This window comes from Colias croceus, chromosome 6 (genome assembly GCF_905220415.1).
Source record: "Colias croceus chromosome 6, ilColCroc2.1".
Classification (NCBI taxonomy): Eukaryota; Metazoa; Arthropoda; class Insecta; order Lepidoptera; family Pieridae; genus Colias; species Colias croceus.
The window spans coordinates 1949293-2237650 of NC_059542.1; the positions used below are offsets into that span (position 1 = coordinate 1949293).

General features: G+C 32.0%; 12 protein-coding genes across 13 annotated transcripts in view; 3 read left to right on the top strand and 9 right to left on the bottom strand.

Moving 5' to 3' along the window:
• Positions 1–9608: 9608 nt before the first annotated feature.
• On the bottom strand, positions 9609–39497 carry LOC123692802 (protein spaetzle 5). Its single transcript, XM_045637598.1, has 8 exons — positions 39302–39497; positions 34296–34359; positions 13951–14093; positions 13257–13474; positions 12552–12840; positions 11874–12050; positions 11258–11431; positions 9609–10824 (listed from the first exon to the last, which is right to left on the bottom strand). Exons 2-8 carry the CDS (start codon positions 34344–34346, stop codon positions 10653–10655), a joined length of 1224 nt encoding a protein of 407 aa, XP_045493554.1. The 5' UTR covers positions 34347–34359; positions 39302–39497; the 3' UTR covers positions 9609–10652.
• An 11111-nt stretch (positions 39498–50608) lies between these two features.
• On the bottom strand, positions 50609–64521 carry LOC123692490 (phosphatidate cytidylyltransferase, photoreceptor-specific). Its single transcript, XM_045637246.1, has 10 exons — positions 64338–64521; positions 64136–64260; positions 63866–63962; positions 62857–63033; positions 59568–59760; positions 54832–54998; positions 53880–54032; positions 53335–53463; positions 52768–52902; positions 50609–51956 (listed from the first exon to the last, which is right to left on the bottom strand). Exons 1-10 carry the CDS (start codon positions 64410–64412, stop codon positions 51864–51866), a joined length of 1344 nt encoding a protein of 447 aa, XP_045493202.1. The 5' UTR covers positions 64413–64521; the 3' UTR covers positions 50609–51863.
• A 2495-nt stretch (positions 64522–67016) lies between these two features.
• Positions 67017–67973, top strand: LOC123692464. Its single transcript, XM_045637218.1, has 2 exons — positions 67017–67115; positions 67199–67973. Exons 1-2 carry the CDS (start codon positions 67074–67076, stop codon positions 67874–67876), a joined length of 720 nt encoding a protein of 239 aa, XP_045493174.1. The 5' UTR covers positions 67017–67073; the 3' UTR covers positions 67877–67973.
• A 901-nt stretch (positions 67974–68874) lies between these two features.
• LOC123692883 (rho GTPase-activating protein gacK) lies at positions 68875–218197 on the bottom strand. 2 transcript variants are annotated; one of them, XM_045637721.1, is made up of 9 exons: positions 217816–218197; positions 177299–177454; positions 134256–134451; positions 97222–97319; positions 92371–92525; positions 89561–89751; positions 72552–72779; positions 72068–72222; positions 68875–71979 (listed from the first exon to the last, which is right to left on the bottom strand). In XM_045637721.1, exons 2-9 carry the CDS (start codon positions 177428–177430, stop codon positions 70120–70122), a joined length of 3015 nt encoding a protein of 1004 aa, XP_045493677.1. In that variant the 5' UTR covers positions 177431–177454; positions 217816–218197; the 3' UTR covers positions 68875–70119. The 2 variants fall into 2 exon arrangements, with proteins under 2 accessions (XP_045493677.1, XP_045493676.1); XM_045637720.1 differs by having other exon boundaries at positions 92371–92531.
• A 28086-nt stretch (positions 218198–246283) lies between these two features.
• Positions 246284–248061, bottom strand: LOC123692610 (catalase-like). Its single transcript, XM_045637372.1, has 2 exons — positions 247924–248061; positions 246284–247723 (listed from the first exon to the last, which is right to left on the bottom strand). Exons 1-2 carry the CDS (start codon positions 248059–248061, stop codon positions 246284–246286), a joined length of 1578 nt encoding a protein of 525 aa, XP_045493328.1.
• A 1264-nt stretch (positions 248062–249325) lies between these two features.
• Positions 249326–252454, bottom strand: LOC123692613 (catalase-like). Its single transcript, XM_045637376.1, has 3 exons — positions 252401–252454; positions 251076–251156; positions 249326–250849 (listed from the first exon to the last, which is right to left on the bottom strand). Exons 1-3 carry the CDS (start codon positions 252452–252454, stop codon positions 249413–249415), a joined length of 1572 nt encoding a protein of 523 aa, XP_045493332.1. The 3' UTR covers positions 249326–249412.
• Positions 252455–252694: 240 nt separating this feature from the next.
• Positions 252695–254493, bottom strand: LOC123692614 (catalase-like). The gene is made up of 2 exons (XM_045637377.1): positions 254228–254493; positions 252695–254131 (listed from the first exon to the last, which is right to left on the bottom strand). The coding sequence occupies exons 1-2, from the start codon at positions 254318–254320 to the stop codon at positions 252695–252697; spliced, it is 1530 nt and encodes a 509-aa protein (XP_045493333.1). The 5' UTR covers positions 254321–254493.
• A 713-nt stretch (positions 254494–255206) lies between these two features.
• On the bottom strand, positions 255207–257300 carry LOC123692525 (catalase-like). Its single transcript, XM_045637285.1, has 2 exons — positions 257035–257300; positions 255207–256723 (listed from the first exon to the last, which is right to left on the bottom strand). The coding sequence occupies exons 1-2, from the start codon at positions 257128–257130 to the stop codon at positions 255281–255283; spliced, it is 1539 nt and encodes a 512-aa protein (XP_045493241.1). The 5' UTR covers positions 257131–257300; the 3' UTR covers positions 255207–255280.
• Positions 257301–259228: 1928 nt separating this feature from the next.
• On the top strand, positions 259229–267164 carry LOC123692505 (dnaJ homolog dnj-5). The gene is made up of 9 exons (XM_045637260.1): positions 259229–260961; positions 261783–261949; positions 262748–262865; positions 263368–263521; positions 264255–264379; positions 264760–264862; positions 265209–265310; positions 265655–265761; positions 265959–267164. The coding sequence occupies exons 1-9, from the start codon at positions 259421–259423 to the stop codon at positions 266095–266097; spliced, it is 2556 nt and encodes an 851-aa protein (XP_045493216.1). The 5' UTR covers positions 259229–259420; the 3' UTR covers positions 266098–267164.
• A 613-nt stretch (positions 267165–267777) lies between these two features.
• LOC123692586 (pre-rRNA-processing protein TSR1 homolog) lies at positions 267778–272490 on the bottom strand. The gene is made up of 8 exons (XM_045637350.1): positions 272286–272490; positions 271935–272205; positions 270431–271673; positions 269963–270229; positions 269500–269589; positions 268696–268803; positions 268452–268572; positions 267778–267961 (listed from the first exon to the last, which is right to left on the bottom strand). The coding sequence occupies exons 1-8, from the start codon at positions 272380–272382 to the stop codon at positions 267804–267806; spliced, it is 2355 nt and encodes a 784-aa protein (XP_045493306.1). The 5' UTR covers positions 272383–272490; the 3' UTR covers positions 267778–267803.
• Positions 272491–279498: 7008 nt separating this feature from the next.
• Positions 279499–285816, top strand: LOC123692609 (protein transport protein Sec61 subunit alpha). Its single transcript, XM_045637370.1, has 10 exons — positions 279499–279669; positions 279801–279868; positions 280110–280175; positions 280477–280687; positions 281026–281187; positions 281351–281446; positions 281769–281935; positions 283812–283952; positions 284321–284569; positions 285248–285816. Exons 1-10 carry the CDS (start codon positions 279663–279665, stop codon positions 285509–285511), a joined length of 1431 nt encoding a protein of 476 aa, XP_045493326.1. The 5' UTR covers positions 279499–279662; the 3' UTR covers positions 285512–285816.
• A 1321-nt stretch (positions 285817–287137) lies between these two features.
• Positions 287138–288358, bottom strand: part of LOC123692465 (midnolin homolog) — a 5883-nt gene continuing 4662 nt past the window's right edge. Inside the window, exon 5 of the mRNA XM_045637219.1 lies at positions 287138–288358. This exon is cut by the window's right edge and continues 793 nt beyond it. The gene's annotated coding sequence lies outside the window, so the exon portion shown is untranslated.

Here is a 288358-nt window from a genome sequence, read left to right on the forward strand (position 1 = left end):
ATTTATGATTAATGAAATTAAAACAGCTTTTATATAAGTACATAAAATTTTTATCACATCAAATGAAAATAAGTTAAACTACCATTAAAATTATTTTTATCCTAATTTTCCAATATAACATTAAACTACTAGATTGAGTTGATCTGATTAAAGGTATTGAGATACAGGTATATACACATTTATTTGTGTAGGTATTAAACGAATTTTAAAAAACAGACCTTCGTGTATCTTCAAAACTAAGATCAAAACATATATTTTTATCTTATTCATTAAAATTTTAAAAGAGCTAAGACAAGAGCTATTCTTCTGAAACTGCAATTCAAACTTGTGGTACCTAATTGTTATATCATAATATGACGATTCCAAAACGCTAAAAGTAGTCTAATTTTATGATTAAAGAGAATTAGTTTGTTATTCCGTGTTCGTCGTTTATTTTGAAACTCAGAGGATACAAGGATATTTTCATTTATGTGAAAGCGGGTAAGAAAAGATAATTTACACATCTCATTATGAATTTGTTCTCAGAAGCTGATCAAATTTAGTATGTACCTACCTTGATTATACTCTTTAGATAAATACTTAGTAAATAACTTTACTGCTACACTATAGATAAGGTTAGTGACCGTTTAGGAATATAATATTGCAAAAGGATAACTCTAATTATTATACGCTCAAAATAGACTTGTAAAACATGGCAAGAATGTTGTTGAGTTTTTTCTGCTACTGCGTGTACTATTGAACTTTTACCTTTTCTGTTTTGGCGCTAACTTTTATAATAACATTTAATCATAACATCGTATTTATGTTAACAAATAGGTTAAATATATAAACATAATGAACATCCCATCACATCCACACGATTATTAACAACTGGATAAACATTTTATAATTAGATCGGATGACGTCACAAATATAATTTTAGCCGAAACAAAAGCCGATCTGAGATTAAGCCACATTACAATGATAAGAAAGACTCCCGATATAGAGTTACCGTCCCATCCCATTCAAGCACTCCAGCTTAGTTGAATAGAGACGCAGATGTGGCGTTTTTTACAACAATCTTTCCCACACTACCACTTTTTCTGATATCTTAATACTTTTACCACCATACATCGAACGTATACAATGATGAAACAACGGCATTTTCATCCTTAAATCAAGTGTATAAAGACTAATTTGTAGTTCAACTCAAATGCTGACTGATGAATTTAGTTGGTCGATACAGTTTTGTGAGGATTTTTTGTTAGATCTACTATCGGATGCGACATCGGAAATTGACTATTTTTTTGTACTTACACCTATGAAGCTGAATTGTACAAAGGAAGTCACATGTGTGTGATTGTAAATGTTTTTCTATTGTCTTTAAAATTATGATTTAATACACTTTTTTTTCCTTTACAGTAATTTTAATGAACGCGCTTCTGTGACGTTATTGTAAAAACCTAATACACGGAGTTTTTTTACTATCAAATTTATTTTATCTTTTAACGATTGATGAACAACGCTACATTTATGAAGCGTCGAGTCAATTTATACCCACAACTACAAGCTTCATATTGATAATGCTCAAATACTTATTTAAATATAAACCCTATTGTATATTTCTTTATAAAAATCATGTTACACTCACTTCGTTAACTTTTAATTACTTGCTTACTTGTGCTATCTTGCACAGAAAGCGACGAATCGAGCATTCACCGGCTAGACTGCGTCTACATAATATTCTTTACAATCACACACAACTTTGCCCAAGTTCAGACGATGTGTTTGAACAGAAATACTTATGAAAACCAAGTCCTTAGTAAAGAGCAATAAGATAGGGATTATAGCAAGGAACGGATCGACTTAGGATCTTTGAAATGAGGTATTGAAAGTATTTGTGGTGTTTTGGTAAACATGAATGTGAGTGAATTTTATGAGTGGCTTCAGTTGAAATCGACGGAGTATTTTCGGTTATTAATATAGAAGGTCTTGGGAATTTGTAATAACTACAGATATTTTGATATCAGATATTTTAATATACTCTCATATAAAAGATAGAGAATATTATATCTTAAGAAAGGGATTCTTGGACTTTAATCTAATTTCAATTATTATTTGCGGAATCCATACTAATATTATAAATGCGAAAGTAACTCTGTCTGTATGTCTGTCTGTTACTCAATCACGCCTAAACTACTGAACCAATTTGCATGAAATTTGGTATAGAGATATTTTGATACCCGAGAAAGGACATAGGATAGGTTTTATCCCGGAAATCCTACGGGAACGGGTTTTCTTTGAAAACGCGGGCGAAGCCGCGGGCGGAAAGCTAGTATTGTATAAATATAACGACTAGCAATTTTAGAAGGTAAGTTATTTGGAAATTTGAAGCGTTGAAATGATTTAATGCTATATTTGGAAGCTTTCCGACAATGCGATACATTTTTAGAAAGCTTTTAAATTATTTTATATTAATTAAAAAAAGACCGTTCATAAATCTGACCCCCGAGAATACAGCACCTAACTACGAAATATCTATGAGTAACGCTGAAACCAAAACAATCATCGCTATCACCAATAGCTTCCGAAACTAGAAAAAGGAAACATAACTCGCGACTAAAAAGGAAGCGTGCATTGCACAATCCGTACCATCGCTGTCGACGGCGACTGGGACGAAATTGGCCAATTTGTTTATTTGTTTTCATTGGTCGCGATGAACTTGACTCGCCATTATCGCATTCACGAGAGGAAGGCGTATTTATTCGATTATCCGTGGGACCGGCCTGGATTGTCTTATGATTCTTGACTCAGATTGATGCTGTGAACGGCATCGTTGTAATTTGTAAACAATTGGGTGTAGCTGTGGTGTAGCTGGCTTAGTTTTTGATACTTCTGTGCGGATGAAAGATATGGGATGCGTTTCTGGTGATTTACAATCGTTCTAACACAATCGTTTTAATCGTTTTCAACTAAGATGAATGTTAAGAATATTTTCAGTACCAACATACAAAAGTCCCCACACTAATTATTTAATTAGGTAATTGAAAATAGACATTATTTCTGAATTGATCGTATTGTGAAAACTGAAAATGTATTCATGTAATGTTAGTTTTCTCTTACTCTTTATGTATCCATTTATAAGTACGTAAGTAAGATCGTCATCCCTTCTGGAAGTTTCTCTTTTAGTGATATGTCAAACGAAAGATAGATCTATGGGCAATATATTTTGATATAAATATAATATATATTAGGATTCTAATATCATGATTATTCATTTATTATATTATGTAGTAACAAAGAATGAGGCTTGTAGCGCAGTTCTATCAACTTATTGAATCCTAATAAGAACCTAGAGCTTTCTATATTTCCTGCTTATATCATTTAATTTTACCAAGCTTTTGAAGCATTTTATGATACATTAAAATGTGTAGGTATCAATTGTCAAGTCAATTCCAACCTTTAATTATTGTGTTATAAAAACTTCAGTCATTTTTGGAGGTAATATCTTTATCTAATTCGCTTATGAATCTTCTTTTAAAATCAACTAAGCACGCAATTTGTGCCTGTTGCTTTTTACAACTAAATTTGTTTACAAGAAGTTTAATATTCAGCGTCGTACATGTTGAACCTTATAAAACAAACATAGTGTACTATTTACTCTATGTTGTTTAACCAATACACAAAAGGAAAGTTCAAACAAAAATGCAACGTATATTTTCTACACTATGCAGTTATAAATGCGTGAAGATTGAAGGGTTAAATTATGTGACATCAGGACTCATGCGCAGAAACACAATGACATGCCGATGCGTCATTCTTTAAAGCTTTCCTGGCATAATTCCCGTAATTATAGTATGATATTTCAAAATGGGAACAATCTTAATAACCTACACTAAGCATTTCCATGTTTTTTTATATTTGTTTTGTATCCATGACGCTATGTTTGCTACAAGCATAGTAGACTCTACATTATTACTTACAAAGGATAAAGGTCTACTACAATGTTCACAATTTATGTATTTAACATTCAATTCAAACTCTACATAAAACTTCATTCTGCTACCTTAATAATGACAAAAATTAACTAAAATATAATATCATTCACTACTTTAAAACTTTGTGCAAAGTTTGCATACATTCGCGAAAGCTACTACGAAAGCTCCAGCGGAAGCTCACGGGAACTCGCTTCACGCTCGACTGCCGCTAACTAAACAATCCACAAAAAAGCTCACAACTTTATAATACACTTCCACAAAGCTCGCACAAAACTACACCAGTACCTTCTCTGGTCGCTCGATCCATCCGCCTCCTTTTCGTCTCGGTGCGGCAACAAAACGGACGACGCGAAAATAAACAAAAAGGGAATGCGATCGTGTTAGTTCGCGACGTTAATCGCGGGAGTGACGTCGCGACTTGACGCGGCGACGTTCGGCGTAGGACTAGCGCGCGCTTCGCATCGCACCCGACGCAGCTGCCGCGCCGACCAATCGCCGCCGGTCACGTGACGCCCCGCGCCCGCACACTCTTGTTTACAAATAATAATAATACCTAAGGCGCCGCCTCTACGCTGGCTACGAGCTACGCACAGCTGTCGCTGCATTTGGCGGGATTCGAAGCACATTCGCCGGCTTGCGCTTCGATCTGTTTTCGAGCTTTCGCGCTATCGATCCGGAACGCGCACGAGTTATCGAGCGGCCGACGCGTGTGCGTTCTTTGAGCGGTAATGATATAAATTCATCAACCCATTTCGGCAGTACATCTCTCGCTGAATTCGCGTGCGATAATGACATTATTTAGTCATTTTTGCAAGGAGGGTTCCGCATTCATCCCCATGTCGCGACAGGTTGGTATTTCCGATTGTTTTGCGTTCAGGCCGTAAGGTGCAAAGAGGGTTAGAACCCCAGTGCATGCGGTATTCACCTACATTCGAGTGGTCCCCTTCGAATCGGCGACGATCTGAGGTGCCCCATGGACCGACGCGGGACACTCGAACAGCCTGACCTGATCCCCGTCACCTATTTAACACCCTCCTCGTTAACTAATCACTCGCCTCACCTATCATTTTACAAAATAAAAACAATGCCTCCAGTTACCCTCATTTTCATAACGTGGGAATAAGGGATTTCTTCATTTTCGTGCGAGATTTCGCATACTGTTCCTACGAATTATTAAACTAGAACATAATTCAGGAAACTTCCTGCATGTAAGTACATGCGAAACAAGAAATTCAATACAAACATATGACTCTACAATTACTTTTTAACATTACTACTTATTTGTAATAAAAAAAAGACTCCAGACGATGGTTACTACTAAATTAAATTGATTATCATCAACTAACACATATTTGATGCTCACTAGATCACACATAAACTTAGTACAAATGAACTACATTTTTAAAATCACAGCATTGATTTATTTTAATTTCAATTATTCAATCAACTTATTTCTAACACAACTTTCTTATATCGTGTTATGAAACCATATTATTCAGCCACGCAAAGGCGTACATATTATTTCTCTATCAAAAATCTACAAATAGTAACAAGCGTAGATCTGGAACTCTGATATAGGCGTGATTATTACCTGTTGTAACGATTAATTACTTCTATTAATTACCTACTACGTTGGCCGTTCATGTAATATATGTCAAATATTTCCGTATACCTTATTACGTTTCATAATCGTAATTGGAAATAATTTTGTAGGTTGTACTGTTGCTCAAACTATTTCGGAATAAAAAAGGTATGCTCTACCTTCTTGCTTTTTAGTAAAAAGCTTTACTTATTAAAGCAAAGGTTTGTGTAAGGGTATTGGGTAATCAAATAATTGAACTGTCTTTTTTCTTTAAGATATATTTATTAAACTTATATACTACTAGCTTTTCACCCGCGGCATCGCCCGCGCAGTAAAAGAAAAACCCGCATAGTTTCCGTTCCCGTGGGATTTCCGGGATAAAACCTATCCTATTTCCCGGGGTAAAAAGTAGCCTATGTCCTTTCTCGGGTATCAAAATATCTCTATACCAAATTTCATGCAAATTGGTTCAGTAGTTAAGGCGTGATTGAGTAACAGAGAGACAGACAGAGTTACTTATACGCATTTATAATATTAAGTATGGATTCAGGAATAATTACAAACAAAATATATATAATAGACATGAAATCATTTTATTTTAAATTACTCTTTCCTCATTTTACACTAATTATAAATAAGAAATAATAATTTAGAGTGTATTTGGCGAAAACTTAGAAAACTACAGATAAACAGATCATTTAACTAAGCACATATTAATATATTTTGAATTATTTTTTATTTCATTTATCTACGATTAAAATTTAAATATAAAAAGTTCAAAGTTCATTAAAGCATGTGAGATTTAAAGATGATTCCTCATGAATTGTTAAACGTAAAAAGGATTTACAAAGACGTTCAAACACAACACACACAATAAAGGCATATGTAAAAAATGAAAGAATGTTGCGCTGTAAAAAATATGGCAGATGTTCTGTAGGCCTGGCTCACTTAGCATAGCGGATTAGGAGTCAATAACCAAATAATTTAATATGAAAGAATAGCTAACGTGTAATATATATTTTTCAAAAATAGCTTTGACATGAAATGTGCCGTTTAATATTTTGTATAACTGGTAGTGGTAGATTACATAATAGTTAAGTGCAAACTAAATTAGTACTGACATGAATAAAGTTCAAGATTGGCTCTTTTTCTTCGCCATTTAATATTTTTTACTAATATTTTTTTCTTAACAAAATCAGATTCCTCAAGAGGAGGTATATACAGATGGTCGAGCACGGACGCAGTACTTACCTGATTTTTCGCTAATACTTTTTCGTTGCTTTCAGAATGAATTTTCTCATTCTGTAGGTTAATACGTGTATAGTGAAATTAACCAGAATGGCCAGCGAATATTGAATTAATTATTATTAGATAAATCAGGGTCATAGTTACAAGATGTATAGTTTGCTGAACTATAAATTAAAAACTTGTACAGAGTGGACATTCCATATCTATTCAGTAAGTTCATTAGTAACAAATTTGTATCTGAATTTCTTAGAAATTTATAAATTTTACTCAATATAAATTCAACAACAGATCGCGCAAATATACCTAACCCAAAAATGTTAACCATAGTACATATATATAGCTGTTATAAGTTTGTTTTATTTTATACGAAACAATTTATTTTAAAAAGTATATTGTTAGAAGAACAAAGGGAGTAAATCAATTTCACTCCATGCCATATAATTTGATTCCAAAATAACAAATTTGCCGTCTGTACCACACCCGACGCAATGACTCATCAAATTTTACCGCACACTCACTTTTTCATCTACTACCATTATTTTTCCCATATTCGTCATAGCTAAGCATCTGTCATATAAATAATAATATATTTAATGGATACTTGGCTTTATTATAGTTATTGTAATTTCTAAAATATTATTATTTTGTATAACTCATGATTCTCATTGATAAATAATATAGGTAATATACTTCGGAAAGGAAACATTTAATTATTTAAAAATGAATAATTTAAACATTAGGTTGTTTGTTATTGCATCAAATCAATATTGAATTACCTACTACTTTTATAAATACGTATAGATGAAATGTAAGGAATAACTGAAGACCAGATACAGTAAATATAACATTTGTATTCGAAAATCGATTCGATTCAATTTGCAACGTTGTTTGAGCGTAACTTTTGCTTTCGTTCGTTGACCAATTTACGTATCGCCGCTTTTTACAAAATACTCCATCAGTAAAGGTATCATATCCGAAAAAACCAGCCGGTGCGAGTGTGAAACGGAGCGAAATCAAAAATTAAAAGGTTGCAACGCGTGCAAACCGCGTTCTTGCATCGTGTCGTGCCAATTTCATTGCTACAAAAGTGCGTAATATCGATCACCAACCTTACCCTATCCTCTTTCTCTATCGCACAACGCACTTTATTATCCAACAACGTAACAGCGTAAAAAGGAACGCGATTCGACTTCAACTTTATGCAGAGGAAACGCAACGCTTTATTGTTTTCACCCCATCGACATACGCCCTTATTTCCCGCCGAACGCTTCCCCCGTCGTGGTCGCCATGACAACCGATCTGTCACACGCACAGAACATAAAACGCAAGCATTGATTTTTTTCCCTGCTTCCTCTTTTACTTTTACGCGTGTCGAGCTTTTTGCTTGAATTTTTATTTTTGAAGCGAGAGTTTTGGCGCTTGACGCAACTGCTTTCAAGTTCATTGTAGATGCCATAGTGAATAATCCTTTTGTTTTTGTGACAATAGGCTACTATTTGCGTACTCATAAGTAATTATATGGGTAAAGGATTCATCACTTTCAGTTCATACCTAGCTTTTGTTTTTGTTTGTATAACTTTAAAAGGAAATTGAAATGTCAATAAAAAAAAAATATTTTTTATTACCCAGAGTACTTTAATTTCAGTTTTAAAGAAAAAAAATATAAATAAAAGGATGTCACGCATAAGAGGAAGTTTGTTAAGGTAGGCCTGTAAACCCGGGGTGCTATCCCACAGATGTGGCGATTTTCACCCCTTAAATTGAGCCGTTAACTCAATCCCGGGAAAATATGCCACTTTGTCAACCACTCCTTCCAAATTTAGAATTATATTGTCGGGTTTTACATTTTCAGTTTATTCTTTTAGCTTTTGAGAAGCTTTGTGAGTGTGAAATAAGAAAAATGTGTGCGTGTAGGTACTATGTATATTGTACACACGTAAGAATTGAAACTTCTTTATGACCTTATTTTTCAAAAAAAAATTTACTATAATATGCAACTTTACAGAAATACGTCGAATCACGCGTAGTAGGGATAGGAAAAAGATGGCGCGTAACGGAAAAATGTCACGCGTAACGAAAAAATGTTACACTTAATTTTTTTTCAACCCCGATAAAGAAGTTTCACTTCAATAAAGTGAAAAAAACTGCAGGCTACAATATAAGATTAATAAATTCATTATGAGTTAATGTTTATGTCACAGGGAGAAGGAATAATAGAATAACAGACAATACTTAGCCCAACTAATAAAAAGCATATTTTTTTTAATTATTTGCTTGTTATTTTTAAAATTAAATAGAGCAATGATCCTCCAATGAAAATGTACTGTTATGTTGTTGGAATTGAATTTTTTACCACATATTACATTACATCAATGAAAAATAGTTCGATGATGTTAATTAAAGTTTTTGTTTGAGTTTTCCGTAACGACAATTTGTTTTCCACTCGATGGTTAAATAACTAGTTACAGTATTTAAGATAAACAAGCTCAAACTATTTCATTACTCTTGAAACAGGAAAATCAACTAACACTTGTTATTAATAATAATAAAAATATAAATATAATGAAATAAAACATGGTCTTTATTTCAACAAAATAAGATAGAAGATGGTGGAAGAGGGGTTCAGAATATTTATAAATATTAAGTGATTTTTCTGATCTGATTTATATAAACCTATTATATAATGTAATAATATTATCATTTTTTATAATGTAAGTACGCAAAAAAAGTTGAAAATTTTGTATAGTGTTTAAAAGTTGTATAGTTAAAAAAAAATAAGGTTTTCAAATAAAACAAATTTATTCAAATTTCAATTTTATATTATCATATACAAACTGGTTTATTTATCTATTTATTTACAAAAGTTATACAAAACTGAATGCGCGTCGACTCTGAAAATTACAAAAAATGTCAAACTATTACTAACTCAAAAGTCTTTAAAAGATTGTTCTAAATAAAATCAACTTAACCCCTTCTTTATAATATGAGACTATAATATTTTCTATGTAATTTGTATTTATATTTATTAATGTTAAGTATGCATAAGCTGGTATACTTTGACTCTTTTCTTCCTACTCGAATAACATGAGAGTGAAAGGGACAAAAATCGGTTTGGCTTGATTTCATAAGAATGGATCAGTTGAATTTCCTTATTGGTGATCTTTATACAAAAGTGTGAATCTGAATTCATTTATTGCAATAACCGTCACAGAAATACAATTTCTTAATTTAGTTACTTATTTTACAACTCAATCGAAGTGTAAGTAGGTACAGTATTGATGAATATTGAATGACAAGATGAAAAATAGGTAAGTTTAAAAAATAAGTGTATAAAAATAAATTCGGCTGTTTAGCTTTTGTAGCAATATAAAATTATGAACGAACTAACAAGTAAAAAAGCTTAAAAGCTTCATGCGAGAAAGACTGTTATTTCATTTATTGGGTAGTAATCATTATTTAAACATTGTTCACTTACAGTTGCACTACTATATACAAATCTAGATATTTTGAATAATACTAGATTAAATACTTTGTACCTATTAATATACATAATACTCTGTTTTTACACGTACAAAAATTACTACATTAAATTGCAATACAAATAAATTTAGGAAATTATATGAATCTTTACATATTAATTTTGATATTATTTTAAATTTAAATAATACAGGAACCGCATTTATATTGTAATCATCTAATAATATAAAAGTCACAAACATTCACAAGAGAGAGCAAAGTGATAGCGCCATCTAGCATCGAATAGCGGCAACTCTACGCGTACAATAAAACACAACATGCAATACATTTTAGCTTAAAAGTACATCACAACGAGATTAAAATAAGATTTAATTATTATTAATTATTGTGCATTGGCAACAGCTCGGAATCCAGAATACATCTGTGTACAGAGTTTGTCCGCTCGGCTGAAGTGCAACCAATCGCTTTTGAATATATTTCTGTTCACAACGAGAAGTGTATCCGCGGGGCACGCTGCATAAACCACTACATGTCGAAGACCTAGAATAAAAATGGTGTTTTTAAAATATTAATATGTAATATGATACAAATAGAGTACTTATAAAACTCAAAAGTATAGAACTTTCTCTTAAACTCAACTAGATGGCAGCACTAAGATTTGAAGAGAAACTTCTTTATCGGGGTTGGAAAAAAATTTAGTATAACATTTTTTCGTTACACGTTTAAACGTGATTCGGTATTTCTGTAAAGTTGCATATAGTAATTTTTTTTTGAAAAATAAGGTCAATAAAGAAGTTTCACTTCTTACGTGTGCACTCTAGTACTAGCGTTTAGCTACTATTATGTATTCTGTGCTAGTACACGCACACATTTTTTTTTTCATTCTTAAAGTTAGTTTGTTGTTTTTGTTGTTCTTACGAACTTATTTGTTATATTCTATTTACACTTAAAATCGAATAAGAACAATACATACGAGCAAGTCTCAACCCGGACCAGCTGCGTCATATTATTGGGCATGTTGACGACGTATCGCCAGTTGCCCTTGTTGTTCTGTGCGGCTTGCGGCTGGATGAACTGCGTACGGACCTGGCAGAGTTCTACCGTGTTCGCGGCTTGGCGCCGCGGCCTTTCCGCGGATGGGTCTTCGCTGGAAGTATAAAATAATTGGATAAAGCTATGATAATAACTTTCTTATAAGTTGTAGTTTTTCTTATAAGAAGTGATGATCATTATATTGACTTTTTTTAATTCCTAAAAACCCTAACTAAACAGTGCGCTTTGAAGAGCAAAAAAAAAGTAATATAGTAATTGTCTAATTGGAGTTTATATTATAATAATAATACATATATCTAATAACTAAAATTTAAGTCATATTTTCTCAACCATCTTTCTTCACTATATCAGTAGTGGTTCATTAACTGTGCCCTGTGGTACTAAGAAATGTTTGAAAAAATGTAATATTATATTTTGATTGGTGAAGTAAAACTTAAGGGCACTTTATGAAATTTAATAATTCCTAACTTCCAGTAGAACACGTTTTATATGTTATATACTTATATCTATTGTTACCACATGATCAAACAACACACTTAGCAAGCCCCAACGCGATCCTTAAAGCCTCTGCCCCAGTGAGGGTCCCCTTAGCAGCTGCCTCCACCAACTCAGCGTTACGTTTTCGTCGTGCCCCATGTCCCACGGTTCGGGGCGGAAAGGATATCGACCTCTGGATCGTGATGTCGGAGTTTGATCGGGATGGTGATATGTATCTGAAATAGATAAATAAAAATTGTAAAGAGAAGTTTGTGAATAATATGACATTGGACTAAAGGCTATTATTAGGTATTTTAATATTATGCTCATATTTTTAGCTTATAGTGACGACTTCATGTTAATTTAAATTTAGGTAAAACAGTATACAAGAGCAACTAACTAATTTTGTTTAATTAGTTTTTCGAAAGAGTTTAAAATGCATTAATATTCGAAAAAGTTTAAAATACGTTCTAACGTTTAAAATTAGAAAATACCAGGGGGAGACAGGAGCCGGCTTGGCTAGGAATTTTTTAAACCGATACAAAACCTTATAGCGTATAAACTTTAGACAAGCTATGTAGGAATAGGGGCGCCAACACTTATCAAAGTGTTCTCACTTTCTTTTTAGTTTAGAAGTATCTATAAGTGGACGAACGATCACTATGACAAAGTTTGTAAACTCGAGATCACATCCCTAATAACGAGCTCTATTTAAAAATATCATTCAAAATACTAACTTCCACCATTCACTCGGGTTATAATGCGTCACACCACTCGCGGCCTGCTTGAGCCAATCTGCTTCATAATTCTGGTAGAAGTTGGGAGTGTTGAAATAGTTCGGGTTATAAATGCCCAAGTTAGGCGTCACGCTGTTTTGCCTCAAGTCCGGGTCCCAGTAACCCGGGGAACTGTGGTAGCCTTGGAAACCAAATTTTGAGAAGTTGGTCGCTTGAAATGCCTTTATGTTGTAGGGAGTCGGCTCGATCGATGTTGGTGGTTGCAGAGGTGTTTTGTCGGAAAAAATATCTGAAAAAGCAATAGATTAAACTAAAGATACAATATAAAAATATTATAGAGCGTAATAAATGTGGACATGATGCGGTTTTTTATGAATACATGCTCTAAAGTCTAAGCAACTGGGCATCGGGCATTAAAATTAGACAAATAAGAAACTAGTTTTATATGATATTTTATTGTCATACTAAAAATAAAAATACTCTACCATAAACTTTAAAAATAGTTTATTATAAAGTATAAACCTAAAGCAGGAAATTTCTATATTCTATTTGTGTCAATTGTAAAATGGGCGGTTTATGTTAAATTTTAAATGAAGTATTGTTACGCATTGTGTAGCTTACAAGTTACATAACTGAATGAATAAACTAATGTAACTCAAGTGACAGCCAGAGCCGAATAAACTAATGAATATACAAATAGCTTACCGTGGTTGAATCTTGTATGAAACTTCGTATTATAATCCTTGTGGTAGTCAGGTCCGTCGTCGACTAGAGATATTTGGTCCACGTGGGGCAGAGAGTTTGGTCCATAGCCGTATGGATAGCTGCCTTTCTTCACGGCGTCGAACTCGTCTCTACTCTCATCGGATAATAAGGTGCGGATATCGTACTGCCCCGCTTGCACTAGCTTTCGTATGACGTGCCTGGAAAATAATTTCTTTCATTCTTTAACTCGAAATTGATACTGATATATTTAATCTTATAAATTGCGTTCAATTTTTAAACATTTTTTTATTTGGGAACTTTTAAACAAATTATACTTAAACAAGAGCTTTCTTGCTTGCAATAAATAATTAAGTCATCCTAAATGTGGCCTCAGCCTGCCGCTTAATAGTGCTGTTACAGGTGATAGGTGTCACACGTTTTCATAACAAGAGCCTCTGATCAAGCTCTGAACCTTGAAAGTACGAATTGAGCTCGATGAATTTTCAAGTAATTTAGATAATTTTTTTATGCTATCACGTGCATTTTTACTTAAATGATAAAAAAGGTCCATAAATTAAAGAAACGTAACGTTACTTATTTTGACGAATGTTGATAGTTGTTAAGGATTAAGGAAGTATAAAACAGCAAACGTGCAATCATACATTTATATCCATTTATATAAAACTAGTCATACTCTGGATAAGGCTCCGGATGTAAGCAGTATGTGAGGCCGGGCTGCGCGCAGGGCGGCGCCCTGCCCGGAGGCGCCGGTTCAAAGGCGCAGTTCTGCCCGTAGGGGCAGTTGTACCCGTCGCCCCCACTCGCTGTCCAAATTATCTGAAAACATTAAATAATAAATTATTTATATTCAAAACAATAATATTGTAAAAGCCAAAATATACTTTACTTATTAAACGTGACGTTAATTTGCTAGTTGTAAGCATTTTCTTTGTGACTACGGTAGTTGTAACTTAATATTGATTTTCATATATACTTAATCTTAGAATTACTCTATAATTTTAGTTTCATAAACAGAAAGTTCATTTAAAAAAAAGGTTGTAAATTAATCGATATAAAGAGGCAATAAAAACCCACTTCAAAAGTATGATTCAGTCATGTCGAATTGTTATAATGTTATGATGTATTTCTTGTTTTGAGATGTATTTCCTTTAAAAAAGTTCAATGCCTCTATAATTATCTTTATAATACTCAACCAATATCAGAAAAAGAAGACCTATATTTGGCAATACGTAATCGTTTCCCCCTATAACCGTATCTTTATACGCGAGGGCAAACGTATTATAAAACATTTTTGAGTCACGGTTCCAGTGTCACGTCCATTATTACAATATTAACATTTAGCCCACATATAAATTAAATATTCCTCACACAAGAACACCTTGCTAATGATCTCCTTTCACGCTAATTGCTTCAATCACACTCGTCATTGTCACCAGATACGATACCTTGATCCATTTATTGTATTGTGTTTGAAATGCACCGATTAAAGTGACTAATAACTTTTACTGTGAGGTTTCGACATTGTGAACAAGTATTATTGGTATCACTTATTTCTGTGAATATGTGTGTATTTAAAAAATCATCATAAAAAATAAAGTGTTCCTAACAAAAAAACAATTCCAATGTGTAGGAAACCTGAATATTAATTAAGGAAACATTTCTGTTGAGTTTTAATTCATTATGTTATATAAAAATGCTTTTAGAGTTTGAACTTTGAACCTATTAATGATCAATTAAGAATACGACTAACTCTCTAAAAGTTAATGATTGATATCAAAATCTGCTTTATAGATACCGAAACTTTATTAGACATTACGTCATTGCCAAAACCATTATTTGCAGTGAAAGTTTTGAATTATATTTACAAATACACGGGGAAATAACAAGGAAATAGCGAGAAGGCGATCATATGCACGACGGAATAGATTAGCGCAACGCACTTTCCTTTCTGTGATCTGAATGTAAAGTGCTGACTCCTCGACCAAAGTGTCAAGTGGTAGTTTATTTTATAACGCTTGCGGCTATTGAAAGTTTCTGTGGTAATGTGAAGCAATTGGATCTAAACAAGTGACAAAATTGTTTTAAAACTCTTTACAAGAATTCATAAAAATAAAGATTATAAATACCTACCACATAGGAAAAGATCCTTCAAGTAATAACCACGACATACTTAAATGGTGTAGAGCACCTATTGCATACTATATTCCCAATACTATTTTATGGTAACATTATATTTACTTATTTATAAAGTCGAAGAACGAATATTTTTCAGGAATTTTACTATTAAACATCATCCCTGTGTAACAATCTGCGTAGATGAAAAAAATTCTTTCATTTCTTCTTCGGATGTCTTTCTTTTCTATATTGTTCAAACATACGAGTCAGAATAAAAATTATTAAAATTCTGTGTTTCTTGTTTATGACAGGTATCTATCATACATAATATCTCATCTATCTTTTTCTTGATTCTAGCATATTCAAATGATGTGAATCAACGCTTAAAAAAGTGCGATGATAGGAGAAACCTCATGTAATAGGAAACATACTTATAATATTTATTGTTGAAAAAAATCGGAAGAATTGTAGGTTTGTGTTACTTTGTTACGTTGAGGTATTGTTCTGTAATCGAGACATCAATGGCTGGAGAAATTATGCAAGCGTATTTATTGTCGTGGCGAGGCGTGTAGGTTTCGTATTATGTGAGGTTCAACACAATGGTGCTTGTAGGCTAGGTATATTGATTTGTACGTAAATAAGAGTTTTATACTGACTGTGTTGTGGATTAGAATTTAGTAATTTGTGTATAAAAATAAAAAGAAAACTGTGTTATAAAACAATTCAATATCATATTATAATGTCACATTATGTGGGATAGTTCCTATGAATACTTTGACCTTGGTAACCCTTTTTAGTAGGTACTAAAAAAATTACGTCGCAAAAACATACACCGTAGTGAAACTTCTGGAAAACCGTAGAACAATTATTTTTAAGCTCTTCATGAGCATATTTTTTACAATTATGGATGAATGGTAAACGTTGTAGAAAATTTCGAGTTTGGAAAACATTTTTGTTTATTCTTAACCACAAATAAAATAAATAGTAGTAATGTGTTAGAAAGTGTACCGATGATTCAGAAGTACGTGCCAGATAACATCAGCTGTAATATTGTAAACAAACACTGAATTATAACGAGATCCTTTAACAGCTCTGCATGTAAAGCAGATGCAATCGGATTATCTTTATTCTTCATTGAAAAAAGAATATTATTTCAAATTCAAACAAGCCAAATATTTATTTATTCAAATAGATTTCTTCTAGAAACACTTTTTGTCGTCACGACATAGACCATTTTCCACAAGTTCGGAAAGCAGTTTTGCTAGAGAAGAAGCGATAAGAATCTTAGTAGCTGCTCTTTTAAAAATATAGTTAGAAACAAATATAGGTATTGTAGTTTAAAGATTGTTTAAATATATAATAAGATTCTTTTAGATGTAAGGTCTGAAGTGCGTTGAGGAGACAATCGACGAAGATTTTAAGATATCTAATGTTTGTATCGAACTAACAAATGAACCTATGCGTATAAGCTATAGTAAATATGCTGTATATTAAAAATTGTAACTATAAACGCACATTTTCACTTGCTCTTGAACAATGATTGTATTAAAACAATGTCTAACATTAATTTATTCCGCAAACCATTGTTTACTCAATCAATGCGTGGAATTCGATACAGTTTGTTGACAACTGATAAATGATAATATAATAAAGTTATTAATTTATGGTGACAATTGAAGTTAATTTGCAAAACGCAGGTGCGCTGGACACGAGTCTAATTTATAAGCCGCGCCCACATCGTCGATCGTGACAATGGTAAAAACAATTGCTTAATTCAAGGATAGATTGCGATTGATCGATATTCGGTTCCGCAGGTGACAGGACCCGTGTTCAAAAAAAGCGAAACCAATAACAGTGCTAATAGCACGACTAATATTAATTAATACCTTCATTACACATGTCAATTCTATAAGCTCCGAATTGTATAAGTAATTTTGAAAGACACATTGACCAAAAATATAAACACTACGCTCCGCCTTGCGGTTTCACCCACGTGGCTCCGTTTCTGTTGGTCTTAGCGTGATAATATATAGCATATCTCGATAAATGGGCTATCCAACACCGAAAGAATTTTTTAAATCAGACCAGTAGTTCTTGAGATTAGCGCGTTCAAACAAACAAACAAACAAACTCTTCAGCTTTATAATATTAAGTATAGATGTGTGATGACTTTAAAGTCAAGATAAAGGTAGATAATATATTATGCTGAGGAACTAAAAGGAAGTTCTGTTGTTATATTATAAACTATCATACGTAACACATTTACTTAAGGATACAAATATCATACTTACTGAAAATTATTAATGCCACAATGCATAAAAATATTAATTTTATGAACCTATTGACAGAATTAAACACCCACTAATTGAAGTCGCTAAGGTACTTTAATATTAATATTACATTAATACTATCAATGTATTACTCCTATTAACCTTGTTCAATTGTAAATACATTAAGCTTGTATTTATGACACTTATTCGACTTCAAGTCCCCGCTGAAAGCCGATTAAACCTTCCAACAATGCTAAGCAATTTGACGCCTGTTAAGCCTTTTACATTGCATTACAGCGCACTTATGAATTCGTCGAAATAACCTTTTTATTGGTTGACATTTTTTTTAACAAAACTTTATTATCAGAGGTATTATTCAGAATTTTCCTTATCAATGTTAAATTCATGGGGTATATAATTGTTCACAATTTTCCTTATCTGTGATAGACACGTAGGCATATTCTATTAAGGTCTTTCTATTTTTTTGCATTAATTAAAAGTGACAGCCATATTTTCATCCCCTATTTCACTTGAATCATTACTTTTTCTTGACAAAAAGTAGCCTGTCCTTATAACCAAGGTATGAAAACGGAACAAATAGACATAGAATTACTGTCGTAATTTAATATTAAGTACCTAGTAATGAGAATATATACCTAAATCAAAACCTGACACTGTTAGATATGGTATACCCCAAGGCAGTGTACTGGGACCGCTATTATTTAATATATACATAAACGACTTCCCTAAAGCCACTAGAAATAGCATAGTTATGTTTGCTGATGATAGTACTGCAATTTTCACTTCGGAAGACATAATTAACCTTAAAGAAGATGTGACAGACTTCCTTGACAAAATGATTACATGGCTTAAAATGAATAACCTGACATTAAATTTAGAAAAAACAAAACTAATGACATTTACTAGACATAAATTAAGTAACCCCCTGAACATAATGTACAAAAATAAAATATTAACGCAAATAGATGATACAAAATTTTTAGGTATATACATAGATGAAATTTGAATTGGAAGGCTCACATTGAACATATTTGCTCGAAACTAAGCAAATTATCTTATGCCCTTTATATGCTGAGAAAAGTAGCAAACGAGGCAACTCTAATAACTGCGTATCATGCCTATGTGAATTCCATATTACGCTATGGTATAATATTCTGGGGTAATAGTACAGATATAGAAACCGCATTTAAATCACAAAAACGGTGTATAAGAGCTATATCTGGTATAAAGCGAACCGACAGCTGTGCTCCATATTTTAAAAAATTTGTACTATTGACCTTACCATGTTTATATATGTATGAAGTTATAATGTTTGTAAAATCTAATCTAAGTATGTATCATCATCATCATCATCATCATCAGCCCATATACGTTCCCACTGCTGGGACACGGGCCTCCTATGAGGGTACAGGCCATAATCCACCACGCTGGCCAAGTGCGTGTTGGCGGATGACACATGTCGTCGAACTTTTTAATTCTTCGACATGTCGGTTTCCTCACGATGTTTTCCTTCACCGTTCGAGCAGTGGTGATGTTACAACATGCGCAGATAAATTGAAAAATCAATTTATTTCCTGCGCGCTCGCCTGGTCTCGAACCTCGGACTTATCGATTCGAAGTCCGAGGTCTCACCACTGAGCCACCACTGCTCCCTGAGCCACCACTGCTCCTAAGTATGTATAAGTAAGTATGTATGCCCACTACCAAAGTAAGCGTAATAATCATAAAATATGTATGTTAACTAGTAAAACAAGGCACTTTTCTAAAAGTATTTTTGGAATGGGTCCAATATTGTATAATAAATTGCCTAAGGCAATGATAGAAATAGGAAATACAGCTCTATTTAAATCTAAATTAAAAGAACTATTAGTACAGAAATGTTATTATTGTGTGAGGGACTACTGCATTAATGATAAATGGCTGGACCTCATATTTGTATAACACCTTGTATTGTACCCATGTTCATGGAATAAAATATTTGAATTTGAATTTGAATTTGGATTTAAATATGCTTTATGTACACAAAAATATTTCCATACTAGCTTTCCGCCTGCGGCTTCGCCCGCGTTTTCAAAGAAAAACCCGCATAGTTCCCGTTCCCGTGAGATTTCCTGGATAAAACCTAGCCTATGTTGCTCAGTAAAGATGCAGCTTTCTAATGGTGAAAGAATTTTGGAAATCGGTCCAGTAGTTTATGCGTGAAAACCATACATACATACATAATTACAAACCTTTCCTCTTTATAATATTAGTATAGAAGCATAGATTCCATATAACCTACTATCCTCTTTGTTTAAAATATATTCCCATTTCAAACAAGTAGCTATTAAAATAGCAGAAACATTTAACACGCATTAAAAACAAATCAATGTTATAATTAATCTAATTTACATAACGAGATTGCTAGTTAGTAGTTACTAATTAAAGAAAAAGCCTATCTGAAATAATGTCACTAGAAATATAACGATTGTGTTTCAAGAATTTGCAATCATTATGCTAATTTTATATAAAGCACGCGGATTTCCTGTAAGGCTTTTGTTGTAAATTAAATAAGACACTATCAGATATGAACAAATCAAACTTGTCATTTTATAGATCGCAATCGACACACGATTTTGAAAGTAATCCCGTAATGAAAATTAATTATTAAGAAAATTGGTCAATGCTAAATTGTTGAATACTGATAATATTTGCTTAGATGGTTTTGTGGTCACTCTGTATGTATTTATTTAAAACTAGTTTACCGCCCGCAGCTTCGCCCGCTTTGTCTAAAAGCGAATAAATTATATACTAAAACCTTCCTCTTGAATCACTCTATCTATTAAAAAATACCGCATCAAAATCCGTTGCGTAGTTATAAAGATTTAAGCATACAAAGGGACATAGGGACATAGAAAGCGACTTTTGTACGTAGTGATTGAAAATTTTACCTACTATGGGAGCAGCTCCGATAGCATATTAAAAACGAGGTTGCAATAATATTATGTTAAATTTTAATTTAATTTAATAATAATTCATGTTGTCATAATTTAAAGTTTGGATAATTACCTACTATGAATAGTAGATCAATTACTAATACAAAATGTTATTTCTAATAATTGCAAAACTACAAATAAGATGCAACAAAATGATGTGTTTGTTGTTATTCTTATTATATAGAAATCAAAGATAAGAGACAAAATATAGTTTTCGAACATATCCATCAATAAATTTGCAATTATAATTAAATTGAGCGCTAAAGCAAATGTTTAAAATCCGATCAATCAATTTTATGAACTCATAGATTGCCTAATTACATTAGAATTAGTGTAAGCAAAGTGGTCAATATATGCAAGCGGTGTGAACCAAAACTAGTAGGTCCGGGTCAATAACCCCATAAATATTGTCTTGCATAATCCATTCTATGAGTAAATAAATAAGTTTTTTGTAATCGTAAGCAGGAGCCTATTTATAATTCGGAAAATATATAGAACGATTCTTCTGACAGCTGCCATTCTTTTACGAAATAATTCATATAGAATGTCTAAATATGTATGTTTGTGGTCTATATAGTTTTAGGGTAGGTACCTAAATCGATTATAAAATGTTATAAAAAATTCTGATTAAGCTTGATGTAAGTTTTTAATTCTTCTTGTAATTCCTATCCTAGTATTCTGATCAAAATTTCCATGAAATACAGACAACTTCTTGACCTATATATACCCATATATTATCTAATACCGGAAGGCCTCTCCGCCCTCTATATAAGTATTACTTCTGGTTGCGATAACTTATTATTGAAAAATGTAACAGATAGTTGATAAATACTGAAATAATTAACAGTGTAAGGTCTTTTGATATTTATACTTTATGTTCAATTAAGATCATTTTTTTTATTGACAGTTGAACATAGTTATTAAAAAATATTTCTATTTCGTTAATTTTATGAGACGTGAGATATAATATCATGTCTGGAGCAATTAATACTGTGGAATTGGACAATGAACTATTTTATCTTCCTGAACTTACATTTTTAACATGAAGAGTAAGAAAATATATTATATTTTGGTTTTAATGAGTTATTTGGGCTAAATATAATAAAAAAATAGAAACATAAAACAGTGTTCGATAAATACGAGTACATATATTATCAAATATCATAATTACTGGACAAATAATGTAAGTTTGTCACAAAACTCTATCTAAAATTGTTTACCGTCAATACATTTTACTGTATATTGTTCTTAATTACCTTGGTGCTAACTGATCAATAGTCGTGTTGTATATATTAAAATTAAAACAGTAAACATACGGAAAACAATACTTAAAAGGATAGCGTTTGTCTCAGTCTTGTTTCAATGGAAATAAAGAAAGAATCGTACATTGGAGGCTAGTAATTATGAATGTATTGTCATATAATGAGATGCATGTGGAGCGAGGCTATGTACTTGGTCACACAGAAGTGTTAAATGTTCTGTCAGATATAAGGCGATGTGACAACGATTGTTATTATATATCTTTGTTGTAATTGAGTTTTACAATGTATCTGATTTGGCTATGTTTTTGATCTTTTTTGGAAATCAAACGTATGTAAGGAAATGGAATCATTTTCTAAAAATACCTATAATACATAAATGTGTAACAAAATGTGGGGATAAAATCTTCAAACTTACTTTTATTCTTGAATTGCATTTTCTTTTCTTCGTAGATTTTTTGAAGCCTTATCCTGATAATAAACTGTATGGATAGCTAAATCTATAATGTTCTTTATAAATAACTTAGTGTTTAATGAATATCAAGTTTCAGCAACTTAAATAATTTAGTAGAAAATAAATTAAAACATAACTTTTAATTTACGTGAATACGGAAAATTCTTACAATAATTATATTTAAACCACACAAAGGTTAAAAAAATTATAATAAATTATAATGCATATTTACTCAGAAAATAACATGAATATTCAATATTTTTGTCAGTATAACAATGTTTAATTTATATATTACGTACATGATCCATAAAAAACATAATAATTACAATACATTTTCTACATAATACATTTGATATTCAGTAATGTTCAGTAATCATTAATATTCTATTTTTTCGAATACATTGATTTATTTAATATGGATTTTTATTGATATAATTTACCTTACCAGTACCCGAGTTGATTGGCATATAGAAGTATAAATAAAAGACCAAAGTATGTAAGTATCTAAATTAGTTTAAATGCTACATAAAAAAATTAAGCATTAATTTTATGTAACTATTATACTAACAGAAACAATAACTTGAATTTTAAAATAAACTTAATATATTTGCAAATATAAACGACATTATTATTTTTCGAACGCAATTAAATCACAATATATATTTTATATCCGGCATAATAAAATAAATATCTAATCATTTAATAAGTATCGGCACAAGCCCCCTTCACAAATTACATACGTATTACTTTAATTAAGAACTATATTTATTATTCTTCCAGTCTATGTAATAAAAAACCTTATCACTTATCAGCAATCATGTGTTCAAAATTTGCTGCGTAAAAAACATGTTAGATATTGTCATGTAATAATTTGCAGCCGATTGAACTACCGGTTGATAAAAAATGAAACGCAAAAAATCTGATTGATGTAATCTTGCACACGTATGTCCTTTAGTTCCTTGTTTTGATCTATAATTAGGTGTAATTTATTTTAATATATTTTTTTGTGTTATGAATTAAATACGAATTTATTTATTAAGCATAGAAATCTATGCTGGTCTTAAATTAATTATGTATATTGTTAATTATTGTCCCGCAGGAAAGGCATCGCCTAGTGTGGGACACAATGAAGTTTTTAATTGTATTTTATCATCTAACTGTAAAATCTGTAATATGTAGGTACTATGTAAAAATTTTAACCCATAAAATGTATGTTTCGTGTGTAATTTAAAGTAATAAAGTACAATAATTAGTTGTTTTTATAAAACTTATGAGTTACTTATGATATACTAACACTTGTACAATGTACATATTTTGTAACTTAAAATGTTTTGCTTTTGCATTTTTAAATTAGTTGTTGAAATATGTACCGTTATATCCTTGTAATTATGCCTACAAATTATATTTGCAATTTTATTAGTGCTTGTTTTATTCTGATTCTAAGTAGGTTTTTCTTTATTATGTTTAAAATGTTAATGACTGCAAGTCTTGCTCAATTTTAAGAATGCGCCACCACTATCACTCGTAGATATTAAGGCCGTATAAAATAAATTATTTGATTCTTTAGGTTATCATATTGCTGCCAAAAAATTAAGTTTTTAAGTATCATTTCACAAATTCTTTAATACATTTTCATTTATCGCAAATAATTTGAGATTTTTATGCGACTAGGTGATGGATCGGAATTAGAAAACAAATATTTTTTTGATTAGTTTCCATAATCAAAAATGTACACTAAAATTGTATTCTAAATCCATGAGGAAAACAACAAAAATGCACTCTCAAGTCATACAATTAAACTTTAAATTTCATTAACAGAAACAAAGCACGACTAAACTTGACCTTGGCCACTTTCTCCTGTATTATCATCATCAGCAGACAAATATGCGTTAGGAAACGTGTGACGTAATACGCAACCCGATGACATTGCATAAACATACACAAATTGATAAATAGCGTGAAATTATTTTATGAAACGAACATCCTACAAGGCCGCGAGATGTGGATTGAGTTTGGAAGTTTTTGGTAAACGAGTGTTATTTTTTGCTCTGTTTTGTATCTAAATTTCGATGAGTTTTAGAAATTTTAAATATTGGTCAGAATGTGGGTTTTTATCTGCGTGCTTGAAAGGCTGTCGGTATCGAAGCAAATAATTAATTATTGTATGGGATACTTATATTTATAGACAATTCAACGCTATTTTGTTAATATTAATTGGATAACTAGTCATCAGACTAGTATTTGTATCAACAAATACTCAATATCATTTGTTTGTTTCAAGTTTGTTTAAATTAAATGTCATACGTTTGGACAACAATAAATGAAGAAAATCGAACTGTCAGCCTCTGTCACATAAACAAAACATAATACGTGGGCCACACTGAAAGTTTTGCGTAACTAATATGTAAAACAATTTATTTGTCAAATATTATATTTACTACTTTTTAAAGTATTCTCCGTTACATTTAAAACACTTTTTCATCCGTTCAAACCATTTCTGGGAACATGAGGACCATTGGTCCGAGGGTATGTTTTCTGCGTGCTGTTTGAAAGCAACCACGGTCTCTTCTGGCCACGTAAATGTCGAACCACTCATTGAATCATAGATTTTTGGTAAAAGCAAGAGATCGCAAGGTACTAGGTTGGGACTGCGTGTGGCATGGGTCACGTGCTCTATGTTTTCAGAAGCCAAAAATGACTTTGTTTTGTTCGCGGTGTGCGCCGAAGCACTGTCATGGTGCAACAAGATGCGACTTCTAGGTCGCTTTTCTCTTATTTTTTCTAAGATATTGGGCAAACAAATAGTGGTGTATCACTCGGCTTTGAGTCTTTTGTTACTCAAGTGGGATAGTGCAGACAGGATTCGTCTTAGAGAAAAATAATGCAATCATTTGTTTGCCGACCCTTATCGCCTGCCTCAATTTGGTTGGTTTGCTGTCACTTTCAAACACCCATAAAGAATATTGGTGTTTTCTTTCTGGAATATAACCATGTATTCATATTACATATCCTGTCACGATATTATACACGGCAGTAGAATGTCCGTAATTGTACCTTAATAGCATTTCTTAACATCAATCTACTCGATGTCGTTTTTGTTCTGGAGTGAGTTTGGGAGCAATCCACCGGCAACCAAGCTTCCTAACTTTCAATGTTCATGTAAAATTTTCTGAATTTGGCTCATACCAATCTCCAAATGTCCTCGAATCTCCTAATAAGTGAAATGGCAATTTTCTTAAATTAGTCGTCCGACGGTAGCCATATTTTCCTCCGTGATCGCAGTTGAGGGTCGACCTTCACGAATTTCATCATGGAGAGAAATACGACCGCGATGAAATTCAGCATATCAATGCCTTACAGTGCTCAAATAAGGTGCTTCCCTCCCAAAAGTATTTTGAAGGCGAGCAGTGCAAGCTTTCGGAGAAAGCGAACTTTTAAAATCATCAAAAATCATCGCCCTAAAATTGTTTCGTGTTAGTTCCGTTTTTGCTACGGACAACGAACTTCAACTTGAGATAAAAAAAAATTTACAAGCGCTTCCCGCCAAATTTTTTTTTCCTCAACTTATGAGACTTCATATGTTAAAAAAATATAACATTCGAAATTCAAACCTTTATGGTTGGCCAGAAACGCAAAACTTTTAGTGTGCGCTAGGTAGTTACTAAATGTCTAAATGTAAAACATAATAAAAATAACTGCGTTAAAAACAGCCGACTTCAAAAACGGAAAAGTAAGAAATAAAAAAGATTTGATATTATTAATTACTACATATTATTTTTATGTGCTATTTACTAAAAAGGTTTGATGTCGGTGCATGGGCTTAATACTAAGTGCTTAGTGTTTGGCACCGACTTCAAACCTATTTAATAAATAGCACATAAAAATAATATGTAGTAATTAATAATATCAAATCTTTTTTATTTCTTACTTTTCCGTTTTTGAAGTCGGTTGTTTTTAACGCAGTTATTTTTATTTAATACTTTTTAGTGTATTTTTCAACACGAATCAAACGAGCCCAAACTCGATAAAGTTGAGTCAATATATTACTGAGTTCCTATGGCCACCTTCCGATTCCATCATCAGATCAGCTCCATGTCATGATAATGTTTCATCGCTATCCAATTTACATTCGTATACAAAATTTCAGCTCAATCGGTTACCGGGAAGTGAATCAAAGTTACTTGCTACATTGAAATTAAGTCATCGAGTACAGACAAAAATGCTCATAAAATAAAAACTACTAGGCCTAGCCGAATAAAATTTTTATGGGACCAATTCGACACCATCCCGCATCGAACAAAAAAAGAATCACGTAAATCGGTTCAGAAACCTCGGAGTAATCGGTGTACATACATAAAAAAAAAAAAAAAAAAAAAAAAAAATACCGGCCGAATTGATAACCTCCTCCTTTTTTTTGAAGTCGGTTAAAAATTGTGTTGTGCGTTATGTGTAGGTACGGTACTTGGTAGGTACAATACGATCAATACCTTGACTGCAATAGTTAAAAAGTTATTAATTAGCATATAACAGAGAAATGACCATCAATAGATACGTCCAAAATGACAGACATTCGTACTGATTTTTGACAGTTAAAATTTGCTTATTGCGTGTTAAACATGTGTCAAGTGTCTGTTAGGAGATGTCCACCTTTTTGTGTTATGCACAAGCAAACAGTTGAGAAATTGTATTGAATATCTTTATTACGGCACTGAATTTATACAGGCATTAAAATATCTTCTTAGTAATTTTTGGTCGCGGAAGAATTCTAATCAATAAAGCCCCATCATTAAAGCGGCTCGACGGAACACAGTGGGGTTTTAGTCGGTAAGAATCCGACAGAACCCACGGCTCCTTCCCCGGGGGCCGTGGGTATCTTTGGAAGATTTCCCCACTATAAAAAAAAGGTGTATATTTGGGCTGTGCTAATTACCTATAGATTTTGTCGTTTGTAAGTTTTGCTTTATTATAATTAATTTAATAGATATCATCTCATTAAGATCAGCCATTTTTGCTCCCACTGCAGGCCGTCTGTGATGGTTGAGTCACAGTCCAACAAAATTATCCAAACCAAAACAAACTTTCTACAAAATCTTTACAACAACAAGAATATTAATTGATAATTTGGCAATAACAATCTGCATCTCTGGTCTGCATCAATTTTGTAACTGAAATAACGCAACTAAATTACTAGATCATAAATGATTCATAGCGTTGGCAAAACCTAATGAATCAAATGTATCTCGACGATAGCATTATTACGTCACACGATGCAGGCGTCTACCCGTCGCCTACCATTTTGCATCTTATCTTTTTTATTGGCAGAACTGTGTCAATGTTCTAATATCTTGTAATTCTCCTTTTTATTTTACGATTCCCTCAAAAGTCAGATGTCGATGCGTTTTAGATTCTCTTGGTATTGCCAAATAAGGCAATACTTGAAAAATTAAGACTTTAGAGAGTACAGAGTTATTATTTTTTTATCAGTCGTGGAAAGCTGGTGCCTATGGTAGTTATTTAAGTATAAAGAAGAAGAATGTATGAAATAAGCTTTGTGTAAGTGCTTGTAAACAAAGAATAAAAGCTCAGAATGTATGGTAACAAATAATAATGGGTAAATCCCGTGGTTTTCTGTTATGCCTTCTGTCACAAGTCACAACCGTTAGTCACAACTCACAAGGCTGCCAAATAAACTATAGAAAACCACTTGGAATTTCACAAATATGTGGTCGCTGTATAATTATAAAAACAACAAGTATAAAAATCGGTCAAGTGCGAGTCGGACGCGTGACATTAAGGGTTCCGTACAAATAATCTAAAGAGTAATAACAAAGAAAATATGTCATTCAATTCATGACTATTCCAAGCGTCGCTTTACCTTATTTTTTTATTATTTGTAGTTATGACAGCAACAGAAGTCAGCACCTATAACTATCACGGTTCATGAGATATAGCCTGCCAAACAAAACATGACATTGTCAAATTGTCGGTTTTCTGTAATAATTTCAAGCAGTTGTATACTCAATTCACATTGGTTTTTTTTTCACGTGTTCACAAATTCTTATAATGTGCAATAAAAATGGTAGGCTATAATATTATGTAAAATTGGCTATTTGTTCTAAATTTTCATAAAGCAAAATAATCTATATTTTCGTATCTCGGATATAAAAAGTTTTGCTATTTTTGGTATCGAGGTTTGTATACAGCTTTAATTTTAGAACAAGAGTAGGCGAGTTTTATTTTCTATATATTCTAAAAATATGCATGTTTAGGCTTTAACATTTCCATTCTAACGCTCCCAATATTCCAACGTTGTTACACAATATAACATTCCACAAAGACAAAAGAAAAAAAGGCATTACTAATAGTTTTGAAGCATATTAAAATTACAGCGAACGTTAGTCATCGTTTGAGCAATTGACCAATATTTTCTAACAACACTTTCATACATGACTCAAGGTTCGCGTAAAATGACAATTTAAAAGAGGTTACATATGCAATAAAATAAATAACGTAAGTACGCGTTTTGCGACATAATCTCCATATTCAATTGATGAGTTTAAATTTATCATTCAGCTTTTAAAGGTTTAAATCGGTAATCCGCAGATACTTATTTCTGCTTACAACTGTTCTGCAAATTTGCTTTTTGAATTTATTAATAAGTAATAGAAATTTAAGAAATGGCTGAACTTAACTCTAATGTTCATGAAGCGATAGCTAATATTCCAATAAAATGTAAGAGCTCTATACCTAATCCAGATTATGTATTAATTACCATAAAAATACATAAAGTGATCGATTAAAGAGTAAAGAAATAAGTTTACCTGATGATTATGTACATACCTATAGAAGTTTTTGTAATCGTAATTGACACTTTTCATACCATCCTAGTTTAGCGAATGGGTTTTGAGTTCAACACTACGGTACGGTTATATAAAAATTGCAAAAATATGTTCCCAATAGATTTTATAATGACTTTAATTCATCAAATCCGAAGTCATAATATTATTAACCATAATAACCTATTATTTGAAACATAATAAAATGACATAACGAAAGTGGCGCCGAATTTCTAGAGAAATCGATAAATTGAGGTCTCTGTAATATATCATTCGAGATTTACGACACTAATTATGTCTAAGTCATTTACATCTTTATTTTAATTTTGGCACAGTTGCCTGAACTTTTATTCGATAAATATTATGTTAGGTCGAATGGATGTGAATTTGAGATATAATTAAGAAATATTTTAACACGTGAATACAAAATACAATTTGTCCAAATGTAGTCTGTTAACTTTAATATTATGACCAAAAATTTAATTTATACATGATACAGAATGATGCATGCACACCTATTACCTATGTATGATTAAATATATTATAATACATATATGTATAGTTTGGTACATCGTCGCATAAATTCAATGGCTTCGTGCCAACCTAAATTAAGTTAATTTTTATTTTTATCAACCCAATGTTTTGTTTCAGTTTAAGGTTGTAGTGGTACAAAATAAAAGAAAACAATCACATACGAATTAAATCTAGAACCTAGCGCGTTAATCCTCATCTCTATGAACCTAATCTACTTTTTTCTTCTTCTTTCGCAGCATTATTCATTGCTTTTATTGATCGTAGCGCAGCGTGATGTTACATACGTAGCGCGTAGTAACTTACTTAATCTGTAATGCACTCAAATCTGAAGGTACAACCTCCAGATTCATTCAACCAAATAATCAAACTTTTCTTTACTTCACTAAGCTTTATAAGATGAGTATAGAAGTATTGATAACAAAAAATGTGATACCATAACTTAGTTCAAATGATTGGCGCGCGATCTTGACCGTCTAAGTCGTGACCTGTTACGGAAACAGAGACATCTGACCTCCTTCTATTGTGTCTTCGGTTAAAGGTTGTCTTCCAAGAATTGCGAGTTTGCGAATTGCAGAATATATGCTAGTTATTGGTTTCATCGGGAGATATAATAGAGATTAATAATAGACTTTTATTTGGTCTGCAGTTGTACAAAGATAAATATTAAGGTCCAACTTAAACTATTGTACTGCTATTTATAAAACTAACTTGTGTACGTTTTAGTTTAATTGTGCTAGACATTATTTGCACCGAGCAAATATTGTAATACTGATACTTAACTAAATAATTAAATTATAAAACCCCATATAGCCTATAACCAGCGGACAATTAAGACGCTTCTAATGATATGTCATTTGTCAAATTCTGATAAGTAGTTTAGACGTTACGAGGGAACAGATGAACATACATACATACATACATACATAGCCTGTCAAAAATCAAAATCATAACCCTCCTTTTGCTTTGCCGTAGTCGGGTAAAAATTTAGTCGCTTTCGTCAATTTTATGGAATTGGCATTCAATAAATATTTAATTAAATCAACCAATATTACTTAATAAGAAGAAAGTGAACCTTGTAAAACAACTTTATTTACTTTTACTTTTGCTACAATTTCTTAAATATGCGTTCAAAACATGCTTTACTTTCAGTATATTCCATGGATCGTTATTATTATTTGGGAAATGATAAATTATGAAAGTAGTAGCTCTACTCTGTTTTTAAAACGCGTCTTAACTTTTCCATATGATGTTATATAAAATCAATGTGGTAAATTTCCAATCAACAGGTTTTGTATTTTATTTCATTAAAATCATCAGCTAAAGCTTAAAATTAATATTAAAAAAATACATTTTATTTTATTTTGTTAATTGTTTACTGTTACGTGATTAACAAAAAAATTACAGTGAAGTGTATACTTGTAATACTTATGTACTTTTATGACAAGACAAAAATTAAAAATGGTTACCTTAAAGCCATTGATTAGACTTAAAAAAATTAAGTAGTTTTTTTTTAAATCTTGTTGCATGGAAAGTTACGTTAAACATTGCTAAAAATAAAGGCTATTTAACCTCATTTCTATATCAATATCACGTTCAAGGCTATATAATATCTGTTATATTACACCTGCACACGTGTTTGACCAGTTACATAATAAATAGTCCCGCTTAAATCTTTAAAATGTCGCATTAATTAAAAATACAAGAAATTGATACCTGAATCCTCGCTAATTTGGAAAAATGGTCACTTAAAAATATTAATTTATGTAAATATTTGTTTTTTGGTAACAAATAATTTCGTAGTCGTAAAAATCGAAATCAAATTACAGGTAGGTACCTACTGATTCTAATTATTCGCATAAATATTGTTGAGACTCATAAAATTCGTCAAAAGGTGCGAATAAGTTCGTGAGATTAATTCTTGAATGTAAACTAAATACCTAGTTCCACCTGTGACAACTATATACCTACCTAATTACCTAGCCTGTAAAGGATAAAAGATCACCTACATATCCAATAGTAAAATTAATTGATAATATGTGTTCAGTAGTTCCTGCTATTAGTGTGCGTTCAAACTTCAAACAAAAAACCAATCTGTTCAGATATTTATTATTAGTATTGATTTAACGACATACCTTCTGATAGACATACATTATATGATGAAGATACACCTGAAAACTTTCCTAAGCTTTATCAGGGATGTCAAATGACTCGTACCTACATCTCATATCAGTATGATACATGATTGTGGCATCAAATTGTGAAAGTTTTCATATTTTCTGACAGCTATGACCACATTATAGAAAACATTTTAATCAAAATAGAAAATGGCCATAGATTCAATTTATTATAAATTTAAATTTTCATGAACCTATTACATATATCCACATAATAATAATCTCCTGCGCTAGAATGCATTTGATTATTTGAAGAATTGATTTTTTTTCTATACTCTTGAAAAGACACGTGTGAAAAATCATGAAAGATATTAAAAGGAAAATGGCAATGAACATCCATACTATCCATACTAATATTATAAATGCGAAAGTAACTCTGTCTGTCTGTTACTCAATCACGCCTAAACTACTGAACCAATTTTCATGAAATTTTGTATGGAGATATTTTGATACCCGAGAATGGACATAGGCTACTTTTTATCCCGGAAAAATGACGCAATCCTGGAAATCCCACGGGAACGGGAACTATGCGGGTTTTTCTTTGACTGCGCGGGCGACGCCGCGGGCGGAAACCTAGTTACGAATAAATCTTTTACCTTCTATCTAGGTATATAAATAAAATGATCTTGTATGTGAGAGTAAGAACACATATAAAATTGTAAAAAAACAACACAAATGCGTCCAAAAATATTGTGCACCATAAAAGCATATTTTTAAATATTAGAAGTTTAAAAAAATTCTCATTGATCAGAATTTGTAAACTATGTATTTTGCCCTTTTTAAAAAGTAGACAAGCAAGTTTACATAAAAACTAATTTGTCTCAAACATCCGGTGATAAAAAGGCACTCTAATATTACCTAATTATACAAAATCAATAAAAGCCGCTAAAAACTAAACTTAAAAAGTACAAAAAGATATTTTTGTTTTGAATATTTAAGCAATAAATAAAGATCCATCAATTATATCCACAGACACTAATTGGAAATCTTTCAAATGACCGTTACCATGCGCTAATATAGCGAATACATTACGATCTTATTTCTTAGTATATGTTACATTGACGCATATCAAGGATAACAATAATAAGCTGAGCTACACAACAAGCAATGTACATTTATACGTTCTATAGAGACACATTCGATAGTTACATAAGTGCAACTGATTGCAATAGAAGTTGAAACGGTGTTTGAATTGATGGCTCGACACGACTTTCCCGCTATTAATTACAACATTTCACTTTTTGCGTATTAATTTTGAGTAAGGTTGATTATACGAAAACTATTTATGGTATTTTAACTAATGTTTGGAAAAACTAAGATTCGTGGATTATTGTAATACAAAAAAAATGAAGAACCTGTATTTTTTGAGTTTTCAAGTTGCCAAAAAATATCCATCGTCCAAACACTATTAAACCATAGTGACAATAGGTACTTATCACTTATCAGACGTGTATAATAATCTACAATCACCATAATCTATATTGTTTTATGTTGCTATTATTAAAATTATTCATAACTAACATAGAGCACCAGAGAGATTGCATAAAATTGTCTAACATTTAATAATTTGGTTAAAATTAGCCGCTTATCCTGACATACATACATCGCCCGAGTTAAATTGGAATAAGAAAACTTCCTATGCCTCCTGATATGAATATAATATTAGATTAAAAAAAAATATTGATCGGAAAAGTACTTCCGAATTGACCCACTTAAAACATAGTGAAACTATATAGTTCATTTGATACAAAATATCAAATAACAATACCTAATATGTATATGTACAGAAATATTCATATTGGTCACTATTGACCCATTGCACTCGTCGCGTGTCAAGTGCGAAGTTACGCAACCAGACTACCGAATATTGGTGTTTGTTAGCATACTTACAATTGATGTAGTTATAATTTTATACTATATACTTATATAGTGTTACATCGAATTGGCTCTTTAAATATTTCCCAAATAAGAATACTTCTTTTATGTCTTATTTATTTATTCATGCTGTATTGATCTAGATAACTTACAAGTTGAGACTTAACCTAGGATACATTATAACAAACAGCGGTCTTATCGCTAAATAAATAAATAAATAAAATAAATAAATAACGATTTCTTCCAGACAACCTGGAATTATGTTCTGCTTTTAAAGGATTTAGGTTGCGTGTTTGATGCTGTATAATGTATATACATACCCATTATGTATTAGGTAAATTTTTACTATTAGGTAAATGTACCTAAGTATAAATTAGAAAGTTAATAACATTATATTATATAGATAAGTAGTTACTTTATTTGTATGAAGTACTCATTTTTTCATAATAATTTTAATACCGATATAGTTAACGGTAATTAAGAACAACAAACATTAAAAACTTACCATAAAAACTATTCGAAGATGCAAACTGAGTCGTTTTATCCTTGCTGCCATTTTTACACGTTATCTGTAAATAAATAATTATTTAGGAGAAGTTTAGCGTAAAGTAAGACTTATTTCTTGTGCTCACTGTGTTTTTATTTATAACTAATACGTTTTCACAGCAATCAATTCAAAAACGATAAATTGAATTTATAAGATATCTATACTTATTTTTTGCTTGTTTTTTGAATATTGAAATATTTAATTGTATTTAATATAATTTGTTACGCAGACGAAACGTTTTTGCGATATTCCAATTTGGAAAACACAAATAGGGTTGAACAAAAACATTTTGGCATTATAACAATAGCGTTGAATATTCATTGAAAGTTGTTGTTTTGGAGGCCCATTATAAATGAAGAGCGCGTCCCTGTTAAGGGCAACCCATCCATATACTGCCATGTGTAACCGACACACGTTTTTTTACAACATAAATTATTTAATGTCACAACTTTTAAGACATTATTGCGCCTAATAAAAATTAAAAATGTTTGGTAAGGTCAGTAACTTCTAACACGTAGTCCACATTGAAACTGGGTAGTAGGTATATAATATGTTAAAAAATATACGTTGGAATCATAATATCTATAGAATTTCACTGATCATATTGTCATTATTATTGTGAATATCAATGGGTTTATCATTATGTATATAAAAAAAAAAATTCTCTCTAGCGTTAAGTATATATGGCACTACTCAAAAATTGACATCTAAATAAATATATTTAGAGCCAATTAAAAATATATTTGCAACTGAATATTATAACTGTTGGCTTCGTATCGATCTGCAAATTATACATTTTACTTATCTCATAGTCTTGTAGCAATTTTGCATTACATGTATAGACGATACAGAATAAATCACTACAGGCCATGACTTCCAAACCAGTCATAACTCACAAGCGAGACTCGGAACTCGGAAGTATCATCGAGTTAAATAATTGAATGATGTCATAATAATATAAGAATGTGGCGACAATATCAAATATAAATAAAGTGTAAATTTTTAATTTTATTCATAACTAGCTTCTCGCCCCAAGCATGCATTTCCAGGAAACACCCTCAAAGTCCCCGTTCCCGTGGGGTTTCTGGTATGAAATCTATTCTAGGTTGTTTCTCGGGTCTCAAGCTATCTCTGTACTAAGTTTTATCCAAAATGGTTCAATAGTTTAGGCGTGAAAAAGACAGATATACAATGTTACTTTCACATTTAATTAGGGATATGACAGGTGTCAAAATGACTACTGAAAAATATAACAATAACAGTCGCTAAACTCACACAATTAGGAATTTTATTAAACTTTAATAAGTCTTTCACGCTCTGTATAACAAATACATGGCCTCTCGGCGAAACCGAGCAGAAATTCATAGACGTCATGGTGAAGGCAATACTTGCGTAATGGGATTACCGTGTAGAGTAGTGTGCCAGACGTAGAGATTGCTATCGACGCATCGATTGACTTGTTATTGAGGAAAATGAGACTATACAGTTTGTACGTAGGTAGCGCATTCACCATAGTTAGATTAAAAATAAATATCTATTATGTACATGAATTTATTATCCATTAAACATAATTTAACGGCGAACTTAATACCTATAAGGTCTTTCAGTTAAACTTTAGTAGGTACTAACGTGTGTTTATATTATGATTTATGTAAGTACATAATATATTAAAAAATCTTCTTTCGTCTGTCTTTTGACGAGTCTAATAAAGTTGTATCTACCATATTTTTTTATTGTTTTGTTTTTATAAAAACTTGTCTCAATCTAAAAATATGTATTATAATTTGTATTATAATTATACTTTTGGAAAAATTTAAGATTACTCGGTCCATAAATTTAGAACAATAGAAGCGGTTGCAAGGTTCGCTGGGTATTTGATAAAATGTTATCAGCTATGAGTGGTAAAATTTGCGAAGTATTTACCATTTTTTTATTACTAGAATAATAAAAACATTATTTTTGTTACGAAATTATTTTATACTAGTTGTTAATTAATGCTATTTTATAATTTTAATTGTTTCAGGGATACGTGTTTTTTATTGCTGTTCTGCTCGTAATTAAATTTTAAATAATAAATTATAATATTAAAATGTACAATAAAATGTATAAGAAAATTCTATGTTTACCTTTGCTTGACTTTCAAATGTTCTAGCAAGGAATGCCATATAAATAAACTATTAAAAATAAAATCAATTGAACGAAGCAATATTGGCGTCAATTATTTTTGTGTATCGTTTTCGTTATGGCAGTGACCGGTAACGATTCATTTTTATCAATACATTTAATTTAATTTTCAAGTTTTTCCTAATGTAAATAGGTAAAATTTGAAACAATATCATTAAATATTATGTAGTTCTTCTATCTTTTTTCTTACTTACAACGATATTAAATTAGATAATAAAATCTGAAAATATTTTGGGTGAAAACAAATTTTAATCAAGCAAAGAGATAAAAATAAATGCCAAGTGCTATAAGCAGGTTCCGCAGGTTGTGGCTTGGCGTTATCTTCAGAATATTTAGTGTTATACATTTAAAATACAGTGTACAAATCCTATCCTACTAATATTATAAATGCGAAAGTTTGTGAGGATGGATGTGTATGTTACTGTAACTTGGATTAACACATAGAGATTTTATCCCGGAAATCTCACGGAACGGGAACTACGCGAGTTTTTTCTTTGAAAACGCGGGTGAAGCTACAGGCGGAAAGCTAGAATATTCTATTTACTTCAGCAATGTTAACGAAAAGCCTCATTTAAAATCAACTATCGTCAACGGTTTGACCTCTGAACCTCGTCTGTGCGAAGCCTTTGCTCTTTGTTACGTGAAAGTGAAAAAGTTTATGTTATGGAATTTTTGGTGACTGGATAAGACCTGAAAATGTGCCTTGACTTGAATTAAAACATGGTTTTTTTAAGTTTGGAGGGATGGAAAAACGTTAATACGTGAATTCTTCTGTTTAGGCAAGGCTATAGTTTCGCCGAATCACGTAAAGATAATATGTAATGTAGAAGAAAAAGAAGTGGATATATGTATATGCCACCTGTTTTGTGTAATCTAGATATTTAACCCTTTAGGTTTCAATTATATAAGAAAATAAAGACACGACAAAATCGGTTCTACACAAAAGCATCATAGAAAAGTTTCATTTTCGTCAGTGTCTGCAATTGCATCTAAATAAATCTATATGATTATCTTGCTATAAAGTTAAATTCGATTCACTATAAAATAATTGTGATAGTCGCCAACTATAAAATTAAGACTGATTAGATATCTTCATATTCACCTTCTTCAGAAGAATAAGATTTTATTTAATACTCTTATCTAGATTTTACTTCCTAAGAGTAAACGTGTTTTTTTACATAAATTATTAAAGTAACATCCAACTATCTTTATATTTCTTTAATCTATTTAATTTGATTTCCTTTAAAATTTATATTTTTAATTTTGGTCGTGTAATTAAAATAGGAAATAGAAAAGTAGTAATGTCATAGTTTTTATGCTTATAAGGTTCTTATCAGAAAAAAAGATACGAACTTATTGCTAAATTGTCAATATATTTAACATGAAAATAAAGATCATATTTTGTATCGAAGATGTGAATTTTTAATATCTCGTTTCTAGATTTATACGAAAAAATTCGAGAAGTGTAATCATATTATGTAAATCTTTTCAAGAATTTGTATAAGCAGTTTTTGAGTAACTAAATACGATAAAACTAGAATTATTGGAGGCAACAGGCAACTTAAGACTCATGTTATTATGTAAGTTATGTAACACGCTATGATGCAGTATAAAAGACATCAACGCGTTACGTGCACTCTATTGACTAAGTTAATCAATTATATTTACTGTTTAGGAATAATGTTACGGTAATAAATTCTATGTTACTTCATTTTAATAGAGTTTAGGATCTAATATCTATAAAGTATTTATTTTAATATGTAGTTAAAATTACGGTAGGCGACTATAGCTATTTTTATAAGATAACAAATTACTTACAGCACATCTGAGAAACGGCAAGAAATAATTAAATATGTTATTTTATTCTTAGCAAAAAATATATTTTACAACTTTATTAGTAATTAACTTCACCGCGTTTTTAAAATTAAGAGCGTTTTAATTACCGTGCGATCTTTTTACAAATACAAGCTAATCGTAGTTATTCCGGATCTTATATTCAGATGATTCATTCAATGATACTTTAGAATTATAATTTGAATAATATTCGAAATAATATTAAGATATTATTAATTAATGGAATATTTTATTCCGTTACGAATATAAAGTATTAATTACTTAATTTAACTGTTGTGAAGGTGGTTTTAGCGTTTAATAATTTAAATGTATGTAGGTATGCTCTTAAATATTTTTATTTTTAATTTTTTAAATATAGAAAACGTTGCTATCTGATATTATATATAGGTACATCTAAAAAAATGATAATGCTAATGTTACTGTTGCTTATTCTTCGTCAACATTAAATATTAAATACCTATTAACAAAATAATACTGTGTACCGTTCGACGACTTTTGCGTGTAGTCAGACAAATGTCATCCGTTCGGATATGGTTGTTTGGGTCATGTAAATATAAACTTTGATAATACAAGGCTTGAACTTATCTTTGAAGTAGTCGCGTACTAAAGTAAATAATATATTGTTAGTTGACAATGTTCAACTTAAGATTTTGAAAACTATACGATATCAAAATTGTGAAAATATTGCGTAAAATTATTTAAAATAATTGCATTTTTTGAAAAAAATGTTTAATATCGAATATAATTGACGAGATTATCGATTGATAAGTATTAAAACACCATACTTCATTATTGAGCATAATATTATAGAATAGATTTAGAAACGCCATTATTCATACATAATTAAAACTCAAAATCAAGTCATATAAGTGCACGCCGCGCAAAAATAACAAACAATAGGCCAATTAAACCTACACACAACCTACCCTCAAAGTCCGCGCACAGCACACACAAAACTAATTATAACTAAAAATCAAAAACGTCCACAACTGATCGCACAAAATCGAATTTGTTTATCGCGAGTTTAAGATCGTACATATCTACATTCGTACACAGTCTTCGGGAATATTAGGTTACACACGTACATACTGTCTGACAGTTGGCGCGACACTGCTGAGTGCTCGCACCGATCAGCTGGCCGGCCGGCCGTTTGCTAATCGCACCACGCTGCATAATCAAGTGAGAGGAAATATGGAGCTGATACAATCAAGGCGATAACATTTGTGTGACGTATGATTAAAGATCCGTCGTGTTGATCCACTTCTTGTCACTAGAACCTGAAAATACTAGTGATTTTTACCAGTTCTTTCTTTAATTTTGTCTATTTGTTCTCTAATGTTCTCTATACATTCGATTTTGTCACTAAACCGAATCTCCAAAATCAGCGGACAGCTATAATCCCACTAATCTTATATATTATTACTATACATATTAATAACTGTCGAGGAATACGGTTTAATTGAGGCAAATCACCGGAAGTAATAATACATCAAAGGCAGTCGCAGCTCAGCAGCTTTCGATCAGCGTACCTCGAATAAAATAATATATTTTATTGATATATTGATTAATCATACACTACAAACATCACTACTAATGTCTATAAGTGTTGAATTAATAGTATTTTATGTTAGTAGTAATATAACTTGGACCTTGTAGAGTTAGTTGAGAGTTGTAGAGATCCTACATCTTTTTTTCAAGCTAAATGTTAAGTCCAGTACAAAAGCTTGTACTGTCCTGTAATAGTTGTACTTTATGATTAATGTTTTCCTTAAAGTATATTATATTCCAAGATTTTTACACATGCTTAGTCTTAATTTTTATGTAACATGTAGAGTTTGCATCAGCCTCTTTCTATTTTGTTATACATAAAATGAAATCTTGAATCACGTCACAAAGAGAAGCCTTAAATTATGGTTTTATTGAAAAGGATTTATATTTCTACAAAATTAAAAAAAATACTATTTTGTTTTGGATTTTAAATTGAAACACACCAGTGGATTATGATTAAAACTTAGTCCCAAAATTACATTTCAAATCGAAAATTAGGTTTAGGTTTAAAGACATTTATTCCCATTAAGACATTAAGTCACTTACATGAGAAACTTAAATTTAAAACATAGGTATTTATAAAAAATATCATTCGTTAGTTAATTAAAAATTTAGAGTAAGTTACATACTAAGTAAGTTACAAACATAAGTTTAGGTTAGGTACTCATTCATTGCATTCAAAGTTTGAGCGTGTGGTCTTCCAGGATGTGTTTCGCTAATTGTTTTTTGAATACAATGAATGAGTTTACACTTTTTAATTTGCTTGGCAATCCGTTATAGAAACGTGCTCCCTCGTATGTTGCCGTTCGCCTTCCATAATTCGTTCGGATCTTCGGGAGGGCAAGATAGCTAGCTCGTCTATTAGGATAGTGGCGATTTGATGTTGAGAATATTATATTTGTATTTATGTTTTTATGTAGCGCTTTGTGGATGAACATACACGTATTATAAAAGTATAATTGTTTTAAATTCATTATTTTAGTATCGTCGTAGATTTTATTTGTAGAAGTTAAAAAAGGATATTTAAAAATGGTTTTAATAATTTTATTTTGTAAAATTTGTAGTGGCGCTAATTTATTTTTGTAAGCGCTACCCCATACTTCTATTAAATACATTAGGTGAGGTTTGACTAACGTGTTGTAGATGGTGTGGCGTAATTTATGAGGAATGCAAGAAGTGATATTACGCAGAGATCTAAGAAGTGCTGATAATTTATTTTTTAGGTGGTCGATGTGATAATTCCATTTTAGAGAGCTGTCGATTCGCAAACCTAGGTATTTCTCGTGGGTTTTATGTTCTAATACAACACCGTTAATTTTAAGTGGAGCGTGTGGTGGAATAATTTTGTTCTGAGCTTTAAATTTAATATAACACGTTTTAGATATATTTATTGTTAGTAGATTGTATTGAAACCATTTATTTAATTTATTTAAATCATTTTGTGCTTGCTTTATCATGTCATGTATAGAGGGACCAAAATAAAACAGACAGGTGTCATCCGCATAAAGTGTTATATGACCATTTAGTTTTAAATCTTGTAAATTATTAATATAAATTAAAAAAAGCAATGGGCCTAAAATCGAACCTTGTGGTATGCCACACGTAATTGGTAAGGGAATGCTATTGTAGTTATCTATTTTAACGATTTGTGATCGATTTTTTAAATATGATTTCAGCATGTCTAGTGCTTTACCAGTAATGTTAATGGATGCTAATTTCTTTATTAAAAGTTCGTGAGAAACGGTATCGAAGGCCTTTTGTAGGTCAATAAATACTCCCAAAACTAAATTTTTTGCGTCAATGTTCTGTTTTATTTTAGTAGTCAGGTCTATAGTCGCTGACAGAGTGTTACTTTTTGGCTTAAAACCGTATTGACGCACTGAAATAAAATTAAATGAGTCTAAATATTTTTCTAATCTCGTGTGTAAAATTTTCTCTAATATTTTTGACAACACTGGCAACACCGAAATTGGCCTATAGTTACCAGGTTCAAATTTTGAACCACTCTTATAGATAGGAGTTACCTTCGCTATTTTTAACGAATCCGGAAAACGTCCTTGACTTATAGCTTGGTTGAAACAATCGCTTAAGGTATGATTCAATTTTTCTTTAATGCATTTAATTGCTTTTGTGGTAATACCATCAAGACCTGTACTACAGTTTGAATTAAGGTTATTTATAATTTTTAAAATTTCATTAGGTGTACACGGATCAAAAGTGGATAATTCGTACTTTTTTGATGGTGATTTAGGTAAGGTTGAGGAAGAGTTGGTTTGATATTGTAGGGGTATTAAATTTGCTAGACGAGATCCTATTGTAGAAAAATATTGATTAAATATCTGGCATATTTCATTTGGCTCGGTAATATATTCAGAATTTATAAGTAATTTAGTAGGTAAAGTACATTTTACAGTTTTGTTATTAGCTAATTTATTTACTAAAGTCCATAATTTCTTGGGTTTATTTATATTCCTTGTAAATTCTTGGTAATAGTAAGAATCTTTTGTGTCTTGAATAAATTTTTTTACCTTTATTTTTTGAGTGTTAAATTTTATTTGAAGGTTTTTATTTTTAGGGTTGTTTTTTAGTTGAGACCATAATAAATTTCTTTCGTTAATTTCTGTTAAAATTGCTTTGTTTATCCAGTCTTTTCGGGGCAGATTTAGAAATTTAGTTTTAGTAATCTTACTTTTATCTATAATAGATTTAATTTTATTTTCTAATATTGTATAATCTTTGTTTATTTCAGTATCAACTATGGAGTCAGACAGGGATGATAATCTTTCGTAATTAATTGCTTTATATTGAGTTTTAACACTTTTTGGGGGTAAATATTTTTTTAATTCTACGTATATGTGCTTATGGTCGGAAATACATGAGTTTATTATTGCGAAATGAAAATTATCATTTTGAAGGTTCGTACTTACATGGTCAATGATAGATTTTTTTGAAGAGTCTCTTGTGCTGTATTTTTTAGTTAGTTTATTGAGTAATATATGTCCATTACACTTAAGAGTATATTTGTATAGTTTGGTATTTTTATCTTTTGTTAACAAGTCGATATTAAAATCTCCAAAAATAATAGCTCTGTGCCTTTGTTGTAATTGCGATTCATACATTTCAAGGAATTTTTGACAGTTAGTATAGCCCGGTTTATAGATAACGCCTACATCAATTTTACATCGTTCTAAACTTATCCATAAGTAATTGTTCCCTTCCTCGTATCGTGATTCAATAAGATTGTGTTTTAAATCGTTGTGGATGTATGCTGAGATATGCAAATCGAAAATTATGTTCTCAATACAAAAATTCACTAAAAAGAAACACTTACAAACAGCTTTAAAACCGTTATGTATTAATTCTTAAATGTGAAGTAGGTAATGATGCTTGTAAAAATCGTAAAAGGCACATATTATTGTCATTCTTCCACCTGACATAACCTATGCAACCTACTTACGAGGAAAGCAAGTCATTGTCTTTTACTATGTTGCATCTCTTCCTGACATATGTAATATGTTGTGTGTAGAAAAGAAAGGGAATGAGAGCTAATTGTTAAATAACTATAAGTATGATAATTATTTCAATATTCTTTAGCAGAAATGCTTTTTTGAGGAATAGTATGTTATTGTTTTCGTTTCTAATAATTTGTAATAAATTAAATTTGAATAATGAAATAAACAAAATATGGATTATAGATTATAGTGTAGGATTAGGATTATATATGTGTCTCTAGGTATATACCATAAAGTCAAATTCATTACTCTAAGCAAGTATCAAATAAAGGTACCTATGTAAGAAATAATGAAAAAAGCTTAATTTACTTACGTAGGTACAATACGTAGATAACGTGTAGATACAATTAGGTATTATAATATATTATTAAAATACATAGTCGCTTAAATTCTGATAAGAGATTCGATAAGTTTTTACCCTTTAAAATACGGTACAATGACATTACTGTCTTCTTAAAATCCTCTGTTAGTTAACCTTTGGTAGACATTTAAATGTGCTCTATTTAGATTGTTTGTTATCTAGAATCGTGGTTAGGTTTCACACAGCAAACTTTACAATACATATTCCTCAAACAATATTAAGATCTACGTTGAAACTAACACCTAATATTTGCGCTAACGTTATCTCTATGCAACATCCTGCTAGGTGTAAAATAAGGAAAATTGTGAAAACGCACAAATAAACTGTGGTTTTAATTTGAAAGTTGAAGTGAAAATGTTAGGTAATTGTTTAGAAATGAAGCCCTTAGGTTTGTCCATTGTTTTGAAACAGGCATGTCTACGTATGTAATTACCCATCTTCTTAATATATATAAATCTCGTGTCACAATGTTTGTCCTCAATGGACTCCTAAACCACTTAACCGATTATAATAAAATTCGCACACCATATGCAGTTTGATCCAACTAGGGAGAGATAGGATAGTTTAAATCTCAAATTGTTTTAGAGAAAGCGGGCGAAGCCGCGGGCGGTAAGCTAGTTTAATACTAAGTAATAGCTGTGTATTGTTGAAGTAAAACGTATGTTTTCGTTTGGTTGCACAAAAATGCTTCTTTCCAAATTGCTATTAAGGCGACTTACGCTTTCTTTTTTCTTTTTCGTGTAAATGTAGCAGTGACATTGTTGTATTTTAAAGTGAATGACAATTTTTAAAGGAACAACTGAAAAATCGAATAAAATTTTGAAAATATAAGTGTACGCGACTCATAATGCTCATTCCTTCGACGAAAAGAAGAATATAATTTAAGTTTTTCACTATTAAACCGTGCTAACTGATATATATCACCATTTCAATACCAATCTCCGCATAGAAGCAAATAAAAAAAAATACGTTTAAATTAAGTTTTACACAAGCTATCGTATTACAACCAAATAAGTGTTGATTGACGGGAATTTTTATTTTTTCCTTGCTTAGATACATATAATAGTAGAGCTATCTTTTAGTGAAAATAACTATTAAATTATTGTTAGTGATTTTATTTTGGTGATAAAGTTTATATCTTATGTAAAATGTGAATACTATCTTGTAAAATCAAGAAGCCTCTCTTGAAAACACTTCAAATGCAAGTGTCAGTTTACATAATTGCCTAAGCTTACAGTTTTCCTCATCCAAGTATTTTCTAAAATCTATTTATTATTCTTTGAACTAGCGAGATTTCTTTGTGTTCTATTAAACAGTCTACAAAAGGAGTTATATCTAGATACTTTCCCTTGTATTCGGATCGCGGGCGGATCCCTCGACGCTTCGCGAATAATAATGATATCTTTGTAATAGCCTCTCGTTTGTTTGTTTCCATTGTTCGGTTTTAATATTTTTGGATATCCTTAAAGATGTTTTGTTTGCTTAATTTATATAGGTTTGTTTAAACATATGTATAGTAGAAAGGTTTAAACTTTAAAGGTATCTTCATAAATAATAACATAGAAGGATGTCTCTACGCTAATTATATTTTAGTGTCGTGTTAAAAAACGTTTAAGGGGCGTTTTCCCCATAATTCCAATAATGCCTTAATATGACACATTTACCTCATACTTATGCATCTATCAAGGCTCGGTTACGAAAGAGTAACAAATTTTCAAGCACCACGACATTTAATGCAATAAATTTAAACGTTTACCTACCAGTTAAAGCTTCTTGAAGTTTAACATAAACATTAAGTCTAAACTAACAGTCTCAATAATGTCTCAGTCTTGTCTACTGTATTTTAAATAAAACGTGCCGTGCCAATAAATGGCATTACGCTCATACAAGATTTAGTTGCGCAAGCGATGCGTGGGAACAAAATGCACGTTATTTGGTATGCTAGAACTAGACTGCCGGAATCGTTTCCGAATTACGTGCAAGCTGTTACAGCTGATGGTTGATAACACGATGATACCGGTTTATAATCTGTGCATCTTTCTTTTTTTTTCAAATGTGGAAATCCAGCTAGTAAGTTACGAAACGTAATGTAGTTTATGATAGGCCATATAATATGTAACAGTTTGAGTAACTACCTAGTTTTTCAAATTACAAGTACCTAGCTAGTTACTGTTGACGCCCGTAGCTTCGTTCGAGTTACTACTCTATACAATTTCATAATACAAATTCCATCCCTTGTATTTATTTTCGAGACAAATAGTCGAAATTAATCCAATGCTGTTCAACGATTTAGACGAGGAAACTACACAATTACTTCCAAATTTATAATGGTAGTAACTTATATCTTAGCATGTCGCGAAACTTTGCAAGATTGTCTCAAATTTTAGCATAGGTAAAATAAGGTACTTAATGGCCTTTAAAACTATACAATATTAACCTTCATAGTTAAATTGACCATTTACAATAGCCAGGACACACTTTGTTCTATCAGACACGGTTTTGAATTAGCAGTTCCTTACTTTTTCAGGGGCAAATTCTAAAGGCCGTTATCACTTTATATTTTTAAAGTTACTAACTAGTTATTTGTGCCATTTTAATTTATTACATTTAAATTAAAAAAATATGGCTCATATTGAATAGCAAAAGCAATTTTTTGCCAATTTCATGAAAATCATAAAAATAAACTGAAAACATAAAGGAATATGCTACTGTATTAAGGAATATTTACAAAGTTCATTTATGAACCAATTATTGTCACACTAAATGTAAATATAATATTACTAGATTTCCGCCCGCGGCTTCGCCCGCGTTTGCAAAGGAAAACCCGCATAGTTCCCGTTCGCGTGGGATTTCCGGGATAAAAACTATCCTATGTGTTAATCCAAGTTACCCTCTATATGTGTGCTAAATTTCATTGTAATCGGTTCAGTTGTTTTTACGTGAAAGAGTAACAAACAAACTTACAAACTTTCGCCTTTATAATATATATTAGATTAGATTAGATATTAGAATAGAATATTAGATGTATAGTATATGGTATTGTTGTCACAATAAATGTAAATGTGTATAGTATATCGTAAACTAGAATGTATAATGTAGGTACTAACATTGTAACTGTAAATTGTAACCAATGAATTGTTAATTTTGTAAACCAAAAAATGTAACATCTAACAACAGGAAAGTGTAAAAATACAAACACTGTTTTGAAGGAATCATTTATTTATTTACTTCATTACAATAAGTCACATAATAAATAAATAATTAAACATCTATATACGGCTAAAACACGTATTATTTATATGAAAACAATCACAAGCACTTTTGATCGAGTTATTTCCATTGTACCTTTTCCTTATTTTATCGAAATTTTGGCATCAGAACAAGTGATAACTGCGTTAAAAACAACCGACTTCAAACTTGCACTTGCAACATTTACAAATACAGACAAAAATGCTCATAAAATAAAAACTACTGGGCCTATCCGAATAAAATTTTTATGGGACCAATTCGACACCATCCCGCATCGAACAAAAAAAGAATCACGTAAATCGGTTCAGGAACCTCGGAGTAGTCGGTGTCCTCCTTTTTTTGAAGTCGGTTAAAAAAAAATTTTTTTTTGTCCATTAACGTTCGCACAAAAACCTAAAAGGTACCTATGAAAAACCAAACTATACTTATACAAATACCCTGCTTTCCTCGATTAAAAGTGCTCACGATAACATCAGATCTTTTAACCTATTTAAATATACATCGAAATTTGTGACAGTAAGATTTTTATTTGCACATAATATTTTCAATAGGTACTTAGTATTCACTAATGTGGCGAAGAATAGCATTTTTTGTTATTTTTTTTTTAATTTGCTAATACAATTTAGGTCTTAACATCTTGAGCCAATGTTAAACAATATTAAAAACGTTTGGATTTGAATATTTTTGCCATTCAATTAATAATAAAAAAAACTACTCATTTATAAAAAAAAATATGAGAAATAAAAAAGTCGACCTAGCCACATTACAATAAGGTCGAAATTCGCTAACACTACTGAGTCAACTCTATCTAGCCCAAATTTCAATATAAAATAACATAGGTAATAATTTTTTTAGCACATTCTAATATTTTTAATTATAACCAAAAATTTTCCATATTTCAAACTATACCTAACACTTAGCACATTGCATTAGCTAACTTAATAGACATCAAAAATTCGCTATTAATACTAACACCACAACATATTTTATTTGTATGAATAAAACGGGCAAAATTTATTACATTTAAAATGAATATTAGCTAAATTATAATTATGTTCAACCAAAATACGCAATAGTATTTCAAAACAAAATGTACGAAAAAAAAATGTATCTTCGAATTAACTTCGAAATAAGTTTAAATATAAAAACAAAAAGTATACCCGTCTTACTCGCACACATACATAAAATAACGACAACATAAAATAATAGTTAAGAATAAATGAACGCAGTTTGTCCTATGGCAAAGAAAGCCGGGTGATTACAATGTATTTTCGGTCTTTTCAAGTGTTTTACTTGAAACTGGCATTGAGTTTCATATACGTTAAACTAATTTTGTTTAATGTTGAGTTCACAATGATAATTTTTTATGAATAATATGAACGACTTTTTAAAATAAGGTATTTTTCAATCAAGATTTTGACTTTCACATAACTAGTCCTTTTCAGCTATGATGATTCCTGTGACACTTCATCGTGTTCCGAATTACGTATTTTATGTTTAAAACGGCAAAATAATTTTAGTGCATAATATTTTTATTTTATGGCGGCATTATTACCAAAAATATAAAAATGAAACATCTTAAGCTTATAAATCAAAAACAGTATTGTTTAGTTTAATATAATGAAAAATAAAATAAAATAACACAAAAATATAATACCTACGCAATTCGTGTACATGAAATGGATCGTTGAAAAATCATAGAGTTGGAAATCATATAATCGGCGCCCATCTTGTGATCGTTTGTCAATCGAGTCAATCGTCTGTACGAGTGCGTCAGCCTTATATAAAAATTGCATTTTTATATTGATACTTTACGTGATATTCTGTTAATGTTACTAATCGTTATTGTTGACTTTTTATTGCTGTTTTTTGCTAAGTTTCCTTAGTTAATTGATGGCGAAATGCCGAAACAACTAATTTTGGTACATTATTCAAATCGATTTCATTTCCATATAAAATATTATCGATTATCGGAAACAATTGATATGATTTCAGTACAGACATCTCTACACGTGTCAAAAATCGATGTGTCACAGAAATCATCATATGTGGAAAGGACTATAATGAATGCTACTGAAAACTCTAAAAATACATTGAAAAAATATTAGAATACAATACCGAGTATTATTAACACATAGTTTTATGTGGACGGTGGCAAATATAATAAATATTATATGTATAACAACATAATACCAATTATGTACTATATATAGTACAAGACATATGGAGGTAAATATAGGTCAAGGATTGAGAAATTTCACATAACTATGTTTTAAAATGATTATTACATTTATAGATTAACAAATAAATGTTTATTTGTTTTGAGGATGTACTTGTTGCAGTTTCTTTGTATTTATTTGAATACAAATTACTTTGAAATAAAATATGTACATAATATTTTATGAAAAATAAACAAAGCGCGGAAGCTTAACAACGTAATTAACGTAACATCACTAAATCAATCACAAAACTTAACAAAATAATTATTATTAGAATATTAAATTAGTTACAAAATATTGAAATTTATAACAAAATCGTAACGCAACGCAAGATAAAATTGTTAAATAACAATAATTTAACAAAATTGCGAATAAAATATTCTTTTAAATTCTGATTGCGTTCACTTTTTTACTAAAACAGACTTTAAAATCCATAGAGGTTTTTTGTCACGTCGATTTTTTATTTGTCTCTTGGGCGAAGGAAAAGTATTCGTACTGCCCAATCTTGTGTCAAAAATTTTAATAAGACTTTTTTAACAGAATTTCCGATTTAATTCAAATTGGTATTAAAAAACGTATAAATTTTTTAACTATTAAATTAATATACCATACGATATAATAAACCCGTAAATATACCTTATATGGGAAGATACAGAGAACAATTTGAAAACACGAGTTAATCTGCGTTTAATTTTTAGTTAAAAATAAATATGACGTTAGTTTTAATTCGTCACAAATCAATGTTGAGCATTTTAAATTCGGTACTACTATGAAACGTAAATAATTTATGGTATTAATTTTTTACGTTTGTATATTTCACATTATTTCTATTTTTGACGCGATACAGAAATATTAGATAGATTTCTATAAAGAACCCACCATTTTTACTCATGTTTTCAATTTGAATAATAGGATATTATATAAAAATAGTACAAATATCGAATGAAAAATATTTAGCACACAAAAGCAGTCGATATCAGTCTACATCATTGAAAGAAATGCAAAGATCCCTGTTTAAATCCAAAATAATACATTAGGATAAAAATTGGCGCCAATTTGAAAACGTATACAATTTTATACCGTTATTTCAACCAAAGAATTTTTCTTTATGTAATTTTGAGTTTGGAATGTGTCAAAATTTCATAAAAAGTCGAACTTTTCTTATGGAAAAATACCAAATAACGCGGTAAGGAATATTCCAAAACTTCCATTTAATTTAAACTGCAACTGCATTATTATAAGCGTCAATAAATTATACACGTATACAAGATACGATACATAATTTGTTAAAATTAATAAAGAATTATATTATATTAAAGAGAAAAAATGAATAAAATAAGCGTAAAAGAGCGAAAAAGAAACGAGACCTTTATTATTTATTACTAATAATAATGTAACATTCAATAAAATATAGTTCGAGAAAATTTCCTAACAACCACTAGGACACCCATAACTAAACATAGACTAAAACTATTCCACAGATAACAAATACAATTACGAACAAGCAAGCATCTTTAATCTATGGTATTTTTATTTTCTATTATAGCAATACTAAGACGTATAGATCAAAATGGAGGTAAAATCTATACACGTGAATTGTGTTTCGTTTACCGTTATTATATTAAAAATCTGTTTTTGAAGTGAAACTTCCTTAGGCGCGTTAGTAGTAAAATTTCAAGGTCGCGTCATGGCAATACCGTCACGTCACGGTGTCAACGATTTTGGTAATTTTGAATCTTGCCAAAGAAGTTTCACTTCTGACACGTGTGCTCGGCACACACGCTCTTTTTTCTAAATATGAAGTATTTATTGTGCCTATAGATAGTAAACGATTGCACAATAGGGGACTAGATCAAAAATTTGCTGTTTTTATAAACAGTAGTAGATAATCAACTCGAGAGTAGTTTCACATAACCGTTTGTATTATAATTAATATTTATTCGATTTAATTACTGAGCATTTTAAAAATAATTATTATAACTAAAGTTTAACAGTTAGGTAAAAAAACCTTTCCAATAGAAGATGACGGGAAAATATTACGCCCATTATTAAAAAAAAAATACTTTTTCAGTAAATTTTTCTTTACGGCACAAATAAACAATACCTTAATTCTTATCGATTTCCTATATATTCACTTCTCTTCTCTACTGGTAGTATACCATAATTTTCTTCACACATTCTATCTTGCCCACGAATTGAACTAACCAAAATATTAAATAAATATTCACACTAAAAATGACTCAAAATCGGTTCGACCAGTCGAAATCTCCAAAATGATAAACCCAAAACAATATAGCCGAATTCCTCCTGCTTTTTGAAGTTATACTTCTTTTGGCGCGATGGAGAAACATGATGAGAGTGAATTTTTACGATGCGCGCGCACACCGACACCTAAATTTAACAGCATGAAGTTAGTTCTAGGTGGTATGAAAATTGATAACTATGTTCAAGTTGTATATTCTAGTATTTTTTTCCATACGCCAAAGAAGTATAGCTTCTAACGCGTGTACATAAGTACGCACACTCTTTTTTTTTGAAGTCGGTTAATCAATATCCAAATGTGAAACTACTCTCTCATATCCCACAAAATGATTATTACTTATGGGATCACATTCAGAATGTTCCGGTTCTCGAGCGACTCCTTTAGCGCGTAGAATAGTTGCAACTGCTGTTCCGGTTTCATGTTGTAGACCTGTATTTATTGAATCAGATTGTATTATATTATTAATGATTTAATTTGTAATTAAGGTTTGAAAATCTGTACTGTGATCGTATCGTATTTTTATTGTAACACTAGCTACTCCGCGCGGTTTCACCCCCGTGGCTCCACCCCTGTTGTTCGTAGCGTGATGATAATATATAGCCTATAACCTTCCTCGATAAATGGCCTATCCAACACCGAAAGAATTTTTCAAATCGGACCAATAGTTCCCGAGATTAGCGCGTTCAAACAAACAAACAAACTCTTCAGCTTTATAATATTAGTATAGATTTTGAATAGATAATTATAGATGAAGATAAGTCATGTTTGTTATATTTTTTTTGACGTGAAAACGTCTTATAATTCGATAGAGCCGGCTGCACGCACGAAAAAACATGAATCATGCGGCGTTACCTCGCTCTGACTCATCTGAGGCGTTCCATGTAAGGCTTGAAGTGCGAGCGAGAGCGCGGAACGAGCGACAAAGAAGCACAATCGGACGTTGTCACGTTCAACTATCGTCAGTAAACCGACTTTACAGAAAACTATTTTTTTTTTATATGTACAATAACATATCACATGATAAATACTTTGGATTACAAATGTGACAGATCATTTTAGTATACAGATATATAGGACACATTCGAACACGTTCGAAGTTCGTTTTAACAATTGTTTTCTTAGACCCCCCCCCTATTCTAATATAAAAATAACTTTGACTGTAACATAACAAATACTACTTACTGTAAAACACAATCGGCTTTTTAATCGGTTCCTCGGTTTGAAAATTAATATACATTACCTGTTGCAGCAATTTCTGCGGTGTAGCGGTACGAATGAAAGACGTTATATAGACGTTCACAAACGTGGCCATTAAGAACTGACAGTCGAAACGGTCCATGATACCTCCGTGACCGGGAATCACATCGCCAAAGTCCTGTAAAAAGATAAAAATTTCAAGATCGCATCATGACAATACCGTCACGTCATGGAGTAAGGCGACGACTATGGATTTTACGGTATATAATAATTTATCGACTTATTCTTTGTTATATTAATTTAGGTTTTGGATGTGATCAATATTATGGAATGTTTGGTAAACGTTGTTAATTCGCGTTGTGAACTAATTTATTATTTTGTTAGAGGAGTAAAGAGAATCACCCCACCACTTTATCGTAGTCAAAAGCATACGTTGAAATAATGGTTATAAATATAAACAAAACTTCACACATAAATAGCTGTCAAAATTGGCCATAGACAATAGAAAAAAAAAACATAAAACCTACCATGCAGTTCTTCTATCTATTTGAACTTATACTAGAGTTTATGTGATCTTATCCTATAGGAAACAAATAAAACAATATTATACCTTGATCTTGAAAGCCCGTTTGAAGCCAGACGCAAAGAATCCTCCGAAGGGTCCAATCACTGATGAGAAGATGCTGAGAGCCAGCGAGTGGATCATGAACGGGTACATGGTTATCTTTTCACGGCCCATCTAAAATTTATATAGATAATTTAAATGAAAAATTCGTTTAAAATGTACAATATTGAATAAAAGATTAACTATTAAAAGAAAAGTTTTAGAAGATAAGTCTTGTCATTTTGAAAAAAAAAAGCTTCCTGATAATATAACCATATTGTTGTTAATTTTTACCATAGTATTGTTGCCGGCATGAAAGTTGACAAGTTTTTAGCGCAGCGTAGCTTGCGCGTGTAAAATTTTAATTATATTTAACTTCATACAGATTCAGAAAATTATACCTTCATACGCTATATTCCCCTGAATATTTTTTTCGTCCATATGAGTTAAGTTTTGTTATGCCAAAGTATGTTAATAAAAACCCTTTACTAGAAAAAGACGAGAAAAAATCCTTTAAATTATTCCCATTTAAACACCCATAAAATACTCACAATCTTAACCAGCGGCAACAGAAACTGGGGCGGCGTGTATTCCTGCAACCGGAACAACGTCGACGGTTCGCAGTCCATCGTCATGCGGCCTAGAGATTCCGAGTATTCGATGGGACACACTAAATACGGGTATTGGGACATCAGGTAGGCTAGCTGAAATAATATAATATGATTATTTGTATTTTTGAATTTATTATAACGTAACTATATAAAAATTAAATTTAAAAGTTAATTATCGTAGGTAGTACGTTAGGTGAAGTAATCGATGGGGCACACTAGGTACAGGTAATGAGACTTAAAGTCAGTTTTAAAATATATAATATATTTATATTATTTGTTCTTGGGTCTGGGTGTTATTATCTATATATGTATTTATTGAATACTAGCTTTCCGCCCGCGGCTTCACCCGCGTTTTCAAAGAAAAACCCGTTCCCGTAGGATTTCCGGGATAAAACCTATCCTATGTCCTTTCTCGGGTATCAAAATATCTCTATACCAAATTTCATGCAAATTGGTTCAGTAGTTCAGGCGTGATTGAGTAACAGACAGACAGACAGACAGAGTTACTTTCGCATTTATAATATTAGTATGGATTATATTTATCGTCGCCTAGTACCCACAACACAAGCCTTAATTGAGCTTACTGTGGGACTAGGTCGATTTGTGTAATAATGTCCTATAATATTTATTTATTTATTATATTTAATAATATGTATAATGCTAATCACTGCATATTTTATATAGATGAATACCTTTACAACCATGAAAATAAGTATCAAGAGGGAATAACTATAAACACGTATGACCGTATCCTCGAAAATAAACTATACTAAATAAAATAGAAATTATTTTTTTATGCACCAAAATACTAAACTGATATATACTTAAGCTCAATAAAATAAAAACAAATCAGTAATTATTTATGCACTAAAATACCAATAATAAAACTCACCACAAGTCCAAAAAGAACAGTGGAGAAACCACCACCAATGAAACCCTCCCAGGTCTTCTTAGGGCTGAGCTTGATCAATGGCGTCTTGCCGAAGAAGAAGCCGAATATGTACGCCATGACGTCATTGCAAATAATCATAGACACTGGCACTATGAACCAGATGAGACCTGAAATAAAAGACAATTTAGTTAGTCAACTAAAATTATACTTTAACGATTGTCTGGTAGAGATCGCTACCTAGGGATAAGGCCGCCTTTTGCTTATTTTGGATGTATTGTTTACTTTTCATCATTCGTTCATACATTCACAATATTTAAAGCTCTATGGACTATGACACTTTCCATTGAGTATCGTTAGCTCTTAAAAGTTATAGGAACATAATAATGTAGGTTCTGTCCATATAAAAAGTAAAATGATTTATGACAAGCATAATATAATATACTCTATTCTAGAATATTAGCTATTTTATATGAAATACATTTAATTATTATTTCAAACATTATCTTATGCATTTGAAATCAAGGACAAAATATTATGTACTCGCTAATAAAATGTATTTTAAACGCACTGCTACACTTAATATTTTTTATGTTCATAATAAAACTGGTTCCATGATAATAAACTTTTTAGATTTTAGCTACATTTATATGGTTCCTTATGTGTATTTTAAATACAAGGAGCTTAATATAAGAAAGAATGTTCAACATTTCGGTGATTTCGTGAAATCTCTGATATCCTCATGTCCCTACGACATGCCACATACAAAGGTAGTTTATACTCGTAAATCGTAATAGGAAAAATAAACATTTTTCAATGAACTGTTGATGTTTTGTATTATCTGTGGCATTTGACACATTATCTCTTTCACCTTAATACGTTTTTAATCTGTAACAATTTCTTTAGTAATTTGTGTTACCTACCATACTATCGAAACTAATTAATGTTATAACTTTAACGATAACAGTCGTCATGTGTGTATAGTATAGTGTATAGTTGTATACTGTATAGCAACAAAATCATAATTTAAATACAATCGCGATTGTAAACAATGTAGGTTACCTGTTGTGTATATTTCTACACTTTGTTTGAATAAAAAGCAAGAGGTTAATAAGATTATCAAAGCCGACCAATGAACAGTTCAATACTATGCGTAAAACACCTATCTTATTATTATTGAAAAAAAAATTTAAGCGAACTGGATGATAAAGTGTAATATTATCTAAAACCTAATTTTTAAGGATACACATTTTTAAATGCCGTCTAGAATAGAACCAATAATTTAATTTTTATGAGAACTAACATCATTGTACTGTAGCAAGCAGTGCCGTCTTTAGGATCAACGAGGCTATGGGCCAAGGTACTGGCTGGGGCCTATGTAAGGGATGGAAAATCCTTAAATTTTAACTTTATCATTTTTCAGTTTACAATAACGCAATAGGCTAAATCGTAACCCCGTCTGATTTGATATTTTTCTTATTAAGTCTTATTATGTTATAAAATTTGTTGTTGTATATCGAAAATTTTCAGAATTGTGGGGCCCCTGCCTACCTCGGGGCCTCGGGCCAGGGCCCTGCGGGCCCTGCCTTAAAGACGGCACTGGTAGCAAGTACCTAAATAAATCAAAAACACCTGTATCGGTAAAACTGAAATTCATCAAACTGTTTACGCTATACCAGGTACATTATTAGGTACATACCATCACTCTAAATTCTGATACAGTCTGCTAAATTCCACCAGACTAGAAAAACTTTTCTAACTAGAATTTTTCGATAAGTATTCAAATCTATTATAGAAATATACCATTTATTGAATAATAATTCGAACGCAGTAATAATTCGTCCCGCGTTACAGTAATTACCTAAATGGAAAATTAACGGGTAATTGGGTAATTGCACTTCATTTGAATAAATTGAGATAAAGAATTAAAAATATATACTCACATTTATTTTCAGTCTTATTTTTATCGAATACTCATTTCTTACACAGTTACCTACATATTATGTTTTGGATGGTGTTCTTGTCAAGATTTTATTATTAATAAACACTTATATAAATAGCAGGTTATTATTATAATCATTATCTTATATATAAAAATGAATCGCAAAATGTGTTGGTAAGCGCATAGCTCGAGAACGGCTGAACCGATTTCGATAATTCTTTTTTTATTATATTCCTTGAAGTACGAGGATGGTTCTTATGTAGAGAAAACGTAAATATGTACCACGGGCGAAGCCGGGGCGGACCGCTAGTTGTTTATAAATGTCTGAGCAAAAATTAAACTCTAGTCAAAAGATTAATTTACCTATATTTCGTTCCTCGTAAAAAAGTTTATATTTCGAAAGAGTTACATATTTGCAACGATAGTCATATTATTGGACATAGCGTGAGAATATAAATTATGGCTTATAGCCTTCCTCGATAAATGGACTATCTAACACCGAAATAATTTTCCAAATCGGACCAGAAGTTCCTGAGATTAGCGCGTTCAAACAAACAAACATTACTGCATATCACTGTTTATTATTATGATTCAATCAATATATTTTTTTAATAAGCTATCATGATATAAGTTATCACTTATTTAGATTAAATCAAAATCTACCAGTCACTTAATAGGTCAAGCGGCAACACACGCACTTTTCCGTTCATATAATTCTGTATTAATATATCTTAAATTTAATCTCATAATCTTTCAAATTAAATTAAATAAAATTGGTTATAAGATCTTAAAAATTAAAATAAAGGCTAAAATTATCTTCAAAGGCGAAAACTATTCACAAAATATTGAAAACTCCAGCTGTACATTCCAGTTCACTTCATTTTGAGCGACCTTAATAACGTGTAGTTCATTGAAAAATATACCATATTTTCATAGCATAAAGAATCAAATCCTTTGTTACGATCGATACATAAAAAGAGGAACATACTATACCAGAGCGATATATTAGGTATAATGTCTAATAATAACCTATTGTTACAGAGTAAGGCGACCACGAGCCATGAATGAACCTGTTATGATATATGATAATACAATGTAAAGAAACATTATTTTTTATACGCTAATTAAATCAAGACGTGGAATGTTCATTGCAATGCAAAATAAAAAACTATGACACTTATAACTTCGTCATAAAGCTTGATTCAGTAATGCCTAAGCGATATGATTAACATAAAATGTTTCCTTTACTAGGTGTTAATTATAAATAAAGGATTAAAAAATCCTTTATTATAAATTTATAATGAAGAAAAAGCTAATTAAGGAACCATTAAAGAATTAATGGACCCCGACTTCCTATATTCAAAATTCAGTTAAAACGCAATGACTATTTATTTACGTTCAAGCTTCAAAACAATTTAGGTCTCGCTTACACCCGAATAGTTACTACACCGTCAAAAAAGACCATTTGAAATGAAAAAAATCGATGATTGTTACTGTATTTGTGCCTTTTCGATTTCATTCTCCCGTTTGAGATTCGACAAGCAGTGTAACACATTTTTGAACGTTTTTTTCCTGTTATATTATCTGGATTCATCTGTGTGTGAGTAACACAAATAGCAAAACATAAACAGACGGATTTAGGTTCTATACTCAGGAGGGATACCAAAATAAAAGTCAGCCTTGCTAAATCTGTATGATTGATACAACTTACTTCAAAATGCAAAATCAATCATCAAAACCAATGTTAAGAAAATCTTCGTAAATCCTTCGCTTTGATACACTAGGGGACTAGGGATTATAATTTGATGAATTTATAACTGTCTTAGCAATATTTCCAGAGCTTATTATAGAATATCGTTCATAGGTCAAGGCGAACACCTTCCGCCCATATTGCCAACGTCACGTGCGATTTTTCGTTTCATTTATTCTTGTAATGTAAACAAAAGAGGATTTCAAAGGCGCGAACAGTAATAGGATAAGTTATAATCGCATTAGACTAAAAATAGCGTGTCGTCGTGAATACTGTTACTAAGTTTATCATCATTGCGGATTTTATGTTAGAATCTAGCACATAATTTACTTAAAAGCATTTTGATTCGAAAGTACATACTTACATAATAGATGTTAATAATGACGGCAAAATGCTTAAAAATAACTGACATCAATTCTGTTCCTCTGTTTGGGACAACACCTGTTATCAGGTGTTGTCTCAAACACAGCACTTATATTTCAAAATAAAAAATAAACGATAAAAATTTCTAAAACAACTAAATTCTCAATAACCTTTTCTTTATTCATGTTTCCTTTGTTGTATTCCAATATAGAACATAATGTTCATTGGCCCAGTTTATAGGACAAAGGCTTCCCGCCCATGTCATTTGCGCTGCGACGTAACTGGGTTCGTTAGATATTATCAAGTCGATAGAAACACTTTGTATGAATATTGTCATACATTTCAGACACTATTACGGTTTTGTTTTGACGTGAAAAGAACCCGTATCAGATGCAATTAAAAGTTAATTAAAAAATTTACATTTAAGTATAGTCATAATTATGTACAAGGAAATTTTACTTGTAAGCAAGTAAAAATACTTACTGAAAAACTCAATAAAACAGTTTCTTGGAAAAAGTAGTCAACAAAAATAAAAAGGTAAATCTACTTAAAAATTATTTTGTCAAGTCACTCGTATCAAGATTATTTACGATAATATTACGATAACCGCGTAACTATTTATTAGCTCATAATTTCTAAAAATAATAATCATACACAAATCCATGAGTAATAAACTGCACTCACCTTCGAATATATTCTGTATGATGAGGTAGCTTTGAGTCACGACGATCAGCAACGCAACATGAGTCCAGGCGAAAAGAGAGAATTGTCTCATATAGTATCGCTTCACAAGCGACAGAACGAACCATACGAAGCCAACACAGTACAAGCTGAAGGAGATAAAGCGATGGTAGGTGACCAGAAAACGGAGGTAATCCTGTAACAATGGATTTTCATTCGAATGTCATTGTTAAACAAAATATATAGTAGTGGACGCAGATATGAACCTTGTGCCACCCCAACTAAAAATTCACTGTTATTACAGCGAGAGTATGATTGATAAGATAACGTAAGCATCTCAAGTGGTTAATACCTGCACTTACAATCCTTTCCGTGTTTATTGAATCAAGTAAACTAAAAAAAAAAAATTTTGATCATTCTATTCGAATGTAAAAAGATAAATAGGTAGGTCAATAGTTTGTTTTATATGTGCTATTTTTATCTCAGCTCTTATTATCGCTTATCTATGGATGCAAAGTTAGCCAATATTTTCAGATACAATATGTTGCTATTATGGGTTTTTACGTAACAATGTATTTTATCCAAAGAGATACATAGCTATAAGATCCGACTAAAATGTGATTAAAAAACCTAAGACATATATCAAACGTAATTTATTATCACAAACTCAATATGTTGACAAATAGATATTTGTCTACACAAAATTTACATAAGTAAACTTTATATCAGTACCGGTAAAATAAATTAACATAAATTGTTTTGTAAGACATTTTTCTAGTAGTAATGAATTTAATTATGTCACACAAACAAGATAATACTCCGTTATCCTATATGCTGGTTAATGGGATAATAATAGGGACATAATGACTAAGTAAATTGTAACAAGTCAATTTATTGCATGTTATTTATAGCAAACTAGATCTTGAAATGTATTTTTTATTATTTTGCGATAATATAACATAGGTATATTATGTAATGTGAGTTGAGTTTATGTACTTTGTTAGTATTTATATGTTTATTAATGGTATCAGGTTTCTTTCGAACATATACATAATTTGGTATTATTAACTTCTTGGTCAAGGTTAATTTGAGATTTAATATTGAATAATCGATTAAGATTATTCAATATTAAAAATATAAATCGGCGATAGCCAATATCGATAAATACCTATATTTACTATATTTATGATGTCATAGATGTGTTGACAATGAAACTAAAGGCCTCTAAGGGCCATGTAGAGTATGTAACTATTAAAAATAATTAAACTGAAGGTTACGTTTCTCAATCCCGCAAAATTTCCAAATCGAGTTCAATGAGATAACTTTTTATAGTGCTTAATCTTGTCACTTGGGCGTCAAAATCGATCGCGTAAGTACTCTACGCGTTCTCAGCTGACCCATTTCTTTAGATTAGATTTATATGAGGCGATAGATTCGGTTATTAAATCAGCTTAACAAAAATAAGCCGATAAAAATAATTTTCCAAGTACCTAAGCATGATTCATTTTCATAAAGAAAACAGTTTGTTTAGTGCCATTAAAATATGAGACACAAAGTAAATTACGAAAATCCATTACGTAAATGACAGCAGGTAGCGAAATATAAAGTGGTACTTCAGCATTATTAAATCGATATAAAACTAATGATATTATATTTTAGCGTATTAAGAAAACAAATGTGAGTGACCTAAAAATTTTGTTGACCTTTGCAACGTGGTTCGATACTAATTACTAATTAGTGATGATAAATTAATCTAGATGTGTTTTAAAGGTAAATACAATTATGTAATATTGAATATTGTTTTGATTTTTATGTCATTGAAATGGAAAAGTATTCCGTTTTAGTTTTTTGATTATCATTATTAGATATTTTTAGAGGAAACACGGAAACAACATAGGCAAGGCAGAAGCAATATATTTTCTCTGTTTATAATGTTTATTCTGTTAGTGTAAACCGTAGAAGTAAATCGAGTTTGAGTGTTAAAAATTAACCTTTTTTATACCTGTGACTTGTGAAAGTTAAAATAAAAAAAAACATACAGACAAAATGTCTGCACACAATTATCAATATTTTTCGTAATAGGTACTAGGTGAATATGATATCGGTCAAAGTAAAGCTTATCTCTTATAAAATTCGTACGATATTTGAGATAGAGATAATCTGTCTGAATATTATAAGTTACACTTTTAAATAAAACGCTTAACCAATATTAAAAATTTAACACTTTTGTTACCACCATGTTACAGTTTATTAAAAATATATAATTTCTTAATAATTTCCACCAGCACCAGCAGCTACTAGAACTATTAGACCTTTATTATTACTTAATTAACAAAAAAGTTGAAAAAAATGTAAAAAAAAAATTATATAACAACTAAGTATATTTTTTACGTTGATTTTATTATCTATATCTATACATATATAATAAATCTGTAGAAAGGTCAATTCTGTACATTTAAAATATTGAAAAAATAAATAGCAGGGGGTGTTATTGGATCGATACCAAACCCAAATATGTAATTTAATTTATATTTTTGTCTGTCTGTCTGTCTGTATGTTCAGGCATCACGTGAAAACTAACGGTTCGATTTCGATGAAACTTGGTATAATTATACCTTATTATCCTGGGCGTAAAATAAGACTATATATACTTTTTATCCTGGAAAAATACGCAGAAAAAAACTAATCTTAATTTTTCAGTTTTATCCATAGACGTTGTTCTGTAGAACCGCGAACACACGTTGCGTATTATTATAGGCCTAGCCGTATTTGGGTCCAATAGATATTTATAAGATGTCATTGTCAGAGTTACTCAAAATGGAGAAATAAACCATCCACGCGAAGGCCGACATCCGCGCGGACGGAGTCGCGGGTGGAAGCTAGTAGTAGGTGCAACAAAGTTCACAAGGTCAGTAGTGATGAATTAAATATCAGGCATCAGGAATAACATTGTATTAATGAGGCTTATTACAAAATTGGATTAGTATGTAGATATGTGTACATTTATTTCTTTTGCCGTAACTTTGATTATATTATTTGATTTGATTATGTGGAAGGAAAGATAAAAAAAATATGTTGATATAAAATTTTAAACATGCTTGAGGCAAATTTTTTTTTTTTTTTTAAGAACAGAGCAGAAAGACGCGCGTTGAAATTCTGCCGCATGAAGAAATTTTTCTTTTTTTTCGATCAATATTTTTTATATTGATCAAAAGAAGAAAAAAAACATATGAACAATCAAATATAACCCCTTATATTAATATAGCTTAGATAAAAATAAAAAAAAACTCACAGTTCTATTAATAACAACACCAAAGTAGTCGATCAGGTTCTCGCCATAGAAGAAGTAGTTAGACGTCAGCAGGAAGTACCAGGAGAGGGAACGGAACCACGGCAGGCCGTGCACTCGATACACAGCATAACCAATATTGATTATTTCTTCAAAGCATTTCACTTGCACGCAGAGTACCTGGTTAAGTAAATAAACTTATGAATTCAGTGATTTTTTCCCCTGTTGTGTTCTTATATTTCATTTTTACATAAATATTATGTACTTGTCTGTGTGGTGTTCTATAAAATATGTTTTAAGAGCCTAGACCACAATGTAATTTGATTCCTTTATATAAAACCAGCAGGAAATATGTATCAATAAGATATCATATAGTTTACAGGATGTTGTAGTTTAGATTTATTTTTATAGATCAACTAGCGGTCCGCTCCAGCTTCGCCCGTAGTACGTATTTACGTTTTCTCTACATAAGAACCATCCTCGTACTTCAAGGAATATAATAAAAAAAGAATTATTGAAATCAGTTCAGCCGTTCTCAAGTTATGCGCTTTTTTAACACACATTTTGCGATTAATTTTTAAATTATAGATAAGAAAATCTCACTCTATTCTCTTAAACTTGAAAGATTCTAATAGGAGAACCCAGATTTTTAAAACAACAATCAAAATATTGTACATACTTTAAAATACACAACTTATGTACTTTAACATCTACTTTTAAATATTTATTAAAACTATTATGTACAGGTACTGGCCAATAATATTCAACAGCAAACATTATCACAGTAAGTGTTATGTATAAATCATAAATCATACTTAATGCAGGTAGGTATATTACTGTGTATTATACTAATAAATTCATGTAATGTTAATGAATCTAGAACCTGTTTTCTATTATTATATGCTTGGCTACATTATTTTGGTTGAACTATTTAGTATAAAATACTACAAGTAGGTTGTATAAAATACTACAATTTAGTTATTAAAAAATTGTGATTTTAAAGAGAACTTACCGTTATCATCAAAGCCAGAGGACCCCCATAGATAAGTAGACAAAACCCACCAATCATCAACCAAGTAAAAATGCCTCGAATTACCCAGTTTCTCCATCTGTATTAAATTACATAAATTAAACATAGTAACAACTAAGTACAAAATAAATATATAAAATTCACAATTAGACTACACAAACAAATATCTACAGGTAGCGAGATTTTTATCAATTAATTTATGAAATAAGCATGATTTTGTTTGGCATAATAAAACAATTTATGTAAGATTACCGCGTAGATAGACCCGAGAGCGCAGAGTCTAGAATTTCAGGTGTTTTATCGGTTCCTTGTGGTAAATTCTTCGCCATTTCATCCACATATTTCTCCTCTAAAACCTTTTCTTCCTCCGAGTCAACCTAATGAATAACAAAAGTTTAGAATTTCGACATTCCTCACTCATACTGGTTATACACAAATATTACGGAATAAATACATGGTCAGATTCTCCTGCCGTCTCCACTTTTTCGTTTCCGTCGCCATCCCCACGGCGATGTCGCACTTCACTCATTTTGTAAAATATAACTTATCTAGTCACTCAAATTCAAGAAATCACTTCAGATAAATAAATAATTCAGAACACTATTTGCCGAAACAATGTTCGACTTCGATCATTGATGTTTTCCTTTTGAAGCAAATTGTCAAACGAAAAATCAATAACACTTCGAAATTGTATTGCCAGTATTAAAAATAAATGGCGTTGGCTCGAAAATAACGTGAACGCAAACTCATAAATATTGTTCTTTGCATTAATTTAAGCAATAAAACTCAGATAAAATATTAAAAGTCATAATAATTATGTATATATATAATATATATATATATATATATATATATATTTTTTTATTTTATTCATTTTATGCAGCACAAACTACTATTCATATACAAATTTCATTTTATTATAACAAAAGTGGGGTTACATTATTTTTAATACACTGACTCAAAAATTTAGTTAATTGGATTATAAAAAGTCAGTTACAAGTTTGAATTAAATTAAGGACCAACAAAATCACAAACAAAATCTCCAAACTCCAGGCAAAATAAACTTATGCAAAAAACTAAATTCCTCAGTAAGTTATGTGACAACCCTACGCTATATGTAATGTGAAGCGCTGACGGTGTGCTTTCGTTCGTGAGAACGTTTTATTTCTTTAAATTATAATATTAGAATAAAAACATATTGTGAAGCATCGTGCTCATAATAACACGTATATTGTAATTTTACTTTTTAATTAAAATAATTTAAGATATATAATTCTTTTTATTAATTCACTGGAAAGTGAATTTAACTGGCGCAGTCGGTAGGATACTCGGGTCGCCCGCGGGAAGATATCCGAAATGAATATCGGTTCCGAGGCCCCGCGCGGCCGACCGGTTTTTTTAAAAACCCAAGCGAGTATCCAGAACATCAGCAGTATCCAGCCATCGATACAGAAACCATGTCAGTGTGAGTTGCACAGAATTATTTTATTGTGTTGCTTTCCTATATTATATTCCTATATTAATTTTAGAATAAACCTTCACGATTTTCCATCCTAGGAAATCCCGGGGTACCGAGGCTGTTAATACCCAACAGTCCTCGAGAAATAGTTTAGTTGATAGTATTAGAAGTATTGATAGTTTTAATATGTCGTTTGACACGGAAGAAATTTTTAAATGCTTAAGGGTGGTCCCAGATTTTGATGGTAACCCCCATGTATTAACAAAATTCATTAAAATATGCGACCAATTAGTTATTATAACCGTACATTATTACTATATAAAATTATTATTAAACCGTACATTATTACTATTTTCAACATTTAAACGAAAAATTGGATAAGGCATCGTCCTTGTTAGAAGCTTTAAAACCAGTGTAAAACGTAGATTGATAAATGGTTTAGGTACTATACAGAATTAGCGCAACTCCTAGATTCCTTAGACGTTAATATTAATGATTTACTTTTAGTAGTAAGAAATATAGAAGATAGTAATTTAGCTTTTATGCGTACATCGCGAGCGCACCATGTTATGTTAGGGATAGATATATTAAGTATTATATTAGTTACTTTACGTTCCTTTTACGATTCAGAACAAATTATTATTAATGTAGATCTCGAATACTTTAGTGGATCATACTTTACTAAAAATAGGATAGTAATTATATTAAGATTCCCCATTATAACTCCTCACACTTTAATCGTACAAATCATATTATCATCATACCTCCCTATCCCTATATAGCAACCAATAAAGATATTTATGTGCACATAGAGGCTGAATGCCCGAAGTTCAATCGAAGAGCAATCGGTTTCTATGTGAAGAGACCCTAAACCATCATACAAGAAGTTCACCCGACTGTATTGACTGTACAAACCTCATCACCACGCAAGAGATATCCAGCGACTGTGAATCCACCTGCCTAACATTAACTAAGCCAGCAATGGAGAAATTGGACGACAGTCACTACATCATTATTTTTCCTCATCTCACAAAGGTTAAATTATCCTGCAAGCGTAAGGAATAGCTTCATCTCCAAGGCAGTTTCATAGCAACGTTACCTACAAACTGCTCTCTACGTACTGACGACCTCACTATTACAAATATTAATAATGAAATTAAAGATACACCTACAAAAATCTTAATTGCACCAATCAGTAATATTCCGACGAGAACGCTAAAAAACCTTGGGACTGCACTCCATCTACCATACGACAATACCACTTTACATCTTTAGCTACTGAGCGCAGCGGCCACTTCAATGTTCCTGTGCTATCGTCGCTACAAATCAAAGAAAATGAATATTCAGAAAACACAGAAAACATCAGCCCCAGAAGTTGATCCTGCCGCAACATTTTCACTCAATGTCCTAAAATAGTTGCGGATCTGCGGGGGGAGGAGTTATGTGACAACCCTACGCTATATGTAATGTGAAGCGCTGACGGTGTGCTTTCGTTCGTGAGAACGTTTTATTTCTTTAAATTATAATATTAGAATAAAAACATATTGTGAAGCATCGTGCTCATAATAACACGTATATTGTAATTTTACTTTTTAATTAAAATAATTTAAGATATATAATTCTTTTTATTAATTCACTGGAAAGTGAATTTAACTAGTATCCTACATTGTTATTATTTGACATTCAGGTGACAGTAAAAAAAGATAAAAGAATAAACAAACATTGACAAACATGGCGAACGAGTTTGATGGGATCGACGAAGATTTAGAAAATGTAAATAATGCTTGCAAATTATGTTTTGAACATAATATAAGTCTTCTAGTATTCTATCAATAATATTTCTTTTTATTTTACAGTTAAAGGCCTTAGTAAGGAAATCTTTTGCGCGTATATATGCAACATTAAAAGCAAGGGAATTGAAAACTTTAAGACAAATTGATGTTATTCGTAAACAATGCCAAGGAAACCAAGATATAACACGGAATTGTGTGCAAAACATTCAAATAAATTATGACAACGAAACAACATTATTAGATAATATAAGAAAATACGGCGCCGTTGAATTTGATAAACTTAATTTTGATAATAGTACTTTTATAATTGAAGATTATGTGAGTCCTGATGATGATCATATGTATTCCTATAAAACAATCGAAGATGTGACTAACGGAGAGGATATTAAAGATTTGGAAACAATAGAAGAGGCTGCATTAAAGGAAATCACTGAAACTGAAGACTGTGTATGCTTTGTTAATATTAGATCTGAGGATGTGGCAAAGAAATTTCGTGATGTAGAGCCTGAGACGTCGAGTAAAGAATCGAACTGTAGCGACGAAATTAATTTGCATGTGGTTGGTAGCAAAGAGGTAGAAAATGAAGATCCACCAATGGAAGAAATAAGTGAAAATGTTGATGAAGAAGTTAAGAAAATTGAACCTACGGATGATTGGCTAAATACTATTAAAAATCAAACAGAGACTGAACCTTCGCAAGTAACAGATGTCATGGAACACAGTACTATAACATGCTCTTAGCATAGGATGGTAACGGCACTTTACTTAATTTTTATCATGCAGATTGAACTTTAAATAAATTTTTATATTTTATTTAGATAAATTTAGTAAACCAAAATTTCTGTTTATTATTTTAATCTGCATTAAAGTTTGCCTTAATAGATTACTTGTCTCCTTATGAGGTATGAAGGAAATGCTTATTAATATTATAAATGCGAAAGTTACTCTGTCTGTCTGTCTGTCTCTTCTTCAGGCCTCAACCACTGAGCCGATTTACATGAAATTTGGTACATAGGCACTTTGAAATCCGAGAAAGGGCATAGGATAATAATTCTATTCTGGAAGTTTACCTTTACTGTGTGGCTGTGTTGTGCTTACTATTATGTCGCAAGTGGAAAAATAGTGGGCTATGTTATATCTGTAACACTGATCCATTTTATCTATGGACATGGAAGAATTCTGTGTAACGCATGTCTTTCTGTCACCACAAGGAATTGAACCCAGATCCTTTTGGCTCTATGCTCACATGTAAACTATTGGAAAATTATTTACAAATAACTAGATTTAATGCTATTACTTTCTACAGGAACCTGCCATTCTTAAGTACTTTATGTAGAACGTACCTTGTTAGGTCAGAAAAAGCTATGGGTATTAATTATAATAATATGGAACTATTTTTTGTGGGAATTTGATTCATAAAGTCAAATTACAACTCCTTGCCTTAAATTTCAAAGTTTGACCAATTATGATAAAATTTTTAATTTGTTAGGCATACATTTTTCTGGTAATATGTATTAATTTTTACAAATCGCATATATTTCATGAATATCAAGAAATGATTATTTTTTTATTAATAAATAAATAAATTAAAATGGAAAATGTCTCTAATTCAGTAGAAAAATCAAGTATATAATTGAAAAGGTTGTAACTCAGGGACTTGGACCAATTGGCCTTTTATTATTTCATTTAAGGATCTGTAATGTGTGTTTTAGGAAATAAGGGGAATTAAAACAAACATAAAAGCATCAACTTATATTGTTAATACATTTTTACAAATGGCGTAACTGAACTCTTACTTACACTAATATGCATTGACTTTTGATTATATTTTCTAATGAATAAATATTACCCATTGTCTCGCACTAAGTACGGACCAACATAAAATAATACCAATATTCCAATCCCAATGCCTGATTCATCTCACGTTTACATTATTGTTTATGGCACTTAAACATGACATACTTTATGCATGATTCACATTTGCATGTGTTTTGGAGGCAATGGAAGTGCATTTTGAAGTAGTAGTAAAGTTTTGTTGTGTACTAAATGGGAATAAAATTATGTGACGTCTTCAGAGAACCACTTATGGACAGTTGTTGCGACACAAATGAAAAATTGTCCCAAGTTTTTTTAAGAATGTAATTATTTATATAAATTTCTAACAAAGTGCACTTCTAGCACTCCAATACACTATCAGGTCTGAATCACCCTTCACCTCCCTATCCAATAAAATTGAATCTGTTTTCGCGGGGATAGATATCCTAGTTTGTACTCGACTTCACTGGAAATGTGATGGCACGAAAAGAAGTGCAGATGTGTGAAAGGTACTTTACATTCTAAGTGATATTTTTAGATATGTGCTAGGGGTTAGTGCAATAGATACATATAATTACACTACAAATACTGAGGATAATAATTCGATTATATTAGGCACTACATTCCTTTTGGATGGGTATTCTTAGGCCACATTAGTGAGTCTTATTGTCACATTTTATTGGACAAGATTTTTAAAATAATGATAGTGTGAATAATGATGCATGTATAAAGTTAAATTGACAATAAGTTAGTAAAGACCTTAAAAGATAAGAAGGGATACATGATAGGCATTAATAACAAACTGAAGATGCATAGTTAGACGATTCATTCCCTCTTATAAAATTATGTGTTAATGAATATCTCCATTTGAACACTGTAAACAGTTTGTAATAAGATTGTATAACATGCACCTACTACATTTTCCAGAAGGAAACATCAATAAGGCTTCGAATGTGTAACTATGTATCTTAAAGTTTTCTTTATCAATGATAATAGGTATCTAAAGAATAATAGGATAAGTGGGGAGTACAAAATTCAAATGAGTACAAAGTTTGAACTAAATATTACATAGGGTGTAATCTAAATTTGTTACGAATACGTTATATCTAACTTAGATGATATTATAAGTCTACTATTGTACATTTTAACAATATTATAATATTAAGACACTATACAAGGCCAAAATCTGTGCACACAGGCGTGACGTCACGATTGTTTGGTTTGTCCGTATTGTTTGCGGCCATATTTAGTTCAACTAACGTATCCACACTGTTTATGCTGACTCCTTTTAAAATCTTTTGTGCGGCTAAACTAGTGAAGTTAAAGCTCAAGTCACTAAGGCTAGGGAAGTTGTAAAAATCTTGATTTTCTTTTTTACCGTCTTGGCTCAAACTGTACCTCTTCTGTTTGTTTTCTAAGCAATTTATCTTTTCAGTCGATGTGTTATCCTTCATTGACTCTTGGTTTTTTAAAGCAAGATTTGGCTCTGAGCCAAGAACCGATGGTTTCGGATCGATACCTTTTGTTAATAAATTGGCGATTGATTCAGAGCTCATTCGGTTATTTGGAAGACCATTCAACATTTGTAAAGCCGCTGCTTTTTTCAACAAGTCGACGCTTTTAAGTTCGCTGTTCGAATTTATGTTCGTTTGCATACCACTGTTGGCTGATGAGAGTGAGTTTTTTTGGTACCTCAAACTGCCTAATGACCCAATTATATTATCATAGCTTTTGGTAGGTGTCGAAGGATTGCTATTAGGCGTTGCCTCTACATTGTGTATGTTATTGTGAATAGCTGGAGAAGAAGGATTTGATGTAACATCATTTGTGTTGTTTAGTTGATTTTTGTATATGAAACTGTTATTGTTATTTGTAGCACCGCCAATTTGCAATGATAACTTTCGGTTATTATTCATGTTTGCTTCGTTCATCGAATTTTTGTTAAATTTGTTTTCTTGCATTTTCATTGCTTCTGTGTCCTTATACTTTTGTTTATTATTTTCTACAGAGACATCGAAGGATGTTTCAGTTGGGTTTTTTGAAGTCGAATTCGATATCCCATTTTGAGATACAGATACCACCTGCCTATCATCGTTTATAATATAAATGTTGCTTCCGTTACTCGTTTCAGTTACTTTACCATTTTCGAAAGTTATAACTGATCGGACAGGAGAATTTTGTACGTAGACTTTCGTATTTGTACCGCCGTTTTGATGTATAGTGTTCGTTGTGACTTTAAGAGTTATTGAGTTATTTGAATTAGAGCTTGCAAGCATTGCAGTTGTTGGATTTTCTATCTTAGATCCTAGGTTTTTGTTATGCAAAGGCGTAGCGGTTTTTTTGGGTGTATTTGGGCAGTTTTTTGGAGATGTATTGGGCGATGTGTTTTTACCATTTTTCACAGTTTCACCACCAACAATCGGTGGTTTTGTGCGAAATTTATGGAGACTCTTTGGAGAACTCTGCAAGCTTTGAACTTTCACAAGCGATTGGGCTCTACTAAGACCCGGCACTCCATTACTATGACTAGGTGAAGGTTTCAATGTGCGGTCAGATATATGTGATTCGAGACTGGAGTGACCGCTACTACCGCTTGTATGGTAGCTCCTTTTCATTGGTGAATTTTGATCTGAGTGCGTATTTCTGCTATCCTTTCTGGGCGTCCGATGAGTCGTCGTGCTCTCTAAACTGGAAGGACCGCTAGTTGACATAACATTGTCCGAATAATCAACTCTTCTTAAACTTCCACTTGGACTGTCTCTTAGCTTCGGATCGCTTCTTTGTGGTGAGCCAAAATGGTCTAAAATTGTTTTGTTTGTGGAACTCCTGCTGAGCGATGATCTTGGTAAGCTGCCAGAACTGGGACTGGATTGTCGTATAGGTGAGTGATCATAGTGTACGGATCCCGCCAAGCCGGATTCAGTGGAAAGGTGTCGTTTGTGCCTCCTTGGTAGCGTCGATGATCTATTGCTTATCTCCGAACCGTCGTAATACGATGACATGTATGATGTTTGACTCTGCAAGGACTCCTGAAAAAGAAACGCAATTTAATTAACTTTTATATTACTAACGTCAGATTATATTTAATTAATGCACCATTTAATAAGACTTATTTACCTTAGAGTCAGTTTGTGTTGCAACGCAATGAAGATGAACCGCTTTCGAGTTGAACCACTCCGTCGGTGGAAACTGAGCAGAGAATGTGCTCATCGCGCGGGTCTGCTTGCTGCGGCCGCTTCGTCTAAATAAGCGGGAGAGCAACGACACTTTCTCTGAAAATATTAAAAAAAATATATACTTTACTAACTACCCTCAATAGTTATAAAATTTATAGTTTCATTGTAAAGCAATAACGCGGGAACAATGCTTGCTACGATGCTTTGATATGCAAAATAAAATAAAAAAAGAGGTAAACCGCACTTTAATAAACATTTAAGTTTTGTAGTTGTAGTTATTTATTGTAAATGCCGTTAGGTTCTCGATGGATCACATAAAATTAACAAAACAATAGTTCTAAGAAATCATAATAAATAAAATGCGGTTTAATCACAATCAGTGTAAGCGATAAGCATGCTTGCGCAAATAAAACAAATATGCTTACTAGGCGACGCAGATTCTACGCTAGGTGGATAGTCGGTGGATGAGGAGCTGTCAGTTGTGTTCGCATGTTTGTGGTGAAGACTGCGGGTAGATGCGCATCGCTGCAAGTATTTGCTCGACGAACCGAATATTCGAAGGGAATTACGACGGTCGAGCGAGCGCGGTGCGGGGAATGACGCGCTGCGGCGCTTGTTCGGCCTGCCGTATAGAATTTTGTCGTTCGGGTTGCCTGAAATTGGATAATTTCATGTTAATTGAATTTAGATACTGATAAGTAATGACCTAGTTATCGAAATATCATGTATTCGTCCAGCTCAGAAAGATTTTTATCTATATATTGGATACCTATTAGAAAATATCGTAAATTTAACCATTCATAATGATAATATGATCGGGCAAAGATTAGGTATTGTCAAGGATTTATCCTTATAAAAATGACCGATATGATGGTAGTTAGGTACATATATACCTAAGAACTGTAAACTTTCCATAATATAACGCAAACATAAGCATTTAAGTTTCACATATGATTTTTTTTTCTTTTTTTATTTGGGGATTTTTATCCTAAAGGACGATGACAATCCCATCGTACCTTGTACAAATATTGAACAACAAACTATATAAACTATGTTTTAATATGATACGTAAAAGATTAGTTCGCCAGATAATAACTTGGTTGGTAAATGCACGATGCACGTGACGCACAAAGGGAAGAAGCAGGCAGATGCACGCGTAAATCTCCGTTACGTTTGACAGCCGATTTAAAAGCACAGCTTTCAATTGTTTTGTAAACATCGCACACTGGGGTAAATTATCATTTATTGGTCTTGAATAAGATAAAAGGGGACATGATTTTCATAGGAGTGTTTGCATCTTGATTAGTTTTTAATAAGTTTAAGGTAAGGTTTAAAGTAGGTAAAATGATGCTTATAGTATAAACAATTCACTATTATTTTATTTTAAAGCTTTTCATTGCTCACAAGTACTCATACAAACAAAATAATAATAATTTAATTTAAGTTGGCGCCATTTCAACGAGGCTTTTGTTTTGGCGCCAAGCCGATGACAGTGGCAGTTTATCTATGCTCCACGGGCACAGATAACTCAATCTGCACGTCGTAAGTTTCGTGCAAGCGTTCGCGGTTCGCATGAATACTATAAACAAGTCTATCTTCGCGACTCATCGCGAGTATGGAATCTCAACCATTAACATACCAACCGGCGTGTCCTGCGAGCCGCTACTCTACATAACAGAAATAAACAGGAATGTGACATGAACTATTTTAGCCACCTATAAGCGTGTGAACATAATTTATTTTGGCGGATCGCATAGTTCATTCGATGAATTAAAGTTATAGAGTTGGTTGACAGATATAATACATACTTAGTATGTAACTAATTAGCTGATTTGTTTTTTTTTTCGTAAATAATCACATTTCTGAATTGCCTAATTTAATAGACTACTCGTAATTTTAAGAATTTTTCGTATCATATCCAGAATAGTTGTGTATTCTAATATTCCGACTCGTTCGGTTGCACAGATTTCTAAAAGCGTTTATCACAATCCAAGTGTTAAACAGATGTAAGCTTCTTGCCAAGCTTGTTATCCTTTCGTAAGTATATCCACAGAATAAATAGTACGTAGGTGTTAGATATATCTTAGATAACAACTCTATACTCGTATAGTTAATAGGTGTAAGACTATTGTGTTTGCAATAAATGCTGAAAAAGTTTTAGGGTGTTTCATATTATCACGTTTACTAATTTAAAAAAATGTCAATATCATCGCCTTTAGTTACTTATTATTATGAATGCAAATCTATGAGGATTAGGACATTAAACACCTACGTTTGATATAAGTAATATCCTACCTCTGTATCCTAGTAAAAGCTACCAATCTACCCAAATTTGCTTTGCAAAGTACTTTGGTTATAATAAATTGCAAATTTAGTTCAGCAGACACCTTCACTACACTTTAGTTATATTTAATTCCTTTCCGATTTAATACCAGACTCACTTTCAAAGCTATCTACTAAGTGCTGGCGCTATCTTGATTAAATTTAAATCGGAAGTCCTTGCAAAGAAAGTCAGTCACGTTTCGTTGTTAGCGAGAAGGCAAACACATTTGCGATTATTGTAGTTATTATGGCTTTCGATTATATAATAGTAGGCTTTAGGCGATTTACCAACCAATTTTAAAATAAATAAGAAATGATTTTGTTTGAAGGATTATTTTAGCCACAGATAATATAGTTAATGGTTAATAGGTACTATAGGTTTAAGTAACTATTATAAACCTACCTCTTATTTAATCGAATACCAATAAAATGATTGATACTGTTGTAGATAAGGTTATTTTCGTTCATTAACGTTCATCAAAAATGTTTAGACGACTCATATACATTTATTATCATAAAGGATACCGACCATAACGGTCTGCTCTAGGCGTTTTATAATTGCTTCTCATTTGTTCTTCAAAATTATATGTCCATTTAGAGCCAAAGATTTGCGAGCAAAAAAATCTTAGCTACGGAAGTTCATCCATATAAGCACGCGGAACAAAGATTTATAGCTAATTAAAGGGTCTGGAAATGAGCAATTAAAGCGACCTTCGATAAAAAAATGAGGAAGAGAAAAAGGTGAACAACCGGCGAATATGTATGAGCCATGCACTTGTAAGTAACTTAAAATAAACGGCTCGTAAAATCGGCGCCGGCTCGTTGCAGCTGATTGAAATCGAAAATAAACATTACCTCTATTATGGAATGTTTACCCCCAACATGGATCTACGTTGGTATAAATGAACTTCGAGCAAATGTAACGATGACGTAATGATCAAAATAGAATCTATAGATATATAATAAATCTGTAGAAGGGTCAATTCTGTACATTGAAAATATTGAAAAAATAAATAGCAGGGGGTGTTACTGGATCAATACCAAGCCCAAATATGTGATTAAAAAAATTTTTGTCTGTCTGTCTGTCTGTCTGTATGTTCAGGCATCACGTGAAAACTAACGGTTCGATTTCGATGAAACTTGGTATAATTATACCTAATTATCCTGGGCATAAAATAGGATACTTTTTATCCCGGAAAAATACGTAGAAAAAAAATAAATCGTAATTTTTCTTAATTTTCCCGCGCGGACGGAGTCGCGGGCGGAAACTAGTATGCATCATAAACTGAGCATTGAAATGACATTTTAAAGCTAGTTAAATTCACTTTCCAGTGAATTAATAAAAAAAATCATATTTCTTAAATGATTTTAATTAAAAAAGTAAAATTACATTATACGTGTTATTATGAGCACGATGCTTCACAATATATTTTTATTCTGATATTATAATTTAAAGGAATAAAACGTTCTCACGAACGAAAGCACACCGTCAGCGCTTCACATTACATATAGCGTAGGGTTGTCACATAACTCCTCCCCCCGCAGATCCGCAACTATTTTAGGACATTGAGTGAAAATGTTGCGGCAGGATCAACTTCTGGGGCTGATGTTTTCTGTGTTTTCTGAATATTCATTTTCTTTGATTTGTAGCGACGATAGCACAGGAACATTGAAGTGGCCGCTGCGCTCAGTAGCTAAAGATGTAAAGTGGTATTGTCGTATGGTAGATGGAGTGCAGTCCCAAGGTTTTTTAGCGTTCTCGTCGGAATATTACTGATTGGTGCAATTAAAATTTTTGTAGGTGTATCTTTAATTTCTTTATTAATATTTGTAATAGTGAGGTCGTCAGTACGTAGAGAGCAGTTTGTAGGTAACGTTGCTATGAAACTGCCTTGGAGATGAAGCTATTCCTTACGCTTGCAGGATAATTTAACCTTTGTGAGATGAGGAAAAATAATGATGTAGTGACTGTCGTCCAATTTCTCCATTGCTGGCTTAGTTAATGTTAGGCAGGTGGATTCACAGTCGCTGGATATCTCTTGCGTGGTGATGAGTTTTGCAATACAGTCGGGTGAACTTCTTGTATGATGATTTAGGGTCGACTTCACATAGAAACCGATTGCTCTTCGATTGAACTTCGGGCATTCAGCCTCTATGTGCACATAAATATATTTATTGGTTGCTATATAGGGATAGGGAGGTATGATGATATGATTTGTACGATTAAAGTGTGAGGAGTTATAATGGGGAATCTTAATATAATTACTATCCTATTTTTACTAAAGTATGATCCAGTGCGAATTATTCGCAGAGATCTACATTAATAATTTGTTCTGAATCGTAAAAGGAACGTAAAGTAACTAATATAATACTTAATATATCTATCCCTAACATAACATGGTGCGCTCGCGATGTACGCATAAAAGCTAAACTATCCTCTATATTTCTTATTACTAAAAGTAAATCATTAATATTATCGTCTAAGGAGTCTAGGAATTGCGCTAATTCTGTATAGAACCTAAACCATTTATCAATCTACGTTTTACACTGGTTTTAAAGCTTCTAACAAGGACGATGCCTTATCCAATTTTTCGTTTAAATGTTGAACCCTAATTTTATATAGTAATAATGTACGGTTATAATAACTAATTGGTCGCATATTTTAATGAATTTTGTTAATACATGGGGGTTACCATCAAAATCTGGGACCACCCTTAAGCATTTAAAAATTTCTTCCGTGTCAAACGACATATTAAAACTATCAATACTTCTAATACTATCAACTAAACTATTTCTCGAGGACTGTTGGGTATTAACAGCCTCGGTACCCCGGGATTTCCTAGGATGGAAAATCGTGAAGGTTTATTCTAAAATTAATATAGGAATATAATATAGGAAAGCAACACAATAAAATAATTCTGTGCAACTCACATTGACATGGTTTCTGTATCGATGGCTGGATACTGCTGATGTTCTGGATACTCGCTTGGGTTTTTAAAAAAACCGGTCGGCCGCGCGGGGCCTCGGAACCGATATTCATTTCGGATATCTTCCCGCGGGCGACCCGAGTATCCTACCGACTGCGCCAGTTAAATTCACTTTCCAGTGAATTAATAAAAAAAATCATATTTCTTAAATGATTTTAATTAAAAAAGTAAAATTACATTATACGTGTTATTATGAGCACGATGCTTCACAATATATTTTTATTCTGATATTATAATTTAAAGGAATAAAACGTTCTCACGAACGAAAGCACACCGTCAGCGCTTCACATTACATATAGCGTAGGGTTGTCACATAACTAGCTATCACCGGTATGTTTATCTGAAATGAAATTCGTCATTTAAGTTGTGTAAATAAGATAATTTTTAGTATCTATCATAAAGACGTCCTTTCTGGTTTGTTCTTGAAGTGGAATGTGTGCTTTTTGAGCGCACTGGATCTTCGAATACTTATTGTTAAATGATCTAGTTTTGAAAGCAACAGAGGATAGTTTTGAATCCTGCGTAGGTATAACAAACTCATTTGTCTGATGGCATATGAGTGAAGCTGTACACTCAGAGAGGGTACCTCTTAAATGCGTGCACAGACACAGGAAACAACTAGTCTATGTAATGCACCATGCATTCCACGCGCCGACCCACATTCGAATGAGCTCTCCCATCGCATCCGTTTTGTTAAAATAACTCTTAATATTCATTTGCGAGACACTCTCACGTTGATTAATGACATGAATGTCTAATTGATGTCGACCATTTGTGTTTTGGCAAATGTAAAAGCAGGATTCCTGGTAACAAGAGTTTTTCTTTTAACTCAACAGTTTTAAGCTGTGGTTTTAAGTATACCAACTGACTTGATTGGCTGTTTTCTATTAAAAGCAATATAAATATTTATGTTATATTATCTGTATTTTCTTGCAAAAAGTGAAGGCTATGTTAATTGATCAGGTTGAATAAATAATGAAGAAAGTGTGGACAAAGTATCGATTTGCGTATGAATGGTTCGAAATAATTAATTAGTTATACAGAAAGCTCTGAATGATATCATTTAAATTTGATGGTTGTGAATAAATTTATTAAAAAAATATGCAAATAATTTAAACGATTTTTTAATCAGCAGATTAGCGGATTTAATGACGAATAAATATACATAGTCAATATTATGATGTAAACGAACTTGAATACAATTATTTACGAAAGAAAGGTAGAGTAGATACTATTCAAGAGAGTTTTTACTGAACTGTAATCGTAGAAGGCATTTAGTATGTACCAACTAAACCTGATCTATGTCCTAATCCTGACCAGTAGCTACCTCACTACTGATAAAATATAAACAAATCAGAGGAAAATCCAGATCTTGACATTATCGCGAGTAAACCTATTAGATTTCGGAAATGCCTATTTGATAACCTTACTATACTGTCGCAGGTCCTTCAATAGATTAGAAATTTGTCTCTAGTAGTATTGTACCATTTCCCTTTCTAAATTACCTATTATCTGTTAATTAGTATATTGATAACTCTTTGTTTATGTGTAAGCGATTGTAATTTATAGTCTAGTAGTCAACACATGTTATTGCAATAACAATTAGTCATTAAGGTTTATAAAGTTAAATAAGTATTGTACCTATATTATTGTTATATGTGTTTGTGTTGCAAATAAAATAAAATAAAATCAATTATAGATCAGCAGTCAGCTATACGCAGAAAATATTTTGAGAGGTGAAACTCAATTTAACTCTTCAGTTTATTAATGTTGAAAAAGCTTTCCAGCTAAACTTTTTCATTTCTAAAACAGGTAGGTATTTCCTTCGTTTAGCGTTCAACACAATTAATCTTCATGCAATATTATGTTAATATTAATAAGCATAAAGCATAGGCACTTTATTTTTTATTTGACAGCCAACCATAATATGAAAAAGTTTAATTTTAAAATAGACACCCATAAAGTTCATTTGTAAAGATTCTGGTGCTCGTTAAAATTATGTCCATTTGGATGAAGCCACAAATTTTATGGATAGCCAAAGATTAATAATTATGTTAGATCAAAGGCCAGGAAGGGCATAATACGATATCCGTTCAAACTCCGTGATATGGTAGTCGGCTTAACTAGATGAAAAATATGAACTAAAAATACCTCTATCTTTGAGGAAATTGGACTTGACAGCGGGAATGTTTATGTGATTGGTGTATTTAAAGTTGTTATTGGACAAAAGTTAACTTATGTTCAGTGGCTATATACCTATTGTTTGGTTCAAATCTTCTCGATTCTCGTATATCAATTGGTTAAAATTAGGTGTCCTTTGAAGTCTTAAGGTGTCTTATTTGGGATATTTGTAGGCTGAAAGAAATGATCAGCCATAATGTCCAAGATTTACGTTTGCGTTTGAAAGTCTGTTAGTACACATCTAGTGAAAGCTAGCGGCTACCAATCTGATCAAGTTTTGCATAAGATAGCAGGTATACAGAATTTGCTGTATAAGTTAAAGGCGAGTTCACATTTGTTTAATTCCTTTTGTTTTGGGGCGTCTTTAAATAAATTGCCTTTCAAGCATTGGGTATGAGTCATAAGATTTATAAATTAGTGTTGCATCCTGGAACATATATTTGGAAAAGCTTTTGCTACATTAATGTGTATTATTAATGTATTTAAAACCTATATGTTAGCAATTTGTTACAAAAGTTCATATAATTTCCTCAAGTATTAAAATATTTTTCCAAACGTTATCTATACCTACCTTCATTTTAAAAAAGCCCTTATAACATAATATAAAAAGCACATAGATACCTAGGCATCCTAATGTAGTAATAACCTAGGTATCTACGTCTCAAAAGCAAAGGCACCTCGTCGACTAAATTAGGTACCCTACCTAAATTACCTACCTACTATAAATTCGCAATACAACAAATAAATTAATAATAGGTTTCTGATTATACCAAAACGGACTGAATAAAACAAAATGTTATAACTCTATAATTAGAATTCATTTCGAATACAATTTGTGGTAGAATTAAAATTAAATAAATTGCCCATAACGAACCATCATGGCCAAGGTTATCCATGTGGTTAACGCAAAAACTTCGTCATTTCTTATAATTACGGAATCTAATGACTGGCTGGTTCTAAACTAATTATATAGTTAGGTTAGTACCTATATCATAATATGAGTTCTCAGCAATTCACATTGTACAAAAGTTTTGTTTGTAATTTGTATCCAGAGACAACTTTAATCATATAGGTCTTTAAACGTTAGAATATTTTAGACAGTTTGTTTTGTAACCTACCTATACTTACCTTTTAATGATTGGTCAAAATTCATGTCCAGAAATTGGTCACGAATTTAGTTTTATTGTGTTTCCAACATTATAAACTCACAATTATTAAAGGAGAACAAAACATTATAAAACAACTATTATCTACCCTGTGGCTACCCTACAAGTTAACCTTTAAGTGTAAGAAGTAACAAATAATTCAAAAAACTGAAAAAAAAATATTTTTTTTTAACCCTTATTTATTCCGAAACCGTATCAATTACGACATTTTACCAAAGAGTATTTCCTATTTGTATTTTGATGTACTATCGATTGGCACATGTTTCATCTCTTGCCGCCAAAATGAAGTTTTTTCAAAATTTCCAACTTTAGGTATACCAGTTAGGTTCCTTGCTTTTTCTTCTAGTGGATACTAGATGGCGTTATATAACCCGACTTAATTTTGAGTTAGGTACCTTAAAATAATATTCAATCAAAAAACGTCAAATACTTATAAACTATTAAATCATGTATCAAATAGTTATAAACCTATGGAAAAAACGTTATAAACGTGTTTTATTCCTTCCTTCTCAACGGAGTATCTATTCCAAGGTGTCACTATTTTTGAATAAGCCATACATCATTGATACGGTGTCATCAGTTCAGATCACTAGGATCACAGATTCCAGGCTAGAAGACATTACCAACTATGGCACGGCGCTAGCCTAGTAGGGCTACGAAATCAGGCCATGAATAGGTGGACGAACTCGTATGTAAATGAGGTTTCTGTGTAAACAATCTTTTATATGGCTGGCAATTTAGTACGAGAATTTCGTGGTAAGCTGGTTTTTGTGTGCAAAATTAAACGCTGATGTGAGGTAGGATCAAAAAGTAAACGGAATAAAATCAATATCATTTCAATGCACTACACTTGACACACATAATATATTTTTAAAGACATCTTAACCTTTCAGTTCACCTACGCAAACATGATTATAAAGATTTCGGACGTAAGGTGCAAATATTTTTTGCTATATCCCGTAACACAGTTTTAAAAGCCAATCAACAGTTCTTCAGCTCGTGGCTAGTGGAAACACAAGGGCTCTCATTGGTACCTCGTTGTTCATACTTGACACTGTACCTACGGTTTTATTATGTTTGATCTGCTGTTAAATTGCCATCTAGCTACATAAAAATGCATTGAATAGGTATGTATCATCAGTTGTTTCAGCGAAGTTATAAATAAGTAATAGATAACATTTGGGGTTTTCAACCTCTATGTAATCATTACGAAATAATAAATTGTTTTTAACATTTCACTTAAGGCAAAAAACTATACTTACGTATATATAAAAATTCTCCTAATAAGTACAATTGTGTTTCAAACAAGCGTAAATCGCGTGATGCTTGTAACTATCTAAAAATTATCGTTTTCACCGCGACAAATTGTCTATTTTTTGATATGTTTGCAACTCAAAAATGTTCTACATTTATTTTACGAAGTCATCGTCCCAAATCATTCTTTGATTCGATTACTTTCGACTTTCGCACTTTTCCGAAATTAATGAGTTTTGAAAACAGATTGTTGTATTAATTTAAATCGAAGTGAGATGTTTTTTGTTTTCTTCGCCAAAATGATATGCTGTTAGTAGTTTATTTTGCATCATGTGTTACTTATCAAAAGAAACTATTTGGTTATTTTTTTACTAAATTTTTTTCCGATAATACAAAAAACTGTACTTACACTAGGCTGTTATACGTGCAGTATATAAATAAGGAATTTTAAGAATGTCCTGAACGATACTTTGTGACACGGAAAAAATTTAGTATTAATAAAACAACTGGGACCACTGCATTACGACTAAAATGGTGCAATGCAGCTTCCCAACGAATGGCTTATGCAATGCGAGTTTGAAGCAGGATTTTATTTGAAGTAGTTCCGATTTTAGGCAAAATAGGCAATTTGTTATAATGTATGTGCCTACTGGAGGCATTGAGTATGCTATATTGGTGATAGACTGTTTTGAAATTAAATAAATTTTTGATGTTTGTGAAGTGCATATTTTTTCGGCAATTTTACGATCGAAGTAAGGTTTTCTAATTTCGATATTTTCTGGAAAATAATTATGTAGAGTTTTTAATTTCTACTGTAACTTTTTATAAATCAATATGATATACCTAGGTAATTTGATTGCAGATTTTCTTCTTTTCTAATGAAAGGTAAATGCAGCTCTCTAATTATTGAACCAAATTTTCAAACGGGTTTATATATTATTGGAAAATATCTCGTCTTTATATAATATCTGATGTCGTATAAAATCGTGTCGTCATATTTTAAAAATCTACTTTTCAGCATTCCTCTTCGATGCATAATTTTTATGGGACATCTTTTCGTCCCTACGTACTGTTGGCTTACTGTTGGTGACTTATGCTATTGCATTGCACTAAAGTATAAAGTAAATGTTTTAACACGCAACCTTATGTAATACTACGCCACAAAATGAATACAATTAGCCTAGTTTTAAATAGAAAAGGTCAGAAATGGCCACTGGGCCGTCCCATGGTATCTTATCAAGTCTTACATTAAGAGATCCTTCCTGAATTCTGAGGTCGAAGAATGTATTACCTACTTTTGCATTATTTAAATGTTCATGTAATGTATGTCTTATGAATATAGTTTTGTTGGATTGTTATTCAATCTAATGCAATTGTGTTAAGTATATGAATATGGAAAAAATGGTAATGTAGTTTGCGTGACTAATGTTTAAAATGTCAAGATTGTATTATGTTTCTCTACTTTTTGGAACTATGAAAATATCTGGCTTTCATTTGAATGTGCACTGCATAGCGGCATTAGATACTATTGTATTTGTGGGTCTTCTGCAGAGCAGATTAAAACTAGTTCTGTCACATTTAAACTATTTAGAACTTTGAATATGTGAAGCCGGACTAGAGACATTCGTAATCCATGAATTAATCTGCCTGATTATCAATTTCTAACTCTCTCAAAATTTATTTTACTATGTTGTAAAATAAACCAAAATAGATAAAACTGTTTATAAAATTAATATTGCAACAAAATCATAGTTACTTAGTTTTATAATAATTGTTGCTCTATCGATAAAATCCGTCAGAATTAAATTCCACTCTTACAATGTAACGTCTGATAAGTAATTCAATCTCCCTAGTGTTGTTTCTAAGCTACAGACTATTAAATTCTAAATAGTTTTAGATTCTAGGAACAATAAATTGTTAAGTTTATTCGATTGAGACAGGATTAATCCGTGATGGAGCGACATTCCTGACCATTGAACGATCGGTTTATTTTAGTATCGAATAGAACTTATTGTATTGTCCGCAAGTAATTGAAGTTTAATGGAAACTTTGTTATATCGTCGAGCTACTATTGTTGGGAATGGGAGTTTGTCTTTGTACTTAATTAAGCGTTTAGGCATCACTTTGATAGCTCTATAGTTTTTATTTTTCGTAAGTAATTTCATGGAATGGAATTCCATTAATACAAAAATAAAAACAATTATTATATGACGTAATGCCTTTACATTTCATCAAATTGTCTTTTGCTGTGTGTGTTGTTATTTCTGATGATATTTTGATACTCTTTATCACGTTAAGGTACTCATCCTTCTACCTAAATCTGGAGACAAATAAGTATATGATCAAAGCCGTATGTTTTTAACGATTATATAAAACCAACCAGGAAACCTTACCGAATTTCATAGAAATCGTATTTGAAGAGATAGTGTTTCAACGTAGGTGGTTCAGTAATGGTTTTTCTCTGGTGTTTAACTGCGAGGTTTTCCGGCACGTCAGACGTTAACTGATTTATGAATATTGTATATTTTATGCGCTAGAACAAATCTGTGGTGCGCCACATTCAATAAACGTTTTATGGGCAATTAAAAGTTTAACAAACAGTTATAATAACAAATTTACAATTTGCATATTACGATTACAAGTTACATGAAGCAAAACAACAAAATACGTAACAGAAGTCGAGAAATCACCTAGTAGGTACCTGCACTCGAAATACCAGCTAATTCTCATAAAACATTTCAAAATCAGTTGAACTTACAATTCTCAAGAACTAGTTAGACCATTAATAAGTATTTATGCTGAGAGTTCGTCTGTTTGTTGACACAGCTTGCAACTTTCTTGGGATTTCTGAACGAGCGTGGTCGTGATGTTTACATTGCTGTCTATGCAGACTCTTTGCATATCAATTTCAGCGAGCAAAGCATTTGAGACGACAATATTTAAATAATAACAATATAAGTATGATAGTGGGTAGCGTAGGTATGCTGTATTTGCAATGGCTAAGTTTAAATATTATATAGCAGTATGATAAAGGACTATACTATCAAATTATCACGTTTACGGTATCATGACTAAAATATAGTAAAAGCACAGCGTAATTTTTTTTTATGCATTCGAAAATAGAAATATTCATATAAATTACATTTCTAGTAAGAATAAAAAAACAACAAAAAAAATCTTTATTGTTATTGCGAATGCTTGTAGCAAATTGCATTAGGTACTTTGTTTTATAACGAAAATATTATATGTACTTAAAGCGCACACAGTAGGTATAGTAGCACAGAATACTACTTAATAGTAGCCAGCACTCGTAGAAGTAGTATCTACCTAGTCTAAATTCGTATCTTAAATTAATAAATCTGTAATAATTTTGAAATCTATGACAATTATTCATAACAGTCTATATAAATCCTTCAGCAATTGTATCGCTTTTGATAGGCCTTTTATAACATAGATAAATAGTTAATACTCTTGCGTAAACAAAGATACTTATTAATAATAAGTTATTAGGCATAACAAGTCAGTTAATTGTAAATAGATATTTATATGAAATTAGATCGGGTCTATTCTGAATTATAATTATGTTTTATGGCTTAATGTTACCTGAGGTAATTTGGTATAGGAGTTAACTACGTAAAATTTACTACTATTGGTATTAAAAGTGATAGTGACAATTTATGTATCAATATTTTCTAGTGTATTGAAACTTGAAAGTAGTGACAGGGAAGCCTCTTCACTTTCCGTGCTGTCACTGGTTTAAACGTTACGTCATTAGTAACGGAACCGACATTAAATGTCAATATATTATCTTGTAAAGTACAATTTTTTTGTCAAAGTACTCTATAGTCTATACATTGAAATTGCTTGTAATAAACTATGAGAAGATGTATACGGTAGAAGCTGTGGGTAGAAGTAATGAAAATGTCAATAGTACCTAGGTATGCGATGATTAAAACCTATGCTAACTGTGCAGAGATTTGCTACGTAAAATGATGTTTCCAATAGCCGGAAAATAGAGTAAAAGTTAAATATCAACAATGTATAATCTAATTACACACAGCTGTCAAACCTATGTGTGATTTTAGATCAATAAAATTTTATGTAAATGTAATAATCATTACTTAATTTTAAACCTATCCAGTTGATCCATAAAAACAAAAAATATCCGATAGTTGCGAAAAGCAATTCATAAAGCCAGTAAATATAATTATATTATTCCGCTCCTTCTTTTTTTCATTTGATTGATGTGATTTCAATCACCCTTTGGAAAGTGGGAGTAACGGATCAACATTAACTAACGTGGTAGTATCAATATCTTTTTAATATCAAGGTTTTTCTAACGACGCTATCAGAGCTTATCAATACCTGTCAATCATAACCTATATTACCAGGATTTAAAGTGTATATTGCCTTGACAAGTGATTTACTGCAAATATGGTGTAAGACTGATTAATGTTTCCTGCGCTAACCGAACAAGCTTTCAAATGATCTCGTTACTTGTGATACCTTCTTTTACATCTAATATAGGTCTTATTTCAAAGTCATTAGATTCATTTTGTTTTAGGATTGGCTGTTTGCACTTGTGTGGCCTTGGAAGGCTGCTCTTATCGGGGGGTAAGTAAGAGGAATTATGAAAGCATTACACTGATTAAGATCTCTGTTTGTTTACTGTTATACAATTTGATTGGTTGGTTTCTAATGAACTGTTAACTTTGTTGTTACTAATTAATTAGCTTGGGATTTTTCTTTGAAGTGAAATTGTTTCTCGGAGGAAAAAAAATGAGTTAAATATTTGAAACAAGAAAAATGTAGAATTAGGTATAATTTATAAATCTTGATAATTAATATATTTAAACAATGTTTTGGGAGAGTCGGTAGAGTAGTACATCACTACATATACCCGGCGCGGCCTAAGATGATCCCTATGACAGTTCGTCTTAGTGATTGCTCGTATGATGGATCGTGTCGATACTTTACTATTTTATAGGCAAAGGCGTGGTTTGCATTCAGCCACGTCGGTAAACATGTTTTTACAAATATTATAAAATGAATTTTTAACGTCTATTATGTAAACGAAACGGTAAGTAAAACGAAAGTTTTCCAAAACATAAAAATGCACCTTATCATTTTCTCGTAATTTTTAACCCGTTTAACACAGTGTATATTATTTTATCATGAAAATGGAATCCCCCATTTAATTTTTATATAACTTATATTATCATAGGTAAGTAAATTAACGCGAACGGAAATTAATTAATTAATTATGCTGCGATCTTCTGTTCCATTCAATAGTGAAATGAACTATAGCTTAAGCATGGAAAAAATGTGAACTCGTTTCCATTATCGAAATTTGTTTATCGATACTTTCCGCACTAGTCGATAAATGCCAACGATGTAAGTTTTGAAGGACGTAAACGTAAAGTCAGATTGATATAATTTCTCGTAAATGTTAAGAATTGTTATAATGCCAACGGAATATCATTGTAATAGCATAAAGCTACGTAAAAATTAATAAATGCCATTTTTAGACGCCTCCAATACGTTTCTAATTTAATGGTGACGCCATTACAAGTTTGTCTCTTGAGAATAACTGTCAGTGTCATAGGGATCATCTTAGGCCGCGCCGGGTATAGTATAAAACAAAATCGCTTTCTCTGTCCCTATGTCCCTTTGTATGCTTAAATCTTTAAAACTACGCAGCGGATTTTGATGCGGTTTTTTTTAATAGATAGAGTGATTCAAGAGGAAGGTTTTAGTATATAATTTATTAGGTTTTAGACAAAGCGGGCGAAGCCGCGGACGGTAAGCTAGTAAAATAATATATTATAAAAAATAATCGATCTATTTTTATTTAATAGATTGAGATAAATTATTCAGTAAATACACAATTAATAATGTAAATTTCCTTCACCAGCGTTCATACAATATCGCCTAACGGACAGAACTGATTTTAGACATTGTTGGTTCCGTTGCATATTTCTCAATACACACCGTTAGGATTTAAAACAATTTAGAGTCACGAACCCGTGCGACCGATCTGACCTTTCGGTTCCGGAAAGACCAATGTCAAAGCGAAGTTATCACCATTCGGACTTGTATAATATGACAGACCAATTATTCATAGGTGTGATTGTAAGTATGCACGATTTATTTAAATATTGTAGTACAAACACGACTTCGCAAAGGTGCCTAATTAATCGTACAACGAAGGTTATAAATAACTGTTGATATTTCATATTGTATAATATGCCTTCTATGAACACAAGAATACTACGTACTCCGTTAATTTTTTATAAGAAAAGCATCAAAACAACCAATAATTTCAATTAGGTATACCACCAATCAAGAACATTCTACTTATAAGCAATTTCTCGTCCAACATGTAGGAACCTCATAAAGACCGATAAAATTAACTCAAAGGAGCACGAAACGTCAGTGCCAATCTTGGACCAAATCTAAGCCCATCTTCTGATAGGCGTAAACATATACAATGTCACTGCCGCATCTCTTATAAGGCTCAAGTAACGGGTTGATGGTGAACCACTTACCATATTTGGTACCTCATTACAAGACTTGCGTTCGGAACAAGAATATCGATCTTGCATTCCTAGAAGACATGCCCTACTATTCTAGGATCAAGAGATATTTATCGATTGGTAATTGAGGAATTGGCGCATATTTTACGTTGTTTGTGGCAAGGCGCTCAGTTACCGTAATGTTTTGAGACGCAATTTATTAGTTATTATGTCTCTTAATTAAAATCCATTTGACTTTCCACGACTTGTAAATAAAGTTTATAATTGAGTACCTAATACAATTCCATGTCTTTATTGCTGGTTAAGGTATCCATATCAACTGATTGCATTCGAAATTAGCATAATTTCAATTAATCCTCATTTTCAATTGATTTTCTCGTGATTGAAACTGTTATTTATGTTGCAGCAGTACTCAGTATCTAGTAAAGGAAATCGAAATGGAGTGGCCGCTTTGGCAATCAACTGCAAATTGTTCTTTGCTGAAACAACTGAAAAGTAGTCGATTGCTGGGCGGTAGTTGAAATCAGGGCACTGCAGAACTGTCCTACTTTACGTGTGATGGAATGCAAGGGAATATAGCCATTATTCTAGTGCAAAATTGACTGCACTTAACTTCGAACGCGATAATGCGATTTCGGAGTTCGAACACAGTGTTATTTCATTAAAGTTCACAGATTACGGGTGAGTCAGATCCGCTTTTAAGTTTCATTTAAGTTATTAATGAAAGATTGCATTGCTAATAAGTATGATTATGCTGCTGTAATGGTTATAACACGTATGTATTTTCACTAATCTCGACTTAATTGGGTAGGTAGAACAATTAGGTACTAACCTAAACTATAATCATAATAGAATATTAAGTACTAAAAAGTGCACTACTTAGTTTAATTCTAGTAGCAGACTATGATCAGTGATCACCTACTGTGTATTAAAGAAAGCGGAAAATATCAAGTTGTGATTGACAGTTATCATATTTTGATAATCTTACCTCCACATATTACATCCGCCAAATTGGTCTGAACACATTGATGCGTGACCGCACCGTCCCGTACTGTGGTTATCTCTCCATACAGCTGATGAAGGGCTTCCTGGTCGGACATGAGGATGGTTCTGGGCGAGCTGCATTCGTCCTCGGTGGAGTGGTGGCGGGAAGACGAGCGGGAGCGGGAGCGACGGCGTCTGGTAATGGGGATACAGTTTAAACTAATGTTATAGAGTTACAGATTAAATAAAGGTATCGACTAAAGTGAGATAAATTGCTGGAAATTACTGAAAATATATGCAATTGATAGTCAGCTATTGAGAATAATAAATTGTTAGACTATTTTAATCATGTTCTGGCGACGAGTTTGGAATTTGGATTTCTTATACATATTTACAAAAAGATTAATACATTGCTAGCTAACGGTAAATTATTTGGCATTGCCGCACTAGTATTAAAAGTATCAAAATCTTCCTCATGTGTTTTAAAGGGTCATTGAAATAAGGCGGTTGTTGGTTTTTCAAATTACAATTAATGATTGATGACTGTCGGCTTTTTATGTTTAAATTATAATCTTTTTGTTGATCAAATTCTCTTTTATGAAGCCCTCAGTATTAGGGGTCAATCATATGGTAAGAGGCAGGTTTTTCCTGCGCAAAAAAAAGAAAACCTGTGATGGGATTACGCAATTTTAAGTCGTAAACAAAATACATATAACTCATTCTCAATTGAACATGTGTGGTCTTCTTGAACCGGATTCTGTTGTCTTATGTTTCTTCAAATTTTTTGCGGAGCGTCACCTGTCACTCATTAAAATACAAGTTTTTACTTTGGGATGAAATCGGTGCTTTTTAAAGCACGATCGAAATGTTTTGTTGATTCAAGCAAGAATAACAATAATGAATAGCGGTGTCAAGTGTTAAATACGTATAAGTTTTATCGTTTTAATTTTTTCTCTATTTATTAAGTTTAATCACCTGTTTTGACCTTCTGATGGATAAAATGGTAATTGACGGATTAAGTGTGTGAGTTCGATTTTCTTGACTAATATTATTGAGACCAAATCCAAATGATAAATCTATATACGAAGCAGTTTAAGAATATCTTCAGTTGTATTTTATTTTGGAATTAGTCTCCATAAATATTTACTTTACCAATGAACCTTTTTATTATTAGTAGCAACAATAATTAATGTAGTAGGTACCTTTATTCATAGTACATACTATTTACAATGAACTTTAAGCTTGCATAACTACAATTAAAACTGGTTTTTATCATTCATTATTATTGGCGACACGTAATAAGGACATATCGATTACTGACCAATTAACGGTCAAAAGAGGAAACATGGACTAGTTTTTGTAACTCAATTTTATTTACGCAGATTTTTGTCGCCTGAAGACGCTGTGCTTACGGTGTGGAATAAAAATAGCAGTGACATATTTGTTGGTCGAGCATTTGCTCAAGTGTAAAGAAAAAGTAGTGATTTAAATGATATTATGTTTTGAAACTATTTAGGATTTATCCTATACCTACTTAAATGTAAAATAGAAAATGTTTAAAAATGTGTTACTGTAGCTAGTCGGCGTCAGTTGGTAGAAGAACTAGGTAGCGATAATAATGATAAATTAAAAGTCAAAGAAATATCGATATAACCTTCCCGGGCCCGCAGACTAAATAAGAAAAAAAAAACATTCATTAGCACAATAATATTTTTGATTAGAACCCACATTGTGACGACCTTACTTATTCATCGTAAATTAACGATCAAATCCTAACCTTGTGCGCAGTCAATACTTCGTTACATAATATTTGTTATATCGTTGAGGCATAATTAAATACATTGACCTTTAAAGTGATTTGTATGGCAAATACATGAATAATAACTTCTTCATAAAGATCTTTTAACAATTTGCTGCTAAATTATCATAACGCATTTAACGCCTTTGTAGTAATTACACAAAAGGTTAAGTCTACAGGCGTTTGAAATAAACATTATATTTTGTGAATAAATCAATAAAATCTGGAAGTCATAAAGTATGTAATAACTTATGCATTAGAAACTAATGTATTTCCATATTTCACCAATTTAGCTACGCCATATTGGATACGCAATGTCAAGTTTGGCGCCAAAATTGGCTTGTACTGTCATTCGCACAGACTGCGTTCCAATTTGTGTAACGTGTTCCAGTTGAACGATGTCTTTATTTGGAAGAATGAATCATCAGTTTCAGGCTGTTTTGTTTTTAATCGCCTAAGCTTTAGACACTGATTTATTGACTAAATAACACGCTAAGAATAATTAGCGAGTTACAACCATTAACACTGGCATACCAAAAATTGAACAGTGTAAGCTTATTTATTTAAAAAATAGTACATACATTTTCTACCCATTAATACCGTATTTCTGTAACGATATGTAACGGTATTATTACTTACAATATGATTCGGATACTTATTTTGGTACTAAATTGTGAATGTTTCGGTGACTCATAGGTATTTCGGATTGTTTCAAAGACTGTGCCTTGAATTTGTGAATACATTCTACTTTTGCAAAATATATGTTACTTCTTTGGATAATCTGTATTGAAATTTAAAATAATGATATTCTAACGGTTATTTTTTTCCATGATAGACATGGTCCTAACTCCTAATCCATAATTATTATTTTTGAATAGGTACTTTTATTCTTCCCGCCTAACCTACACGCTATATTAAAAAAATTATTGTCCTATTCCTTATTTAAAGTCTTTAAATAAGGAATAGGACAAAAATTTTTTAAATTAAAGACACAAAGAGCTTATAAATATACTTACTCCGGCGTGACAATAAAGAATCCTCTGGACGTCTGGTATATTTTCCTCTCCTGCATTAGCTGTGCGAGCGTGTCATACACGACCTCTTGGGAAGGAGTCTGCATGGACGGGAATTTAGAAGAGAGCGACGTTCGTATGCTTTCTAGTGTTGCTGACTGCCCCTGGAAAATAGTACTCTTGAAAACTGAACAATATGAATCTTATGAATAAAGATAGAAGTTTCGTTTATTTTTTATGCTATTACCTACTATTAGATACTTTTTAGGATAAAGGATTAAAAATAATTGTGTAAAAAAAAAACGAAATTTTGATTTGGACATTTAAGTCGTTTTGCTTTATGTATTTAAGGTAAACAGGAGATTAACAAATAACAGTTGTTTTAACGCTTGCTTATAAAGTATTGCCTTATTTAACAGTGCTTGAGGTATATTTTCATACATTATTTGCCCTTTTAATTAACAGATGAGCTTAACAAAAATTATCCAGAAATTGTACAACCGGACATAAGTCTTATATTAATCCACCACATCCAACACTTTACATTGAGAGTGATGACCACACACCTTCACATGGCATCGTAATATACAAGAACTAGCTTTCCGCCTGCGGCTTCGCCCGCGTTTTCAAAGAAAAACCCGCATAGTTCCCGTTCCCGTGGGATTTCCTGGATAAAACCTAGCCTATATTACTCGTGGATAATGTAGCTTTCGAATGGTGAAAGAATTTATAAAATCGGTCCAGTAGTTTATGAGCCTATTCATTACAATCAAACAAACAAAGTTTTCCTCTTTATAATATTAGTTTAGATAGGTACTACGAAATTTGAGATCATTAGCGGTACCTTATTTGCGATATTGACAGTTGCGTTTTTGCTTCACATCGCGGAACTATCAAATACGCAGTAACTTAAATCAATCAATGAAATCTTATCTTCGAGCTGAACAAGGATATCGTCTCAAACAGAATAACCTTCGAGAGATTTATGAGACATGTTCTAAAACATTGTATCGAGATAATATTAAGATTAGGCCATCGTATTTCCCGGATTATAGACTTGTTTTGCATATCAAATTACAGCGATAAGGATTTTAAATGTCTGTTTTATTTTATAGATTCTTTCTACATGAATAAAACAATTCGTAGCGAAATGTTTAGATATCTTATTCTCGATAATAGATATGCAGATATTAATGCTTATCTTTCATATTCAGTGGTCTATATAGACCAAATTATTTTAAGCTCTTACCTATGTATTTCTTAGAGTGGCATACCTTATAATTTATTAATAATAATTTAAGCTTTTTAACATATAGACCGTAAAATTATATTTTTAAATCAAAGGTAGGTAGTTATTTCTTAAATGTATGTACTTATGTACTGTGGCTTATTACGTACTCAATCAATATGGGTTTTTCTCCCGTATAAGAGTTTTGGTAGACGTTTTGTTACGTGACTAGAATTTGTTTGTAGATACGTGACATCTTTATTTATAAGTATCCAAAACATGATTAAGAAGCGAATAAGTATATTCTTCGAGTTCGACTGGAACGAGTCGTTCGATTTCGAACTAAAATTCAATAATTTTTTGCAGTCCTTTATTATTTCAGTGAGAAACACACGCACAGTAGAGATATATGTAAAAAGAAAAGATACACTGTTAAAAGATGTACCCGTTGGTGGAAATTATAACATTGAGAAACAAAGCTAAATGTACCTTAGAACGATGAAGAGATGGGATTTGGAACATTCTTTTATTACAGTTCGAACAGGACAACGTCATTTTTAACAGTAAATTTTTACACTCGTAGAAAATTTCATAACTCCATAAATACAAGGCCAAGGAGCCAATTTAAACCTATATTATTGCATTATAATTGAAGTATGCCTTAAACAATAACATGGAATAGTTCCCAAGCCTAGAATTCTTCGAAACAAGAATAGAGATTGGATCGATTGTTTTATCGTTGTAATAAAATCGTTCTATGCTAAGGACGGAATATATCTGCATACTTGAAACCTGTGCTTGAAACAGATCTTGTTATCAACTGTGTCGTAACGACCTTTCAGTACATTTTCAAGTGATTGGTCTCGTAAATAGTGATTCAGAAAAGGATTTGTTGTAATCCACTCATTCGTGTAATATAAAAATATGAACTGCAATAATTAGAAATAATCCTTATATTTGGAAGTAACATAGAGTTATATTTACATTCGAATTCTATTAATTTTAACGAGTTACAGTACGTAACTCAAAAATATTCCCCAAAATATCCACTTAAAAAACTCTTTAGAATGTAGAGCAAGATTAAAAATCAATTTACTAACACATCTCTAGCACTGTAAGATTACCAATTATGAATTTTAAACTAGCACCTTTTCATTCATTCTAATTGGACACCCACAAATTATTATAATAATAATATTATAAGCTTATATTATAAGCGTCCAATCAACGAAGAAAATACATAATCAGCATAATCTTGTTCTATAAATAGCGCGCAGTTTACCACCTAAGAGAGGTAGACCACCAGACTACAAGATTTCTCAAAGTCCATATTTTATAAACGGCCTTCAAGTGTTGTTTTAAACCATGATAAAGTGCGTCGAATGCCAGGGAAAGGTGCGTAGATAGATCGCATATTTAATGTAACGATATCGAGACAGCAACTAAATTGTGTCCCGCTATACCGGTTGTGATTTACTTATTATAGCATGGCAAGTGTTAATTTATTGAAGTATTTAGATTACGCGACGCGAAAGTCGTATCGGTATCGTGTCGAATAGATAGGATAAGAGTCGGTGGGTAGAGCAAAAAAAACGGATTTCGGACTTAAAGTTTACTTAGTATGGCAAATGATAATTTATTAAAGATTGAAGACGACACTTGAAACTCGATGGCATCTGTGCTATTTAAATTCTGACTAACATTTATTTAAATTTATAAAGTAAATTCCAGTAATCTTTATTTATTTCGAAATTAATAACACTAAACTTGGCAATTTTATTTCTTTTTCCTTATATAACATTTATTGCCATCCTGTGTAAAACCCACACCTGACCTACAATACAAAAAGCCAAATATACAGACATTAAGTATTGAAATAAAATCGTTTGCTATAAATGGCTTGTAAACCCACATTGTAATAAGAACTAGTGTGATAGACGACATTCTATTGTGACAATAGTTGCGAAATGTTACAAAATTGACAAATTGTAACGTGCTATGTGATACTGGATACCTACTTTGAATATTTATAGTATGCGATTTAATGCCGACAATCCGCAATATACAAGTATTGCAATTTTTAGTTAATATTTAGCTATTATGTTTAAAATAGAGCGTGTGGCGTAAGCGTGCGTTTGTCAAGATTCAAAGATACCAAAATCGTCGTCTTGACGTGACGGTATTGCCATGACGCGAACTAAAAATACTCTCAAGCGCATAAAGAAGTTTCACTCCAAAATTAAAAGAATTCTAACATAATTTACCCAAAATGATTATATTATTTTTAGATTGAGTGTTTAAAAATGCATTTAGACTTGATTGTAAAAGAAATAAAAATGGAATTAGCTTTGCTTACATCATCGCTAAGATATTTAAAGATGGACCGCGAAACGACAGAGGTAGGAATTTTTGGACACAAAGTACAAGCGAAAGCGGATTGATAATAAAATTTTTGCGCTTAATCAATTATTCCACATTTACGGATTTAAAATTAAAACAATGACGTAATATCAACATTTAAATTAACATAATATGTTCGTAAGCTACAACTTGACGGTATCAAATTACTTTTTTCAATATAATTGTATGTAGAGTCACCTTTTAGTCACTAAAGAAACGTCAATTTTCAACCTAAATCAAAATTCTTCGACGACTACAAAGGGGTGTACCATGGGTGTACCCAAGTACATGTAGATAAATTATACTACAATCCTCACATAACAAACACGATGTAATAAAACTTCTTTGTATAAATTGTGTTATGATATTGTTACAATTTAGACCACCGCCAAAATATGCAGCGTGCAGGTACGGATTCTGCAAACGAGTTTTTTTTATTATTCTTTACATTTCATGGCCAATAGTCATCATTCCGGTATTAGGCACGAGCAACGGAACTTATGAAATGATATGCAAAATTCAGGTTTCAAGCCGCCCTTAATAACCAAGCTAATGGTTAAATACCATTTCAGTATGTTCAATGTATTTTTAAGTGGTACGGTTCATGGACGTCTAGCGAATTGGTTTTAAAACGGAAGTTTGGAAGTGAATGGGCTTTCTCAATAAGGACTAGCCTTCGTTGAAATGGCACTTAAAGCTTTTTTCGTAATGAAACTGTTATTTAGTAGTGTACTTTAGTGTTTACAACTCTTCTTTTGTCAGACATACACATTTTAAGGTTGAAAATATAAAGATTAAATTGACTGAGCTCCTTAAATACAGAATAAAGACTACCTAATTTAAAATAATACGTATATGACATGATAAATGATTAAACTTCTATGTGACCTGTAGATAAATGAATTACATTAGGACCAAATATCAATGTTCGAAAGAAAAGACTTATTCTTACTATACTTGCTATATCTAACACATCGAGGGTTATCAATTGCCCATAAGATTAATTAAATTTGATAAAATGTGTAATTTATTAAATTTCTTAATGATACCGTATACTTATGTGATAATGAAACGTCAAAGTTTGTATAACCATTATTTTAAGTATGTTAAATTCAAAAGCATGTTTGTTGTAATTAACAGTGTTTAAATATTTACTGTTAAAACCTCATGTCATGTTTACGAATTAAGCACATATTCAACTACCAATCTAACATGGGCTTTATTACCTGAGAGGTTAAGTCCATAATGCAATCACACAGCGCTTCAGGTAAGGGAGTGAACTGCCCTTGATATGCCGGCGTCACTATACAGTCCTCGATGTCACCTGAAACAAAAGAAAACAATTATTTTAACCAACTCATAGCTTTTGAAAAGATAGATCGACCACCCGGTGCTAGTACATACTATATACACTTTCAAGTTATAATTCGCAATTAATATATGGAGCAAATAAGTAAATAACCCATTGAATAGATACAATCGTAGTCAAATTATTTATTTCAAGGAACATTTGTTACACGTCGTAACATATTTATTATCATACTTGTTAGCTTATTAAAGAAGGATCATAATATATCATCGCAGCTCAGTGATCATAATATACAGTCTACAATTGAGCTTCTCTACCATTTTTGGCACATTGCCAAACACCGCTAGTCACATAAAATCGTAATTTTATTTCACGAATTTCTATACTTAAAGGCCACAGAATTAGCGGCGAGAATTCGCAAAATCAATAAATGTTAATGAAACCGCTTTGAATGTTTATGCTTGCAATTTAATCTCATTCCACATATACAAGGGTCACTGGAATTAGTTGTTGGCATAAATTACGTTTACAATGCACATGCACCCGTGGATTTGGAATCGAGCCAAATACGGACCGGTTTAAGTTCGGGTTTTGTCAAATTCAGTGGAGCGAATGCTGACTAGATGGGAAGTAGTAAACAACATTGAGAAACGAAGTTTTAAAAATTGTTATAGATTTATGCTATGTAGTTATACGGGGTTGCTTTATTGTTAGATTTTCTTTAATCGCTATTTTATTGGTATTCGTATTGTCACAAACTTCTTTGGAATCAAATAATACTTTGGAATTCAATGAACAGATAAATCTAGACATTGTGCATAATAATGATGAACAAGATAAATAACAAAGACTTTAAATTATAACATTTAATTTTATCATAGATCTGTACACAAACACTGCTTCAAACAAATTAAATTTTGCAAATAATAAATTTAAAAAATCGCATATATCTTATGACTTAGAACTAACGATATTATTAGGTTCAATAGTAGATAAAACGGGACATTGAACTCGATTAAAGCAGATGTGTATGCAGTGATTAAGAGATTATCCTCCGTTCGACAACAGACTGCATGCAGATTTTCGTTCAATTTATTTGGCGGGAAAACATTCCGCCATTGTTTGCCTGACGTGAAATATTATTTAGTACGTCGCGCGTTGCGATATGTGCTGTTATTTTTTTTTTATTTATAGTGGATATTTTTGTGCAAATACAATAAATTGTCGCACAATTTATTTTTGTAGGATAAGAATTGTTTAATGATGGTACTTCTAAACGTTCAAATGTAATACGCTTGCACATTTAAATTTAATTAGATATTATTTTTTGATACATACGATCGAATTTTTTAATGATATTAAAAATAACAGAAAGTAAATTAAAACAAGAATTTCACGTCATCAGAGTTAACTTCAAACGTAAAAAATATTTTCAAACCCACTTTTATCGAGTTTAAAGTGACTCAATAGTTATTAGGATGTACTAAAACGAAATATGAGCACGGCAATTACGTTGAGTATAGGGTTAGCTTTCAGTCTTGTCTAGACCTAATTAGCCGTGACCAGGATGGGCTAACAGCCGACAATATATTATTTGTTTAAGCTCGTGGTTCATAAAAATAAAATTTCCTTAAAGAATATCTGATTTCCTGTAGAGTTTATTCTGATTTTATTAGCATTTATTTTTATGGCCAATGAGTATAAATGAATACAGAAATTGGTATACCTACTTATTTGATTATTCAGGATCTTACGAAACAATTAGTTAGGGGTAGATTCTAATTTATGTTTGGCTAGAACAGGCCAAAACACTTGACATAGTGTGACTAATTGCTTTTGCAGTTTGGCTATCTAGATAGACCCCTGAGGTTGAGTATAGTGGTATAGATTACTTTGTGCAATAATAACAAGATTCTGCTTCAATATCAGAAGAGTAATGTTATCTTAGAAAATGTTCAGTCCCTTAATACAAATATATAAAAAAGTCACGGTGCTTTAGAAACCACCTAGTTACTTTTATTTAAAATCAGTCAGTGACGAGCCTACAAACTGATACAGGAATTAAAAATAATGAGTAAAGATTTTTTTTTTCTAAACGGATCGATGCCTTGCTAGGATTTCAATCACTGATTACGAAGCGTGTTTCTCTTCCTCCGGATAGGTTACGCAATAGTTATAACTTACTAGCTGTGCTCTGCGGTTTTACCCGCAGTGCTCCACTCCTGCATTTTGTAAGTTTTATCTAAATATTACCGTTAAAACTGTTTTTACGCATGTCTTGAATAAAATCTCTCAATTAGACTTGCTTTGCAATGTTCAAAAAGTGCATATATTTAAGTTTTTGACAATGCTAGCTTAATTTGTGTTAACAGTTAACAATAACGAAAACATTTTAGAATGATATTACCGTAGAAGATACAATATTTTTGCAGGAATATAAACGCAAAAGTGCAAAAAATCGAAATAACTGATGCACTTTTGATGCTAAAACCATGCATTTTTGATTTGATCACGAGCTAAATAAATTATATTCAGCTCGAATATTTTGTATCGAAATCCTTTGTAATAAGTGTATCTACATAAGATGAAGTATAGTGCATGATAGCTATCGAATAATCATAAATCACACCTTCCAAAATACATTTACAGTTATTTTAACACACTAATCGTAATCCACCATTTAGCGCCTAACCCTAAAAAACGATAGCAACTCCATGCTAATGTACAACAGTTGCGATGTATTAAACGGACCATAATTTGCACCTAGATGACTATCGCTGTGGGTGTAAAGGCGCCGAATAGAGCTTATATCTGATTATGTTATCCCACGTGTGTGTGGGTGAAGGAATGCGGGTTAAGTGCAACAAGGTCTCGTATTGAGTGATAGAGAGCACTTTGACTTCAAATTATCAGCCAAGTCATTGGGGTTTGCGTGTGGTACAAAAGTCCATGTGCGAATTTACAGTGTTATGATGTGTTTGATTTTGTACTGTGTTAATAACAGTACAACTGTACAATTGATCAAACGTTAAATACCTAGGATATGTGTGCAATGTTTTTCATCTTCACACCTTTTTGCGAAAGTCTTGATTCGGTAGGTATGAAATTATTAAAATACTTAGGAGCTATGAAAACTCACCTTCGAATCGTTATTACACCGATTATTTTTTAATTTATCAATTAGTAACGTAAATTTACATAGACTGTTAGTTTTGCTTTCCTGCGCCTTGTGCTTTAATAAATTAATTTTATTGTCAGTAGTAGAGCTGTAATCAATTTGAATAATTTAAATAATCCCATTACTCTATAAACAGTTCTATATTATGAACACTACCAGCACTCTTGAAGCACATCTTGAAGTCTCAATCAAAAGATATGAGCGTAATGTACTTGACCAATATTCATAATGAACCACGTGGGGGGCTTAAACGCCGCAATTTATGGACCTTGCGAAAAAACGATTTATTATAACCTGCCTGACTCATTTCACTATTCGACGTTTATGGTAAATTCAGTACTAAAACTTTTCCCTACGGTACGTTAAGTATTGATGTTTTTAGTATAATAAATCCGTTTAATGGGACTGCTGCGTACGGTCATGCAAATACTTTTTTGTTGATGTGACGTCACTGTACGTGTGAAAGAAATGTTTAAAACACTAGCTGGAAATACTTGCTTCGGGGACAAAGTATCATTGTCTTATTGGCGTATTAATTTCAAAATTGACTTCAGTGTTTCAGTAATCAATTTTACAAGCAACTATAAAACTTGAGTAAGTATTCAGTTCACAACAATTCAATCACACATCATTGAATTTAGTGCTCAAACATTGCATATATGTTACAACTGAAGTCTCTACATTAACACTAAAATCCGTTTGATTGCTCATAAATCATATATAATACCGTTGCTGCGTCGTAAATAAAGTCAAAAGTGCATGATTGCAAATTTGAGTCAAGGCACGAGTCGGTCACTTTGATCATATAATGATTAATTACAATTAATGATACGCCCGCGATCAATAGTTGTTCACGTGTTAATCGTGTAATGAATTAATGATTCGATTTCATCATTAATTTTTTCGCAAAGCTCTGTAAATAGCCCTTGATGACAGTGGCATACAAGAACGTTTAAACGTAATTGTATACTCAGTTAATAATATGTTTAATTTAATAATCTTTGTTTACGAAACTTTGTATGTCTAGGACATGTGTTGATATTTCAATCATTGAGATAATATTACTACGTATGGAGGAGACACCACGAACAAAATCTGTGCGCCATTTTTTTGCTCTAACTAAGTTTTAAAAATGATTATCTAGTTAGGTACTTACCGATGAAAGTTATTCCTTTGCACTTTTCCGTACTTATTATTTGTATTATTTTTGCAATATCGTAACACACACGAAGGCATATTTGATGCGTTTCACTTTAAAACAAATAAAAAATGAGCGTGCAGTTACGCATATGGCGTATGTTGAGCGGAACATAAGTGATGTAGGCGGTGTCGTCTCCATATGTATACCTATCTCAATGATTTCAATGCATTATTTATTGTTTATTTCAAGAAGTATTGTGTGCAAGATTTCGATTGTTTCTTTTTACATTTAACAGGTATCGTCTTGAATTTCGTAAAACAAGAATAATCGGATCACGTCCATCGAGTGTGACAAAAATCCCAGGGTGCTTAATATTTGCGAAACATTTCGTATGCGCGACCTTAGCAAAAACTCTTTGAATCACACCGTCTTTATTTGATTGTCGCCGATAAACTTGGTCGCGGAGGTAACATCAACAGAATATTCGTATTTACATGAAACGTGAAGATTTTATATGTGTGTTTTTGTAATATTTAGAGTTACAGACGATAATTGTATTAATAACTTACTGGCTTTTTCTGTAGATTTTATTAAAAGGGTATGTACAATACAGAAACAATACAAAAACAATATCTTAAAGATATACAGATAAAACATCGAGTTTAACTTTTTTTGCAACCAGTTTTATAATTCGTTTCTAACTAACAGAGAGTAAAGGGAATTTCATAGACAAACAGTCCTGATTTGCAATTTCCAGCAATTTCTACGAAACTAAATTTATTTAGAAAATTGAAAACGCTCGTAATTGGCGTGCACGCGAGAATATCAAACTTTTCGAATTTTAATTTGCGAAGTCTAGAACTTGTCTTGTTAAAGTTAAATAGTACTTAGTAATAGCATTCACATGGAAATATGGAAATCACGATGAGGGTTGGAATTCGTAATAAATTAGGGCGTTCCGTACAAAATGCGACTCTATAATTGACTTCTAAGAATGTGTATGTGTATTTTGTTTTGAATAATTAAATCACATTGATGTCTTTATAACCGTGTTTGATTTTACTACTACTATTTCTAGGTGTAGAAATTAATAACAACCACGAATTATTGTAACGCTCACACTGTAACAAGGTATTAATTTTCTAACCTGTAAAGTCTATTACTATAATATCGGCATTCGGCAGTCTTAATGACATAATTAACGTTTCAGCTACATTTATTAAATCGCAATATAATTATCCATATGAATATGTATGCACATGTAACTGATTCCACATTGTTCAAATTCAAGTGGGTTCACTACGTAGGTACATAATAAGTCATAAACACATTATTAGGCGCCGTCTTCAAGTACAAACCATTAATTATAAGTGAAGATTCAGAGGCGTCAAATGAATTATAGCTAGATCACTGACACGTATTAATTATACACACGATTATTGTTAAGTTAAATTAATTATCTGGGATGAATAACAGTTTTGGACAGCGCGTAAAAACTATAAATGCAACGTTGCCGTTTCTATGTTTTTTTTATAATTATATTCATTTATTTATATTTTATGAGAATCTACAACTGTATTCTTAAAAATAGTCACATGATGTGATCACAATGAGCCTTACTCACGGCTAGAAGATATTGAAGTGACACGGATTCAAGAATTTAGAAATAATCGTAAAAGTTTTAATTTTTTATTACTATAATTACAATACATTGCCTCATTCAGCAAGTCATATTTTTAAAATACATTAACAAATCTCAATTTATCAAGCCAAAAAAGATACATTTTATCCATTAAGAACATCTTATAATAATAAGAGTATGCATATCCTGCAAATTAAGTCAGTAGGGTATGTAGTTATTACAGCGGCACTACGATTAGAATGACTCATCAGTTAATATTACCTAGTTAGCCTTCCAAGATTATAAACATTGTACAGTTGTATAATCTCATCTGGGTAACAATGAAAGAACTTATCATAGAATCGTAATTGATTTCATCCTGTAGAGGAGGATTTTAATGACTCTATTTTTCTTGCTGGTAACCATGCATAATTGCGTTTTCAGTTTATATCCACTTGTAAATTAATGATATCACGACAAAAAAAAAATATTGTGTTTCGTTAATTGGCTAAGTCTTTATCTGTTCGAAGGATGTATTTATAAGAAATGTAGTGATTTCAGGGTAATAAATTTCAGGGAAAACATAATAGTTCAGGATACATCGCCCATTTTTGCAAGTGACTACTATCAAGCTGATTTTCCGTTTGTAGCTTTATTTTGATGAGACACCGAATAATTTCGAGTACGAAACTCTCGATTGTGGTAGCTAACAGAGATAACAAGGATAATTTTTTTTGATTTGATGGTTCTCAAATATTTATAACGCAATTTGTAGGACAATATGTCTGTTGAATTATATAAACATTAATTAAGTGAAAACAAAAAAATCAGCTTGTTAGTAATCATTTATGATGACCTCGTTATCGATACACTTTGGAAAGGGGGACTCTTTGAACCAACCATAGATTTTGTAGGACAAATATTTTTTCGAATAATTTAGGTAATTATCTTGAGATAGAACAAAAAAAAAATTCAGTTAGTTATAAATATTTGAGAACCATCAAATCAAAAATTTTTATCCTTATTATCTCTGTTAGCTACCACAATCGAGACTTTCGTACACGAAATTATTCGGTGTCTCATCAAAATAAAGCTACAAACGGAAAATTAGCTTGATAGTAGTCACTTTCAAAAATGGGCGATGTATCCTGAACTATAAAATTAGTTTACGAATAAACCTATAACGCGGGACTTACATATTTCACAACTGCTTTGGCAAATCGGAGAAGGATAAATCTCTACTGTGAATCGAAATAAAAAAACCTAGAACTTAAAGAAACTTTGGCTTATGAATTCCTACATCATATAATTATGTACGACATCATTCTATTTCGGAAGTAAAAGAAAAATAAACAGCGATATTGTACAGGAAGCATTCGTCTCATTCAAAAACGAAACAATAAGCTCTCCTCCATCATAATTGATATCACATGTTAAGAATTTGAAAGGTTCAATAATTGGCTTGAACTTAAACATTAGCTGTTTTGGGTCACACGAGTCATAACGACCTTCACTTATGTAATGTGACCTAACAATTTCACTTTCAGTAAACAATACTTGCAGGTAATTAAAGCAAAGGTCAGCTAGGTGTCTAATGAGAACTCTTAACGAGAATCAATTTCTCTACCCGAGGCGGACATCTTGCGGTCAACGACTTGTTAGTTGAACAAATACGATGTTCTCACACTCTGATTGAGTGTATTATGTTATGAACAGATTATAGATATGGATCTTTGATGTCGAATTTTAGGATGTGAGCTTTTGTGGGTGGATGAAATAGTTATCGCTTGAACTGGGGCGTTTATATCCGGCGTTAACACTTTCAATGCGAGCATTATGGTGTGACCGTTTAATTTTGATTTTTTATAACACTAGGTACCGTGTAATTTTGAAATATTCATAAAATGTTCCATTATCATTATAAGATTTTATTTCACTACAACATCGGTATCTAGAGTGAGGAATAAATAGAATTCAGAAGAAAAATCAAACCACGAACAACAACGAAAATCTTTTTGGTGGATATTTTTTACTAGATACACTAATTATATGTAATGTCAATAATCAAGAACTAGGTATATCAAAAAAAAAAATCAAAATTGTTTATTTGGAACACAACAACACATTACAAAAACTTTATGCACGATGGCACCCATAAAAGCTTAAATAAGCTGCGGCACAGGTGCCAAATATCAAAACGACCTGGTCCTAATGCGTATTAATTCAAATTAGTTAACAATGAATAATCAAACAGGTAAATATCCTAAATTGGGGGTAAGAAATTATAACACGTTACGGTTTAAAATTTCATTTCTATCATTGCTCTTATAAGTGAAAGTATATTGACCAGAAGTTAGAAGGTAATCAATAAAAAGTAACTATTTGCCTACGGAAGTGAACATCACTTTTACTCTTAGCTAATAAACTCTATATTTATCTTGAGATTATTTTCCCGTCCTATAATAAAGCTTATGCTCATAATTGGTTTACATGTTATAATATATTATTATACTTAGGTATATTACAATAAATTTTACGTCCTTTTTCGACTGCAGTTTGCAGTTTTGGAAATGTATTGAGAAATACAGGGTGTCTCAAAAGAAAGTTTATATTTTGTGGATGAATAAAAAAAAAGTAAGCGGTGTATTGAAAAAATGTTTATTAATTATTAAAGTGCATAATATGGGAATTTATTTCTTAAAAAAAATAATATCGTCCAAATGCAGTCCATTGCGTTCAAGGCACTCATTTAATCGAACAATAAAATTATTTATGACAGCTCGGCAGGTAGACACAGTGATGGCTGCCATTTCGTGTCGGATATTTTCATCCACAAAATATAAACTTTCTTTTGAGACACCCTGTAAAAGATTTTGCTCATATAAATTACTAAGTTTATATAACCAAAATGGTTGACATCTGGACCGGACAGCTGGACCAATAAATAATTTTATCTATTTCAATTTACAGGCAAAACTAATAAGGATTTGCAAACCTTTCCCGTGATTAACACCCGTTATGAATAAGGAAATAAGGAAATCTCTGAACCAAAGCAGAACAAATCACAAATTGCTATCCAATATACGTGTCAAAATATGCTAATCGATCTCAACATCTTAGAATTTACAGAATGCAGACAAATTCAACAGTGCGAAAGAACAATCAGTATGCAGACGATTCTGAGCTTTGGGAGAGATGATTTATGGTTCAAAACATATCTTGAACATTTATTGATGGCTAACGTTAAAGCGCAGCAGATATCCAACGTGTGCAGAGATGCATAGTTAGACCGTCAGACAACTTCAAACCTTGTTCCATTGGGATAAGATCGGAATTGTTTCCATGATTGCGCTTTGATTGGCTAGGCGTTCAAGTCCTTGAATCGCGATAACCTTTATAACGCCAATTCTGAATTTATTCACGGCAATTTGAATTAGACGGTATCGTATCAGGATCACGGCGTGACGCGAAACTCGTGAAATTATATCGTGATGCCTCTTCGTGATCTTACGTGAATAAAAGTTAAGCCGTTTACTTACAGGCGACAGATTGAAGGAGTGACTGATTGTCGATTTTGAAGATTTAATTGTATGTTAAATTGCAATAATTCTTAAAGGCTGATTTGGTAGAGTAGTATATTTATATTTGAATTAATCATAATGAACAGCTGTTCTAATCGTGGCTTCCGTTTTACTCTGTAGCACTGTAACAATAAAGGCACCGTTCTCTATATTATGGTGATAAGCTGTGAATGCTCCATATTGCATTCACTTACTTTATCAAAACTAACATTAACCTAAATACCTCTATTCCTTATTTAATCAAAGCTCAATCCAAAACACTACTGAAGTATGAAATCAGTTTACCTATGTATGTTTTATCACTTGCATGTACATTTTGTCCAGTATTTCTTTATACTATCAAAAATACTACAATAAAAATGTATGTTACTTTTTAAATATCGAATATCCATGGAACACTATTTTTACAAAACATCTAGTAGCATGTCTTCTTCTCCTATCCAGCCTTAAAGATGGCCGGCGACAGATTTTTGACCCCATGTCGGTAACAACAAAAGCTCAACTTTCGTTTCTACCAATAAGGCTAACACCGTTACACTAAGATTGACTTAGAATATGACTATCTCGCGAAAGCATCACTTGGAATCAGATTGAAACAGTCAAAACAATAATTTGCATTTACTATGCCCTTAAAAGAATATTTGACCTCTCCCATGTTACTTTTCACTTTCATGTCATTCATCATATAACAGATATAGCAGTTTTATGTAGATAAATACATTACATGTTATGGTATAACACTACATAGTTGATTTCCGATCTGTTGTGTTCAAAAATCGAAAGTTATGTAGTTAGATAAATATTCAATTAAATCGAAATTCGGAGTCGTTGTACGATCAAAATCTTAAATGATAACCGACTGAAATTTAATTACATACTTGTAATTGCTATTTGATAAGCTTACATGTTTATTTGTAGAGTAATTACTTTAATAAGTTACTTGTACGTTAAAAGTAATTATAAACTCAGACATACAGACAGAAAAAAAATCTAAAAGCTATATTTTTGGCTTCGGTATCCATTGCAGATCACGCCCCAAGTATTCGTTTTGAAAAATTTTCAATGTACAGTTTTGACTTTCCAACAATTTTATTATATTATGTATAGATAAGGCGGTACGAAATTCGCCGGGTCAGCTTTGTAAAACATATACAAAAATACTGTGTTATGTTCTAATTAAGTTCTTGCATTTTTTGTTTACCTATCAAACATGTTACTTGTAATTATAATTGCTCTTTCTAAATAAGATCTCTCGATACCAATTCAATCATTAGGTAGTCTAAAAGCACTAAAGCAATAACAATTTAACTGTAATTAAATGAAAGTCTAACGTCGCGTGATCAGTTATTTTTATCTTTTATCGTATGCTGTGAATATTATATTCTTTATTATTTAGGATTAGAAATTGCTTGACACTGGGAATTGGAGTACTGTGTATTGTTGTTGCATTTCTCTCGCTCATATAGAAACTGCGTATATTTTCTCTCTGTCACTTTCTATGAACGATTTTAATTAACTTTTTCAGGTTGAAATTGACAGTGTGTAAGTGCGATATGTCTTTCTCTTTTCTATGCAGGCTAAAGTTTATCGGAGTTTTATTATTTTGCAGGTATACTTTAAACAATCATATTTATATGAAAAAAGGGTTCTTTGCCATTTAAATTAAGTCTTTATTTAATTTTTCGGGCATTTAGTATTTACTTTTTGTATCGGGTTGCAACCCGAGCAAGTTCGCACTGTAGTATTGTTGAATATGCTAAGAAACGTTTATAAAATTTTATGCATAATGTATCTTATTGAATTACAATAAAATTTAGATCCTTTACAATACATTTCAACTGCTTCGCTACATTTACAAACAATATTTCGCATTTTTACCCAATAAATTACGAGCTTCATATCAACAAACATTATATTATTAACTTCATTTAAAGGTTTATTGACTAATTTTAAAAGAGAAAATAATAACTTTCCACTAATTAAACACTTTCATTGATCTAATGTATGTGTGTTAATTCTCAAGGCAAGTGGGCGTGCGTGGGAGCAGTTGTTTACAAATTTTGCAAAACTTCTTAATATAGAGTGTGACAGTTTTCTAGGCGACCGTAGGCGAATACGTTTGGTACAATAAATAAATGTTGTAAATGTTTCGTCAAATATTGTAATTCTTGAGTTGGATAAATAATTATTTGCGATGCTTGTGGAACTAAGACATTAGATATGGGTCTTTTACATTCGTAGGCATTGTAATTGTAAAGTGATTTTATTTAACAGAGATCAATATATGGGTGATTATACAAAAATGGGGTAACTTTTAAGGATATTTTGTTTACTATATTTTTTATATCAGATTATTACAAATTAGGGTGTATGTGATAGCTAATCTAATGAATATATTGTTCCAAATCGGGCCAGCCACTTTTTTAAGTAGATTGTGAGATATTTTAAATTTTCTGGATTTGGCCTCCAGGGGACTGACAAGGCTAACATAGTACTGATAAAAACACAATTTTGTAATATTCTTAAAGAAATTCAATGAAAATTACTACAAATCTCTCAGTTTTATTAATAGCACATGTCTTTTAAGTATTAAAATCACTTAGTTACATTTAAAAATGATAATTTATAATATATTGTGATACTAGGAAAAAATAATGTCTCAATTTTCAAAACAACCTTCTGACATTTAACGCAATGTGAATATTCTTACTCTCTTACTTAACTTACTACTTTGACTTAGTTTTACTTAATATTTCAAGTAATTCACAAACAATAGAAACAAAAAAACGGCCAAGTGCGAGTTGGACTCCTAACAAACCTATTTTTTATTATGTTTGTAACTTAAAATTTACACTTTTAGCAATTTTTCCTTTATTTGTGTTATAAGACGTTGCTTTTTACCATATTTTAAGACTGTTTACACGGCAAGCATCCTGTGTATTTTTTTTATTCCCTTGCGAATATTTAATTTTGCGGAAATTTGCAGTATTCACGGATGTAGGTATCTTTTAATTGCGTTGCGTTATAAGTTTCATTTTTTTACAGCCCCAAGGGTTCTTAATGTTGAGTATTCAATATAAATTTCAGATTGATACCTCCACGAGCTTCAAAAAAACGTCTTAACAGACAAACGGACAACAAAGTGATCCTATAAGAGTTCTGTTTTTTCCTTTTGAGGTTCGGAGCCCTAAAAATCTAACATTATTTATGTTAAAAGTACTAATTTTCATAAAATGGTTCATGGTTTTTAACCAAAGGCTTGAATGAAAGTCTCATCTGAGTTTTCATAAGAGCCTTTTGACATTTTTATAATGTTATTAAAATAATTAACTTTTATGTTATTTTGAGGTAATTTTACTTCACAATATTAAACGTTTACGTATTTATCTAATAAATACATATAACAAGCTATGCCCTGAAAGCATCAAAATCAATAATTAAAATAAAATAAGATCTTTTAAATAAAATTATTAGTAGTTTGTTTCAATAGTTCTTTTCTTTGCTACCCTTTTTTAAATGTTTCTTCCCTAGTCAAATTCAGTTTCTTTTAGCGTGGCGCATGATGTTTTAAACTGAAATATCAAATAGAAATGCTTATACCAATAGCAATCAAGATAAAAGTTCTCAAAAACGATAGAATCATCAGTACTATGGGGTCGCGTCAGTCCACTGGCGCGATATCTGACATAGGACTGATGCCAGCGGATTGATAAAAAGGGACTTAATATGAGATTATAATCACAAATTATGTTTTTTTGCCTTATTTCTAATATCAACAAACTATATTTTTACAAATCATACTTAACCATGTATGAATGAAAATAAAAATCAGTTTAACAATAAAATAACGACTCACCATAGGACTGAAATGTTGACTGGCGCAGCACGAATTTAGAGGACAAACACAACCCTAGCGCTGGTACAGTTATGACGGCCATCAAAATATGGGATGCACAAGTAACTTCATTACCAACATTAATATTTAGACAGGGATTTGACCTCGATTTGGTGATATTTAGCGAGAATTTCAAATTTAAAAAACACACAACGGACTGACCAATAAAATCGATGACAAAGTTTATTTTTATTTTTTAAATAAAATGTTAAACATTTCGTTATGAAAGTTATACTATATAATACTATGTATATCAAAGATTGTCCTGAATTAGTAAGTTTTCTCTAATCAATGATAATGTTTATAAAATAGTCACTTGATTGTTGGTTTTCGGAGTTGTGACATGCCAAAGTACTGATTATTTAAGTATTAATTTTGTTTTTTTATCAATTTGTATTTTAAATAAAGAAGTGAAAGTGAGTGACCAAATAAAGGACGCTTTATTGTTTTAAAATAGATTGTTATTTGATTAAAATATAATAAGACTTTGTATAAATTGGCTGGTGACATTGAGTTACCCCATTTTTGTATAATGACCCATATATATGTAATTAAAATTTTCGTACAATTAAGTACAAAAAAAAAACAAAATAAAAAAGCTATAAGTAATAAAAGTTTTACTATCTAAGCAGTATTTCCATAAAAAACTGGTGGTAACAATGGTATGAATTTCACATTGTTATTAAAATTACTTCCGACATAATTAATAACACCATGAAAGTAAAAGATTTAACCAATTAAAGGTATCGTACTCTACAAAGTAATTGTTCCAAATTTCATTACTTTTTATTATAAACTCTATTGTTTTGTGTTTAATTGTTGCAATTGTTACAAGTGTGTCAGTGACTTCATGAGAATGGGGTGATATAAGTTCATTGCCAAGGCAAGCTCTTATAAACTTCTCAATTTCGCTAGAAACCGTGTCAAGATACATGAATGTTTCCGTAATTAATAAGGGTTTTGGAACAAAGGTTTCATCAGAATTTTCAGTGTAAGTAGATTATTAAAATGTGTGTGTTTTATGATATGATGAAAAAAGTTTGCAGCATTCAAGCTCTTTCTTTTGTTTTGTTTTTTTTTTCTAATCGGTAAGTGCAACTGAATTCGCGTAGATTTGTTGGTATTTTCTCTCCAAGTACCTATATCTCGATTAGTATCTTCTTAGTAGATCGTTCATTGAATTTCTGGTAAGAATCGATCTAGGTCGAATTTCGGCAACCGAGTAATCCTTGTTTTCATCATAATAACTATTCAGACGGAATATGACAATAATTGCACCAAATGGAAAGATTCGAATAATTTACCAAGTATTTAGGTTATTAATTATTAGTAATCGTTTTTTCATGTTTATCCCAGAACAATTAAAAATCCACAAGCAAATGCATTTTAAAACAGTTAACCATACTATTTCACATTCAAAAAAGCAACCTACATGCACTAGTTAAATTCACTCGCGTCATATTACTAGGAGACACGGTTTCACACCACTATTCATAGCGAACGACCGCAGGTTTATTGTCTTCGCGTTTTTTGCAATGACCCAAAATCAGATAGTATTACATTCGAGTACATATCTGAAGATATCGTTTGTGGTTGTAACACAATACAAGGTTACACTGGTTGACTATGATCAGTGAAACGAAACGGACACCAAATGGCTGTTTTTACGACTTAACTATGGGATTTTTGTTAGTCAACAAATTGCGAAATGCAATGATAACTGTGTGGTAAGGACGTTTTATTCGTTTGGCAAAACATGATATCGTTTATACAAATTGCAAGCATTTTTAAGCTTGTTAAAAATGCTCTTATTTTTCACAAATGGATTGGAAGTCGCTTCAGTATAAAATATAACTATATATTTATTAAATCTAATTGCGAATAGATGTAAATACTAATAAATAACCATGTAGTCGAAACAATAAACTTTATTATTTATTTTCTTTATTTAATTTATTCCGAAGAATAAACAATTGTACTGAAATCTGAATCAGAAAAACTTATTTACACAACCAAATGTCCAATCTTCAGTCAATAACGATACAAATTCATTTATGAAACGGATATAAAAATCATCTTTTTTCCATTCGTTTAATTGACGCCCGAGAAAAATGAAGCACAAATACACAATCGAGTGAAAGCAGCACTGATATAGCAATGTAATACAAAGATAGAAAATGCGATACGATTGTTTCGTTTTAATTGTACTGTGTATGTGACCACAAAGAAAGCTGCGGGTCAACGTATGAGCTAACGGTGTCCGGATGTCAACTCAAGCAAACGAGTTTGTGCGCAAACGTCCACGGTACAGGACTTTTTTTATAGATTGATTAGTGCTACTGGTGATATCGTAACAGTATTGTATATGTGAGTTAATGCGAAACAAATAAATAGTATTTCTGATTTTGAAGTAGTAGATCCTATTTCAAACTAATAACGAATACAACTTAATCTAGATGATGTGCTCTTTATTTTATAAATAATAGGTATGTCGTCAAAGATTCAAACTGACCGAATCCTTGGTACATTGGTTGACGCGTGAGCGTAGCACCGAGGGGTCCTGGGTTCGATTCCCGGTGGAGACGAACAAAAAAAAAATGTCTCGGTCTGGTAGGACACAGCAGGCTGATCACCTACTTGTCCCTAAAGAAAATCGATCAGTGAAACAGATGTATAATGCATCTGCCCCTTAACCTATACTTGGGGACATGGGACTTCACTTTTTTTTTAAAGATTCAAATTGACTTTTTTAGTTACATTTATAACTAGTTAGGTATAATACTAAAACAGTTATTTCAAGAAACAAGGATAACCGCCCACTTAAGCATTATTATGAATGCTTCTTTGCTAAAAGCATCCATAAAGACGATAACATGCGCATATAACCTAATAACCTCACATTTAAACATGACAAAAGCATTTAACATTATAATTTTAAACAGAATAAGCACACCATTTCGAAAGCTGCATAATTTAATAGAAATATCTTCATCCTCCCATATCGAAATGTTCAAGGAGATGTATGCAAATGTTCCAGACAATTTATAGACAGATTCAGCGACTCGTGCGCCTTATGGCTGTAATGGGCTAACCTTTGCTTTTAGAATTTCACATTCACTTTCTTGAATATCGATTACTGCGTCAACGTCACTGCGATAATCATCGAGAGCAATTTGATCGACTACTGTTCTAAATGTATGGCCTATTTGATCGGCATCGAGATTGGCTTTTATTGCCTGCGTAATAGAATTCAATTTGTCTCTTTCGGTTGGGGACGAAATATGCGTTGTGTCACAAACATCGTCACATGTGTCTGTTTATGTCTGATTTGTCACATCACTGTCCAACGATCGTGACAATCGGTGACTGGTGAAAATGTATGAGAACATGTTTCCTCGATTTGCATCTACATTTAAATGTTGAACGGAAAAGTATTATAGGGAAAGCGATAAGTTGGCGAGTCACTGGATCCATTATGTTAGATAGATATCCGGGAACATGAGTTTAATGAGTTATAATTTAATTCAGATGTGCGCTGGCTGCTGTAAAACTTGTTTTGATTTGTATAATCTCGGATTCATGTTGGGATTATCAATGATTGAGATACGCTATCGTGTCAAGAGGATTAAGCTTGTTATTGTAATTGATGTCTGTTTACAATAAATTACATAAAAATAAATTATGTATTATAATTATAATGTTATTTGCAGCGTAAAAGCAAATTACATTTTAAATTATTGATAAATAAAATAAATTCTAAACAATGTGTTCAATTAAATTTGTAACTGGAATTCAAAAGTATTTTAGAAAACATTACCATTTTTAAATTAGTTAAAAACATTCTCTCTACATTTATTAAGTTTGAAATGGGATTCAATATTCTAAGGATTTAAAATGACTTGAATTGAGTTCCATTGTTTAATTAATTGGCGCCAGCGGCAAATTGGAAATACTGAAAAAATACCCCAAAGCTATAAAAACTCATCGGAAAACTTTCTGAATATTGATAGTAAAAAAAAATTAAAAAAAGAATCATTTATTTTAATTCATAACTCTATTTTTAATGAACAACCTGTACATATTGTATACGGAAGTAAGTAATTACTGATACTGTTTTTATATTCCTCCTAATAGACTGGCTTTTACAGTTCTAGTTCCACTTATAGATCTTTTTATTGGCTATTGCTAAAAGCCTCATGACGAGTTAAAACAGTTTATTAACAACTTATAACTAATTAAGGTTAAGTGTACGAAATAAAAATTTAAACAGTAATAAAAACGTCAGTGAGTGTTAAAATATTTTGATGTGCAATAATATTTAAAAAGAAAGTCAATTAAGATTACAATCGTTCGAAGTATTTGAAGATTTTGTGTTGTTCTTGTATTGTGGCTATATTCATAAAATTTCATACCGTCTTCATGGCAGGTCAGAGCAGTCATACTATGCAATTACCAGATTCCATGCATCTGTTTAAAGGTGCCATACAATTATGGCTTGGCCATGCATGTACCTATAAATTTAAAATTCAATCTATTTTTGCCGTGATATTGGAAAGTGAACTTCGAATAGGGACAAAAATCTATTAGTTTTGGGAGTGATTGATGACGTTTGATGTTTTTGGTTCACTTATACTAGGCCCGATTTATCTAGAACAATCTAGTTAACATTATTGTTTATTAAAAAAAATCCCTCATAGGACATAATCTGCTACCCCTTTTGCAAAATAAATATTTCAAAAAAATCCTTAGGTAGATATTAAAAAAATAAATATTCAATAAACGGTTATTGACTGCTTGTCATTTAGTGAATGGAGATTTTAAATCGTTTACAATAGCAGGTAACTAGGTTAATGTATCCAAGTTTATGAGAACTTCGATAAAAATTTATAATTTTATAATGTTTCCGAACAACGGTATCCATAATGTGACACGGTTAATTTTAATACGGTTATCGTAATATTTAAATTTTATAGTACACCAATCGAATTTACGATTTGACCAAAAAATAATTTTACTTCATACTTAGCAATATTTAGGACATTTTAAATAATGTTTCATATATTTAAAATTACGGAGATTAGTACATTAGTGATTAGAAATATCAATTTATGCTATTTTATTCTTATTTACACTTTAAATGATACCAATTAAAGAACAAGATAATAGAGTCGGATGTTAATTTTTCGTTGCATTTGCTGATAAGCATAATAAATTCATTAATCATTTCCTTATAGCTTAATACAAATTAATACATTTTGTAGAATCCGGAATAGTTACAATCTAGCATTTAACAAATTTACAGTTATTAGATCATTTCCTGCCCTGATCATGGGTTTTCGGAAGTAGTTACCACACCCTTCATTTTTAATTTGTACTTTGCTCTAATAAAACCATTTCTTTCAGTAATTTCACTACTTCTAACTATACAAAATCGTATGACCAAAAACCAATTCAACCATTTCATGCGAGAAAGTTAAAACAATTGTAACACACTAAAGAAAGTTTCATTTGTCATTGAGTAACTGAGTGAGTTCATTCATAAGATCGAATGAACTGCTTAATTGAACGTTCTTATCAGCGGCCATTCAATCACCTATCACTGCTAATATGTCTGAAGTAGACAAAGGTATCGGCTAATTTGCTTGTCAGTACAAATAATCAACGTTATCTTGATAGCGTCGATCGACTTTCTACCTTCTCGGCTAGATAATAAGTTTTATAATGAAGTGGAGGTGTCAGGGGCCGTTTGTTCGACGATAGCCGGAGGTGTCTCATTATGAATACTTTCGCTGTTCTCATGACGTGCTGTAGGTACTTATGCGTTCTTTTGTAATCCATCAGATTGTAAGGCACAGCTTGAATGAAAGTGTTTCAGTTTTTGTCATATGGCAGACAATTGACAAGGTCGTACTGTACTGTGCATAAACATTTCTATTCTGGATATTTTTCATAATAAAATGTCACATAATTACTAATTAGTCACCCCGAAAGTAATTAAGAAACTTTGTAATAAATCTTTATTTACTACTGTGTTTGTTTTAACCTTTCTTTTTTCTTAATTTAACAACCGTGTTACAAGTAAGTGAAATGGATAAGTAATTTCATAACACAAGAGGTGAGTTCCCAAAAGTCAGTGAGTCTCGGCGTGTCCGATTTCAAATTCACACGACATCAAATCGATCACTCGTAATTTCCGTCGAGTAAATTAATATTCTGAAATTGCAAAATATGCTTAAATTGATGGCGCGATTCGATAATTACTGACAGCCGAATGATTGGTGTCGTTAGCTGTTATAAATTATCCATTTACTTTATAGTTTAAAAATGTTGTATGGGATGTTCTAATTTATTGAGTGCAAAATAAACAAATCAGATCTCAAATCATTTATACTTACAGATCTGGGAAGAATTGTATCGAAAATTGTAGTAAGTATTAAAGATACGGAACTCCCGTAAGAAACGATGAAACAAAAAATCAACCATAAAAAATAAATTACAGGCTATAACAAATTGAGTTGTTACACTAAAGCAAAGCAATTGAAAACCTTAAATTAGTAAATAATCAAATTATTTAATAACACTGAACGCTTTCTAGCTGAAGCTAGCGTTCGTCCAATAACCTAACTTAAGAAATAAGAACTTATTACTAACCAATTTGATTTCTAATGAGTTTCTTGCACGCTACGCAGTTAAAGACGGTCACATCAAATTATCCAAAGTCTAGATGACAATTAGATCGAATTTGGTCCGTACAAATAAGTATTATATAAAACATTTACACACTCGATAGAGCTTTTTTATCGTATTGCAGTCGTAATAAAAAATTGTTGGTGCAAATTGTTTGAGGAAAATTATCGATTTAAAATCAAAGTGAACTCGTTTCACACATTAAGTAGTCTTGTCAATTTCGAAAAACTACTGTTACCTACATATTTTTCATATTAATATTTCAATGAAATCACACATCTAAGTCTACAATGTACATAATATAAAGTATGAACCATACTACACATATTTTTTTAAGGCTAAATGAATAGACTCGTTGAATTTTGAGATAATAATTTCTCCGTTGATCCATGTAGGGTATTCAGACTAAAAACTTCACCGGTCGTATATGGGCTTAGAAAAGGTCCCGCTCTTTAAATGTTATGTTATGAATATGCTTTCTTTTAGAGCGTGGGATATAACTAAGAAAAAAGTAATGAGTAAAGCAGAAAATATAATCGACGTTTTGGCAGCACACATCATAACAGAGGAAAATATTTGACTTATTGTGAACGCAAAGTGTGAACGTTATTTTAATTTTTCTCAAAAAACCACTGAAAGAGAGAATTCACAAAGAATGAAGGAATTCATAATTGAAATGATATTTTCGAAGGTTTTTTTTATTACAAATTGTAAATGAGCGTAAAATAGTCTATCTACCATGAAGGAAAAAATAAAACATGCTTTTAACTAAACAAGAAGAAATATTATTGTCCACCGTATTTTTAAGATTATCACAAACATTAACCTCAATAATAAAAGCGCGTATTTAATTTGTCAAAAGCGACAACTTATACTCGTTACTAATAAATCTATTAAAAGCATATTAAAAGCTACTTGAAGCATATCATTACAAAACAGATAAAAAACACGTCAGCAATTGCTAATTATTCGCGCATACATCATCCCGATGTCATTACATCGTAGCTGTCAATGTATTCTATAAGCCTTGCTATAAGCTGAAGATTTTCACTTTCCTATAATTACGCTTTCGCCTTTGACTTGTTGCTCGTGTGGGCGAATCAAACTCATTGGCATTATGATCTATACATATAATAAAATCGTAGGAAAGTCAAAACTGTACATTGAATATTTTTTTAAAAGAATACCTGGGCCGTGATCTATAATCGATATAGAAGCCAAAAACATAGTTTTTAGAATTTTTGTCTGTTTGTCTGTTTGTCTGTTTGTCTGTTTGTCTGTTTGTCTGTATGTTTGTCCGAGCTAATCTCGAAAAGTACTGCATAGATTTACTTCAAATTTTGCATGAATATTACTAACAGGACGGGTGAGGCTATAGGCTACATATTATTAAGCTATCACCTACGGGGGAGGAGCTGTGAACCTTTATTTTTCTTACGTATTCCGTGTATTACGACAGCGTACAATCTAAAGACTCATGTTTAAATGTTGGTTTCGAGTAAGCCATGCTATTATCTAGCTTTACAAAATAAAAACTATGTCATTTACGTAATTTGGGCAGAGAAACAGTTTAATGAATTTAGTAGTATAAAGACAAATTAGAAACAGCGCCATCTATTAAATGTTATAAAAATCAAATCAATTTACACGTTAACTATTGGAAATTAATAATCAAATGACGCATATATAAATGTTGTTTGACAATATCTAGATTGACACTATAAAAAATTATGCCATTTAAGTAACTTGGGAAGAGAAACATAGCTTAAAGAATGTAAGTTGTATAATGTTAATTTTGTAACAGCGCCATCTATGAGATTTCGTAAAAATCAAATCAATTTACATGTTAACACTACTGAACACAATGTTAAAAATTAATAATTTAAATATACCTAATTATGTTATTTATTTATTTAACTCTTTAACCCATATCTTCCGTTCCCTATAAGATATATTTCGTGTAAATAATAAACTACATTTTTTTTAAAGTGAGGGTAGATGTTTATTATTTTAAGTAAAAATAGACACCATTATCTACAGTTAATCTAATGATTGTGTTCCAAAGAGTATAATAATATATTGTTGTGTTCATTAGTTACAATTTTAAAAATCTTCGTGTTTTATAAATTTACTAGCTTACCGCCCGCGGCTTCGTCCGCTTTGTCTAAAACCTAATAAATTGTGTACTTAAACCTTCCTCTTGAATTAGTCTATCTATTAAAAAAACCGCATCAAAATCTGTTGCGAAGTTTTAAAGATTTAAGCATACAAAGGGACATAGGGACATAGGGACACAGAAAGCGACTTTTTTTATACTATGCAGTGATATATTTTATAAAGCAATTGAATGCCATAAAACAAAAAATAACAAATGCAATCTTCGTGTTTTGTGAATTTTCACCATCATGCGTTCCCACAAAAGGTAAGTTGTTGTTGTTTGTTGGTAAGTTGTTAAATGAAATGAAATGAATGATTCTTTTATTATTTTGAGGTGCATTGGGAACAGAAGTTTTTGATAAAATTTTATTTGTAAGTAGCTTTTTTTATAGATTTACAGTTAACTTTTGATTTTTTTATTTACAGATTCAATGCTAATAAAATTATATCGCCTTTTGAAGACGATTTCTGCTGATATTTTTACTACACCACTTGAAAATTGATGATTTGATGATAAAGACAGTAGCAGCGAGGATTAAGTGGAAATTAGTAATCATCCGCTTCGTCAATTTTTGACTGAAGTTAATGTCCAACGTCCAATGGTTCAATCATTGGAAGTATCTCGGGAAATTTTGGAGGATATTTTTCAGGAAGGAGAGGAGGGGCAGCCAACCACATATCAAACTACTACGTTTTAGTACCGAAAAAAATGTTATTGCCAAATGAAACGTAAATTTTGCACTCACAACTTTACAAGTAATGTTTTAAGTTATCAGATAACCGCAAAGTCAAAATTTTATTTTTATTTTGACTTTGCGGTTATCTGATTATAATATTTATCGTTATGGCTATCGACGTACCGACCGTACTGGGATCAGAGTAGGTACATGATATACAGTTCATCATCCAGGATTGCTTAGAGCATTTTCACACTGAAAAAGATGTTTTCTTTGAATCATAGTTGCTTCATTTATTTATTTTTAATCATTTTACATAATATGTTTTATATTTTATAAATATATCATTTTCATTATTTAAGTAGATAAAATAAATTATGTAACGGTTTTATAAGAAAACACATTATATTTGTTAGGCGACGGTGATTTCTTCCAGGCAAAAGATATTCATCAGCTCAATAAAATTGAACAGTATGTTGTTAGTTATTCTTTAGATTCACAATTGTAATGAGCATTTCCGCATGCAAGTTGTATCGTAGTTTAGATATATCATAGTTTTTACATATTAAAGTTCCAACAAAACCCTCAAATTTTTTTTGTAGAGTTGAGCAAGATAATTTGAAAAATGTGCCGTGTTAAGTATTATAGAAAAGGTTAGTAAGTACGTTGGTAATTATTATTTCTTCTTCATTTACATGTTGTTAGTAAAAATAAACTTTAACTTACAGTCAAAGTAGTCAAAGTATATTTTAACTAATACTACTTAATATCTATTATACTTATGTTCAGTATTTATCTGTATTATTATTGCTTGACAATTAATATATTTTCATGTCGTATACCAAATTATAAACATAAGTTTAATGTGTAATTAGCTGGATTTATTTTTACACACTCACAGACTTATATTTTATGTTAAATGATAAAAGAGTGTTAATATGTAGTGTAAATCATAATACATTTTTTCACAATTAAAAACTTTACTTACTCAATATGAAGACCGTTTGACAAATGATAGGGTGCATCATAATAAGATGAACATGAGCATAAGCAATGACTAGAGTAGGGACGCGAATATTACAATTATATGAGACAAGAACGATTAATAAGTTTGTTTAATGAAAGATTAAGAATTGAAACTATTCGGTCTCTGGAAACGTACGAATAGCGAGAGGCCCGTCTTACTGCAGACAGATTTCGTCATAGTCTTAATGTCTTGAGGTAAACAATCTACGAATTCGGTGGTGTGGTCTGACAAATATAAAAGTGGGTTTGCTTATAACCTCACAATTGATTACAGATCATCTTCTGTATAGACGATATTAACGTAGTATGTTCTTTTTGTAATGCTTTAAAGTTTAAAGTGTAGTAAGGCGAGTCGGCTTTCGTTTGAAGATACACCGGAACCTTTGAAATCACTACTTTTAGAGGAACATACTGTGCAATTAGCGTTTAGCTACTATTATGTATTCTGTGGTGCAATGTAAACTGTTATTAGACAATATTCGCTCTTATAGTAGTGCGTTTCAAATGATCCTTTGGTGCTCAATAATTATCAAAAGATCCGTTCATGCTTACTTTTAAGATACAAGGTCAAGTTTACCATTTGATAGGATCCCTTTTGCCTGAAGGCCAACCTAAGTTTGTTTAAATATATTTTGTATTCGACTACAACGAATAGTGGAATACAAGAAATCAATATTTCTCAAATTTAAAACTGAACTCATTTCACAATTTTAGAACAGGTTAATTCGTATGTATACAGTTTTAAATCGACATTAGAAGCTTTTCCTCAAGATGGTGATATCGGCACTCAGGAACTCCCTGGACGTGTTATAACGCCCAGGCCACAGTATTACAATTTTTCCTACAGTAGGGCGACGAATGTATTTTCGCATAGCAACGGAGGGGAACTCGCGGGGGGTCAAGTGACGCGGGCCACGTACCACAAACATGCTTAGTTTGTGGTATCGAGCGCGAAAGATAGTCATCGTGTTTTTAGTAAAGTTACTATGTAAACTAACGTAATTTAATACTTAGGTACATATTCTATAATGGTGTGCTCAAACTGTTAATCTACATTTAATATTTTAGATTATTATTTGATACTAAGTAATGTAGAATTTAAACCACATTCATGTTTTCTTCAGATTTTAAGATTTTCTTATCAGAGTGTTCAATTTTAATGTAGTTAAATTTTATAAGAGACAATAGGTAATTAAGAAAATTTTAAAATAAAGTGTCACGTATTTTTTTTAAACGACGAATGACGAAAAACGACCTAATCGCGGACGAAGTCGCGGGCAACAGCTAGTATGCAAATAAAAAAGTAATGGCCACACATTAGTACTTTCATGTTATTATTAATGGAGGTGTTTAGAAGTAAAGCATCTCTGTTAAGAGAGCTACGAGAGGTCTTATTTATTTTATTTCAGTAACGATTAAAGATATTATGGATTGACTATGTTTTGTTTATGGTTTTTTGTTTATCACAATATGTTCATAAATAAGTAAACTAGCATCTACACTCAAGTTTGTTGATTTGTACGATGATTAACTATTAAATAGCTAACCAATTATAGCTATAAAGTGAGTGAAAAATTATCTTCTGTTCTTAAAGGATACTTTAATTTCCCAAGCTGTATCATTACTTTTGTAAAATATTGCATTTAAAATTCTGTATTTCAATTATTAGTAAATCTATAATGAGATCATAAATAATGATCACAAATTAAATTATTTCGCATCACCGAGAAATAGACGAACCACGATCCACTTATAACATTCACATTAATCATATAGAGCAAAGCAAAAAAACAATTAATAACATCGAATCAACAACATTATGTAATATTAATTTCTAGTGGATGCGCACGCGCAGGTTGAAGGTCGGAAACGACAGTGATTGAGAAGCAAGCACTGCTTTAATTAATTATGCACTGGTTTTCTTGTAACGTACAAGTCGTGCAAAGTTAATATACATTTCATAAGGTAGTATTTGATTTTACGCAAGTGAAATTATAAGAATCTAATTGATACCCGTGACTTCGTCCGCGGCATATGAGGGAAAAATTAACCTCTAAATTGTCTTAGGTACCTACTCATTCAATAAAAGACCCATTGATACTATAATTCATCGGTTGATTTATGAATTTTTTTCAGACACAACTAATACTAGAGAACAAGACAAATAACATTGCAGATATAATATTAGAATTGCGCGGTTAGAGTCTATAATTACTAATTGAATAAGCTATTTTTAAACGAACTATTATTAAAAGGAAACGAGAAGATTGGCTGCCTTGTTAATCCAATTAAGTCTGCTAAACTACTGATTACACGAGGTAGAGACAAGGCTTAAAAGTAAAGTGATAATGCTGTTTTCACATATCAACCCCTAAACGTACTGAAATTAAATTGCATAAAAATATAGGTGCCACTTTAAAGACAAAGCATATTTTTCTTTCACAAGAAACAGCATAAACTGGAGAAAAATTAACTCAATGCGAACGTAGATCGACTTTCGCTCAAGTCAAGTAAAGCTTTGAAATAAATTGAAAAGCGATGGATAAAGCTACACAATATAATATGGATGCTTGCGCAGAAGACGTAATAGTGGTTTTCAATCAAGCAGTGACAAGATGGCTATTCCCATACCAATAGAGCCTTAGTTGCTCGTTTTCCCACAGTTCTGGTGCAGTGCCAACAAAAATATATAGTTATGGCACACGTGCTTCGATTTTAAACCAAACGTAACGGTTTCTTTAAGCTGATTTTACAAATGTTTAATAATTTATTTTATCTTTCAAAAGTTCAGTTTACTTAAATTTAGTATTAACACGCAAGTCCAGACAACCACATATTCACATCACACTAACACTCACACACACACATACACACACTCACACAAAGGGAGATTTCAGATTTAACTGTTTAATTATTTATTAACCTTTCTTACTGTATTATATAATTCACCAAAACATGGAAAACACTCCTTCCTGATATGTCATTTAAAAAATAACTCATTTATCTAGCTGTAAGTATCTTTTTTTGTAATCTTAATTGGTTCATAGTTCTGTATCAATATATTAAGAAATGTTATTTACTGTAATGCTGTATGATTACGAAGAAATAAATAAATAAATAAATCTTGCATCCTGTTTCAGGTGTGACTTGTTCGTAGATTTGGTAGAAGCCAATATTCAGCACATCTTATTAATTTATGTAGAAAACCAATTGTTGAAGGTATCATTTACAATTTGGTTAAGCTTTGTTATTTTAAGCACATCACATATATAATTAAAAAGCTAGAAAGTTTACAGTAAAAATATATATTTATAACTGAAATAAATAACAAATTTTAATTATTTTTCATGAAATTTTCGTCTAGCATACTTATTACGATTTTGCGAAAAAAGTTTAACTGTTATTTTAACAAGCTGCGACAAAACAGACACCTATGAAAAACTCGAAATTACCTCGTCTCTCAATTATCACGATTTCATTATAAAACGGTTGAATCGTTTTGAATTTTAGTAAGTAAATAGACAGTGGATAATGAACTCTATTCAAAACACGGACGCTGTGGGTAGCATTTATAATAAAACTATGTTTAATATTATTTTTCTCCAGTTTTTTTCCTTGTCTAGACGAGGCGTTACGTGCAGTTATGTTGTTTCCTACACGGCACGGATGTCGTTGTCTTCCTACAAGAGTATTAGATGCCAACTATGGGTCCATTTATTTAAGTAAATAAATATACGCTGCACATATAACGAGCGTCTACTTACCAAGAGTATGATCGTAGTTTAAAGATATGGTAAGAGTTACTGAATCCTTTGTATTTAATGGTAATTATCACCATATTTATTATAATAAGTAGGTAATAAGTATTGCTTTGAGGAGGAGAGGTATAAATATTGTATGCTAGCAAATTATGTAATGAATCTAATTTCTCATAGTAATTTATTGTAATAATTCAATTTATTAAAGCTATGATTCGAATGGTCAGATGAAGGCAATTGAAATAGTGTGGATGTTTGAATGATATGTATTACTTGTCGAAGTTTTTCAACAGTGTTTACAATTAAAAGGCGACAATTCAATCAACTGACACATGCCAATTTACAGACTTTGTCATCGCTCGATTTTAACAAAGGTAGAGCATTCCAAAAGCTAACTCAATAAAGAAAATTCAATTGTGATGCAATATGTACTTAGCTTTGAAAATTCCTTCCTTGACATATCTGCAATTCGTTTTAAAATAGTGGATAGTTCAGGCAACTCTATGTGTTTACGTGAATTTATACTTGGGAAATAATAAACCCTACTTTTGTATCAAAGTTATGTAAAAAGAGTAAAACAAGATTCCAGATTACAGCACATAATTAGATGAATTTACTACATAACAGTGGTTAATATATATGCTTAATTTAATCCTAATACAGGAAGCATTAGTTAGAGGCAGGCATTTTAACGACACGGCTTACATTATGATCCCGTTTCTCAAAATTACAAGGGGCTGTGGAAATGGATTGTGTCGAACAACTCATTATCATATTATTTTGCTTTGCTTTTCCGAGTTTAAAGAAATAAGGTTAGTCCTTTTGAGCGAAGTAAGAAGTTTTTTTATTGTTTATCTACACTAATATTATAAAGAGGAAAATTTTGTTTGTTTGTTTGATTGTCATGAATAGGCTCATAAACTACTGGACTGATTTAAAAAATCCTTCACCATTCCATTATCCACGAGTAATATAGGATAGGTTTTATCCCGGAAATCCCACGGGAACGGGAACTATTCGGGTTTTTCTTCGAAAACGCGGGCGAAGCCGCAGGCGGAAAGCTATAATAATGTATAAGTTATAGTAATGTATTATATTTCTATTGATATTATATAAAGTAGCTACTAAAGTATTATTTCAGCTTCGTGTCAAAATTTTAAAAACAAAGTGGCTCCTTTCATTTTTTTTTCTTTACTGGAAATGAGTAATTAGGTACATAACAATCGATGATGTAAATCTTGTGAATGCATTTTTGTTAATTCTAGAAGCAAGAAGCCATGAAAAGTTATTAGGAATATTGAAGGCTGTATACTTCCTTGATCAATTTTCGATACGTCACTTAGAATCATTGTATATCTCAGGATTGATTACATTTATCGTAACATACATCTGGTATGTAAATACGCAATATGCGAACAAAAGGAAAGCTATTTGTTTCTATGAAGATAGTATCTTAATAGTGTTATGTTTCGCTTTCATGGCGTGGTCAAATGTTGGTCGATTTTATTAACCGACTTCAAAAAAAGGAGGAGGTTATCAATTCGGCCGGTATGTTTTTTTTTATGTATGTACACCGATTACTCCGAGGTTTCTGAACCGATTTACGTGATTCTTTTTTTGTTCGATGCGGGATGGTGTCGAATTGGTCCCATAAAAATTTTATTCGGATAGGCCCAGTAGTTTTTATTTTATGAGCATTTTTGTCTGCATTTGTAAATGTTGCAAGTGCAAGTTTGAAGTCGGTTGTTTTTAACGCAGTTATCACTTGTTGGTGAATAGTGGTCATATGTATTTGATTGTTATAGCTCATCACATAATATAGCATTAGACGCACTTATTATTTCTGCTATAGATATAATCATATTATTTTTTTAATATTTAAATATAAGTTGTGTTATATTTGTTAATAATTCGGGTATCAATTTATCCAAATATAATATTTGCACGTATCCAAAATATGTAAATAAGGTTTGGGAAAGTTTTCGATTGAAACTTCTTGTATTTAAAAGTTAAATATATCCTCATTGCAACATATTACCTAACTTCAACTTCATTCATGATTAATGCTTTAATTAACTTTTTGCAAGCGTACCTGTATCTATTACAAATAGCGTAAATTTATCTCAATCAAGTACCCGTGTGAACCAGCCATTAATCTCGCATAGAAAGGCTTTCGAAGACAGATATTGTTATGAATTGCAAATTATTTAGGCGAGGTGCACGCGATAGGACGAACGGTTGCTACACGTTTCCTGCTGTGTATTAGCATGAAATATGCTTGTTTAGGGCGTGTGCAGATATATGAACATGGAATGTCTATGGTTCCCAGAGAGAAAATAAGCAGGATTGTGTATAGAGGCCTAATTGAAAGATGATGATTTCAGATTAGTATCCATTACTGACGTTGAATGCTTAGTCGCCTAACTACTTACTTCTTATTTAAACTTTTAATAAATAGCTAGCTAGTTGGGCATCAAATAGAATCCAAGGTTATATTTTGTATCGAATGTCTTGGTAGTCGAGGTGTGACAGCAGTTTTTCAGTCACATTTCTTCAACTTCATCTTCAACATAATATGGGATTTAACGCACACGATTATCTGAACATACCTTTATCCCACTCTATCTTAAAGACAAATAGAAATGAAACGGGAATATATTGACAAATGGGAGCGCTCGGTGCCGCGAGTGTTGATATCGTAATTCAATTATAATACTTCAAAATTAATTATAGTAATGAAGTGATTGTAATCTAGTTGCTGACTATTTATCTATTATACTAATATTATAAAGCTGAAGAGTTTGTTTGTTTGAACGCGCTAATCACGGGAACTACTGGTCCGATTTGAAAATTTCTTTTGGTGTTAGATAGCCCATTTATCGAGCAAGGTTATCATTACTATATATCATCACGCTACGGCTAAGAGAAGTGGAGCTACGGGGGTGAAACCGCGCGGAGCAGCTACCTATTCATAAATTTGTTCCATGCATTTAGTTATTCGATTGACTTTATTGTTATGATTTATAAAGGGTTGATTAAACTTTAAGTAGAAATTTTTCTTAGTAGTGTCAAGCTACTAGTTATTATTCTGTGGTAGCGTAGTTTCATTAAAGCAGTCCAATGCAGTATATGTATTTAAAATTTAAAGGCAAGGCAAGGTAGAATGACTTCTATCATGCTCTATCATGTACCTAATGAGTAGATTACGTTATAAAATACAATAAATAAGCCAAAAAAATTAAAATACCTATTAAGGCGACTACACCACCGAAACTAGCGCCCCCCCCCCAACATTTTATTTTTTTACTCCTAAACCAGATCAAATTTAAAAAATCTAGCTCGGTACTTTGCTGGTATATTACTTGTAGTATTTTTGGTATTACTTTTCATTATTTTGCATTCGGTAAATTAGGAGAACTTTTGATTACCGCCAAAAGTGGCCACTTGAGCAGTTAGAATAGTGAAAAGTAATACCAAAAATACTACAAGTAATATACTAGCAAAGTACCGAGCTAGATTTTTTAAATTTGATCTGGTTAAGGAGTAAAAAAATAAAATGTTCGGTGGCGCTAGTTTCGGTGGTGTAGGCCTCTTAATATAACTACCTAATACCTAACCAGTCATTAGCTTATCATGCTTTAAAATATTATGAAAGACCTCCCGCATACAAACATAAGTTTAAAGTAAAATTTACATTTATACAATTTAAATTGTAATTACATACGTTTGTGGAAATCTGTTTTCACCTTAATGATACAGAACATAAGAATAAAACGCATTTTTATGGAATGTTGAATGATTATATGTTGGCCTTCCGCGCCTATTTAATAACATAACTGCAATTATTAAAAAATACATATTTCAAAATGATTTAAGTACAATAATATTATCAATATGAATATCAATACGAACTTATTAAGTCTTTATTAAAATTAAAAATACCGTTGTTTAATTAATGTCATTGTTAATGAGGAGAATGTTTTTATACACAGCACCGCAAAAGCCCTTTGATGTAAAATGTAAAAAATATGCAAATTGGACCCAAATCTGTAGATATTTAAGTCTTACAACCAGTTGGCAGTGACTGGTTTTTATTAGTCGTATCACCCAAATATGGTTCACAAAATTATAAGCGAAGTAATTTCCCTATATTTTATATTTTTAATTCGTTTAATTTACTTAAAGCTCATAATATGCACACACCTTTTTGTAAATTATGATTCGGTTGAAGAATTTACATTCCTATAAGTATTAAATGCATAATATTTCAACTTTTAAGTATTAAATTATTTATTTAAGTAAGGTTTCTTTAGAAAAATGAAATAATAATTTGATATGATCCAGTATAAGTTAACTTGTGTTCATGGATATTCTATATCATACGAGTTCATCCAAAAAAAATTGTACAGTTCATGCATAATAAATTCTTAGCAAACAGAAACAAAAATTTTCGCAACACTATAAATCAAAGACTAGTAATTTGAAATTAAAATGGAATGGTAAATTCTGCCCACGTCTAACTAATTTCAATTCCATTTTGCAGAACTAACAAGTCTAAATACTTGGAATGTAATTGTTCCGATGCAGGTAGCTAACAAGTGACATACCAATTAATTTCTCTAGGCGAGCTTGCAAAACGATTTATTGTTTTATTTGTACAAGAAACAGGAACCATTCTGGAGAATTCCCGTCTTGTACACGTTTGGAATGCTACGAAACAGAAGTAAAACGTCGCGACATCGCGGAAATAGAGAATTTCCCATACATTCCAGATTGTCATATATCATCTCATTGTTAAAATTGTGGATTTATTTTAAAACGTTTGTGCATTACTGTACTTTAGTGGACAGACGAACATTTGTTAGTTGCAAGTACTAGTATTATATTATCTGTGATTTTAAGCGTTGTGAAGCGATGTGCTTTTAACGGGAATAATTTATTTGCGCAAATATTTACTCGGTTTCAAAGATTTACGGCTTACTCATAGTTTTATAGTGGTCGTTCGTTTAAATTATTTATTTACTTCCTTGTTTTGTCTCCTTCTTTAAAAGATGGTGTAAAATAACGAGGTATATAAAGATATTTAAAGTTAATATTAAATTATATACAATTTTATGATGGAAATAAAGAACTGACATTTTCATTCGAATAAAGAAAGTAGTATTATTCTTTTGATCTCGTGTTTATAGAAAAAATACTCCCATAAAATAGCTTGAAAGCTAGGCTTGAAAATGTATTCAGAAAGCTGCAATAATTGAATATAGGAAACAATTAACGAGCTTTTACGCTTCATCGCAACTGTTCCTATGTCACTATAACTTTTTATAACTAAATATTCTAGATAATGGATTTATTTTCAGTGTAATTAAAACAATTAACGTAGAACTTGATTAACGAAACATCAATTAGTGTTAATGAAAATTACATTTAAAATGACAGATAACATAGAGCAGATCAAATTATCGGTTCATATTTTAAAATCAAAATACGAACTTCGAACGTCGTTTTATTGGCGCCATTCTCAAAATAGCTTCTTCCTCATTCCAATATTAAAAAATTCCAAACCATAGTACAACTTTTTCACAGATAATAATAATTAATAGTGTCATTTATTTGATATCCGCAAATAGTACATGCTTTTTAAGTAAAAAGTAAATAAATATGTAAGTACATATTTAATGAATACGATTATTTTAATAAGTCTAAAAGTGTGTGAGTATTTTTAGTACTCTTTTACGAATAGTTCACTCTGATTCAATAAAGATGTACTAATTTAATTTGTATACTTACATATTAGCTACTTATATTTCAAGATCGCGATTGCAGACGTGAATTAAAATTAGATTTAATTTAATTTATTTTAAAATACATTTTTATGTTCTTACACCTTAATAAAATAATGCCATAATTTATATTTTAACGTAGGTAAAATTATTTTTTTGTATAAAGTTATTGAACGTCGCTATTAATTCCGATGACGATAAAATTCCCATCAATGTTAATGTAATAAGTCACTTTAATCCAAAAATATGAACACTGAACGTCCTCGCTGCTACTTCTCATATTTCAAAGGAATAAATTTTCTGCCATAAGCTTACAACGTAATTTATGTGACGCCTCCGCCAAATATTGCAAAACATATTTTCCAATATTTATCAGCTATTAATGTGATAACTGACATCAAATATATTATTTAAATAATAAAGTGTTTATTGCACTGCTAAACTGTGAATTTAATTTTGTGAAGTTACGTAAAGAGTGAGGACAGTGCGAAGACAGTAAGGTAAACATAAATCAATTTTATTGAAGAGTTAAATAAAGTGTTCTTTGCAATAAGAAAGCTACAAATAGTAAAGCATGCATGTCCTTTAATTTGGATGAATTTGTTTAATGTAAATCTACTTACATGACACCAAGCGGTCAACCATCTTTACTTCACATATTTTCTTTTCGAAGATAGCAATCACTGCTAACCATAAATTAACTACACCCTAACATTAACTACACCCTATTTTAATAGACTCAAGCTTTTAATTTGATTATCTATAAACTACATACGCTTATCATACCTGCCAATGAATGCAAGAAAAAGCCGCGTCTATTTTTACTATTTTATTGAGCTGATGGGTTATCATTACTCTACCGCAAAGGAGCACATTAAGATCAGCTTTTGAGATGCCGCAGAAAATAAGTAAGCGTACAATAAAGCAAACAGAAGAAATAACAAGATAGTGTTTTGTTTTCTGCATATCTACGGGGTCTGTGTACCGTGACTAGAGTTTTGCATCTTTATGAAAATAAAGAGCTATGTTTTTGTTCTAAACATAGTAAATTGCCGCTAGATATGTATGTTAATTCGATAAAAAAACTGAACTGTTAAGTTAATTTAGATTAAATTATAGTATGTAATAACAATCTTTAAAAATTTTCTGTAGGAATACTTTAGGAGATAAAGCGTAAAACCCTTTTTCCAAGATGGCGGCCGCGTGACAAGGGCGGAGATCCAACAAACTTGAAGTTAATCTACTACTAACTCCTTCTACAAAGTCATCAAATAAAATTGCGTCCTCTGAGGACCTTTAAAATGTAACATATTCATTGACTATACCATATCGTTTTCTTAGAAATAACATTTACCGTCAAGCATAACACAAGACAGTGGCCTCAACCACACTGACATGTCCTTGCAAGGCCGACGGGCATTGTCGAAACTGGAATGACATCTGCGTAGGCCGGAACGTATCGAATTATACTGGATATAATGCGAAAGGTAACTGGATGGTAACTGGTTTGTTTTCGTTTAAATAATAGACGTTGTAATGATAATAAATCGTAAATATTGAGCAAACTAAGAGTAAACTATTTATCAAAAGAAACGTGTAATAAGATAACCTAATAACAAAAAGGTTATGGCAGTCTGTAATACACTGATTTTAGTATATATTTTTATTAAATAAGCTCTCTACTCTCTGAAAGTAAACATGTATTATTATATACTACATTAAAAATGTAGTATATAATAATAATAATTTACATTATAAATTACCCGAAAACTTTTATAAGTATATTGGCCATTAAAGCATGAGCTTTTGAGTTATTTATTTGTATTCCTTGTACTTTGTAGGATGTTGCGTTAATATGGCCTTAAGCCAAACATGCAACTTTTATCTGTACTTTAAAAACATCTCAAATGAAATCACAGTTAGTTTTTATTGCGCCAATCGTGAGTATCGCAATGTTCTTAGCGGCTGCTTATCTAAAGCAAAACTATCTATGAGAGCCCATTGTTTTAATTGTTTGTATGTTTACTTAATTCTTGCACTTTACATTTATTTACAGCCTTTGGTTACTCTTTATATAAATGTGATATTTTTTCTGTGTTTTTTTAGTTAAGTTTTTTTTTTAATAAAAGCACCGATTCATCTTTTGATGAAATTATTACCGTTATAATACCATTTATGTACTATGCAGCTATAAATATAGACGTGAGCTTTGTTTCATTTACTTGAAATAATTTGAATTTCTTACCATTTAATAAATAAATAAATAAATAAATATATAAATATTATAGGACATTATTACACAAATCGACCTAGTCCCACAGTAAGCTCAATTAAGGCTTGTGTTGTGGGTACTAGGCGACGATAAATATAATATTTAATAAATACATAATATATAGATAATAACACCCAGACCCAAGAACAAATAATTGAGTTCAACACACAAATATTTGCCCTGACCGGGGATCGAACCCGGGACCGTCGGCTCAGTAGGCAGTTACTTTACCACTGCGCCAACCGCGTCGTCAATTTAAAGAAATTGTTATTTTTAAATCAGAGATAAACAAGAATTGAACAAGAAGGAGCTCAACAAATTATACATAAAAAGTGGCCCCAACTTTCCACACAAGGAAAATTGTAATGAGGAAGGTAAAATGTTGATATTATTAGTACAATCGTTCTGAAAAAAAAACATTAATAGAATTCTATTTAGTATCGATTCAATAACATTAATAGCAATCATTTCGTAACATTAGCAATATGTGCACTGCCTTACCGGTCGTGCAATACCCACGACAACGCAGGTTGTGACGTCCTTACAAGGCCGTCGCGCGTTGGTGGAAACTGGTATGCAGGTTGTACGGATCTTGCTCTCGGTAACATTATAGATACTCGTGAGAAAGTTGTCTGCGATTTTTTGTCACTACATGGTGGATTATTTTGTTATTACGGTGGTACAAGGCATAATACCGGTTACAATCAAGCGTTACATGTGTAAGACAATACTTTATGTTTTTTGTGAGAATGGACAACGGAAGTATGATGTTTCAGTATAACTCAAGAGTATCGTTGGCGTTTGAACCTCACGTAGGCTATAATGTGGCTACTGACAGTTTGTTATTTCTTATTAGATACGCGAGCTGGTTATCGTAATGTATATTTCATCATATACTTTATTGTTTAAACTCTCAACGAAATATAAATTATGTAAAATAGCAAATGTTAGACCTATTATTATTATAGATATTCATTATTACACTCAAACATTTTAATTGTGATTTTTTTCATTATTACTACATTTTTTTATTGTTTGATTTTACGCGAGTATTATTCGAAGTATCTTTTCCTCACTTCCTATTAAACGATTTAATTAAAAACGTGTTCTATGCTAAACAACACAACTCTACCACTTATAACTATCACGTATTATAGTTTTACAGTTCTACTCACCAAGACCACAGATAAGATAAGTGGGTGGGGGCTTCAGCACGGAGCGGGAGTAGGCCCCGCGGACGGTCTCGAGCGCCCGGGGCGCACCGGCCACGAGCAGCACGCCCGGGGACACGTAGCCCGCGTAGCGGAGCTCCGCGGTGGCAGCTGCGAGTGCGCCCGCCCACCAGCATTTTGCGTTCGCCGCGAGGAAGCTCTGGAATGAAAGAGGGATTTAAGTTTAACGTTTAGGATATTTTGTATCGCTAAACAGGCAACTGGCGGGTCACCTGACTGCCGCCTATTTGCATTCATAATATTTATAGGAAGCAAAATATTGGTTTTACAAATATCAACTTTAATTAATCTTATACACGATATATAAATATTAATAAAATTTTGGAATTTAATGATCAAAAATTATTCAATTCATTCAATATCAATTATTATAAAATATTCTAAGTTCCGTAGCGAGGACCTTTCAATGTACAACTTTTAGAGTTAGAAAGGAAACTTTTAAGGATCTATTAAATTCAATTGATATTGTTAATTTTTCCGTGTATTGTGTATCACATCATCAAAACTTCACAGGAGCTAGTACCTAGTCAACATTACAAATCTTACGAATATCCGAAAGTCTTGCATCCGTGTGCAGTGGAATGCATAAGTGAATTCCAAGATCCAGTTGTATTAATTGACTCGTTCAGTACAAAATCAGTAAGCGGATGTTGTAATTGTGATCTGTTAAATACAGGGCGAGGAGCAGATTGCGAAACTCGAAATGCCAAAAGAACGTGTCAAGGTGAAACAAGAATAAGATCGTGGAGAAATGAAACTTTCAAACTATCGCAAAATATTTTTCAAGAAAGTATTTCACGTTTCATTAATTGAATACGCAGGTACATGCAGAATGTTCGCACGATAGCACATTTATATATTGAAATTTTAATCAGAGCAGATAGCGAGGCTTTCAAAATGATATGCGAAGTGATTTTTTAATGAAATACGTTCATCTGATCGAAGTGCAGCGTTTTTGCTTTTATTTAAGATAATGGATGTATTTAATAGATTTTTGTGGCCTTTTTATTAGGTTCGGTACAATCACAACCTAAAATTACCGATATCAAAACCCATTCCTTACTTTCAATATCTCGGCCAATATAGAATTTATCATCAGGTACCGCATTGTTCAATTGTCTTACTTATTTTAAGAAACATTGTTTTTTTTTTAAGTCTGCGATAATATCTAGCCTCCAAGTGCTGACAATCAGATACTTGTCAGTACTTCAACACATCAAAGGCTTGTCGCTAATGTACCACTTATGTTCACACGATATTACTTCTGTTTTACTACGATGATATTCACATTAGGTTTCTTTTTTGTCATTTAAGCAAACATAATACTAACATTCTAAATCGTATTTAGATATGAACGTATTATGTATATAGAAAATGTTCTTCTAATGTTCTCTATGATAGAGTCTTCGTTGATCGTGCTTATCAAAGTACCAAAAACATCACGAATTTACCGCGAAATTTTATTGCATATTATGTTATGTACAGTTGTAGGTACACGTACACTTTATACAATTGAATATAAAGTCACGTTTATTAAACTGTTAAACCATTTGTTAGAAGTAACTGTAGATACTTATAAATACATCGTTAGAGATGTTAATATCTCTGAAAGAATGTTAATAAACTTACATTAAATTGTTAATTTAAACCAATTAAGTATCGTCAGACAAAATAATAATCCGATTTCAACGAAAAATAGTTCCTACATTAGTAAAATATAAATTATTATCCTTATAAATAGCGTAGAAACAGTAAAGACTAGGTTTTTAATTTGATACAGATCTTTCCAGCTATATCTCGTTTTGGAGCATTTTATAGTCATAAAAATATTGCACATGTTTTTTATTTTTTTATTTCTTGTAAAATCATCAAAATAGTTCCAGGAAATATAGCCACAAGAACGAATTTTTTAACACCAAATGACATAACCGCAATCTGAGGTCATATTTTATACTCAGTGATGTCATGTTATAACTAAACTAACTTTAAGCGACGGCTATGTTTGTGTTCTGTATTTATTTTTACTTATAAATACTACTACTATATATATAACTATAATTAAGTAATTTTTACTTATAAATACTACTACTATATATATAAATATATATATAACTATTCAATCGCACGCAATATAAATAGTCTGTATGTTACAAAGAACCAAGTTGTTTTTATAGTTATTTTTGTACACCAATACACAGACATAACGTTTACAATTTTATAATACTAGATAATCTGTAGTATGTATATCATAAGGTCATTCACATATACATAATTCACGAAACGTGTATTGCAAAAAATGCTAACGAACTTGAATAGCCCATGAAACATTTTATTTCGTTGTGGTTAAAATATAAATTATACGTAACTGTATGTGATAGCTTCGTTCTGTGATTAATGAAATTAGATGTGGAATATTTGTTTACTTTAAGAATTAACTAACTAGTTATGGTGTTTTATGTAAATTGTAGACAGTTTTGTTGTTTCGTTTTGATACTAGATAAATAGAACATAGGATGTTGAATATTATTTTCATACATTTGTTCCAATAAACCTATGTTTATAGATTTAAAAACTTACGTACAAATACTAATTAATATTTTTTATACTAGAATACAATAATAAACACGATATCCTTGGAATTCTACAACGCGATGTAAGGTTATCTACACTAATATTATAAAGAGGAAAACTTTGTTTGTTTGATTGTAAGGAATAGTCTCATAAACTACCGGGCCGTTTTTAAAAATTCTTTCACCATGCGAAAGCTACATTATCCACGAGTAATATAGGCTAGGTTTTATCCAGGAAATCCCACGGGAACGGGAACTATGCGGGTTTTTCTTAACAAAAACGCGGGCGAAGCCGCAGGCGGAAAGCTAGTTTTAAATAAAATAAATATAACTTAGATTTCAGTTTTTTTTATAGTCATATAATCATTGAGATAATATTACTACGTATGGAGGAGACTCCACGAAAAAAATCTGTGCGCCATTTTTTTGCTCTAAGTTTTAAAAATTATTATCTAGTTAGGTACTTACCGATGAAAGTTATTCCTTTGCACTTTTCCGTATTATTTGTATTATTTGTGCAATATCGTAACACACACGAAGGCATATTTGATGTGTTTCACTTTAAAACAAATCAAAAATGAGCGTGCAGTTACGCCATATGGCGTATGAGCGGAACACAAGTGATGTAGGCGGTGTCGTCTCCATATGTATATCTCAATATAATAGACTTATTCATTTTTTATCACTTTCTTGTGAACAGATACAAAAAAATAATTGAATACATTATTCATAACACAGTGAATATCACTTTATTACATGCTTTTTCTTCGTTGTCCATCGTTGCATATAATCATCTACCTATAATGCATAAACTCGGGAACACAGAGTCTCACGGGAACGACCAGAGACCGTGAAAAGTACGTTGTTAGTTGTTAATATCAATGTGCATACATCGTTTACTTAAGTGTATCAATTTACTGTTCATACATACGTTTATAACAAAAGAAAAGAAAAGTTCCTGACAGTTTTTTATTAAATTAAAACAGTAGGTGTATAATTTGTAAAACATGTAGATATCGTTATTTAAAGTAATTAATATGCAATTATATATGAATAGGAATGATAGCGATTTTGATTATAATTGAACAAAGAATAAAATAGGATAGTATTTGTCATATATAGCTTTGAGGGAGTGAAATAAGAAATATGTTTCGGGAACAGCTGTCGAATTGTAACCTAAAATACAAGAAAGAGTAGCCGCGGGAGCAAAGCTAGTGATAGGTAGGCAAATTTTATGTAGATTTCTAACTCGTATGAGCTCTAAATATGTATATCTAATCGAAACAAATATCACAGAAATCATTTCTATCAACTTAAAAACCCAATATGACAATACAAAAATTTACAATTAGAAATTTAAATCTCTACATATAACGAAGGATTTGTGCGAACATTTTCCTTCAACCGAAAATCTAAGCTAAAGCCAATTTATATATAATCTTTCGTATCTATTATGTATGTATGCGAACAGAGAAATGTAACGACCTCTCGAGATAAGAGATAAGCATCAGTTCTCACATTTAGTTCCGTGTTTTAATTAATTAAATGAAACGTATTGTTGTTTGATCGCTTGAATTAATTAGTTTTACTTGTAATGAGAAAGGACCTGGATCGACGTGGGAAGGTAAATGAAGCATTGTTGTAATAAATAATTATAATACATGTGTCGTTCGTTTGTTTCACATCTTATTGTTTGACTTAAAAATATGGAAACGGACATAACAGTAAAATTAAGTAATGGCTATAATTACTAACTAACTTTTGTTTGCGGTGGTTGATTGCATTAAATCAATATTATTTTATTGCAGTGAAACTTCTTTATCGGGGTTGGAAAAAATTTAGTATAACATTTTTTCGTTACGCGTGACATTTTTCCGGTACGCGCCATCTTTTTCCTATCCCTACCACGCGTGATTCGACCGTATTTCTGTAAAGTAAATTATTTTTTGAAAAATAAGCTCATAAAGAACTTTCACATCTTACGTGTGTACACTAGAAGATACACGCACACATTTTTTTTAATTATGTTTAAATTACACTAGTAGACATCATCGACATCAATACAGGTCTAAAGCTTCAAAAATGTTACCAAAACATTAAAACTACCGAAACCAATCTATGAAAAGGGCGCGAGAAAAAAAACAGTCTAACAAAGTTTGGCAGCGCACGTGTCGCCAAAAACCCATACAATGTCGCGTCACAGACATTTTATTTTTAAAAGCACTCGGAACTTCGATGAAAACTTTTATGGGAATAGGTTTACGACTAACTTCCCGGTTTCAACTTGCCCAATGTGGATGACACTGTGTTGAAATGTTATATTTTATTTACAAGCCATTTTACAATTTTACTGATGCGCTAAACTGTTGGACCTTTTATTCATTGGTTCGTATTATCAAAAGTTTCGTAGGTATATTCTTGTATAGAAAACATTTTTGTAAGAATTTATAGACGAAAAGTATTGATAGATTCTATATCATTATTTATCGCAACATGATGACTCATAGATATATATTCTTGTTCAGAAGGTTTTACTATTTAAATTTAATAAATACCGCAAATCTAACTTTTTATGTGAATTGAGTTTATGTATTGAGTAAATTAATAAATATATTTGTATCTAGTTATAAGCAAATAATTTGATCGTTCTCAAGTCTTTATAACATAAAAATAAATATTTGTTCTTGCTTCTATTATATTTTCACAACTAACAGCCAGAGTAAACAACACCACGAAACAATAACTAAGCGCGAACTTTCGCAGTACCACTTAAAGTGAAGCTCATAAAATCATTGTACAGTCTCACAACCTATGAACCATGTGCACAATTTCCCTCTATTGATATTTATGGTCGTTTTCTATTGAGTAAAATGATCCGCGGCCACTTGCACGCCGTGCTATTAAATTGGTCCAACCACTGACCCCGCCAATAAACGAATTATTATAGAAACCATTTTAAACTGCTTCCCAATAAATATTAATAAAATAGGTGATTAAGTTTACTTGTGTTATATACGCATAAATTTAAATGATTGAGAATATTCTATACGTGAAAATGCTCTCATATTTTTTAGATGCATTCTTTTCACCAACTAAAATGTAATGAGACAATCTATTCAGATGGTAATGTTAATATATTTCATTAGATACTTAATGCAAGTCAGCAAAGGTTGTTTTGAATAAAAAAACCGTAATTCCAATAATCCAGGATATGGTAGATTTATTTTTACCCTAACTTTACATTAACTCAATAGTGTATATGTAGGATCGGGGCTAAATTAAAAACACTTTGAACTTCTTGAGATTTATTTTCGGACCACAATCTTAATTTTTAGAAAACATCTTACAGAGAAACAGCCGTCTTCACCCACGATCCCAATGAAAAGAGACAGATCATTCCTCATTTGCTCATTACTTCACATTCTCTCATTGATTCAATCATAGTCTATCGTTCTTTCATTCTAATCATCGTTCAGAAACTAATCTTACACACGTTAATAAACATCAATTAATCATACATCTCACCTTATCATCCCACACTCGGCCATTCCTGCACCATGTCTGCCCTCAGACATGCACACAGTCACAGTCATTCATCATCATCAGCATCTTCCATCATCAGTCATCATAAAATTTAAAATTTGCATCTTTCTTCAATAAATCTGTAAGTGGTTGAGCAATCTGAGCATAATTTTCAATAAACTTTCTAAAATATGAGCACAGTCCTAAGAAACTATGTAACTGCTTGACATTCTGTGGTTCTGGAAATTTGAGTACAGCTTCAGTCTTTTCAGGGGAAGGCATGACCGTTCCATTTTCAATCACATGTCCAAGATACTCAACTCTCTTTACTAACAACTGCGACTTCTTCCAGTTGATATTCAATCCATATTCTGATGCTCTTTGTAAAACTTGTTTCAGTCTCATAACAGCTTGCTGTTCGTCTCGAGCTGGAATTAACAAATCATCGATGAATATTATGATAATTCCCGCTGCAATCATATCTCTGAAAATTGTTGTAATTAATCTCATGAACACTTTAGGACAAGTAGCTAAGCCAAATGGTGCTCTCAAAAATTCATATTGTCCTGTCGGGGTGACAAAAGCTGTATATTTGCATGACTCTTCATTTATTTTCAAATGAAAATATCCATTCTTTAAATCTAAGGCTGAATATACTTTAGCGCTTGCTAATTTATCTATAAGATCGTCTACTATTGGAAGAGGATATTCATCTTTTAAAATCTTTTTGTTTAACAGTCTATAATCAATACAAATCCTAATTGAACCGTCTTTCTTTTTTACCAATACCAGAGGACTAGCAAAATCTGAATAACTTACCCTTATAATGCCGTCTTTTAACCATTCTTGTATCTGCTGGTCGACCTCGTGCTGCTCCTTAGGTGACAGTCTGCGTGGCCGCTGTGCAACAGGTGTCTCGTCCATCAAAGTTATTTTCAGTTCCACAGGAGCTTCCTTTGTTTGCTGTGGCTTGTAGCTGTCAACTAACCTCACTACTTCATCTTTCACACTTTCATTACTTACTGTACCTACAAGATCAACAGTAGAAAAAAAACAATTAATTTTCGTCATCCAACTTTCACCTTTCGGAAAAACAAACACTGTTCCTTCATCCATTACCATAACAACATTGCTCAAGAACGCACGACCTATAATAGCACAGTAAGGCATACAGTTATTAGGTACAATATAAAATGTCTCTTGTTCGAAATCACGCCCGTCGATTCGTAACTTCACAATACAATGTCCAAGTGTTTTAACTTTTGCACTGCCGAGACCGGTGAGTACAACATTGTCGTCGTATTTTGGTGTACACATCGATAAATAAACGTCCTCGTTGATCAAATTCACGTCGCTACCACTGTCCATGAGCGCTGTGGTTTCAGTATTATTCAAAACAATTTTTTTCAAACGTTTTTCTTCACTTTTCTTTGTTATTTCGTCATTGTTTACAATCTTCATAACCTGTTGAGACTTGTCATCTGTCAACTGATTAATAGAAACTTCATTGCAATCATAATCAATCATCATTCGTTCAATATTTCTTAAGCCGCCATCTTGACCGACAAACTTCAGATCGGAACATTCGCCGATAGATCCGAACATCGTTCTTTTCATACTTCCGATTTGTTGCAATGGAATTTCGTTCTTATCGCCGCCGCTTGCGCTGACGCCATCTTGTTTATGAATGCTTCTACTTTGAAATTTTGATGCACCTGTTTTTTTCAAATCACATGCTGATGCTATATGTCCGTATGAGTTACAACGAAAACATTTAGCTCCTTTTTCTTTATTAGGACAGCTTGATGAGGCATGCCCGTGATCACCACAATTATAGCAACGTAATGTGTTTCTTACATGAGATGAATTCGAATATACACTTGTAGGCTTTTCTTGACGGTCTTGACTGGAACTAATTTTCTTTGTTTTTGACTTCACTAACTCATAAATTTTCAGCTTTTCTTTTAATTCCGCGTACGTCTTAATCCCATATAGCATAATCTTACTGTATTCATCATCGATAATACCGTCAACTATGTACTTTATAGTCACGTAATCCGCTAATTTGCCGCGCTTACCCATCTCCTTCATGATAAGTAGATAATCAATGCAACTTTCATTCGCCTGTTTTTTTCTCGCACTCATTAATTCATGTACCGTTTTCGTATCCCACGTAGATGGAAATTCCTTTGATATTTCTTCCGCCAGCTCCTGCCATGTCTTAAATGGTCGTTCCGATTTAAGCCAAAGAAGCGCCGTCCCACTAAGTGATCGCCTGGCAACAAGAAGTTGCTGTAATGGTGTCCACTGAAATATTAATCCATTATCTTCGATATCTTGAATCCACTTTTGTACAGGGTAATTAGAGTCTTGTCCCGTAAATTTCGGTATAAGGTCCGCCGTCATGAATAATGTGTTCTGTTGCTGCTGTGTGTCGCCGCCATTTTGTTTAAATTCTTTTCGTCCTTCGTCTTCAATATTAAAACTGCTGCTGTTTCTCTTATCCTTTCTTCCCATTTTTGCGTCTTTCTTATAGTTGTCGTCTTATTGGAATACGTCTTATTAGTCGTCGTCGTCTTATTAGCATGAAAAGTTGTACCACGCCGCGCCGCCTCGCCCGGTGAGATAACCTTACTTTCCCGCCGATCGTCTTTCCGTCGTAATCTTCGATTTTCCTCTTTCAATTGGACGAGCCCCCAAGATTGTAGGATCGGGGCTAAATTAAAAACACTTTGAACTTCTTGAGATTTATTTTCGGACCACAATCTTAATTTTTAGAAAACATCTTACAGAGAAACAGCCGTCTTCACCCACGATCCCAATGAAAAGAGACAGATCATTCCTCATTTGCTCATTACTTCACATTCTCTCATTGATTCAATCATAGTCTATCGTTCTTTCATTCTAATCATCGTTCAGAAACTAATCTTACACACGTTAATAAACATCAATTAATCATACATCTCACCTTATCATCCCACATATATAGGTATACCGCAGTCTACGGTTCGAAACAAGAAACACACAAGAACATATTGTTCACGTCCGTACCTATCATGTGAATAATTGAACAATACGTATGGATCTGCATACAATCACGTTCATTGCAGGGACTAAATGTTCCTTGAGTTATGGGAACCAGAAAATCGTGGGAAATAGCATGCTATGGAAATGGAGTTAGTGCCCGTTTGTGATGGATTTTTGTAATGAGTGTTTGATGAATAAGGCAAAACTTTATAGCAGGGGTTTTTCTTTCAGGATTATTTATTAAGTCATATTATCACCATTTTTTAATTCAAAACTAGATGCTACTTGTGGTTTAATATTTTGATTCATACACACGTATCTGTCACTTTAGATACAAATGTCACTTGTCATGCCGCCTTTGCTTGCTGTCAATAAAAAAAAAAACAACCGCGCTTCTTTCGATATCATGTTATGACACTGCACGACATTTTCACATCACACGACTCACACTGAACTACATATAAGTCAACTTACATCATGAATTAAAGTGAAAGTCCATGAATGGACGTATCAATGGATTGATAAAGAATTCCTATAAAATTAAACGGATGTTATGTTTTCACGCATGCTCATATCTGGTATTGTTTATTATAAAACACAGGTTGAATTTCTCAATTGATACTTATTTTGTTGCGTGAGAGCAAGGGGTTATTGAACTGTCATTGTATTTATTTTTTATTGAACGAAAAATGGGCTGAATTAAGTTTTCTCATAACATTCGGTGTACATTATTCAAATCATACGGTAATTGGAATAATTAATGGCATCTTTATGTAGAAAAATATAACTAATTCTTATGAATAGATTGTTTAATAAAAGGATAATTAAGATATAACAGTTATTTTTTCCTTTATGATATGAGGATTGTTAAAAAATATTTACCGTATTTAAAAGCCATGAGTTCAAGTGGCTGGGAAGCAAAAAGCTCTAGTACGAAAATACAGCTTTCTTTTGTTGTTTATATATATATATAACAGTACCTATATCTCTAATACCTAGTCGTTAAAAACATTTATACGTATGATTTTCAGATGCCTGTTTAATCAGTTATTCCTCAACAATTAACATTCAGACAACAATTATTCAAAAAAAATTATATCTCTTGATATAATCATATTACACGTAAACATAATGAATATCTAATCTGTACGATCCCTAATAAGTTGCAAATTTGCATCGCTAAATCACGTTCTGTACCCGTAAGTTAAATCGATATCTCGATACCAATATCGTTTCTATCTCGCTGATATTTCGAACGATTTCCTGCTGATATAAATGATACGATACCGGGTCATAGGCCAGTTGTATAATCAATAGATGTAATGACTATTGTGACATACGGACAGATATAATGGGCCGCAATTATTTCATTGCGTTACTTAGGTAGGTATTTTTTTTTTGGAACATGTCTACAAGATCTGTAGTTAAAAAAATAATTTAAGGTTAAGAGACTCTACATAACACTGTAATACATTTTAAGGGGTCTAAAATTATAGATCATATATTATTTATGCTAACAAGGATATTTTGAAAACACATCTATATCATAATCTATAATTAATAATCTCTTGTCACTGATCCATAAAACCATACATTCATTGGACTACAAATTATTATTACAAAGTGTACCTACATAGATAACTAAATACCTATGTACCTAGGTCCTAGCCAATATTTTTATTCAAATTAACTTGTGCTCGATCAATTTACGTCTGACTAACCTAACTAATCTATAGTTAGCATGACTGCATTTTTAACGGTTCACGCTCCTGTCATTATTTGGACGTAATCTTAAATTCTTGTGACATTTAGCATAAGGAAGTTGATGTGTTCATAAAACATTTTTGATTGGTGAATTAAGTGCACTTTACGGATATTGTAGTTTTTACGTTAACCCGTAAAATACAGTGTTGGTTTTGAATAATATAATATTGTGGGATAATTTTAAATGGTGTCATTTATCTTTTATGTCAAATGTAGAGATCATCAACTCAGAGAGATTTTATTATCATCTTGATCGAACTATCACAATATTTCTGAAAATATTGCTGCTAATTTAAAAGACACATTTCATTACAATTAAGTTTCCACTACATCCATTACTAACATATAATGATTTTATTAAGTAATTACAATAGAAATTTAATCAAAATACATTTCAATTCAAGCATAATATTACTAATTCCCCATACAATAAAGGGCTCAGTTTTCAAAGTCGGTATATCACGAATCACGACATATCTCTTGAATAATGTCATTATATCGACAGTTGGACACAACAGCGCTCAGATTTGATGCTGTATGTTAATTTATATTCGACGTTGATTGAACCATACGACTTTGTCGAAACAGACAAGATTATCTTTTATTAGTACTAACTAGGTGATTATTTTAACAAGTGACGGCGGGTTTTTTTGATAGTGTTGTTATTGAAACTAGAATAGAGCTCTACGAAGTACGAATTGCTGAAAAAACGTATGAAGAATTTTTTTTTCAATTTCACTCTACTTTCACAATATTAGGAATAAAAGAACAAGAATAAATACTTAAATTAACTTTAAACAGTACCTAATGATTTTATTATTGTTGTTTTATATAATGTAAGTATCTACGTTTATTACTACTTTACTTTACCAGACCGGTTATAAGTTTTAAATTCATATTCTTGCGAATTAAATATGTAATACCAACATTAAAAATATAAATTATTCTGATAAAATCTAAAAAGAACATTACGAAGAAATGAAGATATGCAATGAGGCAATAAAATAAAGCAAAATGCTCACTTACATGCATCATGCCATAAAGGCAAGTCTACAAAGTGGGACATTAACCGCGAAATAGCGTTACATAGCTTCATTGTGAAGCATTGTATCATCGATAATAGCTTCTTAAACAGTCACATTCATATATCACAATAAAATTGTCTGGCTACGACTGTATCCGACGTCAACAATTGCATGTCATTTATTTATTTGCAAAACATTTTTCATTATATTTGATGGTAATAGAGCGTAAGAAAAAAACACATTTTTTAAAGATTTTAATTTCAAAATAACAAATTCTACAACACAAATAATAAATATACCTACACATGCAATTTTAAAATTTCCATTCCCAAAAAAGGCCATAGCCCTGTGCACAGATAAAAACAAAATGTCAATAAATTTTCCCGCCACAAAAGCATAGACAATATATTCTTCGCGGCAATTCAGAGTGTTGTCCAATTTCTTCCAATAGCTCCATATGTCACAAGTAACAGCCAGCGACTCGGTTAAATTACTCCAACAAATAGTTACAAATGAACTAAGAAATATTTTGTAGTCGTTTTCGATTCGCTTGCTATTTGCAGCGAAAATAGAAATAGATAAAGCCTAGATTTATGTGCTTTAAACTTTAATTGGAATTATAAGTATTTGCAACAATTCAGATAATTAGATTAGTTTTCAGTTATCATTAATTTATTTCTACTCTATAAACATTTAAAATTTTACTCATATTATGAACGTGAAAGTTTGTAGGTATACATTATAAGCCAATGCGTCGACTTACACAGAGACAAGTATACAATAGTAATAGACCAACACACAATAGTCTCGAATTTACATCTTACACGCCAATCGAGTTAATCTGAAATCTATTGCAGATTCCCGTTCAACATCTTACATATACCACAAATAATATAACACTAGTACATATACGGTTATGGCTTTACCCTTTTACAAGGTGTCGTCTCACAGTTAGAACGTTATTGCTCCAATCAACCGTTTGTAGCCATTGCACTCGAAACGAATATTTGCGAATAGTGGAAAAGCTGTAGTTTACGATAGTTTGATATTGCTCTTTGCTGTTTTCATTGTACGTGTCCATGGGCAAGTTATTGCGGCTATTGAACTGTGTCATGAAAACCAAAGGTAAAACACGTTTTTTTTTTAATGAAAATTTTAGCAATGATCAAAACGAGAAATTTTCCGTGAAACCGTTTGCAAGTATATATTATTTTAAGTTTTTTGTCTATGGTGCAAGAAATGAACTTAATGCAATTGTTGAAAAAACTTACGATATCTACGTATATCATTAAACTAGAGATGTGTCTTGCAGTTTTACCCGCAGCTCTCCGCTCCTGTTGGTCTTAGCGTAATGATATATTGCTTAGCCTTCCTCAATGAATGGGCTAACACCAAAATAATTTAAAAATCAAACCAATAGTTCCTGAGATTAGATCGGTGGTAAATGTTAAAAATACTTATCTATGTAATGACGATTCGAAAGTGCTACTAAATAGTAGTCTAATTGAATAAATGAATGTTTAAGTTTGTTTGAGTTTAGCGCGTTCAAACAAACAAACTCTTCAGCTTTGTAATACTAAGTCTAGATTTTCGAATCGCTCAATGTATATGTTTCAATTGTACCTACAACCCTAACTTTACGTTTACAAATTGGTCATGTTCGGTCATTAGGAAATCACTAGAGCAGAGACTATAACGAAGTTATCTGGCCCTCACTGAACTTGCCTTGTTTACTGATTGGTTTGATAAGTGTATGTTTTCTTGTTAGTTCTCACTGGTCTGTTGGACATCGAAAATCTTAGTGCGTAGAGCTGTGGATCATGTCACAGAATGTACTACGTAGTTATGTGCCTAATCCATCACATAAGTAATAATAGATGTGACATATTATATTGTATCCGATTTGGCGATGGAATATGTAGCAATTAAAATGTTTTTATAGTTCGAATATATTGCATAGTGCAATCTTCATATTACTTTAAGATTAAGAAATTATAAAACGAAAACTTGTACTAAATTTTTCTGAATTAATGGTTTTGTAATTCATATTTAGTAAACTGCTTTTTCATAGCTTTTAGCAGTTTCTTTCACACCTTTATACAGGGTTACTTGTAAAACACCAGCAACCTCGCAGGACAAGATAGCTAACATCATAAGTAACAACATATTTTGTTCTACGACTTTTGGCATAACGCAATAAATTATTTTTAAATGATTTTTTAAACTTTTATTGTACTCTCCTAACATTTGTAAGTCTATGTTCTATTCACTATCGAATGGACGACGCGACGCCCTCTTCCCCCTCTCGTTCGCTTCTTGTTTACGTAATTTTTCGGAGGCGTAGAGTTTATAAGATTCAAACGGAAAATTAAATGAATATTTATTTTTGTATGGAAATAAAATCTAACAAATTATCAAAAGTCGTAGAACAAATGTTGTTGCTTATGATGTTAGCTATCTTGTCCTGCGAGGTTGCCGGTGTTTTACAAGTAACCCTGTATAATTATTAATATTTCTATATTTAATGTAATGAATTTTAAGTTCACTTCTTACTTAGTACGAAAGAAATGCAAAACACAAAGAAATGTCGACAAGTGATTTATTTCCACTGCACAAGTTTATTTATTTTCAACTTACGAATCTCTAAAAATAAACACGCGTCCAGTCATGTCTGAATCGCCTTTCGAGCGTCTGGCAAATATTTTTATTGGGAAACCATTCTATTTAGACCTCCAGACTTATTGCTATTAATCATATTTTGTGTATGGGGAATGTGCATCTAAAAGATTAAAAATATGTTAAAGGTTCATTTTTCACTAGGGTATGATAATCTCCATGAAAATTTTAAAAAGAAGACACACATAATATATTATATGTTTATTTTTTAACGTAGAGTTTTGCTCTATATTATTATCTATAAATAAACTCAAAACCAAACCAAACTTTTTGTCAGTATCTAGTTTATTTAAAAGCTCGCGCCAATTATAAAATAACAATAATATAAAGTGAAAAAACTAAAACCCAACTACGACAATAACCGGCGCTGAAAAAGTATAAAACAAGATTTCAGAATACTGAACTGAACAAAGTTGCTAATGTAGTTGCAAGTAAATGGTCACAGTAGACTCAACCAAGATGCCTTCGTTGTAAATTGACAATAATGTCATACAATACTATTCTGAAGTATGCAATATTCCACTATGTAAAGATAAATTTTCATGTTTGGAAAGGCGTAGTCACACGTTGTTGAAGTGCTACGGTAGATAGGTATATTAGGTATGTAACGTGTTGTTGAAGTGCTACGGTAGATAGGTATATTAGGTATGTAACGTGTTGTTGAAGTGCTACGGTAGATAGGTATATTAGGTATGTAACGTGTTGTTGAAGTGCTACGGTAGATAGGTATATTAGGTATGTAACGTGTGACTACGCCTTTCCAAACATGAAAATTTATCTTTACATAGTGGAATATTGTATACTTCAGAATAGTATTGTATGACATTATTGTCAATTTACAACGAAGGCATCTTGGTTGAGTCTACTGTGACCATTTACTTGCAACTACATTAGCAACTTTGTTCAGTTCAGTATTCTGAAATCTTGTTTTATACTTTTTCAGCGCCGGTTATTGTCGTAGTTGGGTTTTAGTTTTTTCACTTTATATTATTTGTACTATTTTGGTGTTAAAGTGTATTTGGGGGCATAATATTAACAAAAGTTAAACTGATGAACTAATAAAGAAGCTATGGACGAAAAGATGTGAATTATATGCAATCAGCCCATGAATACAGGTAAAGTCACGAGCAAATTCTAGTAATATATATATATATTCAAAATGTACAAGGCAAGCGCTTTCAAATGATACCAAACACGGGATATTTATCTTAACTTTATTTTTTTACTTTGTATGTTTTGTCCGATAGAGGACGCCACATTAGATTTTGTGAAACCCCATATAGCCTATAACCAGCGGACAATTAAGACGCTTCTAATGATATGTCATTTGTCAAATTCTGATAAGTAGTTTAGACGTTACGAGGGAACAGATGAACATACATACATACATACATACATAGCCTGTCAAAATCATAACCCTCCTTTTGCTTTGCCGTAGTCGGGTAATTAGACTACTAATTAAAACATACGTAGTAGTTAAGTAATAGTTTTTATACTTATAATTCGACATTTGGTGAAAAAAAGGCAAGTTAAAAAAGTTCCACTTCAAGAAACGTCTTATACATATTTTATATCACCAAAGCTCATGTTATTTGGTCCTGTCTTTAACAGTATTATCCCATGTCAAACGCAGCCCTTTGAGAGTAATGCACTGCTCATCCCTCAGGGTATTGAGAGCTATTAGACCAAAACGACGTGTAAAAGAAAATAATGCTTCAAAACTCTTAAGAATATAACAAATAATGTCATATAAAAGTTTTTGTAAGAGTAAGGAAAACATGTATTGTAACGCACACGTTTATAAATATTTTTGAATCTATATCTATTAATATTATAAAGCTAAAGAGTTTGTTTGTTTGTTTGAACGCGCTAATCTCAGCAACTACTCGTCAGATTTGAATAATTCTTTCGGTGTTAGATAGCCCATTTATCGAAGAAGGCTATATATTATCATCACGCTAAGACACACAGGAGCGGAGCAATGCGGGTAAAACCGCGGAGCACAGCTAGTATATAATAAAGATAAGATAAATATAAGAGATTGCTCTTGAGGAATGAGGCCGCGCTTATCCATCTAAAAATATGATGAAATAGCCATAAATAATTTTGCATTTTCTTCTAATATTTTTATATTTTTTTATAGTTTACACATTCCTCGATTTATATTATTTTTATAAAATAGTGTTAGGATAAATCAATCTTGTTTTATTTCCGCCGTAATTTATAAATAAATATAATTAATCGGTCATTGAGATTTTCAAAAAGATTTCCTATGAATTCTTAATTGACAGCTGTCAAGCGTATGTCAGATATTAACACTAAACGCTCTCGTTTGTGATTGAAGACAAATAATTATTGGTTCACTGTAATGATAACAAAATACGACTTCCTTATTATTTAATAGGTTTGACTGTAATTGGCATATTGAAATGAGTACAAACACTTTTAAATTATTTAATTCTAGCCTATTAACCTTACGTATACAAAATAAAAAAATCGCAATACGTAGTACTTGTATAGTAATATTAAGTCGTCGTTCGTCGTTGAAGATTAAGAAAATACTGTAAAATAAATGGTAAATTTTAATTATCTGTATCTTGTTAAGAAAAAACAATTTTTCATATCGATTGAGTAATTATGAAAATTAACATAGATGTCACAACACATAGTAAAAGGAAAGTTGAAGGAATTCGAAAGGGAGTTAAGCAACCCTGCAAATTCAATAATTTGTAATTTATTAATAAATCAATTCACTACGTTGGTGGTCGAAAATTAGATCATGTCAATCTTAAGTTTAATTGCATTGCGAAGTGTTTTTGGCAACACCAATACAATAACGGTTATAATAATTATTATACTGTGGTAATTTAAATCAATACGATTCGACATAGCTCATAATATTTGATAGCGTACGAATTGAATAATCGAACATGTGCATTGTCATTTAAATACTGTAATCACGAAGAATTCAATTGTGTACATGTCTAATTGAAACTTTGAAACGTGTAATAATTGTTGCATTAAGTAGTTACAACTGAAATACTTTTATTTCGAAATAATTTTCACTTTTATTCAGTAGGTAGTAACATTTAACCTTTGGTAATATAATTAATCATTACTGTATGAAATAAATAAGATAAACTTTCTGACAAACATCGATAAAAAAGCATACAAAAATCAATATTCCGTTCGCGTTTCGAAATTCCTCGCAATTATATAAAGAATTCACTTTCATAAACACTTTTTAAAATGTCGATAAACTTTATCTATCATTAAATTCACGTAAATTACTTTAAGCCCTGAATGTCCATAATAAGATCACTTTATATGCGGCCTTGGATAACTTTTACTGACAAGAATCATGTTCCAACCGACCCTCCGATGCAAATAAGCATTTACTTTCTTTAGCCAGTTAAAAAGGGAACTTTTCTCTCACTTTTTCAACCAGATTCCGGAATTCGTAATACTTTTAATCCGGCTTAAAGAGATTGGTATCAATCTGTTGATTAAAATCGCAATGTTCGAGTTATTATTTAAATTCCGATTTTTCGACTTGCTTATTGATATTTGTGTAAAGTCACTCTAAATATTTTCACATTCAAACCTTCGATACTATTGGATTAAGGTTATAGCATAAATTTAAACATAAATTACAAACTTTCTTCAGTTGAACATATGTTACCAAGATTAAGTATGTAACGATATAATTCCTTGTGTCTTAAAAAAGTGAAAATGTATAGGCCATCTAATCAGAGAGGCAACATAATAATAGATTTTTCCTTTGCATCTATAAGATGTCCCGACATTATCAATAATTTACACTAGAGTGAAATTGAAAGGATATATCAGAATCAGGAGCTATTCAAGTCTCTGGATAAAAGGTATTACCCCAAAATTGCTTCCCCGGCTATTATAAAATCTGACAAGTCAGCCATTTGCAGGGGCGACAGGACCCTTAGGAAATGTGGTACGTATTACAGTAATTCGAAATATTTTATTACCACTAATTTAAATATTCCTGGCAGAAAATTTTCGCTTTAGCTTATAGAAAGCGATTAATAATAATACATTAAAAAATCAACGAGAAAATCATGCAAAACAAAGAAATAGCGAGCATAATTTTGGAATCATTAATCAATTATAAGTCGTTATCCACTCGTACCTAACTAAAAAGTTACAATTATAACTGCTATTTTTATTAAATGCAAAAACTAGCAATTCATTATAAACCCTTACACATCAGAAGGGTGCTAAGCCGACAGGCCCTTGACGTTAATTATTTAACCTTCCCTAAACGTCACTTGGCCCCTAACACCCAACCTGTCTTGTGAATATTTTGCAATGTCACAAGAAAATTGTATTTAAAAATCATGTAAATTTTAATTTATTTAATGTCGAAAACTTTAACGCTAACTGGTATCAATTAAAGTCTAGACATACTATTAGTATTCTAGTCTAAAGAAACTGCCAACGTTCTATAAAATTATCTTAGTTAATACTAGACAATTTATATTTAACTCAGAGCTTATCTCTATCAAAGCATATACCAAAAACTTATTCCGTTTAAAACAATATAATGAGATTATAATAACTTTTAAATGCATCAGATATAAGTACAGAAGAATTTTCAAGCTTTTGTAAAAATACATATTATATAACCAATACAGTGAAATACTAACACAATAATAAATAATCAAAGTTTTAAAGCTCTCCGTTTAATTTACGCTTTTAAATCCTAAATCGCAGTTACACACTAAAAATTATTCAAGCTACTAATTAGTCTTGCTTTGTAGCCATTATAAAACAAAGGCACACCTTGTACCCCTGTTGCATGCAGTTATCGAAACACGTGACTTCATTATGCGTCTGAAAAGTTCTAATTGAACTGAGAGCATGGACCGTTATATTTTATTGTAGGGAACTTTAGGTTTCATTGTGTTTTCTTTCTGTAGAGTTTTAGTTTGTGGAGACTAGACTAATATTTTTTAGTAGTAATTCTTACTTGAATAGTTTATTTCTTACTTATATTAGATACTATGTAAATTGTATTAATCTTTAAACTAACATTTGTTTTTATAACGCGACTGGCTTGTTACTAGCTCTACCAGTGTAAATTTCGTTCATTAATGAAATGGTTTACAAAAAAAAAACACGTATTTTCTGCTGATAAAAATGAACAAGCGTCGTATTAAAAAGTACCCACTAATATTTGAAATCAGCAAGTTTTAAATCTTCTTCCTTAATTCATACATAGAATTGAGTCTAGCTACATTTGAATATAAAGATTAAACCTTGGATAGGAAAATAGGCTATAGATCTATGTTTCGAAAACAAAACTAGTGGGGGTTGAAAAATAGGGAGCTTCATACGTGCAAAGCTGTCACGTATTTAAGTGAAGTGCACGCGAGGACGCGGCAAAAGCTAGTTTGTATAAGTGCTTGCTTCATAGAAAATTATAAGAACATATATAAACTTGATGAAGGTATAAGTAGTTGGATAAATAGCAAATGATTGATTCAGGCGTAACACGCAAACCCGTCACGAAGTGTTGAACTTTAATTAATTGCTTGTTATTATTATTATTATGTAATTCATTTCTCCATTATTTATTTGTATGGCACGTGATTATCGAGTTAAAAATGACATGTCCGATATCAAGTTGGAGAATGAAAGCCGAGTTAATGAGGTTACGAAAATAATATACACAAAAGTATAAATATTAATAATAATAATCAATTCAATCTTTCACGAAAACAGATTCAAACTAAATTTAAAAGGACCCATCATTTAGCAAATCTTTTCATAATTTTTCAATCAATAAAAACAAAAAAAATCGTAATTTAACTTAAATTTTAACTCCGAGACAAATGTATTAAAATTAAACAAAGTCACTCACAATGAAACCCGTTAATCCAATACACAAAGGTGCATTCGGTATAAAAACTAAAGTCTCAACATTGTATTTCGAAGCCGCCAGACACGTAAAACAAGATAATGAAACTATAGCGGGTAATGGTGGTAATAAATTTACGGTGAGACGCCCCTTACGCCTGCTACGGGGTGGTCGGACTTCAATTATCTTTGCTTTTTATCTACAGTATACTTAGTAACCACTAATCGTGCTAATTCTTTACAAATTGTACGGGAAATACTATAATTTCTACATTAGAATTAGGTTTGAATCAATTTTCGATCGTTATAATATGTGTTGATTTTGCATGTATTATCAGATACATTAAAATGTGTCACGTCAATAAAAACACATACAAATCAATCTGCCCTACATTCATTAATGCATTTATGACAGTCAATCTTATAACAACGTAAAGTACGTTGATTTAAAGCGCTTGCAATATAGAGTAACACTTAATTCCCACGGTCTTTCAAGCAATAAAACAAATAAGTATTAAACAGTTTATCGTAACGAATAAGGAAGCCTTTAAAATGATAGCAAATACAAAAATCCATTAAAATTACACTCACGTAATGTTCATAAAACGGAACTGACTTTCATTTAACCTTTTAGCAAAGCTTCGGGCGCTTCGCGTAATGCTGAAATGCATGCAAACCTTTTTAATGTGTATTATGATTTATGAAAACAATGCTCTCTTTATTTTAACATAGAATACAACATTCGTATTTTATTTTACAAGCTAGTCCATACTTGAATATTACACGCTTATAATAATGTATGTATTAATTTAGAAGTTTGTAGCAAACCTTTTTATAAATACAACTGTAAGAAAAGGCTACGTATACTTCATCTTAGATATACATAACGCTTTTTATACATGCTATATATGTTTATATATAACACCGAATAGCAGTCGGAACTTAGAAAGCGCGGTAAGTCACGACGACGGAAAATAACAAAATAAATTGCCACAACATAATTGCATACAATCGCGCGAACTGTGACATCATTAAGTGAGTAGTAATTTCATGAGCCTAGGAATCTAATCAAACCATTGCAGGGCTTCTGTAATTCTTTTAATGATGGGGAAACGCAGTTTCTTGATCTGTCATTTGAAGATTTATTTATGTAATACAGCTTGCTACAAGCTTCTACAAGTTACTCGTGGCTTGGTGCTTCATATGAGATTGAATGGTGCTTTTTATTTATTTATTATGCACTGAAAGTATTAAGAATATACTACCTGAATGAAGCCAGTGAATAAAGCCAGTGGCCCTGATGGAATTCCAGCCATAGTTCTTAAAACCTGTGCACCTGAACTTGCTCCTGTTTTGACGCGCCTCTTTCGCCTCTCGATGACGACTGGAATAGTACCAAAATCTTGGAAACTTGCCAACGTGCAGCCCGTGCCCAAAAAAGGCAGTCGTGCCGACCCCTCCAACTACAGGCCAATTTCAGTCACGTCCATACTCTGTAAGACTATGGAGCGTGTACTGAACAGCCGGCTCCTAGCACACCTAGAAGCGAACGACCTCCTCAGTGACCGACAATACGGGTTCCGCCGAAACCGGTCCACTGGGGATCTTCTAGCGTACGCCACCTACATCTGGAGCGAGGCCATCGAGAATCATGGTGAAGCACTTGCTGTCTCCCTTGATATCTCGAAGGCCTTCGATAGGGTCTGGCATGATAGTCTTATTGGCAAGCTTCCATCCTACGGTCTGCCTGCTGGTCTCTGCGCCTGGATCTCAGATTTCCTGAGAGACCGGTCGATTCGAGTAGTCGTCGACGGCTGCTCGTCCGACCAATTGGCTATTAATGCCGGGGTCCCTCAGGGATCAGTTCTCTCCGCTACACTCTTCCTGCTACACATTAACGATCTGCTGAGACCCGGTATCTATGGGTACGCAGACGATGGCACTGTTGTGGAGAGATATGCATCTAGCGCGCGAGCCAGTGCAGCACAAATCCAGTCGCTACGGGAGGCGATGGTCGAACGCATGAACTTGTCCTTACAGGCTGTCTCCGAGTGGGGTGAGGCCAATCTGGTCAAGTTCAATGCGTCCAAGACCCAGGCGTGTCTATTCTCCGCAAAACGGAGTCCATTCAACCTGACTCCGTCCTTCCAAGGTGTATCCGTGCCGATAACTGACCGCCTCGAGCTTCTTGGAATCACCTTAACGCCTACTCTTAATTTTGGTTCATACATTGAATCCAAAGCCCAAGTAGCCTCAAAAAAGCTCGGTATACTGGCGAAGGTGAGGCAGTATTTCAGCCCGGGACAGTTGCTCAATCTCTACCAAGCACAAGTCCGTTCGTGCATGGAATACTGCTCTCACCTCTGGGATGGATCTGCCAAGTACCAGCTGGAGTCGCTTGAGGCGATTGAGAGGCGTGCCAAGAGGCTCATAAACGACGATGTGCTAGTAGGCAAAAACCTCCAGAGCCTCGCTCATCGTCGCAGAGTGGCAAGTCTATCGGTTTTTTACCGGATACACTTTGGAGAGTGCGCTGCGGAATTGCACGACTTAGTTCCGCCATCCCCATTTTACCATCGTTCGTCGAGGCGCACAGATTCTAGGCATCGCCACATGGTTGACGTTCCATGTACCCGGACTAAGCGGTTCGGATCGACATTCTTTATTCGAACCGCTAGGGACTGGAACATGCTTCCTGAATCTGTGTTCCCCGATGAGTACAATATGGGGGTCTTCAAGAGGAGAGTGAACAGGTACATTCTAGGGAAGCACGCTCCATCTTAGGCCACATCTCAGCTTACCATCAGGCGAGATCGTGGCCAAGCGCTCCCCTATCGCAGCATAAAAAAAAAAAAAAAAAAAAAACCTACTTAATAATACTGTAGTACGAAGGTACTTCAATAATAGTTCGTAGTAGTTGTTCAAATTACAATACAGAAAATTCCTTAAATCATTATTTGAAATAGTTTTATTGTAAAAATAAACTCACGATATCACAGAACATAACAGAAAAATGCGAAAGTCGTGAAACCATATAAATTCTGAATAATTATTCGATTACGTGGAAAAGAATAGCTTAAGCCTTTAAATTTATACATAGAATCATAAACAAATATATTACGAAACATGCAAGTAATCTGAAGGAGTCACTGCATGCGAATCTCTTTATTCCAGGCTTTATATCATTTATTTAAACATGAATATATAAAGAGTAATAACAAAATCGATTCGGTTGCATTCGGAAGATCGTTATCACGAATTGAATCGATTATTCGCGTGCATCGACATTGCGCATAAGGAATCGCAACTTTTATTTTATTGGAACTTGTAATGCATATTTTCGGTACAAATAACATAGGATGATTTTATTTTTTAATTGTTTATGTTAATTTTATTTTTGAATGTTAATTATGATGAGGGCCAATGAGCTGATATCACCTGCTTATAATAAACGGAAGTCATTGGTATTTTACGATATGAATGGATTATGATTATATACACAGATTATATACCATTTTTTATTGAAAAAAATAATTAACTCAAATATATTGCACTTAAATGTTTGATAATACAAACACCTGCAAAGGAATTTAGTTTTTACTACATAACCCAATTTAGAATAAAAATACTCATGATAAACTGTCTATATAAGATACCTATATTATTATTTCAAACTTAACAAAGCACAGAATACTATAAAAACACCAATCATTAACTGAAAAGCGATTGTTCGACCATGAATCGTGTTAACATTATAAAGCCTATACCGAATTATAATCATTAGATAGCTAAATAAATGAATATAGAATAGGATTCCCATTGGATAAGATTTATTTCAAGTATAGATGCAGCAGAGTGTACAACACAGGTGTACAATATACACTACACATTATTCTGTCAAATGTCAATTATCAATACTCATATTATAAAGCTGAACAGTTTGTTTGTTTTAATGCGCTAGCTAATGGAACTGGTGGTGTGATTCTTTTCGGTGTTAGATAGCCCATTTATCGAGGAAAGCTATAGGCAATATATCATCACGCTCAAACCAACAGGGGCGGAGCACTACGGGTAAAACCGCGGGGCACAGCTAATTTTGCATAAATATCGAATGCCATAGCCATACAAGTTGAATGATGTGTCTTAAATGGAGAAGATAATTATAGTAATAATATTTATAAAAATTATAGTTGTAATAATAAATAATACACGTGTAATATTCGTTGATAACAATCTTCGAATCTTATTGCAAGAAGTGTTTTCAATACTTTCAATTATTCCATTGTTCTGTCCTTAATAAAACTTTATATGATGAGTTCTTTGAATATGAATATCACGACTGCATTCAGATGTTGTTGATAAATTGACTTTCCCTGTTTAAGAGGAACTGTTATAATAATTTGTATATGTCGTGGTCATATCGTAGATTTGATCATTTCATGATATGAGTGGCCATTTCACGAAATGGTCGCATATCGTGAAATGGCCAACATAGTTTGATCAGATCGTTAAATCGTCAACGTTTCACGATTTGGTCATCCACATTTGGCCAGATCGTATAAAATATAAAGAGTCCATGAAATATTAAAAATTTTCAGAATATATTCTAAAAACTTGTTTAATGTCATTTAAGTTAGTGCCGCGGCAGCGGCCGGCGAATGCCAGAAGCGAATCGTTTTTGCAATAGAAAACAGTTAGGTTAGGTTAGGTTAGACTTTGATAAACAATGCCAGAAGCGGATCGCTTTTTAAAAAACAAGCAATTATAATAATATAGTAGTAGTTTCTTAAATTATTTTATTTAAGTCGCATTTTTTCTTAAATACATATAAGATATCCACATTTTCAATAGTACTCGTACCTCTTCGTCGTAAATTCTTTGCTATGACTTTCTTCATAATATTGTTATTAAAAACGAATTATGAAGTTTTTAACTGCGAATAATTTAATCTTCGCCAGCGGCCGCCATCTTATCACATAAACACAGAGCTTGCAGCGCCTCTACCAACGATTAATGTAACTATTTTACGATATGATCAAATAATTTTGATCATTTCATGAAAAAACCGTGCGTTAATTGGCCATATCGTGAAACGATTTCTTATCATTGATCTGCCCAAACCACATCATGATGTGGCCAAACTAAATTGGCCATTTCACGATATGCGACCATTTCGTGAAATGGCCACTCATATCATGAAATGATCAAATCTACGATATGACCACGACATATACATAATATACCTACCATGTTGCAATTTTTGCTTCACACTTTTAACATTTCTTATTTTGAGTAATCGCTTTAAAAATACATCTATAATTAAGTTGAAGTTGGAAGTTGCGTCGCTACGTGCGCGCACTTTCTTACTAGCCCATAGAGTTGATGGGAGAGACAAAATAGTTGCGGAGACAAAAGTTGCTCTTGCGCGCTAGCTCTTATAATAAATACTTACTGTAAATAAATTAAAATTTAATTTTATTACTTTCTAGTACCAACAATAGTTCTTTATGCATTGAAATTTGAATACAAAATGTTTCGCAAAATATAATATTTCTTAATTCACTTGCAATGATGATCATTGTAAAAATCAGCATACAAATCGTTTATGGAAAAAAGGTTTTGCTTATCACGAGTTAGTAAATCGACAAAAAGTTCGTTACCCAAACATAATTAGTTTTCATCATTTTTGAACAAAAACCCCGCATTGTCGGATTTGTTCCAGCTCTGTGACGGAATGTCATCAATGTTTATAAAAAACTACAAACAAATATTGATTAAGAATCGTGATCAATTATTCGTAAATCTTCACAATAACATCAGAATTTCTGGTAATTTTCGGGGAACTCTAATTTTAAATGTAACATTTGTTATCTTTTTGTATGAATTAGTATTATTATGAGTTAGACACATCTTCTGTTATTGTATAGTTTTTGTTATATTATAAAAATATATCAACTTCAGAATAGTACCAAAAACCCACCGCAAATATGAAACCAATCATTGCACAATTGAGCAAGTTTGTAAAAAAATCACATAGGTAATTTATAGATTAAATTAAAACACCAAAAAGTAGACAATTAAGTATCATTTTTTTCATTTATTTCTTTTCTCGATAATAAAATAACACCAGCTCATCCATGTTTGAATAGCAAGGTATAATTTGACCTCGTTACTGCATTCCGAAGCATGGGAGCATGACGGTGGGACCTGACCTCAAAACCCAGCCCTGACCATCGACAACATTTATAATATTAGTGCACGACGTTATGTAAATATTCAAACTATTTGGGTGTGTTCTTGCATTTATTAGATTGAAGAGTTGCTAATAGAAATGACATTATTGAGAGTTTTGCTTAATGTTGACGAGTTTAAATTGTATAACAAAAAAAAACAGCTACCTTCTGTCGCTTCTGGGAACGTCCACGGCAGTCAAAAATAGCGCTTTAAACGCAGCAATTAATAAATAAAATTAACATTTTGAAGAAAGTAATTCCACAGATAATATAATACTATGTAATGCTTTAAAATAACATTTATAGCATAGTATAAAGTTTGGGTAGATATGATGATAAAATAAATCCTTTAGATCGTTGTAGAATCGTACAACAATATCAATGCAAAGTTCGTAAACAAATAAGAAACAATACCTTTCGCTTTCCATTATGTGTATATTTTTTATTGTAAAAACTTTACTTTTACCACGTCACAGATACGGATCATTGAATATAGGTACCTGAAACAAACAACAAAATTATAATATACATCGAAGCATATTATTACATCTATAAATATACATTTACTGTATAAATTTTCTATTAAATAATTAAACTAGGCTAATCCATAAAAATCTACCTAAATTTAGACTCTAAATCGCATAGTAGTACAAGTTCCACAACATTCTCAGCTAGTTTTTCGAGCATTTTCATCGTTGACTAGTTAAAATCTGTACCATTTAATTAAAAATAGGCAGAGCAGGATTTACCAAGCCATAACAGCTACCAAGCACTTAGTCTGAGGCAATAAATCGATCGCCGGCTCGTATCTACGGTAAGTAGCTGTAAAAAGTTGTCGAATCATTGGATGCTTGATTTATGTGACAACACTGATATCGCAGTACCGTGATACACTGGCAACACTTGTCTGCAACTGGGTTTGTATTTATTGGATACTAGCGGTCCGCCCCGGCTTCGCCCGTGGTACATATTTCGCAATAAAAGGTAGCCTCCTCGGGTATCAAAATATCTCCATACCAAATTGCATGCAAATTGCTTCAGTAGTTTAGGCGTGATTGAGTAACAGACAGACAGACAGAGTTACTTTCGCATTTATAATATTAGTATGGATTATCAATAAATTCAGTACTAACTATGGCTTAATATTTGTGGCGCGATTGTTGATATTAAAAGAAAACTTGTGTTGTTGTGTTGGTTTCCTCGTCACACAAATTTGATTTGATAAATCGTTACCTATACTTTAACCTTACATATTTAAATCATAAAAAGAGCGCAGGTACGAATGATTATAAGCTCAATCTTCTATACATATAACAAATCTGTAGAACGGTCAATTCTGTACATTGAAAATATTGAAAAAATAAATGGCAATAGTAATAGGGGTGTTACTGGATCGATACCAAACCCAAATATGTGATTAAAAAAATGTTCGTCTGTCTGTCTTTCTGTCTGTCTGTCTGTATGTGAAGGCATCACGTAAAAACTAACGGTTCAATTTCGATGAAACTTGGTATAATTGTAATACTTTTTATCCCGGAAAAATACGTAGAAAAAAAATAAATCTTAATTTTTCTTAATTTTTCCGCGCGGACGGAGTCGCGGGCGGTAGCTAGTAGGAATAAAAATTATACAATAGACTACGAAATAAAGTCATAGATTTTAATTTCCTCTCACCAATTAATCAGCTACGTTCATTACGTCAAGACAATTCACGAAAAGCTAGAGGCTATATCTTGACCCGAACACCAGTGTAGCACGTTCTTAAATAAGTTAAATAAGTTAGTTAATCTAAAATGTAAAACCATCGAATGATGTACGACTTAGCATTCGAGTAGTTAAATATAATCTTTATCCCTTATTTGGTCCGATAGGGAAAGTAATTCTGTAGTATTCGTTATTAATATCGAAATACAGGGTTTTAGATCTTAGAGCTTCGGCTATAAATTTTAGATGTTAGATAAAGTAGAGTTTGTTATTAATGTCTTTTTTATTAATTGAGATGAGTGAGTAATGTTATTTTGCGTTTTCAGTCTGGTAAGGTGTTTAATTTTGTAACGATATGTATACTACTACGTATTTTGTACATTATACTCGTCTAATAAATGAATAATATAAAATTATTTGTGTAAACTCAAGCACAGGAAAAAACTACACAATTTCTATCTCAATATTTCGTCCAACCATGTATTGTTTATTCTAATTATTATCTATTTATTGTTAACGAAGTATATTTCGTTATTTATCTATTTTCAATACGAGAGAATATCATCAACACAACAATAGATAATCTGTGCATTTTAAATGACCACAGATAATCTAAGCAAGCGCAAAACAGTGGATTGTAAAACAGGTGGAAATAGTATTCATTGTTACACCTTCCCATGGACTGAGTAACCCCGTGGGAAGATATGTTGTAACTGCAAATAAACAACACTTTTTCTTGTTGAATTGCTTAAATTTTTCAAATGAAAGAAATATTTACAAATAGACATATCATTGTTTTTAATCATCCAAATGAATTAAAGACATTGTTTATTACAGAGTAATCTATACTAATATTATAAAGCTGAAGAGTTTGTTTGTTTGTTTGTTTGAACGCACTAATCTCGGGAACTACTGGTCCGATTTGAAAAATTCTTTCGGTATTAGATAGCCGATTTATCGAGGAAGGTTATAGGCATCACACTACGGGCAACAGGAGTGGAGCCACGGGGGTGAAACCGCGCGGAGCAGCTAGTAGATATATAATTAGATAATTATCAATTACCATATCATATAATAGGTACATCGTAACATACATGTGATATAAACATACATAATAAACATATGATTATCGAAATATAACAAAGTAACAAGGACAGCACAGTGTCTCAAGTACTCGTTAAAAATAATTTAAAAATCTGATTACGGTCCTATCATTGTAATACACTTAAGAAATACTTGCCAATGGACCTAATATATTTCTTCATCTAGATGACTATCTATATTGTAGGTCAGATGCCAAATATTTTGAAATAGATGTATCAACGATTAATCATTTACAATTGCTTCTGATTCGCAATATAAAAAACCTAGCGTTGTTTGTTTAGTGTCGTAATCTATTAAACAATATCTAGAGTAATAAAAACGACAAACTAATTGCTTTATAGATCTTGTTAAACTACATAAATAATTAACTGAACGTTAATGTTTGCATTGCGTAGTTTTAACTTGAACAAGCAAGATACTTGTTTGCAAATGTGCTTTTGTCTACTTTGTAAAAACATTACTTCATTTATTTAATAAATTAGATTAAATGTCCATAATGATTTTTTAACAAAGCTGACTATAATTGCAAACAAATGTTATGTAATTGCAGCAATTTCAAACCGTAGAAAAAGTTTAATTTTGACGATTTATGTTAAGCTTTTAGTTACGAAATTGCGCAAGGTATTGAAATCCGCAATTTTAGCCTTTATTTTTGTACCGATAACGTTCAATTTACGTTTCACATAAAAAGGTTCTATTTTCTCCAAGTACGCTTTTAATCAAAATAAACTCATCAATCAGCCTTTCAGAATTTGCGTGCAAACTTCAACGGAAAATGACTGTAACAACAGGATCTATATCTAGACCCTGCTGTAATAGCTTGAATTATTTATATTATTTCCTTCTTTACATGTACCATTAGGACATATTATGAAAATTAGGTATAGATTGAGGCGACGGAAAATTGATTTTTCGGTACACTTAACTTAAAGAAAAGAAAATATTTACATCTGTTTCAAGATAATAAATATATGAATTACTAGCTTCCGCCCGCGACTCCGTCCGCGCGGATGTCGGTCTTCGCGTGGATGGTTATTTCTCCATTTTGAGTACCTCTGTCAATAACATCTTATAAATATCTATTGGACCCAATTCCCAAATACGGCTAGGCCTATAATAATACGCAACGTGTGTTCGCTCGCGGTTCTACGGAACAAAGTCTATGGATAAAACTGAAAAATTAAGATTAATTTTTTTCTACGTATTTTTCCAGGATAAAAAGTATCCTATTTTACGCCCAGGATAATAAGGTATAATTATACCAAGTTTCATCGAAATCGAACCGATAGTTTTCACGTGATGCCTTCACATACAGACAGACAGACAGACAGACAGACAAAAATTTTTTTAATCACATATTTGGGTTTGGTATTGATCCAGTAACACCCCCTGCTATTTATTTTTTCAATATTTTCAATGTACAGAATTGACCCTTCTACAGATTTATTATATGTACTTATAGATAAAAATAATTGCATTATAAAACAGAAAAAGTTACATTTAACAAACTTTTAATAGGAGTCAACGACCCTATTAAAATACCTCTACGATCACATTTAAACAATAACATACGGAATGTCTACAAAGATAAATAACGGGGATTCCAGTAAAAAACGACGCAAAAACTTTGCTATTGTTCACATACCGCTATTCTTTGTTACGCTAAAACACGTAACGATTAAAGGTCAAAATTAATAATATGATTAGTGAGATAGAAAGTTGAGCTTTTGGTTCAAGCGTGGATAGTTGGAGAGTGTAAATTAATTTTTAATTACATATCTGAAACTATTAATTAGAAACAAACAATGGATAGTGTGAAATTTTAAACGTGATATATTTAAAACGTTTTTGACGTGATCTTTTGGAAAATTCTAACGTAAAAAATTGTGTTGAGAATAGCGAGTTGCACATTAGCTTAGAAGAGATGAAATAATCCTTTTTACTTATGAAGTGTTTGCTGTCCAAATTATAATTAAATTTACATGATTTATAGAACCGCAACTGGCCACCTTGGTGGATTGTAGCCATAGGAGGTCCGTATCCCAGCAGTGGGAACGTATATGAACTGATGATGATGATGATGATGATGATGATGATAGAACAGTGTGTTATTACAATTGTTCTCAACTTTTATCTCTTGCTAGTTAACTTTACTACAAACATACTAGTAAAGTACTTACAGTCTATTACGATCGTCTATTTCAATCTTGAAACTCCATATATAATTATAGACCTAGGTTAGTAATTACAGCGTATCGCGAGGCTAAGAGGTGCGAGGTCGTATGTCATGTACAATCAGAAGCATGGATTCACTTTTTGATATAGGTTTCTGGCGCTTCAGTTAATTAATTTCCTAGTCAGAGGTTAAGTATGGATTAAAAACTGTTTTGTCTGTAGTAATTATTATTACATAAAGTTAATATTAAATTATTGGAGAATCAACTCCTGAGTCACGTTTTAAATAGAAATGATTACGTCAGACGACTCATACAAAAGTTATTTCGTATTAGATAAAAAATAATATATATATCAAAAAAAATTGTTTGATAATTTGATATCTTGTTAACTCAATGGTAGGTACTTAATTATTACGCCGAATAAAAAATAGGCGACCATCTGTATATGCAAACATAACCTGGATAACAATAAAATCTAGGTGAGGTGTCAATACTTATAATCGCCTTATTCATAAAGTATAATATACTAAAAGTACACCTAACTACGATACAATTATCAATAGTACAAAATGGTATTGTCTCTATATTTCCTATAACAAAATCAAACTTCATTGAACGGTTCCAAACAAATAAAACTAAATAGGCGATACATTGTCTGCATCTAACTGGGCTCTGTAACAAATATATTGGAACCGTTTCAAACAACCTTCCAAGTTACACGAAATTGCTGTTCACTAGACATTAAACTTCGAAAAGCGGAATGTTCTATATTTTATTTCATTTTAACTTTAACTATATCTACGTTTCAAACGATTAAAGTTAATACAATGTGTTTGCAAGGATATTGGTTTATCAGTGCAAATACCTACTTTTTTAAATACTGTTTTTAATTTAGTTAGTTAATCGACTAATCAACACATTCTTGTTAAATTTAAATGTACCTAAAAAAAACGTTACATTTATCACAAGCTCTACATGTTAACTCTACCGTATTTTAAACCACTGCCACAAAATATTACAATAATAAACATAACTTTCGACTGCATAAAAAGCACAGATTCTAAGCGTCTATATTAATCTATCTGAAATACCCAGCACAAATAAAACAAACAATATAAATCCTAAACACCAAAACAAAGAATCCGCGTTCATCGAATCATTCAATACACAGATCGGAATATTGTATGTACGTAATTGAATACGGCGTAGAAACAGAACACTATTATTATGGAGGGAACTGCTGACACGGAAATATGGTGACTACTGACCACAACATCTCTTCCTCGTTACGTTCTGTTATTGATACATTATGGATCTATTTTGTGCCATCGAACCCTTAAATGTTTTCTAATTTTTCTGCCAAATTAATTCTAAAAGTTATTTATTATTTTTTGTCTCCAAGCAGGACTATCCGTTCTTGAGATGTGAGATTGGATAACGATTAATTAAGTAGTATCTATAAAATTTTCAACAGCTTATAAAAACTTGCCACGAATGAATTAAACAGGTATATGATTAAAAAAAATTAAATTTGTAACCGCCAAATGTATTAAAATAGAATTCATACTAATAAAAAAAGAACCAGCTTCATGGTGTAAGAACGGTGTTAGGTCATCGTTTATTTTATACTCGTATTATTATAGGTAAATTGTAAATCGATGACTTATGGATGATCAAAAACATTGAAAAGTAAGTACCTACCTAGTACGTTTGGATGTTTTTGTATGACTTTTGATAGTTAATAATTTTTATCGTTTGAACTGGAATAATGAAGCGTATTCTCTTTATTGGCAAAAGCATTTATATATTATAGTTGTTCTAAAAATAATAATGTAAAGTACTAATTAAGGCAAACATATAACCATTATTCCATGAAACATTGTTATATAAATCCAAAAAGTAAAGCCATTTCTCCTTTATCCAATCAAATAGGAGCATGTACACTAAATAACAATTGCAAATAACATCAACGTGTATCTAGGAGATAATTAGTGCGATAAAAGTAATTATTTATTACACTTGCCGATCGTGACTGAAGGCTTTCTATTCGGCAGTTGAACGAGCCTGTCCCCAATTATAAATTAAATTTCTTGAATTTTTGACAATAGCTTGAATTGGGGGAGATTTAAAATGTAAAGATTCGGCAGTTGAACGAGCCTGTCCCTAATTTATATTATTTTTTATTTTTTAAATAAATAAATAAATATTATAGGACATTATTACACAAATCGACCTAGTCCCACAGTAAGCTCAATTAAGGCTTGTGTTGTGGGTACTAGGCGACGATAAATATAATATTTAATAAATACATATATAGATAATAACACTCAGACCCAAGAACAAATAATTGAGTTCATCACACAAATATTTGCCCTGACCGGGGATCGAACCCGGGACCGTCGGCTCAGTAGGCAGTTACTTTACCACTGCGCCAACCGCGTCGTCATTATTTTCATAAAACTTTTGAATTTTGTCAATAACTAGTTTTTCTCTAGAGTCAGAAGATATTTTAAAAGTGAGGATATAGGGGATAGCGAAAATCACTGAACTGAAAGTGAATTTATTGAATACCCATTTCGATCTTGACTCTCGAACTTTCCAGGAATATACATTATTTTAAATCTCCTTTACTTACCTTTGTTGTAATTTATTTTAACACGATTGAACTTTCCTTTATTATTCTTTAAAAACTTTAACTTTGTTGTTTGTTATTTTTTACTTTGCCAAACCATTAATAAATCAATTTTCTTATGAGCAATTTATGTTATCTCACTAGTAAATTGTTTTTAGAAATCAAATCTCTTTGATACAATGCAGATTTTCTAGCTCCATTATGTATACACAACAGGGTGGTTCACAACAACTTTTTATAACCAAGGCGAAGGTCGTTATAAAGAAATTGCAAGCTTTCATTTGCTATCTCTACATTCCACTAACAGATCATTTTCTCGTCTATTAATTCCAATTTTGCAACCATTATCTCCTTATTACTGTATGACTTATATACGCTGCCAATAAAGTGTATACTCACTACGCAACTTCTGGTTAGAGGATATTAATTGCCATTGTAAGTACCGACATTTCATGGAAAATAAATGGTGAAGCTAGGCAGTAAAGTGTGATACTTAATGTTGTTAACAAATTAATAACGAATTGCAGGTAAGAGTTTAATGTATTGAGATAATTAAATTAGTTGTAAATTTTAGATAAATATAGGTGTAGCTATAACTTGGGTATTTCAGCTTTATTACCATGAATGCGCATTGCAAAATATATAAGAATTATTGTTTTGCTTCTTTTTTTTTATATAACACTCCTTTTTAAGTAAAAAAGCTGCATTAATAATAATAATTAATTGTATCACATCATACACAGTTAGAATCAACAGATGCGAACGCGTGATGTGTATAATTTAAAAACTGGTGAAGTACTCGTCTTTTTTATAAGTAAAGAAATCACAAAAAAGTTTCATTCGCGCTTCCAATTTCGCCAACTCCATAACAATTGGCAAAAACTTGATCAGCATACCATAAAAATTGATTTTCTGAAATATATGTCATCACATTGTCTATTTCTGTACCATGGTTCTTTATAAAAAGCCGATGATATTCAAGGCAACATTCGCAACGCTTTCATTCTTAACCGCACAGTGCGTACATCCCATTCACGCGTTATATTACAATCTAATCGTTAGAGAAATGGGTGCTTGTATTTATAATGAGCATCATTATTGTGTTATCTAATAGATACGGACGGAAATTATATTGATTGATTTATATTGAGACAAGCTATAGGCTAATTGAGTTACGTGTCTAATGTCTTAGTTAAATGATACGTAAGAACTAGGCCTTGATGATTGCGTGCGTATTATGTTTAAGTAATCTTGTAATCTATTTATTTTAATGTTACATTTATATGGCAGCCCGTAAGCCTTTATTAAGCGGTTATAATCTTGGGAAAGAAATGTATAGAGAAAGTGTTCTTCTATACGTTGTATATAAATACAAAATGTAGTCTAATAATTGGATTTTGGATACATGGTTAATCTCTTCAGATATCAGCCAAGTATATTATCGTATTTTTTGTAGTGCCTATGTATCCTATTAAACTTTTATTTCTGAATTATATTCAAGGTCGAGCTCGACTGATAGTGTTCACACGAACACTATAGTCGTGCGTCTGCGCATGGTGAGTACCTACACCTCAGGGGATCTTCAGCAGCGTGTTTCTTCATGTCTCTGCGATATGCTATTGTCAACTTTAGTATTTTAACCAATACCAACTACATTCATTTTACAAGTCAAATTAATTATGATTATTCATTAATTTACCTGTTCAAAACTAACCGGATATAAAAAGTTTTCAGGTCCCTCTACATTTAAAGCATAAACCGCGGCAACATACAGGTAACATAAAATAAAAGTGTCATTACTTAAAAATATGTTTTATATTTTTAACTTTTTACACAATAGCAGCTGAAACCGTGGATCAATGTGGATTAAAATGTCATTTTGATGGTCCATAGTTGAGTAGGTACTAAAATTTATGGCTTAATAAAAAATTGCATCAGGCGGCAAAGGTGATTTGCATTTTTATTGCATACTAAATTCTATATATAACTGGTAAGTTTATTATTTTATTATGAAAGTCTACAGTTATCCATTTCAGTTTTTCAATTGACTATGGACAGAGTCGACAAACACAGTTTAACTATATTTTTATAATAGTACCTAAGTATTTATGAAAAATCACTTTCTGTTACTCACGTTTTGCATAAAGATATTTTCTAAGTTTTTGTGTTCAAAACAAGACTATATTGCCACATATTTGCTTATTCCTGAAGTTCGCTAATAAAGGTACATATCGTAAGTATAGTGATTTATAAACTTTCGGATTCAAACCATTAAAAAGAGCTTAACTCATATACAGTAAAAATCCACTCATTTATCTTATACAATTTGTGTTTATATTAAGAACTAGCGGTCCGCCCCGGCTTCGCCCGTGGTACATTTTTCGTTTTCTCTCCATAAGAACCATCCTCGAACTTCAAGGAATATGATAAAAAAAGAATTAACGAAATCGGTTAAGCCGTTCTCAAGTTATGCGCTTACCAACACATTTTGGGATTCATTTTTATATTATAGATTACTGCTCATAAATCATCGCACCATTTATTTTAATTCATCCATTGCAAATTCGCTACAGTTTCTCGAAAAAGATTCACACGACCGTTTTATTTAACACCCTCATTACTATAGAAAGGGCTTATTTACGTAACCGGTTAATACGTTTTCTATTATCGTAGTTGAAATAAATGAAGCTAAATCGATAACGACCCGTATAATAGGCGCGTGTGAGAGCTCAAGCCACTTGTCCAGTAACTTGACACGCGCTTTGTGAAAACCAACTCTAACTGTTCATGCTAAAGTCAAATTTGCATTACAGAATTTGGGATTCGTCCAGTGATGTTTGAATCGGGACCGGAAGAGTTGCAATAAAAACATTTTACAATCGATTTAATTCTACGTCCCGCCCAATCGAAAGCCCTTTAACGTCTCCATCAAATTGTCCTTAGGGCATATCGATTTGATAATTGGCGATTATATCTCGATTTACGTAATCGATTCTAAACGATACTATTTATGACCATAATCGGGTAAGTTACGTGTTAGGAATGATTTAATATGTATGTATTATGAGTTTAACATGGATTTAATAGAGATTATAATCTCAACGGGATAAACACGTAATAGAAGTACCTACGTACTTACATCCTCTCACTTCTTACACTACCTACCTCACTTGTAATAGGAAAAGCTTATTTATTTATTTTCTCATAAATGATATAGGCTTATTTTTTATTCAGGTTCCTCAGTGCAGTTAGTTTAATAGCATCTACGTATTCAAACAACTAAATTGAGATATCGTTTTGAAAAAAATTCACTTACAGATAAATGGAATTCAATAAAACGATTTGCCAAAAATATTATTGCTAATTATAATTGGTATAACAGTTAGCACCTAATGGCAGTCTAAAACTCGGAGCGATTATAAAACGTATTTCCTTTTGCCATTTAAATTCAAAACAAGCACTAAATTCTCACATAAAAATCGAATGGAAAGCGATAAAATTTCTAGATCGTCGCCGATTGATATCGACTCGCTCACAATAGCATATTATACATGGCTCACTTATTCAAAACTATTACAAATTAAACTGCACAATAACGTATCGAGCTTTCATTCGATTACAATCGTTTCGTATAATCGAATAAATATATCGATAAAAGAAATTATAGAAAATTGTATTGTGTGTAGAAGGTTATGAATGGTGTTGATCTTTTATCACTATCTGATACAAATCTATTTCTATTTTATCTATTGTTTTAGCTATCGATAACAGGAGATCGATGATGCAGGAATAAGTAACAGATAACATTTATCATTTTATCAGAATGTTTTGTTTGATAATTTTAAATATAGCAACGATACATCATATGATGTCAAATTTTCTAAATAGATTTAATTTCTTTTCAGTTTTATTGGAAATGAAAAGCTCTTTCCGCATTAGATATGTCTATAAAAAAACTATGAAAACACTATGCAAACCTTTCAAAGCAACATTTTTGAGGTCAATTGAATTAAAATTACAGTCGTTTAAGTAAACAAACTATTTCATCAAATAAACATCAACAAAAAAGTGTGCTCCGTAAACATATAATAAAGACCAATTGACCCAGCACGTCAATGTTGATAAAGAGGCTCTTCAAACGTTCTAAAGCGTTCCGAAATCATAAGACATTCTATAATCTGCCAGATCTTTAGCACAAAAGAACAAAGCGACTTTGCAATCGCAAAACAAACATACAAAATGTTAAAATAACACGCGCCACTCTGGTCTTTGAGTGCTATAAAAACAAACCACTAAATGTGGGTGATGTTTGGTTTACGAAACAGAGCTTTTTATGGGCGGGGTGTGTGGTGGGCCTTAATAACATTAACGCATTGGTTTTACATTAAAGCTAGTCACAGGATTAAAAGATGATGTAATGTGTGATTTTATTTTCATTATAATAAACTGTACTTCATTGAACATTCATTCAAAATTGTCAAATAGAGGCCATTAGATAGTTAAAAAAACACATTAATATTATAAGCTCCTAAGTGAGAGCTCGAAGACGGGTATATTGTGTATATATATGAAATATCTTCAGCGATTGCTGTCAACGAAGACAGATAAATTAAATAAACGGTACGATTGAGGAAAATGTGCGTGTGATAGATATTACGCAGTGACAAAACAATGAATCAACATACAACATATAAAATAAGTAGGCCCTTTTTCAAATTAACACAATACGATAAACTCTTATCTACCACGTATCATAATACCAAGAAAATACCTGCCTTATTCGTAATATGTTAAAAAGTGATGAGAAGATGAAAAAAAATTAGCTTTTAATAGAGCTGCTTTTATCAAATTGATATAATTATATGTTTGTTTAAGCCTCCTATCACATCTATTTCATGACATGGAAATGATTACTTACTCAAGCTTATTCTATCCTTATTTATTATAAGGGTTCATACGCACTATGCGGGTAGCCGCATTGCGGGTAGCCGTCCGGCTGACCGCAGGATGCGGTTGCGAATGCGGCCAGCCGGACGGCTACCCGCAATGCGGCTACCCGCATAGTGCGGTTGAAGAACCGTTGCGATTTGCGGTCATGTCGATCCATTTCAAAGATGGAAATGGAAGTAGTTGCCGCTATTTACTACATTTACACACGTTACGTATAGAAGAAAAGCAAAGAAAGAAGTACTGGGTGCATCCTTATTTGCAAACACGAGATGAGAGCAAGCATTTTGCAACCACGTGCACACACTCGCTCAATGGCGGGCAGCCGCAGACTGAACCGCACAGTGCGTATAGCAACCGTCCGGCTGGCCGTCACTCGGGCCGCAGCTCTCCGAGCAACCGGAGCGGTCTGCGGGTAGCCGCATCGCAGTGCGCATAGAAATGAATATTACGTACATAATTGTGCTTGCGGTCAGCCGGACGGCTACCCGCAACGCGGCTACCCGCATAGTGCGTATGAACCCTAAGAATATGTTGAATATCAAATCCGCATATAATTTGCAAAGCATGAAACAAAAGCTCTGATTCATTGTCACCAGCGGGCGCCGACTGTGACTGTTTGTCGACAAAGCTCACTATTTCATTCGTTGTTTCGATATGACTATAAATGATGACTTTTGTTCAGACTTGAATCATTGTCTAACACTTGGATGGAGTATGATATACTGTTATGTTATTTCGATTTCAACACTAGGTTTGGATCAATTGTTTACCTTTTGATAGGCAGAAAAGGTAGTTAGGAGTCGCTTTAGTTCCCATATCATTTTTAACTATAGGAAGTATGAAGAAATGTGAGTAGACTTAATAAAAAATGTGTTAACAAAACACTTACTAAGTTTAATTTAGAAAAAGTGAAATAAGTAATAAAAACCCAACAAGTTTTCCACGAAAGAGAAGTCACAGGCGTTTGTAAGTATCTTAAGATTAAATTACCATTTATAATAAAATTCAATTTAATTCTCAATCTAAACCCCGCAAGTGTGAAATAAGTTCAGTCCGATATTTCATTCAGTCTGCGGGGGAAATTACGAAGCGTCTGACAAAGATAGCTTTCCGCAAACAAAAGCTCGCGTCCCATTGTTCCCCGAGTTGGAATATAACGAACCATTCACATTTATTTAAACGATTTTTGTAAAGGCTCTTTAATTTACGCTTATACGTGTTCTGATAGTGAGCGCTAATTATTCCCTTTGTTTTGTGGATGCAGGTCAGTACATAGTAAATAGGCATAATATTTTGAATGTTAATACGTAATAACAATAGAAAATCTATTGTGTCTGGAACCGATCGGGCCGCTTGGGGCTCAAAGGGTTACCTAAGTGTTGTTTTAAAACGTGATACATAAAAATCGTGCATCTTTTAGAAAGAAAGAGAAGAAAAGAAATTTTTACTATATTATTATGTAATAGAGTCTACTCTATTATAGATCTTGGAAGAATTAATAAACATTAAAGCATATATACATTAAAATAGCTAACAGTCACTTATTGTAATTCCTTATAATTAAACTATCAACGGTTGGTAGTAGTTACCATACGTCATTTCATAAACACAATAGTTAATTTACGACTCCACTGAATTTATAATTCTAATAATTCTATAGAAATAATCCATTACATACACCCTTAAACTTTCTCCACCGAACCCAATGATACGATAAATCAAGCATTCGTAGAAAATCTCGCCTCACCTTTAAAATTAATAAGATTAACGTTCCTGGACCATTAGGCACGTGCAATACATGTGCTTACATCACAGTACATACATCATATAATTAAACAATACTATAGAGATTTGCTAAAGGCGAGAAACCTTTAACCCAACGATTCTTTACTTTCTACGCGGTAGCTTTATTATAAGCACGTAATGATAGCATAATGGTATATTTCACTTTGTTAATACAATAAATACGGGTTTTCATAAACACAAACTGGATGTAATTTCTAATCGCGTGTATTCTATATTGTTTATTTTCAAAATGAAAGTAAACAATATAGCCATATTCTATGATAGATAAGTGTTCGCTATTTCAAATATTTATTATAAATAACTATTCTTTATGAATAATTAAAATAAAGGAAAGAAAGAACCCTTTGTGAAGCGTGAATGTGGTAGAGCAAATCACGTCCATGCATAATTTTTCAAAATATTATTGGAAAAAATAGATTTTAATATTATTTAGACCGGTTAACGTAAGAAAATTTATTCACAATGACGAGCATGGCGCCAGTAATCCTTTCGACATGACCTTAAATACCGTATTAAATACAAACGATATTAAATCTCAGTATAACTTTAACAGTATCCTTTAATGTTCGATCAATGGACAATTCTACAGTAGTCAAATAACCTCAAAGGAATAACACTCGAAATTGAATCCAATTCCCATGCGTTAAAGTTAAAATTGATTTAATTGTTGAAGGTGTTGAAATGTGCAAACATTGTAGCGACTGACCGCCGCTCTCAAATTGCGTCGATGCCCTTAATTTAATAGTGTAATTTATAACAGATGTACTAATTTACAAACACACGTACAATACGTTCGAAATTTAATTAATTGTTGAATGTAAATATTATATAGGGAAAGCATTTCTGCTACTTTCATCCTCTCATTTACTTTGAAAATTTTACAAGAGTAAGTTTTCCGTACTTTGAATTATATGAAATATACCTATATTAAACTTATTCTTGGATTCTGAGCTACATAAAGTAGTAAACACTTTCTTAGAAAAACATTTGCAATGTTGATTTTTACAAGGAATTTTACATAGAAACTTGTTTGTTATTACTTTGATTCGATGCCATTGAGTCACTTTTCAGGGTTCTAAATATTGTTTTTTTAAACTTTGGTAACATTAAACAGTTAGAGTCTTACCAAAATGTAAAACTCTTACGCAACGTAAATTTGAGTATATTTCAGTATTAACTAGGCCGATCCACTCGTGATATATTTAGCCCATATAAGGGTCTAGCGCAATGTATTTCTTGCATGCATTTTAATTGATTTTAATAGTAGTGCAATCGAGTTCAAGTATCACTTCAGATGTATTGCGATCATCAATCAGTGTAAATGCTATTTCATAAGTCTATTATTTATTGTTATTTTGCATCTATTTTTGTTTTATAGCTCATTTGATTTTGTACGACTTTATTTAATAACTATTTGATATACTTATGTTAAAACTCTGTCACGATTTCAAGGGTGACTTAACCGAGGTAGGTATATTTTTTATTCTGTCTTACTTCTTTTTCGTTTTTTCGTGGTACAAATTTATATCCTACCACGCAAATGCTTGTCTTAGATATGATTATTATTCAACATTTAAATTCGAGATAATCCATAGCAAAAAGCTAGCTAGCAAAGCGACGTTAGATATGTAGAGTATCATTTCGGTTTTGGACATACTTAGATGAAGATTATCCGACGTTATGAACACGAAACCTAGTTCCGTAAACTATCATTAGTCTCACCAGCGCCATTTCAGTTCTTATAATGTAAAAATACTCGTAATAGTGCTTTCTTTGTATGTAAATAAAATAACCGGACAAAATATTTTTTGTATATAATCTTATTACGTTGCCGTATATGTTGCTGCTTGCATGAAAGCTATTAAAAATATAAAGTCGCTTCCGCTTATGACTTAATACTGTACCTGGAACAGCAGATATCCAGAGTCGTACATCCAGAAGTCATCTGGCGCGTTGCCCGGCTTGGTGAGGTGGATGGCAAGGCAACGCTGCAAGATCAGCTGGCAGCGCTGCCCGCCCGCTCCGCGCCCGCTCATGCCTTACACGGGCGGCGGCATGCTCTGTAACAATGATTATTTCATTAATTATGATTCAAATTTATTTTTAATGACATAAAATACCCTGAGAATAAAAAATGCACACATCTCTCCTAACTACATTCGTATTCGTATGTACGTTTTACCTCAAATTTTACATGAAATACAACCGGGGCAAGCGTGTAGTTCTGAATTTCTTCAATTATTGGCAAAGGGGAAGTTAATATCTAGCCAAATTATAATTAATGAATATAAAATCATTTTACTTCTAATTTTCAGTGGCAGTTACAATTATTCATATTATAGAAGCCTTAATCTATATTGCAGTGTGAACTTTCTCGTATTTATTAGTTTGTTTCTCTAAGTGCACAAGTGACAAACTTATAAAATAATTAATTGTGAAAAAATGGTAGCGTATAATAAAGTGTCGTTTGATTTGTATTTGTTGTATTTGATACATCGATTTATATCACACCAATATAGTAAACGACTGTTAAATTATCAAAAGAATAGTAATATTTTATAGAATTTGCTATTGCTTTCTCTGTTATAAGTATTTAACTGTATATTGCATTAAATTAAATGATACGTAAATACGAATATTACATAACAAAAAGGAGACATTACCACCAACCCTAATGTTGATTTCCAACTCCGATATCCCTACATCCATGTAGGCGTATATTTATTATTTCATTTGTCACAATACTCCATAAAGTGAACAATATTCAATAATGGTGTTATGCAATAAACGGGCCGTATCTGTAATCATGGCTATCGATATGGCACTGTAAATAGAACGATTTTACAATTGAACTCTGGACAATTAGCGTATTTCATGTTAAGGAGACCTTGGGGAAACATTTTAGGAATCAAATGCGTTTTATGACATAAATTTATAGTACCCATACATAGGTATTTCCCGATAGGCAGAGAAATAAATAAATAAATATTATAGGACATTATTACACAAATCGACCTAGTCCCACAGTAAGCTCAATTAAAGCTTGTGTTGTGGGTACTAGGCGACGATAAATATAATATTTAATAAATACATATATAGATAATAACACCCAGACCCAAGAACAAATAATTGAGTTCATCACACAAATATTTGCCCTGACCGGGGATCGAACCCGGGACCGTCGGCTCAGTAGACCACTGCGCCAACCGCGTCGTCAATAGAAAATATTTAAGAGAATTTTGTGTTCTCCGATTTAAAAATAAATGAAACATAAAGGGTAAATAGTTTATTATTACAATATTGTTACATGTAATCTAACAGTTTATTAAGTTAATGAGTGATTAAAAATTATGTTCAATTGTACTAAGTATATCGAAAAAAATATTTTAAAAGACTTGGCTGACTATGTCTTTCAATAGACATCATATAATATAGGTGATCAAAATAGCTACCTACGAAAATATTAGAACTCACAAAAACTTGCAAGAAAAAAGTTTGTAAAATTATTTCCTCCACAAAGCACGTAGCTAGTTTTGGCGTTGAAAATAGAGCTAACAAATGATTCCACAAGACAAGCAATGTTCTTGCTTCTAGAGGCACTTGTCTGAGTGCAAGACGCAAGGTGCAAACGTGACACTCGACTATTTGTCTTGTGTTTTTAGACTTGAGCGTTGAAAACATTTGATGTTATACAGCTTTTTTGCCTTAGAATCTTCTTGTGTATTTGTTTTTTTAAGCTATTGCATAGATTTTATCTCAGACTTTGAGCGCGGCGACCGAATGTAAAAATTCCGTAACGAAATAACCTAACACCCCCCACTCCAACCGGCACAGCTATGTAATAGTTTTACCGCGGCAGTCCTCGAGTGCCACACGTATTTTTATTTCTAAATAACAAACGAACTATTTCCAACTACTTAATAAGTAATTAAATGTTTTATTTAATAAATTTAATTATACTAAACTTTCAAAGTTATTTTAAATATGTATAATGTTAATAGTAGAGTCGCTTCAACACAAATATCGAAAGCCCTTGAACTGCAAAATTTCTAAAGCATCAATAACTTTACTTTGTCCTTTCACGCATATAATTTGCATAAAATTACATTTTAACTCAATAATAGGCCATAAAGAGCAGTCAAATTTCATGGAAATATTGACTCCATAAAGATAAAGATTGCTGGCGGCACTTTGTGGAATTTGTAAGATCTCGTTAACGTATAAAATCGAGCATAAATTTGAAATCTGTCGGTTTATTTTAATATAATAATCGTATATTTTAACATAAGAGTAAGCGCAGGAAATTCATGCTATTAGAATAAGATGTTATAAATAAATATGTTTATTATTTGACATTAATTAACTTAGATTTAAAGTATGTTTTCATTATTTTAATGTAATTAGAATCGTAATAACAACACAACACTATTGATTGCCTGCATTTTATGATTGCATGCGAATTGCAATAATCAAATAACAATATGTTTTCATTTTTTATTACTAAAATAAGAAATTATAAAAATAAATGTGGGTTTTGAACCCACGCTTCACCTACTATTGTAGTTTTATGGTAAAACGTTTTTGATTTACGAGATAATTTACAGTGTAACAGTTATTTTATGTTTCAACAAGTTTTCTATCAATTCATATAAAAAGTTATAGTTAACAGAATCTATCATAAAATCTAGTAATTAATTTACTACGCCCCTACAAACGATATAAACCGATGGAAAGGCTAATTGTTTAAACAGTAGCAAAGCATCGATCGATCTACTTAACAGAATAACCATAGAAAGATATTTAGCAATATTTTGTGTGTAATTAGCAACCTAACAAGGAAACGATTTAGCGTAAACTAATACCAATAATGCCAAATATGGCAATTAAATTGTATTTATATTAAGAATTGTAGCGGAAGCTTGAATAATTATATAAAGAGACATAATTCCAAGTGTCTCTGGTAACAGCTTTTATACTCATTTCCATAATCGGAAACTTTACTGCACCTAGTGTTTCGTTGTTTATTTATATTTGATCCAATTTACACCTAATGTTTTTTGGAATAGATCCTACATTTGCATGCAGTATTTTATCAAAAGCTATGCAAGACCGTGGAGAGGGTTAACTAGTGAACGCGCCAACTTAGCACAATGCCGTTTGATGTTATGTAATGTTTGTTGATTTACTCGGCTCCCAGAGAATGTGCTTCAATTAGAGATATATTCAGAATTTGTCATTTAACTTAAGGAAATACATGTTGCAATTGTAAACCTTGATAAACACATAGTAAATACTAAATATAACTGTTGCGTAAATGGCGATTCTATGCGATATTTTTTTTCAATTAGCGGTAAATATATATAATTCATTTTAACACACGCAAAGAAAATACCTTTAAGGGATTTCAAACTAATTACAAAATACAGAAATAATGCGGAAGAATTAAACACTTACCTATCAATTAAGTAGATAAACCTAATATTGCATTATTCAGTATTAAATTGTCTATATTAGGTATTTAAAATATTTCCTGATACTTAGTATTAATATAAAATTATTTATTATTATTGTGCATGCATATAAGCACGAAGCAAACTACTTTGTAAACTCGTTTTATATTAGCAATTGTTGTATTATTCCTAGTACCTACCTACATAGCTCAATAACCACATTTTATTCAAATTATACTTTTTATAGCACCAGTTGTCTTATTAACTTTATTAATATCGATTTAAATGATTTCAAAAGAAATGTAATTAAACAATATCCAATTGTTTTTATGGATATGAAATTCAAATAAATCGGAAATCACAAAGAAGATATTACAGATTTTCTAACAATGAAATTGGCAAGACGTTCGTTCCATCCCAAAGCCATAAAATTCGAGTCTCAAAAGAACTTAATCAATCCAAAGAATAATAGACAGATGTGTCGTCTGCCATACCAGAAATCAGAATTATTTTACATTAGTTACTTTGATGACTTTTCAGATGTTTATAATCTTATATAGAGCTTTAATCTGAACTCTATCAGATATTATATCGCAATAGCATAACATGAGTTGCCAAAAAATAAATCTCCAAAATCAGTTATGAAAAGCCTCGACTCGAACCTCGTTTGTCCATCAATTAAAAGCAATCGATTAATATAACTATCATGTATTTGCATAGACTCTGCCAAAACTCAAGTGGAAGCCCACAGTGGGCCAGGCAATGGTCACAACCCGTTATATTAATTTCACACACGCCATCGCGTGTTTTTGGTTATCAAAAATTACAGCACCATTTTGGGAATTAAGGCCGTGCCACACTAGCTCTATTGTCGGTCATTATAACGGCATCAACCGGTGTTGTATAACCATCACGAATGTAATGTTTTTACATCACCATCTGTAACGTCTTTACAGGAAACGCCTGTTTGTTTGCCGATACGCTTGTTAAAATGAAAGTGTTTTGTCTCACGTTTAATTTTTATAGAAAGGTTGGCTAGATTAGCTCTCCAACGTTGGTAGAAAAAACCCGTGCCATGATGTTGGTAGCTCCTACTGGCATAATTGGAAATAAAATCTGCTCATTGTACATTCAACTTTACCTTGTTTCATTGTAGGCCTTTATCGTAGTTGAAGTATTTTATCGGTACCTTTTTACATACGATTATAGAAATAAATTTAATACACAACTACGTAATAAATAAATATTTTATCGTAAAATAAGCCACGTAGCATTTGCTGGTACGGGTTTTAAAATAATTCTGACATTCAATGTAATATTCACGGTAAAACACGATAGATATAAGTCCGTGAATAAAATATTTTCTAATCGCCTTAAACCTTAATTATATTCATAAAATCTCAATTATTCCACATTATCGAATCAAATCGTCATAAATTGTCGACTTAATAGCTGTTAACTTTAATTATTTTATGTCATTCAGCTCTTTACCGTGACCCTGTTTATGTACAACTTATACTTTTAACGCAAAAGTAGGCTAAGATATAACGTTATTTATTATTTAAAGAAATAGGTACATAATATAAATAAGTGCCCTGCGCCCGGTACCAACTCTTAATAACATACTTATTTAGAGTTGGTACCGGACGTAAAAGATGAAAAAAGGAAAGCTTAAAAATAAATCATATAGCACACCTTTCATCTTTATTCTGACCGAAATCTAGGATTACCTATTACACGAAATTAAATTTCTACTCAACCCACGCGCAATATATTTTATACTGACCACTAACCTGATGATGAGGTGGATAAAGGTCAATCATATTCGGATCTTTTACACAATAGATTGTAAAAGTGTTTATCGATAAAGATAATTAATACCTACATAGTCCATCGTAACTTTCAATCTTCAGAATAATGACGTGCTTACGATATTTAATCCCTTAATAAATTGGCCATGCTTTATTTACTTTACAGCTAACAAGTGAACATCTAATATTACGTATAAACATCAATCTTCATAAACTTTCATTCAAGGTTACTTTCACCATATAACTTTATGTTGTAGGCAAAAACTGAGGAAAGTTCTTGTCTAGAAACTAGGTAACGAGTGTGGCCTACAAGTGGGATTACTAAACATAGAATTCCCTTGATAAAAGATGCTTGCACAATACAAAATAGTTGAGCGTACGGTTTCATTTAAAAAGGTGCGCTACTTAAAACAATAGCAACTGAGGATATGTGTAGTTAATTAAACGTTTTCGAAACTTTTTGTTCAGGACGAAGCACGAGATGAAATAAATCAGCGTCCCGTCAAGCTCCGTAACACATAAGTCCATCAGCTACTTATTGCGAAAATTTAACAACTCTAAAAATCGGGATTGAGCATTCTTTTATATAAAGAAACCCCTTATAATATAAGGAACTAAGGGACTAAGGAACCATCGTTGTCTTCTTTTAATACATTATGTTATGAATACTGCAATAATAGGAGCGTCCAGCTTCCCACACATAGGAAATGGGACACTAAGTATAGCTGAATCAATCTTCCGAGAAGCAATCATAATTTCTCTCCGCCGGTATGACCTACGTCCTTTTGTTATACTTACGTATAATAAAACATTTCCCACTTTCAATACTAGAAAGACCATTTTAATAATCATCAGGTAAATAAGTATTAAACTAACTTTATGAGACAACATAATGTTTATCTGTCAAACAATTAATACCGTATTTGCTATAGCTTAATAAAACCTACGATTCAGAGCTCACTGATTAACTCTTGGTGGTATTAAAGTTCACAAGACATTTCTTTATAAATATAGTGCACAAGTCAACAATAGTTCACGGTACTCGATTGTAATGTTTCCGCGAATCTGTTACGGGCTGTCAGCGAAAGTTTACCATGCTGTGAACCTACATTGAAGATAAGGCCATAGTGAAACTCCATTTGTTAAGGCTATATTATTATTGTAAGGAATCATTGATGAATTATGAGGTCAAAATCATAAAATATACACGACAAATTCTATATATACTATACTAATACTAATAATTTGTCTTTGTTCTATTAATAGACCAAAATATGACCATTAAGTGTCTAAATCTCAAGTCAATATCCATCTGCTAATAAATAAGTAAATTATCAACCTTGCGAACATGAACAAAGAATACAAAAACGTGAAAAAAGTTAAGGAATAATTCGAGCATAAACTCTAGATACCCGTTATGAATGTTTCAAAATAATTGGACGATATTTATATATAGGAAACTATTCTATTGTGATCCACAAAAAACAACCGTAAACTTATTTGAGAGATTTTTATCAGTGTCGAGATAAAAAAATTGCAATAGTCTTGCAGATGTTGCTAAATATATTGGTTGCGTTCCTTAAACAATGAAAATTGCGAAATATAAATTTGCTATAAAAAACGTTTAGATTTCAAACACATTCTGGTAAAAACATTGAGATATTTAAATAAAGTCCGGTAGCTGGGATTCCGAACAGTTTATTTCTAAATTTTTATATTAAATATAATTTATATAACTGAAATAAATATAACTGCTTGCTTTCGCAATAAGAAAAACCTACTTTCTTGACCTTTAAAAGAAACATTGTCATTGCTCAATTATTTAATTAAATCGAGACCAAAATCATTAACCTCTACTTTTATCCAAAAAGGATGCATTTGCACTAACCCAAAAACGTATATAATTTTTCAAGAACTTTTAATTATCGTGATATATGATCTACTTCCTATCATTGTACGCAATAACCGTTCTCAAGGCACGCAAGAGGAAGTTACGCGTTTTGTCTTTATCGGCCTGAATTGGGGTTACCATAATAAATTAATTTTTGTCTTACAGTTCAATCGTTTTAATGTATTCACACGTTCGAATGCATTTCCGATACATCGTGTAACCGTTCCTTTATGAAATAATACTGTAAACTATAATACGTAATAATAGGAATCACTAAACACTTGAATGTTGATTTTGTTTATGTTGTAATCGTGGACCACTTAGAGCCTTTGAAATTATTTTTTATACATATATTTATTATTCAATTGTTATTCATAATGTATACTGAAGATAGATAAACATATAAAGGTGGCTCTAAAATATTTACAGTAGTTCCGCGTGAGTTTGGATAAAAACTAACGGTGATATTTGCATGCAAAATCATATATTGTTCGGAAGTCGTAACCTGACATGAGGTTAAGCAGGTCACATTGTAACTGTAGAATGAAAATTGGCTTCGTTGGTGGCCTTTGGTAATGTGAAGTGTGCAATCACAATTGATTCGTTATTTTGTTACCTATATACTTAACCTTTGTATCTAGAAGACAAATTTTTATTTAGAGTTATAATTTTGTCTCTTTTATAGTTATTCGTACGTAGTCTTAATTTCCGCGCGTTCCACAGACAATTATTTTTTTTCTTTTTTCTTTCGAGAAATATTCTAAGTTCAAAATAAGTGTAATATTTGAAAGAGCTAAAGCATCAAATAATATTCATATGGGATTGTGATAACAGCGTCGCAGTTTTCACCCCTCGGCGAAAATAAGCGAATTCCAGCTTCACTTCATATTACATATCGTCTATACGAAAATAGCCTTAAATTAAACGAATTAAGTCCGTATTTAGCATATCAACATGAAATAGTTTTACTGCATTGCTGGCGTTGCATTTCTTTTTATTAAATTCTTTATAGGCTCTTCTATAGATAGGTATCTGAGAAGAATTTTAGGTAAAGTGATCTACGCAATTCGCTTTAATAAAAACTTCCAAATTATATACGTAATTGACCTTAAAATAATTGCAATTAAACGGTGATTATGAGCATTAACAATGAATTAATTATCAATTAATTTATTCTGAATTCTTTAGCCATTAAAATAATAAAACACTCCTTAGTCATGTTTATTTTCCTGACATTGTATTTAGCTATAAGAAAAAATTAATTATTTTAAAAAATAACCATTTTACGTCACTAACATAGGTAACTCGTGGCTGCATTTTATCTAACATTTTTTATAAGATGTTATCTGCATGATAATAAACGTTTAGCAAAACGATAATCCCGGGAACAATGCAATTTAGGAATTGGCAAGGCACTATCTCAGGGCAACAATAATTCTGCGCAACGAATTGCCTATTGCAGTTTTTGCGGACCGTTTGGCCAGAGTTGGTTAAAACAAATGGCTAGTTTGTCTGGAAAGTGTCGCGTTTCAAATCTAAATATTATATGTATATTGTATACCTACTGTAATATCACTACATAGAATAAAACAAAGTCGCATTCTCTGTACATATATCCTATGTACGTTTAAATATTCAAAACTACGCAACGGATTTTGATGCGGTTTATAGTAGATAGTATATAATTTATTAGGTATTGGACAAAGCAGGCGAAGGCAGGGGCGGAAAGCTAGTAAACTATATATACGTACTATAAACCGTATTCTTCTTCTAGTAGAGAAGAGATAGAGCTCAAGAGTTTGTTTGTTTGAACGCGATTTCAAAAATTATTTTGTAGTTGCATATGTTCGTAATACCTGAGTGCTTATAAGTAGTTTAAATGTACCAAGGGTGAAGCCGGGGTGGACCGCTAGTCTTATAAAATTTAATAACCGAATGATTTATTAAAATTACTGTAAAGTTTGAATTGTTTAAATTTACTGTATGCTAAAGAAATTACGATTAGGTATTATTCTACGGCCTAACAACGCTAATTGTCTCGAATTATCCGTTAACCGCAATTGTACTTAGTGTAAGTTATATTTAAGTGTTTTGTTATCTTTAAGTGCAATAAAGTATTTATAAATAAATAAATAAATAACCGTTAAAAACTAATCTTAAAGAAAATAGTATTATTATGCAGCGCAAGTTCCACTTTTAAAACAATGAGTGAAATGGGTGACCTAAATGAACTGCTTGAATGGCGTTACTATAGATATCTACACAAAGGAGAAATATGAAAAAGATAAGTTTAAATGAAGTAGGTCGGTGCATATATTATACAAGACACAGATATGCTGTTATAGTCATAAGAATCCAAATATATGTGGCTTCTATAACAATTGGTTGCATTTTTGGGTAACAAAGAATTTAACCTAAAAAAAGTTAATATCAGATTAGTCTAAGTTATCAACCTAGACTCTAGTGATAAACCTAAATGCCTGTTGAAATAAAACCCATCGAAAAATTGCTGTTAGTATATTTGTTTATGACTTTCAACGACATTAATTGTAGTCTAAATAAAGACTATTCTCACTTGTAACAGAGTAAATTAATTAATAATTCATTAATACATTATTATTATTGAATACATTGAATACATAGGTAATATATAAACAACTTCTAGTGGAAAATACGCAACTAATTAGAAATTAATACACGCTCATTCAATTCAAATAACACATGATTCATTGAAATCAATTGCGAAAACTTATAAAGTGCCGATCATTAATTATTAAATCCACATAATCTATCTTAGTTAGGACATCTATTTAGAAACACATGAGATTTCAGATAACACAAACACTAGGTATCAATCAGTTGCAAAATTATATTCCAATAAAAAACCTTAAAGTAAGTTATTATAATTTTTAGCAATACATAAAGAAGATTATCAATTCATTATCACCAAGTGCCCGCTGTACTAGAAATAATTTCAAGATCTCAAATATTGTCCGTCTTATCATCAAATAGGAACGATTGCTTATGCTAAACATTTAGTAACTATATAAAAGTGCAATCACAATACTAAACTACAACATACTTATAACACAATTTAGTTTCTTTTATAAATACGAACCTATCTACAAACAAATATTGTTTCATTTCATTTTGTATAGCTACACTGCTGAAAGTAGTATGATAATAAATGATACAAATAAAAGCAATACAAATGCGTTCACAATTACCCTTGGGCCAAATTCAAGATAATATCTGTAAGCTCTAATACATAACTTATTTAATTTATATTAATAGCTCTACCAATAAACCAACGCAATGTAAAATATATGTTAATGCCTCGAGAATAAGTTACAAATTATAAAGAAATTTTCTATCTCAGGATTAAACAATAAAAGCCGTATATTTATGAGAAAGCCTCAATTTATTGAAATATTGTTTATTAATTGTATCAAACTTGATTGCAACTTAATACAATAGACTCTGCTGAAATAATAAGAGCATGGCAATAACAATGACTTATTCTAGTCTTGGCTAAAAGTATACAAGCTAAAAGTATATAATCTTATATTAAATATAAATAAAAGGTTTTAAGAATATTGTATCTTGAACTTGGACTATCTCTGACGATAAGTTTCTATATTATAATGGTAATTGATAATGTAATTAATAATCTGTGCGTATTTGTCATTCTTGTATCGTACCTACATATTTTTACCGATGACACCGAGACAAAATAGCCTCCAAAACCTACCCATGCGTGCGAAAAACTCCGTACCAAAGAAGGCATATTTATAATCAGAAGTAGCTACTTTATTCTCAAAACGATAAACTTCTTAACTTAAACCAGTATTACAAGTAAAACAAATTCTAAGAAAAGCACAGTACATTTTTTAACAACATGTTTAATTAACATAAAGCTAAGCGCAGATCAGCGCTCAAATGTCGCATGAGTCACGGCGGAAACTGTCGCCAAGGTCGCGTAATCGAAGCCAGCGAAGCGCGACCGATCCATTGTTTTACATAAACACACTTGTCAATGTTGTTTTTTACAATTATCTTGAGTGGTAGGAAATACGTGGGTTCTTAAGGCTGAGGAATATCATAACACCTGTTTAAATTTGTCCATTTTAAATGAATGCATTAAAATATTGCAAAGATTTAATTTCATCCACGACTCTACCGTACATGTACTGAAAACGACATCAAGAATTCATAACAAAAATTACAAGAAGTTGCAAGTAGCAGACGTATATTATGATGATTCAGAAACTCGTCAATAAACTCTATTATTCAGTAACACACATTTCTTTCGACCCAATAACCAACCAGCAATCTAAGATAAGGTTTTTTCTAGCCACTTCCTGTCTGCTAGGATGGCATTTCCCGTGTACGTGGCCTCCATTGTGGAACCAGCCTTTGTCCACATAATATTTGCATATTGGCCTAAATAATAAACGGAAACAAACACACACATTCTTTTTATTATTTTGTTGACATATTTATGTCTTCCGAATTCCGACCTACATTTTTTTAATTATAAAGTAATTTTACCAAGTTATTTTTACATTTTTAATTGTCTTAATTTTAATTGTATAGAGTTTAAATAAATAATAGTCAGTTGATTTAATATTTTTAATAATCCATCGTCTTTTCTCTGCCTTTTAATTTAATAAAAGGCAAAACATTAACAATTTTTATAACAGCGTGCCAAAATTGAGGTAACTATATTTTACAGAGTAATTTCTAAAGCCTAATAAACTTACAATATAACACCGAGTCAATTTATTTTTTGTAACCATCGCAAATTGAGGGCGGTCGATCTATTTATATTCTTACTATTCCATTCAATGACCTATTATACTAGTAGACGCGGCATACGCCAACATCATTGCACTAAAAACAGCGTAATTAATACATACCTACTTACTAACGCATTATCACCAATACAGTTTTTCTCTCTTTCACTCTCACGCACGAGACATAATACATGTCTCACTCATGTACTTCGTAATAACAACTGCCGATTAAAATATAAAAAGAACGTCCAGCCACGACGCTGAATGGTGCGTGACTAAGTGAAACTCGGGCACTTAGCTGAGTTTTTTCTTGCCAAAATAGAGAGCGGGTAACGTATCTAGCTTTTTTATATATCATAGATTCCATTCATAAGCAAAACCATCATGTCAATGTATAGTAATAGATATGTATAGTAATTCAAGTCATCCATCAGTCCGTGGCAAGAAGCCAAGCTGTTATGTCACTGCTATGCCTAGGATTTTCACTTTATTACAAATATAGGTAGTTACTCAATATTTAATTGGTAAAGTAAATTATTTGGTAAGCTTCCGCACATTTTACGACGCGATTCGCGAATTTTTTACTTGTAACACACGCGGTAGTATAATTATTACAGTTACACATGTTACATATGGAAGAATATGTAATTATATTATTGTTTATAAGATCGTATCCATGTATGAATCGTTTTGCATTGATTTATTGTTTTCATTACGTGTTTATTTTTACTGGCAAAAAAAAATTAAGATGAGATTTTGGAGACTATGTTATAAATATATAGGGGGTTTGTTTTCACACAACGTTATCTTGAAACAAAAAGTGAAAGCCTACTTGACAATAATGAACGTTCTGATTATTCCAAATGTTATACATGGTAAAAGTGCCACAGGCATTTAATCACATACTTACTGATTATTTCTTTGATTTTGAATTATTTAAGTATTTATTACGTTTGTTTTCGTATTAAAGTAGTTCATAATAAATGAAGGTCACGGTCAGAGCTACAACATATTAGCAGAAGGAAGACATTAATTATTTATTTTTATATCATACGCCAAATATCCTTTGACCTTTATTATACATAATTATCATAATTTATATTATTCTTTTCCACATGGAAACAAAAATAACCTAATTAGGCTTTATGTACCTACTTCTTATTTATATTAATTACCGTGCTTTATTTTAATGCTTATTGCGCATTGCGACAAAAAGTGATAAGTACGTATTTTTTATATATATTTTTTTTATTCTAAAAATTCTAAGAAACTGGGCAATACATATTCTCTAAGAAGGCATTTGACACAAACAATATCCAAAACAAACCAAAAACAAATTGATTGCCCAATCAAAACGACAAACCATCGAGCCTAATCGAATTGCTATTACGCCCAAAAAAGTGTACCGCCAACTTTTTCCGTCCAATTTCAAGGCTCCAACTAATGAGAGCATACACAAGGTCAGGCCGCACTGCAGGCCTGCAGACGGAGCTATCGATCGAGCTAGCACGCGTCTGCACGCACACACCCGCGGAATAGGGTCGCCGGTTCACAATTGTGGAACACCCCGGGGATTAAAGGACAATTCAGGTTCCCCTTTAAGGTGCCGTTTTTCGGCCACTCAAAAAGCTTTATATGGGTTTATACTGAAATATGAAATGCTCTTGAATGTTAAACCCCTTGAAGGTCTTAAAGAAAATAAATGAAGCGTTCAGCATCATCATCATCATCGAAAAACTCTGTTGTTTATAGATACTTCGGTTGAAAAACAAAAATCCATTTGGACTACATTAAAGATTAGCGCACGTGCAGAAAGCTCGTAAAAAACAAACGAAGGAAAAGCTCTCAAAACGATCTTTTAAGAACAACTCAGACTAAAATAAACCTTTCAGAGCCGCTACTAGGTTTTAAGTGGTAGCCCTATTGCATTCGGTAGGTACATTTATACCGCACGGACGCTGCGATATTGCCCCGTTAAAGCTCCCCGTATTAAGGGACTGAGTCTCGAATGCACTCTGCATCTGTATTGAATTTAAACTACCAGACACCTAAATTTTATCTTAGGGCACCGTCTGCCGTCTCCAGAGAAATTCCTGGAAATTACATGTGCTATATAAATGTGGCTTTGCAGGAATTTTCGAATGTTATCCGTACTTATTTATAGGGCTGAAGTTAGATCGAAAAAAACTAAAGGCATTTAAAATTGAAATACATAAATTTTGGTTTCTTTTAGTTTACATTTTATTCATATCACCTTAAGTTGTTAATGCTATATTAACACTACCGTAAACAACTTGGCATAATGTTTGAATGTTTTTAGTTTGCATTGAATGAAATATGTTGACTGCTCGTTTTATCGGGTATAAATATACAAGTGCAACGACCAAACCTACACAACCGTGAATGACAATTTTGCGCTACATTCAAGCCATTTAGATAAATAACATTGATATTCACTGAACAAAACTGATAAATTATTCATTTATTCATTACCTATAAGCGTTGATCAATTGCGTAATACGTGGGCCACACTGAAAGTTTTGCGTAACTAATATATAAAACAATTTATTTGTCTTATATTATATTTACTACTTTTTAAAGTATTCTCCGTTACATTTAAAACACTTTTTCATCCGTTCAAACCATTTCTGGGAACATGAGGACCATTGGTCCGAGGGTATGTTTTCTGCGTGCTGTTTGAAAGCAACCACGGTCTCTTCTGGCCACGTAAATGTCGAACCACTCATTGAATCATAGATTTTTGGGAAAAGCAAGAGATCGCAAGGTACTAGGTTGGGACTGCGTGTGGCATGGGTCACGTGCTCTATGTTTTCAGAAGCCAAAAATGACTTTATTTTGTTCGCGGTGTGCGCCGAAGCACTGTCATGGTGCAACAAGATGCGACTTCTAGGTCGCTTTTCTCTTATTTTTTCTAAGATATTGGGCAAACAAATAGTGGTGTATCACTCGGCTTTGAGTCTTTTGTTACTCAAGTGGGATAGTGCGGACAGGATTCGTCTTAGAGAAAAATAATGCAATCATTTGTTTGCCGACCCTTATCGCCTGCCTCAATTTGGTTGGTTTGCTGTCACTTTCAAACACCCATAAAGAATATTGGTGTTTTCTTTCTGGAATATAACCATGTATTCATATTACATATCCTGTCACGATATTATACACGGCAGTAGAATGTCCGTAATTGTACCTTAATAGCATTTCTTAACACCAATCTACTCGATGTCGTTTTTGTTCTGGAGTGAGTTTGGGAGCAATCCACCGGCAACCAAGCTTCCTAACTTTCAATGTTCATGTAAAATTTTCTGAATTTGGCTCATACCAATCTCCAAATGTCCTCGAATCTCCTAATAAGTGAAATGGCAATTTTCTTAAATTAGTCGTCCGACGGTAGCCATATTTTCCTCCGTGATCGCAGTTGAGGGTCGACCTTCACGAATTTCATCATGGAGAGAAATACGACCGCGATGAAATTCAGCATATCAATGCCTTACAGTGCTCAAATAAGGTGCTTCCCTCCCAAAAGTATTTTGAAGGCGAGCAGTGCAAGCTTTCGGAGAAAGCGAACTTTTAAAATCATCAAAAATCATCGCCCTAAAATTGTTTCGTGTTAGTTCCGTTTTTGCTACGGACAACGAACTTCAACTTGAGATAAAAAAAAATTTACAAGCGCTTCCCGCCAAATTTTTTTTTCCTCAACTTATGAGACTTCATATGTTAAAAAAATATAACATTCGAAATTCAAACCTTTATGGTTGGCCAGAAACGCAAAACTTTTAGTGTGCGCTAGGTACGTGTTATGACTCTTGGTGTAACTTCGGAATAACAATTGTTAGATTACCATTGAAACTACTTAAAATATGCTAATTTTATAAAGTTCAAACGGGAGCATATTTATAAAAAATACGGCTATTGTATGCAACTGCGATTGCAATGCCGTCTGTAAAAAAACACTGCGCTAAGTTTTCATACAATTGTTAAAAAATAGAGTTAAGTAAATACCAGTGAATAATTTAACCCTTATTTTCATAGTTAGCAGTAAAGTAAGTAACTAATAACTTTTAATTTATCTGATCATTCGTAAAAAGTTTTAAATCCGAAAAATAATCAGTTTAATTAACTCCTTAATGTTTTTTAACCGACTTCAAAAAAAAGGAGGAGGTTATCAATTCGGCCGGTATATATTTTTTTTTTTTTTTTTTATGTATGTACACCGATTACTCCGAGGTTTCTGAACCGATTTACGTGATTCTTTTTTTGTTCGATGCGGGATGGTGTCGAATTGGTCCCATAAAAATTTTATTCGGATAGGCCCAGTAGTTTTTATTTTATGAGCATTTTTGTCTGTAGGTATTTGTAAATTTTGCAAGTGCAAGTTTGAAGTCGGTTGTTTTTAACGCAGTTATCACTTGTGAATATTATGTGGTTAGCGATTCCGCAATAAATCTCGGATGAATAAACAAAATATGTTATTTCAGGAAAAACTTGAAGCGCATAAAATTATGTTTTATAAGTGAAAACTCTCATGTCACGTACTTTTATAGGAAGATGTAAATACATCGTAATATTACACTTTCATTAAATGTCAGTTATGCATAGATTGTGCATAAATTGTATTTTTGTATCCGTCATGCAACGTGTGACGATATATCGTGTCGCATTCTTTACAGTGAGGTATAAATGGATTTTATTCCCAAAGCCTGTATAGGGGCGTTACGGTACAAATGAAAAATGGGTGTTTGCTGTCAAGGTCGGTTTTGGATGACTATTTTGATGTATTGCAGTAGGTTTTGTCGGCTCCGTATTATGGCAACACATTTCCATTTATTTAAAATGCATATGCCTTTGAAAATGAAATTCTGTTTGCATGTTACGTAGAGATGCAAAACAGGAAATAAAACTCATTTGTTTTATCGAAATATTCAGATATTATCTTATTATAGTTGCGAATAATAATAATAGCGTACATTACATGCTAATGCGTACTTGTACATGAATGTAATGAGTTCATATACAGTCTTATCAAAATTGATAGACCGAAATTCATCCATCCGTATAAAGTTAAAGTGTCCAAAAATACTTACATTAATTTCTATTGGAGATTGTAACCTATTCTTTTTAATTACACACAGTATTGTGAAAAAGAAGCGCTTATTTTATTTACAAACAACATACGATAATTAGCAAGAATCCCCAGATAAAATCAGCAGTATCTACGATTTGCACGGCTACATCTTAACTCAAATATTCAGATAAGTACGTGCTCAAAATTATATAATAGCGCTTAATTGTTGACGCGTAGCTCTGAGTTAGGGCAAGCAAGGTTATCTATAATCTACAAGGTACATAGTACACCATAGAATGACAATCTACCGAATAGGTGTCTTCCTACGTAGGGTATAAGGTTACTAAGCTATATCTGGAAACTTATGTTCTCTAATTTGTAGCCGTAAAAAGCATGTTAATGAGTTATTGTTAAAACATCTTAGATGGATCGTCTCCTTGAACTGAACCTTACTCTACCTTACTACTTACGGACCCTACGGATCCCGGATTAACTCTGAAAGGTCTTGATAGTCAGCCATAACCTATATCCCATTTAAAACTAATATATGTACATACTTTTATTTCGTTGTGTTTTATTATTTCATAGGTATTTCTTAAGTGATTAATTGGTTTTTAATTTTACAATTTACCATTAAATATTTGCAAACAGATGTGAAAAGGGTCGATGAAGTAATTTTAATGAACTTTAATCAAGGAAAATATTGTGTATAGAAGTAAGCCTTTTTGACCTGATCAAAACTTTACCGTTAATGTAAATGAAGTTTAAAAGTATTATTATACAACTTTCAGGCCATTTTTGTAAGTTTTAAAATACGTTTAATGCCTTAATCGTTATTTGCAAAACTCACTTCCGTAACTAAAACTAAAGATATAAAAACAAATGGCTATACTTTTTCCCATTAATTTTAGAGCAATTAAATTCCAGTACATATTTTAACAAATTAATTACTATGATGTAATTACGATCGTTATACATTATTATTATGTAGGTTTGATATTAAACGCGACATATTCGCGGTATATCGCTATATATGATACAAGAATAGGTTGCAGTAAATTTAATTACATTGCAATTAATTAATTATTGCATCAATCAGGCTATATTACATAACTAGCTGTTCCGCGCGGTTTCACCTCCGTGGCTCCACTCCTGTTGGTCGTAGTGTGATGATATATAGCCTATAACCTTCCTCGATAAAAGGGCTCTAACACCGAAAGAATTTTTCAAATCGGACAAGTAGTTCCCGAGATTAGCGCGTTCAAACAAACAAACTCTTCAGCTTTATAATATTGAGTATAGATAAATGATACTGAGGATGGATAAAAAATAATACTGTATTCCTATATTTTAACTATTAGTCAACATTATTAATTTCCATTTATACGATAGATAATATAAAGTTTATTGTAATTTTATCTCTTATAGCACCCACAGTAGTGTCGGCATTTATCAGAACTTAAAGAGGCACACAAATTGAAATAAATTGTAAGCAAATTGAAGTTATATCGTAATGTGTTAAGCACTTAATGAGGACACCGGTAGATAAAACGTGATGCACTTTAGATAACACAAATTGGGTAATATCCCAATATTTATCACATCATAGCTAATGTATTTGTTATTAATTTGTTATTTAAATTTATTTTTTATATCTCAGCTACGTTCCTAGCAATATATACATTTTGTAAATACTTAAGTATCAGTTATTTCAGTATAATTCTCGAAATTTCACCGCATCATTACACCAAGCCCTTTAACTTGAGAGTCAAACAGAAAGGCGAAGTCATCTCATAATAAGGCAATAGAAACCGATAGATCCCAAGACATTTCCACCATAGCGTTCAATAAATCTCAAAAACCTTAGTATTGAAGTGAACAATAGTTCGTAATTGGCATATTCACATTACCAAGTGGTATCTTGTCTATATATGGTGAAGTCAGATGCCTTGCTTGACCCGAGAATCGAACCCGGCAAACGTACGCCAATTAGCTATTCTATACAAGACTTGCCTAATACTTTGTTGCCTCATCTTTATTGTTTTGATCTCTACAATGGGGTTAGTGTTTTTGAAACGTCATCCTGACGTGTAAATCAATAGAAGGCTAGCTTTAATTATATGAACAGTGTGTGGTCAGGCCTTAATTGAAAAGGATTCCTCTTCCTATTATAATTCCGACTGAATAGATTTGCTCGTAATATATAGATATAGATTATTATATTAATAAAGAATTAATATAGATCGTATGGTTTATTCCAAATGGAAATCAAAAATAACTATTCGTAGATAACTAAGTAATTCCAAACGAAGAAATACATACGAAGCAATCTTCCATTCATCATATATTTAAATAGAATAATGCCAACACACACAAACAACTATTTTGATAACTCATAGTACATATCTGTCAACTGTGTTAAAGGCGTAGTAACTAGCTGATTATGTAATTTATTCAAAGAATTCAATCTCCCATAACAGATGACAGAGCAGAATTTAAAGCTGACGGTACTATACGGAACTTAAGGTTATCGCACATTAGGATGCGTCGCAACGATTAAATTCATTACGATATCACAATGGTAATTATGATACAATAGGCGTCAATTGATTTTATATGTTTCTTAATTATTGCATTTGTATATTAATCTATAGATAATGTAGTGTGTCCATCTAAAATGTTTTTAACCGACTTCAAAAAAGGAGGAGGTTCTCAATTCGACCGGTATATTTTTTTGTAAAAGATTGTTGAGGGCTCACTGTTTTTAAGGAAGGTTTACCTGTATATAAATCCCTATCGAATTAATAGAAATACATGACTGTATATAATACATTTTTTCAGTAACGTAGTAACGATTTAAGTAACGATTAGTACAGTAGCTAAAACTCAAAGTTCATACTGTATTCAATTTATTAGTCACATATAAATATAAACATAACTTTCAACTCTGTTTCATTTGAATATCACTTTTTTTCAATTAAATAATTCCTTGATCATTATTTGCATCTATCTAATAAAATAAAACGCAGCAATCTTCCTAATGTGCACCAGCCCGTAAATAGCGTAGCCTTGTCAGCCCTATCCAGTTACATTGCTATGGAAATCCGTTATTGTTTGCGCTAATAATCTTATGGTGCAGTTTTGAATACAAATTATTTGTTGTGCACGTTAGAATTGAGTTAACAGCAGGAAATAGAGTTTATGAGTTGTTATATTTAAGGTAAAGGTGAACGCATAATGCAGGCGAGTTATATGGCGCCAATCAGACGTGTTTACTGTTCCTGTGCTAGGCTTTCTCAATTATAATATGTACATATTGGATAAATATACAAGTGCACTTTCATCCAATGAAACGATAGAGGGTCTTTTGACAAAAATCTGTAACACTTTAGAAACCTTACGTTATGTAGAGTTACTTACGTACGTTCTGGTAGTTTTATTTTTAAGTACAAATACTTTTATACGTTGAAGAGTCCACCTTAATTTCAATATTTGAAGCTCTTCTACTAGAAAATTTTCAAGAATATGCATTTTAAGAAATACTAAAGCATCCAAAGCATGTCTAATTATAACTGCTAGTACACTTAATTCGCCATAACTATTTCATTGCCCAATCTTAGTTCCGTGATGTTTCCACGAATAGTTCTCAAGGTGCCACACAATGTCAGAGGTTGACGTAATTCAAGCGATGTTACATTTGGTAGATTTATATCTAAAAAAGGCGAGATCCACAGCCGGTTTGTGAATTGTCAATGCGATAGCGAGGACGTAGATAAATGTGTCATGAGTATGACTTTATAACCTTTAAAAATTTGATGGCTTCAAGAGGTCTGTTCGTGTGATGTAATGTTGACTGAAGCTAGATTTCCTGTTTCTAAAGGACATGGTCGTGTACTAACATGAGTATTTGAAATGGGTAAACATAGCCTACTAAAATAAAAGGAACTCAGAATTTATCAAGGTTTTAGTTTTAAATTCTACTCCGTCTCTCATCGTTTAGATGTCCAAGTAAAAATCCAATTTATGTAAAAGAACGCAAATTTACATTTATCAGAAACCATGTAATAACTTACTTAGGAATAAATTAATAACTAGATACCGTAAAACGACGTACAAGTCAAGAGTTAAATGAGCACAAACACTAAAAGCCAAGTGCGCAGTTCTGAAAACACACCATATCACCACAAGATTATTAACGGAACCAACTTCCCTCTCCACTAAAGAGCTTGGAAGCCAAACAACGGTACTAACTCTCAAGTCTAGGAAACTTTTAAGTGCTAACCAATATCCGTTAACTACGTCTGAGGATCTCACCATTCAGACTAGATAATAAACCTATAATGCGAGTACATCAGTTTAGTTCCATACTGAGATATCTTTTTGATTGCCGTTATATTTCTTCAAACGTCTGTAAACTTTATTACTTCTCTTGATTTAATCGAATCATCTGTATTCTAGACTTTTTTTTGCATTTTGCTAACTTTTTATTTTCTGGTTTCTTGGATAGAAATTTTCATTTCTTCTTAAATCTTCAGACAAAGAATAAAGACCACACAAAATCTCCGAATAGCAATCGGTAAAATTAAACCGTGAAAAACAAATCGAATCTATTCCATAAGATTTAACTGTCATCAAGAAACGAATGGATTGCATTTCTACTCGTAGTTTCTAACAAGCATAGTTCTGCTTTCCTATGATATGCAAACTTGAAGGGAAATGTTAATATTTAAGTGATCATTTTAACTTAAAAGCGAAGTTTGCAAAAGCTATAAAATAATGTAATATATTACGATGTCGTTACCAATCATAAACGATAGTTGTTTATAATTGTTTTTTTTTAAACAAGTTAAATCTTTTCTCTCGTACATATACATAACAAAAGTTATTGAATAAGTTAACTTCATAGAATTTATCGTTACTTTAGAATATTAGAATTTCCTTAACAACTCCACAATTTTCCTTTCGTTTATTTCCTTGCACCTCGCACCAAGTCTCAGATAGTTTATTTTGATGTGCTGTGAGCTGTCCTTAAGCTTTCTCCTAGCATTGTATCAGTCAAATCGGCGATCTCATTAACACGTTTCCTAACTGCCGACAATGGATGTTACGTGAATACCTGATCTAGGTTTAGTGCCGTTTTATAATACATTTATTGACGTGTTTATATTCGTTCGTTTAGCGCTTATACTTTCGATTCGTTCAAAACGGAGAACGGTTGAATTTTGTTAGTTTCTATCACGTGTCTATGGTGTCGAATTGATATAATTGTAATTTCTTTTCTGTGTAAATAACTGAATAATTATTAATTTAATACACTTGTTATGCTCGACATTAGAAGTTACTAGTAGATGTTGCGTATCACGATTATTATATTAAAAAACATCAATTTGATTATATAATACGAAGAATATGATATATAAATTAATAATTATAAATAAAATACCATTTTAGATACTGAATCCGTCATAAGTCCTAAAAGAACAAAGAGTTTGTTTTCATTCATCTATATATATGCAAAGCTTTACTGCCTCTGCAAAGCTTTTAACCCTAGTACGCGTTAGAATGTCCGATATTTTCGTAGGTTATCTTTCTGAACGACCGTCTCAAATCGCAGATGAATATTGTACATTATATCACCACAATCAATTATAAGATAACGGTAATGAACGTTATTAGAAAATAGATGGTCCCACTTTATTTTGTTACAAAAAGGTGTTATATAATATTCACTTAACTTTGAGATATGGGATGCTGGGCGAGCTTAATGTGCTCTCTCTAATTTGTCGTTTATTTAGAATAATGGGAGTACTCTAAATGCATTTATAACGAATTCGAATTAAATATAACTGTAGTTATTTATTCCAAAGAAGTTTTAGGTATAGTTTCGTGTGGAAAGAAATTTTATATCTAGAAAAGGTCGAGGCTTGTATATCTTTTTGACTTCTAAGATTTATAAAATAAAGCAAACGCTAGCTTTTGCAAAAAAAAAACATTTATACAAAATTGTACTTCATACGGGATTTGAAATCGCAATTGTCAAATGTTGACTTTCCCGGTGTTGAATGCAACATTATAACAAACATCTATACAATCTATACATATAATAAAATCGTAGGAAAGTCAAAACTGTACATTGAATATTTTTTTAAAAGAATACATAATCCATGATCTATAATCGATATAGAAGCCAAAAACATAGTTTTTAGAATTTTTGTCTGTTTGTCTGTTTGTCGGTTTGTCTGTTTGTCTGTTTGTCTGTATATTTGTCCGAGCTAATCTCGAAAAGTACCGCATAGATTGACTTCAAATTTTGCATGAATATTACTAACAGGTCGGGTGAGGCTTTTATATACACATTATCATGCTATCACCTCCGGGGGAGGAGCTGTGAACCTTTATTTTTCTAACGTATTCCGTGTATTACACAGCGTACAATCTAAAGACTCATGTTTAAATGTTGTTTTTGGGTAAGCCACGCTATTATCTAGCTTTACACTATAAAAACTACGTCATTTACGTAATTTTGGCAGAGAAACAGTTTAATGAATCTTAGTAGTATAAAGACAAATTTGAAACAGCGCCATCTATGAGACTTCATTAAAATCAAATCAATTTACATGTTTAACGCTTCTTGCAAATTTATAATTAAAAATTAAATAATATGATGTTGGTGGGGTTTTTAATTGTACTTATTTATTTAACTTTTTAACCCATGTCTTCCCAGAGTCCACTTCAGGTGCTTATATTTTATGTGAATAAACTAAATAAAATTTTACAAGTGAGGGTAGATGTTTATTATTTGATGTCAAACAAGACACTATTAACAGTTAATTGTGACATTTTAAAAATGCTTCTTGCGTTCCCGCAAAAGGTAAGTTGTAGCTTTTATATTTATTCTTTATTAATTAATTATATAGTTAGACTCATGTTTTTAATTAGAATTGAAGTTACGACAAAATAAGAAAATGATGAAATTTTATTTTTATGTATAACTTTTACAAAACTATATTAAACGCCCAAAGAAGGTCACTTTAGTTCTTGGTAGAATTTTATTTGTTAGTAGCTTTTTAATAAAATTAGGTAAAGTAATCTTTTCATTTTTTTTTATTTACAGATTCAATGTTCATAAAAATTAACGATTTGCGTGAGGATGTAGTAGAAATAAGTATCCTGGCGCGTGGTCAATTGTTGACTAAAGTTAATTTCCAACGTATGGTACAATCATTGGAAGAATCTTGGGTAATTTTAGAGGATATTTTTCGGGAATGAGAAAAGGGGCAGCCAACCACGTATCAGCGTGCGTGCGTGAGAATCTACCTACGTTTTAGTACCAAAAAAAATGTTATTTTGAAACGTAAATATTGCACTCACAACTACTGTACAAGTATGATTTTTAATCGTGCTTTACTGTCATCTGATTGTTTTATTATCGTTATGGCTATCGCGGTACAGATCGTACTGGGATCAGAGTACATATTATTTATCAATTGGTGTGGTAATATACGTACCACACCAAGTAAAATATTTACAATCATACCAAATGGATTAACACGGTATGTACATAAGGCGGTCTTATCGCTTACTAGCGATCTCTTCCAGACTGCCCAAGGTAAGAGATAAAGAATTATACTCATGATCCAGGAATTTTCAACCGAAAAAGAAGTTTTTCTGTAATTGGTAGTAATTGTTTCATTTATTTATTTTAAATACCTAATTTTACTTTTATATTTGCCCATTTGCATTACATTCAGCTTCCATAAAACTTATAAAAATTTTATGTTTATTTCTGTCTAATATAAATACTCTTTTTCAGATATAAATAACAAAAACAACTTTTTTATTAAAATTTAGTACCTTGGGAAGATATTATCTATGTGTTAATAGAACAATACATAAAGGAAATTATGTTACGATTTTATACAATGAAAATATGTAAAAAAATATTAGCAGGTGTAATTATTAAATTGATCCCGAACCCAAAACTGTAGTTAATTTTTTTTGTCATTTAGTGTTTAATTCATGTCAATTGGTTCATTAATAAAAAAAATTATGATCATTTAAATAATCACGGCGAACATTTGCTAAGGCATTCATGTACAAGGTGTAATCGTTCAGTGTGCACAGGCGATTTTTTTTTGTAAGTATTACAGATAACAAAAAACTTTAAACTGATATCGAAAGTACTTAACCTAATAATGGCCGTAATCATTTTTTTTAAATAAATCGAGAAATATCAAAAAAAAATATCTTTAAACCCTCCCATACATTAAGTACATAATATGAAATATGAATATCCCATATACATTTAATATGAAAGATTTTAGCTTTCTTTTTCTTTTTTTGGTTGTCTGCTTTAATTACTTCGCAAATTTGAAGTGGCATTTTCCACGCTTTTTCCGGACATTTTCACGCATTTTCCGGATATTTTCCAGGCATTTTCCACGCCTTTTCCGGACCATTTCACGCATTTTCCGGATATTTTCCGGATATTTTCCAGATATTTTCCAGGCATTTCCCAGGCATTTTCCTGACATTTCCCTGATATTTTCCGGAGATTATCCAGGCATTTTCCACGCTTTTCCGGACATTTTCACGCGTTTTCCAGATATTTTCCGGGAATTTTCTGGGTAATTCCCAGGAAATTTCCGGGGATTTTCCATGCATTTTCCACGCTTTTTCCGGATATTTTCCAGATATTTCCCAGGCATTTCCCAAGCATTTTCCGGACATTCCCTGACATTTTTCCGGGGATTTCTAGGCATTTTCCACGTTTTTTCCGGACATTTTCACGCATTTTCCGGATATTTTCTAGATATTTTCCAGGCATTTTCTGAACATTTCCCTGACATTTCCCTGACATTTTACGGAGATTTTCCAGGCTTTTTCCACGCTTTGTCCGGTCATTTTCACGCATTTTCCGGGGATTTTCCAGGCATTTTCCAGACATTTTTCGGGAATTTTCCAGGCATTTTCCACGCCTTTTCCGGACATTTTCACGCATTTTTTGAATATTTTCCGGGCATTTTCTGGGCATCTCTCATGCATTTTCCGGGGATTTTCCAAGCATTTTCCACGCTTTTTCCGGATATTTTCCAGACATTTCCCTGGCATTTTCCGGCAATTTTTCAGGCATTTTCCACGCTTTTCCCGAACATTTTCACGCATTTTCCGGATATTTTCCGGGTATTTCCCGGACATTTTCACACATTTTCCGGGGGATTTTCCAGATATTTTACAGGCATTTTCCGGATATCCCCGGAAAATGCCCCGGATTTCCGGAAAGTACGTAAGTTTTTTAGCTTAGATTAGTAATAAATTCTATTAACAATTCTATGAATTGTTTATGGTAGTACGTGTTTACTAAATAATTGTATGTAAAGTAGTAACTACTATGCAGTCGCTATTCCACGCGGACGAAGTCGCGGGCACAGCTAGTATATAATAAATCTGTAGAAGGGTCAATTCTGTACATTGAAAATATTGAAAAAATAAATAGCAGGGGGTGTTACTGGATCGATACCAAACCCAAATATGTGATTAAAAAAAAATTTTGTCTGTCTGTCTGTATGTGAAGACATCACGTGAAAACTACCGGTTCGATTTCGATGAAACTTGGTATAATTATACCTTATTATCCTGTGCGTAAAATAGGATACTTTTTATCCTGGAAAAATACGTAGAAAAAAAATTAATCTTAATTTTTCAGTTTTATCCATAGACGTTGTTCTGTAGAACCGCGAACACACGTTGCGTATTATTATAGGCCTAGCCGTATTTGGGTCCTATAGATATTTATAAGATGTCATTGTCAGAGTTACTCAAAATGGAGAAATAAACCATCCACGCTAAGACCGACATCCGCGCGGACGGAGTCGCGGGCGGAAGCTAGTTAGAAATAAAGGCAAAATAAACACAGTAGCCGTGTTTCACAATTGTATAGAACCTAAAAACACGTGATGCGATTCTTTTCCTCTATAGCTGGTCATTATTCAAATAAATGAAAGCGTCACGGTTAAAGTAGGAATTGGCCGGATAGAAACTGCCAGTTGCCACTCAAGAAGCGAAGATTGATTTACTATATCATGTATACGAGATTGAGTTACGTGAAATGATATCATCTAGAAGGTTGTTTTACTACTGTTTACAAAAACTAATTAAAAGGCAGCTTAGTTGGTTTAGACACAAAATGTTTCATCATTGCTTTCAAAATAATTGTCCTACAAACTGTCTCTTATCGGGCATCATGAAATTGTAAGTTTTTTCAGGTTGTAACAAATTAATTAATAATGAAAACTTTATTTCATTTTATATTATCATATAATTTCAAATTCTGTTTTTTATTATTTGACCAATAATATTAAACTATAAAATAAGCATTGCCACTAAAATACACTCATCCAACTTCGTTTCAACCTCACTTTTTTTTGCAATAATTTTAATAACTTAAAAGCTCATTGAATAAAAAACTCTATCCTTCTTTTCTCTAATAAGTCTTGACATTCACAACATTTTTCCCTCAATATATCCCCTTGTTCGTATTCCATTACCACAAAACGCAACCACGGTCTGACAGCTGCCAATCCACACTCGCTAATCGTGGGGATGAAGACACACGCTAAGGAATAGCTTAAGGGATTATGTAACTGATATTATAAGATCGGTAAGAAGTTAGTCGATTTTTTAGGAAAGAGGTGAAAAATGTATCAGCAAACGCTATTATATTATTAATATTCTAATTTTAGAATACGAAAATTTGTAAAAAAAAGTATCAGAATATTCTAGTTACTGACTCTACGTCAAATACTAGAAGATACTTATATGTTTTCATATTTAAATTTTAAACACAAAAATTCTAAATACAATCGAAACACTGTTGTAAAAAATCTTCCATAGCAGTAATTCCGGCATTTGAATACCTCTAAATATTTTTTGATAATGATGATGATATACAACCTGCAATGAGAATAAACCGAGAAATGTTCAAGATTTAATAGATTCGATTCCAAATTCTTAAAGTCTGTTCGATAGATCGTGCTTTTACAAAGTTCGTTTCAGGATCAGTGTGTGCGTGCCCTAACTTTTTGTTTCTGTCTGATTGAGTTAGGAGATTGACAGCTAGACAGGGGTCCCGTCTCTGAGTTACTAATGATATTGATCGGAACTCCTCTAGTTTACGAGTATATTCGGTACAAAATGTAAGACTGAGTTGTCTTGATTTTATGATGTTTTTAAATTTTTTCGGGGATGGATGGCCATGTCCCTGGTATAAACTACTACTATTATTTTATAGCACCTTTGATTATTTACTGTAGCATGATATTCCATTACAAAGTTGATGTTCATTACTTTTAAGATAGGAAACAAACAGAGAGGATAAAATATTCATATAATTGACAAATCCCATTAATAAACGAATTCTTCTAAGAGATTTGAGAAAATATCTCGTGTTGTCATAGACGACTTAAATATCTAAACATCGAGTGTTACACCCGAACTTACATTGTAATTACATCACAAGGATAAAATACTGAATTATCTATAAGGTATTCAAATCGTTTCACTAGTAATGAATTGATAATAGTCACTATTATTAATCCAAACGTTACCCACCACAATCTCTCTCCATAAACAGATAAATCCGGACTTTACCAAGAAAGTAACCTGTAGCTGACAGGGCCGCACTTGGAGTTCCAGGTTCGAAACTCTTGCATAAAAAATGTTACGATTTTATCATTAAATTAATAATTTATTATTCTTTTCATTCTCAGACATCTCCATATTTTTTACATGGGTTAAGTAATAGATTTATTTAACACCTAATCATAATTTAAAAGGCTTATTAACTCAAACTGGTTTCAATTTAATGTACATAATATTGTCTATAATTATTCAACCCTTAGGCGAATTGATATCAATCCGCTCCTGGCACCGGGACTTGCTTTTATTCAAAATCGCTTTTGCAATTTTAAATGCCTGTAAAGCCAGTCATATATAATTTATTGCACTTGCAAATTACAATTCAATGGCCACAGATAATTAATGAGCATAAGTCTAAATTGTATAATTTTGTATCTTGTGTATACTTAATTGGAACATTGCCTAAATATTGTTTATTATGAGAAAATTATTAGTTATATTGTTCATTCACAATTGTCCTTGTATGCACTGATTAATAGACTAATAGTTTTCAATTCCTTAATGAGCGTAATGAATAAAATTACTTATCTGTGATAAGAGCAAAAAAATTACATTATTAGTTCCGCAAATCAATATTTAATTATAAAAGTGATAAAAAAAACGCACTCCTTATCGTATTTACATTAGGATTTTACTGTTTTGTGTTCAATGCTCAGGCTTATAAGAAAAGTATTATTTTGATTGTGCTTGATACTAATATGCTACTAGTCCGTAAATAAAAATCGATCAGAGAAACAGATGTGTCACGAATCATCCCCACACCCTCATATCTCTTAGAAATTAACCCCTGAGTCACTTTCGATATTTTGATCCATGTCTGAATCACTGTGAAAACCGTGGGTTTGATAACTCGCTTAGAACGATATTCTAAGTAAAACGATATTGAAGCTTAATGACTTAGATTTTACTATTAGTCATTTACTTTATTGGGTAAAATTAGTTTTATATGTGTTTGCTACAAAAACAAAAAATATATTGTCCAATTTAAAATGAGGTAATTCTATATGATGGAGCATATTTTTTCAATCATACTTCATGTATTAGTTACAAACTAAATTCTAAAATTGAAAACAGAAATTGAAAGCTATTTTTAGTTATTTTTAAATGGAATAAACGGTAAAAATTGATTGTGTTATACAGTCTAGAGGCTGCATCTAAAAGCTTTTGCTAAAATGATCATAAAAATTAAATTCAGATTTTTATTGAGTGCTATAAAACTAAAAATTAAAAGCAATTTTCCTATATTTTAAGTAAATTGATAGTTGCGTTAATAGCTTATAAATACTTGAAATGTCAATCACAGGATGTTTGGAAAGATTCTTCGGAAATATTATTATCAATATAGTTTTATTAACAGACTAGCGGTCCGCCCCGGCTTCGCCCGTGGTACATATTCACGTTTTCTCTACATAAGAACCATCCTAGAACTTCAACTTCAATATTATAAAAAAAGAAATAACGAAATCGGTTAAGCCGTTCTCAAGTTATGCGCTTACCAACACATTTTGGGATTCATTTTTATATTATAGATTAAATGTACGTATGTATGTAAAGTCTTGGTCGTTGCAATCACAGACAAGGCTACATTCATTTGTTTCGATTGATAAATTGGTATTCGATTCTGCATAGATTATTAATTGAGCCGAGATAGTGTTTGGGTCACTACTTTGGTATTTATTCATTAAAAAAAAACTAAATATGGAGCTCTTATATTATTTAACTTGTAAAATAGATTTGTAATGGTGATGTCAGTTCGTTTGATAAAGTAATACAAAACAAGATATATCAATGTCCGCTTGGAAAAACCCACAACTTATTAGATCCTAAGTTCCTAGATAAGAAATCCAAGACAGCAAGGCAGTTCAAACTAAAAGTTCTTTATTCTCTTCTTTGCATAAGCGCGGCTTATTTCACTTGCAATACAAATATTAGCTGAGTGCATTTCACAAAGGAGCCTCTTTGATAGCGTTATCACAAAGATAGGAAAACTTTCCTTCCCCACGGTTGATATATTAAATATTTGTTTTAGATAGACGATATGCACTCACGTAAATACTAATTATGTAATGTTTGAAGGAAAACTGCTTCAAGCTTTTTCCTTTTAACCCTATTTAAGAATGTATTTGCTTTTTAGTTATTTAATCAATAGCGAACTAATAAAAATGCGTGAAAATGATTCGATATCAATTAAGAACTTATCTCAAGAGATTACACTTGTTTCGCTTCATTTCTCTAGACATAAAATAAGCTTCGCCGACTTGTTTTTATTAACCGGCGGGTCCAAAACAATGGAGGTTCTAAATTCGGAGCGTAATTGGATCTAACTTTAATATTTCTCTTCAGAATGCCATAGGGCGTTCAAGGATTGAAGAAATATTCTAATGAAATATGAACGTACTTTTCGAACAACAACAAAATTTATTCATGCTAGAATTTATATACAAAACAACTTAAATCAATTAATATTACTTAAATCAAATGTTTATCTGTTAAATAGGAATACTAAGAATAAATTGATCGGTTTATTTGACAGATTTCGAACCCTCTATTAATCTTCATCAAACACTAAACGACCTTGATATTGAAAACGATTCAAATCAGAAATGAAAGTGTAACAGACCTGTTTTCACTTTTAACGGTTACGTTTGTAGATGACTTAACTAATTCTAATGAAATCTAGTGATTTGTTTCGATAGAATTTGCTAGAACTTTCGAGAATGTACTAGACCTTTACGAACATACCTATATAATGTGCATGTCGTGGCCATATCGTAGATTTGCTCATTTCATGAAATGGCCAATTTAGTTTGGCCAGATCGTTAAATCGTCAACGTTTCACGATTTGGTCATCCACATTTGGCCAGATCGTCGATCTGGCCAAACGTGGATGGCCATTTCACGAAATGCGACCATTTTTGTTTCTTTTTTAAAAAGCGATTCGCTTCTGGCACTCGCCGGCCGCTGCCGCGGCACGCTCGCTTTGCTCGCTCGGCTCGTGCGTTGTTTATTAAAGTCTAACCTAACCAGCCCCCCTAGCCAAGTGGCTTTCTGTTAGCGTAGCGTTCAATAGAATAGACTACGAATGTATGAGATTGACGTAAGCTGTAGACAAACGTATCTACAGCTTACGTCAATCTCATACATTCGTAGTCTATTCTATTGAACGCTACGCTAAAAGAAAACCACTTGGCTAGGGGGGCTAACCTAACTGTTTTCTATTGAAAAAACCATTCGCTTCTGGTATTCGCCCGCGGCGCTACCGCGGCACTAACTTTAATGACAATAAACAAGTTCTTAAAATATTCTGAATTTTTTAATGTTTTATGGACTCTCTAAGATATTTTATACGATCTGGCCAAATGTCGATGACCAAATCGTGAAACGTTGACGATTTAACGATCTGATCAAACTATGTTGGCCATTTCATGAAATGAGCAAATCTACGATATGGCCACGACATGCATACAACATTCATACAATTCATATATTCCCGTTGTCTGGATTGTTTGTTCGAAACAAATATATCCTGATGAGCAAACATCATTACCTACCTTTATTTGTTGTTGTCCATTGACATAACGGTTTAAAATATAACCATTTATGTGTTTTATAGGTAAATTAATGGTAATTATATGCTGTCGTTGAAAAAACTGTTTTACTATGTGTTGTCTCTTGTGTATGACTATTGTAAAATTTTATTCTTAAAATCAATTAACTTATGATTGAAGATTTAACTAGAAATGTTTATTTTTAACATTGATAAGGTCAGTGTACTATAAATTTTCATTTGTATTATTGTTTTAAAACAAATTATTAGATAAAATATTTATTCGGATATATGTACTGTTAGTTTTATAATTTGCCTACTCGTAAGTAGTCATCTGTAATCTGTTCTACTTAAAATTAAATCTTTGTTATGTTTATCATCGAGGTGAGGTTCTATAATAGAGAATTGTCTTAAAATAAATGTAATTTGTGAAATAATTAAAGCAATATTCCGCAAACTATTTAGCAAGTATATTACACATGCCGGATTTACATAACATGTATTTTACATTTGATATAATCCAGTGAGATAAATAATCCATCATAATGATATTATGAAAAGGGTTTTTTTTATTACGACATTGTAACATTAACTAATTAATATAAAAATCATTTATTTAATTGAACATTTAAACGACAGTCTGTCATGTCAATTTAGAAATTAAATAAAAGATAAATTAATTTCTTCGAAGAGGATGAAACATATTCATATTTATGTTCCTAAGGTACCTTGAAAATTATAAAGCGTTTAATTCTTAAAAGAAGGTAATTACTTAGTTTTGGTATCAATATTGTATTGATAAAAAGAAACCAATGGTAGATATAAAATAACCATGCTCAAGTCTCAAGCACCTTAACATAACAGACCAAAAATTAACAGAAATTTCAATACAACAATCTTATTTACAATATAAGAACATAATTTATCGACGAATCGAAACTAGCTGATTGTTAAAGATAGAGTCATTGTTAAAATCTAAGACTAAGTGAAAACAATGAGCATTGTACTCATTTTGTACAAGCACTGACCTTGCCCACGTCTACATTATTATTAGGTCATTTCTTAAAATTAAATATGATGTAATGTACTGAAAGCTTAATTACTTGTTTCCCAACTGTGACAGGTTAAGCAGATTTTAATTTGAGTGAGAAATCGCTCGCAAGTTATTTTTATTAAATCGTGATCAAAAACTGAATATACTGCTACTAAATTAAGGAATTAATTTTAATTTGACTCAAACCTTAATAATTCAACAATTTCGCAATTTTCAATTGTCCCTCTATGTAAATAAAAATTGCTCTTAAAAATTCTCCCCAATAAGTTTTTTTTTTTTTTTTTTTTAATATCTGGTTTTTCTTGCAATCTGCCTGAAAATAGGCATTTAGCTAGAGGTTATGAAGGTAAAATAAATGACTTGAATGGTATTAGTCCAATGACCAATCCATTATATTATGCTAAGACCTCATATTATGAGGTCTTGAGGGGCCTTTCTTTTAATTCTTTTAAAATGTCGGATTTCCGTATCCATCAGATTACAGGCAAGTGCGTTTGGATGGTTTTTTAAACGTTTTGCGTAGCTTTTCAGCCTTGCGGAGATCTCCTGTTTCACTAGGGGTATATTCAGGTCACGATGTAGTTGGTTATTTGTGACATACCACGGGGCATCTGTTATCATCCGCAGCATTTTTGATTGGAACCGTTGCAGGATTTCCAAATTGGAGTTTGATGCCGTGCCCCATAGCTCAATTCCATACGTCCACATAGGCTTCAGTATGCATTTGTAAAGGAGTAGCTTGTTATCCAGCGACAGGACGGACTTGCGCGACAGTAGCCAGTACATCTTCCTAAGTTGTAGCCCAAGAGATTTCCTTTTATTAAAAATGTGTGTTTTCCAAGTAAGTTTTCTATCCATGTGTACACCCAAGTATCGCACTACTTCGCATTGGGGTATTTGTATATTGTTTAATTTAACAGGAGGGCAAGAGTTGTGTCTAAGAGTAAAGGTCATATGAGCCGATTTGACCTCGTTAGCCTTGATGCGCCAATCTCGTAGCCACTGTGACATCTCATTTAGATTCCGTTGCAGAATATTGGACGCAATTACAGGGTTTTCGTGAGTAGCCAACAGTGCAGTATCGTCTGCGAAAGTTCCCACAAGTACATTCGTAGTTACAGGTAGGTCATATGTGTATATAAGGTATAACATGGGACCCATTACGCTTCCCTGTGGAACACCCGCTTTGATGTCGTGTATATCGGATCTTTCGTCTCCCACCTTTACGTAGAAGTGACGTTGAGTTAGGTATGATTTTAACAATAAATAAAATCTGGATGGAAGTATTTTAAGTATTTTATACATCAGACCTTCATGCCATACCCGGTCGAATGCTTGTGAGATGTCGAGGAAGGCTGCCGAGCAGTATAATTTCTTCTCAAATGCGGTATTAATCTTTTCAACGAGCCGGTGAACTTGTTCAATTGTTCCGTGCGCCACACGAAATCCGAACTGATGTGAGGGTATTACTTGTAATTTATTTATTTCAGGTAGGAGTCTTTTCATTAGAAGAGTTTCAAAAACTTTAGATGGTATGGGCAGCAGGCTTATGGGGCGATACGATGTTACTTTATCCGGCTCCTTTCCAGGTTTGAGAATAAGTATTACTTCGGCTGTTTTCCATTGTTCAGGAATGAACTCACGACGCAGTATAGCATTGAATATTTGTGTTAGGAATGTAATACCGACATCTGGTAGTTCTCTGAGCGTTTTTGCCGTTATAAGATCATAGCCTGGAGCTTTGTTTAAATCTAGTTTATGTACGACCTGTTGCACCTCTCTTTTTGTAAAGCATTAGATCGGTGGGACTCCCCAATAAGTCAGTCAGGACACTGCTATCATTTAACACCAGCAGTGTCCTGACTTTTGTTTCAGATTAAAGTCCTTTAAATTAAAAAAAATCTTACTGCTTTCCTACTATCTCGTCATTCATTTGTATTCCTGCTTCACGTATCGCTATGACTAAATATTTATGTTATTTCCATGCATAAAGCATCAATTAGTGTCTCATATTTTCCTACCATCATATACGTGCTTCGCTTTATTCGGTTAACAGTGTCATTTTGTCCAAATATGGTCATCAGTGATGTTTCTTGCAAAATGGGTTAGCTCGTAAACAGCTATTTCATGTTCTAGCCCCGAGGATTTTGTAAGACATTTCATATAGATGCTATGTTTCTTAGACTATCGATTGAGATATTATCATGTATTTTCAGCGCAGTTTATGAAACAATTTAATTAGGTTTGAACATCATCTGTTTCTAATTTAAAATTTTCATAGAGACTCTACATATCGTGACTAACACATCAACACAATAAATGGAATGGAATAAGTACTTAGATGAAATTTATAAGCCACAAAAAAAATTTAAGGTCAAACTTAATGCACTTTAAGTCTTTTGGAGCTGCTATAAACGTTGGTGATATTTCAATAATATGTAATATTTCTGATGGTTGTAGAAAAACCATAAAATCCCGAATCAGTCGCATATTTCCACTTAGTATACATACAAAAATGTCTGCATCACACCAATAAAAGCTGAGTCACCGAAAGCATGAAGGTTACCGTATGCACTAATGATGCAATCTTTGTATGCACAAGAAATTGACCTGGCCCTTACGACCTCCTTTCCAGTGCAGGAAAGCGCTAATCAACTTACCCAGAACATAATTAAACAGACGAAGGAAACTAAAACAATACCATTGCACTCACAATTAGCGGTACTACGGCAAATTAAAACATTAATTAAGGTTACAAATCGAACCCTGATCTAAATTGGAGGAGGCGTGAGAATTTCAACCCCAAACAAGAAGGCTGTGGCGGATCAGCCTTCAATAGATGACTTGGTACTGACCTTCAATCATTGCAAATGCAAAATCGATTAAAAACAAATTGCTTTTATCATTAACGTTGCATCAGAGGTAATGCCAGAATTATAAATTTTAATAACGATAAAGGTTACATAGAAACTAATCGTGCATTAAGGATATTGAAGGTGAAGTTGAGTAAAATTTCATAAGAAACGTCTTTGAATTAGTAAGTACGTACTTAATAAAGTATGTTCTGTTTTTCCGCGGAAATAAAAATACTTATGACAATTTCAAAATTGCTGATGAATAATGACGTGTAGATACACCCAACGTTTTCTTCCAAATAGGGAAATAAGAACCCAAATGAAACATTCAGATTTAAAAGGAAGTATAATTAAATGCAAATTCAAGATCATAAGAATGTGGCCTAAAGTCATATTAACTACGTCTCATTTTAATTTCGTTGAAGTAAAAACCCTCGATCTTAATGTGAATATTAATTAAAAGAAAAATTTAAATTATTTACAATTAAGAAGTGTGACAATCGTGTGATGAAAATGAATGTGCTTATTGTGTTCATTGTTTTGGCTATGGACCGGACGAAACTTTACACTTTCACCAATTAAAAACAATTTCACCATCATTGACTAAAGCCGTCTATCACAATATATCATTTATTCAATAATAATTATTATTATTTACTGAATGTATTAGTAGTGAAATAATTATTAATACAGCTTCTCACTAAATTACGACCAGTGTAATGAGTTTAATAACGTTAAAAGCATATATTTAACTCAACCATTTCATTACTGTGACCTCCAAGTTTTCGAGTCTCAAGTAAGAAGCCCCTTGACACATGGTCAGTCAATATTTACGACATTTAAATAGAACCTAGGATTTGAAGGCCACACATGTTTGACAATAATGAGGCATAAAGCCTACGTTACGGCCATTCTACCGTGAAATTCTTTTGCAAGTCATTAATATTTTTACGCGCGTTTAAGAGCTCTATTCAGCGTTTAAACTGTAAATGAAATATTAATATTCAATTGACATTCAATGGAAATACGCGTGTTTTCATTTGAAATGTTTACTTTAATAAGCTTTTGCAATATTTCTTTCACACTCAACAACTGTATGCAAACAGTATTTAAACCTCTTTTATAGCAGAATGGAACGGCAGAAATTATTTTACTTGCATTTACTGTGTACTGTGAATGGCGCGAAGAATGACAAAAATATCTTAAAAGCTGTACAAATACAGTCAATGTCATGTCAGTCGGTAATTACTACGTATTAAATACATCCAAGCCAGAAGTATCAATCATCGAAATTGTTACATTCGCCAAACAATGGGAAACCGAAATCACATTAATATCACATATTATGTCAAGGCATGCTCTCTGATGGAACAACTTGTCACAAACGACACATGTTTCTTAACGCTTGCAAGTGCTATAATAAGCACAAGGTCGATCAATATTTGATCGCACTGAATAGCCAGTAATATTATGCTAAGCTTTAACAATTTGACAATTGCGTCATGACAAATCGGCATATTAAGATACAACACGTTTAGTTGAAGCAATTTGAACATAAACAAGTGGGTATTGTAACGAGTGACAAAAGGATTATTGAGTTGCTCAATCGTGAACTGGATTTAGACCTTAGAACAATTTAGAGAATCTATATAAGACTTTACTGCCTATTGATTACATAGATAGGCACCATAATAGATGCGTGTTAGTTTTGGAAATGAATTCGGAATCCATAGATGGGTAATCAGGCGAAAACATTTCAAAATTCTCATACAAAGCAAGTTCTTTAGAAGTCGTGGCATGATTTCGTACGAACTGTGATGAGAGCGTCATTCACATCTGCAATATGTGGAGGTTCTTGTGGCGTAAGACAATGCGTGTACATAAAAAGCTCTCGCCTTTGTTTTTCGTAAAATCCGGAAATTTCAGAAAGACATTCCCTTTCCAAAAATTACCCAAATTTAAGGCATTCAGTTTCGTTCCTTCCATTCTGACACGGCTTTCTAAACAAAGTTAGTTTGAGCATTTGTACAATAGAAATAATAGTATAGATAAATCTCTGCACAACTTATTAGAAACACCTCTTCACGACTGATGCTGTTTTCCTTATTGTGCAATGAATGAAGATTTTAAATGTCGAGATTTTTTCAACATTTTGCAAAATATAAGCTCCAGCAGATTCGTCGGTAATATCAGCGTCTGAAAGGACCATTGTTCTTGCTCATGACCTTTTCAATTAGGAACTCATTGCATTCAGTTTTTAAAAGAAGCCTTATTGGTAGGATGTATTGCATGAATTGTGTTAGGTCATAGTTATATTTTTACAAAATTGTAACTAAGTATATATAAGATTTTTTCTGAAAGGTATCTAATGAAGATTATTGTAATTTATAAAATGAAGACTACGATGGAAAATTTTACATTCTGTGTTTTTGTAATATTTATTTTTTCAATTAAAAAGTTTTTCTTGCGTTAACTAAATTAGCGGAATTCGGTACACAATGTTTATTTTCTATCAATTCGATCGTAGAAAAAGGAGCGTGACGATTAATCATTTACTAACTTCATTTATACACAAAAACAGTTGAACTTCCTTTTACTAGCAATGCGTACTCCAATTCCTATACTTATATGAATCATTAAGAGTTAAATAACAGCAGTAAAATCTTACTTCCGCAAATAATATTCGAATCGGTTAACTGTAAAAATTCACATGTTTGAGCGCTATCTCGACATCTTTTACACTCAGTTACACCATCGCGATAACCACGTCAGATTGCTGATTGACATGTATTTTTAAACAATTGTTATACTGTCTTACCGTTGGAATAAAAAACGAGATTTTTGCAGATTAGAAACAAACAGCTGGGATTTAAAGTGAAATAAAAATTCACTAATCAAATACCTGCTGGTTGTCTTATTTGTTGTCTATCAACTTCTAATCATTAATTACAATATATAACTTTGTGTACTTTACAATAATCAGAGACATTTTTTATTATAATACAAATAAATTTGAGAAAGTTTAAGCTTATTCTCGAATTAAGGAAGAATAATTTTACAGTCACAATGTAATTGTAAACAACAATGTTACAATTTTATATAACTTCTAATAATAATATAATCAATGTATTGTAAGTGATATCGAAGCCGTAACGAATTCCGCTTTGGAGTCGCACGACTAGTTCTATAACTTTTTCTTAATGATTCTATAGAGTTTAATTAACTCTATCTTTCAAAGCAATTAAACATTTTATAAGTGATTTTCAATTTAATGTCGAAGAGAACTCATAAAATATCCGGATCAGATATATAATCGTATATTATAAATAATATAATAGTAATATGGCAAAGGCTAATAAAACGAGAGCAAGAAGCAGAACGAAATACAGTTATGAAATGAAAACTTAAATCCGATATGAAATACAAAGGTGGCGATCGAGGCCAAACGAAAAACGTAACAAAAAATGTCGAGGTCTAGTAGATCAAGCAAAGTTCACGACAATTGTTCGCGAGTAAGTGAATTTCTCTAAAGAAAAAACTTACGTCGGAGATCAAATTTCGTTCGGAAATTTAAAAAGGTTTGCGAAGAGTTTTTGTTGTTCTATTTTATCATCTGTTCGGAGAATTGATTCGTCGGTGCACATGGCACTTTCGATTGATGTTCCACGGTCGAGGCCACGCGTTAAGTCATCTAAATATGCAAATTGGTTAAAAAAACATCGATGTCTTTCGTGTCTCGTTCATTCCACATTTCGGTTCACGTTTACATCTCACCCGCATTTATGTAGCTAAACGGGCACATCACAGTGATAAGTAGGTAATATATTCAGATTATGAATTTTTGTATGCATATTTACGTAATCGTCTTAACGTCGCGTAACGTTATTATTTTCTATTGTCTAGAGTTTTGCTACATCTCGATCTAATTCTTACGTCTTTTCAATTCCTATTCAATTGTTTTCATATTTATCTTATCTGTGGATCTTAATAAAACAATCGTTATCATCGATATATTTTTGTTCTTTTTATACAAGAACAATAATAATAATTTGCTCTACTGTAATCATTATGCGAAACGCTGTGTTAAAAAACGGCTTATTTTATTTATTTCATTCGTGTCCGTTCTATTTTGACAAGGGCAAGGACTATTACGCAAACACTGACCAAACAGTTACAACCGATATCAATTTATGAAGATAAATAAGAAAATGTAGAGACATAGAGCTGTGAATTAACTTACTGTAAATTTTGGCAGCACTATTATTTATGTAGCCGACCTAAAGAGGCGGGGACTAGTCCTCCTTAAATCTATCTGTTTAACGGATAATCCAGTCACAGACACTGATCACAGCACTGAAAATAAAGTTCTCACTTCACGAATGTCCTGCCACGGGACCGGAGACCAAACTCGTTCTTGGGGTACCGAATTCCGGTTTGATGTAAGGTCACTCAACGTTTGCCGGATGAAAAACAGACAGTTCCAGTTCAACAGTATTCGTGTTGAAAGGAAAGTCTTAAGAAAGTTTCGTGTGTTAAACTTTTTTCGCGATCGGAGGATCGGCGTCGCGGCGCCGGGCGACACGTACTATTCGAACGGCGGCACAGTGCAGACTGCCGCGAGATGTTAGTTAATTTTAAGTGTGCAGTCGAAGCCTCCTCGACGTCACACATGCTTCTGTGTGAGTGACGAACTTGCAGATTCCTCTACCATGAATAAAACGCTATGAATGAAAGCTTTTAGAGCGCGTTCCATTGCGCGTTTTCAACGTATAGGGTTAAGTGCGCTCTATTCGGGCTGTAATATGTATAGGGGACAATTGAAAATGGTTTAATAATAAAAACGAGTGGATTGTTTTGACCAGGCATCAGGTTCTGTAGGTTTGCTCATTTATTGTTGTGGCCCTACATGCAGTCGGTGCATAGTTTTATGAAATTGGTTTTTTGTTCTCGCCGTCTGGTAGGGCCCTAAAGAATCCGCACTCCTTTTATGAGGCCACTGAACTTAAACAAGAATTATTTTAAGCTTTCAACAGGAATATGTGCATTTAAAATAAATGTATTTGTATAAATGTTTTTTTTTCTGGAACTGGAACAATTGGAACTAATGGAATTAAAAATATTATTAAAATAATTTTAAGTCAAATAAATAAAGCTTTAAATAAATTACTTACAATCATTAATCACCGAGGGTGCTCTTCTTTATGATCAGACTTTATTAAGGTGACTCTACCATCGTTATCTTGATGCTTATTTTTTATTGTTAATTTATAAATGATCTATTGCAACTTAAAAAGTTTCGTAAAATATTCTGCAAGTATGGGTATTAATATATATTAGGTACACATGTATGAATATTTAACAAAAAATATAGAGTCGCCATATTTTTCTTAAATCCGTGAAAATACTATTTACATTTGGATCATAACAAGTTCTCGAAGATAATTCAAAAATTACTAGGTATATATTACTATATACTTAACTTAAACATTTTAACCGTTACAAAAATAGAGACATAGAGACGTTTCACCTTACCCGAAGTGGACAATAAGATCATGTACCGTTTTATAATAAACTAGAGTCACGACCTCCGAAACCTTGCTTATAACTTTATTACCGAAACGATTTTCAAAAAACGATGCATTTACAAGTCAATAATGCTTATTTACTTCTTTTTAAATTCTATATAATATGTCCTGAAACGGTATCATATTTCATCACCATTATACACCATTCAAATTATAAAACAATTCATATATTCACATATCCATAAATCTTAATAATTATTTACATTATCCGCCAAATCTCTAGAGTTATCTACAAAATAACTGCATATACAATATATATATAGGCGTCAATACGCCTTCGCTCGCGACTCCGCCTTATTTGACCTGCGAAAAAAAAAACAAATAAATTAATCTATATCACTAAGGAATAATATTATATTGTTATGCTTGCTGTTGGTGAAAGAGTTTTCAAACCGAAAATACTTCCTGACGGACTACATGACGGCAAAAAAGTATTATTTCCTAGACGACCTAAGTCTTGTCACTTTTCCACATTGGATATTATACTGCTTTAATACATAATGATAAACATTTTCCTCTTTGCAACATTTTTACAGATGTAAATATTTAAAAGTATATCCAGAAGTGATTCGGTACAATTGTGACGAAACGTACCACAATTCGCACGCTCCCTTCTCTTCAGTTCGCACGATTAACATTTAACCGCTGATAACCCGGACCCCGGATTACCACGATTGCTTTTGCGCTAAAGGGTGAGTTTGCCTTTTTCAATTTCGTCTCGAATTACGTAAAAATTTAAATATAAGATAATTAGAATTTGGAACGCCAGTTTCGGTTTGTTGGTAAAATATACACATACAAGGACACCTCTATTATATAATACATAAGTGTTTTATGTTTATCATTTTGTTTTCAGAAGCATTATATTTCGAATAAAATCTTAACTGATATATTGTTACTACATGGATAAAGATTAAGAATCATCTTGCTTACTCATGCAGGTGAAAGAATGGAATAGACGTATGATCTCTTATTATATAAGACTATAGAAAATTATAACATAGAATTTAAAGAACATATTTACAATGTGTAAAAGCTCCTACACAATAAACTACAAAATTCATATTATACAATTAATAATAATAAAATCATAATACATTCACATTGCATAACTTTTCGAGTTGTTATCGAGAACCATTTGTCCATAGTAAAGCTTTTGATATTTTAAGTAAATAACGTAATAGTGACATAAATTATGACGTTAAATGTCCTGTCCGCTTTTCTGAATGTATATCGATTATATTTTGATCTAGGGCTCACATTATTGGGAAACTATCGTAAAATAGAATAGCAATAATTCTCATTCATAACTAGCGAGTAAGCACAGATTAAATATAAACCAGTGTAATAAATAATCTGTCGTAAAGTGAGTTATTGGTTTAATTTTAGAAGCCCATTCATTGTTATGTGATGTGACTGAATATCGATGTGATCGCTGAGCTTTGTCGTAAAGCATGACAAATATTGTTTACTTTGACCACCTCGGTTTTAAGAACATCAGAAATAGAAATAGATTTTTGCGATAATGTTTATGAAAATAAATATCTTGATTGCTGTAATAGAAAACCATAAATGTTTACGTCCGTTACTGTCCTGTACGTCCTGTGAAGGAAAATAAAATTATATTATGTAACAAATTTTTTTTAACACATCGTTGGCTGTCTTTCTCAGTATAATAATAGATTAAAAACAAATGTAGTGTTCATCCTTATTCTTGCAGTAATATGGCAATGAGAATAATAATCTAAAATCACTAATGATCATTATTTGCAAATATTACTTACGAAATATATTTAATGAGATTTCAATTGCTCTGATATCTTGGCTTAGCCAAATTGTAAAACATTACGGAATCATTAATCTTTTGTCATTATCTACAAAGTATTTAGGACTAACTAGCTTTCCGCCTGCGGCCTCGCCCGCGTTTTCAAAGAAAAACCCGCATATTTCCCGTTTCCGTGGGATTTCCGGGATAAAACCTATGTTGCTCAGTGAAGATGCAGCTTTCTAATGGTGAAAGAATTTTTGAAATCGGTCCAGTAGTTTATATGCGTGAAAACCATAATACATACATACATAATTACAAACCTTTCCTCTTTATAATATTAGTATAGATAATAATATATTATATACTTAATTCTTTCTACCTAATAGCTTGTCTATGTCTATTAAGTTAGACGTGACATGACTACATATTAATATTAGGCAATATGTCGTGATTTAATGTCGTCATTAGAAATCTTTTTTTACATTTCACATTTTTCTTTTATGCAATATTTTTTTTTATCGCAAATTGTGTATTCTTTTACTTTTTACTTCTTTGAGAATAAATTCAAACTAAGCAGTGGAACCACAACGGTAGAAACAAATTATATAAAAATTGTAACGTAAGTACGTATATTTTTAAAGAAATCCTTTCAGTGTTGTCCAACTACAATACTAAACACAAATCATTGCACAAAACAAAATATTTTTAAAATAGCGCAAAATAATGCGATTTGCAGCATATTGTCAAGTTTTTGTAAGCAATATCCCTTCGCTTCTTTTTAGCACGCAACATGTCATTGCGTGGTAAGTGCTAACCAAGTAATTTCTGTAAACACTTGTCTCTAATTAGGTTGCGACACACGACCAGCTTGGATGGGCGATGTGTGGCAACGGCCGAGTTGTAGATTTGTTTAACAATTGGACAGTTCCCATGCTATCTTGTGCTAATTGTGAAGATCTGTGACACACTGCTCTGTTGTTTGTAAAGCTATTTTTTTAATATGAGGGTGCTGATTGAATTAATATAAAATAGTAATTAAGGGGTGGATTGCGCACATCATATTTCGTAACTATAACTTACCAAGATACTTATGTTCTTGGCTATTTCCATGTTCATCAAAAAGCTGTCCCATAGTACAAAAACTTTCACAATAACAATTATATTAGTCTAAAAATTTTTTGTTTGTTTTTTTCGGTGACATTAAAATAAAAAATAAAAATACAAAGCTGTTTATTTTCCAGAAGCGTGCGTAAATCTTCTTGTTCACGAGGCTTTTAATAGTACATGTTACATATTTGTAGGCATCCACAACAATTAGAGCCAGTTCTTTATTGTGTTTAAACAATAAAAGAAAAGCGTTCACATCATCTTAAACAGATAGTATCTTGTTAGAGATGCCTCTGATCATATCTTCGACCCCGGTTTTACTTACTTCCTGTTTTTCTATGAAAATAAACTAGTTATTATATAACTGGTTAAGATGTTTAACTAATGTAAAGCAATAGTATTATGCTACCGTTTTTCTGGTCTGTGAGAAAGTCAGAAATTGCTGTAACGTCGTTTATTGTAATTTACTACTTTTTATCATCATTTATGGAATTTACTTCAATTTAGCAAGAAATTACTTTAATCATAAATTAGCTTATAGGTTTTATAAAATAATTGCTACTTCCACGCAGGTGCATCAGTTTAATTTTACTTTCTTCATATTAGCTAAAGAAATTTGAATCAAGTTTGATGAGTTTCAATTTTATCCTGTAAGTTTAAAATTCTCTCTTCAGTTTTCATCGTAATAGTGGAAACCTGATTTAGGTAATTAGTCAGTATGGAGTTTACTTTTATATTATATTTTATTACATCCAAAAATGAATCCGGCATCTTAGATCATCCGGCAGATTAGAGCATCACAGTACTGAGGTATCCCATATATTTTATTCTCAATAATTCAGCATATCGATAAAATTAAAATATCCAAAATTGGAGTGCATGTTCTTATTTTTTTTCGCTCTATCCAAGAGATTATCTTTAGAGTAGTTGATTCGGTTTCCAATAAAAAAGAGATAATTTAATCTGAGAAATATATAAAGGTTCATCGAGAGTCCCTTAAAACATCCAGAAAACGCGTTTTGACCTAGGTATTATATTTGTTAGACCACCCCTGATCATATGAATGAACGCCATACCAGTCCCTAATTCTATTTGTGTCCAACGAATTGTTGTTCCCTACCAGTCATTAATCAGCAAACAGTATCTAGAACATAAACACACTGACCTACGCCCATACAGTGACACAAATACAAATACTTTACTTTCGCTGTGTCTGCATTTCACGAACGTTATCATTTTCCACTAACACCAGTAAGGTCAGCGCCGTCACACCCTTCTCAAATGGCAAATACCTGAGACAAATTGTGCTGAACTGCTAAATTAGCTGTATTCATTGCGAGGTGTAGTCACGCGGTTTGAGGTATAGAAGTTATAGCTTGCTAAAAAGTAAGATTTAAATAAAAATAAAATAAAAAATTGAAACTAACTAAAATACACCCTTATGTTTTTAACTTTTATTGTCGTGTTTATTTATAATAAGAAATGAAATTGTTGTATTGTACAAAGTCTAAATGATAGCATACAAACAACTCTAGATGTAGGTAGAGCTAATATAAGCGTGTTAATAAATATGTTAATAACAAGAAGCCCAAAAAATATCCAAATTCTGCTTACATCTGATCGTAGATATATAGATACTAATTGCATACTCAAAACTGTCGGTATGAATGGAAACAAAAACTGTGCGTCTAGCGTCACCGTTTAGCAGTCACAAGTGTTTAAAAGGCGTTTACCTTTTGTACACATGAAAAAACCTTCCAAACCAGACAGATACCAGTGTAAGAGCATGTCAGCATCGATTGCTGGAACATGGAACATAAAAAGTTGATACCGTCATAATATTATGGTTGCTTATCTATACATATAATAAATCTGTAGAAGGGTCAATTCTGTACATTGAAAATATTGAAAAAATAAATAGCAGGGGGTGTTACTGGGTCGATACCAAACCCAAATGTGATTAAAAAAATTTTTGTCTGTCTGTCTGTATGTGAAGATATCACGTGAAAACTAACGGTTCGATTTCGATGAAACTTGGTAGAATACTTTTTATCCCGGAAAAATACGAAGAAAAAAAAATCATAATTTTTCTTAATTTTTCCGCGCGGACGGAGTCGCGGGCGGAAGCTAGTAGTAAAATATTTGTATTATTAGTAGGTAACACCATAATCTGTGGTAACACTCGATATTATTAATTGTTCCTATTGTTAACTCACTAAGTATTTTCGCTTATAAAATTTTACTTTTCAATACTCAAATCAAAAATTAATGCTTATGACTATTCTCTCAAAATAAACTATTTTATCCCACAGATATATGATACATTTTCATTCTTAGATTGTTCTCGATTAAAACACTAGATTTTCCAGTTAAAATATTGTTTTAATCAAAACAGCATGAACAGATATTCCACGAGTTTTCAAGCAGTCCAGGTCGGCGTCGTGACTGGAGGTGACCTTTGTCAACGACCACCTGATGGATGCAGGACAGCTGATTACGGCGCACATTTCACACTTTGGTTAATCGTGAAGTTGTACGCTAATTAATAATAGTTTTTAAGATAATACGAGTTCAAAAGACAAAGTTAACAAATAGGTTGTGTAGGTGTTACTCATAAGAATGGTATCATTATTTAAAAAATTTACGCCGCAATTTTGCTTATCCTCAAAATATAATGCCTAGGTTCTTTTAACGAGAATTTGAAACATAATATTTATAATTTTCTCATTTTCATTTGTATATGTTATGTACATCGTATTCTAATGAGATGAGTTTTTTTTTTTTCATTTTGTTCGCTGTGAATCCTACAAATATCGAAAACAAGAGTACAAGCAGATCTTATATACCGAGCCTATTTTCCAAGGTTATTTCAGTACTGCTTTCGATTAGAATCCAGGTCGCCATATACTTTATATTCACAGTTAGCAAATACACATGTCATTGTAAAGTTACGATTTAGATTACTGGATAGATGGGCGCGATATGAGTAATTTTGTTTTACTCGGTATCACATAGAAAGTTCGTGCTCCTGTATTTGTGACAATATATGTTGTATATTTCACGATATACCAATATAGTCGGATTATATAAATTTTCAGTACTATTACAGATATTCTTTCAAATTTTAGTTACTACTAAAGATTAACCAACGGAAGAATATGTTATGATATTATGTCAGATTAAAAAAATTATGCACTTAAAAGCTTATAAAAAAGTACATATAGAGCTGTATATTTTTTTTATAAAATAGCTAACATTATAATTCTTAAAATGTAAAATGTAATGCAAAATAAACTATTTCATCAGATACAGTTCAATGAACCAGAGGTTACAAAGTTTTGCTTATAAGCTATGTATTAACTAAACTTCTAAGACGAACCACATTCGTAATAATCTTGAAGACAAAATTCTAGGTACTGCGCACGCGCGCGCATAGAGCAAGGTAAACCACTTACTGTACGTTTACCAAGTTATTATATTTTATGTGGTGCTATTTATAACTTAGAAGCATTTCTTCACCTAATATAGCCTAGGTACTCGAATTTTTTTTAGCTTATAAAAACCATTCAACATACTGTTAATTCTGTTTTTATTTTGACTCTACATTTAATATGATGGTCATGTCAAATGCATGTACATTCAATATGATAATAATTAATAATTGAGAACAGTTTGATCTTGTACAACTAACTTCATTAATTCGATAGATAAATATATTTTATTAATAACAACATAGGAGTAATTAACTTTTACGATTCCATAAACGTTAATAAAAAAGTGTCTACTATAAGTGTACACACGTAAGAAGTGAAACTTCTTTATGACCTTATTTTTCAACAAATAATTTACTATATGCAACTTTACAGAAATACGTCGAATCACGCGTGGTAGGGATAAGAAAATGATGGCGCGTAACGGAAAAATGTTACGCGTAACGCAAAATTGTTACACTAAATTTATTTCCAACCCCTATAAAGAAGTTTCACTTCAATGAAGTTTGTTGTAATCATTAAACAAAATAGTACTATTAATTAACATACTCAAAAGTCCAGAATCATCTCCCAACTTGGTCACCACGCTACGGGTTTACTAGATCGAGTGACACTTGACAGTAAACAGGTACATGTGTTCCACCGCTATATCTTATCAGTAACTAGAAGCTGTGCCACTATCGTAAAACCCTACGATAAACGTTTCATAATTCGTTGTTTTAATGTTCCGGAATTCCGAGAGATTACGTGATTTTTTTTTTATTTATACAGCGGATGATGTATTTAAGGTATCTGCCAATTTTGAAAATTCTATGCGAATTGCGAATGCGAATTTTGGCCTAGTCAAATCTTTTTTTTTACTGAATTATGTGTCTTAATTTTAATTCATTATTATGAATTATTCAGCGCCATAATATTTATAAGTAATTTGTATATAAATTTTACGAAGATAGAATGAAAGATGAATCCTACCTTAGCTCAAAAACTAGGTATACACATACCTACGAAAAACAAAAAAAGTCATTGCTGAGGTAGGTATTAACTATTAAGCGTCTAATTCTTTATACCTACTAGAGAGGATAGGATTTTAAGCAGCGATTTTAATTTTAACCAACATTACAACTTCACTATTTTCAAAAACGTACCACAAAATTTATTCTATACTGTTCAATAGGGTTATAAATAAATATTGTACACTTAGTAAAGAGCTATAATGCAGATATAATTTAATCTAGTTTCCTCGAATCTGTTATAATACGCCTATAATTACTCTATATACCGATATAATACCATAGTAGGAACTCGTTAGGAGACTTTCAGTATCGAATATAGGCGTATAAAAATGTGAGTCGATAATTACATTTGTCCAACTGGAAATCGATAATTAGACTACTGTCAATCGAGTGACGCAGTTTCATTTCGATTTCTCGATAACGAATCGTGTTAGTGGAATTACTTTTACGGGCTTCGTGTTAGGTGTGGCTTTCTATATGACAATACAATTATATGTATATATATTTTTAAAAGGTTATTCTCATATATGTACAACCAATACACGTTGTTAATTCATAAGCTTGATACCGGCGTAACCCTCCCTATTCTAGACTATTCGCAAAAAAATGCTACTTCTGTACTTTATTAATTATGTTCTCTAATATCATACTTTAGAGATTCACATAAATTGCGGCAGTAAATATATAATTATCGTTCTTTTGGAGTTACATACAATGCAGATCTGTCAAATTTATATTCCAAAACGTCATCGTTTTGGAATATAAATTTGACATATTCTATCGATCTGTCGATTGTCGATTGTCGAGGTTATCGATAGAATGAGAGGAGTTTAAACCACGATAATCATATTGTAACCAGTTATTAGGTAAATCTTTCAAAAACAGCGTATTTGTATGCTTTCTCTATCAAATTGTTTGATAATGTTACAATTCCAAACTAAATTTCAAAAATTTCTGTATGAAAAAGGAAATATTTGTGTTGAGTTTGAATTTATATACCATCATACTTTTGACGATGATATACCATCATATTACACATAAGACTAGTTCTCACATAAGAAGCCGAATCTCTATTACGAAACAAATAGGAACTAATGAAGATACACAAATGTATGTCCATTTCTTCGCTATTAGTTAACTGTAACAAAAATATATTAGAGACCGCCTCCATCCGCCCTAGGCTGGAGTTTTGCATTTATTCGCACAGTCCCACTGACGTAACAAAAATCACAAATGACCATCATTACTATGATGAATAGCGCTAGATTCATGAGCACGCGCAAATCTAATGTAACGTTTTATTTTAACCTTTCCCATCTAATATTTACTACTAAACTTACTCTTAACATTCGAAAACCACCTTTATTACCAAGCAGTAGAGACAGGATGATTTAATAAAGTAGACAATATAAGTTTGTGTCGAGAAAATGCGTATATGTCATGCCTGAATAATGTGAACGAAAGCAATGTAATCTGAGATTGTCTTATGATAGGATGATTGTGTAATTACCATTTAATGTATTAATTTCCTTGAGAACATAAACTGTAAGGTTTAAACAAAGTATAGTGTGTGAGGCAAATATTTCCTATGCAATATTTATTAAGTCTACAATTGAAGTCGGTTAATAAATCAATATGTCAATATAGCACCAAATTACAGAGGTATTAAAAGTAAAAGTAACTACATATTTTGTGAAACAACTAAGTTTGTGAAGCTTAAAATAAGGCATGTAGGCATGAGTCTTCACTTTTCAATTTCATAATAAGTAAAATTACACATCTTATCTAAAATGATCGTTCAACTCATTACAACATTAATTTACACTTTTGTAACATTATCCAATATTGTCAAATTGTCAATTACGATATCCAAGAGTGGTACATTCTACTCCAATTTACATTAAAAGAATGATATAACGATATACGTATAGAGTAACACAACCTCTTTAAGCTAATAAAGATTTAAAACACCATCACGTTCATAATTTTCTTCCATACACTTAATGAACATTGATTGATACATACTTCCTTTTCAACCTGTACTCGTTGCATAACACACTATATACTTAAGACAATTAAACATCGTACCATAGATTACCATCGCTAGAGATCGACAAATTGCCAGCACAATCGGCCTGCGGCGTAGGAAATGTAACATTTAATCATGGGACATTTTTCATTATACCAATGATGCTAGTGATGCGAACATAGGTAGTATGGAAATGTTTACTTTTTTATTTGTGTGATTTTTGCTGATTTTGTTAAGTTTGCGACTAACCTAACCTTTTACTGCGGTTACCCTAAACTCTAAAGCTAGTGGATATTTTTAACCGACTTCAAAAAAAGGAGGAGGTTATCAATTCGGCCGGTATATTTTTTTTTATGTATGTACACCGATTACTCCGAGGTTTCTGAACCGATTTACGTGATTCTTTTTTTGTTCGATGCGGGATGGTGTCGAATTGGTCCCATAAAAATTTTATTCGGATAGGCCCAGTAGTTTTTATTTTATGAGCATTTTTGTCTGTAGGTATTTGTAAATGCAAGTGCAAGTTTGAAGTCGGTTGTTTTTAACGCAGTTATCACTTGTTATAAGGTTCGATTTTTGTGCCGTAGGCAGACTATCATTTAGAATATAAGATTAAGGTAATAAACGATAGATAATATTTTGATTTCTGTTTCTTAATAATACAATAACACTTAATAGACACTATTTTATGGACTCATAAAAAGTTCCATAACTTGATAGCTTCTTTACATAAGCCGCCGTTTGTTACAATATATCCTAGATTGTCTAACTGTGTAATTTTTTACAGAGCAATAAAATATAAATCTTTTATATTATAAAGGCGAAAGTTTGTAAGTATGGATGTATGGATGTTTGTTACTCTTTCACGTAAAAACTACTGAACCGATTACAAGGAAAGGAGAATGCCCATGAAAGTATGGACCACAGTATAGTGTTGCGTCAATGCCAGAGTGGTTTTGGAGGGTTCTTCGATATTCAAAAGATTTTTACCAATACATTTTTTTGTGATAAAAACAGGGGTTTTCAAGATATTGAGAAAAATGTGAATTAACCTCAAAACTTAAATAAACCCGATTTAGTTAGGTTTATGTGTGATTTAGGTAGTATTTTATCGTCTGAAGGCTATTTTTCGTTTAACATAATATTTAATCTATGCGTAAAGCTTATGCTTTCAGACAAAGTCTATCTGTTCATCGGCTAGTGTAGGTAGGCACCAGAAATCTTCCGGGACGGATTTCAAGAAAACCTAAATACATATTTAAAAAATGCCAATAGAGTTTTTATTCGGTTTACATATTGTTGTTGTTGTTTGAATCATTTTTCACTACATATTCGAAGAAAGAAACAAATAAGAAATAACTGGTTACCTTCCAAGCTATCTTACAAGCTATGTCATAATAATATTTTTTTATATATATTTATATTATTTTACTTCACTATATATGTTAAAACAACCTACAGTGTATAAACAATACCTTACAGAGTGATTTTATGTTAATTGATTTTTTTGTAATTCAATGAAAACAATATTAGCTATTTACCATAGTAAATGTCATAATAATATAATCGCTTGGTTACCGTGGTAACCAGTAATGGATACTAAATCTATGGTAACGGATCTAAACAATTACATGTCTTATTAGATTTTACAAAACATTCCCTGGTCAAAATATATTTTCCGATAGTAAGAAGGCCTCTAAATTGCCGAGATTTTTTTTAATAGTATTTTTATCTTGATGCATGAGAAAAACCTGTAGGTACCTAAAATGTAAACGGTAATGGACACTAAATCTATAATAACGGATCTAAACAATTACATGTCTTATTAGATTTTACAAAACATTCCCTGTTCAAAATATATTTTCCGATGGTAAGAAGGCCTCGGAATTGCCGAGAATTTTTTTAATATATTGTTGTCTTGATGCATGAGAAAAACCAGTACCAAAAATGGGCATTCTCCTTTAGCACACATATAGAGGGTAACTTGGATTAACACATAGGATAGTTTTTATCCCGGAAATCCCACGGGAACGGGAACTAAGCGGGTTTTCCTTTGCAAACGCGGGCGAAGCCGCAGGCGGAAATCTAATAAATAAGTAATTAAACTTATGTTTACAAGTACAAGCTTTACTTCTGCATCTCTTAACTACGTATATTTCAAAATATTTCACTTGCATTTATTATAATAATCACCTAACACTTTTCCGTGTAGTAAAATGAGAAAACACGGAAGACACATTTACATGTCAATATCTGGTTTAGTGGTTTAGAGTCTTCACCGCCCATCTCTAGTTCTTCATAAGTCAGGTTATTAAACTACATTACTTTGCATCATACAACTCTATTAATCTAACAAATCCCGCACATGCGATTATGACACTTAAATCTACGTCTGTTTAATTCCACAATGCTCTGAACCAATAATTATATGGGGTTTTGCATAGCATTCCATATTGTACGTAATGGAATTATCAAATCGCGTGCAAAAGCTAAATGTTAATGAGATTAAGATACGTATGTCAACTTTAGCATCAATCACAGTTAGTAGGTCGTAATGTATTATGTATAATGTATCTTTTTACTTTTTGCAATTTATACTTTCTCAGCGTGTGATTCTGTTACTTAATTACTCCTACGACAGAAAAAAAGGAACAGAAATAACAATCTTATAGAAACACGTAATTCTTAAAAATAGATTAATGAAACATTGTTAAACATCGGATAAATTTGTTATAAGAAAAATGAAAGGGGGAAGGAAAAGATTGGGGAAATTCAGAGTATTTTATAATGTTTAACAGTTGCAAAATAATCCCACGCCATATTAATTAAATGAGATGTACTAAATATAATGATGTGTCATGTTGCAATTTATATGCACTTAGAATTGACACGTTCGTTGTCATTAACACGTCCTATTGGACAATATGTTCACACGCCCACCATACATTTAAGTCTTATTTAAGTGTTTATCCGATCGAGTGCGCAATCTCGTAAATAAATACACTTTTTAAAAGATTTCAATGATTGTTTTTTTACACATCCTTACTTGGATCTTGATGAGTGCTTGTGGGTCGACAGAAAACGAAATAATTGAATGTTGAAAGAATTATGGAAGCTTTAATTTGTGAGCTTTTGCACGTAATTGCGCAACTTCGTAGATTTTAAGAACTTTTTCTTTTCTTTATTGGGAAACAGAATTCCGTAAAATCATACAAATTCTGAAAAAAACTAAATGGAACTAACTTTTAAAATGTGTTATGGGCATTTATTATAATTTTGTTTAGTGTTAATCGTTATTAAATTATTGAATTAAATGTTTTATTTGTCACATATTTCATTTTAGGTTTATCTTCCACTCTATCGTTGTTAATATTACGACAGAGTGAAGTCCCGTGCCCATTTAAAAAAATCAATCAATGCCAAAGTAGGTATAGGCAGAGATAATAGAGATCTAAACACTACTCAAAAGTAGCGACATAATTAGCTTGACTTCGAATATCCTTGGTGTTATAGTACAGTTATTCTTATCAGCAGCCGACAGCGAGGGGGGTTCTAGTGGTGGGCCTGGAAACGGGGATCTGCTGGGCGGAACACGCGGTAGAGTCGTAACTGTTCCCGCAGTTCCTTTCCGTCCAAAGCAGCGCGATAGAACAGAGTGGGGTTTTAGTCGGTAAAAATCCGACATAATCACGTCCCAGGGAGCCGGGAGTATCTAAGAAAATTTCCCCACTATAAAAAAAGAGTAAGTATTATAGGAGCTTTTATTTCATAAAAGCGAGCAATTTTAAAAGAAAAGTTAATACCGTTACCACCGTTACCGTAGACCCAAATTATTTTTCAACATTACTTAGGTACGAGCACAAGTAAAACCTCTTAACATGTAAAATATATTTGTAAGTGCACACACATGCGTTTGCGCAACCGTCATAAAAATTTTACGATTTGTTAATACGTCATTCACTTATTTAACACCCTATTAAAGTACGAATTTTGTTAATCATTGAGAAATTAATAATCAAATTTTGTAAATCGATAAAAATTAATATTTAATGGACTTTTGTAATATGTAAATGTAACATAACGATAAATTAACCCGAATTGTAGAAATCGATTAGCAATGAGCAATTTTTTTTAATATTCGCAATCTTATTGAGGGGATGAAACGATACAACGATATAAATGTCGCCGTCATCTGGTTGAATCTGTTAATTGATTGAATGACTAGATTAATTCAATCAAATAGCAGATTCATCTAGATGACTACGCCATAAACATCGTTCGTTTTTTGAAAAAAATATACAGGAGAAATTGAGAAGAAATGATGAATGACAAATCATGACAATATTTTTTTATTAATTTCCCAAAGTATAAGTACATTCTAGACACTAACTATTTTAAAATAATATACCTACATTATAGATCTCTAGAAGATTAAAATGATATACCTACATTACGTATAAACGAGACATTTCGTATCAAAATGAGCTAAAGTTTATTCAAATTATATGAATAATAATCGGCATTACAAATTGCTTATCTCATATCAAAACATTTAATCGCAATTATTGAAACATGTCCTAATTGGCAAAACATTGGCATGTGTTGACCAATGATAATAAAATGGCATATTGACACATTGCACACTCGCCTTTCGCTCGTACAGTCTACAGATGTATGACATTCGACCTGGTCGTATTAGCAATATGTATATTATGGGGATTAGGGTATTGCGAAAGTCCCACTACGATATATACATGTAAGGATAGCTAATTATTTAGATTATATGAAAAACACACTACAGAACTACGGGTAAGGGTGGTGCAACCACATCTTAAAAAACGTGTCCAGCATAATTTCAAATTTGTATGTTGTTTGTGTATTGTTTTGTTATTTTTATTCAAATAGACAAGGTAACTTATATTTGAAATTGAAATTGAATTATTAAAAACTTATAAACATACAAAAAAATAAGTACTATTTACCCAATTTTTAAGCAATTACGCAAAAGAAAAGAAAATGAATCAATGTAAATGCTTCATCATATAAGTAACAGGGCTCTTAACAAATATTACCTTCGCTTATTTTTCTTAATGGAATATGCAAACACTGCTTTCCGATTACGATAACACGGCAACATGTAAACTAGAAACACCAGTGTCCTAGTTATTAATACATTACCGCAAAAAGGCGGAACGAACATCCAGCCGTTGCGTTTAGACTAGCAATGTATCAATCAAACAACAGATAAAGTGTAATTGGTAGTCGAACGCTGCAAGGTCGGCACGAATTTGTTATGAAATAAATAACAAAGGATACTTTGAAATGTGGGCATATTTTGCGCGTTATATGAAAGGAATTGCAGCCCTTAAATATTATTTGGTCGTCGTCGTTGATATTGTGATCGAACGATTAGCAAAACGTCAAAAGCTTATGTCATTTATTATCGATAGCGGATTCTATTCTTTAGCATTTCTACCATTTGTCTGGAGGTGCAGGAATTTAAATGCGGCTTTATGACATACATCACCATTATAATTTACAAACCTCACAAGTCACATTCGCTGTTCGCAGTTTGATAAATTCTCTTGCTTTCATATATAAATCTGATATAAATAGGTTTAATGACAAATAAACATCTCATCAATATTTAGATAAATGAAATCGATTTCTATTCCCGGTATCAAGCTTATTAAAAACAAACAGAGAACGCCGCTATCACGAGCAAAGGAGAATGACCACGGGTGGTATCGGTAAAATTTTAGTTGTGCCACGTATTCGTGATATTGTTAATTCCTATTTGTATTTATAATGGTCATATGTATCAATATTAAGTCTTAATTATACCGGATAAATTGAAATAATAGTAAAAGTTATTCTTTTGAAACATGTATGACCACGTATGGAATCGGTAAAATACTAGTTGTGTCACGTGTTCGTGATATTGTTAATTCCTATTTGTATTTATAATGATCATATTTATCACTATTAAGTCGTAATTATACCGAATAAATAGAAATAAAAGTAAAAGTTTTTGTTTTGACACATATATATATCTCTCTTGCAAGCGTCCTACGTCATATGTCATAGTTGAATGAATGTGTTCGACGCATTGTTCGACGTTATTTATTTTGAAATAATGTTTATTACGATTTACTTTTCACATTTATCTTGTAAATTAAAATATTACCTATGTAATAAATGTAAAACTTAATGTTCATCGTTAGTTTAAACTCGATAAAGTATTTTTTAGAAGCGTTGAATAAAACTTTTGTTTTATTTTTATTGTCGTGAACTGCGGCTTATTTACATAAAAACTTTAATCGTTTCTAAAAGTACTAACATCAAGCTTCAAATTGAGCTATATTTCATCTTGCCACAATAAGTTTGATTGCGATACCAAGTGCCATAGTCACTTGGGCAATCTCCTTTATTAAAACAAGCGAATTAAAAATTGCTCACTCAATTCAACCGCGTACAGATATAATCGCTTATGTTACAAACAAACCACATGTGTGATTACAACGTAATTGCCTATTGAAGGAGCATAGAAAGCAGATCTTATTAATGATTGGTCATTGACGAATTACAATCGCACATGATTGATGTACAGTTATGGAGAATAGCTTTATTCAACGGATTTATAAAGAAAATTAATGATTTACACACCAAGGTTAATTATTTAGCTGAGGGTTTGTACTTTTGTGGGGAAATTCCGCTTTTCTTTATTGACCTCTTTGTATTGCTTGAGAAGAAATAATGGCACCAAAATGCCGCGTCTTTCATAATTTATTTTATTGTATTAGCTATAGCAATTAATATTCAATGAATAAGTAACTTGCCATTTTATTTATTTAAAATAAACATTATTATTATTTTGCATAATCATGTAAAATAAATTGTTGAAGCAATTAAATGCGTAAGGCACTATTTCCTCATGCCGTAGAAAATGTATAGATACTTAAGTAGGTAATATTTAAGGTTTTTTTCCTTGTAAGTTAATGGAACTCAAGGCCAGAAGTTGGAAATAAGTAAAAATATGGAATTCAGAATCGTTATATTATTAACTATTATTATTGTCTGTTAATACAATAATAATAGTTTGACTAATTTGTACAGAAATAAAGGTCATTAAAAAAATATAATGTACTTTTCCTCTCGACTGTACCGTACCACGTTACCTATTAAGTTTAATGCAAAATCGTTCAGGCACCAAATTTCATTTTATATCGGTTCACAATCACTTATAAGTTATAACTCATACTGTAACACACCTCTGTAACCCATTATTTAATGTAGTAATATAATAGTTTATTATAAGATACATTATTTATTACAATAACTTTCCATATACGTTATATTTGTAAGATACATTTAACTATTATGTTAGTGTAACAACTTAATTCCAATAAATTTTACATTTAGCTGCGTGATATTCCAGCCAATTTAGTAACGCCTTGACCTATTGTTATCTTCTTATAATTTTACTATAGTCGACAAATGCAATAGAAATAAACACGTGCCCTACAAACTATGTATACATATTATTATTACATATATCTATTAAAAACTAGGTTAGTTTACTTTCCAAGAACAGTGTTATAGCAATTGCATAAATCTACCGTTACAGTTAGTACCTAATTATCTTACCTACATACTACTATATTTAATCAGATTAAAATGGTTTAAAATTAGATAATTAGAAAAGCCATTTATTTAAATGCTAAATAACAAAATGACTCACAATGTTACTAGCGATAATCAATTATAATCTCTATTATAAATCGTAGTAGAAAATGTGCCTAATCCAACTTTCACGATCGAATAGGGTTCAAATGTTTACAAAGCAATTATCAACAATTGAACTTATGTCACGGCTAGTTATTCAGTTATTTAATCTGCATAACATATTACGATATATTGCCTCTAGCGGGCATCGAAGTCATTATAAACTAACTGCTACAAGATCCAAACATTATAAATTATTGTTATACATGAAAATCGCGTGCCTAATGTTTGTAAATTTAAAGAAAATAAATCATTTTACTAATACTGATTGTTATAAAATGAAAAAATAGGTTTTACAAGTGTACGAATGTCATTATATTATACTAGTTACAGCCTGGGGGCCATGATATCCACTTAAAAAGTAATCTGTCTGTTTTTCCGCGATTTACTTCTTAGATTTAAAGTTCAAATACATCAACACGTCGTGAGTCTTATACCTAATATACATTAGAACAAATAAAAGTCAGTTAGTCAAAGTTATCTAAGGAAGAAGCGTAGTGAAGTATCTTTGTTAATGGTTACAACTTTGCCAGTTTTCGCCTCCAATTGATCAATATCCACTAGTCCCGGGACCTGTCCCCGGGACATAACTTCTTACAGAGATAATGAAAAAGGTGAATCCTTTCTAAGGTATTTTCATAGATCTGCATCACTACACAACACATCGACTTTCTTTGCAATCGACGAGATTAATATAAGTCTGTGTCCTAACAAAATGAGAGGTTCTTGTTAAACTTCACCAAGGATTATTCCTGTTTGGCTTTACTCAAACGCACTGTCGCACGTATCTATGGTACTAAGAATCACACAAAATATGCCACAAGATAATTCCTTTCTAAATATTTATAACCATTTTGACACCGCTTAAACCTCATTACATAATAATATGTCACTTACACAATACACGGTTATGCCAGGCAATTAAAACACGCTTTGTATTAACTGTACATAATTGTCTCTTTATTTATGTTACATAGAACTTAAAAGGTGTATTAAGCCGGCATGAAGTTATTTATAGCAATGAAATGAGTGTTGGCTATTACTGAAAACAACCTAGGAACGACTGTTTTACTGGCGAGAACCTCTGTTTCGTCTAAATGACTGACATCAAGCAAATCATTTTATATGTGTATTGACTCTAGCCATAAATTTTTTAAGAAGAAAATCTATATATTTCTTGACTATACCTAATTGCGACTTCAAATTTGGAATAAAGCTATTTTTTTTTTCATTTATATTCGGCCATAAAATGTGCTTATCATTACCTACCGCTATGTTATGATTCAAAATAAAAATACTCTTCATTTTTAACATTTTTTCCATTGAAGATATTTTTTGACAGAATATAAAAAAAATAGCATTTATACCGGTTTATTCCCATTGTTTTCTTATTTAAATATTAGTTTATATCGTAATACACAATGCTAAACGCAAACAGTATCAATTTCCTCGCCACAACTCAACAAGATGAAAGATCAGTGTTAATAATGTAATACGATAGACCGCATATTTCACACCGCTTCGTTATTGCAATTAAATTCCAATATAACGTTTTGCTGTTCGTAAAATTTGCTAATACTTTACAAAGGGCGCAAAAATTTGCGACGCCCAAAATATAAGGCAGAGTCTATACACCTAATGAATTGATAATTACTTATAAGGTTATAAATACAATGCCGACTATTAATTAATTTATTTTACAGAAAGACGTATTATGACGTATATATTATATACTTACGCATAAAGACAAAAATTCAGCTCTACATTTTTTACGATTTGGATAGAATCTCATTACCTAAAGAAAACAAAGGATTGATATATTTATTTATGTTAATAACTTGTATTTATGTTACTGTTTGTGCGTCCTGCCGCTTTATAAAATCCGCGATAATCGATGTCTCTACTGTCCTTTTAAATACATCTAATATATAAAATTCTCGTGTCACAGTTTTCATTGCCATACTCCTCGGAAACGGCTGGACCGATTCTCATGAAATTTTCTGTGCATATCGGGTAAATCTGAGAATCGGCCAACATATCTATTTTTCATATGTAGGTACCACGGGCGAAGCCGGGGCGGACCGCTAGTACTTATATAAATTTCTGATTACAATAATTTGATGCTTCCAAACAATGTCATTTAGCGCACTTTTTCGATCCGTCAGATACTTTTTCGAATCTTCGCTACACTTCGTATTCAGAACGGAACCGTAGCTAATCACATAAAAATTGCTTATAAACACACATACCGAAGTAAGAACTTGCCTACTTTCATACTTTCCCTACAATATTTCAATAAACAATTGCTTAGTATCAGCTAGAAATCGCATCAAACCTTCGCCTGTACATTCAATGACCGTGGATAATGCTAGCAAAAACTAATGCGTTTAAACACATTTCATATCGGAGAATAAGATTAGCTATTTACTCTGCAAAAAGACTTAACTTTGTGCAGTAATTATTTTGTATGTGATGTTAACACAAGGGACATAGTTGTATCTCGGTATGTTGTTTATTTTAATGATGCGAAATCACAATTATTATAATCACAATAAATTATTATAATATAATTATTATTATATATTGGTCCAAAACATACTGCTTGGATGGTCGTATTGTATACTACACGTTTTCAGATTCGCTTGTATGCACAATAAAGCTTAGCCGTTGCCTCATAGAAAATCGTTTATTTTTCCCTCTTTACACTTTATTTACGCCATTAAAATATTTATTCAGTGATTTTGAATGTTTAAAATACTTTATAGATATAAAGCTAGCTTAACAATTATGTGAGATGGACTCATTTTTCTAATTGCATAAACCATATAATAAAAAATTCATACACAAATAACGATCCAATTACGCCTAAACAAAATAGAATTATAACCTTATTACAATAATAAGCCAATCAGATCATAAAAGTGAAAGATCTTGTATGATTACTTTTTCTCTAACTCGATAATAAATCAATCAATTAGGAAAAACTTGTAGCTCTATTAAAGAGGAAATTGGTATTATTAAATAATGAAAGTAAACTTGTTTCATATGTTTATAAATAATGAGTTAATTTTAATTAAGTAGTTATAGAGTCCATTTTTTAGCCTCGTGTAGTTGGGGAAGCATAACAAGTTGTATATTTATTTTTAATATTATTTTATTTTATTTTATATTTTGATGGCCAGCAAGTGATAAATGAATTCCATAACCCATTAGTTACTTTCTATACACATGGGTAAGTTTATTAATTAAAAATACATGTAATAAAAATAACCTATTGGTGTCTCATTAGGAAACCAAATACGAAAATTTAAATTCGAAATACATGTCCTACGAATTAAGAATTTCAAACTTTTGGCGGTAAATCGATGATAAAACGTCGTAGAAAGCAAAGAACATCTATAACTTTAAAATGTAGGTAATCTATCCAACTGTTATTTGTAGTAAGTTTCGTTCACCTTCTAGGACCTAAAAAAACAAATAAACACATAGTAACAATTTAATCGGTTTTCTCGTAATATAATAATCTGTTATTACGAAACTCTATTGACAGTATTGACGATTAATTATTAAGAAATGTAACACTTTTTTTCTCAAACGATGAATGACCGTAACTTGACCATAACATTCATAAATGTGTGAGAATAGTGTCATGTCTAAAAAGAGGAAGTGAGAAGGAAATATTATGATCCAAAGACCACACCAAACCCAAAGAGTCCAAATACATAGAGAATTGATATGCGTTTTGGTAAAGGTGTGTCCACATTTGATTATTTTAATAAGCAGTAAAGTATTAAGCAGCTTTTTTTACGTTCGCAATAATATATTGAACTATTAATACGCTTTCCAATATGAAAGATGGAATGCCTAATACAATTGAAGCTCCTAGACCAGTCTATTACTGGCTATACTAAAGTTAGGCAAATTGAAAATAGTAATTTATAAACTCTACATTTTACTACCTGAAAGATAATTATAATTATCAGTAACGTTAACTAACAGAATACAGAATAAGTACCTACTTTTATAAATAAATAACTTTTTTAATATTATTTATAGTGCTTGATTATTATCAGGATTAATTTTCTTTGTTGATTAACCAAGCCTACCTGACCTTAAATCGCAAATGTGTACAAAGCTTTATTTGCGATTTTGTTATGTCACTATAGAATTTGGAAGTAGACCAAGTTAATTACCTAACGAGCGACACGTTCCTACTATTTACATACTTATTACTGATGTATTGTGACAGTAACGATTGATTCAATTTATGATTGTATTTGCGAACGCTATACACGTTTTAAATTATACGTTTATCTAATTGCTCTGGTATAATTATGGTGATTTAAGATAAGCGCGTGCCCCCAAAAATAATTTAAAAGCTGTTTGATAACACTCCATTTAGGATCCTGCATTAGTAATGCTCTTTTTCCAATTTACTAGTGTTTAAACTTTTTTGCGAAGAACTATAAGAAGATATATTTCTTAGAAGAACTATATTTGCAATTTTATTATTCACGTTTCCTAGTAAATTTTTATAATAATGACCTAATGCAACGAACTCTGTCTAGACCAAACCAGAATAATCATTAAAATAAACATTAAAAAGACCTATCACCATAAGATAATAGTCTGATACATTATCAGTTGTATGTCAATGGTACTTTGCTTTTTTAATTTGAAAACTATTAAGCAGTTAATTGAAATTGAATGTGATAATGCCTTATTTATATAGCAAATTCAACCTAACTACCAATATAAACTTAATTATACAATACCTATTGTGACAGAAATAACACGCTATCATCTAATTAATCTATTCGCAAAAACTATGACATATTCTACCTTCTCTACATGCCAATTTTAACCCTGACTTTCAACTATAGCTTATGTAACATTGTTACGGCATTCGATAGCTTCATAGTTGTGTCACAGAATAAATAATAGATAGCATAATAGCATGTCGGGGTTGTACGTATAAAACGTTAACCTCAAATATCTCTATCTTCCTAGAGCACGACAGCTTTTCGTTAATCCATTTCTTTAATCCTTTTAAAGTTCAAACAATTCCAAAGACGACTTCAATTCAGATAATTATATAAAGAGAACTAGATATATAACCATTTTTTGCATTTTTGTATGTAACGAATATACACAAAAACTACTCTATCTATTTTAAAAATTATTTTACGTTTAGAAAACTAGAGCTTTACCCAGTTCAAATTCAAATTCAAATTTAAATTCAAATTCAAATTGTCTTTATTTGCTGAATGTAGTTACATATAGCTGAGGTACAAGTTAAAGCTTTACTCAGGTCAACCCGGGCCAAGTAGTTGGTACAGACGTTAATTCGACTTTCCTAGCATAGGATTTTAAAACAATTATTCTTCCACTCACAACAAAGTGATCAATTCACATTCACACCCTTCTGAGGAAAAAGGCAACCACTACTGCCCACTTCTCTAATTTTAATTATATTTTTAAGGAAAAAAAAAATATCCCGTATTCATGTGGCGTATGGGTGGTAAACGTAGCATAGGACGCCCTGCTACACGGTGGAGTGACGACATCCGCAGGGTTGCTGGTCAAAACTGGCGACAGCGAGCAAACGACCGGGCTCAGTGGCGTGCCATGACTGAGGCCTATGTCCAGCAGTGGACGAGTGTAAGCTGACAATGATGATGATGATGATGATGGGTGGTAAATACTAAAATCGAAACTCGGTAGGCTGATTGATTTATTTTTACAGGGCAAGTAGATAAGAATTGCCTTGCTTATAAGGAAGTATGGAACTAAGTGCACCGTGCATGCTTGTTGTAAGGCTTGTTGAAACTAAATTTTTCTGATACTCTGCTGGAAAGTTCTCTGCGAAGTTCACAATCACTGAAAACTGGGAGAAATTCGGATTCATACTAACAAATGTCATTAAAATCACGATCAATGAACAAATTAATTGATTAATTCTAATTGATATTGTCACATTGTCAGTATTACTACGAGATTAGAGAGTGATAATTATCCGATTGATATGAATGAATCTATTAACAGGAACTTATACAGTCTGTGACATGATATTTATTATCTGTGAAGTGGTAACAGCGAGTCACGACCTGTCACATAGCGCTAACTAGCATATTTAGACGTGGTTAAATACATAATAGTACAAGTCATAATAATATACAATACCACAGTACAATACTAGTCTGCAAATTATAGTATCAGATAGTGGTACCAAAAAATATGTTACGGTCTACTATGAAATAAGTTTTAAAAAATCGGTCAAGCTGTTTCGGTAGTTACAGTGTGGTCTGTGACACGATTTTTGAAATATGCAGAAAAAGCGAAATTTTGGTTTCTATTTATAGAAATAATGATAGAGCCATATTTTGTACACCTTACATAAAACAAAACCTTACAATACAGATAATTCTCGCGTAATTGGATAACAAATATTCAAAACAAGCTTTCGCATTCATAATTATTAAACAGTATTTTAAGTGCATGTTTAATATGATATTGTACAAAGTAAGCTTGACCTAGCTGTTTCCACGAGATAACTCTCATCTGTGAAATGGTTTAAATGCCTTTTGTTTTTCTCAAATCCTATTGTTAAATTAAGGCTAATACCTCTTTTATGTTTTTGTGTGATTGTATCACTTTCTTCGCTCTATGAACTGTTGTTAATTTCTAAATTCGGTTTTGTGCCAGTTTCCTTATTAGCATTAATTACTTACTAGTCGCATTACCTTAATTGAATACCTGCGTAAGTTCTTTTTATTTTAGGAAAAATACAGCTGTCAATTGAGGCTTTTATTACATAGTATTATCACAAACATCCTGCATAGGTCCTTAGTAACCTGTCAATAAATGCATAAAAATAATCGGTTCGTTTTTCGATGATAGCCTTTGATGGATAACTTTTATAGCAGTTCCAGTGTAGGTATGTAATAAAGATAGAATATTTTCAGCGCCGTCAAACGAAATTGCAAAACTAGACAATTGTTTATAGGTAAACTATGTACAAAACTGAAATAAGTGCCTATTAAATCTCCAATAGTACCTACTTAAAATAGCCCACGCATGGAATTGACACTCCAGTGTTGTCGCAATTCGCTCGACATAATCTGCTTTAAACGACTAGGCCCATAGCCATATCAATACATTAGGAATGTAAGACCAATCAATTGTTATTTCTTACGTATTCACTTGCACGACTCCGAATGCTATTTACAATGAGGTAACTAACGGTTAACGATCTGAAAGGATTGTATGGCTTAATGTAATGAAGGCAAAGTTCACATTTTTTGCATTATTGGTTTAAGTATTATCATTAGTGATCGGAAAATTACTGTAACTATGCTTATGTAACTTGTGATACATATAATTACGAAATTATTTGCACATGGCTATTTGCAAATCTAAATGGCATCGTTATCTATTTTCATTGTTATTTTATTTACCTATTTATTGCTCATTTGAATTTCAATCAGCCTAAGTATTTTGAGACATCTAATTCAATGTTGATTAAAATAGATGACATAAATAGTTTTTTATTCACAGATAACAAAACAATTGAGTTAACGAAAACATTAAAAATATTAATAACGCATTGTGGTTATGCCACAATAAGTTAAGATACCCATCTTCAGTCGGTAATGGGGAAGGCGTGACAGTTTCACATAGATTGTTTTACGTATGCAACAAATGGGGATCCCTTCATTGCGAGTTAGTGTACCGTCAGCAAGTTAAATAATTCTATTTAACTTGTAGGTTAACGATATGCTATATTTTAATGGAAAATTAATAAAAATATTTGTCAGTCCTATTGTGTATAGTCAACCTTTTTAATAGGTAAAGACTAAAGATTAGCAATATTGTCACTACACCTAGGCATAGCAATTGATAGGCTTCGTTAAAATAATGGCTTATAAAAAAAGTATTACAATTCATTTATTCATAGGTAAGGTAATTAAAAACCTGCAAACGTATGTTCTCTTATCTCTAACACTAACACCATTTTATTTTAAGTTAGCTTAATAGATTTCTCTACGATAAATGATTATTCTATACTAGAAATCAGTTCAGATTGCATGAAAGATAATCATCGGACTGCAGTATTTCACTTCCGTTCATACAAAAAGTCACAAGCTTTATTGATTCATTGACATATGCATTGAAATGATTCTTAGTATATCTGTTTTTCTGGTATATAGATGGATAATCTGTTTTTCTGTCTGTACCAGAGTCTTCCGGTGCGTTGCACAACGTACCGCAAACGCTCTGTTTTCACTAGAAAGCTGGATTTGATATGTGTAACACTAGATATTGGATCGAAATCATTCCATTCCTTTTTACATATCGAGAAAGATATCTTGTAACTCATCAATTGTTAAGTCGTCTCCTCTGTGCGATTGAGGATAATAAACATTCAAAACAATAAGATCTAAGACGAACCTATTCGACAGTAGAGGCTATATTTGGAAAAATTTATTGGGTAAACCCCCAACACTATTTTGACTGACCGGTTGGCTTGGTTGGTAGTGGCCCTGCCTTCCAAGCTAGAGGTCGTGGGTTCGCTATTATTTGTATGATGTTTGCTCTGTGTCTGGGTGTTAATTATCTATACATAAGTAGATATTTAAAATTATATATGTATGTTTATCAGCCATCTGGTTTTCATAACACAAGCGAAAGCTTGGTATAGGATCAGATCGTGCCGTGTGTGAAGATTGTCCTGAAATATTTATTTATTTATTATTTTTTTCAATTACGCAGTTTGATATTTAATTTAGGTATTTCTGTGAATGATATAATCTAAGTATCGTGTTTATCTAAGTTTTTTTCTGTCTATGCAGTATGCCGTCTTTGCAAGTTTCCTTATTTAAATTTTACTTTTTACGAAAATTAGTTCATTATGAATGACTGAAATTAAAAAAGTAAGCACAGCTGCACTGGATAAGCTTTTGGAAAACTTTCGCTCTTATTTTTATTAACTAGTTCTGCAAGAATAAAAATATAGTTAAGGGCATATTTTCCAACATAGTGAATAAATACAAAATGGTTAAGCCGTTTCAGAGGATTTCAAACACTGAGTGACATGAGAAATGAGAATTAACATGCGCATATATTCATATTATGCGTAATTCGTATGCAATAGATTCAATTGTCTTATCATTAATGACATAGAAACTTTTGGACCAGTAATTATTATTTATCTATGACGCATAGTTTTATGAGTAAAATACTAGACACGTTTTATGTGTTAGCACCGTCCATGGTTAGCACTAAGCACTTGAGACTTGCATTACACTCGTAAATTGAAACCTTAATTTATGGTTAAGCAACAGACATAATATATATGGCTATAATATGATTCCATAAAAAGTTCAATATTAAAATAATCGTAATCAACTATAGTTACTGTTTAGTAAAGAATGATAGTATTATTTTATGTAATTAAATAGTACAGATTTTTTAATAAATACGTTAAGGATACCAGATAAAAAGGTCTACCCAGATTGAATCGAAGCGAAGATACCTATGTAATATAACCCAATAATGTTCATTAAGTTGACCGATTGAAAATTAATATTTTTAAGTTTAATTACAATACAACGAAAGCTATTAAGTGTTAGGTACACTATTATGTAAACAATTTTTGTATCCGAAGTAGATGTTTTTTGAAATGAACACAATGTTTTCACATCTTTGTTCAAAATGTACAACCACGTACAACATTAAAGCAAAACAATATGATTGACGTTTCATTGCTTTAATTAGCTTGTAAGTTGTTGATCAGTAATTAAAAAAACTACGAGGAAAAAGTAAAATAACATTATTTATTTTGGTGAGATTTTAATAAAAAGTAAAACTGTTTAAATCTAGAGATTTTATCTCAAGTATGACTACTGTTTCTTCTAATTATAATACATACTAATCGAACTTGATATTGCAGGTCGGTGACTTTTTAAATTCTTTTAAACCTTCTGAAATTCTATCTCCAAGTTCTGAGTGAATCCGGGTAAATATTGCTACAGCTCGTTCTTGTAAAAATTGTACAGCATTTCCTAAACTATTGACTATATTACTTATTACAAGTTCTTTTTCCTCTGCAGACATTTCTTCATATATTTCTGCCGTTTGGTCAAAATTGTCATAGTTACGTTCAACAATTTCTATTAATTCTGATTTATTCGCGTCAACATATGCCTTCGGTCCATTGAAGGAATTATGTAAATAATTAGGCATACCTTGCCCATTGTCACCAATGGGTGCTTCACCATCCTTATTATAAGTGTTCACTATACTTCTGTAAGGACAATTCACTTTTATATTTTGAAAGTTGGTACCTAATCGATTATATTGAGCTTCTCTGTATGCTAACCTCCTTGCTTCAAACAATTTGTCCACACCACCATCTATTCCAGGCACTAAATTAGCAGGACTGAACGCCAATTGTTCAATTTCAGCGAAATAATTTTCCGGGTTTTTGTTTAGTACTATACGGCCCACTGGTATTTTTGGATAAATATTAAATGGAATTCGTCGTGAAGTATCGAAAATATCTAATGTTGAGTTCATAGCTTCTTTAAATGGTATGACCTGTATCTCAAATTTATAACTTACTAATTTACCACATGCAATAGCTTCATACAAATCTCTAGTGAATGAGTCGGGATCAATAGAGTCCAACTGACTCGCTTCTTCTGAACTTAAATACTTCACTCCAGCTTCTGGCGTCAAATAGAACCGTACAAAATAAATTTTACCTTCTTTATTTTGAACTTGATACGTGTGAATCCCATATCCAGGCATGTAACGATACCCCCTATAAATACCGGCGTATCCTGATAACCATAAATGAATACCTAAGCCCTGGTAGTATCGAGTAAGACAATCCCATTCCATATTAGGGTCACGAGTATTTGTAACTGGATTGTTTCTTCTGCACCTGGCGAAACCAGGAAATATAATAGGATCACGGTAAGGAAACACAGGCAAACTTCCCCCAACGATATCAAAATTTCCCTCCTTCGTGTAGAATTTCACGGCAAATCCACGGCCCTGTCTAAAACTGTCACTGCCTCCTCTTGATAAGACAGTGCCAGATAATCTTACAGCAACGGGAGTCCGCTTACCCACTGTGTCCAAAAATTCCGATTTGATATATTGAGTTACATTATGTGTGACTTCAAAATATCCAAAGGCCCCTGCTCCTTTAGCGTGAGCAACTCGCTCCTGTATCCGCTCTCGAGCAAACCTCGTTATGGAATCCATAAAGAACTCATTGCCCATTAATCTCTTATTTAGTGTTGTAGTATCCCTTTGTTCAACCGGTGCGCCGTTACTGGTAGTTAGAAGAATATATCTGCCCTAAAATATAGATTAGTACAATCATAATTAGTGAGGTAAAGTTTCTAGCTCAATGTTTGCAATATTTCGAAGGATTGGTCTGACAATTAAAATTCTTTCACTATATGACATAGCTTTTATAATATTTAGATAACAATAAAATAAAATAAAAATCCTGCTACCATTCAATGTGAAGGTAATATTATTAATTAAAAACTCACAGCTGTTTCATTCTTAAATATGGCCATTTGATCTCGTACGGAATCTGAAGCTTCATCTTCACCATCCGTTGAAAGTATTGATATAACAAATATAGTCCATAAAATCAATAATGCATGTGTTCCAAATACTTTCTTCATCGTAAATTACTTGTAGGTTTAAGTTCTTTTCCCTACAACATAAAACCACTAGGACCAAAAAAAGATGAAAAGCAGTTCTAAATATATTTATGCTAAATAATTTTTAAAATAAAATGTTGGTAAAGTTTTTTTTACTTAAATCGTAAAAAAACCTGTAAATTTAATTCAAAAACAAAATTGTCACTCCATGAAATAGCAAATTAATATTAATTTTTATAATAATGATTAATTATTTTACTCTTATTATAATTATTATTGCTTATATCATCTGTACTTGTAACTTCATAAATATATAAAATAAAATTATATAAATGTAATCAATTACTACCTTTCTTAGAGTACCTATGTTAATAAAAAGCACGATCACATTCGCGAACGGTCCGTGTTCAAATATTACAAAATTTGCAAACTTGTTTTTTATCGTAACAAAGACTGTTTGATTAGTTTTTAGACAATTTAAAAACTTTAAGTCTGGTACTCACGAATTAAGTTCAATCGACACGATGTACTTTGTTTCTCTAGAATCAAAACGATGTATCTCCAAACATAAAAGAAAGTCGCTGCGTTGTGGCGCGAAAAAAGACAAACAAAAGGACACTATATTTAGCATAGTAAGCATATAATATATTTATTATATTAAAGTATGGATATTTAAATACAATATTTCGATGTATTTGCTACTCATTAGGATAGTGCACAAGAAAATAGCGCCTGTTGTAATTTTAAAGTAGCATATGTTTATTTAATTATTGTATGGTTTCAGAATTGCAAACATAGTGTTGAAATTTACATAGGTTTTCAAAAAAAATGAATTTAGTATGATGGTGATACCCTATACCTCAAATTTGATTAAACTCAATCAATGCTGTAAAATTAACCTGTAGTTTCCTACAGGTTTTGAAGGAAATTGTTTTGATTATGGTCATAGCATATTGCGTGAATCATATATAATTTGTTCTTCTTGTATCTAGATCATGGTCGGTAAATTACAATACCTACGATTCAAATTGGAGTAGTTAGTTACACATTGTCTAACAATATATTTACCTCTCTTCTTACGTTAGGCGTTTAAGTTTTTACAAAAATCGTGCAAAAATAGTGTTTTAAAATGTACTAAGACATATTTAAATTATATTTAAAAAAAAGCCGAATTGTAAGCACTGATGACGTGTTATTAACTAAGTTAAAATTATATTAGAAGTATAAAATCGTTTTCAGTCATTTTATTTTTAATTATATAACTATTCAAAATAAAAGCATGTATTTGCAGATAAAAATATATTTACACTAAGGTATTTGTAAATGTAAGGTCCTTTGTTTCAATGGGTACTTCATTAATTGTAATTTGAAACTATTTGTAAAATGATGCCCTTGTTATATTTGACATTAGCCCTTGTTCAATTCGATTACCAAAATCCGAATGAATAATTGTAAAAATATTGACAGCTCTATCCTGAAGAATCTTTGAAGCTGAACCCAAACTATACAATATATTATCAATAAGGTTATCCCTTTCCTCGTCTGTTATACCATTAAGGTAAAGGTCTCTTATTTGTTCAACATTATCGGAGTCTTGTTGTATTATCTCAATTAACTGAGAACTATTTAAATCTTTGTATGGAACTGGTCCATTAAACGAATTAGGAAAGTAATTAGGTGTATCCTTCCCATTGGCTTTCACCGGTGGTACTCCATCACGATTGTAAGTTAAAGGTTTACTTTGGAATGGACAATTTACTGGGATTTTATGAAAATTTGCACCTAAACGATAATACTGTGCATCTCGGTAGGATAACCGCCGTGCTTCAAACAACTTATCAACTCCACCCAAAATCCCAGGAACAAGATTTGCTGGATTGAATGCTAATTGCTCTATATCAGCGAAATAGTTATCTGGGTTCCTATTTAATACCATTTGCCCGACGGGATGTAAAGGATATGTGTCTAGAGGAAGAATTTTTGTTACATCGAAGACATCGAATTTTGCATTTTTTACATCTTCCAAAGATAAAATCTGTACAGATAAATTCCAGGTTGGATATTCACCATTTAAAATAGATCCATACAAATCGCGTGTGTTATAATCGGCGTCTTCAGCACCAATTTTTCTAGCTTCCTCAGCACTTAAATTTTTTATGCCACTATTCGGCACAAAGTGAAACCTTACAAAATAACTTTCACCATTATCATTCACTACTTGAAATGTATGTATACCAAAACCAGGCATATGACGATATCCATCAGGAATTCCCCTGTCACTAAATATCAACAAGAATATATGCCAGCTCTCTGGACGAAGGGTTAAAAAATCCCATAAAGAATTTGCGTCAAATACATTTGTAGCGGGATTCTTTTTTACAGCATGAACGAATGTAGTAAAAAATAGGGGATCTTTTATAACAAACATTGGAGTGTTAAAACCCGCTATGTCGAAATTTCCTTCTTCTGTGTAGAATTTAACAGCAAAACCGCGTGCGTCCCTAGAAGTATCACTACCGCCTCTCTCGACAATAATTGGTGAAAATCTTGCCGCAATTGGTGTTCGCTCGCCGATTGCACTGAAGAGCTTGGCTTTACAAATGTGTGTTATATCGTGAGTTACTTCAAAATATCCGAATGCTCCTCCAGCCTTTGCATGTACCAATCTTTCAGGGATACGCTCGCGAGAGAGATGCGTTATAGAATCCATGAAATATTCGTTAAACAACAATCGATGGTTTAACGAAATTGATGCATCACTATACCTCACTGGTGCACCGTTGCTTGTTGTCATAATGCCAATAGGTCCCTGTAGAAATAAAATTTTTTAAAGTGCAGGAATAAATATTTTAAAAATATGTTTAGTGCTGGAATTTGATAGAATTTATGTTAAAAGAAGAAGTTTTCTAAGCGCAAGAATATCTTAACTATATGAATGTAATGTATTGTTGAACACACCAAACTGTCTAAATAAATCTCCAAAACATTATAGTTATGCCTAATAAAAAAGAAATTTACTTCAGGTTACTACTTACTGCAGTTTTTTCCTTAAATGATAAAAATTGGTCCAGAGGATCATACTGTGAAGCTGTTATGGGAATAAATAAAATTATTAACTTTAACATTATTTACAATAATTTGTACTTATTTTATAATTTGAGTAAACAGACCCTTTTATAATGCGCTCTCACGTAAATAAACCGCAGCACTAAGGGAATTGCATCTTGCAATGCTTATTAAATACAATTTCATTGGTTTTATTTTTCATAACGTTTTATTATTTGCAATTTTCAACGCGCTGTTTTATCTATGTTATTTTCTTGATTCTACGGGCGTTATGTATTTAGACTTGGAATTAACTGTTAGGACAAACTTGCTTAAAAAGTTAATTTTCTCGCTCTGGCAAAATATCATACAGACACAACATTTGAATAAATGAAGGAATGAAAATTGAAAGTTCGTCAATTATTATTATTATCGCACTTCAAGTGAAAAAATGAGTAGCAAAGACTAAAATCAAAATGTGTCACTAATTTGTTTTAAGAATAACATACTCGTATATTGGATTATTTTACTCACCATGTAAAAATCATGAAAGAAATAAAAGAATAGGCATACATTTTAATGAATATTTAATAATGAATATAATAGTGTCCTCTCATAACATGATAACATAATTTAAATTAAGGAATTTTCTCTGTACATCATCAAATGACCTTTGATATCTTTTTGATAAAATTTAACTCCCAAATTGAACAAAAATATCTCTTAGATTTATAACTATAAAAGAGCACTGATTTTAAAAATGTGGCGTATTGTATATTGTATCATAGATAAGTAGATTAAGTCAAACTGTAAGCTGTGTAGTTTTCAAATAAATAAATAAATAAATAAATAAGTACTACGGAATCGTGTATCCTGCCTCTCGAAAGATTACAGTCACAGCCATTCAGACAGTCACGCTATAACTTAGGCTGGTTGCAGAGCTTGACCGACCATCAGTGCGTACCGTCCGCGTCGGTCCTGACGATATGCATCAACAATGTGTATGAATATGACACTAATACGCATGGTCGGTCATACAATACGCGTGCGTATGGTCGGTCTAGCTATGAACGGTTTTATGAATTTCCATACATAATATGACAAGCGCGACTGACGTACGCACTGATGGTCGGTCAAGCTCTGCAACCAGCCTAAGCAATATGTATAAAATAAAAGAAGTTCCTAATTCAGAAAGTCAATCAAAAGTCATTTTCAAGCAAAGTCAATTGATTTCCTTATTGTCAGACATATTGCATTACACATTGGTAATTAAAAAGCAATAAATAAATTAAGCCTAAAGTACATAATTACATACTTCACTGCACGCTTGACCTGTATGTATCGATGTACATGAATATTTACACGTCATTTTCAAGACCGGTAATAATCTATTGACAAAAAAAATTGCATAAACAGCAGTGGATTAAGTAATTATTATTAGTATTCACTATTCGTTATGTGGATCACAATTATTTTTGGGATTAAAAAGAGATCAATAATATTCTCGATATACGTAAAAATGTTCTATTACATTAGCTTACTGTAAGAGCTAGATTTCTTTACATGTCAGCCTATACTTATAAAATACTTATGAAGGCAATCTTCTTCTTCAGTAATCATTCCAATAATGCTTTGATGTGTTAGCAAGCAATCCTTGTTCTATTCTGCTACCAAGGTCTGGGTGAATAATATAAAAGATTTTGACTGCTCTTTCTTGAAGAAACTTGGCGGCAGAGCCCAAACTATATAATACATTTTCTACTAATCTGCTACGTTCCTCCGTTGTTATTTCATTGACGTACAATTCAGTTGCCTGTTCAAAATTGTTAGCGTCTTCTTCATAAATTCTCAATAGTTCTCCTCTTTTATGATCTACATACGGAACTGGTCCATTAAAGGAATTAGGATAATAATTAGGGGTGTCCTTGCCATTGTCCTTCACAGGCGGCTTTCCATCTCTGTTGTAAGCTAAATTTTTAGATTGTATAGGACAATTTACGGGTATCCTGTTAAAATTAGCCCCTAATCGATAATACTGAGCATCTCTGTAAGCTAATCTCCTTGCTTCAAACACTTTATCAGGTCCGCCTAAAATTCCTGGCACCAAGTTAGCAGGATTAAATGCTAATTGTTCAATTTCAGCGAAGTAATTTACTGCGTTTTTATTCAATACCATCTTTCCTAAAGGTCTAAGTGGATATTCATCTAGAGGTAGTACTTTTGTAACATCGAATACATTTATTCTTGCATTCTTAACGTCTTCTAATGTAAGCACTTGAATACTTACACTCCAACTTGGAAAGTCACCATTAGCAATAGATCTATACAAAGTTCTTGTATTGTAATCAGCATCTTCAGCACTTATTTTTCTTGCTTCTTCCGTTCGCAAATTTTTTATTCCTGCATCTGGCATAAAGTGGAATCGAATAAAATGCTTCTCTCCATGTTCATTAACAACTTCAAAAGTATGGATACCAAATCCTGGCATATGATGATATCCATCTGGAATGCCGCGGTCTCCAAACACTAATAAAAACATATGAAAACTTTCAGGTCGAAGTGTTAAGAAATCCCAAAGAGTATTGGCGTCGTACAAATTCGTAGCAGGGTTTTTCTTTTGAGCTCTCACAAATGTAGGGAATAATATTGGGTCATTGTATACATACATTGGTGTATTAAATCCAACAATATCGAAGTTCCCATCTTCGGTATAGAATTTCACTGCAAATCCACGTGCATCTCTTGAAGTATCACTTCCACCTCTTTCCACAACTACAGGAGAGAATCTGGCTGCAATTGGTGTTTTTTTACCTACCCTACTGAATAATTTGGCTTTACAAATGTGTGTGATATCATGTGTGACTTCAAAATATCCAAAAGCACCACCTGCCACTGCATGCACTATACGTTCAGGTATACGTTCGCGAACTAGATGCGTTAAAGAATCCATAAAAAATTCATTAAATATTAAGCGAGTATTTAGGGTGTTCGTGTCTTTATACTCGATTGGAGCTCCGGCACTCGTTGTCATAATTCCAATTGGCCCCTATAACAAATTAAATAACTTATATTAAAAAATTTTCATAACTTTAGTAATGTTATGAAGCACAAACAAGTTTAATTTTATATAATCTTAGCTTACCGACGTTTTTTCTTTGAATAGAATAATTTGTTGTCCTGGGTCACTCTTTGCACTCACAGTGGCTATCGCCATTATTCCTACCAACCAATACATATTTTAGTATGAAAACAATTATCACATTTTTGTTAAACCCTCAACAGCTCTCTAACAGATCAGTCACCGACTTTATAGTATTCTGAACACTGCGGCCTTGTTTTGAACTGACCAACTTACAAGTAATGCAACTATTTCGCAAATAGCCAAAAAATTGATCAATGTTTACGCGTTCAAATGTATCAACGGCACGCTCTTAATTTAATATAACAAAGGCGGAAAGGCCAAACGAAATGCAAAATTTTCCTATTCTTTCAATAGGATTAAAATTAGTAAACTTACACTTCATTTAAAATATTATTTTTAAATTTTATAAGTAGATATAGATCATTATGAAGACATTCAAATTTTCATTTTATCAATACTCTATATTTGTTTCCTGCACTTCCCTATTTATCTATAGATACAATATCCTTTTATTGTAAAAATATTATTCATGTATAAATTAAATATTAATCTTATTGACGTTTGTTTGAATTCATGATATACATCGAGTCTCGGTCTAATAAGTATGGAGAAAGAGCTAAACCAGCCAAGAAAAATGTTGCAATTGCATAATCTATTCAACGTAATATTACAATGTAAATAAATTATTTTCATTACATTGGTTACGTTTTGAATTAGTTATTTCGAACTCGGTGTCTAGCACTGAAGAACTGAGGTCATCTCAATATAACTTGAATGAAGTTTTTCTCAATAATTTATCCGTCGATTGTTTTATTCCTTGATATGAGAGCACGCAATTATGGATAAATGGCTAAAGCAGAAAAAAATAAAATGATTATGATGATCTAAAACGATGAACATACATTAGAAATTACAAATATATGGATGTATTATTAATTTATTATAAATAAAAAACAATAGTTTGCACACTTGCGTTTTTTAATATATTAAATTTTTTTTATTAGCACAAAAGAATGAAATAAGATTTAAATAATAAAATATTTAGGCATAACACTATTTTTTCAAATTCATATAATTTTCAGTCATATTTGATAACAAGCCTTGTTCTACTCTACTACCGAGATCAGGATGGATGGTAGATAAAAGTGTAATTGCTCTTGCTTGAAGAAATTTAGTCGCTGTCGCCAAGCTGTATAATATATTATCAATCAACCTTTCTTTCTCATCCGCTGACATTTGATTCTGGTATAAATCTCGTGCTTGGTCAAAGTTATTAGGTTCATCCTCTACAATATCTATTAATTTAGTGGTATTATAATCCATGTAGGGAATTGGCCCATTGAAAGAATTTGGATAGTAATTCGGAATGTCCCTCTCATTGTCTCTCACAGGAGCAGTTCCGTCACGATTGTATGTTAATGGATGACCCATAAATGGACAATTAACGCGGATCTTATTGAAGTTTACTCCTAAACGATAATACTGCGCTTCGCGATATGCTAATCGCCTTGCTTCGAAGATTTTGTCAGCGCCTCCCAGTATACCAGGAACCAAATTTGAAGGGCTAAAAGCTAACTGTTCAACTTCGGCGAAATAGTTATCGAAATTTTTATTAAGAACCATTTGACCGATCGGATGTAAAGGATATTTGTCTAATGGGAGTACTTTTGTTACATCGAACACATTGAAATCCGCATTTTTCACATCTTCTAGTGTAAGTATTTGCAAAGACACCGACCATGAAGGAAAATCACCTTTAGCAATATCTCGGTATAAACCTCTTATAAGATAATCGCTATCTATTCCACTTATAATTCTGGCTTGTTCCGCATCCATATGTTTAATTCCAGAATTTGGTAGGAAATGGAATCTCACAAAGTAATATTCACCAGCTTCATTTACTACTTGATAAGTATGAATATTAAAACCTGGTAAATTTCGAATCGCATAAGGTATACCTCTATCGCCGAAAACCATTAAAAATATATGCATGGATTCAGGACGCTCGGTTACGAAATCCCAAAGCATGTTAGAGTCAAACAAATTTGTAGCTGGGTTTCTTTTCTGTGAGTGTGTGAATGTCGTGAAATAGATAGGATCTTTAATAGAAAACATGGGTGTATTGAATCCGACCATGTCAAAATTTCCATCTTCTGTGTAGAATCTTACAGCAAAACCTCTTGCGTCTCTGTAAAGGTCACTTCCTCCTCTCTCAGGATTAATCGGAGAGAAACGAGCAACTATTGGAGTTTTTTTCCCAACAGCACTGAATAGTTTCGCCTTACATATATTTGTTATGTCGTGGGTCACTTCAAAATAACCAAAAGCGGCAGCTCCCTTTGCGTGAACGAAACGTTCCGGGATACGTTCTCGTATAATGTGTGTGATAGAATCCAATAAGTATTCATTAAACAGGAACTTGGTATTTAAAGAACTAGATACCTCTCTATAGGGAACTGGCACACCATTACTTGTCGTCATTAGTCCGATAGGCCCCTGAAAATAATACGTAGTTATGTTTATTGTATAAAAATAGCGTGCGTATTTTTTTGGATCACTAGTAAAATTTTTGAAAAATAAAGAAACTTATAACCCGGGTGGAGCCGGAGCGAACAGCTAATACTATATACATACAAAGCCTAATGAATATCTTTACTTTACCCTTTATTAATTATTATGTAAATAATACTGGGTCCCATTAAATATAACAGGGTTTAAAATTATGACTTTTTGTTATAATAATTGTGATTTAGCGTAGTAGGTATTATGAATATTAATAAAATACTGTCAGAAAAATCAGATCCTACCTTAGTCCTTTCTTTAAATGCTGGTAATTGTTGTGCAGGGTCATCATCGAAAGCTATCACAACAATCGAAAATAACAAAAATAAAAGTCGAAACATATCCTTCTACCAAATCTCCCTTAGTAATGGATATAGGTGCTGTCAGCTGACAGCGAATATTTTCTCGCTTGTAAAATATATTCTAATTTCTAACCACTAGAATTACAGAACGATGCAATAAATATAATTATTAATTGGTATTTGCCGATACTAAGGAACTACAGACTATAGTTAGCTCTACACCCTACTCGCAACTGACTTAGTATCGTTTACAAAGTGAGAACGCAATTGGCCGAATCATATATTACAATAATTAAATATAATTACCTCTACACTCTATTTATTATATGAAATGCTGCAGGCAAACTTTAATAATATAACAGACATGATTTAAAAATAAAAAATAAACCTTCCTCCTCGACCCTGCGGTCAACTCTTGAAAACACCTCCGAAAAACACTAAATAATAAAAAAATATATATGTTATATTACTACCTGATAAACCGTTTAGCTCGCATATTATTTAATAACACCTACCTTGATAGGTAATCAATTGTTTTTCTTCAGATGAATTATATAATGTGTATTTATGTATTATATATTATATTGTTACCTGCTATACTTACTAGTTAGGTATGTAATAAAAATACATTTTCACGTAGTAATATCTACGTGGGAAGTCAATCGAAAGATATCTACGGCTTACTCAGTGAACTATATTGGTAATCTCGCAAATATCGCTATTTTTGCTTTTCCGTAGCATCAAGTTTGTTACAAAAGTCAGTTCATTAGCGGCGGTATAAACTATTTTTTTATACTACAATTAAGTGATTCTCCAATTATTACGTTCTAGTTGTACAAGTGTGAGGACAATGCAAACTTGATTGATTATGTACCTACTTAAAGGATATTGTTGATTATTATGATTGCTTGTCTAAAAATCTTACTCTTTAGTTTATAGACTATAAAGTGTATGATTCCACTTTCCGTGAATTATGCATGCATGAAATGAAATTAATTTATTCGCAAGAAAAGTGGTAATACATTGGTGGAACATGTTCTCTCAATTTCTCAATTCGCCAGTCTCAGCAAACGTACCTAGTGATTATATCCTCTTTGGTCTCTACTGGCATGCGAATGGTTAATACCTGTGGTTAATACGCCCTAAGTTTTAACGTTTGAATTTTTTGATGCAAATATGTAATAATTTATTTTAATTTGGTTTGAATCTGTCATCATCGTTAATAAAATGTTTATATAATTTATATTAAAATTTAACAAGCATACCTACATATTTTAAAGAAAGAAAGCTGGAAACTTTTAAGCGCTTAGCGGCTATGGTACCTAACTACCTACTACCTGTGCTACTACCTACCTAACTAGTAGCTTTTATTTAAAAATAGTGGGCTGTAGCTTGCATCCATGAATAAAATAATATGCAATGTGAATTAGTACTTAGGTACTTACTTGATTTTTACATTTTCTTTTACTTAAATATTAGGTACATTCATTTAATAAACACATTATAAAAAAGTATAATTTTCAGTCAAAACTACAAATTAATATATTTTTTTTTATGATATGATTATTAACCTATTTTAACTCTTGCTAAATTTTCTTTTTATAATTAATAACTAATAGATACCGAATAACTAGCTGCTTGCAGTTTACGTCAACAGGTCATCAATTTTATGTTTCAGCTGTGGTTACAGTTATCCCGTGAGTACGACCTAGTTAGTTACTTACATAATAATAATATTATGTTAGATAAAAATAAAATTAGGTTATATCTAAGTTACTAAGAAATATATTAATAAATTGAAACATAAAACATAGTAGGTACTCTAAGAATTGAAAGAATTTAGCGTAATAGTTGTATAATATGGACAACTGTAATAATTTATGAATTTATTCACCGAAGAACATTGGTCTGAGTGGCAGAGAACCGCTAGATGCAGGCAGCCGGTGAGCGGGCGGGGTGGAAATCTAACTTCTAAGTGGAATACCCTGAGGGAGGCCTATGTCCAGCAGTGGACGTCCCACGGCTGACACGACGAATAGCAACCACAGAGTAGGTAATGTCATTAAATCATGTAATATACTATCTGTGTATACTATACTAGCAACACGTAATCTTGCTGTTAGGTTATGTCAAAACTCTAATGAAATGTCAATGTCTAATGAACAATGTGAAATAAAGCGTCAAGTAATAAAATAACACATTCACGCGTTCCAAACTTATTTTATGTCGAAATCCAGTAACTGACACGATGTTAAATCCCTGAGTTATTTTAAAATATATTGTGCTACAGTTTTCAATACAGATTGTATTCAGTGACAATATCATAATAATGGCAAGGTCGCCGAAGGATGATCCGAGATTTAGCGACACTGCATGGAGCTATCAATGTGAAACCGGTGAAAAATGTGGCTTAAATGATATAAAAGGTCCAATTGCACCTAACGCAAACATTATAAACGAGAGTTTATATACAAACCCAAATTTCACCCCTGATGTTTACAAGAACCAATACAATATGCAAGCGGCAGACTGCGCTCCCAATAAGGAGGAAAATATTCCATTTAATGCGATGCCGAATATGAATCGAATGCAGCGGCAAAATTACGGTAACGCAATGCTTAATTTAGGCAATGGTCAACTAGTAAGAGTGTTTTATGATGAAAACAATCAACAGTTGATTTTCCCTATGTCTGGTCAGTATGAATTGTTTAGTAGTAACCAGGGTCCTTGCGACGTACCATTGCAGACTGCTCAGCCCCCTCATATGTTCACTCTGAACCAAGACTTCACTATGGGTCAAAATAATTTGCAACCTTCAACAGCCACAATACAAAATGCTGTTTACAATCAAGAAGGAATGACCCAAACCTCAAATCAACCTACTTCTAACTTCTTAAAGGAAGTATTAGGCAATTGGGAGCCTAACTCAAGTGGCACTTATTCACCATTTGGACAAAATTATCCTTTGAATCACCCTGATGCACCCTCCTTAAACATTTTGCCTCACACCCATATCAATGACATCAATACACCAATTAAACCAGAACATTCTCCCAAGAGAAATGAGAACAGTCCGTTAGCTGATACAAGCACAAAGAAACGCATAGTAGCAGAAGTAAAACCAATGCGTCCAAGCTACTCGGCTGTTCTCTCTAAGAACACTAAAACAACTAATGCAGAAACAATGAATAAGATTAAACCACAGAGTAATATAGAAACAAAACCAAGCAACAAACAACATTCTAAAAATGATAAACCCTTGAACAATATGAAAATTCAGAATAATGAAAACAAAAATAGGAATGACAAGAAACACAGCAACACTATATCCTCTGGTAGCGACTCGGGTGATATTAATGCTGATGATAATGAGAAGTGCCAAAAACCAACTAATAAAAAATCCAAAAATAGACGCAACAATATGTCTCGTAGATGGTCATCAATGGACGACGTCACTAACGAAGAGGAGCTCACGCCGAACCAAGAAAACGAGAGTCAATTTGTGTTCATCAAAAACCAGCCAGAGAAACAGAAAAAGGAGAAAAAAGTTGAGAAGACCAAGATGAGCGACAAAAATGTGGAAGAAGAAGACAAAGATGACGATGAGAATACACAATTTGTACTTCAAGATGGTCAGAATGACATTAAGGCTAAAAAGAAGAAAGAAATTCGTAGCTACCATAAAACAAAGCCCGTGCAGGATAAAAAGAAGACCACACAAACAAAAGTGCGTAGAAATAAGCCTGGTTATATAGGACTCGCTCAAAACTATTTGGAGCACTGGGGCGGCGCAACCTGGAAAGCACTTGTGTGGTTCCTGTACTTGCTGTCTGATGTCTGCCACATGAGCCTTCATCTTTCTTTTGACTTGTGAGTTGGTGATTTTAAAATGTCTTAAGTAATAACATACATGCACGCATTGCACTACCTTCTAAATACTAATGTCTATTTTTATTAAGTTTATCAACTAAACATAATTTTTCGCCATTTACTACCAATTTTTTTTACCTCAAACTCAGAAAAAAAAGTTAGTGGCTAGTAAAAACATCTTCATCATTTTCTTAAATTGATAATTAGTAACAAACAACAAGAGCTAATAGTTATCCTTTCAAATACAATCACTAGATAATTAGTTAATGAAAAAACCAATTTAAAGCCAATTACTGTTAACCATGTTTACTTTTATCTTATCTTACTCTTTCAATGTACTGTACACATTTATCCGCTTTTTATTCATATTTATCTATGATACAGCTTCTTCAAAATACATGAAAAGGAAAACTATATAAGACTATAATTAATTTTTTTTAGAATAGAGGGTAATTGGCTTTTTGAATATAGGTACTTGAAGTGAAACTTCTTTAGGTGCGTTGAGAGTAAAATTTCGTCATATCATGGAGTGGGGTGACGATTTTTGTATCTTTGAATGTCGCCAAAGAAGTTTCACTTCTGACATAATATGTGCTTGGCACACACACTCCTTTTTTTTTGTTGGTAGATTTATGGCAATGTAACTCACATATTGATCAAAGATACTAATTTTTGGGTGTAAATTTTTATTTCAGCTTCAATTTCAAGCTCTTTATTACAATCCTAACAATAAAGTTACCATACATACAAATTAAATTTTTACATTCTAGCAAAATAATATTTTTGCTTATTTATGTTTTGTTTTGTTTTGCTTTTTACAGATGCACATCGGTATTTACGCAGTCATACGTGAGTTGCCAAACAGTATGGCGCAGTAGCAAGGAATGGCTCTCAAAACTTCGCGACAACAAATATTTGATGTACATTGACAGGAAATTCGGACACACACGTTTCGCTTTTTGGAGACGACTGAAATGGTTTAGAAAAGGTGGGAAAAATTTAATTTTAAATTTTATTAATCTATATATTATAATAAAAATAAATAGCCAAATGTTAAGCACAAACCTCGAAATGGCTGAAACGATTTCGTTAGTTATTGTTTTATAATATTCCTTGAAATACGTGGATAGTTCTTATGGAAAAGAAAATGTAATCACGTACCACGAGCGCAGCCGGGACGGACTGCTAGTACATATTAAATTTAAAACAGAAACTATAGAAAACATGTTTTCAAGGTGCTTCATAATGGAAATACTATATAATTATTTTATCCTAAATCTTAATATATATAAATCTCGTGTCACAATGTTTGTCCTCAATGGACTCCTAAACCACTTAACCGATTATAATAAAATTCGCACACCATGTGCAGTTCGATCCAACTTGAGAGATAGGATAGTTTAAATCTCAAATCGTTTTAGAGAAAGCGGGCGAAGCCGCGGGCGGTAAGCTAGTACTTATATAAAAATAATACATTACAATCTGGGAACAATTTCTATTATAAGCACTGATAATGTTCATAATATGATTTGACACACATTTGTATGTAAGAGCTTATAATGTATTAAAAATAATAAAATCGCCTTTATCTAATCTACAACACTGTATTTCAACAATAATCCTATAGTTTTATAAAAATTCACTGAGTTTAGTTTTCCCTAAATTAGTCTAATGGTGTAAAATTATTCCGTTGTGAATATCTACACTGATTTTATATGATGATAAATATTTATATATATGATAATAAATAAAATTCTATAAATAAAAATACCTGTTTAATCTTCAGATAAAGACTGGGACAGTGACAATGAATCAAGCAAGCTTAACACCAACATACCGTTGCCAGCCACAGGAGAAGAAGCAATGAAAAGATTACTCGCTTGCCAAGGAAAAGACCCATATAGGTTTGCTATTTTGTTACCTTTAAATAAATGAAATCTTAGTAAAACTTCTCTTGAATGAATTTCGTAACTTTTTAGACCAACAAATTATTATAACATGTATTGAATAGTTATATTGTATTAATTTCACCTGGAAACTATATTTCCTTAACCATGACCAAACCACACCAAAATTATCTGTGTCTAATTTAAGAAAACTGAAAACTTGTCTATGTTGTTTCCTTTCGTTACTATGAATTTATTGTGACGTCACACTATGCGCGCCAAAATGACAAGCGTTAAAATTGTCTGTTTTCGTTGAGTTTTATGAATAATTTTTTCCCCCGAGTAAGGTGTTGTAAACTATCAGACAAAAATTCATACATATACCCTATTAATAAATGACACCGAAAATAGATTTATCTATGAACATCTTTCCAATACCTAAGTGTATGGTTACAACTTTCATTATAGGTTGTGCATTAGTACTTACACTCCTATAGCATATCTCGATCATTTTTTTCAGCATTTTAGGTGTGAGTGAAACGTGTACAGACGAAGAAATCAAACGCTACTACCGCCGGCAAGCTTTCCTCGTGCATCCGGATAAGAACCAGCAGCCCGGTGCCGAAGAGGCCTTCAAAATATTGCAACACGCTTTCGACCTTATTGGAGAGCCGGTAAGAGTGATAATTCTATAATAGTGTAATGACGAATGAGCGTATTACCACAGAATACATAATAGTAGCTAAACGCTACAGAAAGACGAAACGCAACGAAGATTGACAACATTAATCAAATTGACTTAAAGTAATTTTATTATTTTGGATTTGTGAGTATGGTTTTTCGTAGAAAATTGTTAGATATTGTGTTGTTTACGGATGTATTTCATCAGAAAAAACGCGAATTTTTTTTACGCTAGTCACAAATGTGACATCCATAAAGCGTTAACACACACATTTACAGTCTCAGTGTGACTGTCAAAACGATAATTTTGTATGGAGTGTCCGGGGTGTGGTATTACCACCAGCCCAGTATGAACGATATTTTATTGTTTTTATTTTCTTAAATTTGTCATAATTAGATTGACATTCTTGATTTATTGGGGAAGGAAAAATATTGAACTTTTCAATTCCTTATGTTTGGTTTTATTTCTCTCTTTTTTTTCTGTTATGGCAAGGAGATATAACTGTTTGCCAGTGTCAGTGCCATTTTCTCTCTCTTCTTGAGGTTTCGGGCCCAGAGAATATATTATAATATAATTGTGTAGAAAATTATGCCAATAACTACGAATCGGTCTATGTTTCTTTGCTTGCATTATTTTTTACTACAGATTTAATTTTAAGTTTTTTTGACAATAAAATATACAACCCATTCTTACGTATTAATTTTATTATTAATTAAAATTGACAGGAGCGTCGCGAGGAATACGAGCGCAAAGCGCAAGAGTCGCGGCACGTGGAGGCGGCGTGGAGCGAGTTCAGTGACCTCATCGCGCAGCTGCACGACAAGATGGAGTTCGCCGCCAATACTATCAGGTGATCATCACATATATCAATACTAATATTATGAATATGAAAATATATCAGTCTGTATCTCTTAGGATAATAATAAGGACTAATCTTCTTATGGACTAATTTTAAGAACTAATATGAAATTAAATTGTATGTCCCGTAATAACGTGAAATGCGTACAAGCGCAACTGACAAGAACACTCAAGGCTAGTGTGTACTTGCTGCGTACATATTATTATGTATTGTTATAGTTGCACTTGCACATGTACCTAGCTTGTACAATTTCTTATTGTCCAGCAGCTCATAAATACAAAAAACGCTTCATTAAAATTAAAGCCTAGAAATACCTTAATAATTTTTTCGAACCATTTTAACAAAATAATAAAAAAATATTATGTTTGTAGATGCACAAACTGCGGGCGTCGGCACAAGCGCGTGGCGACGGACCGGCCGTGCTACGCGGCGCGGTACTGCGCGCAGTGCAAGATACGACACTCCGCTAAAGAGGTTACTGTAACTTTGGTTTTTTTATTGTACATATAAAAGTGTATGTGATCAGGCATGGTGATGAATTAACCTAACTCTAACTTATAAGAGAAAAGTAATGGTCAGTTTTTCTACTGATTAGGTATTTTTCATGTAAACTTCCAAATGGAAATTAGAATCAAAGACATTATTATTTTTGAATTGCAACATACTATAAATTACATTATTTTTTTTTTTATACCTCTGAAACATCTTCTGAAAATTGTTTTCCGAAGATTTTTCGGATATAACCATTACCTCAACAGTTCATTTTATTTAATAGATATACTGGTGTTTCTTGTCATAAAGATATATAATTTGTTTCCAGGGTGACATCTGGGCCGAGTCTAGTATGTGGGGTTTGCTCGTGATGTACTACGCGTGTATGGACGGCGCCGTGTACCAAATAACAGAGTGGGCCACTTGTCAGGTGTGTAACAAGCTTTATTATTTACTCACTCAACTTATTAGTTAATTAAACAGTAACTAAACAATTCCATACAAAATTCAACTATAAACTGTCCTTAAATGTGTTTGTATAAATAACTACTAGTCGAAAAAAACACGCCAAAGCAAAATCAAGCTTATTACCAATACTTTAAAATGTTTTCACTATGCGTAGCAAAAAATATTTTTAAGCTAGCTAATCAATAGATAAAAAAATAAATTCAACCCTATTCCCATGTATTAAAGACGGTTTTACAAAACGTGAACTTTTTTATTATTGCTTTTTATTATTACCATAATATATAAAAAAATACTATAATTTTACAGAAGAAAAACTTGAAGCAACTGCGAGCGGACTGTCACATAGTGCAGTATAGGATCGTGCTCGGGAACAAAGCGGCGGCCGCTGATGTCAACCAGAGGCCCTCTACTGGGTAAGTTGATATTCATTTTTATTACTTTAGTCTTTCATACACTAAAAAAATCTTAAATCAAGGTGATTATGACTTTATATCTTCCAATTATGATCAAGTATTCCGTTATATATTTTGATGTTCGAATATTTAATAAAAGAGAACTTAATATTTTAACAATATGACTATATTTTAATATCGATTTTTATGATTTGCAGACACGATCCAAATCTCGAAGAATTTTTGAACAACCTGTACAACAAGTCCGGTGTATTTCCCAACACTGCCAACCCGAAACAACCTCCCACCGACACCGCGGAAGCGAAGAAACGACGCAATAAAAAACCTAAAGCTTAAAAAACATTAAAAAAATAATGGTTTGGCTTGAGCGCGCGAAATTTAAATTTAGAATACAGTTGAAAAGAGACCTGACATACCCCATAAATTATCTGTGAACAGTTGCCTTTGATAAAGAATATATATTGCAGAAAATAGATTGTATTCTATATAGTACTATATCTCAGAGCGAAATATACAAATTAGCCCTAAATGTGTTTAACTATAGAGAAAAGTTCTTATTTCAACTGCAGTTGCAATAATATTATAATCGCATATAATTTTTATGAAAAAAAGCTAATATCAAAAGTGGTTGATTTTTGGCCTTTTTTCTTTAGTATTTCATAAGCCAATCGAATATTGCTAATCTATATCACTTTAATTGCTTAAATTTCTTTATTATCTTTGTAATTATAATTATTTCTTACAAATAACAACAGTTAGTGTGTATTGAATAACGTTATATACTGTACAATGTTAACATAAAGATCACATTCATATTTTTGATGCTTATAATATTCTTCATTTAAAATATTTTCAAATGTTTATGTAAGTAGCATAAAGAGGAGTATTATTGCTAGAAATATTCACTTTGTAATAATCAATTTATTCATTATTATCATAAAAATCACCATAATATTATATGTAAAAAACACAGACACATTGAAAATCTCTTGAAACGTAATCATGCTTCTCTTTATGATAATTTATATTTACACCAAATAGTACAATGTCGTTTGCATTCATAATATTTAAATGTTAAAATTACCGTGATCGAGAGGTTGACTTTATTTTTGTGTGGTATTCATTATAAGCATATAATTTTTATTATAAGTCGACACTGAATGTTGTGATTTCAAAAAAATGTTCATTAGTTTTATAAAATACTCGAAGTGAGATTGAATACTGCATTGTCTCAAATTTGTTAGAGTATTAAAAAAAATAAAGCAATGTCGATTTATTATAAAATTGAGTGATTCGGAGCCGCACTGCCTTGAAGAGATTATATTAGGTTAGAGAGAGACCGCTGTACTAATTCATTGTGCGTAGGCGTTTGCGCTTCATATGTCAATAAACATGAAAGCATACTTCTGTTGTTTTATTTTTATTACTATTACTACCTAACCATTTTCCATTATTAACATTGCGTGCATATTATAAAATTAAAGTTTCCCGCCGCGTCCACTTACGCGATAAATTCAAATAAATACAGGTTACTGTACACACCAATTAATTTTTAAAAGTTAATTAATAGATACGTAACCCGAGACGCGTAAAGATCCTAATTAGGATCTCTTTCCCCAGTCGGGAAAAGCAAAAGAGTTGTTTTGACAATTAGTGTGAAAAGGACGCAATGTCGTGATTTGAATGCAGTGCTATGATTGGTCAATAAGTGACATTTGGCTTAAACTTATGCGTAGCAGAGAGTTACCAACTATCTCTTTCGTTCTTACTGTTTCAATAATTATGCTATTTCACCTCAGTCTATGAATGTGGTTAATAAGAATTGCGTACGTGTGCAGTCGCTCGCGACCAGCACAAATTTTTATGTTTTGTGAGCATATTAGTAATAGTAACAAATTAAAATCGGCCACATACTTTTTGAGTTAAATCGTAACAAACAGACAATTATTATTTCCACTTCATAGGTACCGATTATTACATATGTGATTTTTTGATAAGTAAATAAAAAACATAATATTAGTTTTATACTTGGTTTTATACATTTATTCTGTCATAGCTTCGCTACTCTTATAGTCTCTATCCGTAACGATACAATCTTCATAGTTCCATTTGGGGAACATTCGTTTATACAGATTCAACAATATTGTGTCTTGAGATTTTAGTTGACCGTCAAATACGCATTTCATATGGCCGTGGGTACCTGTAGACAAAAAAATGTCAATATTATTAATTTTGTGATTTAAATAGCTTTTCAATTAGCTCTGGAAAAATTGAAAAAAAGTGAAGTCCCATGTCCCCTAGTGGGGTAAGGGGCAGATGCATTATACATCTGTTTCACTGATCGATTTTCTTTAGGGACAAGTAGGTGATCAGCCTTCTGTGTACTGCCACACCAAGAGATTGTTTTTCTTCGCTTCCACCGGGAATCGAACCCAGGATCCCTCGATGCTACGCTCATGCGTCAAAACGTTGAACATTCCCTATTTTTCTAATTGGTACATTAGTATTATTCTAAACTCTAAGGCCCGAATATGTTAGTTTTTTTAATGAATGCATTTGTTCACAAAAAATATACACAACTGCTAAGGTAGGTACCTAAACTGTTTAAACAATATTATTTTGTGAAACGATTTTTTCTGCTTCTTAGTAACGACTTAATGCATGTATATAGTTTAGTTTATACAACATACCTAATGGCTCCTTAATATGTCCTGTTCGTCCATACTTAGTCCTTAGTTTACAAGGTTTGAAATAAAGCACATCATCTCTGTTGAAGAACATAAAGCGAATGACAGCCGATTTTTTGTTGACCTGAAAACAAAACAAAAAATATTTTTATAACAAAAAGTCTATTTCATATAATTTTTTTATCTATAAAAATAAAAATTAAGCTTATGTAAAGAAATTGTCATTTTAATATTTAGTACATCTTACCTTGTATGGATGACCTGACAAAATAATCCTCTTAATATTTAGTCTGTCGGGATTACATGATAGCAGAACACCAGATGCTACTAGTTGTAACTTTGTGTTTCTTTTCTCCTGAAAATATTGATTACTTGATAAATAAAATATTCATGCAGTAAGTATCATAATTTCAAGACATGCCGAGTTCTATAAAAATATATTCGAGTCTCTAAATGAACGAACATACAGATGAAACAAAACAAGTATATATAATATTGATATCATTCATTTTTTTATTTTATTTTATTTTATTCATAATTATGTAATTACATGAAAGCCTTTGGCATATTGTGTAGTTAGATATAAGTTTCATATCTCTGTTTCTATTCTCTTTTAACATCATGTCAATATTACAAATATTGACATGATGTTAAAAGAGCAACTATGAAGTTTCTTGCCGATTCTTCTCCATAGATACTGCTTTCCGAATCGGTGGTAAATGTTAAAAATACTTACCTATGTAATGACGATTCGAAAGTGCTACTAAATAGTAGTCTAATTGAATAAATGAATGTTTGAGTTTGAGTTTGAAAAACATTAATTTTAAATTATAATTATAAAAAAATGTGTGCGTGTACACGTAAGAAGTGAAACTTCTTTATGGCCTTATTCTTCAAAAAATTATTTACTATGTGTAACCACAGGAGCAACTTTACAGAAATACATAGAGCGCGTAACGGAAAAATGTCACGCGTAACGAAAAAATGTTATACTAAATTTTTTCCAACCCCGATAAAGAAGTTTCACTTCAATAAAATATATAAGTTATACCTTAAAGCAGAGAACAGAAGATGGACTAAATTGGATTGGAGCATAAAATGACGCGACGCACGTAGATGCGGGCTGGAAGAATCTTTCATACTGAAAATTAAATGAAACTTCTCAATGATACAAAAAAAAATCATAACCAATAAAGAACAAATCAAAAACAATTGTTTATAATATACAACCAAAATAATCTTTCTATACTTAAGAAAAAGGCAATACCGCTAGTTTTGGTATTCATCGTAAATTATTTATATTTTGCACTAAAACCTAATCATACGAAATTAAAAAAAAAAAGACGTGTGGCACTCGGGGACTGCCGCGGTAAAGCTATTGCATGCTATGCCTTCAAGCCACACCTCCGCCCGTCGGAGTGGGGAGCGTGAGGTTTTTCGCGTTACGCAATTTCTGGATTCGGTACCCGCGCTCAAGGCCCGCGATAGAAGCTATGCAATAGCTTAAAAATTACCTTGTGTTTACTTCCATTAGTATGCTGGCTAAATATAGGGTTAACGATGAACCGCCTATACCCCACTTGGAATATAAGCCTCTCCTTGCTCTGTATTGGTTCGTCACTCGCCCCCGTTCGTTTCAACACCACATTCATTACAGACATCTTGTGTTCGTGTGGTAGGAGACCAAATACAGATAGAGGTGCAGTTGGATTTGCTGTGCGATATATATTCCAGAGATCTTGCCGAACATCCTTCACATGGATTGTTATGTAGTAACCATACTGAAATAATAATATGTTATAAGTGATCAAAAAAATGTAAAGGAGTATTAAATAATAATAAGAAATTATATGTATATGCATTATATCACTTAAATTCAAATTGCCCATGCAACAACATTCTATTGATCATCTTTCACTTTAGATAATAATAATCAATTAATCAATTGTTGATGTAAATAATCTATAAATTTCCATTCTTACCATATTTACAAGACTCTCCTCAAGTTCCTTGAAAACCCTCTTCCTTGTGCGATCGTAATTTTCAAACTGGAAAATGCGCGCGAAATCTGCAGGCAAATTCTCCTTAGGGTCCCATGATGATGTCCTGAATGACTCCAATCCTCTGTACCTGCTAAATCTTTCTCTAGCTGGTATATCTTGTGGAGTATCCACTTCATCTGGGAACTGCCTATCTTCCTTGGCCGCAGCCAACTTTCTTAACATTTCATGTTCCTCCTCTGCGTCTATTGTAGCATCGTATTTTTCATCTGTAGGCACAACTTCCGAATCTGCTACTGATTCAAAATCATTATCTTCCCCGTCTTCTTGCTCAGAATCTGTTTCTTCACAGGACATGAACTCCTCATTACCATCTTCATCAGCACTTTCGTCATCAGAGCCTTCATCTCCCTCAGCATCAGATTCAACAATCCAAGCTGCCTGATAATCTGACCAACCTTTAGGGACTTTTTTTACTTTCTTCATGGTATCTTTATTTGCTTCATCAATTTCTTCCTCTGTTGGCCATGTCTGTTCTGCATCCATGGGATCTGGAACATTTTCAGCAACTAAGCTCTCTTGTTTTGCGGGATCTGCTGTTTGTAAAATTGTAACTTTAATAACTTCTGCGTCCATTGCATCTGATTTAACGTTATCCTTTACTGCATTCAAGGGATGTGGATCATCTAAGCCATCAATTCTAGACATTTGGAAGTCTCCTAAACCTGTTATATGTATAAGGCCATTCACATTTAGGGGCATTCCTCTAAGATAGCCAGTAAGTTTTAAAGTTCCACTTTCTCCTTCTGCATCCTTAACATATTCTATCTCCTCAGCTAACATATATGGTCTCTTTTCTCTATGATGTATAATGTTACGCTTTTGATTGCCAATTCTACGAAGCACATTGAGTCCATCAGAGTTTTTGTCTAATTGCATTATTTTTTCATCAGGCAGCCATTTAGATATGAGTTTTTGAACATTTTGCTTTTCAGTTGTTCTTTTCTTAGGGTGAACACCCTCTATATCCATAGCAACTACTACTGGTGTTGGCATTCCTTGGGCCATTGCTAGAGCTAAAGCCTTTTCACCCCATTCATCTATTGGCTCTAGTGCAGAACACACAAATAGAACTGTGTCTGCTATTTTCAGTGCATCAAGCAGACTAAAATCATTTTCAATTTCAGGGCAGATGAAGGAGAAACGCTGTTTGAAGTTTGGTAAACTGAAATTAAAGCAAAAAAAGTTTATTTACACAAAATACATAAAATTAAGTTTCCTTTACTAATATATTATAATGATATTTTTTTTTGGACACCTGATGAAAACACACTTACAAAAGTAAAGACAAGCTACAGCTACAGCTTATCCAGGGTTTTTTATGTATAAAAATATTAAATAATACACAGCTATGTGACGCAATTAACTCAAAGCTAACATAAAATTTCTACAATAGAGAAGCAATACTTTATATTTACAAACATACCCTATATGGACAATTCCATTATCAGCATGGGTAACAATAGCACCTTCCGAACAAGTTTTTAAGATGACAAGAGCTGACTGCACATCCAGCTGACTATTCAGTGGCACCACACAGACGAGGAAAGGCGGGTTACGGTTTCCACCAAGCGCACGTTTCTTCGTTAACACTTCTTCTCTCTTATTCTTACGAATTTGCAAAGCTTGGTGACGACGTTCATCCTTCTTCAGAACGTGCCGATTGCGACGTACAAATTCTTTCACGTTCACTTTACCTGTAATAACAACGATATAATTCCTAGCTTTAAAACAAAGTCTTCTTTTAAAATAAGTTAATAACATACAAACACCTAACCTTTAACTGCGGCAGCTATACCACGCTTCGATCTATGTTTCGATTTATGAGCTTTATTGCTCTGTTTCAAATTTCCTGGACGATGAGCTTGCTGCATTTTGCTTTAATTTAGCAAATTTAAATTGAAAAATAGTAACAATTAAATATACACTATCGAATTCACATGGCAGCATGACCAAATACCAATTTGATAAACACTCAAAATATGTCAGTTGAATTGAGTATGACACTTGACAGCAGACAAAATGTTCATCATAATTTGATAGTTAAATTGTCGAGTTGCTAATATTAAAAAAAAGAGTACTTGACGTTCTGTGAATAAGAGATTAAAAGGCCGGGAGATACTGACACAAAATTTCGGGTCGTTTGTAACAGGATGGTGGTTCTACAGGGGTCTTAGGCCGCCTGTCCACCTGCAAGAAAACTTCCGCGAGAAATGTCCGACAGTCTGTCGGCTATCCGACAGCAACTTGCAAGTCTAATTCCGCGTTTCCACCTGCAAGTAGACTTGCAAGTTGCTGTCAGACAGACTGTCGTACATTTCTCCCGGAAGTTTTACGCAATGACAAAAAGACAGAAATAAACTCGTTGGATAAATAGCGAACTGCGAAAGTCAAACGATTTGTAACACAAAAATTGTACAATTTACCGATAGCCCTTAAAAAAGATTTAGGCGGTAGTGAGACTTAAAGCCCGCCATACTGACGCGAATGCGTTGATTTAAAAAAAACAATTCAACCATTTGTACCAGGCTAACTTTTGCACAGGTAACCATCGTCGTGCAGCCATTTACGAAAATCGCCATGCCATACTTTCCGGACGATTCCAAATGGTCACCCACAGTGGTCACCATACCGCCGAAAATATGCAAATTTTTTTTTCTCGCCGAATGATTTTAATAACTAAAACCCCATAATATGGTAATTAATGAACATACTTTCTATATTTTCAAGATAACTACCAGTATTAAAATATAACTTTCTTTGAAGATAACTTTTCGAAGACTTTTCCAGTACCACAAGAAATAGTATAATATAGAATGTGTTGTAAAATTATTCGTTCATGTCACAGGTTCATGTCTAGATACTTTAAAACAATTACTATGTAGAAATAAAGAAATATAACAAGAAGCTTATATCTTATACACTGGAGATTTCGGTATGAACATTTGACGTGTACCAAGAAAATTGTTGTGTTTTATCACTTTCACACCTAACTTGGTATTGCCACTGTTAATACGAAGTTTTCCCAAGGCTACTATGTATGCCGTAATATTCTGTGCAAAAGGTTAGTTTTTGTACATGAGTTTGTTGACAAATTGCCAACAACGTCATTCAGAAGCATTGTTGGATGAGACAATTATTATTTATGCTAAATAAAATAAGTATCTGGACCAATTATTAAAAAGCGAAACTCCCTGATTATGGGTAGTTACCATAATAAAATTGTAGCAACTCTCACTTTGACAATATGGCATAAGTGTCAAAAAAATTGCGTCACTTCGAATATTTATGATATTATTGTTGCATATTTAATAAATATTTTCCGAATATAAATAATGTATTGCATTGTGAAAAATTGCAGAAGTGTTTGGACACCAAATTCTGGCATAGAATTTCACAGGCAAGTGTATATTTACGCACTCCTGCATTTACCTGTTTAGAATCATTTCAATGGCAAAAATTGTAAAATTTTGCATCATTTTAGAAAGCAGTCATGATAAATTTGTTATTTTCCTAATACTTTATCATTTTTCAACAAGTTTTCAATAAACAAAATTAACAAGTAAGGTAACCATGATGACGAGTTTTTATGGATAGTGAATACTTTATCATTTTTCAACAAGTTTTCAATAAACAAAATTAACAAGTAAGGTAACCATGATGACGAGTTTTTATGGATAGTGAAGAGAATATATTGTAATAACAATATTATGATGAAATTTAGAACACCATTTTCAAGATTTTTACTAGTAATGAAACAACACTCGACATCGGTATTGCACTCACATGTAGTTATAAGATTGTTCGTTTTTACATTGAAATTTATACTTTTTTAACTTACCTCATATTTTTTGTTTTAGGTATTTCAGCTTTCCAAAAAGTAAAATAAAAAGAAATATATGTGCCCATCAAGGGTAAAATTACTGAGGATTACGACCCAGAAAAAAATACCTTTTGAAAAATAAACTTTGTAAAGTTAGCTGAAATTTGTGCAAGGCGTTTATTATAAACAGTTTTTCTTTGATGATTTTGGCTTGAAATTGACCCGTCGAAGCAACGCGTTTAAAAAGAAGATCTGAGTAGCTTACAATTTGGTAAACAGCATCTGATGCAAAACACAACTTTCCTCTATTTACAAAGGATGTTAATGCTACATATCGGTTCATATCCAGGCTTTGTAGCCAATAGTTATTTAAAACTATCATTCTATACCAATTAAAATTGTATGTACCTATAAAGTATGGCCAGTAATATTATAATATAAAATAATAATAAATAAAAATCATTTATTGATCAATTTGTGGGTTAGGTACAAACATGTAACATTTGGACCCCAAACTAGGACAGCCTGTATTTTGGGGTCCACCTTCCTTAATGACACAATAATAACAAAACTATAGCATAATATTAACTTAAATAATGATTTAGGTAATTTAGCTATTTTTTATACAAAATTATACAAAATAAAATTTAAATTATACATTTTAACTCAAGTTTAGTAGATATACTCATATGTTGTGCGTGCGTGTTTGAATGAGTGTGCGTGTTTGTATGCATGTGTGAGCTTGTGTGTATGTATGAGTGTGTGTGTGTGTGTGTGTGTGTGTGTGTGTGTGTGTGTGTGTGTGTGAATGTATGTGTGAATGAGTGTGTAAGCGCGTGAGTGAATGTAGTGGCCATTATAGTGGTTGCATTTGCTAAATTTTTATTTGAACTATGTACTGTTCAGTATCTGAATAATTCTGGGTCAGCAACCACTCTGTAACCTTCTTTTTACATTTTACTAAGGTAAGATTGTGTATAGAAAGGCTTTTATTGACCTTTTTATATAAAAATATACTCATGTATGAAGATTGGCGACGAAGGAAACCAGGACGCGGAATAAGGTTAGAGCATACAAGGTCATTTCTTCTCTTACCAGAAGAGACAGCACAAAGAGGTGTTATTTTATGTTGTCTAAGTGTTATTTGCAATATATATGTCTGCCTTACATTCAGAATTTTAGCTTCCCTATACAGCTGGTCAGTTGGATATCTAAAAGGTTTATGAAGAATGACCTTGAGAATGCCTCTTTGTGCTCTTTCTAGAATTAATAACGACGTTTTGAAAGTGCCACCCCATACCGAAATGCAATATTGGATAATTGAGTGGCAAAGAGCTTTGTAAACCATAAAGATGATATTGTGTTCCAGTAATACCCTAAGTCTTTTAAAAATCCACGATAGTTTTCGAACTCTAGTGGTTATAAGTTCAATATGTTGCTTCCATTTACAAAGGTTATCGATTATAACTCCTAGGTATTTAATGTGTGGAACCATTTTTATAGCAGAACAATTGCATAATATATTCGAACTGAATGTATCACAGGTGTGAACTTTTAATATAAAATCATTAGGTGGTTGAGAAGAATTTGTGGAACTAAACGCAATAAAATTAGTTTTATCCAGATTTAAGGTGAGTAGACTATTTCGCAACCAATTAGAAACAGTTCTGATGCCGTTCTCCGCGTGGAAGCACGCCTCAGCCCAACTCCCTCCATGAAAGATAAGTGAAGTATCATCTGCAAAACTAATAATTGAACCATTGGCAAGATTTAAATTACAGAGAGAGTTTATATATATTAAAAAGAGAGTTGGGCCGAGCACACTTCCCTGCGGTACACCGAATAACATAGGACAGTCGTCACTAAGATGATCATTTATTTTAACACACTGAAATCTATTTTCGAGGTAGTTTTTAAAAATTTTTAACGGAACATCACGAATACCATACCTTTCCATCCTCTCCAAAAGTATCGGGACAGAAACTGTGTCGAATGCTTTTTTTAAGTCTAAAAAGATACCTAGAACCTTTTGTTTTTTATCGACATGATTACCTATTTGATTAACCAAGTGATTAACTGCATCTTCTGTGCACCTGCCCTTTCGAAAACCAAATTGGAAGTTTGAGAGTAGATTATATTTCTCCAAGAAGTTAATTAGTTGTTTATTAAGAATTTTTTCTAATATTTTCGAAAGGACAGGGAGCACAGAGATAGGTCTATAATTATTAGCATCTTTTCTGTCCCCACTCTTATAGACAGGATGGATAAGCGACTTCTTGAAAACATTAGGAAATATGCCTTTAGCTATACATGAATTGAATATATTAGTTAAATAAGGAATTATTATGTGTTTCGCCTTTTTAATGAAGTTGGTTGGGATACCATCCCAACCACATGCACTGCTATCTTTTAAATTACTTATAATACTATCGATTTCCAAGTCATTTGTTTCCAAGAGAACAATAGATGTTGATTGAGTAGATTGCTGATTTACAAGAAAATTAGTACCAAAATTATTATTATTAGAATTTAGTTTAATATTAGCAGCTAGATTTTTCCCAACCGAACCAAAGAAGTGATTAACGTTATTAATAGAAATTTTAGGATCACTGTTGCACGAGAGTAAATCAATCGGAGGTGTTTTCGTTTGTTTGCAATTTGTTATCTCTTTTAATTTATTCCATATTAACTTATTGTTGTTGCCTGCTTTTGAAAATTCCGATCGTTCATATGCTAATTTCAAATTTTTTAAAGTTTTATTACAAAAATTTCGATATCTTAAATATGTTAATTTTAGGGTCATGTTATTAGGCTGTTTTTTTAGTTTTAAATGCATGCGGTCTCGCGTACGAATACATCGTAACATTCCAATAGTTATCCAAGGTTTAATAATTTTCTGACTGCGAGAAAGAGAAATAATTTTGGTATTTATTTTTAAGGAGTTCATGATTGCAGTAGTGAGATACTCAGCAGCTAAATGGGGATTTTTTATATCGAGAATTTTACTGAGGTCTGTATTATATAAATGATTAATGGCACCTTCATAGTTAATTTTATGTATGATTTTATTTATATTGGTATTTGATTTAAAATTTAGGTTAAGAAATACAACTTTGTGGTCGGTGATAAATGTGTTAAAGACGAGAGATGTGCCAGTATAATCCGATTTCATAAAAATATGGTCAAGACAATTCATGTCCCTTGTAGGAAGTAAATGAGCGGGTAAAAATCCTTGACCGTGTAGAAAATCAAGATAAGACGAGCTATTAGGGTCGTTATTCTCTGGTTTAATATCGATGTTTATATCTCCAACTATATAGATATTTTTGAATTTATTAAGCTTGTTTAATATATTTTCAAGAGAAAGTAGAAAATTATTTATACATTTTATAGATGGAGAACGGTAAATTGATATAATTGCGGTATTACTGTACGTAACAATCAGGCATGTACCATCTAACAATTCCATCTCGTCCACATTACAAATCAAATTATTTAAACAGTACACAACAATACCATCATTTTGGTTACGGGTTTTTTTAGTCCAAAAAGAATTGTAGTTATTCAATAAAGGAGGTATTTTGTATTGATCCAACCAGCATTCCGTTAGAGTAATAAACATCGGTTCCAAGTTACATCGTTTCAAAAATAGTTCAAATTCATTAAAATTTTTATAAACACTTCGTATATTTAAAGTAATAATGAAGTTCGTAGTATCTTTGTTTGTCAGATAAAGGTGTGACTCATCGGGATTGCATGTGAACGATTGTGTCTTGGAGTAGTTGTCTATTTCAACCGATATTTTATTTAATAAGACGTTATCCATAATTTTTTATAATATGTTAGGGTTAAAGTGTTATAGGCACATGATCCCATTTTCACGTATTTAGTTTGTAAGTTTAATTTAGAGCAATATAATTAATACTGTTAAAAATATATGTCGTTATTATTTATAGACCATGATTTTTAGTTTTTTCTATTTCGAAAATACAAACCAGTGTGGTCACCCACAGAAAGAGACAAAAAACAACACTGACGTCATTCAAGGTTATATTTTCTTGTGACAAGTCAATGGTCATAGTGCAATCTCCAGTGTATTAGATATAAGCTTCTTGAAATATAATAATAATTGTGCGTCTGTGCAACTTTTTATTTGTACATAAACTTCAAAGAAGATATTTTGCGGATTTATGTAGCCCAAAACTAGCCCAATGTTTTCTTTTTTCAGGCCTTCGTAAATAGAGATACATATTTAAATGAATACATAGATTAAAAAAATCAAATGAGAAATTGTGCAAAAACACAAAATGGAGCTGTATTGCACGCCTCATAAGCGAAGCGTTGAGGTGGGTACTACTGTCACTTCGCGCAAAACATATTTTTCAAACTTAAAATGTCTTTATGTATCATACATTGCACTTGTAAGATAATACATACACACACATATTAAGAAAAAACACTATTTTTAACATTCATGATATTTTTGATGTCATTTTTGTTATTTAAACTAGTTAAAAAACAGTTTAAAAAAGTTCTGTCTTGGACGTCCGTGTGTCTGTATGTGCGGAGGATTTTCTTGTTAACACGATAGCGACCGAAATACTTTACTAATCGAGTCTTTTTTTTTCTCTTACGCTTGAGTATGCTCAGGAATAGAACCCTTTCATTTTTCAGGGTCTGATTCGATGTGGTTTAATTGTTATTAAATAAACAAAAAAAAATATCGACTGTTCTCCATAATTTTAGTATATCTATATATATTCTTTATTATTATTATTTTTTTATATATTTATAGTGTACGCAAAATTCACCATTATAAACTCGATTCTTTATACTATAAGCCAAGGTTTAAAAAAATAAGTTGGTAGTCAGTCCCTTAAACCTGCGCAGTTTCACATCTAGGTGGGGCCACAAGAAAAATAGCTCAATTATTACGGTACCGCTTTCTTTACTTTTCCAACTGTTTTGAGACAGTACAAGAGCATTGGCACATGAGAACAAGTGTATCTACATACTTATATTATATACACCTTTATAAATAATCAATTTTATTGTAAAGGATGAGATTATGAGGCGTGCACTTTTGGATTTTTTTTATATCTGTTATTTTTTACATATTTTAGAGACTCTGTACGTTTTACGCCAACATCACAGGTCACGTGACATGACGTTGTGGACGTGTCATTTGTGGACGGTTCGCTGGCGGCGTTGCGCAGGTTCATTTTCGTTAAAGTCCAGTTGGAGTCTTATTATTGAACAAAAGTTGAATGGTTTTGATCGATTAGATCAGTTATTTTTTTAGTTAGGATAGTTAAAACACAATAAATCAAAATGGGAAGTGAGTATTTCTTTAAATTAATTATAATTTGTTGCCAAAAATACGACACGTATTATATATATTTGATACAAGAGTTTATCCCGTTTAGTGTGTTAAACTGTGTGCAATAATAGGTTTTTGTTACTTTTCAGTAAAATTCCTTGAAGTTATAAAGCCGTTCTGCAGTATATTACCAGAAATAGCGAAACCGGAGAGGAAGGTATGTCGATCATTAATTTGGAGTTATTTTTGATGTACCTACCCTTTGAATTACCTTATAAATTCATTTTTCATTTCTAAATTTGTTAGTAGTTATCTATTTCGTTAATAAATCTAATAAATAACTCCATATAAATCAATTATGAAAGTGAAAGTAACCTCACTTATCAAATTTAGAGTAACTGTAAATTCGTGACGTCCACAAAAGGCCCTAATAATATGAAAAACGTTTTGCTTTACAGATTCAATTCAGAGAAAAAGTATTATGGACTGCAATCACTCTATTTATTTTCTTAGTATGCTGCCAGGTAAGCATAAGATTAACCTACATTACCTAATTTTTCTTTTCCTATATGAACTTGTTCCAGGTTTTATATTATAATCATCTAAAACTGTCATTTAAGTACGAAAAAAATATTAAATATTTAAACATATGTTGTGCCAAATATTGTTACCGATAATCTCTAGTTTTGGGTAACATCAGCTTTTCATAAATTAAAATGCTTAATTAAAATTGAAAGGAATCAAATGAAGATAATAATGTTTTTAATAATTAAAATCATTGATTGAAATATAACAACAAGTATTCACGCTCAACCATATTTCCAGATACCACTGTTTGGTATTATGTCATCAGACAGTGCAGATCCCTTCTACTGGATTCGAGTTATTCTGGCCTCCAACAGAGGAACACTCATGGAACTTGGAATCTCACCAATCGTGACCTCAGGCCTCATCATGCAACTGTTAGCGGGAGCTAAAATTATCGAAGTTGGCGACACACCAAAAGACAGGGCTCTGTTTAATGGAGCACAAAAATGTAAGAGCTATTATTTTTACAAATAAATTGGTAATAACTTTTAACAAATGTCAAATCTGTCTTATATTTTCATGGGTATATCGTTAGCCTGTTATCTCAAACTGATATGATTTTTGTGAGATACAAGTATTATATTATTTCTTTTTATTTATAATCTATAATTTTTATATTCAATTCTTATATAGGATTAATTCTATGAACATTTAACGGAATAACAAATTAAGACAAATTGTACAACATTAAAAATCTAAAACTATCCTATCAATATTTTCATAGAATGTTGTTTTAAATATGTATTTCATAATTGTATGATCACTAATCAAGGGTTCTCCCCACAGTATTCGGCATGGTGATCACAATTGGTCAAGCAATTGTGTACGTCATGACTGGCATGTACGGAGAGCCGAGCGAGATCGGCGCCGGTGTCTGCCTGCTCATCATTATACAGCTGTTTGTTGCTGGTCTCATTGTGTTGCTGCTTGACGAACTTTTGCAAAAAGGTTTGTATTACTATACTATACTCAAAATTTCTATGAAGGGCAGTCCCGTTGTGTTTTGACATAGGAATTAAGTTCTATTTTGATTTTCTTGTTTTAAGTTAATAATTTCTGGTTGTTGTCTGGTAATCATGACTTTTTTATTAAAATTCAAATTATTTTGTAGGATATGGTCTTGGCTCCGGTATTTCCCTGTTCATTGCCACAAACATCTGTGAAACTATTGTGTGGAAGGCATTCTCCCCCGCTACTGTTAACACTGGTATGTATTTGTTTTTATACTCAGTTGCTTGTAATTTATTTGTTTTGTATATAGAGTTTTGCATAATTTATTATAATTAACTTATTTGAATGTTTTTTTTTGTCAGTTCTAAATGTAGCTATTTTTATTAATAGCTTAATTAGTGTTTATAATTAAGCTATTATTAAAAATGTTACAATATGCACAATGTTAACTAACATTCAGTTTCTCTTATAATTGGTACCTCTAAAAATATATTCTTATAAGAAATTTTTCTTGTTTATATACAAACAAGAAAAATTTCTTATAGCACAATGTCTTAAATTTTCGCTCTTCCTAACAGGCCGTGGTACAGAGTTCGAAGGTGCAGTCATTGCTCTGTTCCACTTATTGGCCACTCGACCGGACAAAGTTAGGGCTCTGCGTGAGGCCTTCTACCGCCAGAACCTGCCCAACTTGATGAACTTGCTCGCTACTGTACTAGTGTTCGCTATAGTCATATACTTCCAGGTGAGTTGATTATTGTTAACTTTATTTTGTTTTTTTCTTTTATAGGTTTTCATCACAGTTGACAGATATGTACTACGTATATACAGTTAGGAAACTAAGCCCCCCCCCCCCCCCATGAAATTATGACGTATAGCTATAGGGCTGTTACTTTTTGATATTTAACCGACTTGAAAAATAAAGGAGAAGGTTATCAATTCGGCCTGTATATTTCTGTTTGCTTTTTTTCACAGTTGATTTTGTGGTAATTTGGAGTTAAAATACAAAAATGGTGTAGCCTAAATATGAATTTACAAGAAGAAACAATCCGAATTAATACAGCTTGTAAAAGTAAATACGTTTTTATCAGTGCTATATTTCGAAATCTTGTTTTGTTATGGACGCCGAAGGCTATTTAATGTACCTAAATTATTTATAATGCTTGATATTTGTATTATACATATATTCAATAATTATTTTAAACCAGAATTTACAATACTTGTATGTAGGTATACCTACTAAATTATTTTTAAAACGATAAATTAAATTAAATTAAAAAACACAAAATATGCAAAAATAAATTAAAATTATTATTATACGAGCATAGAACCTCTACCTTTTTGTTTTAGGAAGAAAAAGAAAATAGTTTGACAGGCTTAGTGCTTGACAAAGTGGAGACGCCACGTATCGATAAAAATACAATAATTATAATATCTATCTTTTTCTTCCCTAATATTTACGTAATTATGCACATAAATTTAAACAAGATTTTTTTAAGGTTTCCTTTTTTTATATTTTCGTGCTCTTCTAGATTGCGTAAAAATAGATGCGACCTTTATACAGACTAGACTCCTAATAGTGACTATTTGTAGCTATCATTTTGGTAGAAAATATGTCAACTTAATTTAAAACTCATGCTGCCATATCTATAGAAATTAAAAAATAGTCTCTTAACTTGTAGTCAGATACGGTATTTACAAATAAATTTATTGAAAGGGCTACAAACTGATACAATCGATATTTATTTACTTAATGTGAATTGACATCACTTTAAACTTTTTTCCATACTATATTCAAAATCTATGGATGTGTCACCCGCTACTATCGATCCCCCTCAATACCCTCGAAAACACGCTTGATGGGGGGGGAGCCATTTCGAACATTTTGTATGAAGTTTCCTTACTGTATGTATCTGTATATTGTGTTTTCATGGTGTTTATGATCCGATATTTTTAAATATATGAGATTAAATATCTTATTTGATATTTTATGATAAGTATCATGTTAAAGGATTTTACAATTCAAACAGTAACAAGGAAGATTTATGATCATATGTTTTCCATATAATCGCATTTGTTTGGTGACAAAATTACTTTTTAATCATTGATAATTAGATTATTTAAATATAGTTAATCCTAAAATAATGAAAGTTAGTTGGAATTTTGTAAACGAACAAGATTAAGTAATTACAGTAATCACTTAACATAATATTATGATCTAATGTAAATAACATTCAGTTGAGTTTAATTATGGTTTTTATTGTTTTGTATGTTAAGTTATATTTGTTTGAGTATTTCCTAAAAAAATACCAAGTGATGTCATTAATGACCTACATTGCACTTTTTAAAAAAGTGCAATGTAGGTCACATTGCACTTTTTTGTATTATTAACTAGCTTATCGCCCGCGGCTTCGCCCGCTTTGTCTAAAACCTAATAAATTATTTACTTAAAACTTCCTCTTGAATCACTCTATCTATTAAAAAAAACGCATCAAAGTCCGTTGCGTAGCTTTAAAGATTTAAGTATACAAAGGGACATAGGGACAGAGAAAGCGAATTTGTTTTATACTATGTAGTGATAAAATAATGAATATACTATTTTTTTCTATTTTTGTTACCAGGGCTTCAGAGTGGATCTACCAATCAAGTCTGCCCGCTACCGTGGCCAGTACTCGTCGTACCCCATCAAGCTGTTCTACACCTCAAACATACCTATCATCTTGCAATCTGCTCTCGTTTCTAATCTTTATGTCATCTCTCAGGTTAATTGATGTTTTTGTTTTTTTAATAAATTATTTAGGTACTTATTAAAGATTTAAATAAGTTGTAATTATAACTTTGACAAAAATCTACTAGTTTCATTCACAAATTTTATGTAAAATTTATAATTTGATTAAAGTAACTTGACTACATACACCTACACAAACATTTAGGGGGATTTTTGACACTATTTTGCAATAATATACGATTCAAGTTCAGCAAAAGTCTTTTGTTTCATAACACATTAGCCACAGAAGCTACCTGTACAGCGACAGTCTTTTGTTGTAAACAGACTTACTATTCCCTCATCCGACAGATGTTTGCCATCAAGTACACCATTATCCACAATAATTCTATCCGTCACCAACAGATGTTAGCGGTCAAGTTCAGCGGCAACTTCCTAGTGAACTTGCTGGGCGTGTGGGCGGACGTGGGTGGCGGCGGGCCAGCCCGGGCCTACCCGGTCGGAGGCCTGTGCTACTACTTCAGCCCCCCGGAGTCACTAGCGCACATAGCCCAGGACCCATTACACGCAGTGCTCTATATATTCTTTATGCTGGGGTCGTGTGCGTTCTTCTCCAAGACTTGGATCGATGTGAGCGGCTCGTCGGCTAAGGATGTGAGTGCTTTTTTTTACTGACGTTATATAAGTTTGAGCTTTTTGGAGCAGCTTTTGTTTTTTTTTTGAATTAGTCTATCTAATCTAATCTAATATTTATATTTCTAATATTTTCTATTTTCTATCTAATATATATTATAAAGGCGAAAGTTTGTATGGATGTCTGGATGTTTGTTACTCTTTCACGTAAAAACTACTGAACCGATTACAATGAAATTTAGCACACATATAGAGGGTAACTTGGATTAACACATAGGATAGTTTTTATCCCACGGGAACGGGAACTATGCGGGTTTTCCTTTGCAAACGCGGGCGAAGCCGCGGGCGGAAATCTAGTTAGTTATATGGTTACATTTCTATCAGCAGTATCTATTTTTAGTTTTGAATTAAAATTATACTTAAATTGTCAGTTGTAGGTTTTTATTTCGATTGGCAGTGATAGTCACTTTTGAAGTTGAGTAGGATGAATGTTAGAATGCTATAATAATATTATTATAGGCATTGTTGTAGTGTGGTTATAAGTATTGTAAATTAAAAATCCATGCGTGATAAAACATATTTGTGGTTTTGTTACAGCAGATCAATTTACATAAATATTATACGCCTAAACTACAATTTAATGAAAAAAAAAAAAATTTTATTTTCTATTCTAAAACGTCGTTTTTGTATTGCACTTAGGTCGCCAAGCAACTGAAAGAACAACAGATGGTCATGCGCGGTCACCGTGACAACTCGATGATCCACGAGTTGAACAGATACATCCCAACCGCAGCTGCGTTCGGAGGGCTTTGTATCGGCGCGCTCTCAGTACTGGCCGACTTCCTCGGAGCCATCGGCTCGGGAACAGGAATACTCCTCGCCGTCACCATCATCTACCAGTACTTCGAGATCTTCGTCAAGGAACAGGCGGAGATGGGCGGCATGAGCACGCTCTTGTTCTAAGTTAATCGTAGGGACGACTCGCGCGGGGTTGTGCGGATTCGAAAATGGAACTCCGATTCGAACGGCGCTGACAGCGCGCCAAAAACCAGCCTGTATAAATTTCGTCGATCAACTTCTTCTAATATTGTATAGTCTGTATCCGCAACAAGATTTCGACGACCCTGAATCATGAGCGAATTATTTAGTTATAAATGTTGTAGTGTGAGGTTTCGTAGTACGCGCGTGTCTGTTCCGGTTCAGTGTGCGAACGAGTGGGTTATGTGCTATTTATATGAGATGAACTTTATAATAAATAATTTACGACACGTACAGATTTTTGATTTAAGCTCCCTTCGTTGTAATCGCTAGGTTAAGACGTCGCTCTCAATGTTTACCATTAAGACTTAAAATCTATTCCATTATCCGACTTTGCTAAGACTCACTTGCAAAACTTATATAGTTAAGTTAGGGTTGGATTTATTTTTCTCCTTAATATCCTGTGAGTAGACATATCGAAAGTACAAGCGAAATTTGTTTCTAAATTTTGTGTTGTGAATTTATTTTTATGACTGTTAATCATGTATAGACAGTAGTTAATATTTTTAAATAAAAATATATTAAAGCTATGTTCCATTTATTTAAATCACATTTATAATTTAGTATAAATGACATTTATAATAGTGTACCTACATGCACTTAGATTCAAATTGTTACCCAAAAATTATTCATAGAATACCTATTCGTTTAATTTACCTTGATGACATGACACTGTGTACTCATTTTCCAACCAAGAAGACTAGGCAAGATTAGATGGAAATTAGTGAAAGCTCGTCTGGTTACTTTTTAACCTTTATCAAATCTGTACTTTATATTATAAAGCTGAAGAGTTTGTTTGTACGCGCTAATCTCGGGAACTACTGGACCGATTTCAAAAATTATTTTGGTGTTAGTCCATTTATCGAGGAAGGCTATTTGGCTATAATATATCATCTCGCTAAGACCAACAGGAGCAGAGCACTGCAGGTAAAACCGCGGAGTACAGCTAAATATATTTATATGACTGACCGGTTGGCTTGGTTGGTAGTGGCCCTGCCTTCCAAGCCAGAGGTCGTGGGTTCGATTCCCTCCAGGGCAAATATTTGTGTGATGACCATAGATGTTTGCTGTATCTGGATGTTCATTATCTATATAAGTATTTATTTTGAATTATATTTATGTATGTTTATCAGCCGTAGCTCAGCTGCAGCAGCATCAGCTAGGTTTCCATAACACAAGTGAAAGCTTAGTATGGGATCAGATCGTGCCATGTGTGAAAATTATCCTGAAATATTTATTGAATAGATCTAATATGATAAGTAGCTATTGGTGTTCATACGTTGTCTTACATAAAATCAAATCTAAGCAAAAATTGCTCGACAATTTATTATCCTTATAGGCAATTATTATTGCTGCACCATGCGGCTTGCTCTGTGACCTATGTGGACCTGTGGACCTATGTGGATAAGAACGACGCATACTTGCATACTTGTACTTTGGAATGTTTTACGAAATTTATTATGATCATTTAAAAAAGACTAGGTATATTCTCCTGCTCCTGGTATATTATACCGGGAAGTCTATAAAAATAAATAAATAAAAACTACCACGTAGTTAAGTAATTTTATTCTCACTATACATGCGAAATACAAGGACAAAAACAATTCACGACCTCCTCAAACCGATTAGCCTAAATACTTATTAATTTTCATATCATAACAAAATATTTCGTAGCTAGCGTGGTAACAAACTTATTTACATAGATCTTATTCAACAATATTATATGATGTCTATATTTTTTAATTTTGTTTAGTGTCGAAAACAGTAAAAATGGAAAGTGCCACACCGACATGTGAACGTGGTGTATAGCTATACAAATATGGCACAACACAATTATTTTCTACACATAAATAGGCACTTCATGTTTCACACTGATTTGTATTGCTTTTGGAATTGAAACTCTTGGTCCCAAACCAAGACAAGGAATTATGACGTGGCGAAAAATGTGTAGACGCGGAAGACATAGACTACCTTCGTAAACATAATTCATCAGAAATCATCATTATAAAAATAAGTCACTCGTCACAAATCGAAAATATATCTAAGCTTACCCGTTATAATGTTCCTAAGGCATTCGTGTGATTGTAAATGATAAAAATACATGAAACCTGTCCTGCCTTTAATACTCTGTCGCTACTAAATAAAAGCTTTGATGATAAATATTGCTAACAAAATATAATTTTTCTGTCCTCATATTGTGTAGGTATATGTGAAACTAAAGTTTCCATTTTTGCCCGATAATTCTATGTTTAATAGTATGTGAGACCGTTATATATTTCAAATCTATTACAATATGATACTTTGTATTAAGTGCTAATTTTGGAATTTAGTTTTTAACTCAAGAGTAAAAAGCACTCTTAATATCTATAATATACAAAGCAATTAATACTAATATTATTTAGATATTTTTAGGATAGAGCATTTAACACTGCTGTTCCAATATTCCTATTTATATGCTATATTTTTTTATAATAAAAAAAACTATATGAGTGAGGTGAGTAAGGAAACATTTATTTTAAATAACATATTTTTTGAAAAAACAAATAACTAAAAATAACAGTGCCAATCAAGCAAATAAAACATGGAGTTCATTAAATACTAAGAAACAAGAAACCGTCTTCATTTTCCAAACAGTTTTAATAAACGAAAATTTAACTCCATATTCCATCATGCAATAATAATAAATTTTAATATTAAAAACTTATTGTCCAAAATGTACTTCAATCAACAGATATCTAAAAATGAACTAGGTAAACAAAATGTCTAAAAAAG

What these genes read in the sequence shown, in the direction of transcription:
- LOC123692505 (XM_045637260.1), top strand. Translation starts at nt 259,421, where the DNA reads ATGGCAAGGTCGCCGAAGGATGATCCGAGATTTAGCGACACTGCATGG. An exon ending in ACTGAAATGGTTTAGAAAAG is followed by an intron (nt 261,950 to 262,747) that starts GTGGGAAAAATT and finishes TTTAATCTTCAG; the next exon opens with ATAAAGACTGGGACAGTGAC. An exon ending in CAAGGAAAAGACCCATATAG is followed by an intron (nt 262,866 to 263,367) that starts GTTTGCTATTTT and finishes CATTTTTTTCAG; the next exon opens with CATTTTAGGTGTGAGTGAAA.
- LOC123692614 (XM_045637377.1), bottom strand. Translation starts at nt 254,320, where the DNA reads ATGTATTGGTTGGTAGGAATAATGGCGATAGCCACTGTGAGTGCAAAG. An exon ending in TATTCAAAGAAAAAACGTCG is followed by an intron (nt 254,132 to 254,227) that starts GTAAGCTAAGAT and finishes AATTTGTTATAG; the next exon opens with GGGCCAATTGGAATTATGAC.
- LOC123692610 (XM_045637372.1), bottom strand. Translation starts at nt 248,061, where the DNA reads ATGAAGAAAGTATTTGGAACACATGCATTATTGATTTTATGGACTATA. An exon ending in TATTTAAGAATGAAACAGCT is followed by an intron (nt 247,724 to 247,923) that starts GTGAGTTTTTAA and finishes TCTATATTTTAG; the next exon opens with GGCAGATATATTCTTCTAAC.
- LOC123692883 (XM_045637720.1), bottom strand. Translation starts at nt 177,430, where the DNA reads ATGAGCGGGCGCGGAGCGGGCGGGCAGCGCTGCCAGCTGATCTTGCAG. An exon ending in CGTAGAATCTGCGTCGCCTA is followed by an intron (nt 72,223 to 72,551) that starts GTAAGCATATTT and finishes TAATATTTTCAG; the next exon opens with AGAAAGTGTCGTTGCTCTCC. An exon ending in CAACACAAACTGACTCTAAG is followed by an intron (nt 71,980 to 72,067) that starts GTAAATAAGTCT and finishes TTTCTTTTTCAG; the next exon opens with GAGTCCTTGCAGAGTCAAAC.
- LOC123692613 (XM_045637376.1), bottom strand. Translation starts at nt 252,454, where the DNA reads ATGACGTGTAAATATTCATGTACATCGATACATACAGGTCAAGCGTGC. An exon ending in CAGGTCAAGCGTGCAGTGAA is followed by an intron (nt 251,157 to 252,400) that starts GTATGTAATTAT and finishes ATAATGTTAAAG; the next exon opens with TTAATAATTTTATTTATTCC. An exon ending in CATTTAAGGAAAAAACTGCA is followed by an intron (nt 250,850 to 251,075) that starts GTAAGTAGTAAC and finishes TTATTTCTACAG; the next exon opens with GGACCTATTGGCATTATGAC.
- LOC123692609 (XM_045637370.1), top strand. An exon ending in TTTTCTTAGTATGCTGCCAG is followed by an intron (nt 280,176 to 280,476) that starts GTAAGCATAAGA and finishes CCATATTTCCAG; the next exon opens with ATACCACTGTTTGGTATTAT. An exon ending in ATCTTTATGTCATCTCTCAG is followed by an intron (nt 283,953 to 284,320) that starts GTTAATTGATGT and finishes CGTCACCAACAG; the next exon opens with ATGTTAGCGGTCAAGTTCAG.
- LOC123692586 (XM_045637350.1), bottom strand. Translation starts at nt 272,382, where the DNA reads ATGCAGCAAGCTCATCGTCCAGGAAATTTGAAACAGAGCAATAAAGCT. An exon ending in AATGGAATTGTCCATATAGG is followed by an intron (nt 271,674 to 271,934) that starts GTATGTTTGTAA and finishes CTTTAATTTCAG; the next exon opens with TTTACCAAACTTCAAACAGC. An exon ending in TGTCAGGTCATCCATACAAG is followed by an intron (nt 268,573 to 268,695) that starts GTAAGATGTACT and finishes TTTTGTTTTCAG; the next exon opens with GTCAACAAAAAATCGGCTGT.
- LOC123692490 (XM_045637246.1), bottom strand. Translation starts at nt 64,412, where the DNA reads ATGAGTGAAGTGCGACATCGCCGTGGGGATGGCGACGGAAACGAAAAA. An exon ending in GTGTTGTTATTAATAGAACT is followed by an intron (nt 59,761 to 62,856) that starts GTGAGTTTTTTT and finishes CCATTGTTACAG; the next exon opens with GATTACCTCCGTTTTCTGGT. An exon ending in AACGGGCTTTCAAGATCAAG is followed by an intron (nt 52,903 to 53,334) that starts GTATAATATTGT and finishes ATCTTTTTACAG; the next exon opens with GACTTTGGCGATGTGATTCC.
- LOC123692525 (XM_045637285.1), bottom strand. Translation starts at nt 257,130, where the DNA reads ATGTTTCGACTTTTATTTTTGTTATTTTCGATTGTTGTGATAGCTTTC. An exon ending in CATTTAAAGAAAGGACTAAG is followed by an intron (nt 256,724 to 257,034) that starts GTAGGATCTGAT and finishes TATTATTTTCAG; the next exon opens with GGGCCTATCGGACTAATGAC.
- LOC123692464 (XM_045637218.1), top strand. Translation starts at nt 67,074, where the DNA reads ATGGCGAACGAGTTTGATGGGATCGACGAAGATTTAGAAAAT. An exon ending in TCGACGAAGATTTAGAAAAT is followed by an intron (nt 67,116 to 67,198) that starts GTAAATAATGCT and finishes TTTATTTTACAG; the next exon opens with TTAAAGGCCTTAGTAAGGAA.
- LOC123692802 (XM_045637598.1), bottom strand. Translation starts at nt 34,346, where the DNA reads ATGGCAGCAAGGATAAAACGACTCAGTTTGCATCTTCGAATAGTTTTT. An exon ending in CATCCGGAGCCTTATCCAGA is followed by an intron (nt 13,475 to 13,950) that starts GTATGACTAGTT and finishes ATTATTTTCCAG; the next exon opens with GCACGTCATACGAAAGCTAG. An exon ending in TCATACAAGATTCAACCACG is followed by an intron (nt 12,841 to 13,256) that starts GTAAGCTATTTG and finishes TTGCTTTTTCAG; the next exon opens with ATATTTTTTCCGACAAAACA.